Here is a 243,793-nt window from a genome sequence, read left to right as displayed (position 1 = left end):
TATTTTTAGATTTCTTGTCATGCAAGAGAAGTGACTTCTAGGAGTTAGCTTATAGTGACATTTACCACTAGTCTAATTGATCTATATATAGTGAATAGAATTTTGTAATAAAGAATACAATTCATGTAATCAATTATTCTTAGAGTAGAATTTGTAATTGCCTTTTATTATTTTTTTCATGTAATTACTTTGTAAATGTTATAAATAAGTATTTTTTGTATTTAGCTTCTAATGACAATTCTTAAATCTGGTTCTTATTGAAATTATTGTTCAAAAACATTCATGATTATTATTCTAAAATTTATTATTCATTCAATAGAATTTACTATACTTATTTTACTTTTAATTAATTATTAAAAGTATTTTATCTTTTGTGTATTGTGCTTTTATGAATTAAAATTTAGCAATTATTATAATCATTGTGTTATTGTAGAGGGCATGTTGCTCTTGTAGCTTTGAATACAACTACCATGTTTGACTTAAACATATGGTTTTCTTTTTTCTCTTTTTCAATTGCTCTTTGTTAAAGTTTCAAAATACAACTTTACAGAACCAAGTGAACACCTGTATGTAAATAACATGTCACAACAATGGAAGATTCACACAAAACACAAATGTTGCTTTGAAAAACCAGAGCAAGAATATGCAATAATAATAATCGGACTGTGTAAGGATTACAAAGGGATCAATCCTTATAAAAGGAGATCAAAACCTAAAAAACATAAACCCTAAAAAATATTTAATAATTAATAATGAATTAATTATTAATATTCCTAAGTTTAGCTTCCTAAATTTAGCTTAAGTGAAATAGAGAAAAGGTGACTTAATTATTAAATCAATATGATTTAATTAATTAAGTAAACTAATACCTTTTACTCTAACATTTTTGTGTACTTGAATTATTCAACCTCTATTTTTAGCTAGATAATACAACTTTACACTCATATAATTTATTTTTAGTCGAACAATCATTTGTATCAAGTTGAATAGTGTCTCAAAAGATACTTTTAATTTTATTTAGCATAAATATGATACATTCTCAAAACCATTATAAAGATTATGATATCAAGTAAATACTGTTTATAATAGATTAGTTTTGATTTTGTATGAAGCTTCCCCTTCTAATGTGAATAGTTGTTCTACTACAAATCTATTATGTTTTTGTGTTGTGCTAGAAAGTACATATTAAAATGCTTACAAATTCTGAATGATTATTTTTTAACTTAATATTAGAAAAAAATGAAGTAATATAGATCAATATCAAGATTAATGTCTTCATAAATATTTTACAAATATTTTGATTAATATATGAAAAACTAATACAATGATTTTATTTATTTATTATAAATAAAAACCTAATACAATAATCTCAATTTCATAGTATCAAATATATATAAAAAATTAATTTCGTAGTATCAAAATATGAATTACATAATAATTGAATCAAAATTCTTAAACTGTATTTCATAAAAATATATGTACATAAAATTTATATTAATTATTTTATTGAACTTTTAAAGTATAACTTATATAAATAAAAAATAATTTTATCTTTTATAAAATTAAAATTTGTATGTAAAAAATAACTCAAATAAATCAATAAATAATATTCTAAATAATAATTTTATTTCAAAATTCACCCTTCTAGAATAAGTGACCAAAAAAACCTTCTTTTAAATTATTGTCCATATCACATGAAATGTTCAAAATATGATTAGTTAATATTTTTCGTTTTATAAAAATATTTTTTATTAGAAAAATTTAAATCTTTTTACAACTAAAAATAGATACAAATAATTATTAAAATCATAGACTTAGATTTGATCTTTATTTGTATCTTTTTTATTTTAAAAGAGTTCTTTCTAAGCAACAATGCAAAGATAATCAAGATTCAATTTAGATCTTGTTTACAATTATAAGAAATGATAAAAATAATTAGTAAAGTCAAATACTTAAATTTGACCTTTATTTGTATCTTTTTTATTTAAAAAATGTTCTTTCTAAACAATAATTCAAGGACAATCATTTTCAAATCCTTGTACAATTTTGTTTTAGCTATGTTTAGGTCCTTCTAATCGTATATAATCATAAAAAATACTATTGAATGCAGTTCCATATGACTTTTGGGTGATAAATAGTGTATTGTCTCCTTGCACCAACCAATTAGGATTCACTAGCACACTAAAAAATTGGTAAAATCCATGGATTCCATGTCGAGCTATTGCATTGTCTTGTTCATTTAATGTGGCCTCAAAATGATATCGACCTGATTGATCATTGAATAATACCTTCAAAAAAATTTCAGAAAATAATATTAGATTTAAAAAATAATACCACAATCTAAATATAAGAATTTTTAATGAATATATTTATTAAGTAAGAGAAATTATGCATGTGTTCTCGTGATACAAAGAGCTATATACCTGAAGATGTGCATGTGTTGCAGATGCAATTGCTATGTGCAATGTATAAGATCCATCATTAATCAAATTCTCAAGTTTAAACTTGAGTTGCCATGTTGTTGTTGTATATCTTCCATTAGGGTTTAACCTAAAATGAAATATTATCATTAATGTAAATTAAGAACAAAAATGAACAACTTAACATTTATTTAAAAACCGTGTTTTTAATTCACATACACAAATTTTAAAGACTAGAAAAGACTTGTTTGGATTAATCAAATTCTCAAGTTTAAACTTGAGTTGCCACGTTGTTGTAGTATATCTTCCATAAGACTTAACCTAAAACAAAATATTATCATATATAAATTAAGAACAAAAATGAACATCTTCACATTTATTTAAAAACTGTATTTTTATTCCACATACACAAATTTTAAACAATAGACAAGATTTGATTGAAACATTTACAATATAATTATTATAATTAAAATAATAATTAATTTGAAATAATTACTTAAAAAATGTTCCTTCACCAAAATTAAAAGGTTTAATTCTAATAGATTATCTTAATTTTTCAATAAATAGACATACACAATAATGACAAATCTATTTTGATCTAAATTTACTAATATGGAGAGATTTAATATGAAGGTTAATAGGTAATGAACTTTGTTTTTTATTAGTAAAGTAGCGTGGCGATGACCCTTAACATAGTAAAAACTATCAACTGAAAACAACAACACCAAAAATGATGTTGGCAAAAAAACAACGGGCAAGAGGCAACAAGAACCAAACCTAGCCAGATAAGGAAAAGAAAACCTATCCAACTAGAAACTAAACTAGAAACTAAAACCCCCAATCAAGGGGGGAAAGAGCCACTCAAACCCCGAGAGGCGAGGGGGGGGGAGTTTGGGGTAGGAGAGAAGACTTCCCCTTTCGCCTACGAGCAACCACAGTCCAGACGATATTGTCATTGGGACCATCAAAGGAGAGATCAATCAGAAGAGTCGTCAGGGTGCAATTGGTAATGAACTTTGATGACATACATGATGGCTTTTAGTTTCACAACAATATCAACAAAGTTTAGAATATCAACAAATAAGAATTTTGGATAACATAGTAAACTTTGGTGACATAATATACATAAGGTGGATTTTAATTTGGCAACAATATAAGTTATTGTGTGGTAATGAAATATAAATGTATCTTATAAAAGAATAGAAGTGAAATTAGAGAAGTGAGATAAATTATTGAGTTCATTTCTAAAAGTTTATAAGGAGATTCAAATGTATTTTTTGACAATCAATTTATAATAATGTTAGTAGGAAGAATATTTTTATTGTTGTATAACTTTCATTGGTATATATTGAATTATATACATTGTTACAATAAGTTTTCTAATCAATAGAAGATTAATATTACATCAATTTAGTACAATTTGACGTATTTATGCATCAACACAGTTCAACATTTTTAAATAAATTTTATTCATTTTTTAAATTTGTTGGTTTAAAAAGGATTTAGCCCTTGGTTTCAATGGTTGATTCTGAGCAAGTGGGTGGGGCTTGGCCCACAATGCACATGAGCCATTGCTATGCTGCCCTATCTTTGGCCTACTCTACCATGCACCAGTGTCGGCGGCGACAAAGTTTATTTTAACTCTATAGGCACTAAAGAATTTCCACTATGGTCACGTGAATAGCCGTTGGGGGCCTTTTTTTTGCACTAAGCCATCAATAGGACATTTTTTCAAATGGTCATAACTTTTGCAAATGAAAGCGATTTATTTCAAACAAAATATTTCTGGAAAGTTAGCTTAATGTTGTTTGCAAATTTTTTTGATGTTTTGTGCCATTTTTTAAAAATTGAATTCATAACCTGTTTTTTCTTCTCCAAGCTCATAACTTTTTACTGTGAATTTTGATTTTCTTGATTCTTGTGACATTAGGAAGGTATTTAGGAGTTCTATAGTTTTGTACATGCACTTCTTGTAGATTTGTTTCTAGAATTTCATAATTTTAGTTTGAAGGTAATATGGTACTTTTAGAGATATTGATGTAAATTTCAAGTGCCATTTTCTCTTGAAAAAAGGGGGTTGCTTGTATTATGAGGGGTAATTTGCTATATCATGGATTTGCCAAAATTTGTACTTCTAATTCCATATAACTTTCATGAGTGGAAATCACAAATGGAGGTCTTGTTGTTAAAATTGAAGTTGACATATTGTTATATCTTGTAAACATCCTAATGAAATTTAGACTAAGAGAGTCTTTTTGGTAAGCTAAATAAGATGAGGAAATTTAAGTTGGAGAATGAACTACCAAGTCTTAAGCCTTCAATTTTTTATAATCTCTAGGACTTCTTCACAAAGCTTAATTATTTTAGACTATAGTTATCTAATTGTGGAGTCACTAAAGAAGATGAGCAATTGATTCTATCTATTCTTGCTAAGCTATGTCTTGATTATTCAATTTTTGTTTTTGTATTTTATGCTACTATGGATGCCCTAGGCATTGCACACAAAATGCCTTCTCTTGATGTATTTGCAACTTAGACCATAAGGGAAAACACCAAATTAAAACATATGGGAACATTGAAGTCTTAAAAGTCTCAAGCTCTTCTCACAAAAGATCCATAGCCTTCAACTGGAAAAGGTAAGAGGCAAAATAATGTTCCTAATTCTAATGAACAAGCTAAGGATTCTCCTTCACAACACACCCCTGAATCCAATCCCTCTTCCAAAGAGGAATAATCTAAAAAGAAGTTGAAATGTGCTTATTGTAAAAGGGTAGGAAATTATGAGTGTATGTGTTATGATAAGGAGATTGATGAACCCATACACTTTTCTCAGAAGAACATCCCACTACCTTCATTAGTGTCTTTTTCTTTTTCAACATCACAATCAACATAAAATTAATCAACACCGACACAAACGTTAAGAGTTTTACATGGGTTTGACAAAATGAAAGGTAAAGCATTGTTGGCCTCTACAATTCTTGAACATGGGATATGGCTTATTGATTCAAGAACTTCACGTCATATGACATCTTTTAAGGATATGTTCTCTTCTTTTGAGACTTGTAATTCACGTAATATATTGATGGGTAACAACACACACATGAAGGATTACATGGGAAAGGTTCTATTGACCTAGGAGAAAGAAATTTTAATAATGCACTTTGTGTTTCCTCCTTGTCATCTAATCTCCTTTTGTTCATCAAATTTCTTGTAGTGGACAATGTAAATTAGTTGACTTCACTCTTGATTATGTTTACATTTTAAGGACATGGAGACAAGAGAGATCATTGCTATAGGGGTGATTGATTATTCATCTCATTTGTATTCCATTTCTCAGTTTACTCCTAATGATTATAATGTTTCTTTGACTGATATACACAACCTTTCATCAAGGGTGAATCATGTTTGTGAGAAGAGTTGTGGTCATCCAAATCTTGGCACTCTAGAGACTAGTGCTGGACTTCCTAAGCATCCATCTCTTGCTTCTTCAACTTTCAGTGCTTCAATTCATCGGGTTGATCATAGTGTTTTAGATCTTGCTTTGTGGGATGAATTTTTGACATAGATTTTAGACTTCTTTGTGGAGTTTGATATTGTAGATCTGGGAGACACACTTGAGGGGATTTCACTCCTCTTTGATGACAATATTAGTATGAATGTTATCCCATCTTCACTGTCTTTGGAGATTTATATTCATGAGTTTCCTCCTTCAGTTGATTGGTCATGTTTCTTGGTTGAGTTTGATCATGGTTTTATTGCAACTTATTCAAGCTTGGAGACTCTTACTCAATTTTCATAGACACACCTTTGGAGACCTCCTTCCTTCTTTTAGTTGAACATACAGTGACTTATTCATCATCCTATGAACTTGTTTCTTCCTAAGGGAAGATGTGTTTCTTGTAGGCATTGGATCATCTTTTTTTTTAGGTATACTTCATCAATCTTGGAGCTTCTTCATTATGGGGTGGATATCTTGTCTCTTTTTTTCCTTCCTAAGGGGGGCCATTGATTGTACTTTTGCGATGTGTATAGTCCTCAGAGGTATCATGTAGTCCTTCATTCATCATCACTTGTACAAATTTGTATCTTTTCTCTCTTTTGGAGAGGAGTTTTGACCGATTGGGTTTTCTCCATTTCTTTCTTTGTGAGATATTTTCATTGTACATGGGTACCTAACATGGTTTTGTAGTTGAGATCCATCATAATAATCATGCATCTTTACATAATGATTTATTCTCTAAGTTGCACTTCAGGGGGGGGTGTTGGTGTGAATAAAGGTCTTGTACCTAGTAAGGGTCTTATACCTAGTGTTTTCGCTAGTTCCTACTAATGGAATTATTCACATGACTTAAGTTTACTTAGGTCCTAGGTGTCCTTCTAGAAGATTGATTAGTTGTCACATAATCTTATCTTATCTTTTGAAAACTACTTTTAGTTGACTAGATCGTTTGATATTTATCACTTTAGCTATCTCATTGCATAGGATTAAAACACATGCGACGATCCTGTCTAATCCTACCAATCACCTTGCCTTTATAAGCAAGAACTCTCATGTACATTTTCATATTAAATTGGTCTATTTTTGCATCAATAATCAAGTTATTCTTACCATTTTCTCTCTTGTGGAAGTTATTTTGGTCTTACAAGGATTTTAGGGGTGTTGAGGAGTCACCAGTCAACTTCTACACTACGTGCAGGGCCATCACATTCAAACATTTTTTAGTTATACACTAGTAGTTGATACAAGCGTACAATCCAATTATATGGTGATTCCTTCTCTGGAAACCAAGCTTTATACCCTTTAGGAATTGCCATTTACTAAAAATAGACAAAAAAGTGTTTGGCCTACTATCAATTATTCATGACCTATTTCTAGATCCAATTCATCATCCCTTGAAATATGTTTAAATTCTATGAATAATTGATAAATCCGACATCAATATGGTTTATCAAAATAAAAAGATCAACTCCAAAAAAATTTAGTAGTTAAAAATAATAATAAGGTTGTCCAAACTCCACCTTCCAATCAATTATTTACAGTTTATAATGATAATAGACATAAATCAGTTACGATGAATTCATCTCCTTTTGAAGGTAATATAAAATAAGAATAAAGTGTCTTTTCCTCTTGTGTATGATGCTTAAGTTTTCTTGTTTTTCTTATTTTCCTCTATCATTATATTTATTATTCATATAATCTATCTTACATTACATATTTTAAGAAATGCGAAGACAATAATTCAAAACATGATGAAAAGTCTAATTCTAATAACCCTCAATAGGAATTTACTTATTTTATCAGTATATTGAGAAGGATGAATGTCAATACCTTGTGACATGAGCATAATACCAATCCTTTGAGTAGTTACTAACTCCAATAGTATATACCAGATCACTATTAGGATACAGATCTGTATATCTTTCCCAAAGTCCATATTGGCGAAACCTTTGCAAGCAAATCCATAAATAATATCAGTGCTTAACATGACCCATGCAACTTAATGTATTAAATATCAACAATTAGAACTGTGATGAGAAAACCCATATAATATATTACGTCTAATATTGTCACATCAACTGTAACAACCTAATGCTTCAACAACTGATTAATTGAACAATCCTATCAAATAAACACCTAATATTAGGCCATATAATTCAATAAGCTTCTTGGGAGAGGAAAATCAGTCTAATAATGAGTTTTTATTGGTGCATTATTTTATTTTTCTATACCTTGTTAATTACTTTATTGCACATAATGTATTTAAGATATGATAAATTTGCTTAGGTAGGTTGTACTTGCATCACACGACTTGTACTTTTCTAGTTTGTTGGATAGATTTTCTTAGGTGGGTTGCACTTGCATCGTGTGACTTGTACATTTCTAATTTGATGGATAAATTTATTTAGGTAGGTTATGCTTGCATCACCTGACTTGTACTTTTTTAGTTTGGTGGAGATATTGCAGAAATCACAAAAAAAAATCATACTAATAACTTACAAATAAAACAAAAAATAATTGAATGCAAATGACCTATGTAAATCTATATTTACAATATATAAAGATGAAGAAGGATAAGATGCCCCTAGAATTCTAGACCACTATCTTTAAAATACTATCCCATACAAACACAAGTGCAAGGAATATTATAAAATCTAATAAAAGTGAAAGGCATGTTGCCTCTCACAGTTACAATAGAACACAGGATGGTCAAATGAATGAGTAAAGATTTCTTTTAAGTATGTATATACAAACATGAGCATAATTCCTCTAGAATTCTAAACTACCATGTTAAAAAATGCTTCCCCATACAAATAAAAGCAAGTACATGGAATAATAATAGAAAACATGTTGCCTCTTACAGTTACAGTATCACATAGGATAGTTAAAATGAACGAGTATAGAGAACTTTACCTTTCATTATGTAAATACAAATTGTTGATAAATTTTGGTGCTGGATCTGGAATGAAGAATTCTTTAGCAGTTCTATCAGGAATGCCAATTTCCCATATTGTTGGCCCATTTCTTGGTGGTTCATATATCAAATCACCAAGATCAATTGAAGAACCTGTAAACATAACAGTAGTTTGAGATGTAAATTTTCTGGAATAGTAAACAGACTAACGCTAGAGCCATTTAATGTCCAATAACCTATACTAAGGAACAAGTTTTAACCCACTGGTTTCATTTGGGATCTTTTGAAGAAATGTACCTTATATCATATCAAAGAATGAGATTTTTATAATTGCTTATAATTGAACATGAAAACAAGAGAGATCTCTCCCTATAAAAGAAAGAAAACATAACACCCAGATGGTGGCAAAATAGATGGGTCGTAATGAATATTCCATCAACTTCGAACAGAAGTTTGGAAGAAAGGTTGAAGAAGTGGTGGACACTAGTTTCATTGTTCGAGAGGGCAATAAAGTGCAGGGTTATGGAAATAGCAATTGGAATGGTGGAATGTTCATGGTCACCATTTCATGTTCCATTCCAGAACCTAGAAAGAATCATCCCTCATCTGTAGACTTCCTGGAATTCGATCTGATTGGCCATTAAGGAATAGCATGGTAGACCATGACAATTTTTAATTTCCCGCCTCCTTATGTTGAGATGTTGTGGACTAGGTAAGAGATGACCTCTCTATTTCACAATTTTAATTTTTTTTTTTTGGTTCAGTGAGTCCATAGTTCCATGGAGTTGGGTTTTGGGGATGGGGAACAGTGGTTTGGTGGGAGGCAAGTGAGGATATACAGAAGGGAAAATCTCCAATATAACATATCTGGGAGTATTCATGAAAGTACTCATGAAAGATAAATTAGTTTTCATAAAGTTAAAGGTTGCAATCAGTATGTATGGAATGTGTCACATAGCAAGTGATCCAGTGGCATCCCTAACGGAGGTGGCAGAGGTGGTGGTGCTAATGGATGCTTAGCTTATTTTGGTTGGCAGTAGCTGGTCAACTTTTTGAGGAGCGATTTGTGGAGCAGGTGGGCCATGGATAGTAAAATTGTTGTTTATTTTTATGCAATCCTTTTAAACCATTTTGTAAATGAAATTATTGGTAATATTTCTTGCAAATAAAATTTGTAGGCAAATAAAAAGGAGAGGAAAAAAAATGGTGAAGCTACATGTCAATTTCTTCAATAAGTAGCAGCTGCTCATTTCTAACCCCTCTTTTTTTCAAAGCTTATTTTCAATTTTTAAGCAACTGTTGCTCCACTAAAATAGGGGAAGATTCCAATTTATCTTTTTCTCTTAATTAAAAAATTTACAGAGGAACACTCTGACTGCTTAAATTTAAGCATAAAATGTTCATAAGCAACTGCATGGGGACATGGGATTAGTGTGTGTGATTTAAGCCGTCCTCCAAACGCTTTGAAGGATGATGTCGAGTCTATTGAATAGGAGGCGAGGTTAAGAGAAGTGTTTGATGATACTCAATTAGTGATAGTGAAAACATTATCATACATTCTGTTTCTAATATAGAAGTGTTGCAATATTTGAATCTTGGACACCAAACCAATTTTTACATTATAAACTCATGATTTTTTGACAATTTTGTTGACCACAAATTGACTAACACTATCCAATTTTTCCCTTTAAAGACATTAAATTGGATTTTTTTTTGTTGTTGCTTATTTTAACTTTTTTTTGCTCTGATTTTTTCTACAACAAAATAGATTGGTTTTTTGGGTTTCCCAAATGCTGAATGATTTGGATATCTTTAAAATGGTCTAGATATTTTATAAAGAGCACCTAAATCAAATTAGAATGTGACTTCAACACCAGAAACTAAATTGTATTCCTTTATGAGATTGTTTTGTGCTCTTTATAGGCTTTGCATCTTGTGTTGTGTCCCATTAGTTTCCTTGTTGGTTCAAAGGGTATTAGGCAAAAGGAGCTTGATGCTCTTTGTTAAGAAATGGAAGTTCTCTTTGCTTACTAGAGTGATGTGGGTGAGGCATTAGTGAGCCTATATGTTTAACTCCCATGAGTGGTTAGAGATTTGCATGAGAATGTTTGTATTTGTGCACATGACACAATGTTAGTGCAAATTATGTTATGGTGTGTTCTTCTCCTTTTTGTTAAGGAATTAAATGATAAGAGTGGTATTTGGGTGGAAAATTGGGTGGAGGTAGTTGAAGAGTCAAATTATAGAGGTAAGTTGTGAATGATTGAATATCATTTAAGGGTGATGCTTTGGTGGATATAGACCCACAAGATGAGTATGTATGTTATATCAATAATAGTTTTTTCTTATCTTAGTTGAGTAGTTTCTCATTAGGTGGTGAATACGTGTTTAGTGTGTTTTTCACTTCTCTAGGCTAATGTATGACTATTTCTAGCCTTTTTCGGTAGATTTTTATTTGAACCATAAGATGTTATCTTTTGATTGTATATAATGACAAAATCTTAGAAAAATAATAACAAAATAAATGTTTAATGATACTAGGAACACCAAAATCTAATAAATTATCTTAAAAAATAATAACAAAATAAATTTTTAATGATACTAGGAACACCAAAATCTATTAATTTATATGAAAAATTTATGAAACTTTAAAATGAAAATTGAAATTAAAGGCACAACCAATTAAGTGAGAACCTGGTGAGAGCTTAAGGGGAGTCTCATGTTTGTAATCGCCAACTATGTTTTGTACCCATCCATATAAATTATACTCGCCAGGAAGAATATTAGTAATTCGAAAGTTTCCATCTTGATTTGTGTTCGTCCAAAATTGATAACCCTGAAATACAAGCTTTCTTAGAGATAGTTCAAAAAGTTTTGAACAACCATATACACCATTTTCTTGAAACATTACAATTTATAATGTTATAATGCAATCATTAATCCATTTAAGGACTCAAATATTACTTTTTTCAAATAAGAAATATATTTTTCTTAGAACAATAATAGCTCATATTACACCAACTAAATTACCTTACTTTCCTTTTGCCATGATCCCTCCTTACCAGGAGCAGCCAAGCCTAAATATGCAAATTTACCGGGAAATGCATTTGGAGATATAAATCTGTTAACAATCATCAATTGATGACCAACATTTTGAGTTAATATTTAAAAACACTAATCATGAAAGTAAAAACACATTATGAATAAATAAAAGGATTAAAACTAAGATAATAAACTATGAAGAGCTTACTATCATTAAACAATATCCCTAGATGTGCAACTCTTACACATTCTCAACTAGTCATAACTCTTCTTATTTGAAAAAAAAATAATCCAAAGCCTTTTTAATATTTTCTAGTTTAGAGTAGAATTTTTAATATTTTTTTATTATCTTACAATTATTCAGAGGTTTGATTATTAGGAGTCGTCCTTATAATTTTCCTATTTGGATAAATTTAGGCCTCCTCAAGAAGTGGGAACTTGAGTCTCATACAACCAACCTCCCACTAATAAATCACTTAGTAAATACCACTCCATGTACCAACAAACTTGTTTTTACTTCACCATATGCTTGTTTGTACATTCATGTCCATAAAACATACTTGAACTAGAGGTCATTTCATTTTGATGCCTCTAAGCTTATCAAACTCATAGTTGTTCTATAACAACTCATAGAAAAATACATTATATTGAGAAAATGAACTCCCAAGAGAAAGTATCCATGTAGTTGTATGTATATGAATATGATGAAGGTACCAATTCTTAGTTTTCTCTTTTTTTTGACAACATTTATCAACCTTTTATCTTCCTAAAACATATATATGTGTGTGTGTGTGTGTGTGTGTGTGTGTGTGTGTACATATATACATATATATGTATATATGTATATATGTATACACACACACACACTTATGTATATATATATATATATACATATACATATATATATATATATACATATACATATATATATATACATATACATATACATATATATATATATATATACATATACATATATATATACATATACATATATATATATTAGAAGCTTTAGTTGCATGTTCAAGAGTTGTAGAAGGAGATTTCATATAGCAATTTTGTATTTTCCAAGTTTATCATAATAGTAGAGGTAGAGGAATGGAAGGAGGGGATTTTTAGTGGTCTTTTGAGTTGTGAATAAAGGATTTCAAGATCCTATTATAATATTGTGTAGCTTAGATTTTATATTATGTGTCATTTGGAGTACTTAAGTGAGATTGAGTTCACATTTCAACTAAGTTTTTCGCAAAGTGGGTTTTGTAGGATGTACCCAAGTCTCCTATTTTCTTGTGGTATTTCTATGTCTTATCTTGCAATTCCCTGTTCATTAAGGCTTATGGGTTTATTCTTTAATGCTTTGTTTGACTAAGACAAATTCCATCTGTGTATGTGTTTGGTGTGGTAAAACTAGCCAAGTGTATTATCTCTCAAAACAAGTTACTAATGATTTGATTGTAACACTTGACATCATTGATGAAGCACTCCATTTTTGTTACATCTATTATAGCTTCCATCTTAGAAATCACTCAAATATTTTAAGGATATGCGCTCAACCTTAGATTCTTGACCATATGACCTAACAACTTTCCATATGTAATGAGGAACCAACACTTCTTCCATTTTAGAGATTACCATCCAAATTGCCTTTGCCTAAAGGTTATATTTGATAGAACAAAGTAATTAATTAACTTTACTCTCCTCTTAAGATTTCTCTTTATGCATACATTAGTCATTTAATAATTAATATTTAATTATTAAATGCTCTCACCTTAGGGTTAGGTTTTCCTTTCGGTGTTGATCTCTTGTATTATTGTCATATTCTTGATTCATTTTTCTCTGATAATAAATCTTTCCACTTTGTCAGAGCCAAAACCCTTGTATTCGTTCTCTCTCTTTCTCTGTGACAGGTTTCTTGCATGCAGGTTTCTTTGGGTTATGTGGATTTGTATTTCTCAAATCCTACATGGTATCAAAGCTAGATCTGCTGCAGCTTGTTTAGACTTTTGAAAGATTTTGAGATCCAGGTTTTGGTTGCATCAGATCTGTGTTTGTCTTCTGTTTTTTATTTTGGAATAGGAGGGTTTTTTTTTTGGTGCACTTTGAGCCCAAACGGACCTCACCGTTGTGCTCGCAGTGCCCAAAAACCCCTATTTTCATATAAAATTCGTCCGATTTGGACACAGTTGCTCCAGAAGGCAAAAAAATTTATGCCCCAAGGCCGTACGACCCTAGGGCACGCAGCACGAGGCGAAAATTCAAAAAAAAAATTCAAAAAAAATTAAAAACGCCATTTTTTTGAATTTCCACGGGCGCAACCAGTTTTAAGGCCCGTGCCACCGGTGCACCGCCCGGCGGTCATTGCCCGGTCGCCGCTGCCGGCGGTAACCACCGGCCGCGGCCCGACAGCCACCGCCGCGCCGCCGGCGCAGCCCGTCACCCGCACGCTGCCCGCGCCCCACCTGTGCGCCACCTGTCCTCCACCGCCGCCCCTGTGCTGCCCCCGCGCCGCCAGCCCCTGCATTAGCTCCTGGTCACCCAGTGGACCAGGGGCTTATTTTTTTTAAGCCCTTGAGGGCTATAAAGGTCTTTTTGGAGTTGTTTTTACAAAATCGAGCATAACTCAGGCGTCCGATCTCCGTTTTTTGAAAGGAATAGGCGTTGGAAAGATGACTCCGAGCCCGTTCTAATGGTGTAGAATTTTTTCATATTTCTCGAGTTTGATTGCATTTTTTTGCAGTCAAAGTCCGATGAGCCTTTTTGCACTCCGAGGGGCATAACTTGCTCGTTTTTGCTCCGTTTTTTGAAAGAGAATAGGCGTCGGAAAGGTGGTTCTGTGCTATTTCCAAATCTATAGTCTATTTCATCAGTAAATTCTTCAGGTGCTCATAATTTTGTCTCAACCCGTTACTGCTTTCTATCATTTTCTAACTTTCAGTTTATACTGGGGATTAGTTTTTTGCATTGTGGGGGGGTGTTTTCTCTTTCTTTCTATTATTTACATCAGAAAACCAGAATATACAAACACCGTAACAAAACAATCAAACCCCTTCTGCATCTTCTGTCTAGTTCTGAAAGACCACTTAATAATAATTAAAAAAATTCAGAGCAGTCGAGGCACAGTTCACAGGATGGCCGACAAACCTATTGACTCTCTCACACCGCATAATTACCACACTTGGAAGGGTCACATGATGACTCTTCTCCAGTCTCGAGGGTTATGGTCCTGTTTGGATGAGGTTCAGCCTTAGTTGACACGTCCTTTTGAGGTTATGCAGCACAGGAACAATATGGATCAAGCTATGGGATTGATGGCTTTACACATTTCCGACAGTCTCCAGTTTCATCTTGAGGGTTGTCTCACTCCTCGAGCCATTTGGACCAAGTTTGAAGGACTTTTTGGCATTGTCAACGAGTTCAGAGCTTTGCAGCTTGAGGCAGAGTTAACTTCCTTGGTACCTGATTCGTTTCCCTCTATTGAGGACTTTCTGATGAAGTTCAAACAGCAAAGATCTATCTTGCAGGGTTGTGGTAAGACTAAGACTGATACAGAGTGCATTTTCCTGATCCTCTCAAAGCTTCGGGGTCCATTTCAGATCTTCTCTTCGACCTTCTATTCCACCATTGATGCCTTGGGTGCTCGACATGTCATGCCTTCTTTTCAGGTCTTTTGTGATCGTTTGACTCGTGAGAAAGCTAAGATTAAGCAATTGGATTCACTTTCAGGTTCACAGAACCAAGCATTGGTAGCCCAGTCCTCCAAACAAAAACAGAAGTAGAAACCGAAGCCTAAGAAAGATTCAGAGGCTAGTGAGAATCCCTCCAAGCCACCACCTAAGTTTGAATCAAAACCATAGTCCAATTCTAAACAGGGCAAATCTTCAAAGTCTGGTGAGTCTTCCTCCAAGACTAAGAAGAAATCAGGTGATCCTTGCAGTTTTTGTGGCAAGGAAGGACATCCCATTTCCCGGTGTTGGAAACGTTTAGAGGCTTTGGAGGAAGCCATGCAACAACATAATATCAGTGCACCACAGCCTCCTTCACAGCCCACAGGGAAAGGTCATGCTCTTTCTGCACGAGCATTGTCCTCCGCATCCACTTGGATTCTAGATTCTGGTGCTTCTCACCATATGACACACACAGAGGATTTGGTCACCGCTCTTGCCCCTTCAGGCACTAGACATATTGCAGTTGGTGACTCAACACAACTTTCCGTTCAGGGTTCTGGTACTGTTTCATTGGATGGTGGTTGTCTTCAGGATGTGCTTTTGGTTCCTGACATTTCGACAAACCTTCTATCCGTTTATCAGATTTGCCACTCTAGCTCTGGTAAGACAGTTGAGTTCTCACCTCATGATGTGGTTATTCGAGATCTTAATGATCCTGACTTAGTTGTGGCTACTGGGAGTGTGGATTCTGCATCTCACTTATATAGTTTTGATGGCTTTGAGAGTTCAGACACTGTTGGTTCCTCTCTTATAGCACATGCAGATTCAGTGAGCAGGCTTTGGCATGAGCGTTTTGGCCATGTCAATTACAGATATCTACAGTAGATGAGTACACAGGCACTTGTGATTGGACTTCCACAGATTTCTTGTACGGATGGTGTATGTCATGGTTGTGTCCTTGGCAAACATCATCGAGATCCTTTTCCTAAGGGTCGAGCCTCTCGTGCTAGGGCAGCCCTAGAGTTGGTACACAGTGATCTTATGTCCTTTCCGACTCCTTTCTTTTCAGGGGCCCGTTATGTACTCACTTTTATTGATGACTTCTCCAGAAGTACATGGGTGTACTTTCTTAAGTACAAGTCTGATGTCTTTGACTCATTCAGGATTTTTAAGACATTTGTGGAGAAGCAATCTGGACTTTCTATCAAGCGGATACGCACAGATAATGGGGGGGAGTATGTAAATCAAGCTTTCAGAGATTTTTGCACTGAGCATGGTTTACAGCATCAGTTTACAGTTCCTTACACCCCTCAGCAGAATGGTGTTGCTGAGAGAAACAACAGAACCTTACGGGAGATGGCAACTTGTATGATACAGTCTCGAGCTATGAGTTCTTCATTTTAGGCTGAGGCACTCAATTGTGCCAATTATATTTAGAATTGGATGCCTCATAAGGCATTGCGACATATGACTCCTGAGGAGGCTTGGACCCATGTCAAGCCTGATGTTTCTACATTTCGAGTTTTTGGTAGTGAGGCTTGGGCATTTATTCCTGATTCTCAGCGGAACGTCATGGAGAGGTGTTGGGAAAAATGGTGTCTCAACCTTGCATTTATGCGAGGTTACTATTTATAGTAAGTTTTCATTTGAGCACGAAATGGTGCGAAACTCTCCCTGAAGCTTCTGGTTGGCTAGATAAGCATTCCGGTAAAGTTGCGTCGCAAGGTCACAGCTAGTTTTGAAGATATTAAAGTTTTCGTCTTGGAGGGGTGCGATAAAATGTTTAAACTTAATTTTGGGGGCTTTAGAGGCTCCGAAACGCCCTGAAAAGTGGCCGTAACTAGCGTAGCGGGTTACGAGGTGATAGAGCACTTCGCGAGCTTTCCGACGCTTCAAACGGTTCGTCAATCGGATGCTTGGTTCTCAAGTTATGGCCTCCGGAAGTTTGTACTCCTGAAATAGGAAAAATAATTTGTATCGGATACATAAATGAGCTGTAAAAGGGAGCGAAACGTGTTGATGTGTGCTTTAACATGTCATAGGGCATCTAGAAGGGAGATAAGGTCGGCTACACCTTATTGGGTGGCTTTAGCCCATGGTTTTGTAATACCGTTTGACAGTTTCTTGTATTGTATCTCCTATTTATGAGGTGTGTGAGATAGAGGTTGTGTGTAAGAGTCTTATGGCTATTGAGTTGCCTCTGAATCTCTGATTAATGGTACTCCTGCGAAGAGCTTTCTCTGCAAGTATGTTGTAATCTGTTTTTGATTGCTGAATAAAATATTGAGCTGCTTTTGGAGTGTGGGGTTTTTCTCCCGAAAGGGCTTTCCCCACGTAAATCACTGTGTTGTGGTATGAATGCTATTATATCTATTTCTATTTTCTGTAACTATTGTAATGATCTGAAAATTTTTTGCATTACCCTCCTCTCAAGGTTAGTGTAGGAAGTTGTTTCCGCTACTTAACTTCCTTACAAGTGGTATCAGAGCCTGATCACCTTTGGTTTCAATTGTGGGCAGTTGGGTTTTTTGAACTAATCCAGATTTGAGTGGGAGCTTGTGCAGAAGACACTTTTTGATCTTGTTGCAGGAATATTCAGATGGCGAGTTCGTCAGGGAGAATAGAGGTGGAGAAATTTAATGGAAGTAATTTTGAGATGTGGAAGCTGAAGATGGAAGATCTGCTAATAGATCGAGATCTTTGGGATGCTGTTGATGCGAATGTCCAAAGGCCCTCAGATCCTACTGCGGCAGCTCAGTATGATGTTATGGACCGAAAAGCCAAGGGTCTAATCAGACTGTGCCTGGCAGACTCTGTTCTAATCAATGTCCATGAAGAGAACTCTGCAAAGAAGCTATGGACTAAGCTTGGTGAGATGTATCAAGTGAAATCTTTATTAAATCAAATTTTCTTAAGAAAGAAATTGTATTCCTTGAAGATGGAAGAGGGTGGACGAATTGCAGACCACCTAGAAGCATTCAATATGTTGGTGGCTCAATTAGTATCCGTCGGTGTTAAGATGGACGAGGAGGAGAAATGTCAGATCTTGCTTTGTTCTTTGCCTGATTCATGGGATTCTCTTGTTATGGCTATCGGTAATACTTCTGTTGTTTTGAAAGCTGAAGACGTGGTGGGTGCCCTACTCGGTGAAGAGATGCGAAGGAAGGTATCCATTAGTTCAAAGGAAGCCCTAACCGTTCGTGGAAGACCTAAGGAGAAAGGCAAGAAGAATGAGAAGCGCGACAAGTCCAAATCCAAAGGGAGATCAAAATCTCCTGGAAAGTCCAAAGTCATTTGCTGGAACTGCGGTAAACCGGGTCACATTCGTAAGGACTGCAAAGAAGAAAAGAAGAAGAAGAAAAAGAAAAAGTTCGATTCTGATTCTGAGTCCGACAAAGAAGATAGCGATGCCTTTATTGCGGCTTTGACGACTCATGTAGGTAATGATGCCTGGCTAATTGACTCAGGTGCATCTTTTCATATGACTTCCAATAGAGATTGGTTTTCTGAATATGAAGGATTTAATGGAGGTAAGGTGTACTTGGGTGATGATTCACATCTAGACATTGTTGGTCGAGGTAAAGTTAGAATCAGGTTTTCTGATGGTAGAATAAAAAGGATTAATGGTGTGCTGCATATCCCTAGATTAAAACAAAACCTGTTATCTGTGAGCAAACTGATAGATGCGGGTGTGCAAGTAGTCTTTTCTGAAGCAGGATGTAAGATGGTTAAGGGTGCTATGGTAGTTGCTAGAGGTATCAGGTTTGGCACTTTGTATAAGCTTGAAGCATATACTGTTGAATGTAATAGCACTTCTGTAAAAAGCAAATCTGCGGATACTTCACTGGAAGATTTGAAGGTTTCACCTTCAGCAGATGGAAATGGTTTTTGGGTACCTAAGGGTGCTCTTTCGTCTGAAGCAAAGTTACCTGCAGAGAAGACTATGTTATGGCACCAGAGACTTGGCCACATTGGAGAAAAGGGTCTAAGGACCTTGAAAAATAAAAACCTTATTGAAGGTTTGAATGACTGTAACCTTGACTTTGATTTCTGTGAGCATTGCATTTATGGAAAACAAAACCGCGTTCAGTTTTACTCGAGTTCTCATAAAACTTGTGGTGTTTTGGATCTTATCCATTCTGATGTGTTTGGTCTAGTAGATGTCTCTTCGATTGGGAAATCCACATATTATGTTTCATTTATTGATGATTTTAGTAGAAGGACATGGGTTTATTTCCTAAAGAGTAAATCTGAAGTTTTTAGTCGTTTTAAAGAATTTAAAGCAATGGTTGAGTTGCAGACTGGAAAGAAAATAAAATGTTTGAGAACTGATAATGGCGGTGAGTTTTGCTCTAATGATTTTGATAGATTCTGTAAAGACTGTGGAATTAACAGGCAGAAGACAACTCCGTATTCTCCACAGCAGAATGGAGTTGCAGAAAGAATGAACAGGACACTGATGGAGAAGGCTAGGAGTATGTTGAGTGGTGCTGGTCTCGAACAAAAGTTTTGGGCTGAAGCTGTTGCCACTGCTTGCTACCTGATTAATAGGTCTCCTACATCAGCTCTTATTGATAAAACGCCTATGGAAGCATGGTCAGGTCACAAGCCTTCATTGAGACATCTTAGAGTTTTTGGTTGCGAGGCATATACACATGTGCCAAAGGAGAAGCGAACAAAGTTGGAGAACAAGGTTGTGAAATGTATCTTCATCGGGTATAGTTATGGTGTGAAAGGATACAAGCTTTGGGACCCTGTTGCACAAAAGGTAATTCATAGTAGAAGTGTTATTTTTAGAGAAATTAAGTCTCCTTCTGTTACATTGCAGCCAGAACAGACTAAAAAAGAAGATGTGATTCAACTTCCTTCTACACCTGAAAGAGTTGAATCGAGACCCCTAGATAGGCAAGAATTTGAGGAGAGCTCGTCTAGCTCTGAATCTTCAGAAGAGGAGGAAGAACCTCCGACTCAGCTTATTCGAAGGTCTACAAGACATAGACAACCACCTGAAAGGTATTCACCTAATGATTGGAGATGTATTTTTGCTCTGAATACTAGTGTGGATGAACCGAAATCTGTAGAAGAGGCATTAGGTATGAATGATGCAGAATCTTGGAAGATTGCTATGGAGGAAGAAATGGCAGCTTTGAAAAAGAATGATACATGAGATCTTGTACCATTGCCTGAAGGACGAAAACCTGTTGGTTGTAAATGGGTGTTCAAGAAAAAGATTGGTTCAGATGGAAGCGTTGAGAAGTATAAAGCAAGGTTGGTTGCAAAAGGCTACTCTCAGGTTGAGGGTGTTGATTACGGTGAGATATTTTCTCCTGTTGCAAAAATGACGTCCATTAGATTTTTGCTTTCTATTGCTACTGCTTATGATTTAGAGGTTGAGCAAATGGATGTGAAAACTGCTTTCCTTCATGGTGATTTGGAGGAAGATATTTATATGACACAGCCGGAGCACTATGTGGTGAAAGGCAAAAGTAATTTGGTCTGTAAATTGAAGAAATCTTTGTATGGCCTCAAACAAAGTCCTAGGATGTGGTACCAGAAATTTGATACATATGTGTTGAGTTTGGGATTTGAACATTCTAAATCAGATCATTGTGTTTATTATAAATCTGATGGTGATCATTTCTTATTCATTGCATTGTATGTTGATGATATGTTATTCATTAGTAAAGGGAAAGGTATGATTTCAGAACTGAAGTCTCATCTCGCTGCTAAATTTGAAATGAAAGATCTTGGTGCAGCAAAGCACATTCTTGGGATGGAAATTAGAAGAGATAGGGTAAACAGAAAGCTATGGCTAGGTCAAAGTAAGTATGTGAATTCAGTGTTACAGAGGTTCAACATGCAGAATTGTAGACCATTGAGTGTTCCTTTTACAGTTGGAACGAAACTATCTATTTCAGATTGTCCTACATCCCCATTGGAGATGGAAGACATGAGCAGAGTGCCTTACCAGAGTGCGGTTGGAAGCTTGATGTATGCTATGGTCTGTACTAGACCAGACATTGCCCAAGTAGTGGGAGTACTTTCTAGATATATGTCTAATCCTGGTAGAGTTCATTGGGATGCAGTCAAAAGAGTCTTCAGATATTTGAAGGGTACTTCAGAGTATTCTTTGTGTTATCATGGTAATTCAGTTGGAGACATGACTTCCCTTGATATCCATGGTTATGTGGATTCAGATTGGGCAGGTGATATTGATAGCAGAAGATCCACCAGTGCTTATGTGTTTACTTTGTTTGGTGGTGCAATTAGTTGGATGAGTAAGCGACAGGCTGTGGTTGCTTTATCCACTACTGAAGTAGAGTATATGGCAGCTACTCATGCTTGTAAAGAGGCCATTTGGCTTAAGAGACTGTGTTCGGATATTGGAATAAAACAAGGTACAGTGATAGTTTACTGTGACAGTCAGAGTGCAATTAGCCTAGCTAAGAACCCGACATTTCATGCCCGGACCAAACATATTGATGTTCAGTATCATTTTGTGAGAGATATGGTCGAAGATGGTAGGGTGAAGCTGGTTAAGGTGGAAACTTTGATGAATGTTGCAGATGCTTTAACTAAGGCTGTGAGCACAGAGAAGTTCAGATGGTGTTCAGAGTCTATGGGCCTTATGGCCCCTAGCAATTGATTCATTGTGTTGACATTCCCTTCCGCTCCTGCAAGGTGTTCGACAAGTGGGAGATTTGTTGGGAAAAATGGTGTCTCAACCTTGCATTTATGCAAGGTTACTATTTATAGTAAGTTTTCATTTGAGCACGAAATGGTGCGAAACTCTCCCTGAAGCTTTTGGTTGGCTAGATAAGCATTCCGGTAAAGTTGCGTCACAAGGTCACAGCTAGTTTTGAAGATATTAAAGTTTTCGTCTTGGAGGGGTGTGATAAAATGTTTAAACTTAATTTTGGGGGCTTTAGAGGCTCCGAAATGCCCTGAAAAGTGGCCGTAACTGGCACAGCGGGTTACGAGGTGATAGAGCACTTCGCGAGCTTTCCGACGCTTCAAACGGTTCGTCAATCGGATGCCCGGTTCTCAAGTTATGGCCTCCAGAAGTTTGTACTCCTGAAATAGGAAAAATAATTTGTATCGGATACATAAATGAGCTGTAAAAGGGAGCGAAACGTGTTGATGTGTGCTTTAACATGTCATAGGGCATCTAGAAGGGAGATAAGGTCGGCTACACCTTATTGGGTGGTTTTAGCCCATGGTTTTGTAATACCGTTTGACGGTTTCTTGTATTGTATCTCCTATTTATGAGGTGTGTGAGATAGAGGTTGTGTGTAAGAGTCTTATGGCTATTGAGTTGCCTCTGAATCTCTGATTAATGGTACTCCTGCGAAGAGCTTGCTCTGCAAGTATGTTGTAATCTGTTTTTGATTGCTAAATAAAATATTGAGCTGCTTTTGGAGTGTGGGGTTTTTCTCCCGAAAGGGTTTTCCCCACGTAAATCACTGTGTTGTGGTATGAATGCTATTATATCTATTTCTATTTTTTGTAACTGTTGTAATGATCTGAAAAAGTTTTGCATTACCCTCCTCTCAAGGTTAGTGTAGGAAGTTGTTTCCGCTACTTAACTTACTTACAAGAGGAAGAGCCGACCACTCATATTTGTTGGCTACTGTGAGGATGTTAAGGCATACAGGTTGTTTGATCTTGATTCTAGAGAGGTCTTGTTTCGGTGGGATGTCCAGTTTGATGAGTGCTATCCTCAGATGGATTCTCCTTCACCAGCTTGTCCCTCATTGCCTACTCCTTCCTCTTCATCTCTTGAGGATTACTTATCTCTTGAGGATGATGTAGATGATGATCCACCATCTCCACCACCACCAGTTGCTCCGTCTTTGCCGAAGTGGGCCCGTGATACTGTTGATGCAGCTGGTTCTTTGGCAGGTGATCCTTCAGATACTCGTCGCACTCGTGCTCAGACATCTGGTTCTAGTCTTTTGAGTCATGCCCTTTCAGATGATCCTCAAAAGTTTTCAGAGGCGTCAGGACACCTTGAGTGGGATAGGGCCATGGATGAGGAGTATTCTTCTTTGATGAAGAATCATACTTGGGATCTTTGTCCTCTTCCTAAGGGAAGAAAGTTGGTTTAGTGCAAGTGGGTGTATCGTACCAAGTATGCTGCAGATGGTTCTATTGATAAGTATAAGGCACGTCTTGTTGTGAAGGGTCTTTCTTAGGTAGAGGGTATTGACTACTCTGAGACCTTTGCTCCTGTCGCCAAGATGAATTCTATACGCCTGGTACTTTCACTTGCAGCTTCATAGGGATGGACAGTGTTTCAGATGGATGTGAAGAGTACCTTCTTGCATGGAGACCTACATGAGGAGATCTATATGGAGCAGCCTCAAGGATTTGTGCAGGACACTTCTTTGGTTTGCAGACTTCGTCGTTCATTGTATGGTCTCAAACAAGCCCCCAGGGCTTGGTATGAGAAGATGGACTCTTTCCTGCTTTCCTCTCACTTCACACGCTTTCATTCCGATCACATTGTGTATATTCAGCGTCAGGAGGGTGATCTTTTGATTCTTGTGCTATATGTAGATGATCTCATTCTTACAGGTAGCTCATCCTCCATGATTCAGAGTGTTCAGAGAGCTTTGATGGAGCAGTTTGAGATGACAGATCTTGGTCTCTTGCACTTCTTTCTGGGTCTATAGGTTATTCAGTCTTCAGATGGGATTTCCATATTTCAGGAGAAGTATGCTCTTGATATGCTTCAGCGATTTGGCATGCTTGATTGCAAGTATGCCCCCACTCCATTTCAGTCAGGTGTTGTTTTGTCTTCCACTTGCTCTACTCCTTCAGTAGACCCCACTTTATACAGGCAATTGGTTGGCAGTTTGTTGTACCTGACACATTCTCGTCCGGATCTTTCCTTTACGGTTGGCCTTGTCTCTCGGTTCTCCCATGATCCTCATGAGAGCCATTGACAAGCAACCAAACATATTTTGAGGTACATTTGGGGCACCACACATTATGGCATTCACTACACTTCAGGATCCCCTCACATCATTGGCTTCATTGACTCCGATTGGGCCGGTGATGTCAATGATCAGAAGTCTACTTCTGGCTTCGTTTTTTGCCTTGGTTCTGGTCCTATTACATGGTCTTGCAAGAAGTAGTCTGCTATTGCATTATCATCTACAGAGGCTGAGTATCGTGCAACAGTGTTAGCCAGTCAGGAGGTTTTATGGCTTCGGCAGTCGATGACAGAGTTTGGGTTTCCTCCAGATTGTCCCACTACTCTTTGGTGCGACAATCAGAGTGCCATTCACATTTCTCGCAACCCAGTGGAGCATCAGCGGACAAAGCACATTGAAATCCACATGCACTTCATCAAACAGTTGATTCAGGATGGTTCTCTCATCTTGGAGTATATTCCTACAGAGGAGCAGGTTGCAGACATCTTCACTAAACCTTTGGCATCTCTGTGCTATCTTCAGTTGCGCTCCATGCTTGGGGTGAAGGAAGTTGTCCTTGGGGGGTCTCAGTGAGGCCTTCCTTCCTTCATGTTTTCTTTTCAGCATGTTTCTGTATCTCTTTTTGGAGAGGAGTTTTTTCCCACTGGGTTTTCTCCTTTACTCCGCTTTATAGAGATTTTCTTGTATTAGGGTACCTGATCAAGCCTTGTTGCCGGGACCCTCCTTTGCATTGTAGTTCCTTTGCTTTCTTCTGCATTGTTTGTAGCTGCATTGTAGCTCATCTTAAGGAGGGGTGTTAGAGAAAAGTAATTAATTAACTTTACTCTCCTCTTAAGATTTCTCTTTATACATACATTAGGCATTTAATAATTAATATTTAATTATTAAATGCTCTCACCTTAGGGTTAGGTTTTCCTTTCGGTGTTGATCTCCTTTATAAGGATTGATCTCTTGTATTATTGTCATATTCTTGATTCATTTTTCTCTGATAATAAATCTTTCCCTTTTGTCAAAGCCAAAACCCTTGTATTCATTCTGTCTCTTTCTCTGTGACAGGTTTCTTGCATGCAGGTTTCTTTGGGTTCTGTGGATTTGTATTTCTCAAATCCTACAATATTGGTAAAGGGAAAGTGTGCAAACCACATTTACAATAAGACCTAATTAGGGTTAGGGGAAAATAGATGTATAACAAAAAAAACAATATTTAATATTACAAAATCATGTGAAGGTACTCAAAAGGCATGTAGTGTTGAGCAACCATCATGAGGATGCAAGCATAATGCATGTGGTGTGGAGAAAATATCATGTAGAAGGAAGGCACAAAGTAGAAATCACGGAGTGTTAAGTGCACATTATTGTATAGGTGGAAGACAAAGGAGCACACCATGGGCATTATATCGCACAAATGAAAGTGAGAAGGAAACCAAGAGTAACATATAGGTATTATCAACATTGACTTATTAGTTCTATCTTTGAAATTCACTCTTAAGCAATCAATTTTAATTTCTTCTATCCCTTGTATTTTTTTGAAAAAAAATCATAATATTAAAAAAAAAAACATCAATATTGGATTTACATTCTCAAACACAAAATTTAATAGAAAATCTAGTGTACATGAAGCACTATAAATTTCATACATTCAACACCTTAAGTAGGAGATTTTAACTTTTCTCATAGGTTTAAAGTAATAAAAAATAAAATTGATATTAGTGATATTATCTATAAACTACAAACAAAGATAATATTATAGGTTTAGTGAGTTTATCCCCCATGTTGATATGCAGGTAGTGGGGATAATCCAATACATAATTCCTGTATAGGATTCTTTCTCAACCTTAATGCACCTTTATTAATTGAGTTGTTTCATATGAATCGTGTAATTAAGTGTAATTCACATAAAATGGAGCTTGCACAATCAAATAAAGAAACAATAAACATACATAAAGTACTGTAGGTCAAAATAATTAATCAACAAAAATTTTAAATGAGAATTATGTTTAGAAGAGTGAACTCAATATCCTCAAGTTAGTAGTCCATGAACCAATTTTATTTCTTGTGGAGGCCCATATATACTTCTCTTGCACAGATACCTTCTCTCAAACACCACATACAACTTACAACTACTCACTCTTCTCTAGTCAAACTTTAACATCATTAAGAATAACAAAATAAAATAACGTAAAATCAATAAATATAAATTACTAGAAAACACTAAAAAAACTAATTATAATGACCTTTTTTGGAGGTATTAATAGCATAAGTTAACAAGAAGTTTTGCATTGGGCCTCAAAGTTCTAGTTCGAAGGTCTTCATATGAGGACATTCTGAATGCCGCTTCTTCTTCTTCTAATTTTATCACTTTGATTTTTTTTTTATAAAACAATTTCAAAATGAAATGAAATTATCTTTTTTGTCCATTGACTTTATAGTGATTATTTTAAATCTTAAGCTATCTTAAACTTTTAACTAGAGATGAATCTATTACTAATGCCTTTTCACACTCATATATGCCAACAAATCAATCCATATAAGCTATCTAAATTTTATTGGACAAATCTTATAGAATAAATATGCATTGCCTCTTCCTTACATATATAGTAATGGATGTTAATAACATATAGAAGAGACACTTCCCTTCTCATTATTTCATGAATAACAAATGATTAAGAATGTAATACTTGCATGATTGAAGCGATTTGTTAAGTTAAGAATTTTTTTATAATAAAATAAGTTATAGATAATTTTAAAAAATTATAATATAAAATATTGTCTATATTAAGTCATTTTTTTCTCTTTGAACTTTAAAAAAAATAAAAATTGAAATTATAAAAAAATCAATTATTTATCATAAAAATAAATAAAAATTGGAACTTACCTATCTTGAACTAACAATCTTCCTGAAATAGAACATCGTTGGTCTTCCTTTAAATAAGCAACATAATTAGGAAAAGAGTATGGCCACAACGTTTGTTCACTAAGTCTCTACATATATACACCAAAAAAACAAGTAAAATGATCACTATATTGTTTTGAAAACTATGATATAAGGATTAACCAATATTGATATTAATAATCATAAATTATATATTATTATTTGTTAAATTTATTCAAGTATTGTATACCTTTTGTTTGGCATCATTCCAAAGTGTAGATGGGGTTTTAAGCTCTGGATCTACATTTAAGTGCACTTTAATTGGACCAAAAACTTTCTTCCAAGATTCTCCATTATCAAATATCATAGAATTGTTCCCCATGTAATGAGCACTATGAAGCATCTGCCAAGTAACCAACAAAAAAAATTATTTGTTATATAATTGAATAGTTCGACTATGTTAATATAATGTTCAATTATAATTTTTAAAAGTATTTCAGCCATCTAATCAACAAGGGCATAATGTTTATCATATAACATCCAACTATTTTCACTTATTTCTATATATTTGTGTTATTAATATTGACTTTTAAATGTAAATTTTCTAGTTTATAAACCCCCACCCTTTCCTACCAACCATTGACAATAGACTTGGTACTCATTGATATGACTATTCATTAAATCTCTTGGTATTTAAAGTCATTCATTTGTGTATTCAATCACATTAAAGAATCATTGGAGAACAACAAGGAACATCTACATTATGAGGAGCATTCACTCTAGAAATGTATGTTGTTTTTTATCATCACCCAAGGCTATAAGGGTTTCAGTGAGAAGAACTTAACCCTCACAATTCAGTAACTTCCCTAAATAATTATAAAAAAATTAGTTCTTACACATGACTAGATGATATCACATAAGATTAGATCACAATAGCTTGTAAATTGCTAGATCATAATAGGTGAATGATCCAAACACAATAGTCACTAATATATTTTCATACCATATACAATCATCTCCACTCATCATGCTTCATATCTACCCACAACCCTACATAATGTAACCATGTACAATCCTTTGGTTGACTCTTCATGTGCATAAGTATGCATATTTATATGACTCAACACATGGTTAACCCTTCCTCACTTAGTTGTGTTCGTTTTAGCTCCATATGTTTCCCACATATCTACCAGATGCTCATTACATTCATTAAACTTTATATAAATTTGACATCTACTACACTTTTGTTCACATGAAGAGCTACATCATATACATTAGACATATATTGGACCTTTATTGGAGGTTTGACTAGATACTTGTATTTCTTGTCATGTACCAGGCACAAAAGCGAACCATATCATCTATGTAGTTGAGTACACAATCCTTTACAAATATTATTATATATAATATAAAATTTCAAGCCTTTTCCTTTTCTGAATATTATTTTGAAACCCTACCTATGATTTTTTATAAGCTTTTCAAGTTATAGACTAAGTTATAGGTTTTATCCACTGATGTTGCTTATGTTGTATCATAACCCCTTAACATGAGAGCATGTTGCAAACTAAAATTCTTTAAAATATTTTCTCTAATTTAAGAATGTACACATGTAATCCATCTCATATAACAACAAAACATAGGACTAGTTTATTCATCAAACCCCTTCATGAAATTTTATGTATGTAATGCTAACATATTATAGTTATAATTCCCCAAAATGTATCAACTATAAGAGTTGTTCTCTACTTCTTATAATTTGATAATAGAAGATCCCTTGATGCAATCTAAATACATTAGAAAACATAAATAATTAACAATTATGTTACATATGCATCTTAGTCATCTAATCTAGGTATTATGTTTACCCAAGGCTCCCTAAAGTTAGTGTGAAAGAAGTTTAAATAGAAAGATATAATATACACATTCATTATTGTGTTAAGCTCAAGGTTATATACAAAGTATTGTGGAAACACAATAACTTTAATTCTTTATAGATTCAATAATAACCTCATAATCAAATTATTAATAATGATTTAATAAAGGATGTTGGTGATCTTATTTTTAAAGAATTATAATAATATGTATAGACTCAAACCTCTTATAATTAATTATGTATCCAAGATTACATGCTATAGAATCTTAATAATTACCTACGAATGTACTCAAAACTCTTTAAGACTTGTGATTACACAATAACAAGGCTTGTAAGTGTGAATGATAATAGCATGTGACATAAACACATTAAATATAGTTGATCTTCACATATAGAGAGAAATTATGTACTTTATCATACTTATCCTATCACCTTCATGGTAGTTTTTTAGACCATGGTTTTATTTTTATTATATTGTAATATTTTCTAGTGCTTCCTTATAGAGGCTTTCCTATAAATGCTCGCACATTGATTATCATTAAGCACACATAATACATATATTATTATGTGATGGATCATATTGTGTCCTCCATGAATCTCACTTTGGTGGGTAAGTTTTTCTCCCTTTGACCTTCCATTGAAATGGTTCACAGTTGGGTTGCCATTAAGTGGAAGCTTAAAGGGAGTGTCATGGTTAATGCAATATTGGGTGGTCTCTTCCTTTTTAAATTCGCTATCGAGGATGACTTTATCACAATTCTCTCTTCGGGACCATGGTCCTATGACAAGCATCATTTGTCCATCTATAGGAATCCTAGCTTGGAACCTACAATAGACCTTAATAAGGCAACTCTTGTTTGGGTGCAGCTCCTAGGCCTCCCATTGGAATTCTAGGATGAGCAGATCTTCAGGTAGATAGGTAACTCCTTTGGTCATTTTGTTGCTATTGATGAGGTGACAAAGGCTAAATCCAAGTTAGTCTTTGCACACTTTTGTTTGAATGTTGATATCAATAAAGTACTCCCCAATTTTATCTCAATGCAATCTAAGTTTGGTAGTTGGACTCAAGTGAATGTGTATGAGAATGTGACGATGTTCTACCAGAAGTGTTCTAAGCTGAGGCATCTTATTTCTGAATGTCAAGCTCCCCCCAAAAATCCTTTAAAATTAAAAGGGAAGTGTCTCCCTGATGATATGGTTTTGTTGGATTCTTGGGTTTCTCTCCATGCGGTTTTAACTGAGTCTGGGAGCCTCCCTACTGAGGAAGGAATCCTAGACATGAGAAATTCCTCAAATGTGGTTTCTCTTGTTCAAAATGGCACAAAGAAGACCCTGAAGGAAGTTGTAAATGTGAACCAAGAGGACTTAAACAAGGACCACCCTTTCACTGATGGAATCTAAAAAATAATGGAGACCCCTACCAAGGTCGTTAATCCTCTAGAAAGGAGTGTCATGTCTCCCATGACTGGTTGAGGAGGGTGAGATCCCCACTAATGACAGTGTAGTTGCTTCCTCACCCAATGTGTTTTCCATCTCAAATGAGACTTCTCACTTTCCCTCTACTACTTCCTTGGAAGCCCTAAGGAAATGTTTTTCTCTAGTTGCTTCATCAAGAAACATTAGGTCATCGAGTGAAGTCTCAATAGATCATGCTAATGAGGAGGGTTGGATGACTCAACAGAGGAAAAATAGGAACAAGAAGATTGATGTTGGTGGGGAGGCTAAAGTCAATAGACCTTCCCAGAGATCAACAAGACAAAGGGACATTGTAAGGAAAATTGCCAATGGAAGGCAACGAACCTTGGAATCAACAACTAAACTTTAAAAATTAGGTTCCTATCTTGTAACATGAGAGGCTTGAACAACCCTAAAAAACAATATGCTTTAAGGAACTATATCCTTGAAAACAAGGTGGATGTTTTACTTCTTCAAGAAGTGAAAATAACAATTGTGGTCTTTTAGAAGGTGGTTGATTATATTTTGCAAGGTTCTTGTTTCTTTATCAGTGAGGCTTCTGGTGCCTTACATGAGATTGTCACCATGTGGGATCCATATAAGGTTAGAGGAAATCTCCTGGGATGTATAGCTAGTAGTATTTCTATAAGGTTTAATGTGCCTAAGGTATCTTGGTGTTTTTTGAATATTTATACTCTGAATACCCACCAAGGTCAGTTGGTGGTCTAAGAGGAAGTCATAGAAAAGATCTTAGTGGCCACTGATAATGTTTGGATGGTTGTAGGGGATTTGATACCCCTTTATTCACCTCAGAGAAGTTAGGAGGGTTGGTTGATTATTTTGACAACATGTTGGACTTGGTTGATTTAATTAATAAGACGGGTCTTCTGGACATTGACTTGATTGGTCAACATTTTAATTGGTCCAACCATAGGAAAGGGGAAAATCTTATTCAAGTTCACCTAGAAATATTCTCAATCTCAATGTGAGTTGTGTTTTAATTGTTCCCTTCAGGCTCTTTCTATAACAGTTTCTAATCACAATCCTCTCCTTCCTAACTATGTGGATGAAATTGTTAAGGGGCTAGTCCCTTTTCTCTTTGAAATCATGTGGACCTCACACCCAGATTTTACGCTTGTATCTAAAATTGGTGGAATACCCTTGTGCAAGGCATAACTATGTATAGAGTGGCTCAAAGACTTGACATTATAAAAAAAAAAGTCAAAGGCTAGAATAAATACACCTTTGGTGACATTTTTGCTAAGAAAAAGTAATTTGATTCCAAATTGGTTGCTATTCAATCTCAAATTTCAAATAGGGATAGGCCAAGGATTTCACATATGGAGGAGGAAACTATAAGAATGGAATGGAAAGAGAACATGAAAAGAGATGAAATCTTTTGGAAATAGAAATCTAGGGTCTAATGCTGAAAGAGGGGTATAGAAACTCTGCCTTCTTCCACAGGTCATCTATGAAACATAACAAGAGGAACTCTATTTATTCCCTTGTAGATGATTCTAACTAGAACGTCATTGAAGATGTCATGTTGGGGGAGATGGCTTCTAGATACTTTTATAATACTTACAAAGATGATAACTCTATTATCTCTCCTGCCTTGGAGATTCAAATTTTAGACTACGTGCTGGGGTCCTTTACCTTGGTTGAATGCACAATTGTTGACCCCAGTTTCGAAGGGAGAGGTTAAGGTTGCTAACTTTCCTATGGGTGCTTTCAAAGTCTCGGGACCGGATGACTTTCCCCCAACATTTTTTCAAGAATTTTGGGATATTGTGGGGTTTGACACAATGATGACTACAAGAGACTTCTTTTGTACTGGTAAGATATTAAAAAAACTGAACAATTATTTCATTTCTCTTGTTCCTAAAGTTCCTAAGCCAAAGTGCCTCTCAGATTTCAAACCTATTAGTCTCTTTAGTATTGTGTATAAGATATTTTAAAAAAATTTGGTCAACAAACTGAATCCATTGCTTAACAAATTTATTATCCCCTCTCTAAAGGGGTTTGTCCCAGGAAGGAAAGTTCTTGATGTTGCTATTTCCACTCATGAGATTATTCATTCAATGGATAGGTGTGGCCATCCAGGGATGATCCTAAAACTTGATATTTATAAGGCCTATGATAGAGTTCGATGGGATTTTATCTTCAAGTTTCCAAGGAAATTAGGTTTCCAGGACAAGTTGATTGGATTAATCAAGGAATGCATAACCATTGTTGAATTCTCAATCTTGTTTAATACATCTCCTAGGGAGTTCTTTGCTACTGAAAAATGTCTGAGGAAGGGGGATCATTTATCCTCATACCTTTTTATAATGATGGTTGAAGTTTTAGGGATAAATTTTTTGAACATGGTCGATAAGGGCATTTTGTAGGGTGTAAAGGCTACCTCTTCCTTATCTCTATTTGTCCTTTAGCAATCTGTTAATAGTACTATTCTATTTGGGGCGGCTTCTATGGTGGAGACTATAAAATGGAAGCTCTTTCTAAATCAGTGTGGCAATGTGTCGAGGCAACATATTAACTATGCAAAGAGTAGTATTTACTTTTTCCACACTAAGGAGAGGCTTCAAAATAAAATCAAGATTATCTTGAGTTGCAAAAGCATGTCCCTCTCGGGTACCTTCTTAGTCCTCTCTCTAACTATCAAGGAGGTGATTCCTTCATTTTGGAACTCTATTTTAGAAAGATTGCAAATGAAGCTTGCGAGTTGGAAGGGTAAGGTGAGGGTAAGCTACTTAGTGGTGCTAGAAAACTACAACTCTTGGAGGCCTCCCTTAAAGGCATACTGGTTTACTATCTCTCCCTCTTTAAAATCCCTACTGCTTTTGCTGAAAAATTGGAGAAAATCCAAAGAAATTTTTTATGGATAGGAACGGAGGAAAAGAAAAGAATGACCTTGGTTAATTGGGATATGGTATGCTGCCCCAAGAAATTTGGTGGCTTAGGAATAAGGAAAATTGACCTTTTCAATAAGGCACTTCTGGAAAAACTAGGATGGTCTCTCTCCTTAGATGAGAATGATTGGTGTAGAATTATGAGTGCCAAGTACCTAAATTCGGGAAGGTTTTCTAGAGCCCTCTACTCTACTAGTCTCCCAAATGGCTCAAGAATTTGTAACAATGTTATCAAATGCATAGGCATGTTCTCTATGGGATTAAGTTGGCAAATTGGTAATGGCTGAAATATTTAGTTCTGGGATGATAATTGGTTGGAAGTTGGGCCCCTGTCATCTCATGCCAATCTTAAGGCTATTAAAGATAGAGCTTTGACCTTCTTTCATTCCCGGGTGGTTGATTATATTTCTCTGCACAAGGCCTGGTCATATATTTCACAATTTTGTCAATCCCAACCTCACCTTCTCCATTTGGCTACCTAGTTATGACAACTTATACAATATTAGAATCCCAATCTTCAATGAAGAAGATAGGTTTTTCTAGTCCAAAAACTCTAAAGGCAATTTCTCTGTCAAATCAACTTACATTTTGTTGTTGAGAGAAGGTACTCTTAGAGAGATTAATTTGGAGGAAAGTTTGGATCCCCCATCTCATCCCAAAAGTCAACTTTTTTCTGGTGGACGACGATGAATAAAAAGATCCAAAAATAGGATAATCTCATTAAAAGGGGCTCTCAACTCCCAAATAGATGTGTCTTATGTAAGATTGAGGAAGAATCCATTCCCCACATTTTCTTTCACTGTCAATTTGACTTTAATATGTGGGGTAAAGTTTTAAATAATCTAGAGATAGCTTGGGTCAGGAATCATGAGCCTCAAGCTCATGCCCTTGAATGGATATGCCCTTCCTATCACCCCCTCATTGTCAAACTTTGGAGGCATATCCCACCGTATCTCGCATGGAGCATCTCGAAGGAGATGAAAAATAGAATATTTCAAGGAGAAGAAAGAACTGTTGATGAGGTGCTCATAAATTTTGCCAAGATGCTCTTGGAGAATATCTCAGTTTGAAATTGGCCTTGTTCGTCTTCCCCCCTTGCGACTTTGGATGATAGAATGGCTAAGAATTGGAATCTTCCCCCTTCATATGCTAGATTTGATAATTCTAAGAGCCTAAAGATGTATAATACTAGATGGGCTCCCCCAATAGAGGGGAGACACAAGCTCAAATTTGATGGAGTTGCTAGGTAGGGGCTAGTTGCTGCTAGAGGAGACATAAGGTCAAATACAAGTACATTAGTGGCTACTTACTCAAGAAGCATCATGGTTGGCACTAGCAATCAAGCTGAGGCAATGACTTTACTATGGGGTTTGAAGTTTTCCCTCTCCATTGATATTCACAACTTGTATATTAAGAGTGACTCTAAACTCATCATTGAAAAGTTAATGGTAGCATTAAAGTTGGTTGGTCTATTGATGGAATAATAAGAGATTCAAAATTTGTATGTAGGTCTTTATAACTATGTTTTAAAACACACCTTAAAACACACCTATAGAGAGGTTAATAAAGTTGTTGATGCTATTGTGGCTTTGGGTCTAGGTTTTGATCATCTTAGATGTTGGAGGAAGGGGACCTACTTGTTGGATAATATCCAAAAACTCCTTTTAGAAGAGAGAAGGCTTAATCATCATATTAAATGACTTGTCATTGGTGGACTTGGTTGTGTGTTGCCTTTCTTGGCCTAGTTATTCTAGGGCCAAGATAGGGGTATCTGGATTTAAATTTAAATATTCTTTGGTGGGAAGGGGATTTGTATTACCACATATTTCAAATCAATGGAACGACTATTTGTAGGGTGGGGTTAGTCACCAAGTGTTTGGCTAAGCCTCGATGGTGAAGTGGGCAAGGCCTTGTTTACACTTGGCTTATGGCTTGGTGGTTGAGGATGTTATTGCTAATGGGGATTCTTAGGTGGAAGAGTGTGTGGGACCCCTAGGTTACCTTTGAGATGTAGATGGTGTGGCCCTAGGATTCATGGGCCATGATGATGAGGGGACGTAGTAGGTGAGGCCTTGGCTATGGCTGAGGATGTTCTTGCTGACAGGGGCATATATGTGGAGGAGTGTGTGGGACCCTTGTGTTACCTTTGTGATACAAATGACGTGGACCCAAGATTTGAGGGACAGGGGATAGTTCCAAGACTTGTTGGAAGCCCCACATTAAGGTTGGGGTCACGAAGATGAGTTGGCTCCCCCATGCATGGCAAGCTTGTGTGGCCTTTTCTAAAGATGTCTTCATGATAACTAGTTATTATTTTTCATGTGGTACTATTATTGACATGATTGAATCCTTTAAAGATAACTAGATTTTATTGCTTTTCTCTTGTGGTGGCAATGAGTAGTCAAAAAAATCTTGCCAAAATTTGCCATATGGTACTACCAGTAATGACCGACACGTTTTGAATTTATGGGTATGGAAGTTTAATTATTATAGATCATAAACCTCTCCATTTTTAAAGGCAATTATTTCAAAGGCCCTAAATACCTTGTTTGCGGCTTGTTTTAACTTGCTAAGTGTGTTAAGTGTGAAATCTTAGGCCTATCATTGTCACAGGGGCTTCATTGGCTAGGCAATATTATATCATGTGAATTCATATTGGGGGGTTTAATTTCCAAAAAATGAGGGTACAATATATTCCCTATTGGTCAAAATAGGGGGGTTTTTAATTCGAGCTATGAAAAAATACAATATTTGGCAAAAATAGGGGGGCTTTTAATTTAGGTTGTGTATTGGGAGGGGGTGACAAGAAAGGAGTTTAGGGAAATATTTTTCGAAAATAGGGGGACTCTTTAGTATGTCATGAATGCACATGCTATAACCCAAGTTCACTAAGTGAAGCTCTCGTGGTCTTTGTCTTGTCTTTGTACTTTCTACATTGTCCATAATGGGCGGGGACAAGGTTAGAATTGAGCCTAGTGTATATTTTAAATTAAAAAATGATCCTACTATTTGACATGTTTGCACCAAGGGAGGGGTCGCAAAGTTTTTATAGGGGATTATTGGGTATGACAAAAATCTTTTAATCCAATTTGCTAAGTCTTGGGATAAGAGTAAAGTCACTATTAGTGGCATTTCATTTGAAGTTTTTGAAGAAGCCATTGCTGCTGCTACGAGCCTTTCTACCAAGGGAATAAAATGGAAGAGGAAAAGTTGTATTTTAGACAATGAGAGTTAGGCTCAGTTCTTTAGGGAGAAAGAAGAACTGATGAAGTTGTAGGGGGGCTTCGGTCATGAGGAATTGCCAGAACCATGGAATAAGGTGTGCTTAATTATTATGAAGTTTCTTACCCTAGAAGGTAGGATTAAAGTCTACTATTCTTATCACTTCCCTTTGTTACACCACTTTCATAATCACATCTTTCTTTCGCTTCCTTTTTTACTGCTTACTTCTCTTGAGAGATATGTGCTTGAGGCCTTGGAGGTGGCCAAAACCCATGGTTGGAAACCTATTCCACTCCATCAGGAATTATTTTTTTGTCTGTATCATTTTGACCTGGCTCTTATCCCTCCCGAACACTATTAACTTTAGAGCATGAATCTCCTGGCTCTGTTTCACCCTTTGCAACTACTATTCTTAACTCTCGGGGGGTGGTAGAATGAAAAGTTTTAAATTGCCTCTTTTTTTGTCAAAAATACCTCTCATCCTGGCTCTGTCGTGACTCCTAATCTTGCCTCCATAGTTCTTCCACAACAAGACACCTCCTCTAAGGCCGAGAAGACGAAGAATACATAAGGTTCCCCCACCCCCTGTGAAAAAATAGAGAAATGAGGTTGATAGTGAGGTTGAAATGGAGGCCAGAGAGGATGTTAGTAAAAGTGTTAGTGCTAGTTGTAAGCGTTCTAACAGACTGATAGGTCACTCAATGGGAAGTGCTATTAAGAAGAATCTGGTGGGGTATGACTTGAAGATTCTAATGAGGATGACTCTATGGAGAATGAGGATGTAGAGGAAATTGAGGAAACTGAAGATGGTACCTAAAAATTAAGTTGGCAGTTCGGCTAAGTCGTCTAATCAGGATTTGGGTTAGAGTTAGAGGACTTAACCCTTAAACCTTACCCAAGATATGATGCTAGAGGAGGTGGAGAACAAAAGAGAGAATGTGAATGATTGTGCAACATGTAGATCTATGGTGGCAGATTTAGAGGCTTCAAGGAAGGTGACATAGCTGAAACAAAATATGGTGAGTGTCTCCAGGTTCAGTCTACGTGTGATGCACAATTTGGCTACCTCAATGTGCCTGATGCAGAAGAAGATTCTTGGCAAGGATGTGAACATTGAAGGGAACTATAAGGAATTGTTTAAGTTCCTTGCTGAATATTGAAACAACGTGCTCAAACAGGCTAGTTAGGCTAGTTTTTAATGGTCTTTTTGTGGTCTCTTGCTAATTCTAAAACTCTAGTTCAATGTTATATACTAGTTTATATATCTATTGCTAAGACTTTATACTCTCGGTTACTTTTAGTTATTTTTGCTAGTTTTATCCTAATGTGTTGTTACTGTTAATGTTGCCTAAGGGCTATTAGAGTAATGGCCAACACCCTTGTTTTTGTTGCTTACTAATATCAAAAATAATTTAAGTATAGTACAAGTCAATGAACTATTTTTCTTAAAGACGTGTTATTTTAAAAAGATTCTTTTGGATAAAATATTTTGTTATAGTCTAGAGATGACATTATTATTATTGCTACATTTTGTTAGTATTACTTCTCTTTACATAGTATTACTTCTCTTTACATAGATTTGTTAATTATATTTCTCTTCATTTATATCTTAGATATAATCTTAAAATATCATTTTCTTATTGCATCGAAAGGGACTTTTTTTGTTAATCCTTTATTTACCCTCTACTTTCTAGATGAAGTTACTAAACATTCTTAATATTTATCAATATTAGATACAATACATGCTATTTTCTTGGTGGAGGCAATACATTATAATATATGTATTAGAAACAATACATGCTACTATCTCTTAGATTCTCTAAGCTTGGTTATTTGGTGAGATGCAATCTAAGTAAATAATAAGCTAATACAATATTTTTTTTAAAAATTATTTTATAATTATGATGTTATTTATAATTACTTTAAGTTTAATAATATAATTATTACAAATATAAATGTTTGGAGACACTTTTAATAGGTATTCTTAACTAAATAAATACCAAACAAAAGTAGCTTTAAACACTCAAAATGAGGTATACTAAAACTATGTATATCAAAATTTAGTAAGGAATGGAATCAAAATGAATGAATAAATCTATTTTTGATATGCTTTAAGACACAACTAAACAAAATTTAAATTAATGGTTAAATAACTCACAACAAGGCAAATAGGTCCTGTATGGACTGTCAACTCTTGTTTGGTAGGGCCTCCACTTCGAAACTCTTGACTTGGAAAAATAACCCAAAAGCCAACCAAAGGATCCAAGCTAAACCATCCATGGACTCCATCATCCATAACATCCGAAGAATATTGGTATTTGTCATCCACCTATTTATACAACAAAGGAATTAAATTTAAGGATATTATATGATAATACTTCTCATAAAAGCAATGCTTATGAATCATCAAAGCCATAAAATAAATAGTATATTTTTAATTTTTCTCTGAAAGAGCTTCTATTATGTAGTAGGGGATTCATTTTATTATTAGTCTCTCTATAATGATCAATCTTACTTTTATTAATCAATAAAATAAATTATTTTTTCAATCATCATCTGTATCAATGTAAATACAATTTATTTTGTTAATTTATTAAAAAATGATATATGGGTGGTTATTGAATAAATGATTTAAATTATTATTACAATCTTCAATTTATCCTATGTTGATAGATAAAATTATATGACATGAAATTCAAATGAACATATTTTTATCATTTTTTAGATATTCTACCCCTTATAATAATTAGGTATGACTATGTGAAACAATATGAACACTATTGATAACGTTTTATGACTTTTATAATTTTATTTAAAAGACGTGTCAAGTATTTAAAATATTTATTATTAATTTTTATTTTTTTTATAAATATATAAATTTCATTTCAAATAGTCTCAATATCTTTAAATATTCATATTTGTTATAAATATTATATTAATTAATAACTATTATCTAAAATTTTATATTTACAAGGCAAGACAAGTATCAAAGAATTTGTTATTAGTTAAAGTTTTCTTTATTCTAAAAAATGATATTAGGTTTTATAACAAATATGGTTACCATTTTTGTAACCATATCTAGACCTTGGCATAAAATTGATCACAGAAAGATATGTAGTTATGATGAACGAAAAACTCACAAATGTATCAAACTACCACCATTTTCAGTATTATTGTCTATGTGATACCATGATGAGATTGATAGCTAAGAAAAGGAAGATATCACTGTTGGGATAATACAACAACAAACATTAATGATATGTTTATGTTTACCCTATACTTGCATGGTGTAGATAGGAACAACTTGCACAATGTTACCCTCACAAATATATATATGAGAGTCACTTAGGAAAGATATTTAAGGTAAATATTGTGATTATGATAAATGTTGTGAGGGTAACATTGTACAAGTTGTTCCTATCTACACCATGCAAGTATAGGGTAAACATAGACATATCATTAATGTTTGTTGTTGTATTTTTGAAAGCTAGAGAGTTGGAAGAGGTGATTTAGATTATGGTAATATTTGATACATTCTAGGTGGAGATCTCAAAAATATTATAGATTCCATGGTCAAAGGATTTGATTTCCGTCTTCAGTTTGGGTATTGAATAGCATTCAAGGCCTTCCCTGTCAACTATGGAGCCATTCATTATCTATATAGCTTGTTTCATTATACCCTCTACAAGCACCAATCAAAATGGGGGATTAAATATTTTACACTCCCCACTAGGGTTGTGCATTCTCCAAGAGTAGATTGAAGATTTTTGTGGAGATTTCCACTTATAGTGTAGAGGAGGAGGACATTGAGAAGTTTAAAATATAGCTTATTTTATATGAATATGCAATATTAGTGTTAATAGAGTTGTTAAGATTAGGAGATACAATGTGAACATACATGCGTAGTATCTATAGAACTTCTCTTGAAAGATTTTGTATAGATCCACATGTGCGTTGATGTACTAGCGATTTTGAGTTGATGGTTACTGGAACATCTTTAGTTAGGTATCAGGCGACACTTTGAAATGTGTACTTTTTGACCTTTGTGCGCATAACTGATTCCACAACATGCATCATTACTACCCAGAAGCCAAATCAATAGCTATAAGTAGCTAAGTCACATACGAAGACAACTAAAAAAAAATCAAAATCCGATGTACTGTTTAAGATCTGTGGATGCTTGAAGTTAGCTATGACGACTACTAGTTCTCTTCCCCTACATTTTGGTGGAGGTGATTTTATTTAGAAGTCCTCTCGCTTTTTAGATATCCTTGTTTTTTAGTGTCGTTGTTGTTGGAGGTCATGCCTAATAAGTTGGCAAAAAAAACACCAACTTGCTAATGCATTTATTTGATAAGATGGGGAATTATCATCTCATACTTTTGCCTTGTTTATAGTGCCTTTTGTCCCCTACAAGAATTGGTAGAATTAATTTCCTTGTTTGTCCTTCTTCCATCTCATCTTGTTGCCATTCCCTAGGATTTGCTTTTTTTTCCAGTTGGTTTCTTCGTGGTTGCAGGTGCAGATTCTAAGCAGAGAAGAATTCGGCTTTTGTCAACTAAAAGGCAAATAACATTCTTAGGTGATATCAAAGAGAAGAGAATGAAAGAGGTATTGGTTGAGCACCATTTTTATTCTCTAGGACAGTAAAGTAGATTTTGGGTGATCTATTTCTAAGAATTGACCACAAGTATAGGGTCAATACAGAGATTCCAGTAGTCTTTATTGCCACCCTACTCCATTTTGGTTCGTCGAAAGAAAAAATAGAGATTTTAAGAAGAAAAGTATTCAAGGTCGATTTGTTGGGGGGTTTAAATAATGTCTTCAAGAATATTGATGAGAACTTGACTATTCCTCTACCGATAGACTTCAATATTTGGTTCTAGAGACAATAACCTATGGCTTCTCAAAATTTGCCTCAAAAGTGTTGGTATTATGGATGTGTTGCATTGGTTTTGTCATTGATGTCAACACTTGTCAACACTTGAGAACACTTATCCTTGTGGAGATCTTTGGTTATGTTCACCGACATGTCTAGTGACTTATGCACAGTCACTGATATTTGGTTCATCGGCACTAAGGATGATCTGTTATCATCTGGAGATTACTTGGTTATGTTGAAGACATTGTTTGGACACTTGGTTTTGGTGATTTGATTATTGGTACAATTGAGTTTGCATATTTGTTGTTACCGGCAAATAGGTCTAGGTTATGGACCGACAAGCATTATCTATTCCAGATCAGCACGACACGTTATGGAGATGATTTGTTGTTGTTGTAAATGCATTGAGCTGACATCATGCATCACATATTGATTCATTTGTAATTGATTTTAATTGTAATACCTTAGTGAGACAACCTACACATTTGGTCTTAGGTTTTGGTATATATGTAAGATCTCATTTGTGAGATTATGAAGTAGTGGAGTGTGAAAAAGGATTGTAATGAGGTATATGCGAATATAAGTAGAGCTATACATGCAGACATCATTTGAAGATTCAAGGAAGGTATGAGGAAGACAATCAGAGCTTAACCGGTACTGAATCCAGCATATGAAGATGCTATTTTGAGCAGTACATTATCATTGGATTTAAGCATCCAATTGTAGTCATTGTGACTCCCATTTTGTGATTGAGCAGTGAGCTCTAGGCAATTGGCCTTTCTGCATGTGCAGACCCCATCTGTACACACATACTATCTGTAGTAGTATCACCTGATTGTGGGTAAGGTTTCCCATCGTGGTTTTTCCCCTTACAAGGTTTCCACGTACAAATAATTGTGTTATGTGTTGTGTATGTTACTTGTCTTTCCGTTTCATGCATTAAAATTTACCGGTACTGTTATTAACTGCTAAACTGTTTATCGGCATTAAATTTTGGTTAAGTTAGTTTTGGTTTGAAATTAATAGACAACTGATTCACCCCCCCCCTCTCAATTCTCTCTGGGACCTAACAAAAAGATAGGTTGTTGGTTTGGGAGGAGGAGTTAAAGGATATTATGGTTCGTGGAGGACAAGAACTTGAGGAAGTGATTGAATGCTTTCCTAAACCAAAGCGATTAGTCTGGGGTAAGCGCATTCCTGTAATTCTTGAAGGGTTAGATCCTTCCCTTCTCTCAGGCTCTTCCTTCTCTGTTGGGTGACTACAACTTTCCTCAAACCTCTTTTTGACCAAGTATGGAGGCTATTTTTTCATTACTGTCACAATTCAAGTCTAGAAATTATTAGCCTTCTCCATTTTCGATCTCTGGCTTTTGGAAACTCAAGTATTGCCCACCATTATCTATGGGCAGTTTTGTAATCTTCTATAGACTAGGGTTTGATTTTCTGACAGTTTAACTCTTTATGTATTTACTACTTATATTAATATTAAATATATTTGGCTATGGCCTTAGATTGATAAAAAAAAATATAATAATATTTTTGAATATAAAATTATTCTTAATAAAAATATAATTGAAAATTTTAAGGATAAATGACAAGAAATTAGAAATACAATTATTCATCCATTTCATATCTATCCATCAAAATTAACATATTTCAAGTTCCTCATGTCTTATAAATTAAATGTTTATTTTTGGTTCATTGGAAATTTCTTCCATTTGTATGATATTTTTTCTCCAAAATTCTTCATTTTAACTCATTTAAGGATACTATGAAGTCACATAGTAGCAAGTACTAATAATGATACAAGTTTGTGGATCATATCATCATCTTGGTGTAAAATATTGAGAATGTTTAAAGACAATTATTGTCAACCCTATCAAATTAGGGTAGATGATTTGACCTCAATGATAGCATGATCAACCATGACATTTCCATGAAGGGATTGGTACCTAGGAGGTTAAGGGTTGGAACTATACAAACATTTCTCCTGAATTATTGTTGAGAAGGAATGCCAAAATTAGAAGGCATGCAATGGTGACAGAGAAAAGTAGTAGGTTATGATTTGACATACTATGAGTGTCATTTGATAATACTTGATTGAATTGTATGACCTAGGTTAAACATCACAAAAGATAACTAAAGTAAAACTTTAGGTTGACTAGCTAACACAAATTTACATATGATTGGTCATCTTTTGCTTATTCATATCAAATTGTCAATTCAATAATCTAGTCAACATTCAATTAATGAGAACACATAGGAGTGATAAATACTTATTCTAACTATAAGGTTCCAGTAATAAGTGGATCTAAGAGATACAAATGGTGTGATAAGGTTTTATTACACCATTTTTAAATTTTGAATATCTATATTTAAATTGTAGAAGTGGAATTGCAACTTCATATTTGGTTCTAGAGACAATAACCTAGTTATAAAGACTAGAATTGAGCACATTTTTGAACTATTAGATTTCAATTAGTATAATTTCATTAAAATTTAAAATTTCTTCTATGACTTTAGCTATTGTGAAGTTAGAGGTGATTTAAAGTCTTTATGTTGACAAGACACAATTATCAAGCATGAGACTTGTCCACTAAGAGCACATCCATCCAATGGTCTAACTGAGGAGAATGTGACCCTTATGATTTAAAAAATTCTCCCAAGGTGTTTGTAAATACTATTACTCATACAAATTTAACTATTAGAAGTTCATGATGAGTGAATTTCAAGAGTCAATTTTATGTTGTTTCATTTCTTGAGAATATGCTTTAGTGTATATGCCAATCATTCTACACCTACATAGATTAGTTTTGTAAGTGTATATATGAATTAGAGTGAAACATAATTTTCTTATTCTAAAATGGTTGTCCAAGGAAATCTTAAAAAACTACTACTATGGTGAATTGATTCCTAATTCCTTCTACTGTCATTTTTAGACATTCGCGATATAATTAAGCATTGCATTTAAAGTTGATTAATCTGTATACTTGTTTAACAATAATTTTTTAAGTCACTAACTCGTTTATTTAAATTAAATAGTTATTTAATTAACCTAAGCATTTCATATAAAGAACAAGTTTTCCCTTACAAATCCCACTAAAATAAAATAGAAATAGGAGTTCAAGTTCCTCCAATGAGACCCTCTTGAAAGGTATCAATTGACTTTCATATTGATTTCCATATCGTATGTAGTGAATAAAGTAGAAAATTCAAAAAGAAAAATAAATATCTTTAAAATGTTGTTATTATTTTTAATAGAATGGATTCAAAGTTAATATTAATGTCAAATGGCTCTTGGTTTGTTCTTTAAATTGAATGGTTTTGAATAAGTCCATTAAAGAACAAGTTTTGTTTAGTTAATGGAAGAGTTGGGGGAACAAAGAATGGATGGATGAAGAAGTTAGAAAGTTCGACGGACAAGGACTTACACTTATAAAGACTTCTGAACTTTGGAGATTAGGAAGAATAATGAACCAATCCTTAAAGAGGAAGGGGAATAAGGGAAAGGAAAAGAATTACCTGGCCTTTAAGTGCAGGATTTGTTGGATCAGTCAGGATGACTGCTTCAGGGTATTCAAGTGGAGCGCTCCTGGCCCGGTCTCTGTCCAATTCAATTGCCATCAACTTCTGTTTCTTGTCGCTTAGTGATATGTGGTTGAATCTGCACAATGCACACGTAATCACAAAAAAAAGAAAAAAGAAAGAAAGATTCTTTTATAATCCACAATATTGATAAAGACTAGACTGAATAATCAATTTCTTACCTATCCTGGTCGAGTCTGAACACCATGCGTGTCTGTCCTAATGCGAACGCAGGGTATTCTGAATTGCGTTCATAGATTGCATACACATAAAACCCTGAACTCCCTTTTTGCAAAATATACCTGCCCAAATTCAGAATGTATTAGTTGAGTTGCTGGAAACCAGTCCTGTTACTCTATTTTTAGACCAGAAACGAGGTGTCTACTTATAATCAACCTGTTACTCTATTTATAGACCAGAAACGAGGTGTCTACTTATAATCAACTTTCTTTTATGTAATAACTTATAAGATCTGGTTTAGGAATGATTTTGACATTGGGAGCTCATGATTATTTAGTGTAAACATATGAATGGTGGCACAGAATCATCATCAGATTGTGGTCCAAAAGTTATGAAATTGGTACTTCTGGGTTTAGGAATGATTCTGACATTGTGAGCTTATGACTATCTAGTGTAGGCATATGAATGGTGGCACATAGTCATCATTAAGATCTGGGTTGAGGAATGTTTCCGACATTGGGAGCTTATGATTATTTAGTGTAAGCATATGAATCGTGGCCCGAAATCATCACTAGATTGTGATCAAAAATTTATAAAATTTACACTTTTAAATTAGATGACAGATGTTTGATTGAATGAATTAAAACTTAATACACAAAAAAAAATGGGTATTACATTTTAAAATTATACATCAACTCAAGACACATTATAAAAGGTTTTAATTTGAAAAACTCCACTGCAAATCTATGTGGTTATCCAAGAATGCAATCCATTCTTTATGTACCTTATGTCTACGTCGATTGGAGCTTGCTGATCTTTTCCTTGAATGGAAGGATCCCACTTTCGAACAAACGAAACTTCCACTAAATCCGGAGTGGATTTTACCACTTTAAATTCTGTGGCTAGAATGCTGCAGCAAATCAAGAGGATTCTCAGTTTCAGCAAATAATTCCTTAGATTGAATTTCAAGTTAGGTTCTGTGGCGAAAAACTCACTCATCCTCTTTGGATGGGCCTCCTGGTTCATTCCAGTTTATATCCCAGTACCTGCATTTCTCACAAACATCCACTCTTATAAGCTCTGTATATCAACTTGTGGTGTATTATAACAAGCACAAATTCTGTTATGTTTTTTCACCATAGAATTATAATGAAATTTTACAATGTCAAATTTTAATTTTCATACAGAAAAAAGTACAAAATTGTACTATTGATTCAAACAAAAGATTACAAGAACTTCTTGTACAAATAGAAGAAATAACATTAATGTCCAACATACCCTCTACGAAATGGACCTCGAGTTGAATCAAGAAGGTTATCAATGCCTCCATACTGAACGCCAATAACCATTCCTTGGGGATTGGCTAATGTCACATTCACAATACCATTGTCCAAAACTACCTGTACAAACATGGAAAGATAGGCTTTTCAGGTAAGTGTACTTTCACAATTCTATATATTAAAGAATTTTTGTTGTCAATCTTTCAGTTCCATTGTAAAACACAGAGTCTAATTATATCAGAATCGAATCAAACAAATAGAGTTTTAACTTTTATTGATTACAGATAAAAAAATTTGGTATGGATTTATGATTGCTTTTGATTTTGATCGTGTAAGTTTTTCAATTGATATTTTCTGATTACACTCAGTGATTCATCATCAAAGAAGAGAGTGTGATCTGAAATTTGATTGAAAAATATGAACAAACAAAATCAAAAGTAATCATACATGTATAGATAATTAATTAGAAAGAATGATTAATAACAATCCAAAATAAAGTGATTCAAAAGAGAGAATGCTGATTACACTTCTAAAATCTGATATTAAATCAATTGTAAAACAAATCTTTAATATAAATAGTTCATGAATATATGAAAATCTCTTGAATATAGATTGACATTGAAATCTTTCATATAAACACTTCTCTTACACAATTTTTTTTTTATATTAGAAATCGAGAGTCCAAAAGAAAGGGAGAGTTTATACAAAACTAAAGCGGGTGGCAGAGCCTCAACCGCCAAACTGTGAAACCAGAGAGAGAACTAAATACATTTATCTCCTAATCATAAACACTTCTCTTACACAATTCAATCTAATACTCCAAATTATCAATATAATAGATCATAGAAATCTAATATCATTAATATGCACAACATATATATATGAAACAAAGCATTCTGAGTTGGGAAATGAATGAACATTACTTGATTTCCCTGAACACTGACTGTCACATCATTGGCTTCAGTCTTCAATATCAAGGCTGTAAAAATACAGGTAACTAAAAATACTGTGAGCTTCAACATTGTTGAAATGAAAGCAGAGGCAACTAACTTCCACTTATAACAGTTGATAAATGATCCTACACCTCCTTTTATATACAGAAAAGTTGTTGGCAATACATAACAAAGATATGAGCATGGGCTGAAAAAAAGGTTTACATTTAGAAAACGGGATTTCCTCTATTGGAGATATCGATCCACACATTTAAAATTGTTAAATTTAGGCATGACCCTACCTAAATGGGGGCCTAAATTAGATGCTCTAGCTTTTAACCGTTTTTTCATTTATTGAAACTTGCTTTTTCCATATTAAAATACATTTTATTTTTAAAATTTATATAAATTTAATGTACATATCAAAATTTTGAAGGATTTTTCCAAAATACCTAAATATATGTCAGATCATATATATATATATATATGAAATGTTGTTGTCTTTGATTGTGCTTTTTTTCATATATATATATAATGTTTTGTACTTGAGATCTATGGAGCCGTTAAAGTTATTTGTTAATTCAATGGTATGAAGCAGGCCTGAAGTTTGACAAGCGATATGGCCGTTTTTGCACTTTTAGATCGCATATTACAATTAATAAAATTAGTGGACCCTATGTATGGACAGGCTATTTTTTCCACAACCCGTATATATGACACTTGAAATTATTAATAAGCCGTAAAAATTTATAATAGGTAATATATATTGATATATATTATTTTACAAAGTTTATTATAAATATATGAATTTATTTAGAATATTTTAAAATGGTAGGATTAAGATATAATTGTTTCTAATTTTATATTATTTTTATATGAATTTTTAGTATGTTTTTTCTTATATAAATTTAGAAACTTTTTCAATTTATTTTTTAATATTTTTAATAACATTGTCTTAAATATCAATATAGAAACTTCTAACAATTGAAATGATAAGATATAATCATTTCTATTTTTTTTAAATATTGTAATAAAAAAATCTAAAATAGTTTCTATTTTTATAATAAACAAGTTTTTTTGTTTGAATTTAGAAACTTACAAGTCAATTTAAGATTATATTAGTACATTACTAATTTATCATTGTTTTTTAAATTTTTACATTTTTTTGATGAAATTATTTCTTTTCACTTCAATTGAATTTTATTGGAACTTCAATTCTGTGAAGCTTAAAGAATTTATATTAAACTATTCACAAATTATAAAAAAATTGACACTTAACATTTTTTTAAAACGTAAAACGAAAGCATTAAAATTACTAAACCGTCATAAAAAAATCATGACAGGCAGGGGTGGCTGTCAAATTTCAGGCTTGGTATGAAGCCCCAGGAAACCCGTCTACTGAACAAACTGTTTGAATTTAAAGTTGAAGAAATTTTCTTTGTTCCAAACTTTTAGTCCTTTTTCTCTCCTGGTGTTTAGACTCGTTTCCTTATTTAAGGGAAAAGTTAGAAAATAATGTGCCACTTGTATAATCTTCTTCTTAATTTGGTAGTAGTTATTAGTTATTATAAGTATAAATTATTTTGTTATATAAAATATTATATTATAGAATTAATAAATAAATGATTTTTTAACAATGTTACCAATGTTTATGGGATTAATAATATATGAAATAAAAAAAATTTAAAACATATTGTATTCATATAATTAGAAAATAAAAGAATTATTCAATTAATTTGATAATTTTTTCTCCAAACATTATCTCAATATCAATTTATTAAAGACATAATGCATCAGAAGATTAAATTAAAAAGTGTCTAAGAAGTTGAAACTACATAAGAAGATTAATTCCAATCAATAGTTTTAAACTCGTTAATGATATTAAAATAGGGGAATGGCTATCCAACCCCTAGAATGCACCAACCATCTATTATAATGTATTTATAATGTATAAGAAATAATGATGTCTTTGTACATTCTAGGGGTTGGATAGGTGTTCCTTTTAAATTCAATTCAATTTAAGGAGGAAAGAGCCCTATCAAAAGAGCCAAGAATCTGATCAGAATCTTGGTCTATGAAGGCTAGATTTATTGGATTCCTCTCCTCAATGTATTGGTAAATCAGGCTTGTTAGTGGCTATATTATCTTAATTTAACCTTAACCCTAATTTTACACCATTACATTTTGATGAACCTCACTCCTTACACCACTATTTCTATTCGTGAGCATTTTAATTTTTAATTTTGCACTCATAGATTATATTTCCAATTACATACATAAATTTAGTGGTTAAATTCATAAAAACCTTAATTTATTTTGGTTAAATTGTTTTGAGGGTTTCATAAATTCATTGTGTTCTCGGATTTGATTTTTAATTTATTCATTGCATACATCGAGTGAACATTTCTTACCTACATTGAATAAATGGAGTTGTTATCTTACTTTGCTAAATTGATTTCAAGTTTAATTCAAGATCTCAATAATGTTATCTTTTGTGCATATGATGATAGCTCATGTTTTTCTTTCATACATAATTATGATTTCCCTTCTCCTAAGGATTATCCTTCCCAAGAGGATATTTTAGTGCAAGAAGGGATCATTAACACTTCTTTTAAAACCCTATCTCCTAAAGGGAAAGTTTTGATGAATGATGTTGATCTTTCTCCTAAAATTTCTCTTTCTCATAAAGATATCCTAGCGAAAGAGGATGATAGATCATAAATACCTTCCTTAATGTTACCTTACCCTCCATACATGGTAGTATGTCTAGAGATGAAGCATTTAATTAGTTTTTATACTCCTAAAATATCTTGTATTCATGAGGAAATAGTTAACACTCCTATCAATGATCTCTCTAAGGGAGAAGAAACATTGAAGAGCAACATGACACAATCCTCTTCTCATAAGGATACTTCAGTGCAAGGAGTCCAAGATCAAAATGTTGGTTTACCAATTCATCTTGATCAGGCTCCTTATTCTTCTAAAGCTTGTCTTAACCATCAACATATTTGTAGGGTAGATGATATTATGCATTTAATCCATGACCTATCTCCTCATCTAACACTGAGCAAAGATGAAACCTTAGGTGATAAGGACCTTCCTTCCCAAAGTATTAAAGAGGATGGGAATAGTGATGATAGAAAGGAAAATCTCCCTATAAGGGATAATCCTTCATCCATTTACCCTTTTGACCTTTCAAAATTTCACAACAATCTTCTCCCACTAATTGTTCCATCTATTCCCAACTTTTCATCACAACAAGAGGATATTTATATGAACTCCTTAAAACCAACTTAATTACTCTACCATTGAAAAATTGAAGAAAAAATCGTAAGAAACATCTTGACAATCCTTCTTTATGCAAGTATCATCAAATATGTGGCCATTCTACCAATGAGTGTCATCACTTGGGGAATCAAATTCGACAACTTGTCAAAGCTCATATCATTCTTATATTAGATGATGATGATGGGATGAACTCTCATCTTATTTCCCCCCCATAACATATGCTTGCCTTATCATGTTTCTTCTCACCCTATGACACGGGTAGTTAACTCCATTAGGGGCTCTTTGTCATAAGAGGTGATGCTTTTTTTCAATAAGAATTATCTTGGGAAAGAAACATAATTCATTCTTGCTTGTATGCTTGGGGGCATGAATATTATACAATATCCACTCTCTATATAAGGATAAACTATTTCCTTTAGGGGTTGCATTTTTCATATCTTGACATCCTTTCTTGCTTCAAATGGTACATCTCTTATGGGTAATCTCTCCTTGGGGAGGTATGTAATCCTTCATCTATTTCTCTCTTTGACTATTACCTCTTCTTTAGAGTTGCAATTTGCATATCTTGATGTCTTTACTTACATTGAATATTCATGCATGTGAGTACATGTGTGTTCCTTTTTTAGGACCTTTATTTGCTTTGAATAGTGCATTTTCCTTATGTATGATCTCTCCTTAGATGTTGTGTAATCCTTCTCATTTTCCCTACACTTGGGGGTTATTGATCTCTCCTTATCCTTTCTAAGGATCCACCTTTCCTTTGTTGAGTGGTGTTTGGTTATGATTTGATGTCATTCCTTGTGTGAAGTTATTGTTTTCTCATGGATTCTCTCTTATGCAAGAGGTATGTGTCCTTTTCTACAAACTCTTTTTCACTTGGCAATGTGTACCTATTATAAACAAACCTCTCACTTTGGGTCAAAAGTGTGTCATCCTTCATCAAGAATCCCTTTACCTAGCAATAGGAGGAAGGTAGGCAATCTTTTTCTCCTTCCCTTCTTTTGGTAGAAGATGTTATGTTTGTACAAGAAACTCCTCTTGGAGGTAGATGTCTTTTGAGAAAAGATCTCCTCTCCTAAAAGGATTCCCTTTACAATTGTTGCAAGATATCTCTTTTTCAACTATTTTATCCTTTCTTGTAAGAGTATTACCTCTTTAGCTTGGATTTATGAACATTGTTGCCTAAAAGGATATCTCCCTGGTGTTGAAGGTGTGTATCCTTTTGTTAAGCTTCTTTAAGATATCAACATGGGGCTATGTTGACATCTTAAGGGGGGCATATATCGCCCTCTTTGTATTATATTGTACTATATTTTTGCATGTCTTAAATAGGGTGTTCATTCTCAAAACTAGAGAAAACAAACTCTTACATGAGATGCTTCATGCCCAAAATTAGACACAACATTTATATGTCTTATACGGGGTGCACATTCTTGAAACCAATGCAAACAAACTCTTACACGAGATTTTCTAAAAACTAGGTATTTATTTGTCTTACACGGGGTTATAACTACTCAAAACAAGAGCAAACAAACTCTTACATGAGATTTTCTTGATAATAGACACACATTTGCATTTTCATTTCATGTCTTTGGTGCAGTCACCGGGGAGGAGGGATCTCGAGGAGATCAGTCCAAACCGGTCAGCAAGAGTTAACACAATGGAAACACACAGATATGATGGAGGCAATGCATAACAAATAGTTTTATTGCATGAGAGTTAATTAGATCCAACCGGTAACAATCGAGTTACAACATACTGACACACAGGCCTGGTAAAATAGGTCACACCGGGACCTTGAATCGAAAGATCTATCTTCTAGGCACAGTCTATCTATCTGATATTCCTTGATTCTCTAGCTAATTGATTGATTCCCCTAATTCAAAAGCATGATTACAAATATATATATATCGATCCAAAGGATCTGGTCGACCCAAAAAGGATCAAAATCCTAACGTACAAAAATGAATGAGGTCAGCCTCTGCTAAGAGATTCCTCCAGAAAATCCAAAGGATGAAACGCAGAAGGTTGGCCACATGCCAAGAAACATTGAGATCAATGTCCAAGGCTCCACAAGCTTCATAATGGGTTCTGGTAGATCACCAGAATAGGTCTCAGGCAACCGGTAACAAAGGAACAACCGGTAACAAGAAACTATCAAGAAAAATGATAGCGATATCTTGCCAGAAAGTGATCCAAATGAGATGCGGTTAGAAAGAAAGTAGGATGATCAAGTATTCAAGAAGATTCCAACTCCACAGGAACTAGTGAGCCAAAACCGGGACACACAGAAAGCAAAACTAAAACTGCAAACAAAAAACAAAACAAAAAAGAAAATGTTTTTGGTTGATGCAAGATTGTTGTGAACCGAGGATGCTCCTGTATCAGACATCCAGGGTTAATAAAAAAAAAGTGAGCCTCTCACTTTGCTGGGGTCAGAGGAAAACTAAGGCAGTCTACCTCTTCCTGAGAAATCCAAGATGAATCTTCCACTGGTCTGTTCTTCCACTTCACAAGGTATTATTTGTACTGACTGCTTCGGGTACTACACCCAATCCTACTGTCCAAAATCTCTTCAATCTGATCTGGTTCTTTCTGGGGCAATTGTTTCTCCAAGTCTATAATATTGTCCTCACTGAATTCTGGTTCATGATACTCATGAAGATTTGTAATGTTGAATATAGGTGAAATACTTAGACTATCTGGTAGCTCCACTTCATAAGCATTTCCAGAACTGAACTTTCTTAGGATCTTAGAGGGTCCAAACTTCTTCATCTGCAACTTATTATAAGTTCCAACCGGGAATCTCTCTTTTCTCAAATAGAACATGACTTCATTGCCAACTTCAAATTCCCTATGTCTCCTCTTCTCATCTGCCTTCTCCTTGTATTTTCTATTCATGTCTTCCAAATGTTGTTTAACTTGAATATGAAATGCTTCCATGTAATCTGCAAATTCTTCTACTTCTGAACTCTTCCGATCTTCACTGCTAATGTCTCTCAATTTCATTATTCCTTCAGGATGCACTTTGGTAACAATCTCAAAAGGTTTTTTTTTGGTACTTCTATTCACTGAATTTTTATAGGCAAACTCTGCTTGTGCAAGGACCAAATCCCAACTTATGGTTTTATCTCCTACTAAACATCTCAACAAGTTTCCCAAACTCTGGTTAACTACTTTTGTCTGTCCATCAGTCTGTGGATGAAAAGTAGAACTGATCTTCAAATCTGCCTTCATCTTCTTCCAAAGTGTTCTCCAAAAATAGCCAACAAACTTAGTGTCTATATCTGAAACTATACTCTTAGGTAATTCATGCAATCTTACCACTTCCTTGAAAAATAGGTCTGCTACATGTAATGCATCTGATGTCTTCTTACAAGGTATGAAATGAGCCATCTTTGAAAATCTATCCACTACCACAAATATAGAATCATTCCCTCTTGCTGTCTTAGGTAAGCCAAGTACAAAATCCATACTTATATCCTCCCAAGGTCTTATTGGTACTATCAAAGGTTTATACAATCCCACATTTTGACTACTACCTTTTGCAACTTGACAAACTCTACAACTCTGCACATATCTCTTAACATCCTTATGAATCTGGGGCCAAAAGTACTGCTCACTCACCAATGCAACTATTTTATCAATGCCAAAGTGTCCAGCTAAACCTCCACTATGCTTCTCTTTTATCAAGTTCTCTCTCATGGGACTTTTAGGTATGCACAACTAAACTCCCTTAAATAACATCCCATCCTGAATGAATTATTCCAACCATTTGCTCCTATCAACCATAACCGGTTCTCTACATGATTTCCAAAGTTCCAAAAAATCTAGGTCTTTGTCATACAAGGTCTTCAAAGCCTAATATTGTCACTCTCATCTCTGTCAGCAACTTCCTTCTCCTACTCAATGCATCAGCAACTTTGTTAGATTTCCCACTTCTATGTTTCAACACAAAAGTGTAACTCTACAAGAACTCTACCCATATCATATGTTTTTTATTCAACTTACTTTGACTGCTCAAATAGTGCAAAGCTTGATGATATGTATACAACACAAACTCCTTAGGCAACATGTAATGTCTCCATTTCTTCAAGGCTTGAATTATGGCATAAAATTCCTAATCATATACTGAATATCTATTCCATGCATCATTCAATTTCTCACTGAAATATGATATTTCTCTCCCTTCTTGACTCAAAAGTGCTCCTATTGTTGTTCCACAACATCACAATCCACTTGAAATACCTTATTGAAATCCGGTAAAGCCAACACAGGTTGCTCAGTCACTTTCTGTTTCAAGAACTCAAAGCTTATGTTTTCTCCAGTGGTCCACTTGAATTCCTTCTGATCTGCCCTCATGGTCTCATTCATAGGGTTACAAACTGAACTAAAATTTCCGATAAACTTCCGGTAAAAACTAGCCAGTCCATGAAATGATCTTACCTCTCCAATGTTTTCTGGTGTTGGCCACTCAACAATGGCTTTCACTTTCTTAGGGTCCATTTTCAAACCATCCTCAGATATCACAAATCCTAAATAGACTAACTCATCCTTCATGAAAGTGCACTTCTTGATATTGATTAGTAACTTTTCTTCTCTCAACCTCTGCAAAACTTGTCTTAACTGCAACAAATGCTCCTCTTTTGTTTTACTGAAAATTAGAATGTCATCCAAGTACACAATAACAAACTTACCCAAGAATTTCTTCAAGACCTCATTCATCAGCCTCATGAAATTACTTGGTGCATTAGTCAGTCCAAAAGGCATCACCAACCATTCATATAATCCTTCATTTGTCTTAAATGTTGTCTTCCATTCATCACCTTCTCTGATCCTGATCTGATGATATTCACTCTTCAAATCTATCTTTGTAAAGTACTTTGCTCCACTCAAATAGTCCATTATGTCATCCATCCAAGGCAAGGGAAACAGGTATTTCACTATGATCTTGTTTATTTCTCTTGAATCGGTACACATCCTCCACTCTCTATTCTTCTTAGGTGCTAATACTGTTGGTACTGCACAAGGGCTCAGACTTTCCCTGATCAAACCTTTCTCCAATAGTTCCCGCACTTGTCTATTCAGTTCTTCATTCTCTGTCGGTGTTAACCAGTGTGCAGCTTTGTTAGGAAAACTAGCTCCAGAAACTAAGTCCATGCAATGACTAATACTTCTAACAGGTGGCAATCCATCGGGTACATTATCTGAAATGATGTCCCCATACTTTGTCAGCAAATCTCTTATTTCTGTCGGGTGTTCTCCTTTCGGTTCTGGTCTCTCAGTCTTCTTAGGAATTAAGGCAAAACACACATTCTCATGTCTCAGTCCATCCATAAATTTTCTTCCATCTACTAGACAAATTCTAGTATTTGTATAGATTTCATTCTTCAAAGGTTCCTCCAAAGGCAACAAGGTTTGCTTCATCCCATGGGCCACAATAGTGTATGTATTATTCCTCCCATCATGTATTACCTGTTTATCAAACTGCCAAGGTCTTCCCAACAAAAGATGACAAATATCCATAGGCATAACATCACATAAAATTTCATCATGATAATTCCCAATTTTTAATCTTACTAAACATTGTTCACTTACTAACAACTTATGTTCATCCTGAATCCATGCTATCTGGTAAGGCTTAAGGTGTTTCAATCTCTCCAATTTCAACTTATTCACCATCTCTTCTGAAACAAGATTATCTGAACTACCACTATCAATAAAAACTTTACAACACTTACCAGATAGCTTACATCTGGTCTTGAACAGGTTCTTCCTCTGCAAGGGTTCTTTATCTCCTTCGGTGTGACATAAAGCTCTCCTCATCATCAACAATTCTCCATCTTTCGATTTATTGTCTGATCTGGTGGGGTTCTCTTCCACCATTGTCACTCTTCTGGTAGCCTTTGACTTCTTACATTCAAATGCACAGTGTCCTTCTCCTCCACATTTAAAATAGGTTCCTCTAAATGTCCTTTTGTCTTGTCTTCCAAAGTTCTCATTCCGGTAACCATCTGATTCTCTCCTCTGGTAGAAATTTATATCATCCTTCCGGTATGAATTACCTTCCTTGCTCACTTCCTTGTCCTTGTTTTGATCTGTACTTGTTCCTCTTCCTCTGGTGTATCCTCTTCCTCCTTGAAATATTCCTCCAATAAACCTTCCAACTCTACCTTTCTATCTCTGCTCATGCCTTTTATTCAACTTTTCTTCAGCCTTTATTGCATACTGATAAGCCTCTTCAACACTTTCTAATTTGATCATACTGAATTCATCTTGTATAGACATCCACAATCCGTTCAAATATCTTGCAATTTGTTCAATTTCCTCATCAACATGTCTGAATCTGATGTTCAACTTGCAAAATGCTTCTGATAGTTCTGATACTTAATGTAAGTACAGATCCAATAGCCAACAAGATGAGAGGGGGGGGTGAATCATACAAACTTAATCTTCCTTAAAGACATCAGATTCAGCCTCGGTAACATATACTTCAGTAATATAACCAAAACTACTAAACATGCAAACTCAAAAGCATATAAACATCATAAACCTCATAACACCAGACTTAATGTGGAAACCCAAATAGGGAAAAATCACTATGGGATTTCAGACCCACTAAGAAATATACTCTTCTAGAGTATGCTCGATTAAAAGCAAATCCTATTAAATATTACAAACACATTGCTAGATGTGACCCGGTTAAGGGATTTCCCTCAGATCTGTTAGGATCTTCACCTTGTTAGAAGTGACCTTGTTAAAGGATTTCAAACACTCAATCAGAATGTCACCTTGCTAGAGGGTTTTACAAATAAGATTGTTAAGTCCACTCGGTTAAGAGATCTTCTGTCACTTTCACAAAATAATAGTAATAAAAATCTATCTGCAACTTCACATCTAAAATGCTAAAGCAGATTCTTATTTGTTCAATACAATCTAGACATAGAACTCTTGTCCATCTGCTGGGCTTCTATACTCTGTTATTCAAACAGGTCTTCAAGCTTTTGTGCTCGGTAATCACTATGTAGCATTCTTGTGCATACATTTGCCCACATACATTGTTTATCAATAGTTCCCTATTTATAAACAATTAGCTAACCGCTTAATCTCCTTGATCACATTTCCCATGATCAATCATAGCCATCAAATCTTCAAACTTTGACCAGGTTCAATGTATCCTTCGATCTGAAAATGTTTTACCCTGCCTTGGAACTTCCATACATTTCTTCGAACTTGTGCTAGGGTATTGCGGTTCAATCTGAGCTGTAGATCTTCATGCCGATTTTCCTTTGCCATAGATTCATTAACAAACTTCATGCACAACATACCAATCATTTAATCAGTTCCAGCTCATCAGCTTCCTTCATTAAATAACGCATGTAACCATTTAATGTATTATGTTATAGCTCGGTTACAACTCGGTAACAACTCGGTAAATACTAAACTTCACTCGGTAGACATTCTGCCTTCATTAACCGATAGCGAACCTTAGGGTTTACCGACTAGGTTCTTTGCTCGGTAACATGGTATAGTATTAACCTTACAATTTACAACATATGTATGATGTTAAAACAATCTAAACATCATGATCTCATCATTGTCTGACTCGGTAACAGTTGCCCATTGAATACCTTATTCATCCCCTTATTCATCATATTCTTTCTATGTCTTTTACCGACATCTTTATACTCTTCAAATCATACTTCTCAAGATATGGCAGCATCATACTGAATTAGAAAATCAATTTCTTGACATCAACGACAAAATAATAATATCAAGACAGTAAACATCCTTAATCAGTTATATCCATAATCATCAATAACCTTCTCAATATCCTTATTGAAATGCCAACAATCTTCCATTGTCTGTTATAATGTCAAATGCCAACAATCTCCCCCTTTGGCATTGATGGTAAAACCCATTGATTTGACCTTAAAAGGATTCGGATTGCTAAAATGCTGAAATGCTCTCTTGCTGTCAATAGATTTTCTCCCCCATACATTAGACTTCTCCTCTTTTCTCCAGTCTTTTCAATCAATCTTCTCCCCCTTATATTAGTCTTCTCCCCCTTTGACAACAATGCCAAAAAGTAAAGAACTAAAACATAATTTCTTCCTGTATGAAGTGATTTCCTGTTGTTGTGTATCAACTGAGTCGCAGTCAGAGCATTTTGTCTTCAATTCCTGTTCCCTGTATTGTTTCCTGTATTATTTCCTGTATTATTTCCTGTACACCTTTAGAAAACATTCTAAAGTTTGTAACTCCAACATCAACTCCCCAAAAGATATTCAATGGAGTCATCGGATTGATGCTTTCACCGAACTCGATCAGTGAGTAGAAGATAGGGGTAGGACCCCTAACTTACTTCTGAGATATTCAAAAGTGTCCTTTGGTAGTGGCTTGGTGAAGATATCTGCTATTTGCTCCTTTGTGCTAACATATTCCAACACCACTTTCTTCTCTTGAGCTTCTTCTTTAAGATAATGATATTTGATATATATGTGCTTTGTCTTAGAGTGCATAACATGATTCTTTGAAATATTAATGGCACTAGTATAATCACAGAATATAGTTACTGGCTTGGTAACTTTCTCATTTATACCTTCCAACAGTTGTTTGATCCATGCAATGTTGGTACAATTCAGTGCTACAACAACATATTCAGCTTCCGTTGTTGACTGAGAAACACATCCTTGTTTCTTGCTAAGCCAACTCACTAGTCTTTCTCCTAAAAAGAAAGCTCCTCCACTTGTGCTTTTTCTGTCATCAATGTTGCCTACCCAATCAACATCAGTATAAAATTTTAAATCAAACTCATTTCATTTCTGATATACTAAGCCATAATCTTCAGTGCCTTTCAAGTATCTGAAAATTCTTTTGATTGCCGTCATGTGTGTTTCCTTAGGATTTGCAAAAAATCTTGCAACAATACCTACTGCATGTGCTATATCTGGCCTGCTGTGAACAACATATTGCAACTTTCCAATCATAGATCGGTAAAGTGTCTCATCAACAGATGCAAATTCATCATTCTTTGATAGTTTACAGTTGGTAGTCATAGGAGTACTTACTGGTTTTGAATCCTCCATTCCAAATTTCTTCAAGATTTCCTTTATGTACTTGGATTGAGTAATGAAAATCTCATTTTTCATTTGCAGTATCTGTAAACCTATAAAATACTTTATCTCACCGATTAATGACATCTCAAATTATTTACTCATTTCATTTCCAAAGTTCTTACATAGAGAGTCATTTCCACAAAATATAATATCATCAACAAATATGGCTGAGATCAGTATTCCATTTTCATCATTCATCATGTATATATTGCTATTCTCACTTGTCCTTATAAAACCAATCTTAATCAAATAAGAGTGCAATCTTTCATACCATGCTCTAGGTGCTTGTTTCAGACCATATAATACTTTATTCAATTTACATACCTGATCTTTATTATTGTCTTCAACAAATCCTTTAGGTTGTTCAATAAAAACTTCTTCTTCTAATATTCCATTCAGAAATGTAGATTTGACATCCATTTGATATACCTTGAAGTTTTTGAAAGCAGCATATGCCAACAATGCTCTTACTCCTTCAAGTCTAGCCACAGGTGCAAAAGTTTCACCATAATCAATTCCTTCTTCTTGAGCATAACCTTGGCAAACTAGTCTTGCTTTATTTCGAATGACCTCTCCTTTTTCATTTAGCTTGTTTCTAAAAATCCACTTTGTACTAATTACATTTTTGTCCTTTGGTCTTGAGATTAGTGTCCATGTGTCATTCTTCTTGATTTGATCAATCTCTTCTATCATAGCATTTATCCTATCTTCACTGTTAAATGCCTCTTTCACTATTCTCGGTTCAAATTCACATATCAAACATGTGTTCTATCTTAGTTTGTTCCTTGTCATCACTGGATCATCCTTATCTCCTATAATATAACTTGGTGCATGACGTCTTCTGACATACTTGGCTAATACAGGCTTGGTAGACTCTGTATGATCTCCTTCATCACTCGGCAACTGGATATTTTCTTCATTTTCTTCAACAGTTCTCTCGATAGGACTTGTCGGTTGAACATAGACAAATTCATCATAATCTTCTGGTTCTTTGGAATTTCCTTCATCATTTCTTTCTGCAAATTCATCAATTTTCACATTTGCACTTTCTACTATTTTGTTAGATGATTTGATCAGACATTTAAATGCTTTGCTTCTAGAAGAATAACCTAGAAATATTCCTTCTTTACTTTTCTGATCAAACTTGCCATTTCTATCATCTTTGTGTACATAGCATCTACTTCCAAAGATTTTAAAATAACTTACATTAGGTTTCTTGTCATACTAGATTTCATATGGTGTCTTCAAAGTACCTTTCTTCAGTTGTACTCGGTTCAGGGTGTAAACTGTAGTGCTTATTGCTTCTCTCCAAAATGTTTGTGGCACTTTCTTTTCAATCATCAGGGTTCTAGCGCAATCCACAATAGATCCATTTCTTCTCTCAGCTATTCCATTCTGTTGTGGAGTTCTTGGTGCAGAGACTTCTCTTTTAATACCATGATCATTGCAGAATAAGTTGAACTCATCAGATGTGAATTCTCCTCCTCTACTTGATCTAAGACATTTCAGTTGTCTTCCTGTTTCATTTTCAACTCTTGCCTTGTACCATTTAAACATTTGAAAAGCTTCTGATTTTTCTTTTAAAAACATTACTAACATCATCCTTGAATAGTCATCCACAAATAATATGAAATATTTATCACCATAATAACTCTGAAATTTCATGGGACCACAAAGATCAGTGTGCACAAGATCTAAAATTCCCTTAGAAGTGTAAGACTTACTTGTAAAGCTTGATCTTGTCATCTTACCCATTTGGCATCCTCAGCACATAGCATTCTCAGGTTTTTCAAGACTTGGTAGACCTCTTACTCGGTGCTTCTTACTTATTTTGATCAGATTATCAAAATTTACATGACAAAACCTTTTATGCCATAACCAGGTATCATTTATCTTTGCATACAGACACTTGTTCCGAGTTGAGTCAAGGTGAAATGTGTTACCTTTTGTTTGTGTCCCGGTAGTAGCTAACTTTCCATTCTTGTCATGAACTTTGACAACTCCTTTCTGAAATTCTATTCGGTAACCTGTATTGTTTAGCTATGCTACACTCAACAAATTGTATTTCAAACCTTCAACCCAATAAACATCATTGCATCTTGCATTGTCAAGAAGTGTTATAGATCCTTTACCTTTCACCGGACATGGTGCATCATTACCAAATCTTACATAGCCTCCATCATAATCTTCTAACATTACAAACTTGTGTTTATCACATGTCATATGATGTGAGCATCCACTATCTATGATCCAAGAATCATTAGTATTTATGTGAGATATTAAGGCTTTTTCTTCATACCTTTCTTCATCTGATCCATCTTTGATAGCCACATAAACTACTTCCTCTATATCAGTTTCATTTGATTTGTCATCATTGGATTCCTCATCAACTATTAAGCATGTCTTTCTATCTCTTCTTTTGAAGTCTCAGTGTCCTCTGTAATGATTGTCTTTCTGTCTGTCATCTCGGTAATCTCTCTTTTCAGTAGAATCTTTGTCAGGATAGTTAGAAGCCATATGTCCTATCTTATCACAATTGAAACATTTCAAAGGTTGTTTTCCTTTATACTTACCTTTGCCTCTCGGTAACCTTTTGGCTAATAGTGCTTCAAACTCTTCCTGCTTTCTAATTTACTCATACAGTTTTTGTACTTCTTCCATGTTCTTACGAAATCTTTCACTTGCTCCACTGTGATCTCCTTCAGAGTACTTATACTTTCTTTCATTGTAATCATTAGATTCATCAAGATGAAAAGAACTAAATGCAGATTCAACTTTATTTACTGAAGATCCACTGTTATCAAAGCTACTTAACTCAAATGCATGTAGCTTACCAATAGTAGCATCTAAAGAAACTGGCATATTAGGTATAGACCTCAATTAATTGATTGTGGAGACTCAGATTGCATAAGCCAGTAGAAGGGTTCTTAACAACTTACTTGTTATATCCTTTTCTTCAATAGTTCCACCTGCTCCTTTGATTTTATTGACAATCTCCTTTAGTCTTGTACTAACTGAGTTATGTTCTCACCTTCATTCATCCTCATAGATTCAAGTTGTCCTCTTAGACTATCTACTTTTTCTCTTTGAACATGTTCATCTCCTCCATATACTGATATGAGCTTATCCCACATAGCCTTTGCATCATTACAGCCTTCTAGATCATTAAGCTCTGAGTTGATCAATGCAGATGTTATTTCAATCATTGCTTGGATATGTTCTTGCTTTGCCTTTATCTCTTCCATAGTCAATGGATAGGTGCTCGGTGTGATGAAATCATTCTCTAGATAATATACAACATATTCTCCAACTCCTGATAGGTGCAGCTTCATCCTTTTCTGCCATGTAGAGAAACTTGACTTGTTCAACTTCGGTGCATCCCTCTTATACATCTTTGGATCTTTGCCTCAAGTACCTTTAAACTTTTCTTCCGGATTCCAAAGCTCTGATACCAATTGATAGTTCGGATACTTAATGTAAGTACAGATCCAATAGCCAACAAGATGAGAGGGGGAGGTGAATCATACAAACTTAATCTTTCGTAAAAACATCAGATTCAACCTCGGTAACATATACTTCAGTAATATAACCAAAACTGCTAAACATGCAAACTCAAAAGCATATAAACATCATAAGCCTCATAACACCAGACTTAACGTGGAAACCCAAATAGGGAAAAACCACTGTGGGATTTCAGACCCACTAAGAAATATACTCTTCTAGAGTATGCTCGGTTAAAAACAAATCCTGTTAAAGATTACAAACACATTGCTAGATGTGATCCGGTTAAGGGATTTCCCTCAGATCTGTTAGGATCTTCACCTTGCTAGAAGTGACCTTGTTAAAGGATTTCAAACACTCAATCAGAATGTCACCTTGCTAGAGGGTTATACAAATAAGACTGTTAAGTCCACTCGATTAAGAGATTTTCTGTCACTTTCACAAAATAACAGTAATAAAAATCTATCTGCAACTTCACATCTAAAATGCTAAAGCAAATTCTTATTTGTTCAATACAATCTAGACATAGAACTAATCGTGTCCATCTGTTGGGCTTCTATATTCTGTTATTCAAACAGGTCTTCAAGCTTCTGTGCTCGGTAATCACTATGTAGCATTCCTGTGCATACATTTGCCCGCATACATTGTTTATCAATAGTTGCCTATTTATAAACAATTAGCTAACCGCTTAATCTCCTTGATCACATTTCCCATGATTAATCATAGCCATCAGATCTTGAAACTTTGATTAGGTTCAATGTATCCTTCGATCTGAAAACGTTTTACCCTACCTTGGAACTTGTGCTAGGGTATTGCGGTTCAATCTAAGCTGTAGATCTTCATGCCGATTTTCCTTTGCCATAGATTCATTAACAAATTTCATGCACGACATACCAATCATTTAATCAGTTCCAGCTCATCAGCTTCCTTCATTAAATAATGCATGTAACCATTTAATGTATTCTATTATAGCTCGGTTACAACTCGGTAAATACTAAACTTCACTCGGTAGACATTCTGCCTTCATTAACCGATAGCTATAACCTTAGGGATTACCAACTAGGTTCTTTGCTCGGTAACATATTATAGTATTAACCTTACAATTTACAACATATGTATGATGTTAAAACAATCTAAACATCATGATCTCATCATTGTCTGACTCGGTAATAGTTGCCCATTGAATACCTTATTCATCCCCTTATTCATCATATTCTTTTTGTGTCTTTTACCGGCATCTTTTTACTCTTCAAATCATACTTCTCAAGATATGGCAACATCATACTGAATTAGAAAATCAATTTCTTGACATCAATGACAAAATAATAATATCAAGACAGTAAACATCCTTAATCAGTTATATCCATAATCGTCAACAACTTTCTCAATATCCTTATTGAAATACCAACAATCTTCCATTGTCTATTATAATTTCAAATGCCAACAGCTTCAGTGTACTCCTTCACACTAGATTCCTTTTGTCTCAGATTCTGCAACTTTCAGAACAAATCTACTTGATAATTTGTTGGGACAAACTTTGACTTTAACTTAGCAATCATCATATCCCACATCTTAATCTTTTCTTTACCTCTTCTTTTCCTATCAACTTGCAAGTGCTCCCACCAAAGAGATGCATGACCCTTCAACCGGGTACATGCATACTTCACCTTCCTCTCTTCTACAGTGTTTTCAATGTCAAAATACTTCTCTATCTCCAAGATCCAATCCATCAATTCATCTGAATCTAACTTCCCATCATATTCTGGTGGGGCAAAATGAGGTTTAGTGTTCGCCCTACTCAAAACCCTTAAAAACATTTCCTCCTTTGGATCAACTGCTGATAGGTTCACTTGTTCTATCGGGGCTTCTTCTCCTTCATCTTCGCTCATATTTGAACACATTGGCATCTTCTCTAGGTTGTCTCCATGGATTCTAACTGGGCTGTTATTCCTCACAACATCTCCATTACAGCTAGGTTTGCATTCCCACACGCTCCACCATTCCTAGTTCCTCTTCGTGCCATTGATCCATGCTAGTCCTCTACAATTGCAGGTCGGATCTGCAATCTGCCACCCTACAACAAGATTCAGGACACACAACCTCTGGAATGAACTTCGCTCTAATGCCACTTGGTGCAATCACCGACGAGGAGGGATCTCGAGGAGATCAGTCCAAACCGGTCAGCAAGAGTTAACACAATGGAAACAGATAGATATGATGGAGGCAATGCATAACAGATAGTTTTATTGCATGAGAGTTAATTACATCCAACTGGTAACAACCGAGTTACAACATATTGACACATAGGCCTGGTAAAATAGGTCACATCGAGACCTTGAATCGAAAGATCTACCTTCTAGGCATAGTCTATCTATCTGATATTCCTTGATTCTCTGACTGATTGATTGATTCCCCTATTTCAAAAGCATGATTACAAATATATATATCGATCCAAAGGATCTGGTCAGCCCAAAAAGGATCAAAACCCTAACGTGCAAAAATGAATGAGGTTAGCCTCCACCAAGAGATTCCTCCAAAAAATCCAAAGGATGAAACACAAAAGGTTGGCCACATGCCAAGAAACATCGAGATCAACCTCCAAGGCTCCACAAGCTTCAGAATGGGTTACGGTAGATTACAAGAATAGGTCTCAGGCAACCGGTAACAAGAAACTATCAAGGAAACCGGTATCAATATCTTGTCGAAAAGTGATCCAAATGAGATGTTGTTAGAAAGCAAGTAGGATGATCAAGTCTTCAAGAAGAATCCAACTCCATAGGAACCGGTGAGCCAAAAGACACACAGAAAGAAAAACTAAAACTACAAACAAAAAACAAAATAGAAAAGAAAATGTTTTTGGTTGATGCAAGATTGTTGTGAATCGGGGATGCTCCTGTATCAATCTTACACAAGTTGTTGCATGCTCGAAACCAAAGAAAATAAACTCTTATACAAGATGCTTAACACCTGAAACCAGACAGTTGCATACACAACAAGATGAGTGGAACTAGCAAAACACAATTAGACTATTCCTACTCTCCTCCCCAACATGGATCACCTAGTAAAACACAACTAGAATGTGTTATCCATGTCTTCTTTCACTCTTCTTTGCATGGATAACCTACAAAAACACAACTAGAGTGTGATATTTATGCTTCCTTCTTGCTTCTTTCCATGAGCTCATAGATTTCCTATTTGTGGTTCATCGTTTGATTCATGCTCTTTCTATATTTATGTGATGGCTTATGTTCTTGTGATGGTATTTCAAGAAATATATTAGTAGTTGAGACATTTTAATTATCGAGGTCTCTTCGGATAGTTGACTTGAGGTCTTGTTTTTAGTGTTGAATCCTTACGTTGTGTGTCCTTGCATGTGATTGTGTAAGTTAATATCCTAAGATTTGGGGCTTGGTTTCTCGAAATTAGTGATTTCATATCTCCTTGTGATTTCACTCCTTATTGCTCCTCCCTCTCATCTTTCATCTACTTTACCATGATTATTTGCATAGGCTCGTAGTCTTGTTAAAGTGGGGGATAAATGTAGTGTCATAAATTGTCATCTGTCCAATTTAAACCTCATGTTTGTGCCCCTAATTTTTCGTGTCCTATCCTCATTTCTTTCTAGGTCTATTTGTGTCTGTCCTCCAGATTTGAGGCTATGAACAACCTTTTGTGGGTCCTACCATGGGATACCCACCCCATTTTAGCATTATTTTGGTCTTGATTGTGGTGAGACTAGGGCGTGGAATCCCTTGGTCTCGTCTATGGCGCCCTAAAATGCCATGGTCCCACTCAATTTGGCCCCAATTGAAATAGGGTAGAGGCTATATCTCATTAGTAAGATTTGATCCCTGTTGCTTCGCATGACCATTGGAGGCCAACCTAATCAATAATTTAACTAGAAACCCCTATAGAAAGACATTTTATCAACCTATTTTTAGGGAAGCAATCTAAGTCTCCATCTACGTTCGACTTAAAGCACTTGTGTATTCATGAAACAATCACTATCTAACATTTCTAGAGATCTTTAAGCCTGCATATACCTCATTCAACCATTGTGGAGAAAATAAAATCAATCTTATGCAAGCATGTTTGTGTGATTAGGGTTATGTGTTTTCATGTCATTTCATACAACATATGTGATTGCATTTAAAGAGCAAAGCATCATTAACAACAATTGAAGATCTGAGGTATATCTATTCAACATTTATTTGAGTATTTGCATTATTTCATTTAAGGTTAATTCCTAGATCGGGGTTTGACTTAGGCTAACCTGTATTCCCAATGATTTCCCCTTTATTTATGTGTTTAGGAAATAGGTACAAAGATGCATTCGCGAGGATCGACATAATTCACTGAGACAAATAGGTTCAACTTTCAACCACAATAAATTCAGAGGACCATAGCGAATTGATACTACATAGTCTTGAAAAATTAGGCCTGACTTTTAGAAATAGATTCATGACATCTTATTTTTCCCAGATCCAAGTTGATGTCTTCATACAACGATTGTAGCTAACTGTTTCTGCTAGATCTCTTCAATAATCACCCATTTTTCCCTAATCTTCAACAAATCAAATTCAATTCAATTTAAGGATGAAAGAGACCTATCAAAAGAGCCAAGAATTCGATCAGAATCTTGGTCTACCAAGGCTAGATCTATTGAACTCCTCTCATCCTTAATGTATTGGTAAATTAGGCTTGTATTATCTTAATTTAACCCTTACCCTAATTTTACACCATTTCATTTTTGTGAACCCGGCTCTTAAACCAAATTATGATTTGTATTCTCAGATCTAATTCGTGAGAATTTTAATTTTTAATTTTGCACTCATAGCTTAAATCTTTTCAATTACATACATAATTATAGTGGTTAAATTGATAAAAAAACCTAATTTATTTTGGTTGAATTGCTTTGAGGGTTGCGTAAATTCATTGTATTCTTAGATTTTATTTTTATTTATCCATTGCATACATTGAGTGAACATTTCTTACATATATTAAATAAATGGTGTTGTTATCCCGCTTTGTTGAATCAATTTCAAGTTTAATTCAAGATCTCAATAATGTTCCCTTTGTGCATATGACAATAGCTCATGTTTTTCTTTCATAAATAATTATGATTTGCCCTCTCCTAAGGATTGTCCTTCCCAAGAAGACATTTTGATGCAACAAGGGATTGTTAACACTTCTCTTAAAACTTTTTCTCTTAAAGGGAAAATTGTGATGAATGATGTTGATCTTTCTCCAAAAACTTTCCTTTCTCATAAAGATATCCTAGCGGAAGAGGATGATATCATAAATACCTTCCTTAATATTGACTTACCCTCCATACATGGTAGTCCATCTAGAGATGAAGCATTAATTTGATTTTATAATTCTCTTTAAATATCTTGTATTCATGAGGAAAGAGTCAATACTCCTATCAACGATCTCTCTAATATATAAGAAACATTGAAGAGCAACATGACACAATCCTCTTCTCATAAGGATACTTTAGAGCAAGGAGTCCAAGATCAAAATGTTGGTTTACGATTCATCTAGATCCTTCTTATTCTCCTAAATCTTATTGTAACCATCAACATATTTGTAGGGAAGATGATATCATGCATTTTATCTATAACTTATCCTCTCATCTAACACTAAGAAAAGATGAAACCTTAGGTGATAAGGACCTTCCTTCCCAATCGATTAAAGAGGATGTGAATAATGGTGATACAAAGGAAATTTTTCTTGTAAGGGATATTCCTTCTTCATCCATTTATCCCTTTGACCTTTCAAAATATTACAACAATCTTCTCCACTAATTTCTACATATATCCTTTTGGTAAAATATGTTATGTTTGTTCAAGACACTCCTCTTGGAGGTAGATGTATTTTAAGTAAATATTTATTTTCATCCAAGAATTCCATTTACAATTTTTGCAAGATATCTCTTTTTCAACTATCTTATCCTTTCTTTTAAGAGTAGTACCTCTTTAGCTTGGATTTATGAACATTATTTCCTAAAAGGATATCTCCTTGGTGTTGAAGGTGGGTATCCTTGTTTCTAGCTTCCTTAAGACATCAACATAGGGCTATGTTGACATCTTAAGGTGGGGCATAAACATCGCCCTCTTTGTACTATTGTGTACTATATTTTTGCATGTCTTAAACAGGGTGTTCATTCTTGAAACTAGAGAAAACAAATTATTACATTAGATGCTTCATGCTTGAAGCTAGACACAACATTTATATATGTCTTATATGGGGTGCAAATTCTCAAAACTAGAGAAAACAACCTCTTACATGAGATGTCCTCAAAACTAGGCATATTTTGTGCTACATGGGGTTACACATACTCAAAACCAGAGAAAACAAACTCTTACACAAGATGTTCCCAATACCAAATACACATTTTCATTTGCATTTCATGTCTTACATAGGTTGTTGCATGCTCAAAACTAGAGAAAACAAACTCTTATACAAGATGCTTAACACTTGAAACCAAATAGTTGCATACACAACAAGATGAGTAGAACTAGAAAAACACAACTAGACTATTCCTACTCTCCTCCCCAACATGGATCGCCTAGTAAAACACAACTAGAATGTGTTATCCATGTCTTCTTTCACTTTTCTTCTCATGTATCACCTAGAAAAACACAACTAGAGTGTGATATTCATGTTTCCTCCTTGCTTGTTTCCATGAGCTCATATATTTTCTATTTTTGGTTCATGGTTTGATGCATGCTCTTGCTCTTTTTATGTGATTGCTTGTGTTCTTGTGATATAATTTCAAGAATTATATTAGTAGTTGAGACCTTTTGACAATCAAGGTCTCTTCAGCTAGTTGACTTGAGGTCTTGTTTTTAGTGTTAACTCCTTATGTTATGTGTCCTTGCACGAGATTGTATGAGTTAAGATCCTAAGATTGGGGGCTTGGTTCCTCAAAATTAGTGATACCTTATCTCCTTGTGATTTTGCTTCTAATTTCTCCTCTCTCTCATCTTTCATCTACTTTACCTTGAGTATCTACATAGGCTCATACTCCTATTAAAGTGGGGACTAAATGTAGCATCGTAAATTGTCACTAATCCAATTTATACCTCATGTTTGTGCCCCTACTTTAGCGTGTCCTATCATCATCTCCTTTCTAGGTCTTTTTGTGCCTATCCTCCAGCTTTGCAACCATGGATAACCTTTTTTGGGTCCTACCATGGGATAACCACCCCATTTTAGCATTGTTTTAGTCTTGATTGTGTTGGGACTAGGGCATGGAACACTCTGGTCTAGAGCATAGCACCCCAAAATACCATGGTTTCACTTAATTTGGCCTCAATTTGAAATGAGCTAGGGGCTATATCTTATCGGCAAGATTCCTCGTGGCTCTCCATGACCATTGGAGGCTGGCCTAATCAATAATTTACTCAAAACCCCTATATAAAGATGTTTTATAAACCTATTTTTCAGGGAAGCAATCTAAGTCTTCATCTACATTTGACCTAAAGCACTCTTGCATCCATGAAGCATTCATTATCAAGCATTTTTAAAAATCTTCAAGGTTTCATATTCCCCATTCAACCATTGTGGAGCAAAATAACATCAATCTTATGCAATCACGTGTGTGTGATTAGGGATTAGGGTTTTATGTTTGACATGCCATTTCACACAACATATGTGATTACATTCAAAGAGAAAAGCATCATCAACAACAACTGCAGATTTGAGGTATATCTATTCAACATTTGTTTCAATATTGACATTATTTTATTCAAGGTTAATTCCTAAATTGTGGTTTAACTTAGGCAAACCCATATTCCCAACAATTTCCCCTTTCTTTCAGTGTGCAGGAAATAGGTATAGAGGTATGTTTGGGAGGATTGACATAATTCATAAAGACAAATAGCTTCTACTTTCAACCACGAGAAATCCAGACAACCATGGCGAATCGATACTACCTTATCCCAAAAAATTAGGCCGAACTTCTAGGAATAGATGTGTGATATCTTGTTTTACCCCGATTGAGGTTGGTGTCTCTGTACAATGACTATAGCTCACTATTTTTCCAGATCTCTTCAATAATCACCTAATTTTCTCTAATCTTCAACAAATCAAATTCAATTCAATTTAAGGAGGAAAGAGCCCTATCAAAAGAGCTAAGAATCTAAAAAGAATTTTGGTCTATCAAGGCTAGATCTATTAGATTCCTCTCCTCCTTAATGTATTGGTAAATTAGGCTTGTTAGTGGTTTTATTATCTTAATTTAACCCTAACCCTAATTTTACACAATTATAGTTCAATCAAAAGATGTGCATTCTAAACAGCTTGAAAGCATTGAGTGTGTCAAATCCAAAATTTTCATATCGTTCAAAATAGACCTTTTGATTAGAACGACTAGTTCAAATATGCTCACACATTTAGGGGTGAGCCTTTTCTTTCCCTCTCTAAGGAGATGAGGGTTTTTCTAACTAGAGTTAATAGAGGGAGGATTATGATTCAAAATGACAATTATATGAAATTTGTCTTGTTGCCTTTGAATCTTTATCTATGAATACTTCAAATTATATAAAATAATAAAATTCCATCAAAGTAAGTTGTCTTTGCAGTTTTGTAAACTACTTTAGTCCCAAGAGTAGGAATAAAATGATTTCATTTATCTATTTTATATCAAAATAAACCTATATAGATAAATATTTTTTATCCACCTACAAGCTCATGTGTTCAATAGAATTTTCTAACTGCATACTAAAAGAAACATGAATGCCTAAGATTATTTTATCCAAATACTTGCTGACTCTTGAAGCTTTGGCAATATTGCTATAAGTGTACCATCTTACTTGTAGATAACAACTTAATGGACTTAGGAATGCTCAACATTATGTTTTAACAATTGAAAAAACATTGTTATTAACATAGTGCTCTCTAGTAGAATGCTAGTAATGAAAGAAAACTATGAGTAGTCCATAGTAAAAGACCCCAACCAAGCTATAAAAATCTACCTTAGGAAAAATTCAAAAGAGAGATAAGATGTCCATCCAAAAATCCAAGTTTATACTAGATGACAACATTGTATGTAGTTAGTAGTGTGTTATCCAACTTGGAGAATTTAGTTGCACATAGACCAATGTTGAGTTGGACATAAAGTTTGTTTCAGAGCTATTGACAAAGAAGTGTCAAAACAGATGCACTTAATATCCCTTGGACATTTTATAAATTCCCCAAAATGAAATGTTTATAAGGAACCTTCAAAAGGATTAGTTTCTTAGAATGTCTCTTATAGCTTATAAAAACTTCTTCATTAATCCAATTTCATCAATTTTCATTATTTTTTCTTTTGTGAGTTTTGTAAGGAAGTCAAGTAGCGGAACAACTTCCTACACTAACCTTGAGAGGAGGGTAATGGATTTTTTTTTTACAGATCGTTACAATAGTTACAAAAACTTAACAGAAATAGACATAACAAAATTCAAACCATAACACAGTGATTTACGTAGGGAAAATCCTTTCGAGAGAAAAACCCCACTCCAAAAGCCGCCCAATATATTATTCAGCAATTAAAAATAGATTACAATATACTTGCAGAGAAAGCTCTTCACATGAGTACCACTAATGAGAGATTTAGAGGTAAATCAATAGCCATAAGACTCTTACATAGCCTCTATCTCATGCACCTCATATATAGGAGATACAATACAAGAAACCGTTAAACGGTATTATAAAACCATGGGCTAAAACCACCCAATAAGGTGTAGTAGAACTTATCTCCCTTCTAGATTGCCTATGACATGTTAAAACACACATCAACACATGTCCCTCCCTTTTATAATTCATTTATGTGTCCGATACAAATTATATTTCCTATTTCAGGAGTACAAAATTCTGGAGGCCATAACTTGCAAACTCTGTGCCCGATTGATGAACCGTTTGTCCAGAAAGCTCAAAAAGTGCTCTGTTGCCTTGTAAATTGCAACACCATTTACACCCACTTTTCAGGGCATTTAGGAGGGTCTAAAGTTCCCAAAATTAAGTTTAAACCTTTAATTGCAACCATCCAAAATAAAAACTTTAATATCTTCAAACCTAACTGTGATCTTGTGATAAAACTTTACCAGCATGCTTAGCTAACCAACCAGAAGCTTTCGGGTGAATTTCGCACCATTTCGTGCTCAAATGAAAACTTACTATAAATAGTAACCTTGAGTAAATGCAAGGTTGAGACACCATTTTCCCCAACATTCTCCCACTTGTTGAACATTTTGCAAGAGCAAAGGGAGTATCAACACAATGAATCAATTTCTAGGGGCCAAAAGACCCATAGACTTTGAACACCATCTAAACTTCTTTGTGCTCACAGGCTTAGTTAAAGAATCTGCAACATTCATCAAATTTTCTACCTTAACCAACTTGACTCTATCATCTTTGACCATATCTCTGACAAAATGATATTGAACATCAATGTACTTGGTCCGAGCATGAAATGTCAGGTTATTAGCTAGGCAGATCGCACTCTAACTGTCACAATAAACTATCACGACTCCTTGTTCTATTCCAATGTCTGAACATAGTCTCTTAAGACAAATGGCTTCTTTACAAGCATGAGTAGCTACCAAATACTCTGCTTCAGTAGTGGACAAAGCAACCACGACCTATCGCTTACTCATCCAACTAATTGCACCACCAAATAAAGTAAACACATAAGCACTAGTGGATCTTCTGCTATCAATGTCACTTGCCCAGTCTGAATCCACATAACCATGAATATCAAGGGAAAATATGTCTCCAACTAAACTACCATAATAACACAAAGAATACTTTGAGGTACCCTTCAAATATGTGAAGACTCTTTTGACTACATCCCAATGAACTCTACCAGGATTATACATATATCTGGAAAGAACTCTCACTGCTTGGGCAATGTTTGGTCTAGTACTGACCATAGCATACATCAAACTTCCAAGTGCACTTCAGTAAGGCAATTTTCTCATGTCTTCCATCTCTGATGGGGATGTAGGACAATCTGTAACAGATAATTTCGTTCAAACTGTAAAAGGAACACACAATGGTCTACAATATTGCATGTTGAATCTCTGTAACACTGAATTCACATACTTACTCTATCCTAGCCATAGCTTTTTGTTCTCTCTATCTCTTCTAATTTCCATCCCAAGAATATGCTTTGTTGCACCAAGATCTCTCATTTCAAATTTAGCAGCGAGCTAAGACTTTAGTTCTAAAATCATACCTTTCCCTTTACCAATGAATAACATATCATCAACATACAATGCAATATACATGAAATAATCACCATCAGTTTTATAATAAACACAATGATCTAATTTAGAATGCTCAAATCCCAAACTCAACACATACGTATCAAATTTATAGTACCACATCCTAGGACTATGTTTGAGGCCATACAAGAATTTCTTTAATTTATAGACCAAATTTATTTTACCTTTTACCACATAGTGCTCAGGGTGTCATATAAATATCCTCCTCCAAATCACCATGAAGGAAAGCAGTTTTCACATCCATTTGCTCAACCTCTAAATCATAAGCAACAACAATAGAAATAAAAAATCTAATGGATGTCATTTTTGCAACAGGAGAAAATATCTCACCATAATCAACACCCTCAACTAAGAGTAGCCTTTTGCAACCAACCTTGCTTTATACTTCTCAATGCTTCCATCCGAACCAATATTTTTATTGAACACCCATTTACAACCAATAGGTTTTTGTCCTTCAGGCAATGGTACAAGATCCCGAGTGTCATTATTTTTCAAAGCTGCCATTTCATCTTCCATAACAATCTTCCAGGATTCTGCATCATCCATACCTAATGCCTCTTCTACAGATTTGGGTTCATCCACATTAGTATTCAAAGAAAAAATAAATCTCCAATCTTTAGGTGAATACCTTTCAGGTGGTTTTCTATGTCTTGTAGACCTTCGAACAAGCTAAGTTGGAGGTTCTTCCTCCTCTTCTGAATATTAGGAGCTAGAAGAGCTCTCCTCAACTTCCTACCTATCTAGAGGTCTCAATATAACTCTTTCAAGTGTAGAAGGGAATTGAATCACATCTTCCTTTTTAGTCTGTTATGACTGACATGTAACAGAAGGAGAGTTAATTATTCTAAAAAATAACACTTCTACTATGAATTACCTTTTTGTGCAACAGGGTCCCAAAGCTTGTATCACTAATACATTTGGCCTCAAATTCCGACAGAGGTTTCCGATGGACAAGGCATTTTGTGATCAAATTTGATTTATTTTTTTCAAATGTTGTCACAACCCCCCTCTATCACTTTTTGATTTAAATACAATTCTATTATATTTTTGGTTAGGCTATTTAAATGATTGAATAAATGTTATAAAAGAATAAAATGAATGCACACACACACACTTGGAGAATATAATTCAAAAGGCATTATTTTTATTTATGTATTTTTCACTCCCAATTATGGCACATGTTGTAGGAAGAATAATAAGCTTCTAGATGAATCTCCAGTACCTTGCATGTAACTCCCCCCACTAAGTTTTCAATCAATTTGCATGAGTCCAATATTGGAAAAGAATCTCTTTTTTTTTAATTTAATTCTCTAGATAGTGGAATTGAGGGGATTTTCTTATAAATTTGTATGCAAGTTTCAAAGAAGGGAGTTGATTGTGTTTGAAGGAAATTTCCCAAGTTTTTCTTTGGTAGTCTCATTTTTGTTGCAGGATTTTTAAGTTGTTGTTTGAAGGATCTCTCTCAAGTTGCAAGGAAGGATCAAAGTATAGCTAGAGGATTCAACATCAAGATTCAGTAAACCAGGTTCTCTCCTTTTGTCATATGAGGAATTTGTATTTATCAAAATATATATAGTTTCTAGATTCCTTAATTGAATATAGTTTCTGAAAGAAATCATTTTTTTTTTTGCTAGATAGGAAGAAAATCTATTTTGTTTTCTTTAAAGAAATGAAATGATATAATTCTTTCTCTTTTTAAATACATATGCAGATTTCTCTTGCATATTTTATTTAATCTATTTAAAAGGTAGAAAATCAGATTTTTTGCTTTTTTGTTTTCTCTTGAAAATTAGAGATGATATTGAATACAAAAATAAATAATTCTCTCTCTTTAAAAATCTTCCCTGTGTGAATAAATGATATGAATCTTAATATTTATTCTCTCTTGAATTCTTTTCTCTGGCTCTTCGAATGGAAATCTGAAAGTAAAATTTCATCCTTTAATTAAATTTTACTTCTCTGTGAATAGAAAAGTCTGATAACAATATATAAACCTCATTGTGCTCATTATTCACTATGGAAAATATTATTCTTTTCCTCTCAGAAATCTCTCTCTGTGAATGAAGAAATAAATCTCTCTTTGTGAATATTAGTGGAAAAATAGAATATAAATCCCTCTGTGTGAATATTAAATCTTCTTGAAAGGCTTTGTATTTCTCAGCATAAACCTGTTATTTGTGCATCGCTGGAGTGAATTATTTCTTTGTTTATTTCAAACTATTTCTCTGTTGTATTTTCGTCCCTCTGATTAAATTATTATTTTCACTCTTACAGTAGTATTTTTCTTATACACATATCTGGTTGTATACTCTCCTTTTATGAAATTTATTAATCTGGGAATGTAACCAATTTTATATATATATATATATATATATATACAAACAAAAATGAACATATTTAATAATGCAAGCAAACTTAATACAAAAATCATACTCATCAAAATCCATTGAATGGTTTTCGGGTGGCGTGCAGGTTAGGGGAGGCAGTCAATGTAACCGTCGGGAAAGTGGTACCCTCCACTTCCCCTGCGGTCACTGTCACAACAGTGGCCACAGGGTAGTGGAGGGGACCACGGGGTCCCCTCATCACTGCGGGCCTGCTTCCGCAAACCCGCAATGGTGATGGGACCCGTGGGCCCCACTCCCCACTAACCCCCTTAAACAAGATTCGCCTTCCTTGCTTTTATATTTATTTAAGTTTTTTTTTTCATATATAAATATAAATGTATAAATTTCAAATTAGGAATTGTTAAATTCTTTTCTTAGAATAAATTTTAAGTTATTAAATTTAACTTATAAAAATTTATAAATATCGGGGATTAATGTGTAGTAAATTCCTAATTAATTTATCTTAAGTAAATTTTATATTTGTAAATTATATGATTAGAATTGTTCAATCCATTTAAAATCCATTGGGGCACTTAGTTGGCATTTAGCAATTAATCCATATTAATATGATTTGAAGTTAAATTCTATCTTTGGGGCTAGTGGCTTATAAGTGATATTCTTCCATGTAACTTACACTACCTTCGCCTCATGCAAATTGCTTTACATTGATTACATGTATTGGTGTTCCATCTCCATGCAAGTTTCACGTTCAATTATTAATATGCAAGTTTCCTAAATGGCGTTATTATGTAAAGTTATATTTCAAGTTTTGAATAATAAATAATGTTAGTTACGTTTTTTTTTATTCTATGTAATTCATCAAGTAGTTATTTCAATTTACTGAGCTTTGCAATGTCTAAATTATATGCGTTCAATTCATAATTATTTTCCAAGCATGATGTTTATCATAAGTTAGAAAATTAAATAAAGGAAGTTGGAAAACCAAAACCTAGCAGCGTTTGATATATACAGTGCCTCTGGGTCACACTTATAGGTAATGTTGTCGTGTTGAACTACTGCACTTAACACCTAATAAAGCTGCATCAACGACGTCTGTGGCATCATCCCTATAAATCATCGGGGAGTAATAAGGGACACTTGGAAGTTAAAATCCAAGGGGCAGGTAATCCCCCTTGGATTGATAATTTAATAAGATAATTCTAAAATGATCTTTCATTCGCTGAGTTAAACTATAGTAAACCCCTATAGGGATGATGAGTGAAATGCTTTTATGAAATTGATTTAATCTTGAAGATTTGTTGACAATTGGTCAAGGGTGACGCTTACGATAAGAATTAGGATCTAGTGTTTTAGGCCACAAGCAATAGGTCATCTTGAGCCTTTGCTTAAGCGCTACCACCATGGGTAGCAATCGCAGAGAAACTGTCTGGGACATTGACCCTAGAAAGGGTTGCGTACCCACTAATCAGTTTACATCAAACCATAGAGTAGAAAATAGAACTACATACTTTACGCCTTGATCCCATGTCGAAGCGGGTATGTCGGAAGTCTTGGGACGAAGTTGTCCCTTGTACTCAGGCATTCATGGGTGGGGTCTAGGCTTGGTATAGAAGGATTGAATAGAATCCTAATTTGAAAGATAATTAAAATGGAAAAATTAATTCAATGCATACTCAGAAGGAATCCCGTATGGATTTGCTTGACTTCCCGAGGCTTTAAGCCAAATTCTAAGGCGGAATTCAACCTTGTATTATGTTATTTAATTACTCATAAGGACGGCGACCTCAGTGCACTTCTGTTAGAAGAGTGTAATACTTAGTGAGTGGCTCAAGACCCAAATGGTCCCGATGAGTCTAAGTCTCTAGCTAGAGCACCTCCTATCCCAATTGGATAGATGCCTACCCCGTATGGGTAGATGCCTATCCCATATTGGATAGATGAAATCTTATGTCTCGTATGGACAAATGTTTAACCCGTATGGTTAGATGCTCATCCCAGATGGATGAATGCCTAATCCAAATGGATGGATGCCCAGAGTATGCGATTGAATCAAACACAATGATTAAATTAAACACAAAAAAAAAGAATGGTCAACTTTGTTGAGTTAATTAAGGTGGGTTATTACAAATGCCCGATAACGTCGAAATGTCGATGATGTTTTCCAATGAAGCTCGTGTTAGTCAGAATTTTCATGACCACAAGCATTATTAAAAAATAAATAAAGTGCGAGTTCATTTGAAAACCACACGCGGCAGATTGAATTAACTCTCGACTTCCTCTGCCTTTGCCAATTCCTTTATTTCTTTTGCCTCTGCCTCTGCAAATCAGGTTCAACATGTCCTTCTCCCTTTAACTCTCGACTTCCTAATTAGCAACAATAGATTTATAGCTGAGTGTTTTGTTATCTTTAAAGCCTAGCAGGGATATCGAAGGATTCAGTGTTAACTTGCTCTTGAACAAGACTATCACTTCAAGGGCATCTATATGAAGTATCTTTTCTTGGTTTAAAATTGGGTTGTCTAGCAGGTGATATCGAAGGATTGAGTAGCTAGTTTGGAGGGTATCGAACTATTGGTGATGGCAAAATTCTTGTAGATTTTTGCATGCCTATAAATTCTTGTGGACTTGCAGGTTGTGTGTTTGAATCATGTAAAGTTGGTTGCAGACAACTTCATTTCAGAGTGTGTGTCTCATAAATTTGAGCTTGTCATCCTACCGGTATGTTCTCATTTATCTATTTTTCTTTACTTTCCTAATGTTGCAGTTCCTAGTTATTGAAAAGTCTTCCAATTATCGATTATGTTAGATAAAAGCTAAAAGTATTGTATAAAAATTAAAAAATAAGTAAACCCTATCTACTTTACCAGAATCAAGACATAAGCAGTAGTGATGTCCACATATTTATCTAAGTGGTGTTACAAAATAGACTTCAACTTCCAAGTTTTGTCAAATCCACAGAAAAATCTTTTAAAATCAAATAAGGTGATAAGCGTTTGAATCTTCCATAGTTCAATTTGGCACCAGTTGTAGAGTGTGTTGGGATTCAATCTAATAGTTGGAATTTCTTCTTGAATGCCCCCTTGTGCATATAGTTTTATTTTGCCCATCATATATAACAGATTTGAGAAATCTTTAAATGGATCTCCCTCGGTCAAATTTGTCTTGGTGTCATTCCTCTTCATTCCACCTGCTATTATCATATGTTGAAAGTTGCAAAAGCCCAAAAAATTTCTCTGTCCAGGAAGGTTTTGGTCATTTTTCTCACTTTTTGTGGAGTTGCAGAATTTTTGTTGACTAATGGACTTATTCTAATTGTCTAATATCCAATTCCAATTTTCAGTCCCACGTGGAAGCTCTGCTAAGTATATTGGGTTTTTCTTCTCTTCATCTTCTTTTATTTCCTCCTTTTGTGGGTTTTTAACAAACAACTAGACTTTTGTCTCTTTGTCCCAATATTCCATTCTCTTTTGCATCATTGCATTGTTATGTATTCTGAACTTTTCTTGCATTCTCTAACTTGAATTTCTTTTGTTACCATTTCATCCATTTTGCATAGTTCCAGACTTTCGGGGTTCATCCTTCCCTTTCTCATCCCAACCTTTGGTCTTTCTTTGCTCCCAATTTTCGCAAGCCTTTGCTCCTCTTCTATTTTCCCTTTTGTGGACTTTCAGAGGTCATCCCAACTTCTTCCCATCCTTGTCTATCTTGCGACCTCCCATCCTTCTCTGCAGCCCCGCAATCTTCAATAACTTCTACTTTGCAGACTTGTGGAGTTCTAATGGAATTCTTCCATTTCTCTTCCACTTCTAGACATCCATACTCTCTTGTTGCTTAGATAAAATGGAGAGCTAAATGGTACTAATATTAAGAAGCTACATACTCATCATCAGTAATGAGAAATAAACAAGCTTGTCAAGCTTGAAATCAATGTGTAAGGCTAACTGAGCCATTTTGTCAAAAGTTGTCAAATAGTCCTATTCAGGTCCTGATTGTTCAAATAATGTAAATGTACCCATGGAAGGGTAATAAAGGTTTAATATGTTGTTTTGAGTCCATTCTAAGGTGTTCAAAGTATCTAAATAATGTTTAGTGGTCATTCATGTCAAAAGGCAAAAGTTGTCAAGGTGTCACTAAAAAGTTGTAATGCAACAATGCATAAAATGTTGTCAAATTGTACATTTCAGTCTTAGGGCCTGTTGGAACAGTTATAGAACCATGAGAGGCTATAAAATCCATCATTTATTCGGATTAAGTGTGTGTGACAGAGTTGGAGGAAAGTCTTGTAAGGCTAGATCAAATAAAGCCTCTGACTGCCACTTAATTTTGCAGGGTTGTATATCAGTTTGAAACTAAAAATTCCATGTAATTGTTTGTTGGATAAATAGGAAGGAAGCGTATTTCTATAAATTATGTATTGGAAAATGTTTTTGATGAAGATTCAATGAGAAAATTGATATTTTGTTCAATACTTTTAACTGTTGTTTTTGGCAGTCATGATTATTTGTTGCTTTAGATGTTTTTCCTAATAAGATTTGGATTGAATCCGACCCCTAATAACCTATTTGAGGTTTTAGAATGAAGAGATATCTTTAATTCAAGATAGGTTTGAAGGTCATCCATGGATTATAAAGAAAGTTATAATGGTTTTTGTCAAAACTGTCATAAAACCCTTGTTGACAGGGTTGCAACAAAAGGATTGATTATAACTCTTAATGTAACCACTCAAGTTCCTTCATATTTTGGATTATAATATTCAATTCAATTATCTTTCATATGAAGTTGGTTTCATGTTGATTGGTTGTATAAATCATAAGAAATCTTATGCCCTAGCAGGCTAAATATGGAATGAGCCTAAATGCCATTGACTCAAAACCACATTATGAATGATAAAACCTTCAAATTCTCAAATTAAAACCTTAATACATTATGAGTGACTTGATTGACTTCTTTGTAAATTCATCATTCCTAAGTTGATTCTATTAGATGACACAATAAAAAGGTTTCTCTTTTTTTAAAACTCAAATATTTTTCATCAACTTGCCAAAATCAAGCTTCTTTTTTAGCCAAGAAAACTATCTAAATAAAATAGTCTTCATAATTGAAGAGAGTCTAAGTTTAAGTAACATTTCAACTTCTATATAACTAGTTCTAAGAAGACTTTCGTACTTGCGATATCCTTTTGTGTAGTTTGTGAAGGTTATGCACCGAAGTTTCGATAGCCCGATTTTTTTGCGTATGAAGAAAGACCATGTTAGAAAATATCAGCGAAGAACAAAATAAGGAGACAATTGCTAGATTTTGGTCTAACTTGAAAAGAAAAGGTGATGGAAAATGTTATTGTCCCTATAAAATTTGTAAGGGCTTAAAGACTAGAAGACTTCTAATCAAAACAACTAAGAAACATTGTAGGCAGCATGGTCACATTGAAGGGGGACATGATTATCATCCATTGGTAAGTTGTTCATTATATCGTTTTAACAATTTATATACATAAGAAATCACTTCATGATGAGATCATGATCATGGTTTATTTATGTTGATCATTTTTATATAGGTTGAGCTCCCCAGGGCACGTGATATGGACCAACACAACCCGGAGAATATGTTTTTCGAAGTGGAGGAACATGGAGGTGTGAATATCAAAGCTGAAGATAATGGTCCCATGGAAGATGATGATCATGCGCCAGAAAACATAATTGAAGATGATGGTATAAATACATTGATCCATGACACATTTAGTACTGGCGCAGCCAATCATGATTATCAAGATGACTTTGATGTTGTTCATGATTTACTTGTACTTGAGAAGGCATATGAGCCCCTTTATGAAGGCTCCCAAATAACTCTTCTCTCTGTTGTATTGTTGTTGGTGAACTTCAAGGTTATGAATGGTTTATCCAACATAACAATCTCACATATGTTAAGGTATGTCGTATATGTCATTATAGTTAATAAAGGGTGAATCATGTACCATTAATATTCTTTATATTAAGAAATTAATATTCTATAGATTGATAGGTGAGTTTTTTTTACCGCCATCAAATATTCTACCTCACTCATACCGAGAATTATCTTCCATTCTGAAAGATATTGGAATGGAGTATCAAGCAATAGATGCTTGTCCCAATGAGCATATTATATATCATAAACAACATGAATTTGCAACAGAATGCCCTGAATGTCATATCAGTAGATATCGAATAGATCAAATAGCAAAAAAGGTGCCTTGCAAGGTTCTTCGTTATATTCCCATTATTCCACATATGCAACGATTATTCAGGTGCACTATCTTGGCACAATTTATGGATTACCATGCACGCAATATAAGTCGAGATGACATTATTCGAATGCCTACAGATGGTTCAACATTTATGGACATAGAGGAAAAGTGGCCACACTTTAAAGAAGAACCTCGTAATCTCAAGCTTTCATTAGCAACGAGCGGTGTCAATCCATTTGGAGAGATGAGATTTGTTTACTCGGTGTGGCCAAATTTTGTTATCAACAATAACATTCCTCCATGGATGTCAATAAAGAGGGAGCACATAATGTTGGTGATGATTGTTCCAGGTATTTTATCATTTAATAGTCATTTACATTTAATTATAAATATTGCAGTAAAATGGTCATAATAATTATGTAATGTTTTTGTTCATTCAACTAGGTAATTACCAAGTTAAAGATATGAATGTATATATCGAGCCTCTTATCGACGAGTTGCTGGAGTTATGGAATGATGTCACTATGTATGACGTCTCTAAACCAATAGGACAAAGACAATTTCAATTCCATGCAATGCTTGTATGGACAATACATGATGCCCCAGGGCTAACACATTTTTGTGGTATGTTACAATGTTCAAGTTGCGCATTATAATTATAATTATAAAAATTAACATATTTAATCCAATTATACATTATCTTGTAGGTCTTCAAACAAACAGAAAATTTGCATGTCCAGTTTGTGGTCCAAAGATGAAATCCCGTCATTCAAAAAGTTTAGGAAAGCAGGTGTTTGATGAGTATAGGCACTTCCTCCACAGAAATCATAAGTATCGAAATACTAAAAAACATATTTTCAATGGGAAAGAAGAGACTACATCAAAGCCACGAAGAATGACACCTTGCCTATGGAAGTTGGAATATAATAGAATTAATCGTCAAGGTAATGTCATTCCATCTAATGGTTTATGTTTGGAATTTGTATTTTTTTATTGTGTTTTATTTACTAATGATGTAATTGATGTTCGTGAAGGTCGTCAAGGCATTAGTGACCACCTTCCAAAGGGACTAAAAATTTATCTGAGACAATTTAGTAGGTTGCACTACTACGAGAAGCTACAAATTGTGCATTTGTTTGATACTATGCATATTGGAAAGAATATAATAGAGACATTATGGAAAATATTGGAGGGAAGGCGTGACAAAGAAAAAAATGTCAAAAATTGTAGTGACATTCAAGAATCCAATCATGCAATGAAAAATGTCATTCAATCAAATAGCAATGGAGACCAGATTAATATAAGTGTCCTTCCTTGGTTATTAACGAACCAACAAAGCAATGCTATAAAAGAAGTCATACGAAAAATTTGATTTCCCACAGGATTTGTTGCAAACATAAACAATCTCATATCAAAGAAAAGTGAATTTGGGCCAGGGATGAAAACACATGATTGGCATACCTTCATTAAGTTAATTCATGTTCTTATGTATTTACTAAATATTTGTATACTACGCATGTAATTTTCATTGTATTATGTTAGAAAACAATAAAAAGATCATTTGATAATTGTTGCAGTACGTTCTACCTCTATCTCTCCCAGACAACTTTAACAGTAATGTCAAGCAAGTCATATATGATCTTGGAAAATACATGAGGTAAGTAGTGATCTTTGTTCAATTTATTGTATAGATAATATATTTGTGATTTGTTTTACTTGTTATGTAATATATTGTATATTATTTTGTAAAGTCTCGTTTATATATTTTTGTGTCTCGAATCTCTTCTAGGTGGTTGTCATCTAAAGAAATCCATAAAGAAGATATAAAATATTGGAAGAGAAAAATTCCTCATTTACTGTGTGAAATGCAAAAGTGTCTACCTTCAACTTTTTTCAATGCACAAGAAAACTACCTCATAGACCAAGTTGATGAGATTGAATTGTGTGGACCTATACACACTAGGTCAATGTGGATGGTTGAGAGGCACTTGAAATTTTTGAAGGCTTTGGTTCAATAAAGAGCATATCATGAGGGTTATATAGTGGAGGGATATATGGTATACCAGACTATGGTGTGCATTGTTGAATTCTATCAATTTGGGCAATATCAAGGGCGGCATTGAGAAGACTATGACATTCTGAGATCCATACATCTCTATCCTTTATCTCACCCTTCTGATGAATTAACTCTGGGAAACCATGCTGAACAGTGTCTTTGCATTCATCATATTCAAATTGTAATTCTTCATCAAATTTATTGTGTTTAGCCAGCAACCTCTTTATTTTTTCAATTTCTTTTGTTTCCGCTTTGGCCATTATTTTATCATGCAACCTTGTTCCCAATCTGTTTGAAATTATGTTGTGTGAAACTGCATTGTCCATGTTCTTTTGAAATATTATCCAAAATTCTTTAAGAAAGCCTTGTAAAACCTCAAATCTTTTAGTTAGTAATACACCAGCAGTATTTGCCCTCACACTTTGCATATGTTTTAATATCCTTTTATTTTCTTGCTGCAACTCCTTGCATTTTTTCTTCCATTGAGAGATATTCGGAGTAAGAACCATTAGCACCTGTTTCCCACTTCTCCTTAGCATTTATTCATACAATGCCTTGTACTAGTTCCTCTCCCTCACTACTCTGACCATCTGTGCTTTATTGAATTTTAAAATATCCACTTCGATATTAGCAGAAACAATTTGATCAATTTCACCAACTTTTAGTTTCATCATATGGCCAAAGGCCTTGTCAACATCAATCATCTTTGGTCTCTTTTGCGGAGGGTATAGAGCCCATAACCTCAAAGATTCCTCATCCTAGTCAAATCTTGAACCAATAAATACATCATTTACACCTTGTATATCCAATTTGAATTCCTTATTTTCTTAATGCAATAAATAGTCAAAGATAAAAGAAGCACTGAGGTCCCATCTGGGAAACAAAATCACCCCAACCTTTGTAAGAAGTTGCCTCCCCTTTTGAGGGGTCATTGTGGTTATCTCTACATCAATTTCCTCTTTTAATTTCTTTAACAACTCAGCCTCATTATCAGGTGTTATGTTGGGAATGGAGTCCCTCAATTTCTTCCCTTTAAAATTGTACAAGAATGATTTAAATTCTTTGGAATGAATAAAAACATCATCATCAACAAAAGAAGAAAACTCCTCTAACCGAGAGTTAGCATGAAATTCTAATGTTGTCTCTATTTGGCCCTGCATGTCTGGCTCTTCTTCCTTCTCTGGCACTTGCCATCTAGAGACAACTACATTCTTATCAGATTCACTTTCTGCCTCCTCCTCCTTAGTTTCAATTTTGTGGAGTCTCTGTCTTTTTTTCTGCCAGTTCATTATTCAGTCGATCAATTACCTCTTTGGCCTCTGCATCCTCCATGTTCTTGAAGATATCTTCAACCTCAATACTGACATGCAGATAACCTCCCAAGTTTTGCCTCTTCTTACAAAAGTGAATGTATCCTTCAGGATCATAGTTTTTCCTGGCATAATGCTCAAACAAATTGTATTCTTCTATCAGCTTCTTATAAATTATTTCATAAGCTTTGGTTGACACTATGGTGAAATCACCAAAACTCAGTGTCCTAGGCAGGAAGGCTTGCTTACGCATATCTAGAAAATGTTTAGCATTGGACACACTCAATTGCCTCGCAATCTCTAGATAAGCTATTATGTCTGGTACTAGTTTTGGCAGCATGTAGGGGCTCCCCTCAAACCCATATACTCTAAAACATGTAAAATCCTTATTCACAAACTAGTCCCCCCCAATTATGATCAACAATGTGTCTTTCATCGTAATCCCTGGGTCTTAGGAACCTCTTGATCTCGTAAAAGATAGACCCTTCACATGAAATCCCATATATTAAGTACAATGGCATCACAATAAGTTCTTCAAACTTAATATAGTTGGACCTCATATATCGAGAATCCGAAAGAGATGTCGACAATTGGATGGGCTGCTCCTCACCTTCCTTGTTCTTGGTATTTAATTTTAGGCCCTCAGGCCAAAAACCCTTTACATATCCATAAAATAACACTAGATGCATCAATAGTGAATAAAATTTGAAATTGGGATGAGTATCATCCCTAAGGTTTAAAAAACCTTCGTGCAACCTCTCCACCAGATATGTTGCATAGTCAAAAGGCCTAGGTTCATACATTTGTATATCAAAGGCTAACACCAGCGACCCAGTGCTTGCCAGATCAACCACCTCCACCCCTCCTACTTTCCCACATGACATATATGTGTACTGCAAGTAGTGTCTAAACAAATCAATCCTGAATGGTGGCTTGTCTTCCTCTATTAATTTTCCTACCTGCCTCTTGTGAATGGCAAATTTCCAGCCAGTATATGTAGTGTCCATTCTGAGGTATTCTTCCTCCAACTCCCCAAAGGACAAGGGCTTATCAGGACTAGGGTCTAAATTGAAAACCTCATTTATGGTACCCGCATAAAATCTAATAAATGCTTCCCCATTTGGGAGCTGAATGCACCTCTTCACCGAATTATAATTCCTCACTAAAATCTCTAGTAATCTTATGTTTACAAAAACATTGGGGATTGTTATCTTACCTAAATTTTTCATCCAAGGATTGCAGAGTGGCATCTCCTTTCTCCTTCTTAAATAGTGGAACATAAATAGTTCATGTCCCCTTACCTTGGTCCAGACATCTTTGACCTCTTTGTACTTGTCTTCTAATTGGTCTCTCCCCAGTAGGTGCTACTTCGACCTTCTGGATTTTGGGTCGGGTGCTTGCATTTGATCTATCATGTCTTTGTTTAACCTCTTGACTGGAGACACCTCTTCATTTTTTCCTTTCTTCACCTTAGATTCAAGGCTCTTGGTCGCCCTCTCCTTTCTTGTTGAACTTGAAGCTTCTATTTCTGCAATTACAATCCTTTGCTCTATTTTTCAAAGGCGCAATGTGTTCTATCTGTGTATTCTTCTTTCACCAACGCAGTATTTAGACAAGGCAATTTCTAGTTTCATCGTATTCTTTTGCAATAATGAACTTCTCATAAAAGTTTCCTCGTGCGAACCATAGATGCATCTACTGCAAGTATTAAATAGAAGATTTTTAAAAATTTCGGTTTTGAATTCTGATATGACAACGGCTCATTGGCATATGTCTCCTCGATGAATATTTCCCTTTTGGCACTCTCTGAACATCCCTTTATCTACTTTGACATCTTACTTTCTCTTAGCGGGATACCCTAAGCTGATGACTCCTTTTCCTCCTCATCGATATATCTCAAACCAATATTCTCATCAGGTGTTGGGTGAGCTCATTTAGCATTATTGTGATAGGCATTGTTTCCCCAATGGGCTTCACCATCGGCATAGCTCTTCCCAATGCAACCAACTTCATCACCATGAGTCTTCCCGATAGTGTCTTCACTCCACTCAATTGATCCTCTCCTTCATCGGGTATCGGGGTAATCCAAAATGAAACATACCAATAAGTAAATTCTTCCAGATAGAGTATATTCCATCAGTATATGTTTTGCCAATGATTTCTTCGGGCGTCGAGGTGGCTCAAATTAACACATACCGGTCACTTTGGTTATATCGATACAACTAACTTCATCGCCATGAGTCTTCCCGATAGTGTCTTCGCTCCGCTCAATTAGTCTTCTCCTTCATCGGGTATCGGGGTAATCCAAAATGAAACATACTGATAAGAAAAGTCTTCTAGATAGAGTATGTTCCATCAGTATATGTTTCACCGATGATTGCTTCGGGTGTTGGGGTGGCTCAAAGTAACACATACCGATCACTTTGGTTATACCGATGGACTCTTCTTTTCACCACTCTTATTGGTATAAGTGTTACTGATACCCTCATCATCTATCGGCAAGACAATTCTCCACTACTGTCGCTAGTGTTTACTATGTCGATGGGTCATATCAATATAGTTTTTGTCGATGCATTAATTCTCCTCAACTTTGCTCCTTGATCGGTATAACTTCTATCAATGAGTACAACTCCGTCTTGCTACGCTCTCTCATTGGTATATGGTATCCTGATGCAAAATTGGTCTTTGTTAGTTTAAGTGCCCTCATTGGTATAACTTATTCTGATAATGTGAAATTTCAATCATTTTCAACTCCTTCTTTAAGATACAAAAATTGATAATGGATTTAATACAATCTAAACAAAAACTCTGTTCTGTATGGGAGCTTTACCCTTTCTGATAATTACTTGTGCACTTTGATCAATCCCAAGAACCTGTTTGCCAGGCCTCCTCACCTCAAAAGGAAACCCAAAGTGCTTCATCTTGTCTCAATGTCACCCTCAATATGCCCACTTGAAGGTTGAATCTCTGGAGAGAAGTCACAAATGGATGGAGATTGTCACTACAAGATTGCACCTACACATAAAACCCAACAGTAACTATTCTAATGGAAAAAGTGCTCAATATATAAAAGGAAATTATAGAAAAATAGCATTTTAAGAGCATAATTAATTTGAAAAATTATGTGCTAACATGTTGCACTGTCTAAAAAGGATAATCTTTACAAGGATGCAATGAAAACTAGTTCTCAATAGGGTGATCGTGAACTTGCAAAGGAATCGGTGGTGTATTTTGTGGAACAGGTATACAATTGGTAAAACATATAGTTGGTTGTTATCTCTCACAGGCTAAAGTATATTTTGAATTTTCATTTTGGATTGGGGTATTGAAATGGGGATTACTTTTGCATTTGGAACTGCAGGGCAAGAAAGAATGCTTTTCTTCATGCTTGTTCATATGCTATGACTTGATTAGACCATATGTGGCTTTGGAACTTGTCTGGATGAATAATATGACTGACTTTGTGTTTCCATACCTACTTTAGGTTCTTGATATGCTCTGATGATTCTATGAATATTTTAAGTTTCTCTTTAATAAACATTTTAAATCTTCTGCAAAAATAAATATGTGCCTATTTTGTTTATAGAATATGTATGCTCAGCTTCTTCCCCTTGCTTTGCCAGCACCTCCAATGCCTAGCATGGGAGTGGGAATGGGAAGTTTCTTTCAGCCAGGTATGAGTGGAATGGGAATGTCTCTCATGCCATATTATGGTATGCCACCTATGGATGGTCATTGATGGGATTGAAGAACTTAACGTGGGACACAATTCTTCAATCATACATGGTTTTTTGAGGCTGGTCTTCAAGTGGAAAGATTAGATTGTCAAATTGTTTTTATTGTCATTTGGTTGGTTGATACAGAATAATGAATCTTTAGTATTATCGTATTGGTCAATCAGTTCAAATATTTCCATCCACCAAGCATCCAATGCTTGAACCGTCGCATGCTTAGATTGTCAAATTATTTTTATTGTCGTTTGGTTGGTTAATAAAGAATAATGAATCTTTAGTATTACCGTATTGGTCAATAAGTGCAAATGTTTCCATCCACCATGCATCCAACGAGGATGTTGTATGTATGACAACATCCTCGTTAGATAAGCAGTGAGGGCGTCGTCGGAATTTCGATGCCCACCCAATTTATTCTGACGCCTGAACCGTTGCACATACAGCATCCTTGTCAATGTGGATGCCCTAGTTGTTGTTGGACATCATCGGAAGTTGGATGGACCCCCACAAAATATCCAATGAGGATGTTGTATATCCGATGACATTCTCGCCAGATGGGCAGTCATGTTCACCGTCGGAACATTACCTGGAAGCCGTTGGAGTTCCGACGACTTATTGAGTTTTACCAACGGCTAAGCCCAGTCATGGTCGTCATCAAAAAAGTCTTCGATGACGTTGGAATTTCGATGGTCTTGAGCACTGTTAGAATGTCCGACTAAATTTTTTTGATGGCATTGCTCGTCGATACTCCGACGAACTTCCATCGGAATTGAGCCCCAAATGTACTAGTGTATCCTTTCACACCATAACTGTACTCGATGAACATACATTTCACAGCCTTGTTCTCCAACTTTGTTTGCTTCTCCTTGGGCACGTGTGCATATGCATTGCCACCAAGAACTCCAAGATGTCCCAATGAAGGCTTCTGAACTGACCATGCTTCCATAGGTGTTTTATCAACAAGGGTTGATGTAAGAGACATATTAATCAGGTAGCAAGCAGTGGCAACAACTTCAGCCCAAAAATTTTGATCTAGACCAGCACCACTAAGCATACTCCTAGCCTTCTCCATCAATGTCATGTTCATTCTTTCTACAACTTTATTCTGTTGTGGAGAATACGGAGTTGTCTTCTGTCTGTTAATGCCACGGTCTTTACATAATCTATCAAAATCATTAGTGTCGTGTGTGTGAAGTAGGGTACCTGCAACTGCAACACAAACACTCAATAGATCATTACAACCATGGTTAGCAAATTAAAATCAAACAAAAGATAAACCATGACAAAGCGACCTATCACCTCCTAAGAGATGTGAGTGTGAATTTTCTCTCAGATCTGGATAAGCAATCCCAGTGACTTGACTACATCTAGACGGAGGATTTAAAATGATAATATGCAAGCTAGATGAGATTGATTATGCTAGATTGATCCAAGAGGCTAGTTAAACTAATGATATGCATGATTAAGCTATGATGATGATGCAATTAAGCTAGAATAGAGATTGATTAAGCTATATGATTCAATGATTATGCTAGAAAATGATCAAATTAGGCTAGATCTAAGATGTAAAACATGATAACAATGCTAAACTAGAATGCTAGAAATGATATGCCTATAATAACAATGCCTAAAATGATATGAGATGGGATCCTTTGTGCTCCAAAATGGGTATATCTATAGGATTTCCAAGGCCAAGGGTGAGGTGGCAGGAATCAACGGTCAAGATTGAGTCTGAAGATATCAAGGGTGAAATTGGAGGAGGCTGGAGAAGAGGTTGGAGGGAGGGACACTTATCATCTCTATGGTGACAAGTGTCAAGGAGCCTTGCTCCTAAGAGGGCAAGTGTCCAAGGGAGGATACTTGTGGCATAAGTGCCATGTGTCTCAAGGGGAGGATATCCAACTCATAGGAGGTTAGGATAAGGAGGTTAGGATGTGCAAGATAGGATAGGGTTAGTTAAACCCATTGGCTAGGTGGAATGGTTGAGGTTAGAGGATGGTTAGGAGGTGGTTAGAAGTTAGGAGGTATGTGGGTAATTTGAATTTAAAAATTCAAATAATAGGAAAAGGCTAATTAACTTTCAACAACTCATAAATTGATTTGTTTTAATTAACTAGGGGATTAGAAGGAATGAATCAAAGGGGACTATTGAAATGAACCTATTAAATAAATCCTTAGATTTATTAGTAAGTAGATGAATTGGAGAATTTAATAAAATTGCTAATGAATTCAATTAAATTAGGAAGGGGGATTAATTAAATAATTGCTTATTTAATTAATTATCTTCAGACCATTTTTAGGTGTATACATTTTTCCCCTCTTCGAAGCGAGGTGTGATGATGCATTGATTCAAAGAATAATCTCATTTTTTATGATAGTGATGTGATATTGGTTCGATAGGATGCCCCAAACATTGATTGATAGATTGTGGTACGATGATGCCCCCTCGGGAGATCAATTGAGATAATTGACCTTTGGAGTGTTTGGATCATTGCGAAATTGATTTCCCGATTAGAAATGATTTGACTTCTGCAACGTTGATTGATGAAAGTACGAGTTCTTTGATCACTATGATGTGGTTCAGGATTTGATGATTGATAAAGCTTGATTGAACTGATAAGATTGATTAGATTAATAAGATTGAGATTTAGTTTGGTTTTAGGAATGACACCTCCTGTATAAGACAAAGATGATCAAAGCCTCTGGTTTCAAGAATGATATATCTTGTATAAGACTTGATCAGAATGTCTGGTTCCAGGAAAGATACATCCTGTATAAGATATGATAGAATAGATCAGATGAGATCGATTGATAGAATTGATAAGATTGATTGGATAAAGAACTGACAGTTTGTTGATATCATGTTGCAGGAACATTCAGATGTGCTGATGTTGGCATACTTGAGGGAGTAGCATAATATTTGCACTAGGTCGACAATATCTGGAGAGAGATGAGTCATCGTTCTGATTGTGTATATACCTATGATGATACATTGATGATTCCTATGATAGATTTGGCCTTGGATAAGATGATCTTTTGTGATCCTATGTAAGAATGAAATGCAAAGCTAAATGCAAATGAAATGCAAAGCCGCAATCGGACCAGTCACTGGGTTATTGCATTTGTCATCATTGATCTTTTTAAAATGTGGGAAGTGAGTGCAAACATCAATGGTATAATTGAACCATGATGACCTGAGCACTACTTTCCTGGGTTTTGATATTGCAAGTTAGCACAAGCATCGAGGTATAATTGAACCAAGATGACCTGAGTGTTGCTTGCATAAAAATAGGCAGTATTAACCATTTCTATATGCAAATCCAAAATGTCTTTGATGATACTCTGATGATAATGTCATAAGACAACTTTTCACATATTAACGATTAATTTACAGACAACAGACAAGAAAATAACGCCTGTTTGCATCAACCAAGCTGATAGATAATGCCTGTCTGCCATCTTTTCACCATCTATTTTTATTGCACTTTTTCTCATATTTGATTTTTTTGTTTTTCACTATTTTCGTTGTTTTTGTATTTTTTGCTTTTTCTCTGTTTTTGGATTTTTCTGCTTTTCCACTGTTTTTGGATTTTTTTTCTTTTTTACATTTTTTTTTGGATTTTTCTGCTTTGTCAAACATAAAACTTCTTTAGATGCATGTTATTGATGGGTTCCTCAAGGTGATCCCTGTCCTATGTTGATAGCTGATATGCTCCTAACCCAAATACTTTTGTGACCACAAACGGACCTAACCAGTTTGGTTCAAACTTCCCTTTCTTTTCTCAATCTAACTGGTTTCATGGATTTTCATTTAGTACTAGTTCCCCAACTTGAAAGACTTGTGGTTTGACCTTGTGATTATAACTTCGGCACATTCTTTGCCGATATACCTTTAAATGATCAAAGGCATTTTGTCTTCATTCATGGATCAATTCTAACTCTTGCAATCTAGATATGCATTGTTCTTCATCTAGGATAAGGCCTTTTAATGATACTCGTAGAGAAGGTATCTCTACTTCTAGTGGTAGTATTGCTTTTGATCCATAGACAAGAGAGAAAGGTGTGGCGCCTATTGGTGTGTGGATACTGGTATGGTAGGCCCATAGAGCAGGGTTCAATTGAATATGTCAATCTCTGCCAGCATCATTCACTGTCTCTTTGAGGATTTTCAAAATAATTTTGTTTGATGCTTTTGCTTGCCCATTCCCTTGTGGATAGTAGGGTGTGGAAAATCTGTGTTGGATCTTGAATTTCTCACATAGCTCTTGTACATCCTGATTCTTGAACGGTCACCCATTATCAGTGATAATGGTCATGGGTAGTCCATAGCGACAGATGATGTAGTTCGAGATAAATGCAGCAATTTGTTTTCCTGTGATATTGATGAGAGGTACTGCCTCAATCCATTTTGTGAAATATTTTGTAGCTACAAGGATGAATTTGTGACCATTGTATAAAGAAGGATTTGTCTTTCCTATTAGATCAAGACCCCATTGGCAGAAAGGCCAAGATGTTGCCAAAGCATGAAGTTCTTGTGCTGGTGCATGAATTAAATTTCCATGGATCTGACATTGTTTGCATGTTTCAGCTATCTGAAAAGAATCTCGTTCCATAGTTACCCAATAATAGCCCAAGCGTATGAGTTTTTTCAAAAGGGTAAGACCACTTGAATGAGTGCCACATAAGTCATTATGGACTTCATTTAAGGCCTTCTCAGATTCTTCTTGCTCAAGACATCTTAAAAGAGTACCGTCCAGACCTCGTTTAAAAAGGGTATCCGCAACAAGAGTATAATGGGAGGATTGGCGAATAAAGTTTCTCTTTTGATTTTTTGACAAATCAAGAGGGAGGGTGTTATATTTCAGGTATGTATAAGTTTGGCCATAACAGGAGGATTCATGCCCAATAAGGTGACATATAGTTTGGGAATTGGGATAATTATGATCAGGGTAAAATAACTCTTCCACCAGGAATTCATAATGCTCTTGATTTTCCTATGTCTGAAGGAGAGAAGCAAGTGTTGCCATGGTCTTTTCTTCTTTGTTGTCATTTCTCGGAATCTACTCAAAAGTGATTTCAATAAAATACTTCTTGACATCATCAACCATCTTCTTATAAGGCATTATTTTTTCATCCTTTGTTTGATAATCATCATTGATTTTATTGATGATGAGCTGAGAATCTCCAAAGACATGTAGTTGTGTAATGTTCCACTCTATGCCATATTTATTCTTGTGACCAAAGCTTCATATTCTATTATATTATTGGTGCATGGAAAGCTTAATTTGTGCGCCTTTGGGATTGTATGACCTTGTGGTGTGATGAATATAATGCTTGCTCCTGATCCATGCTATGTTCCATTATTGATGCCTTCTCCTGGACTGATATTTGGGAGATGTATTATAAGATCTAGAACTAACCTTGGAATGTCTGCATATGACTAGGTAAAATTGATTCACCATCTTTTGAAGGGTTCCAAATATTGCTGCCCTTTGTGTTCTGATAGAGAGATTATTGGATGTAGATCAATTGTGTCAATGGTAGCTACCTTTGTTGGTTCTATCAGGATAGATGACCTCTCTTGATAGTATTCATGTAAGGTGTCAAATCTCCCATCTTCTGGTGCCTCGAGGAGGTTTTCACCATTAGATGTGTCCTTTCTTTTTATTTTTTTGTGGTCTAATGTTGCCAATAAATGGTTTTCAGCATTAGACCTGATATTGTTTTCTTTATTTTCATTTTTGTGACTAGGAGATTTGGCACCCACTTGATTGGAAGATGTGCTAGCAAAATCCCTGGTGAAAGTTGTTGCGGGTTTGATTGTATTGAGGTATAAGGATATGGCATGGTCATTAGGAAAGGTATCAATGGTGATATGTCTTTCATTTTCCCAATCCATAAGTTTAAGATGGATTAAGGGTAAAGGATCCTCAAGTTGAATTGTTTCAAAGATATTAGGGTTCATGATAGAGATGTCAAAGTTTTTGATATGTATTTCAATGTCTGGAACGATACTCTCGTCAGAATGACCTCTCGCAAATAGGTCTTGATTGTCCTCAATTAATTCCAAGTCAACCGAATGTGATTCTAATTCAAGTGATCTAATTCCTAATGTGTTCTCTGCATATGCATGAACTGCATCGACACCTACATCTTCTTCTTCCCTTTCAATTTCAAGTTGCTCTTGTTTGTTTTTCCATGATAGTGAATATTCTTTGTTCCTTCGATCTCTTAGCTGCATTTGTTTTTCCATACTTGACAAGATTGGGGCAAATGATTTTTCTTTGGATTGTGTGCTTGAAGAAGATGCATCCTTATTATGTGGAACAATAACCTCTTGATTTGGTTTTAGATTACTACAGTACTGAAATGGATTTGAATATGTTGAGATCGTGATTTCCTGCCCATTGTAAGGAAATTTCAGGCACTGATGATATGTTGATGGAATAACTTGTATGTCATGTATCTAGGGTCTTCCAAAGAGTATGTTGTATGATAGATCCAAGTCTATAACTTGGCATGTTGTGTCTTTCTGCAAAGGTCCCACTCTGATGGTTAATATCATAATTCCTTTAGAGGAACGCTCTTCTTCATCATATGCTTTGATTTTTATCTTTTTCCAAGGATCCACTGCATCTTCAGAATAACCTAGAGCACAGACAAGACTCAATAATCAAATGTTTAATCCAACTCCCCCAGATATTAGGACACATTTAATGAGCATTCTATGAATGAGGACTTCAATTTGCAAGGGAGTGTTATGGGGATGTTGCAAGAAATCAATGCTTGGATATGAAGGAGATGGGCTTTGAATATGATCCTCTCAAATAGGTTTGATGGCAATTATGGATATCCCTTGGGGAACTTCATCTTTGGGTGTATTGTTTGGTGAGGATGCTATGGAAGGTTCTTGCAAGTTTTCAAGAGGTGTAGGAATAGATAGATGCCCTTGGAGAGTTAATTTTCTTATGGGGGTATGAGTCATTACTAGACATAGGTGCACGATTTTGATCTTCCTCACCAAAATTGCTTAGGGATCTCTTTAAGAGTTGCATAAAAGAGCCACCTTTCTTTGGAGATGCATTTGAATCCTTGTGAGGTTTTGACATAGTTGGCTTTTGATTTCTCTAATTTGTTGACCTGTTATGTCTTCTTCTTGTATTTTGCATTGGTATTCCATGTTTCTATGATCTTCAGCTATTTCCAATGTTTCTATTTATGTTTCTTCGATCTTTCGTCTCTGCGCTCTAGTTAAAACGGGCATACACATGTGTTGAATATTGTGCAAGGATCCAATTGTCTAGAAGGTGTTTCGATAAGTGACCAACTACCAATGTAGGTATGATAGAGTGATATGACATGAAAAGATCATTCAAGTATTTGTAGATTTGTAAGTTTTTCGATCTTAGTTTGGAGTGCAATGATGATGATTTTGATAAAACCAAGTCCAATAGGAACGATATATCCTACGATGCGGGACAAGGTTATCCTAATCAAACGTTGCAGTTTCATGATAGAGGATGATAGATCCTAATGAGAAACTATGTTTTGAGTGATTAGTTTATCAAAGGTGTGATGTTGCACTTTGAGATGTTAGATCTTAAACTTGTTGGAGATGAATACTTGAGAACCTTAGTGTGTCTTTCTTCGAATCTATTTTAACAAAAGATTGCCTAACTAAGTGACCCGAGAAGATGACCTGGTCTCTATGTTTGATTGTCTGAGAAATGGGTTGTTTTTGTTTTCTAATTTTGGTGCAGTTTACCAGAAATGCTAACAAAATGACCAGAAACACTACTAAACTTACCGAGAACGCTTCTATACTGACCAGAAACGCTGCTATATGGACCAAAAATGCTGAAAAACTGACCAAAAACGCTGACAAACTGACCGAGAACGTTGCTATACTGACCAAAAATGCTACTATACTGACCAGAAATGCTAACAAACTGACCAAAAATACTGACAAACTTACCAAAAACGTTGCTATAATAACCAGAAATGCGAACAAACTGACCAGAAACACTGACAAACTTACCAGAAACGCTGCTATAAAAACTAGAAATGCTGACAAACTAACCAGAAATGCTAACAAACTTACCAGAAACACTGCTATAATAACCAAAAATGCTATTGTGTAGTGCAATGATTCTAAAGTTCAAAACAGTGATGTTTAGACTTAGCAAATTGGGTGTTTGAACTTAGGAGATTGTTGTTTTGACCTAACTTTTTTATTTTTAGACTCAGATAACTGATATTTAGACCTAGCAAGTGCAAACTAGGAGATCTAGTGTTGAAACATGAGCAATTTGATATTCAACCCAAAAGAGTTGTTGTTTAGACCAAGAGATATGACATTTAGACCAAGAGAGATGATGTTAGACCAAGAGAGCTAACGTTTAGACCAGAAGAGATGGCATTTAGACCAAGAGAGATGACATTTAGACCAAGAGAGTTGACATTTAGACAAAGAACTCTATTATTTAAACCAAGAGAGTTGTTGTTTCGACCACGAAAGTTGTTGTTTAGACCAAGAGAGCTGTTGTTTAGACCATAAACTCTGTTGTTTAAACCAAGAGAGTTGTTGTTTATACTAGAAGAGCTACTGTTTAGACCAAGAACTCAGAAGTTTAAACTAGTGATGTTATAACTTAGACAATGGTTATTTTGACCCCAAGAGTTAATGTGTAGATTGAGAAAATTGTTTTTTATACCTAGCAAGCTCAACCTTGGAGAGTTACTGTTGAAATATGAGAAAGAAAGCATTCATACCAAGAGAGCTACTGTTTAGACCGTGAGAGCTACCATTTGGACTAAAAGAGCGACTATTTGTGTTAGGACCCGGGAGGCAACTGAGAGGGGGGGTGAATCAGTTGACTATGAATTTCAACCCAAATATAACTTGATAAAACTTGATACATTATACTAGTAAACCAAACTTAATGTCGGTTAATAGATTAATAGTTAATAACAATACCGGTGAAACTTAATGCATGAAACAAAAAGAGAAACAACATCCACAACACATAACACAGAGATTTGTACATGGAAACCCTGTAAGGGGAAAAAACACGGTGGGAAACCTTACTCACAATCAGATGATACTACTGCAGATAATATGTGTATACAAATGGGGTCTGCACATGCAGAAAGGCCAACCGCCTAGAGTTCACTGCTCAAACACAAAATAGGAGTCACACTGACTACAATTGGATGGTTAAATCCAATGATAATGTACTGCTCAAAGTAGCATCTCCAATGATGGATGCAGTACCGGTTAAGCTCTCATAATCACCTTCAAACCTTCCTTGAACCTTCTCTATGGTCTGCTCATATGATCTTCAATATTCGCACATACCATGTTATAATACCATATACCATGTACCATTACATTACCTCCTCTGCTACTACATCTATCTCATCAATTGAGATCTTACATATATACCAAAACCTAAGACCAAATGTGTAGGTCGGCTCACTAAGAATATTATAATTAAATCAATTACAAATAAGTCAAGATGCGATGCATCATGTCAGCTCAATATATTTACAACAATATCCAATCAATAAATCATCTCCATAACGTGTCATGCTGATCTAGAATAGATAATGCATATCAGTCCATAACCTAGACCAATTTGTTGGTAATAGAAAATATGTCAACCCGATTAGACCAATAACCAAAACACCAGAGCCAAATATCCAAACCATGTCTTCGACATAACCAAGTGATCTCCAGATGATAACAAGTCATCCTCATTGCCGGTGAACAATATAACATGTCGGTGAACAATATATTGGTGACTGTGCATAAGTCACTGAACTTGCCGGTGAACATAATGTGTCGGTTCAACATAACCAAAGATCTCCAAAAGGATAAGTGTTGACATCAATGACAAAACTAGTGCAACACATCCATAATACCAACAGTTTGGACCATGAGAGCTACTGTTTGGACCGAAAGAGAGACTATTTAGACTGAAAGAGTGATTGTTTAGACTGAAAGAGCGACTGTTTGGACCATGAGAGCTACTATTTGGACCAAAAGAGCTACTATTTGGACCCTGAGAGTGACTGTTCGGACCGTGAGAGCTACTGTTTGGACCAAAAGAGCTAATCTATTGTGAAACTTGTAAATTTGACAATTTGAAGTTTGATTTTGCAATTTTTGTTGTATTTCAATGGATGATATCTTGACTTGACTTACAAACACATAATTCAAATTGTATTTTTGTCCCAAAGGACACATAAAGTGTATGTTCAAGAAGCTTTAAAGAAAGCCAAAATTTTCACAGGTTTTGAACAATTGAAAACACATCATTCAGTCTATCCTAAGGAGATTAGCTTCATTATTAGTTCTTAGCCCACACTTGGTACCCTGTCAGCTCACACAGCCTTGTCACCCCCTAAAGGGTGCCTATGTTTTTGCCTTTGCGAGAGCTAGTGGAGTCCCATTATGAGCCTAGCAATAAGGTCTCAAAAGGGAAGTTCGCACATACACCCAAGAGGGACATATGGTGAGTGTCTTAAGGAGAGATTCTTCCCCCTCCATGCACTAATAATTTAATAATGTTTGGAGGTAAACCAGGTAGCTTTTAATTTTAATTGGAACTAGTAAGGGATATGTTTGGCGCGTCGGGGTATAAACTCAATTAAGAGGTCTCCCAGCCTTGAAAACTAAGGTTTGATATACCTGAATGTATGGAAGAGAACTATTCCCGAGCACTGTCGTTAACTTGATTTTCATCAAATAACATTTATTTTATAGTGGGTTGAAGTACTTGGCGTTAGCCATTCCCACTTGGGTCATTCCCCTCTCACCGGCCTTAATGCATTTGGCCTTATAGGCTCCTCGGGAGGGCAGGCCCACTAAAGATATACACTATTGAAAAGAAAAGATGAGTCTAGCTTTCTGATCACCTAAGAAAGGTGAGAGCATACTCGCCAATCATCAAAAACACATAAGACATGTTTGTTCATTTCTATTGTAATTATTTTGTGTGCCTAATTATCAAAAATTAGTGCAAAATCTCGCGGCTGCAAATAATGTTAGTAGTTTATATTGTAATCTTTTATGGTGAAATGGTTTATGACTCCACTCTTTCATAGCAAAATAAGTACCTACAAAACCAATAATCTGCAAATTAGGTTCGAGAAAATGACAATCAAGAAGCAGAAATGAGAAATGTAGAATACCACATTAGAAAAATCAATGAAAAACTAAAAATGCTATCAAATTGACCAAGAACGCTATCAAATGTTCCAAGAACGTCATCAAATTAACCAAAAATGCTATTCTGAACACCAAAAATGTTGTCGAATTGATTGAAAACGATGCAGAATTGACCAGAAGCGTTGCAAAATTGACCAGAAGCACTGCAAAACAAACCACAAGTGCTGCAAGATAGACTAGAAGCACTACAAGATAGACCAAAAATGCTAAAGTACAGACTGAAAGTGCTAAAGTATAGAAAAACATAAAACAAAGTTGAGAAATCTCCCAAAAACGCCATTTGCGATTTCAAAACAGTACAAAAGAGGCCAAGAACATGAATCTGGAACTCGAGAGAGATAATTTGTACACCGAAAGAGCTAATCAACCTGTAAATGAGATTTCCAAAAAGAAAACTTGTTAAAGATCAAAGAGGCTAGGCCCCATGGTGGGTGCCAAAAAGTTGTGTGTGTGAAGTAGGGTACCTACAACTGCAACACAAACACTCAATAGATCATTACAAGCATGGTTAGAAAATTAAAATCAAACAAAAGATAAACCATGACAAAGTGACCTATAACCTCCTTTGAGATGTGAGTGTGGATTTGCTCTCAAATCTAGATAAGCAATCCCAGTGACTTGACTACACCTAGACGGAGGATTTAAAATGATAATATGCAAGCTAGATGAGATTGATTATGCTAGATTGATCCAAGAGGCTAATTAAGCTAATGATATGCATGATTAAGCTATGATGATGATGCAATTAAGCTAGCATAGAGATTGATTAAGCTACATGATTCAACAATTATGCTAGAAAATAACCAAATTAAGCTAGATCTAAGATGCAAAACATGATAACAATGCTAAACTAGAATGCTAGAAATGATATGCCTATAATAACAATGCCTAAAATGATATGAGATGGGATCCTTTGTGTTCCAAAATGGGGGATATTTATAGGATTTCCAAGGCGAGGGGTGAGGTGGTAGGAATAAACAGTCAAGATTGAGTCTGAAGATATCAAGGGTGAAATTGGAGGAGGTTGGAGAAGAGGTTGGAGGGAGGGACACTTGTCATCTCTGTGGTGACAAGTGTTCAAGGGAAGATACATGTGGCATAAGTGTCATGTGTCTCAAGGGGAGGATATCCAACTCATATGAGGCTAGGATAAGGACGTTAGGATGTGCAAGATATGATAGGGTTAGTTAAACCCAGGGTTAGATGGAATGGCTAAGGTTAGAGGATGGTTAGGAGGTGGTTAGAAATTAGGAGGCATGTGGGTAATTTGAATTTAAAAATTTAAATAATAGGAAAAGGCTAATTAACTTTCAACGACTCATAAATTGATTATTTTTAATTAGAAGGGGAGTAGAAGGAATGAATCAAAGGGGACTATTGAAATGAACCTATTAAATAAATCCTTAGATTTATTAATAAGTAGATGAATGGGAGAATTTAATCAAATTGCTAATGAATTCAATTAAATTTGGAAGGGTGATTAATTAAATAATTGCCTATTTAATTAATTATCTTCAGACCATTTTTAGGTGTATACAATTAGAGCAAAATTCACTACCATTATCAGTCCTCAAACATTTAATTTTCTTTTGAGTCTGCAACTCAACCATTGCTTTAAATTCTTTAAATCAACTGAAAACTTTAGATTTGCTCTTTAGAAAATATACCCATATCCTTCTACTAAAATCATCAATAAATGAAACATAATATGTGGATTTTCCAATCGAAGGAACATCTACATGACCAAACACATCATAATGAATAAGATCCAAAACACCACAAGTTTTATGAGAACTCAAGTAAAACTAAATGCGGTTTTGTTTTCCATAAATGCACCCTTAGGTACTCGAAAGCCATTTCCATCTGCTGATGGTAAAACCCTCAAATCTTCCATATATTTACGTTTTACACAAGTGCTATTACACTCAACACTGTATGCATCTAGCTTATACAAAGTGTTGAACCTAACACCTCTAGCAATTCCATAGCACCGTTAATCATCTTACATCTTGTTTCAAAAAAGACTACTTACACACCCACATCTATCAGTTTGCTCACAGATAACAGATTTCATTTTAAACCAAGGATATGTAGCACACCATTAATCCTTTTTATTCTACCATCAAAAAGAGCTCATTCTAATTTTACCTCGATCAACAATGTCTAAATGTGAATCATCACCCAAGTACACCTTACCTCCATTAAATTCTTCATATTCATAAAACCAATCTCTATTGGCAGTCATATGAAAAGATGCACCTGATTCAATTAACTAGGCATCATTACTTCAATGAGTCACCAAAGATGCAATGAATGCATCACCATCTTCCTTCTCGAACTCAGAATCAAAATCAAACTTCTTCCTTTTCTTCTTCTTTTCTTCTTTGTACTCCTTATGGATGTGACCTGGTTTATCGCAATTCCAGCAAATGACTTTGGATTTTCTAGGAGATTTTGATCTCCCTCTCAATTTGGACTTGTCGTGCTTCTCATTCTTCTTGAATTTCTCCTTAGGTCTTCCACGAATAGTTAGGACTTCCTTTGAACTAAGGGATACCATCCTCCGCATCTCTTCACCAAGTAGGGCACCCACCACATCTTTAGACTTCAAAATAGTAGAAGTACTACCGATAGCCATAACAAGAGAATCCCATGAATCGAGCAAAGAAAAAAGCAAGATCTGATATTTCTCCGCTTCGTTCATCTTAACACCGACAGATACTAATTGAAGCACCAACATATTGAATGCTTCCAGGTACATGGTCTGCAATTCATCCACCTTCTTTCACCTTCAAGGAATACAATTTCTTCCTAAAGAAAATTTAATTTAATAAAGATTTCGCTTGATACATTTCACCAAGCTTAGTCCATAGATTCTTTGCAGAGTTTTCTTCATGGACATTGATCAGAACAAAGTCTACCAGGCATAGTCTAATTAGACCCTTGGTTTTTTGGTCCATAACATCATATTGAGCCAATGTAATAGGATATGAGGGTCTTTGGACATTCGCACCAACAACATCCCATAGATCTCGATCTATTAGCAGATCTTCCATCTTTAGCTTCCACATCTCAAAATTCATTCCATTAAATTTTTCCATCTCTATTTTCTCTGATGAACTTGTCATCTGAAGATTCCTACAACAAGATCAAAAAGTGTCTTCTCCATAAGCTCCCACTCAAATCTAGATTAGTTCAAAAAACCCAACAACCCACAACTGAAACCAAAGGTGATTAAGCACTTGTAAGGAAATCAAGTAGCGAAACAAATTCCTACACTAACCTTGACAGGAGGGTAATGTAAAAACTTTTACAGATCGTTACAACAGTTATAGAAACTTAACAAAAATAGACATAATAACATTCAAACCATAACACAGTGATTTATGTGGGGAAAACCCTTTCGGGAGAAAAACTCCACACTCCAAAAGCCGCACAATATTTTGTTCACCAATCAAAAATAGATTACAATATACTTGCAAAGCAAGCTCTTCATAGTAGTACCACTAATCAGAGATTCAGAATTAACTCAATAGCCATAAGCCTCTTACACACAACCTCTATCTCACGCACCTCATATATAGGAGATACAATACTAGAAATCGTCAAACAATATTACAAAACCATGTGCTAAAACCACACAATAAGGTGTAGTCAACCTACCTCCCTTCTAGATGCCCTATGACGTGTTAAAACACACATCAACATGTGTCCCTCCCTTTTACAACTCATTTATGTTTCCGATACAAATTATATTTCCTATTTCAGGAGTACAAACTTCTGAAGGCCATAACTTGTGAACCGTGTGTTCGATTTACGAACTGTTTGAAGTGCCAAAAAGCTCGCAAAGTGCTCTATTGCCTAATAAATGGCTACACCATTTACACCCACTTTTCAGGGCATTTCGAAGGGTCTAAAGTCCCCAAAATTAAGTTTAAACCTTTAATTGCAACCCTCCAAAATGAAAACTTTAATATCTTCAAAACTAGGTGTGATCTTGTGACAAAAATTTACCAGCATGCTTATCTAACCAACTAGAAGCTTCTAGGAGAATTTTGCACCATTTCATGATCAAATGAAAATTTACTATAAATAGTAACCTTGTGTAAATGCAAGGTTGAGACACCATTTTCCCAAAATTCTCCCACTTGTTGAACATCTTGCAAGAGCAAAGGGAGTATCAACCCAATGAAATAATTTCTAGGGACCATAAGATCCATAGACTCCGAACAACATCTGAACTTATTTGTGCTCACAGCCTTAGTTAAAGAATCTACAACATTTATCAAAGTTTCTACCTTAACCAGCTTCACCCTGCCATCTTCGGCCATATCTCTGACAAAATGATATTGAACATCAATGTGCTTGGTCCAGGCATGAAATGCCAAGTTCTTAGCTAGGCAAATCATACTCTGACTGTCACAATAAACTGTCACGGCTCTGTGTTTTATTCCAATGTTTGAATATAGTCTCTTAAGCCAAATGGATTCTTTACAAGCGAGTAGCTGCCAAATAATCTGCTTCAGTAGTGGATAAAGCAACCATGGCCTATCGCTTACTCATCCAACTAATTTCACCACCAAATAAAGTAAACGCATAAGCACTAGTGGATCTTCTGCTATCAATGTCACGTACCTAGTCTAAATCCACATAACCATGAATATCAAGGGAAATCATGTCTCCAACTAAATTACCATGATAACACAAAGAATACTCTGAGGTACCTTTCAAATATCTGAAGACTCTTTTGACTGCATCCCAATGAACTCTTCCATGATTAGACATATATCTAGAAAGAACTCCTATTGCTTGGGCAATGTCTAGTCTAGTACACACCATAGCATACATCAAACTTCCAAATGCACTCTGGTAAGGCACTCTTCTCATGTCTTCCATCTCTGATGGGGATATAGGACAATTTGCAACATATAATTTTTTTCAAACTATAAAAGGAACACACAATGGTCTACAATCCTGCATTTTGAATCTCTGTAACATTGAATTCGCATACTTACTTAGGCCTAGCCATAGCTTTATGTTCTCTCCATCTCTTCTAATTTCCATCCCAAGAATTTTCTTTGTTGCACCAAGATTTCTCATTTCAAATCTACCAGCAAGCTGAGACTTTAGTTCTAAAATCATACCTTTCACTTTAGCAATGAATAACATATCATCAACATATAATGCAATGTACAAGAAATAATTGCCATCAGATTTATAATAAACATAGTGATCTGATTCAGAACACTCAAATCCCAAACTCAACACGTGTATGAAATTTTTGGTACCACATCCTAGGACTCTATTTGAGGCCATACATGGATTTCTTTAATTTATAGACCAAATTACTTTTATTTTTTACCACATAGTGCTCTGGCTGTGTCATATAAATATCCTCCTCCAAATCACCATGAAGGAAAGTCATTTTCACATCCATTTGTTCAACCTCTAAATCGTAAGCAACAACAATAGAAAGCAAAAATATAATGGATGTCATTTTTGCAAGAGAAAATATCTCACCATAATCAACACCCTCAACCTTGAGAGTAGCCTTTCACAACCAACCTTGTTTTATACTTCTCAAAGCTTCCATCTAATCCACTCTTTTTCTTGAACACCCATTTACAACCAACAGGTTTCTGCCCTTCAAGAAATGGTACAAGATCCCGAGTGACATTCTTTTTCAAAGTTTTCATTTCTTTTTCCATATCAATCTTCCAGGATTCTACATCATTTATACCTAATGCCTCCTCTATAGATTTGGGTTCATCCACATTAGTATTCAAAGCAAAAATACATCTACAATCATTAGGTGAATACCTTTTAGGTGGTTGTCTATGTCTTGTAGACCTTCGAACAAGATGAGTTGGAGATTCTTCCTCCTCTTCTGAAGATTTGGAGCTAGACGAGCTCTCCTCAACTTTCTGCCTATATAGGGGTCTCAATTCAACTCTTTCAGGTGTAGAAGGGAATTGAATCACATCTTCCTTTTTAGTCTGTTATGGTTGCAATGTAACAGAAGGAGACTTAATTTCTCTAAAAATAACACTTCTACTATGAATTACCTTTTTCTGCAACAGGGTCCCAAAGCTTGTATCCTTTCACACCATAACTGTACCCAATTAAGATACATTCACAACTTTATTCTCAAACTCTATTCACTTCTCCTTTGGAACGTGTGCATATGCCTCGCAACCAAAAACTTTTAGATGTCTCAATGAAGGCTTGTGACCCGACAATGCTTCCATAGGCATTTTATCAACAAGGGTTGATGTAGGAGACCTGTTAATCAGGTAGCAAGCAATGCCAAAAGCTTCAGCCCAAATCTTTTGTTCTAGACCAGCACCACTCAACATACTCCTAACCTTCTCCATTAGTTTCTTGTTCATTCTTTCTACAACTCCATTTTGTTGTAGAGATTACGGAGTTTTCTTTTGTCTGTTAATGCCACAATCTTTACAAAATCTATCAAAATCATTAGAGAAAATTTCACCGCCATTATTAGTCCTCAAACATTTAATTTTATTTCCAGTCTACAACTCAACCATTGCTTCAGATTCTTTAAATCGACTAAAAACTTCAGATTTACTCTTTAGAAAATATACCCATGTCCTTCTACTAAAATCATTAATAAATGAAACATAATATAAGGATTTTCCAATCGAAGGAACATCTATAGGGCCAAACACGTCAGAATGAATAAGATCCAAAAAACCAAAAGTTTTATGAGAACTCAAGTAAAACTTAAAGCGGTTTTGTTTTCCATAAATGCAATGCTCACATAAATCAAAGTCAAGATTACAATCATTCAAACCTTCAACAAGGTTTTTATTGTTCAAGTCCTTAGACCCTTTTCTCCAATGTGGCCAAGCCTTTGGTACCATACCATAGTCTTCTTTGCAGGTAACTTTGCTTCAGAAGAAAAAGCACCCTTAGATACCCGAAAGCCATTTCCATCTGCTGAAGGTAAAACCCTCAAATCTTCCATATATTTACTTTTTATACAAGTTCTATTACACTTAACAGTGTATGTGTCTAGCTTATACAAAGTGTTGAACCTGACACCTCTAACAATTACCATAGCACCCTTAATCATCTTACATCCTATTTCAGAATAGACTACCTGCACAACCGCATCTATCAATTTTCTCATAGATAATAGATTTCATTTTAAACCGGGGATATGCAACACGCCATTAATCCTTTTTATTCTACCATTAGAAAACCTGATTCTAACTTTACCTCGATCAACAATGTCTAAATGTGAATCATCACCCGAGTACACCTTACCTCCATTAAATTCTTCATACTCAGATTACAAAATGCTATTGGCATTCATATGAAAAGATGCACCTGAGTCAATTAACTAGGCATCATTACTTGTATGAGTCGCCAAAGCTACAATGAATGCATCACCATCTTCCTTCTTGAAATCAAAATCAGAATCAAACTTCTTCTTTTTCTTCTTCTTTTCTTCTTTGCAGTCCTTACAAATGTGACCTAGTTTATCACAATTCTAGCAAATGACTTTGGACTTTCCAGGTGATTTCGATCTCCCTCTCAATTTGGACTTGTTGCACTTCTCATTCTTCTTTTCTTTCTCCTTAGGTCTTCCACGAACAATTAGGGCTTCCTTCGAACTAAGGGATACCTTCCTCCGCATCGACTCTTCACCAAGTAGGGCTCCCACCACATCTTTAGACTTCAAAACAATAGAAGTACTACCGATAGCCATAACAAGAGAATCTCATGAATTAGGCAAAGAACAAAGAAAGATCTGACATTTCTCCTCTTCATTCATCTTAACACCGACAAATACTAATTGAACCACCAACATATTGATTGCTTCTAGGTGGTCTACAATTCATCCACCCTCTTTCATCTTCAAGGAATACAATTTCTTCCTCAACAAAATTTGATTTAATAAAGATTTTGCTTGATACATTTCACCAAGCTTAGTCCATAGCTTCTTTGCAGAGTTTTCTCTATGGACATTGATCAGAACAGAGTCTGCCAAGCACAGTATAATTAGACCCTTGGCTTTTAAGTCCATAACATCATACTGAGTCGCTGTAATAGGATCTGAGGGCCTTTGGACATTTGCATCAACAACATCTCATAGATCTCGATCTATTAGCATATCTGATAGACTTATAAAGCACTAAGAGGGGGGGGTGAATCAGTGATAGAAAAAACAATAACACTTTAAACCCAGTCCGATAAAAGCAATTGATTAGTTTAATTAAGACTTTCCATGCAATCCAAAGTGTTATAAAAGCATCCACAACAAGTAAAATATCCACCATAACACAAGTGTTTATACGTGGAAAACCCAACTGGGAAAAACCATGATGAGATGGGACTCACAAGTTAACTATCTGCGGAAATAGGTAACTGACTGGTTAAGTTCTACAAAGTGCTCTATTAGGAGCGAATCCTGTTAAAGATCCCAAATCCTTGTTAGAAGCTATACCCGGTTAAAGGTAATACCCTGTTAGGAGTAACCTCGGTAGAGAATTTCAAATCCAAACTAATGGATCACCTGGCTAGAGGATTTGTACAATGAAGCTTATTAGAGCTTACCCGGTTAGGAGATTTAACTGTTGTAGTGATTAGAAAACAACATGTGGTATGATCTAGAAATAGCACATCTTGCTTGTATAGATCCTCTTCTGCTCACTCAATACTGCATCACCGACATACTCTGCAACTCCTTCAATAAATTGCATAAACTCTAACTCATAACATCACTTGTATCTTGCATATTAAAATAGCTCATCAGAATGTCTTTTTATAGACATTAGATTTCATGTCGGCTCAAGAACCTCATCACAATTTCCTAGGTTCAGTGTATCTGGACAATCTTCTATAACACATCATAGATCACTGCCAAAAATGTCGGTTAGAGATAACTCATCACACAAGCAGTGAAATCGGTTGGAACACCAATACCGGTTGAGAGTTAACCACTTCCAACTCAAAGACAGATTGTCCTTCATTCTCCTCCTTGCTTCTCTCCACTGCATCTCGAAACTGGTGTCAGTGGTACTAACCAAAACCGATTGTCATTACATCATATACCGGTTGTCTACACATAATGGTTTAGACACCTTCATACCGGTTGGACTTCTTTATACATATGATACCGATTTGTAATACAAAGACTTAGGAGTAGTAACGGTTTGTCTAAACTAAGATGACTTGGACAATATTAACATATGTGTGTGTGTATATGTGCCATCAATGACAACACATAAAGTCATCCATTACAAAAATCATCATCAAGCCAACAAGATCTTCCATCTTCAGCTTCCCCATCTCAAAATGTGTTCCATTAAATTTTTCCATCTCGATTTTCCTTGACTAACTTGCCATCTAAAGATTCCTACAACAAGATCAAAAAGTGTCTTTTGCACAAGCTCCCGCTCAAATCTAGATTAGTTCAAAACCCCAACAACCCACAACTAAAACCAAAGATGATCAAGCTCTGATACTACTTGTAAGGAAGTCAAGTAGCGGAACAAACTCTTACACTAACCTTGACGGAGGGTAATGTAAAAAAATTTACAGATCGTTACAATAGTTGTATAAACTTAACAGAAATAGACATAATAACATTCAAACCATAACACGGTAATTTACGTGGGGAAGACCCTTTCAGGAGAAAAACCCCACACTTCAAAAGTAGCCCAATCTATTATTCAGCAATCAAAAATAGATTACAATATACTTGCAGAGAAAGCTCTTCACACTAATACCACTAATCAGAGATTCAGAGGTAGCTCAATAGCCATAAGATTCTTACACACAACCTCTATCTCGCACACCTCATATATAGGAGATACAATAAAAGAAACCGTCAAACGGTATTACAAAACCATGGGCTAAAACCACCCAATAAGGTGTAGTCAACCTTATCTCCCTTCTAGATGCCCTATGACATGTTAAAACACACATCAACACATGTCCCTCTCTTTTACAACTCATTTATGTGTCTGATACAATTTATATTTCCTATTTCAAGAGTACAAACTTCCGGAGGCCATTACTTGCGAACCATGTGTCCGATTGACGAACCATTTGAAGCGCTGGAAAGCTCGTGAAGTTCTCTATTGCCTCGTAAACTAATATGCCATTTATGCCCACTTTTCAGTTCATTTTTTAGGGTCAAAATTCCCCAAATTAAATTTTAAACCTTTAATTGTACCCCTCCAAAATGAAAACTTTAATATCTTCAAAACTAGTTGTGATCTTGTGATGAAACTTTACCGGCATGCTTATCTAACCAACCAAAAGCTTCTGGGAGGATTTCACACTATTTAGTGCTCAAATGAAAACTTACTATAAATAGTAACCTTGTGTAAATGCAAGGTCGAGACACCATTTTTTCCAAAAAGTTTTACAAAATGGAAATTTTTATTTTGATGTTGTATATGGATTATATAATTTCTTCATGAAGCCAAATATTTCTATTAAATAATGTTTTCTCATCATTATGTTGACATAGAGATGAATCCTACTAACAATATATATGATTCCTTGATTCTTGCAACAAATGAAGCTCCTACAAGAATCATTCCAACTACAACATTCAATACATACCAAAAAAACGGACAATAAAAGAAAGAGTTGCTACAAAGGGTCAGCTTCGCTATTTTATCAAAATGTAGAATACTAATTTATTGATTCTATTCATCTATTTTGTGCATTACATTTTACATTTTTCTTTCAAATACTCTAAATGATCTATTCAACCAATTCACTTCCAACTCATTACTAACAAATTCTTTATTATTATTTATGAATATTAAATATTTTCATAATTTGATATCTCTTGACATATCTTCTAGATTTTTTAAAATATAAGTATGCTAATGTACATTTACATGTTACTCCATAATTATTATAATTAGACTTATAAAATATCTCTCAAACATCTTTAGAATTGTTGTCCCCCAAGTACCATGCAAAAATAAGAAACTTCAGAGTATTTTTATTAAAATAATGTATTATCTAGTTAATTAAGAGAAATAAAAATCAAGAAATAGAATTTCCCCTCAAGTTAAGCTTTCAAGCTTAAACTCAACTTGTGGTATAACATTTTGCATTACTTAAAATAATATTTGCATTCAAAAAGGATAAATTAATAAAAGTTTTTTTGAAAATAGATATTTATGTATGTTATGGTTCCATGTGATTATTTACTAGAATTTTAAGACCTAAATAGTTTGATGTGGCAATATAATTGATCAAATGTACAATTGGTGAATATGTGTAGATTCATAATAAAAGCATAGGAATACTGCAATTAAATATATGAAAATGGAGCCTTTATTTAATTGTAAAGTTAATTACATACATGTGGAATTTTTATTATGAATAAAAATTGACAACATTAAATGTCAAGAAAGAGAAAATAAATGCACAACCTAAGGGACCTTTGCATCACAATATGCTTAAACAACTAAAATTCATTCAAATTAAACTTTATATCAAATTGTTCCCTTAGATTTCAAAATACAAACTCCTTGTAAGTTAAGGTTCCAATTCATAACTAATCAAGATGATGATTGGCATACAACAACAATTTAAACAATAAGGGTAATAGAAAATTTTCCATGAATAGAAATAAAACATGTTTTGAAGAAGATGAACTAAGCTCTCTAAGAATAATCTCTTTATGTCATGCCCAATTCAAGTAGATGCCAGTCTTTAAAATGCTAGAAGAATTATGCATACCTTGTAGAGAATTTAAAAAACCTCCTTTCTAAGGAGTTGTAAATATCCCTCCTTTAATGATGAAATTCATTAATTCCTTCCCTAGGTAGGTTCCTACAATCCTTGCATTCTTTTGGATCCCCCTCTTTATTTTTTACTCCAATCATATGTGGTCAAGTGTGATAAAGATGTTGGATTTGCAAGGTGTTGTTAGAAGTACAGTTTCTGTTGTACCAAAATATTGACCTATTAATGCTTGATACAACCACTAGACCTATAGAAGCCATAGGAGGAAATTAATCCATTTCACAAACTCGAGCATTGCGTTGCACAACACAAGGAGACCAAGGGCAGACACCTCGCAACAATACCCCCCAGCATAAGCGAGGAGGTTTGAACCTGTGACCCAGGCTCTCATACCACTAGTTAGAAGTACAGTTTCCATTGCACCAAAAGATCGACCTGAACTGCCCAATACAACCACTAGACTTATAGAATCCACAAGAGGTGATTAAGCCATGTCACAAACCTAACTGTTGCATTGCACATCACAAGAAGACCAAGGGCACACACCTTGCAACAGGTTTCATGGTGATTTTTATCTAGAATAGGTTTGTTATGCCCATGTGGAGATTACCTCCGATGTGGAATTCGAATGTGCAAGGTGTCAATGTGGTAATGACCAAAAACTACCTTGGAAATATAGCATGGAAGTTTCTAATGTGGAAATTGTGTTCATAGGTCATCAGTGTGATTGCAAAGTGGACTTGGCTTGTTAAGCTTGTGTGGGATTAACTTGTAATGATGAAGATAGTAGTTGGGAAATCCTCAAGTGTGTACTTCTTAATAATAGCAATCCCCATCTTACCACACATGTTTAAATGATAATTTTTTAATGATGACTAATGGCATGAGGAAGTCTAATTTTATGTGCATGCAAAAGACTCTTTGCATAGGAAATCAAGATTTGTTGATAAATTTGATGGTGATAGGTAATAATTCTTATTACCTTCGCACATATATTAATTTAATTGATAATATTTTCAAATCTTTGTTAAATGATATTTCTCTAAACAAGTTTCTAGCAATATCTTGTAGTTTCATTTGAGGATTATCGTGTCACATATGGGTGCTAGAAAAAAAAAATATAGATCATCTACTTTTCTTTGTTATGTGTCTACTAAGATGGGGGATATAAGGTGAGAATTTAACTAGGTTCATGTGAGGAATTTAGTAGTGATGCAACTATTTGGCACATTTGTTGTGAGGGAGGGGTCTCTTTATTCTTGGAATGCCTCAATGAGCATGATGAAGAATGCTTTATTTTAAACTTGATGAAGTGATCAATCAAGCTAATAGTATGCCTTGGTATGAAGAAGGTTTCAAATTGAAAAAAACATAGTAGAGTCCCAAATAATGAGAATCTCACTCTCCTCTTCAAAGATGGTGAAGTAGCGACCAAGTTTCATGGAGTTTTTGACAGGGATGAGTTCCACAAACCATGGAATAAGTTATGTATTCAATGTTAATGAAATATTTTACTCTAGATGGAAGGCTCAAATGTTGTCATTTTTACCACTTATCCCAAGCTTAACCATTTGCACCATAATGCCACTATCGGCTTCCCCTTTTACATGATTTCTCCCTTGGAATCTTTGATCAAATAAGTGCTAAATTTGTCATCCAAAAACCCTAAAAATCCCTAATCCCTCTTCACCAAGGGCTCATCGTTCATTTGTATCACTTTCACCTAGACCTTTTCCCCCCTAAACCTATTAAAGAAAATCTCATTGATAATACACCATAGGCCAACTCTCCCCACGCTTCTCTTATGGGCAATTTTGGTGGAAAAATCAAAAGTTCATTTCTTAAGGTAAAAATAAGCTAACTTTTCCACATGTCAATCCCCAAATGTCTCCTTTGTCTACCAAAGGAAAACTCAAAACCACCACCTTGCAAACCACTCCTAACCCCACCTTTAGTCCCTTTGGTAATCCTAGGCCCTATGGCCCCATGCTTTCCAATTCCCCTAAAACTCCCCACTCCTACCAAAAATGGTACCTCGGAGTCTCTACAAACTCAAGAATAGCCCTTTTACTTTAGGTTTTAATATAAGAGGCTACATTAGAAAGTCAAAAAAACACAAAACTAAAAATATCAAATAAATGTCATAGTTTAGTTCTATGTCGAGGAAGTCCATTATGAGGATGATATAGTTTTGGTTAGGAATATAGAGGATAGGGAGGACAATGCTATCAATGTGGTGAGTAACCATTCAATTAGATCTAATGGACTAGTTGGATGCCCCAAGAATGATATCAATGAAGAGGACATAATGGATGTGGCAAGGGATGAGGAGGATATTGATATTGATCAAAATTTGAAAGACACCAAGGAAACTAAGGAGGACTTTGGCAATGTGGGTGCTAGCCTTTAATAAGACTGCTAGTATGGAAAATACCCCTATTGACCAATCTTCTCACCCTATGCGCCACAACTTCTCTATATAATAAGATGATAGAGGAGCTTATTAACCTCAAAGCCAAAATTAATTATGGAAGCTAAGATGGTAAATCTCTCCAAGTTTATCTCTAAGGTTATGCACAATTCCATGGCATTTCTCTATCTTTTATAAAAGAAGTTCAAAAAATATGGAGATGATATATGTGCAAGTTCAAGCAACCACAAGGAGCTTTTTAAATTTTTCATAGAGGGCTAAGGCTGGTTATTTGGATAGTTTTCTAATTTTATGTTTAGCTATTTTTTTTATAATATTAATATTATAGACAATGATACTTATATTTAGTTATAAAGAATGATATTGATGAACTATTAAACTGTTGTTAATGGCCTATTGGTTCGTGTGTTAGCATTGTGGGCTTTTTATTTTTAAAAGGACTAACACCCTGGTATACAAAATAATATATATATGAAGATGCAATATTGCATGACCCTTTGAGTTCTATTGCATCATACACCCCAAGTAAGATAATTTTGACAATGATGCTCAAAATCAGAAATAAATGTGAAAGACTAATTCAACAACCCAAGTCAACTTCTACTTGAAAAATTTGAGTCTTATTTTGTCCCTTTATCCTTCCAATAGATAATCTATTCTTGATTATATTCATTCAAGATGCATCATCAATATGTTAATCCAAAATCTATACAATTTCCCTTGCCTCTTCTTAGATATTTATTTCATCCAATTTGGGTCTTCTTGCAAATATGTTGAATCAATAAGGCTTGATGTATGGTAAGAATAAAAGTTAAAAACCATCCAACATCTCAATGTTTGTATACATGTATATTTAAAAATTCTATATAAAACCTTATAGGAACCAATTTTCTTAGGGGTCAATTCATGATATGTTTTCTTAGGGAACTACTCTTTACTCAAAATTCATAGAACTAACTCTCCCTTAGACTAAATACTTTGTCTCCAAAACTAATTTGTCTTGTCTCATACTTGGTGCTACATTCTTCTATCTACTTATTAACTTCTATGTAAAAGTTTGACATTTGTTGGTGTAAAGATTGCTTCTTGTAAACTAACATGTATCATTTTCAACACTGAATATATTTGTGCACCTGATAGAGATGCCCCATATACCAATTGAAACAATATATTTTATATATACCTATTCACTAGAATTTCGTGTGCAAAGTTTATTTATACCCATATGGAGTCTCAATACTTAGACTTTTCTCCAAATAAACACTTGTGTAAGTTTCAATTTTCCCATTGAAAACCTTCTTTGTGTGGATGATATACATAATTATAATTAATGTACATACCCAATATATTACATAGAGTGTGGCATAAATGGCTTATTAACTTTGTATTTCAAATTTAAGTAATATTCTAAGATAATTCCTACAATTACATTATTTCATAAAAAAAATTACTAAATCAAAATCCAATTGGAGTTTTGAACTATAAGGTCAATTCAAGTTAAAAATAATTAATCCTAAGATTTTAAATCAAATTCTTTTACTTCTTGTCGACTGGGAAATTGGTAATAAACAAGCATGAAATTCATAAGCTAAACATCATGAATAAACTAATCCTAATCAAACCGACAAAGATGTCAAAATGAAATGCAAATAACAACATGAATTCAAAACAATTTCACTATAATGCATTCCTTTGACATGGCTCCATTTTTATTTCTTTCTCCTCTAATGATTTGTATCTCTCAATTAGGTGAGTACAAATATGTGATAAGCAAAGATGATTAAGCAGCATGATCGCGAGGATGCTCGAAAAGAATGGTTACAAGAATGAGAAAAATGAGCTCAATTTATAGCATTCATCAACTAAATGGAAGAATGAGATCAAATTCGATCAATGGACGAGATTGAGAGAGAGGTTGAGTTAAGCGAAATGAAAGTGGCAATATGTCATTTGCAAGTGAAGAGAAAAATAGAAGGTAACTGGAGTTAAGTGAAAGAAATCGGGAAAGTGGAAGAGATAAGGAGAGTTGGAAGTGAAGTTATAAATGGAGATGGGAATTAATATATTAATTTATTAATTCAGTCGAGATTAGCAAATTAGACAATTAATTATTCATTTAATTGTGAAAACAAGAATTAGGATAAATAAATAATATCAGAGAGCGATCTGTTAGCATGAAAGAGGCTTAATTAATTAACCCTAAGAGGAGAATTAGGTCAAATTCCAATGCCATAGAACCAAAATGGGACATAATTGATACCAAAAGACATGAAATTAGGACAAAATAGTGTTGTAGGACAAGTTATCGGACAAACTGGTGCCATTGGGATAGGGTTTGGGACAAATTGATATCATAGGACCAAAATGGGGTCAATTTGATATCACTAGGATTGAAAATGGGACAAATTGATGCAATAGGGCTGAAATGAGATTGAATTGATTTCATAGAACTAAAATTGGGATAGATTAATATTATTGGTCAAGAAATTGGGATAAAATGATATCAACGGACATTAAATTGAATAATAGATAAAATTGCTTAATCGAGACATCAAGAAGGTTGATTTAGGTCAAAGTGACATGAATTGATTAAATTGAAGGAGAGAAGAATGACACAACATCGACGAATAGTAAAGACCAAATGCACGATGAGAAGACATGTTATAAATAGGAAACATGGGCATTGAACCATTTTTTAGTGTCTACATTTTTCCCCTCTTTGAGACAATGTGATTCAAGGCATTGTTTCAAAGAAAAATCAATAAAATTCACATTAAAAGATGTCCCAAATATAACGGATTACAAGAGTGTTGATGCAAAGGTAAGGGCAAATAGGATTAGAAAGTTAAGAAAAACTTGTTTAAACACTCTTCACAATTAGTAGATATGGTGAGGATGAAGTAACATTCTAGTCTCTCAACCACCTAACGAGTCTTAACATGGTTTAACACTTACAAGAACAACAAAAAATTGACATTTGTGATTTGACACAATACCTCAAAGATAAATGGGAGAATTTTTATGTGTTTTCAAGGTCTAGTTGTGAAACTTCTTCTTTGTCTATGATTATTCCTAAGACAGACAATGAATACTCTTAGGATAGTCAACAAGTTTGATCCACTAACTCAAATAAGGGTACAAAAGTGTTATGGAGCATGGGCACTCTATGCATCAAGAAAACTCTCCCATTGAGTTATACAAACAAAGACAATAACACTTTTTATAATTCTTTACTAGTCTTGATAGAAGTAGCTAAAACTATGACTGCACTTTCCTTAGGACAATCATAAAGATTTAACAAATCCAATGCAAATAAGGGGTATGAGACTACTGTAACTTGAATTTAGGGACCCCAACCATCCAAGAAAACTTCCCCAAGAACATGCAAGTAAAGAATATTGATAAAACCTTGAGTTTTTCAAGGTTTTATTTGATGTTGTTATGACTGTCACAGTCACCTTCACAGGGACAATCATAAAAAGAGACTTGTTTGACACACACCAAAGATTATCTCAAGGTAATAATGTGAAGTTAGGGTCCCAACTCAACCTCCTTGACATCCCCAAACTCATACCATTCAATATTCATTCACCATTCACACATGCAAGCTGAAATCCTTCACCATTTTGACTGATACATAAGAAATATCAGTCCTCTTTCATCTCAAAACCATTGTAAACCTCCTCCTCACACCCTACACCTGTAGGAAAATGAAAAAAAATATAAAAATAGACTAATATACAATATTTGGGCATTTTACACTGTGCCAAATGAAAGTTTTACATTTTACAAGCTCACGGGTTGCCCTAGGTAGGGTTTTTTAACCCTCCAACACAAAAATTGCTATATCTAAGCCAAAACTTAATGAAATCACATTAGACCAACGCCAAAATAAAGTATAATAAGAGAAATATCAGCCCCAATCATTATGAAATCATGGGGATAAAGAAAAATGAATCAAAATGAGTTGTTATCAGACTGGTTACACTAAGAAAAACAGAAAACTAGAGAATTTTTTATTGAAAGTTCACTTCAAATCTTGCTCCAATCCGTACAAATGGAGCCCAAAAGGCTTATTTAAGTCAAAAAATGATCAAAAGTAACTGATCCACACCCACTCATACCTTTTCATCTTCTTCTTGATTTTTCCCTCTTTTACCAAATTTTGACAAAAAAATGCATAACTTTTTACAATTTTTTGAGCAACTTTTGCATCTTTTTGCCAATAGGCTTACTACTTGACATAATGTTAAAAAAATGGTCTAAAATGACCTAAGAAGACCTTATTAGGACAATTCAAGACAAAATTTAACAAACATACCATTTTGCCTATATGAGGCCTAATAGGACCTAAAGGTGCCCCCTCAAAAAATTGATCGAAAAATTGGAACAAGATGTCAATTTTCCGACAACAATACTAGGATTCTAAAATCGTAAACATAAGTGAAATTAGACTTCAAAAGCAAAATGTACAAGTCCGGGAAGGTGAAAAAGATCGTAATCAACATAAAATGGAGATAATGAACCTCCATTTAGACACTCCAGAGGGCTATAAAAGGGCTTGAAACAAGTAAAAGAGCTCATTTTCACTCTCTCATTTGGAGTTCTAGAGCAAGGAAAAATAAGAAAGGATGACGTGAATTCCAAGGGAAAATCATGGTGGGGAGTGCATGCGGAGCTCTTGGTGACCAGAGGGCGCAGGACTAGAGGTATGTCCTTCGATACCCACTTGTCAATTTCTTATTTGAGCACACATTTCTAAACTTTTTATGCAATTTTGGATGCATTTCTGGGGGTCTAGTAAAGAGCTACACAGTTGACTACACAAGTTGCACAATTGACTCAACTGTTGAAAAATCGATGCTTAGAACTGCACAGTTTACACTTATAAGTACACAGTTGGGGCTAAAAACTGTGCAATTGAAAGGTCAAACTATTTAGTTGAAGACTTAAGTCATGCAATTGACTACAGTTTAGCTGCACATCTGACCTTAATATTGCTGAAAATGACTGAATGTGGATGCACAGTTAGGGTTTTTCAATCAGGTTTTTGAATCTTCATACATGTTTGGTTGATAGGACATAGTTAATACTTGTAGGCTTGACAAAAATTTGCCCCACTATTTATAGGTTCATCTCTCACCATTGCAGACTCAAGAGAGTAGGCCTGCATGCATGTCCTTGCATCATCAATTGAGGAGGCATGTGAGAGATTTCCTCTTAGTCCTAAGACTTCATCACATTACATGCATGCCCGAGATAAGGACAAATAGGGGACTCATCACCGCATTAGTTAAGCATGATATTCAGAGACATGTTCATTTTGTTTGCCGATGAGAGAGGTGATGATCACACTAGAGGATGTATGTCGCATTCTTAGGATTTCCATTCATGGTGACCTAGCAACATATGAGCCTTTGACAGGGAGAGAGGATCTTAGTAGGATGTTTGAGGTTTATGTTGGTGAGCTTTCATTGTCGATTATATGATCTGATGGGAGATGATGGCGGCTTAGGATTTGAGATTGGTGATCATCATTAGCGCAGTGATAATAGCCTTATTGGCACCCAATAGATGAGGACATGGATTCCCTATTGGATGGAGCTGAGTAACAGAGTGCATAGTGATGCATGGGACAATATTTGAATGGGGATTGTGCATGCTTGGTATGGTATTTTCCATCTGCATCAGGTGGCATACAAACAGGCTTTGACCATTAGTTGTAGATTGACACTATTAGAGGTTTGGGCTTTTGGGCACATAGCAATGTGTCAACCTATTTTGGACAAACAAGTGTAGCTAGGATTACCCTATGTTTATTGCTACATCGAGGCATTGTCACAGGAACCATTCGGATACACATTGTATTGCAAGCATGAGCTAGACTATATGAGAGACTTCACATGGAGACCTTATAGAGATTTCCCTAGTTAGTAAGATGGCGTTGAGGACCTCCCCTACTGCAGACATGAGAGATACCTCATAAGACAAACTATATCCAGACATAATATTATTAAGGTACAGTTGCGAGAGCGAGTTCGGAGATAGTTTGGGGAGCGACAAGATGTCCCTATAGATACAACATATTACAGACGAGATACTCTGATTATTTTGTACTTTGATACATTTCATGATATTATTACGATCCAATTCAATGATGTCATGTGATGTTATGAAATAAGTATGAATTCATGTATGGATGCGTGTTTTGGATTATGAAACTAACATGTATATGCAAGATGAGATGATGTAGGCATTATATGCTACGACTATATTGAATGCATGAATATGATATGTTTATGCCTCACATTTTGTGGGTGTAGGATGCATATGTTTTTGGTGCACTTTACCTTGATAGCTTTATTTAATGTAGCAAATGGATGTGTCACATCATGACATATAAAGTCAGAGCGATAATGAGATCCCTTTGTAGAAAACAAACACATTGTAAAAAAGGAATGACTCAATTTATCTTGAAGCAAGTGTATGTGATGCAACCATAACTGGTGAATCCTCAAAAGAGAACTAATTAGCTTATGCAGCAAGAGTAACACAACGAAAGCAACAATAAAACATAGAAATATTATAGAAACAGATCATATTATTGTCTTAGAACCTCCAGCAACCAACCGGTTATCATCATACAGTAATCATAGAACATCTGGTAGTCAACCAGTTACATGCAGGCTAAAAGCCAGATACAATCCATCTGGAACTCTTAGAGTCAACCGGATCTCTAATCACGAATATAAAATCCCTATTCGGATCTCTACTTCCTCTCCTATAAATGATTGCATAATACCCTGTATATACCCTCCAGAAAATATCTGGGTCGGCCATAAAAGATTACACTTACCAATGCAGGAAAAATGAAACATGTAAATAGGTCGACCCTAAGAATGAAAGAAATTCCTCTAGAAAATAACAACCAAGAAGTGCAGATCAACAGCAAGGTCGGTCACACGCCAAATAATATCGGACAAGACCCAAAATAGATCCACACACCAAGAAATCGCTCCGAGAATGAAGGAAAACCAATCGGTAAGCTCAAGAACTATCATAGAACCCAAAAACAGTCAAATCGTGAGTGATAACTAGTCGGAAAAGAATCCAAATCGACCGAAGATCTGGAATTAAGCACATGACCCAACCTAGAAATCAAAAATAGGATCTGCAATGAAAAGAAAGCAACTAGCGACACCTACCGGCAGGAACACAGAAAACTACACACTGAATTGAACAAGAACTAAACTAAAAGAAAATATTTTTAGTTGATGCAAGATTGCTCATAGACCGAGTATGCACCTGCGTCAAACACCCCAAGTAGAAAGAGATGTTCCATGAGAGGCAACTCATGAACATCGAAAAGGATTCGGGATAAAGACCCCATGCTCATTTATGATCCAAACAGATTCCTTATCTGCAAACTCCTTCTTTAGCTCCTCTAGAACCTCAACCAAATTCCCTAACTCCTGACTCTCTTTATTTCTCTTCCTTTGCTCTAGATTTGCACTTTGTCTCTGCTTACTGCTCTCTTTCTTCTGCAACTCCGATTTGTTTCTGCGACAAGACTTTATCCGGTTTGTACCATAAGCTTTTTGTCATCTAGTTCTATTTGTCTATCAGGCTCATCTATCAGATCCTTTTGCAAACTCATGCTACCTTACAGTATAACCTCTGCAACTGGTTTTTCAGTACTGCCACTTCTCTTGAGATTCAGGTTCTTTACCTCCTTCTCTTTCTCCTTCAAAGAAGTCAATGTGAACTTCTACCCATTCTTCTTAATAGTGATTAGGTTTCTTCTACAGTCATAAATAGCTCCTCTATCAAATTGTCAAGGTCTTCCCAACAAGACATGACAAGCACTCATAGATACAACATCACACAAGACCTCATCCCTAAAAGGTCCAATATTAAAATTCACCAAACACTGCTCCTTTACTTCTAACTTTTGGTCATTTTGTAACAAACTGACAAGGGTGCTCAATCCTTTTCAATCCAAGCTTCACTACCATCTCCTCAGATACCAAATTATCAGTATTTCCACTATCCACAATAACTCTACAACACTTACCACTTGATTTGCACATAGTCTGGAAAAGACTCTTTCTCTCAGTAGGTTTGGTATCTTCACTGCTCTTCTCCATCATGACTCTTTTAAACATAAAGGATTCTCCTTGCTCCAGTGCACAATCAATTTTGGTAACTTCTACATTCGGTTCCTCATTTGCCACATAGCTTCTTGCCATTCCTTGTTTACATTTATAAAATCTATGTTTAATTTCTCCACACTTGAAACATTTGTCGGGAAATTCTCTTTTGGTACTACCACTGCCTTTCCTCTGTGTTTTCTGTTCCGGTTCTTTATTCCACTTAGGATTTGATTCTTCTTCAACATTTTTCTTTAGTGTACTCGTCTACCCCTTGAATCTCTCCTTCCCTCTAGGGTTATTCAATTGTCTTCTTCTCACCTTCTCCTCAGCCTTCAAAGCATACTGGTAAGCTTCTTCAACTGTGGAAATCATCAACATACTCATATCATCTTGAATGTTAAATGCAAGTCCATTTATGTACCTCACCACCTTTTCTCTATCCATCTCTCTATGTCCAGATCTAATCATCACCTTGTAGAATTCCTCAATATACTATTTCATAGTCATGTTTCTCTATTTCAGGTTCAGCAACTTCTTGAACAATTCCAACTCATAGTCTGTCAGTATGAACTTGGTCTTCAATCTTGCAACCATATGTCTCCACTGGTTGATCTTCATTTCACCATTCTCCACTCTGTCTCTCTGCAATTCTTTCCACCATAAGGCAGCATTCCCTTTCAACTTAGTTTGTACCAACCGGACTCTTTGCAGCTCCTTGACATCCTCAAACTCAAAGTAATCTTCCAACTCTCTGATCCAATCAATCAGATCCTCCGCGTTTAGCGTTCCGGAAAAGTTTGAAACCTCCCCTTTATGAACTTAACTCGCTTGTGCCATTCCCTCAAGAATCTTTCCTCGCTTTTGTCTCCCGGCCCTTCAGTCTCTTTCACCTCAAGCTCTTCTCCAGCTTCTTCATATTCATCCTCAGATTTTGGATTCCTCCGGAAACTAGCCAATGCATTACGGATTTCATTTATCTCATTCTTGAAATCCTCCATCACCTGCTCTACCCTCTGGGGGTTCGTCCTTCTAGGCGGCATCTCCTCTTCTACCCCGGTGAACTGCCTCAACCCAACGATCTGACTACCAGTTTCAATTGCCTCTCACTTGGCGATCTATTGAACACACGCGTAACCTGCCTCTAATCAACGATCTGTCCACCCAAAGGTTTGCCTCAAGGTTCACAAACAACTCTTCCACCAACCGGTTCATAACCATCTCTAATACCAATTGATGCAACCATTACCTGTGAATCCTCAAAAGAGAACTGACTGGCTTATGCAGCAAGAGTAACACAACGAAAGCAACAATAAAACATAGAAAGATTACAGAAACAGATCATATTATTGTCTTAGAACCTCTGACAACCAATCGATTATTATAATACAGCCATCATAGAACATATGGTAGTCAATCGGTTACATGCAGGCTACAAGCCAGATACAATCCATCTGGAACCCTCAGAGTCAACCGGATCTCTAATCATGAATCTAAAATCCTTATTTTGATCTCTACTTCCTCTCCTACAAATGATTACATAAATTACCTATATATACCCTCCAGAAAATATCCGGGTTGGCCACAAAAGAATACGTTTACCAATGTAGGAAAAATGAAATGTGTAACTAGGTCGGCCCTAAGAATGAAAGAAATTCCTCCGAAAAATAACAACCAAGAAGTGCATATCAACAGGAAGGTCGGCCACACACAAAATAATATCGGACAAGACCCCGAATAGATCCACACGCCAAGAAACTGCTCCAGAAATGAAGGAAAACAAACCGGTAAGCTCAAGAACTGTCTCGGAACCGAAAAACATTCAAACCAAGAGCGATAACTAGTCGGAAAAGAATCCAAATGGACTAAAGATCTGGAATTAAGCACATGAACCAGCCTGGAAACCGAAAATAGGATCTGCAATGAAAAGCAAGCAACTACCGGCACCTACCGGCAGGAACACAGAAAACTGCACATTGAACTGAACAAGAACTAAACTGAAAGGAAATATTTTTGGTTGATGCAAGATTGCTCATAGACCTGGCATGATCCTGTATCAGTATGTCAAAGGTTGAGGTACGTGTGACAACCACAAAGTGAATGTGCCAACATAGACACCCAAGACACCCATGCCCCAGAATGTCATAAAAACATTCCACAAGCAGGAAAACAAAACAAAAGACCGTGAACCATCTCGACCACTCTCATCACTTAGTGACATCCTTGAGTAGAATAGGAACACGACCAAAGATAAATAAATGAAAGATAAGACATACTGGACCACGTGAGTGAACAACCATTCTGATCTTGTTGTCAAAATTGATAGTTTGTGTTCAATAGGTGATTCTGCCATCTATTTTTAGGAATGAAGTACCCTATTTAAGACATACATTGTCTAGTTTCAAGTATACCATACCCTATATAAGACACATGATAATTGACAAAAGGATTGGCAATGTTGATGTTGTTTGATAGGACAACTCAATCAATTTGATTGCTAACATGATTGGATAGTTTGTCTATTGTGTGACTTGTTAAACACAATGTTTTTACATGTTTCTGTTTGCATTTTCTCTAATGTCTATATTTGCTAGGGATAGTTTATTGATGAAATAAAATGAGTGTTATTTTTGGATTTTTGATCGTTCGTAATATGTTGTACCATTGGGTGTAACAACATATTACGTCAGGTTCACCAAAATGTCAGTTAGGAAATCGGTAATAAACAAGCATGAAATTCATAAGCTAACCACAAAAGCTAAATAACATGCATAAACTTATCCTAATCAAACCAACAAAGACATCAAAAGGAAATGCAAATAAAAACATGAATTCAAAACAATTTCACCATAATGCATTCCTTTGATGTGACTCCATCGTTCTTTCTTTCTCCTCTAATGATTTGTAGCTCTCAATTAGGTGAGTGCAAATCTATGATAAGAAATGATGATTAAGTAATGTGATCACGAAGATACTTGAAAAGCGTGGTTACAAGAATGAACAAAATGAGCTCAATTTATAGTATTTGAGGACCAAATGGACGGATGAGATCAAATTCAATCAACAGACGAGATTGAGAGAGAGGTTGAGTTAAGTGAATTGAAAATGGCAATGTGTCATTTGCAAGTGGAGAGAAAAATAGAAGGTAAGTGAAAGAAAAAGAGATAAGGGAAGCTGGAAGTGAAGTTAGAAATGGAGGTGGGAATTAATAAATATTATTTATTAATTCATTCAAAACTAGCAAAATAAAGAATTAAATATTCATTTAATTGTGAAAGAGGAATTAGAATAAATAAATAAGAAATTTATTTATCAAAGAGGGATGTGTTAGCATGAAAAAGGCTTCATTAATACATTAATTAATTAATTAACCCTAAGAGGAGAACTAGGTCAAACTAACATCATAGGTTAGAGATTAGGTCAAATTGATGTCATAGAACCAAATTGATACCAAAGGACATGAAATTGGGATAAAATAATGTTGTAGGATAGTTTTCGAACAAATTGATGCAATTAGGACAAGATTTGGGGCAAATTGATATTGTAGGACCAAAATGGGGTCAATTTGATATCACTAGGACCGAAATTGGGACACATTGATGCAATAGGGCTGAAATTGGATCAAATTGATGCCATGGGACTGAAATTTTGACAGAATGATATCATTGGTCAAAAAATTGGGACAAAATAATATCAACAGACATGAAATTGAGTAATCGACAAAATTGTTTAGTTAGGACATCAAGAAGGTTAATTTAGGTCAAAATGACAAGAAATGGATATGAAATGATTAAATTGAATGAGAGAAGAATGACATAGCATCGACAAATAGTAAAGACCAAATGCACGATGAAAAGACATGTTGAAAAAATGAGACATAGGCGTCAAACCAATTTTTAGTGTCTACACTTCTAATAATCTAAGAATTGGTTATATTTTTTTCAAGAGATCTAGAATTGAATTTAAAGCATTAGATTTCGATTATAAAAATTCATATGTTTACACATGAACCAAAAATAATAATAATAATTAAGAGGTAGCAACTACTTACCTAGTAATTGCAATTCCTCTTTTTGGGAACCTAGTTTGATCCTTTATCCTTGCTTTCTTTGTTGCTTGCTCAATATTATTTACCTTTTTCCTTTTCCCACCAGCCCTTTTATTTAAAACTTTATTTTTATTTTTTCAATAAATATTATTTTCATTAAAAATATTAGAGCAAAGAATATTCTCCACTAATTGTGTCTTTTAATTAGTGGAAAACAAATGAAATTAAAAATGATTAATATAATTTCTCCACATAATTTTACAATGAGGGGAATTTAATTAAGAATTAATTAAAACAATAAATTAGGAATTAATTAAAACAAATGAGCTATCTTCTTTCTCTACTTATCTCATTGAAGATAATTTATAACTAAAATAAGGAAAAATATATTTCTATGCAATTCATTTATTAATGTTTAGTTACAATAAACTAAGATAATTCAAATTTTGTTTAGCATTTGATTTTTCATATAGAGTCTTAAATTAATTCTAATTAACAAATCAAAAAAGTTAAAAACGGAAATCAACATTATTTAACTTTTGTTTTTATCATGTAATTTTTAGTTAAATCTTATTAATTCAAAACTAATAATCACTTGACTAACCAAGTAAAATTTTATTAATATTGGTTTAAAATAAATTAATATTCACTATTTTATCTCTATGTATAATTTAATTAGTCTGTTATTTATTATTGTTATATTATATAATTTATTTAATTATTATATTATTTTTTTATTGATTAATTTGGCACTAAGAGGGGCAAACCCAAAATATATCAAAGTTTAAGATTTCATCTACTACACCTCCTCATCATCCTTGACCATCATCTCCAATTCTAATGAACCTTCATTTGTAGGGGGAAGGGCCAACAACATTAGTCATCCCATGGGTCTTATTGTCAGTATAATTTCCTTGGACAATGCAATTTGTTTTAGGACACCTTGGCCCGACCACATGCCATCAAATATTTTAGACCAAAGCCTACCAACATCATGTCAAGGTACTTTGTCATTCCTTCTTGCCAACAAGCTTTCACTAGGATCTGCATGACACATTTCACCACAAGCTTCTCCTCCAATTCTTGCAACAACCATGCCATGAATAAGGACACTATCACTATTGACATGATATCTCCAAGTAAATGCCAAGTAATCTCCTCCTAGTATAGTCTCAATGGATTCCCTATTGGACACACCTTGGGACTAAGAGGGGGGTGAATTAAACCTAACCAAATACTTCAAACTTTATTTCACAATTCACTTTAACATTATTAATAGCAATGAGGGATAAAAGCAATGAATCAATATGCACAAGAGAACATCAAATCTATCTAGAAAACCCAAACTGGGAAAAACCACGATGAGAGAACTCACAATATATGAAAATATTACAATATTACTATAGGCTCATTACCAAGGAAGCACACTACTCCCTAAAGGACTTGGAGATTGAGATACACTATTGTAGGGTAAGACACAAGGGACTTGCAGGCTAAGAGGCATTAACTCAGGAAAAGATACAAAACTTGCCAAGAAGACTCATTGTCTCCAACAAAGGAACATGAATATATGAATCGAGAACCAATAGACCTTCAACAACAATACCTCCAAAAATCTCCAATTATGAAGCTTTTCTTGAATCTTTGTCTCAAGCAACTAACTTCACTGCAATCATCACTCACTTATTTTACTGCATCTTTGAATCAGTGACTGCAAATGATATGATCATGTAAGCATAGCACACACACAGTGATCCAAACACACATCCACACCAATACCATCAATTTTACCTTCTATATATACCACCTTATTCATTGCAAACATCAATTGAGTCAACTAGAGAAGAGGGCAAACATAGGTCCTATCAATTTAGCTACCAAAACATAATTGTGGTGAAAGTGGTCCAATCTAGGAGATAGAGAGGACCTAAAATAATCATATCACTTCTTTCTAATTAGTTTAAAACAATTCTCATCCTATCACACATCCTCTAATGTTGACAACAAGGTAATACATGGATACACCAAGTAACACATCACTAGTCAACCCAAAACATATCTTCTAGATGAACAAGCACAGTACAATTTCCCACACACCAAAGTAGGACAAAAAATAAAGAAATACAATCTGCAAGGCAAGCAGAGACATCCAAGGATTCACCACAAGTTGAAGAATAGCTCCTATCAACTGGACCAAAGTAGTTGCCTTGAAACACACATTCTAGTCACAATGCACTATCAAACAAACTATTTGGCATCATAAAAAGCATATCAAGATGTTCCTTGAACACCAAAATCACTGTCAAATCCTTCTTTCTTCTTTTCACATTTAGATTATACTAGCATAACACAACTAATGCAAAACACTTCATTCCATAGAGCCAGTCACACATAGAACATTATTATCACTACTTGTAGACAACATCAACTTCTAAAATTAAACTGAGACACAACACAAACATTATAAACATGTACTCCAATCCAAATCACCTAAAATATCAATGCAAAATATTTTTTAGACCAATTTTGATAGACAACTGGGCTGTTATCTAACAGCAATCACCAACCACATCAGCTAAAACACCAAGGACCTAAATAGATAGGAGTGTAATGTCCATAGAGCATATACATTATGTTCAATTGCATAAGTCCATATCATTTAATGTGGAAGAATGGCGAGCATTCTTCTAGATAGACAACAATATATACTTTTGCACCAACTTGCTTCATCAACCTTCCAAGGACGAGTGGCTTGAAAAAAAAAAAATTTCTCACTCAGCACCATGTACATAGGATCAAAATATTTATTCTTTTGACATGCATCTAATTCTTATTTTAATATTTCAAACCATCTAATCCTCATCATGTTGTCTCTACCATTAGTCACATTATCAACATTATCAATTGCATTAACACCTCTTATGAAATAATGCCTGCAGTAGATTGATTGAATATGCAAGAAATATTTACAAACAATTGGTTGTCAAACTGCGTGTTATGCGGATTATATAATCTATGTGTTATGTTGTATAACTGTCTCAGAGTTTTCAGACTTGTTTAGAAGATATCAACCACAAGTTCTCATCAATGAATGACTTATAAACAACTTCTTAATGATAGCATAATCACCTAGGATGAATGTGCAACTAGTTTATAATGTCATCACACCAATTTGGATACATAATCATACACCAACAACTAGTTGTAATTTCATCGAACAATTGGCATGAAACCTTTGGACAGTATACAATTGAGATGCAACCTTAATATTCATTTTATTCAAGAGACAATGGTCAAATAAGCTCTTACAATAACCACATTAATGACCAAACACTTAGCAACATCAACAATAAATTTCCAGATAATTTGAAGACACGTGACAACATTGAAATATGCATACAACTGATAATTACAAGGAAATATTGATGCCAAATGAACCTGACTTGAATCACCTAGCCCTGAGGATGAAGAAGCAAGCCATGTTCCATTCTTTGGAGCCTCCACTAAGCCAAATTGAATTATTTCCCAAAATCGCCCTTGTTGTTGGACTGCAAGTTTCTATCACTTGATTAACAGCAATTTGGTCACCTTTCAATCACTAAACTTTATTGTTGATCTTCCTAAATAATATCGCCCTCCTCCAATGGTGGATTTTTTGTTTGGACAAGGCAATATAAGCAAAATCCTAGGTAATGGAGGTTTGGTTTGTACTTGTTCTCGAATCTAATTTGACCTTTGAAACCTTCTTATTACTTCTCCCAATTGCTCATAAGTGAATCGCCTTGAGTCCCAAATGCTAGCGTTGTCCTCCGATGAATCTCTTGATGCTTCAACAAGGAGAAAATAACAAAATCATGGGAGAGAAGGGTATGGCTCGATCTTCTTCAAATTGTCTATCAACTGCGAACTTTACACAATTATCCTTTAAAAATTCTAAGGTGACTCGCCCTTTTGTCCTTAATACAATCAATGCTAGTGAGGGCCAATTGAGCCAAATCGTGGCTTTTCCCCAAATCTGATATAATTTTGAAGAATAACTGAGATTAAGAACTCAGTAAATGTAGTACAATTAGCTCAAAATGGTAGAATTGTTTGAGACTCTTTGATGCCAATAATATCTCCAATATGAACCCAAATATAACTAACCCTTGGCCACCAATGAAGCTCAATTGAGATGACTGAAGTATCATCTCCTCAATGCAACCCCTCGAGAGATCTTTCACTCCCTCAGTTATGCTATCAATAGGAGTTTTCGTTCCCTCAGACAATATTCTACAGAAACCCCTTGGCTCTACAAAACTCAATCAATATCAAAATCAATTCCCAAGTTGCCTTGAAGATCAACTAGATCTCCCTTTATACTTTCTCAGTCCATCTCTAGAAGCTTCTAGAAATAATATTATTTCACTTAAGTGACTTTATGATATAATATTTAATTAAGTCACTTATTAAATGAATTAAATATAAAGTCAATTCTCATACTATCACAAGAAAGTTTGTAATAAAAAGTTACCTTAAAGTCTAAAGAAAGTTTGTACGCTCCAAGTATATTGGAAATCTCCAAAGTGTAGAATGCTCCAAATAAGTTAGATTTGCAGTCGAAAAAAAAAAGATTCATCCTAACTCTTGAAACACTCTGTCAATGTCATAAAACTATTTCGATAAAATCTACTCTCCAAGAATCTTGGAACTTCACAAAGTTGTTGGAATGGACCAAAAAACACATTGTGTTATAAATAAATCATTAGCCACTTTCATCACATCCTCTAGGGATTTAGGATTGTTGAGGGTAATGGAAAAGTCATGGGAGGGGTAAAGTAAGGATCCTAAATACCTAGGAAGGCACCACCTACCATAGATTTATGAAAGGCCTTCCGCCTTTCCTTTTTCGTTAACATCTAACCCATAATCTCTACATTTCTTAGGAGACACTTGAATACTTCCAACCCCAACTTCCACTTCTCCTCATGACAATAGGGGCTTAAAGATTTTGCCTATACGAGTCCAACCTTTTCTAATGGTTGTCCTTTCCAAACTCAAAATCTCTACACAAATCCTAATCAAATCCTTTCTCCAAAAAATAAGAATTTGTGCCCATCAATAAGGAGACATAGAACTTTGGATTTGGCACACCCTCACTCTCCCTGTTCTCCCAAGAACCTTCTAGAGACATAAAGTTATCACCTAGGGTCCCAAAGCTATCTAAGACAATGCAATCATTGATATTTCACTGGCTGAATGCATCATTTGTTAATATTTACATGCACTACAACAAACTTTTAAAAAATGAACACAATACTAAATGGACTTACATGAATATACAAATTTCATTATTGCATTGCCCCAAAATAAATACAAAACAAAATAGAACATGATTTGAGTATACAACTTTTTGTTACCCTAATATAAAATCATTTAATTTAATACAAACCCTCGTCTCTCTCCTCATTTCCTATTCCTCATAATAACTATCACTTTATTAATTATTTTCCTATACATGTTACTAGGATGCTAAAATTAAATATGATTAATCTATTCAAAATATAATATTAAACATAACTGAATCCAAATGCTGCAATTAATTATAAGAGACTTCCATATTCTACAATATTTGTTGTACTAGTATTAAAACATTAAACTTTATACACCTCTCTCTTTTCTCATATTTCTATACCTCATTATTAATATCATTTTGTTATTAATTATTACTCATATTCCAAATATTATTTTGAACTTAATAAATGTTCCCTCTATTTGCATTTTTCTATGACTCATTTACTAATATCAATTTATCACTAACGATAAGATAACACTATAACCCTGAATCCTAATGATATAATTAATTATAGGATTGGTCTATCCTAGATATCATATTGAATTTAATGCATGTTTCCACCTCCTCATGTTTGTCTCATAATTGCTGGAATTCTAATATCTAAATTATCCACCTCTTAAATTTAATTCAATATTGCCATCAACTAGCCACTATATAGCCCTTGTATTTTTAAACCAGTAAAATAGTTTTGTTGCAACTTTTTACTGTGTTCGTGTTTTACCTCAAATTTATATCCTTTTCGGACACAACAATAATGATATGAGGTACAAATTGCCCTTGAGCAATATCGAAAAGAAATTACATTGCCCAATGATATTTCCATTGGAAATCAGAATAATGAAGCAAACTTGTATATTCTGTACAGATATATCTATCCGACAAGTGCCTTTCCATCAGAAAACCCCACATAATAATGATAGCGAGTGGTCTCTTAAGACCACCACATAAGTTCCTCAATATAGTATCATGAATATGCAACAGAGAAGCATTCCTGCAAAACATCAGGATGCAAATTGAGGAGTCCCCTCAAATCTTGACATCTGTGTTGAAGCACGGAAGTTCTTAAGCCAAAATTTAATGTACATTCCAGGAACACCACCCCTGCTGATTATAAGGCAAAGGTTATTAAAATCAAGTATAATGCTTCAATATATTAACATCCACCAGTCAACAACACATCTGAAAGTGCTTAACTTAGATGATTTTGAAATGCAACATATATAAAGATGATTTAAATAAACAAGAATTACATTTTTGATTGGTAGGTTTCTAGATCTTCGTATTCAGTTCAATTTATAGAACCATAAGAAAACTTGAATGAGTGGAACAGATTTTATATTTAGGAGGAAACTAATTTACCTCAATTAATCAAAATAATTATGAACTATACGACTAACTCTCATACCTTTACCATTTTCTGAGGCAAATTGCTGGGCATAACAAATCTTTGAGAAACATTGCTTAGTGAAATGCCATGCAACCTGTTATTCAAACTGCAGCTACTTTCTAATCTGGGTAAACAAACTTTGAGGTGGATTTGTTGAACCAGGCGACCCTCCTCTAAAAGATGCAAATCCACCGCCACCTTGATTCCCACCGGACGACTGGAAGCCCCCTCCTGTATAACAAAGCGCAAAATTCATAATAGGCAAAAAGTTAAAACAAGGAGGCACCAAGGATACAGCGTCTAAGCATACATGATAGATACTTTGAAGTTTGAATTCATGCTAAACATCAATTATCAGGAAGACTAGAATTAAGAGCAATATCACTCCAAAACTAAAAAAAAATCTATTTAGAAAGAATAATCAATAAACAGCTTCCATTCACATGTATATGCTACAGCCTTTAACACCCCATTGATTCACCTGAAAAGCCACTGGTTCCTGTATTGGCTGCTGCCGCAAATCCGCTTCCAGTCGCTGCTGCAGAAAATCCACCCCCAACTGCAGCTCCAGCAAATCCACTTCCAGTCGCTGCCGCAGCAAATCCACCCCCAACTGCAGCTCCAGCAAATCCACCCCCTGGACCTGCTGCTTTAAATCCACTACCTGAGAGTGAACTTGGAGAACCAAAGCTTGCTCCAAAACCACTACCAAACCCTATTTGCCTTGATTGACCAAAAGCTCCTAAAGCACTTCCAAGGGCCTGTTGCCCAGGGCCAGGGTGGGCTGGTTGGCCAAAGGAACTAGTTGAAGCAGGAGAAGGATAGATTCCACTACCACTTCCTAAATTACTTCCAAATAAGTTCGGACTTGATTGTGAAGATGACTGGACCACCGGTATACTGAAGGATGCTGGTTTAAATAATTCACCGGTAGGGTTATTGAGTGAAAATGCAGGATTTGGCTGACTAGTAATCAATGGCCCTGCAAATGGATTGGATTTTGGTACAGTAGATGTAGCAGATCCAAGCCCAAACCCACTGAAACTTCCAATATTTACATCAGCTGTTTGAGTAGGAGCTTCCTCCTCCATGTCTTCCTCATTTGTAACAGCAGAGATCATTGCTGATGTGTGCCCAAAGGAGGATGAAGTTAGAGAGGAGAGAGTTTTCTGCTCAGGGGATAAAATTGCTACATCTAGCCCAAGACTGGGAGCAGAGTGACTTTGCTGAGAAGTCAGATGTGTGCTAGCAGAATTGGAAAATCCAAAAGAAGTGGGAACATTGGATGCTACATTTGTTTGACTTCCAAAACCTGATGATCCAGAAACAGGAGCAGAAAACTGTCCAAAACCTGATGCTGCTGCTGATGAGAAAGAGAAAGCTGGAGTGGAAGCTCCAGTAGCGGTGGCAGCAAATCCTGTAAATGATGGTTTTGTCTGTGAGGAAGACAACACAAATGGAGAAACTGGTGAAGCAGATGTCTGTGCCATGGAGGAGAGAGCTGCCGCCCCAGAGGAAGAAAATTGGCTAGATGATGAAGCGCTCAAAGGGGATATATCAAGTTCAGAAGTTTTTGTCAGTCTTGCTTGAAACTGGTCACTAGCTGCCAGCCCTCCTCCCAAACCAGAAACTGGAGTTATGCTTTCATTAATAGGCGAATCAGTGACTGCTGATGATACTAAAGAGCTATTAGATTGTGCTGTTACACTTTTCCCATTAGCAGTAGACTGAGAAGAAAAGTTGGAAGAAAAGGGCTTTGATTGAGTGGCAGCTACAGATGGAATGGTATTTTGTGGTTTTGAAACAAACAATGAAGGACCTTGAGGTGTTGAAGTTCTAACATCATGATCTGGAGGCGTCACATTTTGCCCACTAGAAGTTGCTAAAGATGGCATGCCAAATGAAATTGACTTGGGCTGTGAAGCAGCATCAGATACATCAGAATTTTGTGGTTTTGAACCAAACAACATAGAACCTTTAGAAAATATAAACTTACTCTCTGGACCCAAAGAAGCATTTAAAGAGGACTTTGATTCCCCAGTGTTTGCACCTTGAGATACACTACCACTGCCCGTGGGCATGCTAAAGACAAAAGGCTTTGCAAATTGCATCATAGGAGATAAATTTGTATGTTCAGATGTATAATCAGAAGCTCCGGCATATGATGGCTTTTTATCCTTTTTAGTGGATTTTAATGATGAAGATAGATTTGATACTTGCAACAAAGCAGACGGTTGTGAGCTTTCACACAATTTTGCAGCTGATGCTACACATTCTGAAGCATCATTGTTCAATTCATTTACTTCTTCTCTGTTGTTTATACAAACAGATTTAATTTGAGTAGATGCCAACTCGTGTTGTTGAGAGACTTTTGTTCCATCATCAATACCAGAGGTTCTTCCCTCAATTGTATTTCCAATAGATGTCTTGGTGTTACAAAAAGCAATAGATGCTTTGGTTGTAAATTCCAAGCTGCTCTGCATTGAACTTGGTTTTGAACTCATACCTTCAGACTGCCTTCCAACTGTGGGTCCATGGGCAGTTGGACTCCTATTGGCTGCCCTTGTTTTAGGCCGTGCAGAAATAACAGGAGAGGTTGCCACTACGTCAGAATCATGCTTCTCAAGAGTTCTATCTGTACCTTTGCTTTTCACTGAAGCATTTGACACCTGATTTGATATGTTTTGTAGTGACTGTGACTGGTAATTTGATCGTTTTAAAAATAAATCAGATGAAGGTCCACCAGATGCACTGGCAGTGGCATCATTTGAAATATTTGCTTCTGCACAGCAAACATTTTCAGGGACAACAACATCAATGCAAAAACTAACAATTAACTTCAAAGGGAATTCAAATGCAAATTATTTATTTTTTCTAGTAGGTTGTTAAACTCACCCTTTAGTTCAGATATATGTGATGAGTTTAATGATGACAGAGAATCTTCATGGGAAAACATTGCAGAAGTTGTCCTTAGTCTGGAAATTGAACTCTCTGTCAACTCCAGTGATGATCTGCTTCTGTTGGCCCTAGAACTCAGTGCTAAGGAAGCCCTTTTCACTGTAGTCTTTGCAGTTCCAACATTAGCCCATGCCTGTTTTTCAAAAATAGCCAAATGAAGCTTGTTTAAAAGAATATTTCCACACTTGAATGTAAGAACACAAATGAGCTTTTACTATTTTAGACATGACATTTCTGTTTTTTAGATAATCAAAAAATACCAAGCTAGAAGCATCACCTATAGTACCAATCAGAAGGAGAAACTGGAAATACAAACAGAGAAAATTAACCTAAGAACAAATCTGAGGCGAAAAAATCCCTCATTGATGCACCTACTTAGGTAATGCATTTTTTATGTAACAAAGAAAATTACAAAATATCAAGGCAATGAGTTCAAGTGGCTTAGGAAACTGGCACTTCAACATCAATGTCAAGATGGATTATTACGTACCATATAAGCCTTTTATCAGAAACATCAATTGCAATCTGTTATATATTAAGAAGATATGACAAACAGAACCCAGTGAACTAAGGAGTTCAACAATCTCACATTGATTCCTGACCCAGTTTTAGCAAAAACGTGATAGCACCCATGAAATTATGAAAAATGATATAGATCTCAAAAGGAAAATTCTAAGCTCCCACATTAGATTCGTTGTTAGTTTTCTTGCAACAATTATGATCCACATTTCTTGGCTGTTTATCATCCCTCCATGCTTTTATTCACAGCTATCGGAATGTAGCAATCCTTGGAAATCAATTCTTATGCTACACCAATTTATTTGAAATTGTTTAATCTATCTTACTAAGATTGCAAACAAAATTTTGTCCTCGTGAATAAAACCTGTACAATGACATGAATTAAAACAGCTTAACAAAGGCCTCTTTCACAAGTAAAATCAAGAAGAAGTTAAGGGATTACACTGTCAATGGGATCTCTTCTCCTCCTCAAAGAATCTGGTTCCTGCATTGTTGACTCTCTTTGAACAGAACTTCCCTTGCTTGCAGTGGATGATGGTGAATATGCAAATTTCTGCAACGAGTATGAATTTGAAGACTTCTTCAAATCTGGAGACTGGAAGCAAGCTTCATCTGTGGATAAACCAATGGATTTAAACAAGGCTTCCTTCTTTGCATTCTTTGAATTTGCAGATTTGTCAGGAGATATATTTAAAGCCTCCATTTGCTGTGAAAGGCGACTTGCCAATTTCTCAGCAATTACTAGCTGTGAGTTCACCGTATTATAAAAGCTTTGCAAGGATTGCAGTTGCCTATCAAAATACCAAAAATCAGAACTTTTAGATTATATAATAAACTCCACCATAATAACAACATTATGAAGCTCCAAGAACCAGTGTAGACTTTTCTTTATTTAACAAAATTTACACAGAAAACAGAATTTACACAAGTTTTTCTTAATTTTATTTCTATCTTTGAGTACTCTTTTTATTTTTTTCTCATATGGAGCCCGATATATTCAAGGAGAAAATTAATCCACATTTTCCATTCATACCAATTACTAATTGATGTTGCAAAGGAATGTCACTCTACCATCATTCTATATAAACTCAAGGATAAAAATTATGTATGTAATTGATGTCAGGTGTAGAATCAGTTAGTTGATGTTGTGGTTTCTTTGTTAAAGCAGTTGAACAAGGGTATTTATCTATGTTACCCCAAGTTCCTGGGATGCGGACAGCAGGGGACAGGGGGGCTTGTTTCAGGAACAGGGATGGGAGGGAGCCATTTTTGGGTGACAGCAAGGAGACGGTTATTAAAAAATAGGGAAATTTTTTAAATTAGAGAAGATTTCAAAGATTCATATTATGGCATTGATACGGCAATCATCATATACATCATAGAACCTTAACACATTAGAGTTCAATTGATATTTTCATTTCATTATTGGCAGACCAAAACTATTGTGATGAACTTAAGCAATGGAGTTATACAATCTACGAGAAAAACCCATGGACGATGCAGCTGCTCAGCTGACCCATCCATGGTCATGATTGAAATTAAGTCAATCAAAGAAAACTTGAAATCAAGTCAATCAAAGTAAACTTGAAATCATTAGGGGAAGTTTTTCATCATAGATTGAAAAGTGAATGGAGGAGGGAAACCTTACCCTATGAGACCTCCTGCCCACCCTATTCTTAAAAATATTCCACTCAAAATGCCAGTTGATGTAGGAGGCCAGCAACCATGGTGGAAGAAGCAAAGGACCACAAAGATATTCCTTGGAAAGATAAGACCTTTGAGAATCAATTTGCTGCTACTACTACCTAGCCTTGATTTTGATCCCACTAAATTTTATATAGGGCCTGTCATGTCCGAGGAAGCTCTTACAGATCTTTACCTCCTGTTCAATGTAAAGGTCAGGAAGATTGTTGAAATCTCCAAGATTAGAAAGATTTTTCCAGATTCTTCTAGCATTTTGAATTGAGCTAAAAATCAAATGGTAATGGTTTCTTGACATTTTCTTTGAATGAGAATTGGCAGATTTCCTTGTTGATTCCAAATAGTTTTACAATTCAGGGATGGAGGTCTTGCTGACAACTATTGTTTCATCAATCAAAAATAAATGAAATTATGAACAAACGTTACCTAATCTAGCAATGTTAGCATATGGAAGAAACATATTGACAACCTTAAATTTGGATGCTTGTGAACATTATATAAATCCTAAATACATATTTTTCATCACTTCCGTGTTTTTTCTTTAAATAAAACATATTGTTGCTAGGTCATAGGGTATGGCTAGCAGTCACTGGGACTGTCAGGGGACATCCAGGGGTTCATTGTCTCTCCTGAGGATGGCTAGCTGTCCCCTGGTATTTCTTGTGTTCCCTCAAATGTCCCCAGGACGTTTCCTTTCTGAAGATTTCTGGGGACAGTGGAGGGACATTTCTGATATGTTCCCACATCCCCAGGACGTTTATGAACAGAGACAGCCCCAATTTGGCCGCAGACACATCCCAGGGTTGCATAGGTATTTATTGATTTTTCAATGACGGATCAATTGCTTGATTTGGGAAGGTCACTCATTTTGTTTTCTGGGTGAACATATGCATATTTCTGTGCGTAGACATGTCTCTATGTTTGTGAATGTGAAAAATTTTAATGATAAAATTTTAATTGAGACGGACAGGATATTTTTTATATACACAATTTATATGACAGATTTATAAGAGTTTGTTTTATAGTTCAGACATGTATGTTTGTCTAAAATACTAAATTTACATATTGCTTTATGCAAAACAAATAGGTGGCAAATGCCTAATACAAGTTGCGCATCCATGTTCACACAATTAAAAGTGAAAATATTAGAACATAAATGTAAGCATGCAATAAGATGTTATAAACAGTATCATTTATAACTGAATCTGCAGTTTCCTACTGTGATTCATGTTATGCACACAATTTATACAATATTTGTTAAAATTAGACTTGGCTATCCAAAATTTTGACTTGGACTTGGGACTTCGCAAAAATGTGCCAAATCAAAAATATGAAAGGAAAAATTAAAAAATAATACTAAAAATAAAATAAAATTGAACCCAATAAAAAGAATGTATGAGCAATGGCAGTGGCGACAGAAATATATGATATGAAAATATCATGATGTGACAATTCCTTTCATTACTTCTGACAGTGAGAGTTACTCCAGGGGTAAGATCAATTATCCCATCTATGTGCTCAGTGGGTGATATGGGGGTTGATATAGTGAAGGTGGCTAGCATTCAATTGCCATAGTGAAGATGACTCTGTGTCTATCCTTGAGGGGCTTGGTTCATATGGCTTCTTGTACAAGTCGAGGGAAATGTGGTGGTGTGTGATGCTAGTGCTAAGCTGGTGGAGAAACACACCAAAAAGCTGCAAGTTGGTGGGGAAATGATGTTGGGAAATTCCACTGCCTACTTCAAGTGTGGGATTTCTAATCCTGATCTCAGGGAGTAGGTTTTCCAGTCTAGACCTCGCCAAGGAAATGGATAGTGCCCCTTTTGTTGGTGTTCCTGCAGCAATGAGTACTCTTCAATTGGATCTTGGCCAGTCAATGGGGCACTGGAATGTGCTTGATGCAGCTTAATCACACAGATGCATCACTATGCTCTCCCAGGTTGCATGTACTTACCTTCTTCATGATATTTATTTGGACATTAAAAATCAAGCAAAAAAATTTCTGACTGTAACCTGGAACATTTTCATGAGATGACAATCAAGCAGCATAAAATTCATAAGAACTTAGAAGCAATTGCAACGGTGTAGAAGGTTCAATTGGTATATGGTGCTACTTTGGATGATTGTAAAAATTGATATATGGTGCTATTTTGGATGATTGTAAACACTGTAGTCTACAATAATGAGGACACAATTGAGATCCCTACATCAAAAGTCTCTAAATGTAAAAAGTATTTGGGTGCGCAGAGAATGGCTAAGGGAACATTGCAATTTGCCCTACCCACATTGGTTTAACTTTCTCTTCTTGAATGCGTGGTAACCATTTGGCTATCTCTTCTATAAGCATATGCTCTACTCTTTTCGTAATAAATTGATGGTTTAAACCAAACCTATTAAGGAAAAGGTGAGTGGTAGGTGCTCTGAGGGAGCTGAATGGTCACCCTCCACTCCTGTGCCTTCAAGTTCTCTGTTGCACTTACGGAGCTCAGATTAGTACTCTTTGCCGTCTATATCTTGTTGTTTCTTCTCTCTCTTCTTCCAGTTTTTGGTGCTCTTGTGTGTTTAGCTTTGTTTACTTGGTTATTTTATATGACTTGCTGTTTTTTGTTTAAATTTGATTTCAAATTGCTTTATTTTGCCTCTCGTGCCTTCCCTCTGGCTCAAGTGCTGAGATCAGATTGCAGCTCCATTTAGTGCTTTCCCTTGTGGTGCTTACGTTTTCATCATTTAATGTTGTGTGTCCGGTCTGACCCAAGGCAATAACTCCTTCGTGTTGGTTTAATGGAAAGTTCAAGCAATGGACAAAAAGACATTATGCAAATTGATGTTGAATGTGTAGATAATCCTAGTGGTCAGAACCCAATTCTTTCAGAGATTGGTATTCTAGAGGCTTCTCTGACAACCCAGAGCTTGCATAAGCCCTTATACAAGGAGGCCCTATGCTCCGAAGCAGAAGCGATCGACACTCCACACTCAGCAGTGTTTGAGATTGTACAAGACCAACAGACAGGCACTAGACTGGGGTTCAGATCAATTGGAATGGGAAATGGAAACTTCATGGAAGGAGGAAACCCCAGAGGCGGAGAAGATGGTAAGGTTCCTTCAGCGCCTAAAACTCTCTCCATCTCTCCTCATTTGGATATGCTCAATGCTATAAGGTTTGAAGACAATTGCCTCAAGAGCATTGTTGTATTCTTTGTTTGTATGGATGCAAATTTTCTGCATTTCCGCAAATTTGTTGATGATTGGATATAAAATGTTTGGGGTAAGAAAAGGGGGATTTATGTCTCCTTCTGCTGTATGCTGCAAAAAGGTTTATTTGTTGTGTTTTTAAGAGTCATTCTATGCAAAAAACAGTATTGAAAAAGGAATAATGGAATTTAGGTCAATCTTTATTCAGAGCTATCCCTTGGTCACCAAAGAAGAAAGGGGAAGAAATAGTTGCTAACTCCTATTCAAGATGGCTAGAAAGTAAAAATGCTCCAACCCATTTACAGAAGTTTATTCCTAGTATGGGAATGTTCTGCAAGTGGAAGATTCCAGGGTTACTTTACCCCACTTGCATGCAAGGGTATTAATTTCTTTAACTCCTTTTGTTAACATTCCAAACGGTATTGCTGTTCAAATTGAATCCAATGTTATCAGATGTGAAATTGAATTGTTGGATACCCTAAATGCTTGCTTTCTATGTAAGAAAAATGATCACCAGAAAAAAGATTGTCTGAAAATATCCCTCAAAAATCAAGGTTTCTTTAATACTAGGAATACGAATGGGGATAAAAATGTTGCAAGCACCTCTGGTAATGATAATCCCCCCAGATCAGATGCATACTAATTGCTCTAACAAGGCTCATAATGGACCGAGCCATGAACCATACCCCCAGTGCTGTCAATAAACATTTTGACTCAAATACAGGCATTAATATACCAATGGAGAAGATAGATTTATCTCCTTCAAAACACAGGGCCTTGTAAACAGGGTTTCCCAAAAGTCTCTCTTGCAGACCCCTTATTTGAAGGTGAGATGGAGGTTATTAGAGTTGGGGATGATTATGACCCCAATTTGGGTGTTTCTAACGTTATGGTTTATTTTAACTTTAAAATAAGAGATATTCTCTCAGGAAGGACAGTTCGCTTCCCAAGAATGCCCAACAATTTGCTCTTGAGAGTATTAGGTCTCGAGCTGAGAAAGCTAAACTGCAAAATGAAAATTTGTGTCCAGAAAAATTGCTACTAAAAACTGACAATCTTAAGGCCTTGGAGCTTCCTCTCACACATGCAACAGAATTCCCCACTCTTAACCACTTTAATGCCCTCTTCTCGGCTTCTCAGTCTGATATTGCCCAGATTACCCAAGGGGGGCAAGGATACCCACAAGAGAAAACAGATTGAGAGATCCACGAGTTCTGAGTCCCTGAAGAGGGGTGGTAAAAATGGTAAAGAGGATAAAAATGGTAAGGAGGAAGACCTTAAAAAAGGATAGAGTCCCCCAGTGTTTAGAAAGGTTGTACAAAAATCTTAAGGCCCTTCCCCAACCTCCTGACTCTCAATGATTTTTAACATCAGCAGTTGGAATGTCAGGGGACTATAATCCCCTGACAGAAAACATTTTCTTAGGGATTTCTGTAATGACAAACCAAAAATGGTTATTCTTTGTCTCCAAGAAATCAAAGTTGTTGGCTTCCAAAAGGATTGTGTTCTCAAGTTTTTATGGAATTCTGCTAAGGTCTTTTCTGCTATGCATGAGAAAGGAACAGGGGGCACTGCCATTTGGTCAGTAATAATTGGGCCAAGTTTGTAGTTGATTGGGGTATTTCTCCATGCAATAGAATTGTTTGGCTCAAGTTCGATTGCTCCATTTATGCCCCAAATGACTATAATGAGAGATACCAGCTCTGGGCCTGGATGACTTCTAATCTCTCGAGGATCCCTTGTATTACTGTGCGTGATTTTAACATGCTGGAATATAAAGAGCATAAGGATAAGGGTAGAGATGGTTTAGGGAAAGGTAATACTAATGAATTATATTTTTGGTCCAAGTTAAAGAGATCTCTGTTCTTGAGGGATCCTTTGGGAAACATGAAGACTCAGTTCAAAGACATTGGTTTACTTGGTGTAATAATCAATTTCAAGGTAAGAGAATCTATTCGAGACTGGGTAGGTTCTGTGTCAATAAAAAAAAATTCCACTTTAAGCATGATGCCAAAGGAAGAATTGTCTCAATACTACTAAATTTGATCATTATCTTATTGAATCGCGTATTGTAATTGGTGATAGAACCCCGGTGCCCAAGAGACCCCCCTCCTAAATGACAGAGATTGTATGAAAGGGATTAAAGTTGCTACTGAGATTTCCAAAAAACTCAAGAAGGGCTCTCCCCTGCAGAACTGGGATAGTCTTGTTTCTCTTTGGAGAAAGATATTTTCTATTGTGGGGAAAAAGATGGCTATGGACAAGAGGACTATTGATTTTTTATTACAAAGTAAATTGATTGGGCTTGAGGGAGATCTCTAGAGGAACAGTGGGAACTCAATTGATGAATGCAAAGTTGTCAGAACTAAATCCTTGCTCAAAAAAATCCAAAGTTACCATCATCAAGGGACTAGGGTTAGATCTAGAATGACATGGCTCCATGAAGGGAATAAAAGCTTTAAATATTTTTTCAATATTATTAAGCACAAACAAGATAAAGAAATAATAGGTCCTATCAGTATGGATTATGTTACTTTTGGTGACTCTTTTTATGAAAGATACTTTTCGTTCATTATTCAAGAATCTCTCTCTTTTGAAGAGAACCCCAACTCTACTAAGGCCAGAGAATTTTGCATAAAACTAACTCCCATAAGGTTAGTGCTAAGGATGGTTGTTCTCTAGATAAACATATCACTATTGATGAGATTCCCAACAACATTAAGTCATTCAACAATGTAAAAGCTCCTGGTGTTGATGGGCTTCCCATTGGATTCTATAAGGCCAGTTCTGATTGGGTTGGGGAAGAACTTCTAGGGGTTTATATTGAGGCTTTCAAATCAGGCACCCTTGGGGAAAACATTAACAGAGGTATTATCAAACTCAATCCAAAGGGAGGTGACAAATCTTAATTACAAATTGGAGGCCAATTACTCTATAAAACGTGTCTTACATAACTCTTGCTAAGACTCTTGCTATCAAGCTTGGCAGTGTGCTAAAGAAAGTTGTATAAGTAACTCAAACTGGTTTCATCAAGGGTGGGTATATCTTAGAGAATTTGATCACAAGCTGGGAAGGGATGCATTGGGCAAAACACAATAACCAGAATGTTGCTATGATTCTTCTAGATTATGAAAAAACATATGATAGGATTGAATGGTCCTTTGTTATGGATAGGATGTTGGCTCTAGGGTTTCCTCCTAAGTTCTACAGGTAGATCAGAAATCTTTTTGCAGACTCCTCTACCCAAAATTGACATCAATGGGGACCTCACTGCCCTAATTCTTCTCCAAAGGTCCATAAGGGATGGTTGTCCCATTGCCCCAGCCGTAAATGTTATTGTTGTTGATGCCATACACTATGTCTTGAGAACATCCATGATTGAACATCCATGGGGTAGTGTGCAAATGATGCAATGCAAAAAGAAGATAATAAGTAATAACATATACTAATGGAAGATAAATAACATATACTAATGGAAGATAAAAAAGTATTTAAATCATGTGAATGAGATATGTTAATCCATATACTAGTTCAATCTTACAGAATGAAACAATGTGCAAGCAACTACTATTTTTTTGGAGTAAAAACATAGAAACACACAACAAAATGGATCCATTCTACATGCATGCTGTAATGACCATTTAATTTGCAATTTCATACCTTGCATTTTGAAATTGCCTCTGGTGTGCCCTTCTAGGGCCATCACTCACTTCAAATTTACTGATCTCGAGATTCTGAAGATGCCCTTCCAACTCTAGAATTTGTTGTTTTAAACTCTGTAAACAGTAATTTCTCAATGATGAAACAAATTTATGAAAAAATGAAGAAAAATTTATATTCAATTTACAGGTTGACAGAAATAAAATAAAACTAACCTGCTCAGACTTGGAAATTGATTGTCGCTTAATATCAAGCTCAGGGTTTAATTTTTGACGATTTCGTAAATCCTGATATTGTTCATCAGTAGCTTGTTTAATAATGCTTTGCATGTAGATTCTCCATGCATCCACTAGAGAGAGAGAAAAAAATTACAATAATTAGCCAACAAACACAGTTTAGTACCATTTCTTTAGCAGGGAACTAAGGTAAGTACACCTAATTTACCCCAAATAATTTTTTATTTGATCCAGATGCAGTAAAAACAATGTTATTTTAGCATACAACGTACAAGTGTTTTCGTTTCATGTGAAACACAATAACAAAAAATTTCACCATGTTGTCATGTTATTGAATATCAGAACTATTTATATAAATTATATTCACTAGAAAAGGAAAAACAAAACAAAAAATTAAAGCACAGAATTTGACACTATTTTCTTAAAAGGTACAAATGAAAGTACACCTAATTCATCTCAAATAGAATATTCTTTGCTCCAGACCTTGGTATGAAACGAGACAAATTAAAATTTGTGGCAATCTAGACTCTAAAATATGTTACATTAGAGCGCAATATACAAATTGTTATTGTATTTTGTTTCATGCTGTTGTATCCATACAAAAACTTTTGTATTGCGTCAAGTTTCAAGTTGAATTGATTATTTTAACTGGTTTTAAGTGCAAAGTGTTTTAGGTTTCGTTTAGTTTGTTGTGTCTTATCGTTCTTTGTCCTTTTCTGCTATTTATATGGTATTGTGGAATTGAGAATTTTTGAATCATTCTTCATGTCAGAGGAAAGAAGTTATTGAAAGAGAAGATTGTCAAAAACTAGAGCTCAAGGGTGCACCTCATCAAAGTAGATGTGATTTTTAGAAATCTTCCGCACAGTCAGTTCATGAGCAACAAGGAAGGCCACACTTGAATCAATATTAAGGTGTGTGCATGGGTCTCAAAGGCACTCTTGACTATGCAAGAATTGTTTTCAAAGCAAAATCTAAAAACACCACTCACTAGTGTGTGACTAGAATGTATCATGCACCTAATCAAAGGATGTTTGGCTTTCAAAACATAAGCCAATGCACAAGTTCACACCAAGAAACCTAGCTGCACCTAACAATGGAACCAATTCAATAGAACATCAGAAGTGCAATTTAAGGACAAGTATTCCTCTCTATCTAGAAGACATCGTGAAAATTTTAGAAAATTTCAAAGGCAATTCCCATGAGTGTGCCAAAGGTCTTGGCACACACTTCAGTGAAGCACTTTAGGGAAAAATAATGAATGACAGACAGTTTAATAGGCAAACACCAACGAAGCTAGGTGCACCTCACATTGGAAACTAGTATGCATAAGTGCATGAGGGAGATCAAGCATGCATTTGATCAAGGGAGACTAAAGGCGTTAGAAGAAATTTACAAATCATGAACATTAGCACATTCCTAGAAGACAATACACAAATAGTTGAAGATTTAATGAATTAATATGTCAATATATAGGCACATGGAAGGTATACAAATGCAGAGCTTTGTAAGTAATTATAAGTAAAAATCAACATTGAAGTTTGTGCCTAGAAACTAAGTGCACACCTATGTAAAGTGAGTATTTTTTGTCAAAATTTACCATCAATTTTCAAGTCCAACTTCGATGGTGAAGGGCACACCTAAAAGAAGAGAAATACTTAAACAATTTAGGTGCACATCTACAAACAAGGGTACACCTCATAAAAAAAAATTCAATGCTTAAAAAAAGCCTAGTTAAAAAGTGCACACCTAGGGATAGAGCCTTATAAAGCAATTTTTAAATACAAAGATTCAAAAACAATATATAAGTGTACATGAGGAGTTGTAATGTCCCTTTCTGCAGATAACTCCAGAACTCTGCTGATTAGCCTATTTAGTTCCCATGGGCTGAAGTCAGATAAAAGGGAATTATTTAATTTGATAGTTTAATATTATCTGACAGTAGTATATTTTATAGGTAATATTATTTCCTTAATTTAATAAGCTTTATAATTTTAAGTGAAAATGTTAAAGGAAATTAATTCACTTTATTTTGCGGGTTTAAATAAAATATTAAAAGGGCAGAAAATTGAAAAGTTCTTCTAGTGGTTTCTGAGGATTGTTATAAAAAGACATTTTGAAGCTCATGTTCGTATGCTTGGATTATTTTACTTCCTTTTGAAATTTGGGTAGCTTCTTTAGAGTTGGAAACCCTAGGAGGGAAAACATAAGGGTACAAGATTCAGTGGTTAGATTAATCTACCCTAGCCAATTTGTTGGAGAGATTACTCAAATTTCTTACAATAGATTTAACAAGTTAAGTTTACAAATTTGTAAAGTCTCTTTTAGAGACAAAGTTTAGGAACTTGAAGATTTATTGATATATTGATTTTCATCTGGAATATTGTCCCTTGGACACCATGGAAATATATTATTGAATATGTTGAGCGACTAGTGATTACTAATGGAGGTTACACTATTGAGACGACTGGAGGTCACATTGGGTGTTGCATTTGCAGCTATTTGGAGGTTGTGGGTTTGAGAATAATGTTGTTCGATGAGATTTATAACCTAGGCATGAATTTTGGCATATGCATAGGGGTTGTGGCTGGAGTTAATGGTGGGAACAAGGGTCGACATGTATTTTGAGGCAAATAATATTTATTTCTAGCCACCTATATACTGATTGCTATTAGAAAATATGGGAATAGATTTGATGAGCGGATTTTACACTCAAATAATACCATCTCTCATCATTTCATACATTACAGATTTATAGGATTCTTGGTTCCTACATTATAGGAACAACTCCTAAGTATATGAGTTGTTTCAACAACTCAAACAAACACACTCGTACAACAAAATATGTCTATACATATGACTACCTAATCTAACAAATATTCTTAACATTCATAATAACTAAGTGAGTTATTAATTTAACTCACTTTACCTCACACTAACATGTGAACGCTAAAATGAATTTCTAACATTCCCCCCCTTAGTGTGAACATGGTATGAACTCCCACCCTACATCTGAAGTAAGCCCAACTCTTCAGGCTCATGATCTTGATTCAAATAAAAGGCACTTCCCATCAACCTTTCATGGTTTTCACACAGGCATACCACAAACCTAGAAATGAACATGAACCCACCAACAGTTCAGCTCATGTGGTTTTCTGGATCCTCCCACAAACCCTTTCAAGATCCATGAACTGACTTACTCTGGTGCTTTTGTTCGCTACTATGCTTGTACATCAGGGAAGTTATATAGAAATCAACATACATATCACAAATCTGAAAAACACATTCCATAAGAACACAATGTTCTTAATTGTAGTCACTGTTATCGATCGCTGTCACTCGATCTTAAACAGCATAGACAACCGCCACTGCCACTGGAAGCTGCCCTTGACTTTAGTTATTTTGGCACAAAATGGGAATGGAAGATTGGTTATATCCCCCCCACAATGTGAAATTTCCACTTATTCACACAACATATTGAAAAGAACAGAAAATGAAATGCCACCAGAGCTGATAAGCGGCCCCGTAGTTGGTGACTGACGAGAGGACGTTGATTGTCCTCCTTCCTCCATTGCCTCCTGCCTCCAATCTTGAATTTATCTAAAGCACATATTCTTCATCACTAGGACATGATAGCTCTTCATCATTTGCATAGTTTTATCAATCAATTTCTTCAGCTAAGGAAGCATGATGATCCAGTTTATCATCTAGTAGACCTTGTGCCCTCTTCTTACAATTCAAAATTACATGTCCTATTTCATTACAAAAGAATTGTTATGTACAAATAAGATCTCTTCAGATTATGAGTCTTCATTATGATCAAGTAGAGTAGTTATTACTCCTTCAAGACTAATGGTTACCTTGCTTAATGTGAACACCATTTCAAACATATGTTTAGGCAAACCATTCAGAAGTATTGCTTTGGCATCATCATCTTTTACTTATTCACTCATCCCAGCTAGCAAATTTAGGAGAGAATGAAACTTATTGATATGATCTACCATTTTTGTACCTTTACCATCTTTAATCCAAACAATCTTTGCTTTAATGTTGTCTTGACACTTTCTGCTTCAAATCCGAAGAGCTTGTTTAATGACTCCCAAATCTCTTTTGTCGACTTCGCAAAATCCACATGATGTAAATATGCTTTTGATAAGCTGAGACCAATATTTCCCAAAGCTTTCTGATTTTTAATATTCCACTTAGCAAGTTCACCTGCATCAATTGGTGTGACTGAGTTTGGTTTGACAACATCCCAAAGATCTTTTTCTATCAAGTGTAGCTGCATCTGTATCTGCCATGTATGAATGTCTCTACCATCGAATTTCTCAATGAGACTTAATTTTGTTAGTTTTAAGATCAGATTTGCAATAAGCAGAAACACAAAAATACAACAGCACATGAAAAATAGAACACAACATATATCCTAGGAAAACCCTCCTCGAGTGAGAAAAAACCCAGCCAAGAATATATCTCTTATATATTGAATGAAAGAGCAGAAATCTGGTTACAATCTGGGCAAAACTCTAGGCCGATCTGAAATAATGAAACACAACACCTATTCCTAGATGCGAATGCACAATTACAATCTCCTTGATAGGTGCGAATTGTCTTTTTTTTTTTTGAATGAATTGATTAAATGATCATCATCTTCTATATATACAAAGTAAGGTGCCCCTTCACAAGCAAGGCGACTCTTCACAAGGGTCGGCCTCATTCAAGAACCAAGGCGACTTCTCATCTTGGGTCGGCCTTATAAATATAAATAATAATAATTAGATAGCAAGTCCGACTTGCCTTGGAATTATTTAACTATTTATTCTTTCGAATTTGAGAGAAGGATATCTCCCGAAGCTATAATATCAACAAATTTGTCCATGATTACACTATAACACAACTCTAATTAGAAAGTATAACATCAATAAAAACTATAATTAGAAATCAAGTTTATTAGAACACAACTCTAAATATTGACTCTAGAAAAATAATAATTTTAATATAAAGAACAAGCCTGGTAAAGTAGATTGTGGGAGTATGTGGACAGCCAGAACAAATCTCAATCTCCGATGTTACACATCAAATCTCGATCCAATGGCACTAAAGCCTCTTTAAACTCAAGTTGATCTTTCATGCTTTGTCAGCGTGTTGATGTTATCCCTACGGCTCACTATCTAGACTCTCAACTCGCAAATCTGGAATATCTTGGGAGAAAAATGTCCATTAACTGCATGCCCACGCACAACTTGTGCTTTCCCTCCTTCACGCAATTTGGCCCAAAATAAAACAATAATAAGGAAGCTCCAACCAGTATAAATCTATGATCATAAATAAATGATATAGCAAATCAAGCAAAACATGGAGCCATGATCCACAATACCATGGATTGCGTGAAATATTATACATCTGGAAACTAGAGGCATGTGTAAGCAACGACAAGATCACCTCCTGAACAGAGAGGAAACCACAAATCTACATGTAAAAAAACTACCAATCCAAGTAGTCTGCAAGATGGCTTAAGCTAGATACACACGAGCAAATGAAGGTGATTATGACAAATTGTACTCCATAAAAATCTCTAAATTACCTTGCAAAAAAAATGATGCGACAATCAAACACAAAGTTGCAATGACCACCAAATCTAAGTACTTCTTAAAATGGCTCCAATAGACACTGATGTTATGACACGACCATTTTCATCAAGAAATTTGTCGTGCATCATGTCGACAACATCAAGGGTTCTCTCACCATCCGATGCCTCTTCCTCTACACATTGATCACTCCCACGTCTGATCTCAGATAAGCATTTCAATCTTCCTTAAAGAAGGCTCAACGAATTTTCAAAGGCATGATGATGATTATGGCTCTGATACCATATTACAAAATATGGGCATAGATTTGATGAGCAGATTTTACACTCAAATAATACCATCTCTCATCATTTCATACATTACAGATTCATAGGAGTCTTGGTTCCTACATTATAGGAACAACTCCTAATTATATGAGTTGTTTCAACTACTCAAACCAGTGATGTAAAACTCGGCGATTTTCTGCAAAACTCGCGAGTACTCGCGAGCCCTAATCAGGCGCAAGGCACTCGCAGGAAAACTCGGCGCCGAGTTTAAAAAAAAATCGCAGCACTTTTTCATGTTTTACTCGCTGAAAATCGCATTTACCCGTCCAAAAACGCGGCAGTAAAAAATGAAAAAATATATATGTCGCAAAAACAAAAAACCTATTTTGCATGCCATTTTTCCATGGTGCGACGATTGGTGCAAATATTCACACGATTCCTCCACGAAGGCGACGCAAAAAATCACTAATTCCATCTGACTAGGGCAGTAAAATTCGCGCAATAAGGTTTCGGATTCAAACAAGGTTTTTTTCCTATCATTAAATAATTTATTACACTGCATTTTTAACAATGATAATTAATTTTATACTGCGTTTTTTAGATCTTAGGAGTTAAAGAATGTTACTTTTAAATAATAGTGTTATTGTTAAAAAATTATTAATAGTTTTACACTAATATTTAAAAATAACAGTTATTTAATACTGTTAGTCTGTTATTTTTTAATTAGTGTTACTGTTAAAAAATTAACACTGTTATTTTTTAATAAGAGTTAAGACTGTTATTTTTTAATAATAGTGTCACTGTTAAAAAATTATTAACAGTTTTACACTATTATTTAAAAATAACAGTATTAAATAACTGTTATTTGTTAAGGAATATGGATCAGTGATAGAGAAAAACAATAGTCTTTTAATTTCAATGTATAGTCTGATAATTACTTTCAGACTTTATCACAGTCTTTAGATATTCTTATGTAAGAATAATCTCATATTTGATTTGAGAATACAATAAGAATAATGCTATATAATAAGAACAGACTTTCAAAGTAATCGCTGATATATATATATATATATATATATATTCGATTTTGTCAACTTATAACTGATGAATATATTAATTATCAACTACTTGTTGTATAATGTAATTGCCACTAGTATTGATTTTATTTATCTTCAACAAACATCGATATCATCGTGTATATATATTGGTGAAGGGTTATGTCTATGTAGGGGAATGACCCCTACGTGGCTTTATGCCACTTAGTGTCATGACCCTACGTAACCATATCACTTCAAACATATTAACAATCATCATTAGTTATACACCGAAGCACTTATCGTGCTCGATACTATCGTGCTTAACAATATAACAATTCGGTGATAGTAGTATCGAACATGACTTCAACTTCATGTCTCGATACTCATATATATTATCAACACTCAGCCATCGGGTAATACAATGATAATAGTCATTGATCTACCGTAAGGCGCCGTAAGGCAGTCAACAATATATTAATGTTAATTTCATTCAATATATATATGTATGTGATTTTAATTGAAATGATATATATATATATATATATATATATATATTTCCATTCAAACATATATATATATATGTATTAGTTAACTTATAATATATTGCTTGCTTCAATCCGAATGAGGCTACATCCTTAACACTCCCTCTTAGCAAAAGAGGATTGAATTTCATAATTATGTTAAGGAACAACATTCTAGATATATATTCATTTGGTATGAGCATATACATTCACTTAGTAATGCTTACCAGTGGAATACTTCATATCTCGGGGAGATATGGATTATCTGATCTCCAGCACTCTGGGACAACAACTACATGAAGCCTATCAGATAACAACCTTGATCCTAGTAACAACTGTAAGATTGTCATTATCATAGGTATTATGTTCTTCAACATAGTAATTGTTGTCCATTTTGTACCTTCGTTATCATGACTTCCGACACATCTCGGGACAACAATTTATGTAGTCCGTCATGATAATGAATCAAAACTTAGGAGCAATAATCTTAGTATCATGACATCCGGCACATTCCGGGACAGCAAATTGATGTAGTCAATCATGATATGATTGTTATTATAATCTCCAACACATTTCGGGACAACACTTAATGACAACAAATCAATAACTCAAACACAACAAATTCAGTATCAAGATTTCCAGCACATTTCGGGACAGCAACTTTATGTAGTCAATCTTGATAACAAATCAGGTTATTGTTGAGGTCGTCTCCTTACAATAGCGACCTTACACATACATCACATGAAATATCGTAACCTTTCATGACATAACACACAAATGCAATATTGCATCCCTTTTTTTTAAAATAGTCATGAATATATCAAATTACATATGGCTGAGATTCAATATCAGAAATTTCAATTACAATTTAGTCATACCAAGTTTACCTCTAAAGTACTCCACTTTCAATTTTGCAAGAGGCTTGGTGAATATGTCAACACTTTGCTCTTCAGTGCTGATGTAAACCAATTTGATAACATCTTTGTCTACCATATCTCTTATGTAATGGTAAGGGATTTCTATATGCTTGGATCGATTATGAAAAACTGGATTTACAGAAAGTTTGATGCAGCTTTGATTATCACAGTGAATCACTGTGGGATTCAGGGGCTTCCCAAATAGCCCAACTAGCAATTTCCTTAACCACACTACTTCACGAGCTCCCATGGAGGCAGCCATATATTCGGCTTCAGTGGAACTCTGAGCAACTATTGACTGTTTCCTACTAAACCAGGATATCATAGCCGATCCAAGACTAAAACAACACCCCGTAGTACTTTTACAATCAATGGAACTGCCTGCCCAGTCAGAATCAAAATACCCTTGAAGTTGTATCTCAACATTTTCATACTTCAGGCCAAGTCCAATAGTACCATGCAAGTATCTCAGAATATGCTTAGCAGCCATTAGGTGAATCTTCTTAGGTTCGCACATGAAATGACTTAACACATTAGTAGCATAACAAATATCAAGGCAAGTGTTTACCAAGTACATAAGAGATCCAATAATTTGTCTATAGTATGTAGGATCTGTAGGTTCTGAATCTACTGCTTCACTTTTAAGCTTACGAAGATTTGTTTCCATTGGAGTGGATAGAGGTTTACAATCCATCATACCAAATTTGGTCAAGATATCAGTGGTGTATTTTCCTTGATTTAGGAAAATATAATTCTCTTTTCGCCATACTTCTAGACCCAGAAAATAATGCAGAAGACCTAGATCCTTCATATCAAATTCAGCCACAAGATCTTGTTTGCATTTTGCAATAAGATGATCTTCTCCTGTTATTAATAAGTCATCAACATAGAGAACAAGTATTAAAATGTCACCATCCGATATTTTTAAGTATATGTTTGGATCTGCTTCATTTTTGGAATATCCTAGCTTGGAGAGATAACTGTCTATCCTTTCATAACATGCCCTGGGAAATTGCTTAAGGCCGTAGAAAGCTTTTTTCAGTTTACACACATAGAGGTTTCTATCATGTGTAGCAAAGCCTTCAGGTTGTTCTATATATACTTCTTCCTCAATAACACCATTAAAAAAAGCGGTCTTTACATCCATTTGATGTATCTTCTACCCTTTAGATGTTGCAATGGGAATAATGGTTCTTACAGAAGTATATCGGGCAACTGGAGCAAATGTCTCTTCGTAATCAATTCCAGCCTTCTGAGAAAACCCCATGGCAACGAATCTGGCTTTGTGTTTTTCAATACTACCATCTTGTGCATATTTGATTTTGAATAACCACTTTGAAGAGACAACTGATTTGTCTTTTGGTCTAGGTACAATATCCCAGACATCATTTTTTTAAGATAGATTGGTATTCCTCAATCATTGCATCTTTCCAAGCTTGACATGTTAAAGCCTCTTCAACATTTGATGGTTCAGATTTTGTAAGCTCCGTCATGAGTTCAACATAGCATGATTGACTTCTTGTTTTCTTACTCTCTCTGAAGATTTCATCAAATTCCACATTATTTTCTTCAATCATCTTTCTTGCCCATAGTGGCCTTTTCTTGTTAGGAATTTCAGCATTCTCAAAATTAGATGATGGAGATTTATGATCTTCTATGATATTCTCCCTCTGGTTCTCAATTGTATGATTTTAATCTAACTCTGTAATTTGATCATCTTCTGCACTTAGAGAGAGTTTATAAGCAGCATCTTCTTCAAATTTGACATCTCTATTGATTTCAATAGATCTTCATCCTGGAATATAGACTCTGCATCCTTTAGTGGTTTCACTATAGCCAACAAATATGCCTTTCTTCCCGGAGGGTTCCAGTTTGGTCCTCTTTTCTTTAGGAACATGAATATACACGTGACAACCAAAGATTCTTAGATGGCTTAAATCTGGTTTATTCCCTGTAAAGGCTTCTTCAAATGTTATATTCTCTAAGATTGAATGAGGGCATCTGTTTTGAATGTACACAGCTGTATTTGAGGCTTCAACCCAGAATGAGATATGTAGATTTTGATTATGCATCATGGCTTTAGTGGCTTCGATGATGGTTCTGTTTTTCCTTTATGCGACTCCATTATGTTGAGGATTATAAGGTACTATACACTCCCTCTTAATCCCAACAGAAATGCAGAATTCTTTAAAATCCCAACAGAAATGCAGAATTCTTTAAAATTTTCAAAGATATATTCACCCCCATTATCTGATCTTAGAGTCTTTATTTTCTTCCCATTTTGATTTTCCACTAACGCTTTAAATTCTTTGAATTTCAATAACACTTCATTTGATTCTTTGAGTTTTATGAAATAAATCCAAGTTTTCCTAGAGTAGTCATCAACAAATATCACGTAATACAAAAATCCCCCAAGTGAGGGTAATGACATTGGACCACACAAATCAATGTGGACAAGTTCTAGTACAACTTTTGATTTGTGTTCACTTGGAGGAAAGGACCCTTTTGAGTTCTTCCCTAGAGCACATCCTTTACAAGTTCCAACATGATCAGATTTTAGATTAGGTAATCCTGTAGTGATCTTTCCTATAGAAGGTAGGGCACTAAACCGAAGATGTCCTAATCTTCTATGTCAAATTTCATTAGAATTTGATACTTCATGATTTAGTGCATGTTTTTGAGCATTACCTAGTTTATATAAACTACCATCTCTAGATCTTATAGGAATACAATTCTTTATGTTAGAATTTTTAGGCCAAAGTAGAACTTTATCTTCATGGAAAGTGACGCGATATCCTTGATCAGCTAGTCCTGAAATAGAGACCAAATTTATTTTGATACCTGGTACAAAAAGAACATCTTTCAATTGTAATGTAACGCTTGTTCTTAATTGAATTGAGCAAGTCCCAATTCCTTTCACTAGATAGGTAGAATTGTCTCCAATTGTAACTTCTTCAGTTGAGTGCCCTTCAAAGGTTTCGAATTGATTTCTAAATCCGGTTGTGTGTCGTGATGCTCCGCTATCGATTATCCACATATTTTTGTTTGAATTTAGCTCACTTGATAAGGCTAAGAAGAATAGAGGATTCTCTACTTCCTTGACTTCAGCTATTGTTGCTTGGGCTTTCTTTTTTTCCGGGCAAAACCTGTGAGTGTGTCCAAATTTATCACACCTGTAGCATTGAATCTTGGAGAAGTCTCTGTTTTTGTGATTTTGATTGTTATTTCCTCTCTTCCGTTTGAACTTCTTTTTCTTCTCTTTGTTGCTTGTGTTAGCATCTAGTGCTTGAATTCCTCCCTCTTTGTTTGGACCCATCCCTCTTGTAATTAGTCGAGATTCTTCTTGAGTGCAATCGTTCTTGAGTTGATCGAATTTCGGTAGTGATTGTTTCTCCTTTGTTCATCTTGATATGCACTAATTGTTGTTTTAAAGGAAGCAATCTGCTTGCATTATTTATTTCATATGTATTTTGGATGGTCTTGAACATATCATAAGCTATAGTTAGTTTTGATATGGTTGGAAGAATGTGATCTTTAACAGCATCAATTATTATTTTCTTGGCCTTGTTGTTGTGTCTTTCCCAGGTTTTTTCTTTGGTTCGTCTTCGGGCATCTTTGTGTCTTATGCATCCAATTCAAGTTCTTGAAAAATTGCTATTATTCGAATTTTCCATGAGACAAAGTTGGATGCGCCTTCGAGTCTATCCTCCACTCTAACACCATTCACCATGATTGTTCTTCCTTCGATTTTGAATGCAAGTCTGAAATTTAATTAAAAATGTCACTATCTTTATTTATTTCTCTACCAACCTGACTCTAATACCATGTTAAGGAATATGGATCAATGATAGAAAAAAACAATAGTCTTTTAATTTCAATGTATAGTCTGATAATTACTTTCAGACTTTATCACAGTCTTTAGATATTCTTCCGTAAGAATAATCTCAGATTTGATCTGAGAATACAATAAGAATAATGCTATATAATAAGAACAGACTTTCAAAGTAAGAACTGATATATATATATATATATATATTTTGATCACTGATATATATATTCAATTCTATCAACTTATAACTGATGAATATATTAATTATCAACTGCTTGTTGTATAATGTAATTGCCATTGTTATTGATTTTATTTATCTTCAGCAAGCATCGATATCATTGTGTATATATATTGGTGAAGGGTTATGTCCATGTAGGGGCATGACCCCTACGTGGCTTGACCCTAAGTAACCATAACACTTTGTACATATTAACAATCATCATTAGTTATACACCGAAGCACTTATCGTGCTCGATACTATCGTGCTTAACAATATAACAATTTGGTGATAGTAGTATCGAACATGACTTCAACTTCATGTCTCAATACTCATATATATTATCAATACTCAGTCATTGATCTGCCGTAAGGCAGTCAGCAATATATTAATGTTACTTTCATTCAATATATATATATATATATATATATATATATATTTCCATTCAAACATATATATATATATATATATATATATATATATATATATATATATATATATATATATATATTAGTTTACTTATAATATATTGCTTGCTTCAATCTGAATGAGGCTACATCCTGGACATTATTTAATACTGCTATTTTTTAAAAATAGTGTAAAACTGTTAATAATTTTTTAACAGTAGCTCAGTAACACTATTATTTAATAAGTTATTTAATAACTTATCAACATTGTTAATTTATAACTTTATACTGTTATTTTTTAATAATAGATTATTACAATTAACAGTGTTAATAAGTTAAATTAGTTAATATATTAAATCGTTATTAACAGTTAACACTGTTTGCTCTCTATTTTGTAGCTTGCTAGGTTCCCTTCCTACTTTGCTAAAAGCAAATGGCTTCTACAGGCAGAAAGAGAGACCCTTGCTGGAAACATGCGATACCAGGCAACAAACGAGGAGAGGTCATTTGTATCCATTGCACTAAGCTTATGAAAGGTGGCATTAATCGGCTCAACTATCACCTTGCAAAGATTGAATGTCGAGATATCAGACAATGTACTAAATGTCCTGAAGAGGCTACAAGGGATGCCATAGCAATGCTTGATGCATATGATCAAAGGAAGGCAACAAAAAAGAGAACAACAGAGGCAATGGTAGCCCCAAGGGTAAATTTGAGTTCTACAGGCTCACATACAGATGTGGGGGCATCTAGTTCTTCGCTTGGACCACAGACACGAGGAACAGGAAGTGTGGGCAGCAATATGGAAAACTACTTTGTTCCACGTAACACTCCTCGTGCACAACCTGGATTGCTAGGCACTGCATGGAATAAAGAGGCTCGCCAACAGGCAAAGGTGGCGTGTGCTAGATATTCTGTTCAATGTTGTTTCTAGTCCATATTGGGACCATTTGGTCATCGCATTGACTGTGGCAGGTAAGGGGTTCAAGTCCCTAAGTCGTTATGAGATGAGTGGGCCATTATTGCAAGATGAGGTTCAAAACACTCACGCATTAGTGGAAGAGTAAAGAAGTATTTGGGAAAAGAATGGCTGCACCATTCTTTCTGATGGGTGGACGGATGGTAGGAATAGGACACTCATCAACTTTCTAGCTGCTTTAGGGGGACAGTTAGTATTTTTAAAATCAGTTGATGCCTCCAATGAAGTGAAGAATGCGGGGACCTTATGCAACATGTTGGATGAGGTGGTGATGGACGTGGGAGCGTGGAATGTCGTCTAGGTTGTGAATGATAATGCAACTGCATATGTGGCAGCCGGCAAACATCTAATGGCTAGGCATCCGACATTATTTTTGAGCCCTTGTGCTGCCCATTGTCTTGACTTGCTCCTTGAAGGCATAGGGAAACTAAGTTGGGTGAAGAAAGTGGTTGAAGATGGAAGGAATATCACCAAATACATCTGCAATCACACATGGGTCTTGAATCTTATGAGAGAGCACACTGATGGTAAGGATCTTGTGCGATCGGGGGTCACACGCTTTGCTACCAATTTCCTCACCTTGCAGAGCATACTAGTTGCATTGCCCAACTTGAAGCAGATGTTCATGAGTGAGAGATGGTTGGGGAGTCCTTATGCTACACAGTCTGAAGCAGAAAAGGTTGTGGTTGCCATTGTTTATTCTAATTTTGCCAAGATGGTGGAGGAGATCATCAATGTAAGTTTCAAAACTTTTATTGATGATTTATTATTTAATTTTCTAATATTACAATCTGCTGATTTTGTTAATATTTTTATATCTAGGTGTCGGAACCGTTGGTGAGGGTGCTACGAATAGTGGATGGGGATCATAACTCCATGGGGTATCTATATGATACCATGGATAAGGCCAAAGAGGCGACTCAACACTTGTATGGGTCAAACAAGACCAAGTATGAACCCATATGGCGCATAATTGATCGAAGGTGGAACCATCAACTCCACCAACATATTCACGTTGCTGCCTACTTCTTGAATCCCAAGTTTTTCTGCTCCCCGAGTTTTAGAGCAGATGCAGAGGTTAAAGTTGGCCTTGACACATGCATTCGGAGATTAGTTGATGATGAGAACCTTCGAGACCTGATACTTGATGAGTTGCAGAGCTATAAGAAGGCCACGGGGCCATTGTTTTCTTCACCTGATTGCAAACGTAGGAGAGACACCCTACAACCAGGTAAAAAAAAACATATGTATAATTTTATTTTAACATTTATTTCTCTCTTTAAGATTTTTTAAATCTTTACAAGTTATAAATGACATTTTTTATCCTTGCAGATTTGTGGTGGGAAGATTATGGTGCCACAGCACCTAATCTTCATAAACTTGTCATCCGCATATTATCGCAGCCTTGTAGTGCTTCTGGTTGTGAGCGCAACTAGAGTGTTTTTGAGGCCATCCACAAAAAAAACGCAATAGGTGACTCAACAACGCTTAAATGATCTTGTCTATGTGTGCTACAACCTTCGATTACATGAGAAGAAGGTGCAAGGGCAAGGGCAAGATTCACATGAGGCACTTGACTTGGATGGCATTGATCCATACGCAGCAGATTGGGTTGCTGCTCCTGATGATGTTGATAATGATTTGGATCCATTCCTTACTGATGAGCAGCTAAGTGAGTTGGAGAGGGCAGGAGAGGAATGGGATGCGGAAGTGGCAGCACGTGAGGAGGAGGAGCACGAGGTTGATCATGCAGCAGAGGCACCTATCGAGGCATATTGAGGATGTTGCCACTACTTCAGCACCACCCCCCCAACAGCAACAATCTGTTTTAAGCTTTAGTCGTAGGTGCAATTTATGATTTCTCATTTTCATTGATACCAAAACTTGATATGTAATCAGAATTTCAGAGGTTGTTGTTTTGTGGTCGATTATGACTCTATGACTCTATGTCACTATGATACATTGATATGTATTGAACTCTTATTCGTATGTTGCACTTGTTTTTTGGTTTATGCTATGTATTTAACTCAAACTTTGATTTATATATCATGGAAATCAGTATATGTTATACAAATTTGGTGTAAATGTGTGGTTTTGAATAATATTTTTTTTAGAAAATGTATTTTCAAATGTTCAACAAACTTGCTGAGTATTGCCGAGTTTTTCCCCGAGTTTTGGCAAGTCCTGAGTTTTTAAAAAAAAATGGGCTTGCCGAGTCCGAGTTTTTCAACTATGATTCAAACAAACACACTCGTACAACAAAATATGTCTATACATGACTACCTAATCTAACAAATATTCTTAACATTCATAATAACTAAGTGAGTTATTAATTTAACTCACTTTACCTCACACTAACATGTGAACACTAATATGAATTTCTAACAATTGTTGGTCATAGAAATCTTCTATACCTAGACATGGGCATTATCTTAGTTCTGGGCAAGTTCATAGCTAGAACACTCCATATTGGGCAACTATCTTTGTATTAGTAACATTGTTGGAGATGCCAAAATACGAAAACAACAATATTGTACTACACCAACCACCGTCAATGACATTGGCCCTCACACAATCCATGTAGCACATAGAACCTAAAGACTACAAGAGCTTAAGAGGGACAAGATGCAGCAATGTTTAGGAACTAAATAAGTCATCATGACATCAATAGGCATCTAGATGCAAGATTTGGGAACATGAGGCTAAGATCAACTAACTATGATTATGGCAACACAATAGCTCTAGATGAATCCACCTCCATTCCACTGTATATAAATGATATGAGATGTAATAGTGTCATTTTAGAGAGAATCCAAATTTTTTTTTGTCTGATCCTTAAACATATAAGATTTTATTAAGATTCAAAAGAGTAGGATTATAGATATGTCATATCCAACAAAGAGCACCTACTAGCCCATCTTGGGCATACAACCACACAAAAAAAACACAATCGAATGAACAGTTCCCTACCAAACTAAGAGACCGAATACGAACAAGATGGCACTCCTGTTGTGACGTTTTCACACATTACCCCATTGCAAATGGGGACCCCCATTTTTGCTTTTAAGGTTAGTTGTAGTGGCATGTATAGCTATTAACCTTTCACTCGAAAGAAGTATGTTGGATGAGCGAAAATTGGCTAAGTGTAGGCATTTCCTTTGCTGGGGCAAAACCACAACCAGCCTAGAGTGTATTTCTATTGGTTTCTTGATACCTGATCTAGACGGATAATCATTGAGTTGCTGACTGTTAGAATTAAGCCAGCAAGCTGGATAGGTTTGGAATCATTTCCTTTGGGGGTCAAAACCCCAATCTTCCTACCCCTTCACCTTCCTACCTTTACCTCCATACCTTCCTACCCATAACACTTCACCTTCACCTTCACCTACCTTTCCCTACCTTTTTACCTCCCATCTTTTGTTCACCCTTAATTCCTTCCTTCCATCCTTATTTCCTCCTTCTGTCTCCTTTTCCCCTTTCCATCCTACCACCTCACCTACATGCTCTATCCACCACTTCCTAACTTCCCTTCCTACCCTTCCAGCCTCTACCCACCTACCTTCCTATCCTCCATCTACCTTTCCACCCCCATCTCCTACCTTTACCTTCACTAAAGTACCTTCCACTACCCCTTATACCTCCCACTCCATTTCACTCCCCAACATATCCTAACTCACTTCACTGCCCCTTATACCTCCCACATTCTTCATCTGCCTTACTCCCACGACATGTGCTTCCCTTCCCTACATCCTCCATCTTCCATCCCTTATACCTCCCAACTTATCTTCATTGCATCCTTTTCTCCCCTTCCTCACGGGGCACCTTTCCTTACCACATCAGCACCTTTCTCCACTTCCCTCCCCCACTTCCTTTGCCTTGTGAAATCCACGACCTTCCCTTGGACCATTTCCTTTGACCTATCTAATCCCCGATCAACCACTTCCTATACCTCCCAAAAAGCCTGATCACTTTCCTAATCCTCAACATCCACAATAAAAGCAAACAACATGAGTGAGTGCCAGCAAGGATAGAGGGGCCCACTCATAAGAGGAGATATTACATTTAAAAAATGAGATTGTTGAAACACATGCTGGGACCCCCAAAATCAGCAAGGAGTGAAAAGGTTTGAACTTCCTTTGCTCATTGAAAACCACGAACTACTTTTGACTCCTTTCCTTTGGTCTTTCCAAACCCCGACCTACCCCAAGAGTACTCCTTTGCCTATTTAGATCCCCGATCCATCATTTCCTTTGACCCCTAAGATCCACAAACTGCCTTTGACACATTTCCTTTGGGGTCCAAAATCCACAACCTGGCACTTGCTTACTTCCTTTGACCCCCAAAATCTCCGATCTGCTTTGGTGTCATTTCATTTGCCTTACCAGATCCCCGACCTTGCACTTCCTTTGCCTAGTCAAATGTCTGATCTGCTCCTAAGCACTGTCAATGACCCCTGACAAGCCCGACCCTGCATATGTTTAGATAGGAATCAAGTCAAAGCTAAGAAAGCAGACCTGAGATGGATTAAATCAGACACAAAAGTAGAGTCTCAGACAGAAAGTATGACAAAATCAGACACAAAATCAGACTTTGAAATGTGAGATCAGAGGTCAAGTGAAGGGAATTCATTTCAGACTTTAAGAATAATATTATTCTTTTCTACATTTTGATCAAGGTTTGTTTGCTTTTCGGGTTATGGAAGCAAATTGACATCATGGAGAACTCACCAATACATATTCAGGATGCTCATGAAGGAGCAGACTTCATTTCAACATCAAGACTCGTTAATGCAAGGGAATCAAATGATCGAACTCAAGAACATTCAATCAAGATGAGGAACATAACAAAGAGCAAGCATGAAGATGCTAGAAAGAAAATTTTCACAATCTTGAATTTCCTCCAGAAATCCAAGAATCAATGCCAGTACATCGAGACAGAAGATAGTTTCAATAGAGTTAATCAAAGTTAGAAGATGATGCAATTTGGGAATATCTCCCACCTTTGTCTCATTCATGATTGAGCTTGGAAATGTTGAGCATCAAGAGATATGTCTAAATCACTTACAACTCTTGATGAGTTACAAAGGTCAAGTAGCTAAGGTGGTGCCAAGACATCGCTTAGCCAATCATATTATTCCAAGTCAAGGCATCCAGGTTCCATGCACCTAACTAATCCATCAAGATGGATAATTATCACATGAGGGCACAAACTCCGATGTACCTACCCTCACCATCTATTGGTCAAATAATTATTAGGACATGTGTTCTATATTTTGTAATTTTGTCATTGGTCAAGCATTAAATGCTTTGTAGTGGCTGTAACAAACCCTAATTAGAGTTTCTATCTTTCGATCTTGGCCATTGATTGTGATTCGATCCTGACCTTTCATTGCAATGAAAGCACTATATAAAGCTCCATTTCTTAATTTGTAAAGGTTAATAGTTAATAGTTAATAGTTCAAGAATAGTTGATAGCTAGCAGATAGCAAGAAGTTAGAGTAGACTAGGAAGAGAAGGCAAAAATTGTTGCCAAACTTGTTAATAAACTTCTTTTTCATTGAAGTTATCGTGGAATGTGTTGTTCTTCTACATATTTGCATGGTTTCTTGTTGGATCTTCGTGTTAGATAATGATAATTAGATAAATGAAAGAACTTTGTGCATGATCAATGGTGAAATTCGTATATCCATACTACTAGCAGTTTGCTGATTGTAGACTTGCCTTGTGTAGTCAACTGGATCCATGGAAGGTGCTACCCCTGTTGATTTTAATTTTTTCTTTTCTTTTTTTCCCATTTCAATCAATACTCAGCATTAAGACATTATGTCAAACAGTTTGCTCGCAAGTGTATTTAGTTATTGTTTTCAGTTGCAAGAGGACAATGTTTGTTTGTTTGAGGTTTATTATAGGATTGCACATGAACAATGTCAAACATTACATAGCAGAAATAAATACCATACTGTCCACTATCAACAAACTTTCAGATTGCATGTGAACATTGAGACCCTCACAGAGTATAAAGGAAGAACATTTATATTGAAAGATATGGGGCAACACTCTTATTACTTGCAGACTACAAACTGTAAATGAGAATTTCTGACCACTTAAAGCAGCCAAAACACAGGCAATATACTAGCATTGTTACTCATATTGATCTTTCAACAATATAGACTGCTTCTACAAGTTCCATGTTCCCTTCACACTTTCCCAAGTCACATTCATGGCCTGAAATTGTTTTCTGAGTACTATTGTGGCTTCTTTACACCCTTCAAGATCATGTTCAGGGTCTGCAATTGTTTTCTGAGTACTGTTGTAATTTCTTTACACCCTCCAAGGTCATGTTTAGGACCTGCAATTGTTTTCTAATTATTGTTGTGGCTCCTATATATCTGCAACAACCTTGTAATAGCTGCTACAACTTTTTTTGCCCATCTAGATTGACCCAGCGAGTAATTATTGGTGTGGCTTCTATATATCAGCAACAGCCTTGAATATGCAACCTCACACCAAAACATACCATATTTGCAAATACCAGATTGCTAAAACAGCAAATTAAACCCCAGTATTGTTGAGTGACACTGAAACGCGACACTGTAGCACTGTGTACACTGTAGTAGCTGCTACTGTAGCAAGTACAACACTGTAGCAGTCATGTCACTATAGCAAGTACGAGTACACTATAGCTGTCATGTCACTGTAGCAAGCTTCCAAAAATAACATGAATGATAAAATCTTCATCCAAGTGCCTAGAAACGTCACACCAAAAAACTAGGGCATTGATCGATGAAGCGCAATGTGAATTCTGAAGTGAATCCACCATTAAATGGAATTTGGGTTTTCGTCCAATCCAAAGAACCCAAGGGTTTCCGTCCTAGGGGGCAACACCGACAATGGACCACCGGCGGTGGACACCACCGTCGTGCGGTGGACACCGCCGCGGTATAAAGCCCGCACAAACATAAAGCCCACGCACGCAAGGGAGAAAATACGAAGCGCACGCAAGGGAGAAAATACGCAGAACACGCAAGGAGTAAACCACGCAGCCCACTCCGCCCAACAACGAAGGCATACACGGCCACGTAGGAGGAGGTAGTTAAGGTGGTTCCATAACGGTATGGCTGCAACCAAGAAATCAGGGCATGGAATCTGCTGGGAAACGGAGTTGGAAAAAACAGTTGCAGGCTTCCTCCAGTAGCAGTCAAATGGATAGCAATACCAAGGTCTTATCGTCAGGAGTACGTGTTGCAAGCAACACCATGGATGCCAGCGCCCAACAAAAGCAAAAGCAGAAAGCACCTCAAGCTGCCATAAGTGCGAAAAATACGTTAACACTGCAGAATATCACCTTTGAAGGCCTGAATGGGTCGGAATGCCAGAAATGGTGGCAAGACACTCCCGACAATGATTTGGTGAAGCAGAACCTTCGTAAGGCAGAAGTGGAGTGGGCTATTCGAATGCCTGTGTTTCCTATCTGCGAGTATGAGGGTGCCCCACGGTTCATGGTGGACACCTTCGACAGACACACACGCACGAGTACTTTCAAGTACCTCAGGAGGGATGTCACCGTATCCTTCAAAGCGGTGGACTTTACAAGAGTATTCGGCATTCCAGGCAAACAGGGCAGGAAAATAGAGCTGAAGGCTAAGAAGATGAAGCAGGAGGAGAAGGATTATTGGATTAAATTAATGTCCAGGAACTTGACAACTGCAGAGCTGGACAGCGTGGCGAATGCCACGAAGGGACGAGGAATCCGCAAGACCTTTGTTGCAGAGGGCCACTGGCGGTGCATTATGGATGTCATTAAGAGCAGGTTGACAGGATCGGGTAGGGCGTCGGACATAGCCCTCCCTCAGATTATGCTCATGAACGGGTTGATGAATAGCATTGTGTATGATTGGGCCGCGTTACTAGCAGAGTGCATGTATGAGTTCTTAACAATGCAGCATCGCACGTTCTATATGCCCCACTATGCTATAGGGTTGTTCTTGGAGGCCACGCGGGAAGCAGTGCCGGAGGCAGAGTTGGAGGTACAACCGTAGGGACCGTTGGTAGCGGGTGGGCCTCCTATCATGTATTGGAGACACTTGGAGATTGGGCACTCTTCCGCGAAGTAGAAGCGGGCAATAGATACGGCCTCAGGGGAACCTGAAAGCGGGAGGGATTCCAGTAGTACAGAGGATTCAGAAGCGGAAGATGAGGAGGATGATGGCAGCAAGGCGACGGAGGAGAGGGTCCTTTTTGCCCCACCCCTGCTACCGATGGGCACACCTGTGATGACATCTGGAGTGGCCGGCACCTTTATTCCGGCATTTGGACAGAGCTACATGCCAGTTGCACTTGGCCCCATCCAGCAACAGGTAGCATCACTGGGACCGACCCCAACCACGGAGGCACTTACCAAAGACATGGCAGAGTCACGAACGGAGGAGTCGCCGCATCGGGCAATGGTCGATGAGGAGCAGGGGCTGAGGTAGGTGGTGGAATCGGCAGGTACAGTAGGGTCTATTTTAGCATCGCAGGTGCAGGTCCACTTTACACCACCAGAGACTTGTCAGTTAGCGGTGCCGCGGTCATTGGGAACAATGAGTGTAGTCACCACGGTGCCAGTTCCTAGCTTCGGGCAGCCTCGGGTGACGATAGCAATGACACCACCGCGGGTGGAGACCTCGGCGAGTGCAGAGGCTTCCATGGTGCAGGATGTGCCAGAGGCTTCCATGGTGAACGATGTGCCAGATGTGACAGGTCAGGATGTGTCAGGGTTGCCAGGCTATATGCAGGAGGCAATGACGAAAGCGAGCGCTCTTCATGATGACCTTAGTGCGTGGTTGAGCCGCTACCAGCTTACACCTATGGCACTAGCGAGAGAAGCCGCTCTATCTCCAACCAAGACCATGCATTCCTTGGATATCATTGATCTGGAGGAAGGGAGTTCCCCAAGCAGTAGGGCGCTTCAGAGGGTTGCATCACCCCCTGCAGTTGTAGTCACCTGCCCGTACAAGGGGGAGGAGGTGCCTGTGGGAGTGCAACAGGGTACAGGAGAGTTGGAACAATTCATTGGCAAGATGACTCTAAGAGCACAACGGCTTATGTCATCTGCCACACTCCAGGCGGACGACGCCATGGTTGAGCAGATCGAGGGACTATTGACCTTTGCCCGCACCGGCTGCAAAGAGGAGTTTGGGAGATGTTTTGAGTGTGCCGGGTGGTCTGAGACAGAGAACCAGGCAATGTTGGAGGCTTGGAGCCTCACCGAAGGGGTTGGCGAGACTCGGATGCAGTCGTTGTTGCAGGAGGTGGAGCAGACCTTCCGCGAAGGTTATCTTGAGTTTCGGAGGACACAACAGATGGCAACCACAGTTGAGGCCTTGCGCGTAGCAGCAGTGTTAGCTCGGGAGGAGCTGACTATTAGGTTTCGGGAGCTGGAGGCTACCATGGCATAGACCCAAACACCAATGGGCACTTTAGTAGCAAAGAAGCCTGCCTTGCTGATACAGTTGGAAGAGGAAAGGGCATCCAGAGCGTTGTTGGAGACTCGATTGGTCAGTGCACTGGAGAGTGTGGACAAGAAGGATAAGGAGGTGTTAGAGGCAGCCTATATGGTAAAGACCACTATGGAGCGGCAGATGGTAGTGAAACGGGATCTAAAGAGGAGGACAGAGCAAGTGTATGAGCTTCGTGGGCGCTTGGCGTTCGCCGCTACACCACCACCGGCGCCTTCTTCATCAGGGACGCCCTCTACACCTCCTTAGTTTGTTTTTTTTCTGATTTTGGCTTCTGTAAGCCCCATGTATTCTCCATTTTGTTGTAAGTCGCCTGGAGACGACTTTTCTTTTGGGGGGGATGATGTTGGCGGCAATATTGTACACGGAAATAAAACTAGTTAATTAAGTTGTAATTGTGTTGGTTAGTTGGCAACCGAGGGGTGGCAATTGCGGTGCGACGGTTGGCGCTCGCACCCCCTCGGCATCTTTATATACTTCCGAATGTAACTTGTGTACAACGATTATGAATGGAATAACATCTCTTATATTTGACCTGATATCTATGGCATTATTATTCTGCATTACGTGTTTTATCTGTGTACTTTAAGTTATTCACTCGAGAGGGTAAACAGAAGCTCCCAGATTCTCCAAGAGAAAATAATAAACCAAGCATATCCATAAATGAGCTCTTAAGAGCCTTTTATAACTTTCCTGGGAGAGCTCACACACTTTCCAGCCAATGTGGGATAAATATATATTTTTCCCTTCAACATTCATGTATCCACATACTTTAATAAAGGGAACTTTTAATATTTAAATTACTTTCCCTTTTAACTTAAGTTCCCACATCAATAGAGTTAAATATTTTAATTTAACATTATAACTTAACTTTATTGATAAATTAATTAATAACCACGAATTGTTATTAAAATCTCAAATACATATCATCAATAACCATTGATAGGATATTATTCATGAACCACTGATGATCTTGACCTAGCCCAACTAACTTACTTAATATAAATAGTAAGTATCCCATAAACAAATCAAAACGCCTTAGAATCGCCTACAACTGAAACTGCCTAGGCCAAATATCATCAAGATCCCTTAAATGTCTTGGTTAGCCTATAGGACCATGGAAAAATAGGCTAACAACAACATCATACAACGCGTGCTAGAAAAGGGGACATTACAATCCATCTTAGCCAAGCTTCACTTCAATTGTTGATTCTTCATTGATATACATCGTCTTGATGGTGTCTATGTAGTTGGTAGTGATTTGAACATCTTATGCTTACCTTAGGAGATTGCACTAGCTTCGTGGAGATGTTGCTTGCATGTCAAAGCCTAGCTTAGTTGAGTTTCACCAAAGATCGTCCATAGTTTCTTACATTCCTAAGAATAGATTAACTCTCTCAACCCTTCATCCTTTTTCTTTTTTTCCAAATTAGTTAATCCTATGTTCCAGCATAATTCAAGCATTCAAGATTCAACGTAAATTCACCTTTGTGATTCCAACAAAATCACATCATACAACTGAGTCTATCTAAGAGCATGTCAAGACCTGACATTCAAAACCTTGGAGTCTTCTAATTGATCACATCGTTTAGCGTTTGGGAAGATTTTGTTCAAGAGAGGATAAAATACTTAGTATTTTATTTTGAGTTAAATGAAGTCATATAACACTCCTCAACAACTCCCAACACCTCTAAGTACAAATGGAGCATTAAAATTCAAGAATTGGGCAAGATATTCAACTCCTAATAGCCCAACAAAACAAGGGCGATCGATAAGAATAACCTTGAACTCGTGGCCACCCGCTCCATTACGCTGTCTGTGATGTGGAACCAACTTCTACCCTTCTCACTTTGTTGCTATAAAGTGGGCGACCCTGTCACCTCTTAGGATTTTCCTATATCCGAGCCACCTCCCCTCTTCATTCAAGAATCTCCCTAACTCGCAGATAGTCCTTAATGGCATTCAAGCCTATGCCCACCACCACCCATCACACTTCTCCATCTTGTTGGGGACCCCCTTGTTTTTGCTTTTTAGGATAGTCTTTTGGCATCCTAGGGTTTTGTCTTTGATCCCTCGCCTTCGTAAATGGGTCAAGATTTTCAAAATTTGGAGTCACCAAATTCAATAAGGAATGGTCGAAAGAGTGTTCTAATGCTAGAGATGTGGTCAAACAGGTCGAAGGAGTAAGATCACAATTTTCCGGGATCAATTTTGACAGCTTCCTATTTTTAGGAAATTTGCTTTTTTTTGCTTTCCTAAATTTAGAAAGTTTTATTTTTGGCATTTTGGGGCCAATCCGAGAACCTTCTTTTTCATTTTTCTTTTTACAAAAAAAAGAAAATTGCTTTTTGGCTTTTTCCAAGGCCGTAGGTAGTTTTTGATTTAGAGGAAATGTCGAGCCAATTCATTGTCAGGAATGCTAATGGAAGATCATAGGAAAAATTGTAGATGAAATCCATTTTAAACATTGAAGAATTCCTAAATCCATATGAAGTTCGTTCCAAGGAAAGGAAGAAATTCCTTGTCTAATGGTGAAGTCTGTCCAAGCCTAAGGAAGAAATTCCTTGTGTCAACATGAAGTCCACCCTCTAGACAGGAAATTTCCTTGACCTCACATGAAGTCCACCCTAGACAAGAGGAAAATTCTTGGTGGCATGTGAAGTCCACCTTGGTAAGGATGAAATTTCCTTGCTTCAAAATCAAGTTTCCTCTCCAACCATGGAAAATTCCTTATCTAGACATGAAGTTTGCCCATGCTTGGTGTAAATTTCTTGATGGCACATAAAGTCCGCCTTGGGAAGGAGAAATTCCTTGAGCACATGTGAAGTCCACACTAGCATGTGGACATTCCTTGATAGCATGCAAACTCAGCCCTTTGAAGACAGAAAAATTTCCAACCAAGAAGGAAGTTTGCTCGAGGAGGTAAAAAAATTGGCTAAATATGAAAACATGAGGCGAATTCCACGAGCAAGGTGAAGCCTGCCCCTTGGGTAACGAACCCACAAATCAAAACAAAAAAATGGCGTAAGTGTTGAAAGAAAAGTAATGAGGAATTAAAGCAGAAAGTTAAAATCAAAAGGAATTTCGCTTAAGTATTGAAGAGGAAAGAGTTTGAAAATTTTGGCTAAGTGTTGGATTTGAAAAAAACATGATGAAATTCGCCAAAAGGAGAAGCTTCTAGAAGAAAGTAAATAGAGATTGCCATTGAGATCATAAAGCAAAAGAAAGAAAAAGGGAAGGTTCGATTTCATGCTCAAAACGTCACTAGATGCATTTCCAATAAAACATTAAAACAAAAAAACAAATCAAAGCAAGGATTCAATTTCTCTAGAAACTTGAGCATTGGCATTCATTCAAATCACAAGTTGCTTCTCAAAGTTGAAAGTTGGAGCTCAAGAATGAATCTGTTTCAAACTTCAAGGCAAATTTGAAGAAAGTTGCAGGCGCAAGTCAATCTTTAGAGGGATTCAGACTAATTCCTACATTTGAAGATGAATTGGAAAGTAATTCCTCAGAGCAATTAAGGAATTTCTTCAAAATTCTCAGGTTTATAAGAGTTTTGAAGGCAGATTTTCAGAATTTCAGTCTCTTTCGCACTTCAGGATTTCTTTCTTCGGTCTGAATTTCAATTTTTCCAGACTTGCACAAGAACTCTTCATCTCAAATTCTTCAAATTTCACTTAAGATAAATATTTCTTTTTATGCTTTTTACAGTTTTGGAGGCAGAAAATTTCGTAATCAGACTTAATTTTAATTTCCAGAATTTCAATAAGTCTGATTTTTATTCCTAATTTCATAATCAGTTTTGATTTCACAATTTCCAAAATTTTACTAAGTCTGATTTTATTTTTCAGACTTGACTAAGTCTGATTTCTAGTCTGATTTCAAGAATTTCACGAGTTAAATCAGAATTATCCTTTGAAATTCCCTTAAGTGAGCATCAAACCCCCTTATTTTTTTTCCTAACTTAGGAATTTTTCATGTTTTTCAAGTGGTAGATGTCAGCTAAAGGAGGGATTTCAAGAAAAACACAAATGAAGTTCAGCAACAAAGGACCACAGCTGGAATCCAAGATTGTGACCAAGTGGAAGAAGGTTGGAGATACTGACCTTGGTCATGTGGACCTTGAAGACTACAAGAAAAGAAGGCAAAGAAATATTCCTTAATCCATAAATATTCCTCGGAAAGGATGAAGATTGATGGTGTCGAAATAGAAGAAACAATCAAAGCAATCCAAGACAAGGTCTTCATCACGGTCTCCGATGTGCTTGAGCAAGAAATAGTTCGAGACAAGGACATGGATGTAGATAACCTGAAGGCCAAAGTTCTAAACAACTTCTTCACTTCTGCAAATCCAATCCAAAAGCAACATTCTAGCAAGGCATCCTCATTTCTATCCATTGAGGACGGTTTTCGAAAACTGATAAGATGGGCCAGATGGAATACAAGATCAACATTATCCTAAGTGTCCCAATGGAAGAGCTCGACCCCATATAGTGACCGGGTTCATCGAATTTGCTGCCAAAGAAAAGGATACAGGATGCCCACTTCTAGAAGAAAGCTAGATTTAATAGTTGTTTACCTCTCATTGGTCCGTTTTGGATAACTATTGTAGCTTGCCTTAATTAGGGTTTAGGCTAAGTTGCTGGTATGGGTAGGTGGGTATGATACGCTGGTACGGCAAATTTTTTGGGGGGGGTTTGGGTACATCCGTACAAAAAAATGTAAAAATCATAAATATATATATATATGCAGCCTAAAAAGTAGAAACAAAAATTAAATTTAGAATCCCAAACATCATCCATATGCTAAACAAAACTTGGAACTATCATATCTACTTTCCAATTGTCAAAATTTGAATCAGTTATGATAGATATATCGAATTCATTGTTAATTGGTTCAACAATAAAATAACACAATTAATAATCAGCATCATATGGGTCACTAGGAAGATCAAGATCAACATCATCATTGACATTAGATGATGTAGCTAGAGTAGTGGAACCACATGCAGCCTCACTGCCACTTGCACTAGCAGCAAATTGGCTATTGGACTCCCCAGAAAGTAAAGATTGTGTGGCAGCTGAAAAATCCAAATCAGTTCGCTCTGGATCTACATCCCAAAACTTTGTGCTCCCATCCTTGTACTCTTTTTGTTTATGAGTAAGAAGGCGCAAGTTTGAATGCACATAAACTAGCTCTTCCACCTTACTTGCTGCCAATCGGTTGCATTTCACTAAGTGGATAAAGGAGTATGTGCTCCAATTTCGCTCAGATGAAGAGGAACTAGCAACCTATTGAATAATTGACACAAAGTTAGAGGGTGACAATAGTAAAAAATATAAATTTAAAGAGCAATAAAAATTAAGAAACTCACTTGCGATAAAAGTTTGATTGCAAGAGTTTGAAGGTTTGGTGATGTATGGCCATTAAGGTACCACCAAGTATGCGCATCCTTCTTATACTTGTCACGGAGAGTGCCAACACTTTGACCACTGAAGGATACAAAATCAGCAAACTCACTTGACATTAAATCTTCCATTTCAGAATCGGGGAAGAGTTTAGTAAGTGCTGTCCTACACCCTTCACTAACTTCTGAATCTCTATATGGTGGTACCCTTGATGGCTTAGCAAGCATTTCATCACTATAAAATTTGGGAGTCAATGCAAATGCAAGAAGATGTAGTGGGGTGGTCATTTTGTTCCACCGCTCAACACAAATAGATTGAACCTCTTTGAAGAAAGTTTCTTCGGGATCTTGCTCTTTTGCATTGATGATGACTTTCATTTCCTCAATCATCAAGTCAATGCCATCATATACCTCTCCCAAACATGGGTGATCCGTGTCAGTATAACGGATCATACTCATGATGGGCTCAGTGAAACTCAAAAGATATTCCACTTGATCCCACCAAGTGTCATCTAGGATCATGTGTTCTACATTTGTTGCCCTTTCAGTATTGGATTGCCTCCATAGGAACAACCTTTGACTAATTACCATGCTAGCAAGTGGCTCCCGCACCTTCACAAGTCGCCTCAAGACGATTGTGCTGGATGCAAATCGAGTCTCAGCAACCTATTCAAAAATTAAAAATAAAAATTAGAATACAAAGAAGACATGATCAAATTTAAAAAATAAATTAAGGATTACTAAAGTAAAATGTAGATTTTAGAAATTGAGTGTTTCAATTACCTTTAGCAAAACTGTGAAAATGATCTGAAAATGGCCTGTGACATGCTCTGGTTTGTGATGAACATTTGGATCTCTTCAGCCTCAGCATAAATTTGTTTCATCCAATTTATTTTCCTGCCCATCTTTTGTAGCATGAGGTTGAGAGAGTGGACAGCACAAGGTGTCCAATATATGTGTTCAAACCGTGTCTCAATCAACATACCTGCAGCTCTACAATTCTTTGCATTGTCCGTTATTACTTGGACAACATTTTGAGGTCCCACATCTTGAATGCATTGTACAAGGATGTTAGCAATAAATTGTGCATCCTTCACCTATCCCTCACAATCCACGGCTTTCAGAAACATTGCCCCTTTAGGGCACACTGCAATTACATTAATTAATGGTCGATTTTTGGTATCCTTCCATCCATCAGAAATGGACACCCCTATTTGTTTCCATGAATTTCTAATGGGAGCCAATGCATTTTCTAAGCTTTTTACCTCCTTTGCTTGTAAGGTGCTACGCACCTTCTCATAACCTGGCCCTGTGTGCCCTTGTGGAGCCTCATTTACCTTTCTCGGCATATCCTGCCAATATGGTGATCGTACCACATTAAATGACAAACCGTTTGCATATAGACATCTTCCAACGAATTGATCTGCAATCTCTCCAGCATCATTTTTAAATGCTCTCTCTGATGGTCCCCTACTTCTCTTCACAATAACAGGTTCTTCTTCATCAGTTATGCCCAAGAATGGGTGGCTCTGTACCACGATATCAAGAAAATTACTCTGAGATGGAGAAGTAAGGGGCCTCTTTGATCTACTTCCTCTTCCTTTCAACAAAGGATGGTTTGAGGCATTACCAACTCTTGCATCTGCTTCCTCTTTCTCTCTAATAAATCCTGCTATTTGTTGAGGTGGCAACCCATTTCCATCCCTTCCTGGACATGGTTTGATTCCTTGTTGGGGAATGGCACAAAAATGGGCTTTGACACGGCTGTAGGAGCTAGTTTTTTTCACACTACAAAAGTTGCATATCCAATTAAACGTTCCACCACCTTTTACTTGGTCTGTTATTTTGACATATTTCCATAAAGGTGAATTTGGGTCGGTTGTGAAAGTCTGTTGAGGAACAGAGCTAGCAGCCGTTGCCATTATGCTATCTACAAGAAGTTAGCCAATAATTATTAAAATTTAAATATTTAACAATAAATTTAATTTTATATAAATAATAAAATTATAAATGTTAAACATTTAAATTTAATTTAAAGTGAAAGTGAAATTATTAATAATTATGAAAGTAACCTATAACAATATTAATATATTTACAAACTTCTAAATTACACAATAACTAAAATATCCATATTTAAATTTTAAAATAATAATAATACAAATTAAAAGTAAATATCAAATATGATATTTAATTTTAATTTGTACTAGTATTATTTTAAATTATAAATATGAATATTTTAACTATTTTCAATTTTGTAATTTAAAAATTTGTAAAAATAGTATTATCGTATATATGTTTACTTAAACATTATGAATAATTTCATTTTCCCATTAAATGGAATTTAAATATTTAACATTTATTATTTAATAATTTATATAAATTAATTTTTTTATCATTAATTAACAAATAAACTTAAACAAACTATAGATTCTAAAATAATAAACAAACTACTAAAAATTAGTAAACAAACTATAGATTCTAAAATAATAAACATACTGGTAAAATTAATAAACAAACTATAGAATTATTTTGAAAGAAATAAAAAATCTACATACCTGAGCCTGTGTTGCCTGAGCCTGCCGTTGACGTCACCTTCACCTGTGAGCCCTCGCGTTGTCGTGAGCTGTGAGCCGTCGCATTGCCTGTCGCCTGTCAGTGAGCCCTCGCGTTGCCTGTCTGTCGTGAGTCGTCGCCTGTTTGTGAGCCATCGTCGAAGACAAATCCGAATGTGTTTTATGTCTGCTCGTGTCATCGCCGAAGAGAAATAAAAAATACATCTTCTTATTTTGTTTTAGGGTTTAAATGACCCATTTTCCTTCCACAAAAGTCAACAAAAAACCTCTCGAAATTCGCGCGTGAAGCGGATTCATCGAAAAAATATGAGAAATACGCCACATCGACATAGGATTCGTCGATATGCGTGGGTAAAAACGCGGATACATTTCAAGATCAAAATGGAGGAACCCTGTTCGATTCCACAGGGATTCCACTTCGAATCTGAATTCAAGACGAATCACATCCGGATTTGGGGGAAAACCTAGACGTACGGTAACCTAGGGTTTAGGGTTTTAATCTTGGCCATTGACCTTGGATCAATCTAGGTCGTTACTTTGTAATGGGATGTTTATATAAAACCCCCTCCTCTCATTTGTAAAAAGAGAGATTTCAGGGAAATTAATGTAGTGATACCTCTTAAGTAACAGACATAATTCATTGTTCAATATATTGGTGAATCTTTGTCTACTTTTGCAAGTTAGCATGGTTTCTTGGCTCTCATTAGAATAGATTTCATTTCCAAGTTGATAGACTGAATGAAGGATTTGATAAAATTGCTTAATGTGGAGTTGATGTGTTCATACTTTTTATTATTAGATGATATCAATTATTTTGCAAAGTTAGCCTGAACCTATAAATGAAAACTTAACTTCTATTGCTATATTCATTGTTCAAAATGTTGATGAATATGATTGACATGAAAATCTTTTGAATTCCTTAGACGATAGGACCGTTCTTGTCTAGTTGAATTTGGCAAAACAAGAATTACTTTTGAATTCCACTTTTGCAATTTTTTTCTCTAGAGTCCATAGGATTAGCTTAAGATTAGAATTATCTTCCTAAACCCTCACCCTTTTTCCCTTTTTTTTAGTCTTAGTAGAAGGAAGATTGGAAAGAGCTTATTGCAAAATCATTCCCAAAAAGAAGAAAGTTACAAGTGTCGGCAATCCGCAGAATCCTTAGATTGATTTCCTCCTTGAACAATTGTGTAAGGACCCCTTGAGATTACCAGCAAATCACAACGAACCAACTAAGACTATCCATACGAATTTGGGAACCTTGGAGTCATCTTTGTGATCACACAGTTTAGCTATTTAGCACATAGAAGAATTTGATCAAGAGAGAATAGGATATGTCTAGGTATTTTATTCTAAGTTGAGCGTGCATAAAAACAACACCAACATGTCCCCATAGGAGTTCTGGATTAAGAAAGGGTGAATAAGGGCATCAACATCGCCCACTTGCAGCCAATCTTCCACCCTTGGAACCAAACCCACCCCAATCTGAGTCCTACCCAAGATATCCTCCAAGCCACCCCGTCACTCTTCACAAACGCATTCAGTCACTAGCTAACATGCCTCCACTATTGTGTCTAATTCCAAGCACCAACCCTAAAATAGGGAGGCTATCTGTAAGGAAAAATAAAAGTGTAGAAAATTGCAGAGAAGAACAAAGTCGCATAACACTCAGATTTACGTGGAAAAACCTGGTAAAAATATACCAGTAAAAAACCACGAGCAAAATATCTTTCGTATTGATTCTCAAGAATTACAGAGTTACAACAATCTCAAAACTGTACATCAAAACATGACTTCAAGGAGCATAAAACAACCGAGTTGTAGAGTCCTAATTGAAGACAACTTACTAACTATAGTAAGTATGACCCGCACAACTACATGTAAAACACATGTCGAAATTACTATTTATAGTGAGTCCCAAAAAAAAATTGCGCCTCACGACAGAATGCCTAGCAGCGCACTAGTGGGTAATCCATGATGACGCAACCACTGATCGCTAAGAAGGCCATGATGACTCAACCACTGTTAGATGGGAATCTGTTGACGTGTATTTTGTACACTATCAAACACAAAATAAAATACCCAAGGGTACCTTATCCTCTCTTGAGTAAAGTCTCCGAATGCTGAAGATATCGCGAAAAGGATCAATCAGGATGGCTTCAAGGTTCTTTGATGTAGGATCTCTACGTGTGGATAAGCTCTCTGTGGTATGATGTGATTTGCTGGAATCACAAGGGGACTTACACTTGATGACTGAACTTCTAATTTGCTTTGAATATTGCTGGAACACAGGATTTTACTGCCTTAGATTTAATAAAAAAAAAGAAAAAAGATGAGGGCGAGGAAAGGATCTAATCCTAACACTAAGAATGTAAGAGCAATGAATGATCTTTGATGAAATTCTAACTAAGTCTTGTTTTGACATCCCAGGACCATCTCCACAAGGTTAGTGCGATCTTCGAAGGAAAGCTTTATGATGTTCAAATCATCACTGCAGGCATAGACACCATCAGGCTGATGCATATCAATGAAGAAGCGAAAATTGAAGTTAAGCTTAAGCTGAATGATTCCAATTGACTACACAAGGCAAGTCTGCAATCAACAAACTGCTAGTAGTATGGATATACGAATTTCACCATCAGTCAAGCACATTTCTTCCACTCATCTAATAACAAGAAATCAAATATGAGAAGTATAGAGACCATGCAAATTGTCAAATTGACCCATAAATTTCACCATTTCTTCAATGAAGTTACAAGTCTTTTACAACATCTTGGTAACAATCTTTGCCTTCTCTCTCTACTCTACTCTAATTGCTATTCTATCAACTGGCTAATCACCTTCTAACTACTAATGACTAACTATTCCTTAACTACCTTCTATTAGCCTTTACAAATGAAGAGTCGGGGCTTATATAGTGCCCTTAATACAATTCAATGGCTAAGATCAATTTGAGATCAATGGCCAAGATTCAATAATAAAAACCCTAATTAGGGTTTGTTACAACCATTACATAACATTTAATGCTTGACCAATAAAATAATTGTATTAATTGGACACATGTCTCCTCTGGAAAATTCGACCAATAGATAGCTGGGGTAGGTACATAGAAGTTTGTGCCACCCCCCATGAGTTAGGTACATTGAATCTGGACATGCTGAGGTGAACCACACCGACTGGAGAAGTGATGACTGGGAGGCCACCTCGTCTGACACTCAGTTGATGCCAATTTGGTAATGTTGAGAAATTAGCTTTAATTAACTCTTCTGGAACTATCTGCTTCTTCAACGAACCCTTGCTTTGACTTCTCTTGTATTTGATTTGCAGGATGATGATGTATCTCGCCTTGGAATGCTAGATTGGAAGAAGTTATTCCTGATGATGCTTGACCGAGGAAGGCCGTCCTTGTTGTTGCTTGACTGGAGGAGGTCGCCCTTATCCTTGCTTGATCTTCTTGGAGGAGACCGTCCTTGATCTGGCTTGATTTTCCAACTTCGGGATCTCCATTTGATGCCTACACAAAATATTAAAGTTAGTCTTTTGAGCATCAAACCTCAAAGCATGAAATTTAAGACCTTTCAAAGGTAAAACTTAAGATGTTAATTTGAAAAAAGTCATGATAAATCAAGAACTATACATTTTCAAATTAATCATGAATGGAAATTGGATTTTCAAGACTTAGATTTTACAAAATTGCAATGGGATCACAATAAGTCTTGAATGAGATCTTCAAGAAAGTAATTCTTCATACCTTCCCTTGAGTACTTAAGTACAAAACCTTGAAAAATGAAGGAAGAAGACCGGATTTTGTTGTGCAAGATTTATAGCCCTCCCTTGGATGAAGTATGCCTCCTTTAGCCTTCAAAAGAGCTTCACCTTCCACTAGCTTCTCCAAAATCTGGAAATTCACCTTCAAACTTGCTTAATTTCACCTTCAATCTTCTGGATTTCGCTGCTCAAAATATGCTCTTCAAGTTCGCATGAGAGATAATGCAAGAATGATTTGAATTTGCTAAAGAACCTCTCCCATTATATAGAGCGCTTACCTTGACTCTTGTTGAGGCTGACCTAGCAATTAAGCCTTAAAATAAAATAAAAAACCACCAAGAAGAAGGCCGACTTGATAAATAAAGACAAAATAATGCCTTGTGCGCTCAACCTTTAATCTTTTAATTATTGAAATTAATTTTAATACCTCTTAAGATGTTATTTTGATTATTTCAAGGTACAAAATTAATTTATTAAATTGAAATGCCTTTAATTTAATGTGAATTTGATTTAATCTTCCAAAGGCTTCGAAGTGAGCAAATTTGGTGAATTTTAAGAATATCAACGCTCAAACAATGTAAAAATGAAGGATATCACCAATTTCGCCCTGGTCCCTTGGCAAGGGTCAGGAGCGATTTTTCAATCTAGACCTTGCATACCTCCCTTTTTTCGCCCAAAACTTCATCTAGACATTTAAATGGTATTTTTAATTGAAGTTTTGAATTTGATTTCATTTGACCTTTAGGAGGAAAGTGTATTTAGGTTTGTTTTTTTTCGCCCTGGACCCTCAGCAAGGGTCAGGAGCGAATTTCACAATCTAGGCTAAGATCATCAAGTTTTGGAGGTAAATCCTTGTTGATCACATTTTGGAGGACCTTTCCACCTTAGCACAACCTTGCCTTAGCGCAATCTTGAAGGGAAGTAGTTGGTTTTGCAAATTTCGCCCTGGGCCTTCAGTGAGGGTCAGGAGCGATTTTGAGTCTTTTGCACAAATTCTTGATCACTTCAACTTCAAATTACCCTCAAGGCGTAGAATATCATTCTTTACTCCCTTTTGAGTCTTGGAAACAAAATACCATCTCGAAATACAAGGGAAGTGAGAACTCTTGGAAATTTCGCCCTGGACCCTTAGAGAGGGTCAGGAGCGATTTTGCCTATTGTCATCAAAATTTGCACTCTCAGCATCTCAATTCCACCTCAAGGCATTTCAAACACCGTTTCTAACTCGTGCCTAGGCTTAGCTTTGCTCAATTTTGGAGAAAAAGGTTGGATATTAGGTTTTTCGCCCTGGGCCCTCAGAGAGGGTCAGGAGCGATTTTGCAAATTCAAGCTTATCCATCTTTTGTTAGCCCTCCAAATTATCTTCAACGGGCAAAACACACCCTTCCTCATTCATTTCAATCATAAAATCGCTTTGTCCTTGCAAGAAAATTTTGCCTTTGAAATTTTCACTCTGGGCCTTCAGAGAGGGTCAGGAGCAATTTTCTCTTTGTTGGCCAAAATTCACCATTTTTCAAACTTTCAAATGCATCCAGTAACGTCCAATCTTCTCTCCGGGAAACCCTACACAAAACAAGTTAGCCAAAATTAGCGAGAAATAAACTTGAACAACATTTTCGCCCTGGACCCTCAGCAAGGGTCAGGAACGAAATTTACAATCTAGGCTAAATTGCTCAATCTTTTAGTTTCAAACCACTTCACAGAGCAAGGTAAGATCATTTTCAAGGCCAAGAACAAGGTTTCAAATTCAAGCGAGTTGGCATATGATGTCTATAATGAATTTTGCTCTGGACCCTCAGCAAGGGTCGGGAGCGAGATTCGCTTTGGACCTCCTGAGAGGGTCAGGAGCGAAATTCGACTTTTTGAACTCTCCGTCAAGATAATTTTATGGAATATAACATTTAAGTATACTTTAAGTTATATTCCATATATACTTTCAAGATGTTTGAGAGTGGTTTCAGACCTCCAGGAGCTATATTGCAAAATCTAGTTTTTGGAGGATTTTTAGTTTTCAAACTTAGTCAAATTTCAGGATCAAGACATTCCAGACTTAGCCAAATTTCAGGATCAGGACATTCCAAACTTAACCAAATTTCAGGATCAGGACTTCGCTCCAACAGGACCTGCTATCCAGGTGATCCCCTAGGCGACCCTCAAAACGCAAAGGCTAACAGACAAAAACCTAAAAGACCTAGAAAACAAACCCTAAAAAGCAAAAAAGTAGGGGTCCCCATTTGCAATGGGGCGATGTGTGAAATAGTCACAACAGAATCCAAGATGACTCAACCACTGCAAGCTAAGCCCAATTTGGACTTCACATTCCAACACTATCTCCACATCAATTCTACAACGCCCTTCTGCCATTAGATAATCATCACCAAACACAATCGAAACTTTGTGTAAAACTTCTCATCCTCAAAGACGAAGATATTCTTCAGTCTATCTAAAGAAACCTTCCCGCAAAAGGCAATCAATGAATTTGAAGCCCGAAGAGAGAAATTCGCTCACATTATCGCTGCTCAGATGATATCGACTAACCGCCACCCACAGCACAAAACCACATTCGAAAGCGTGAGAATGAAGGAAAGACTAAGACTCCGCTAATTATATACCATTTCCCATGCACCATCTTCCTATCAACAGAGAGTTAATGCCATAGCATTAATAAGATTGTACTTGGCCTACGTACCAACTTGAAGGGTCATAAATCCAATGCACTATCTTTTCTTAAGTCTAAAAAGGCCACAACATCCACATCATTTGTTGACTCAATAGCCACATTAGATAAACGATCAGACTCCTTATTACCTTCTCTCCCGACATGTGATATTTTGAAGCTTTTGAACATTGTCAACATGTTTGAAATTAACTTCACCACCTTATCAATGTGCCAATCCTCATTACTCCCTTTCATAATTGCATTTGTTACGATGCAAGAGTCGCCTTCAAGATGCACTTGTGGGATTGAGAGTCTCTTTGCTAGTTTGACTCCGAGCAAACCAGCCTTTGCCTTTGCAATGTTGTTAGTTCCTGGAGCCAATTTTTGAGTACTCCAAGCCAACAAACAACCCTTCCAATCCTTAGCTACACACCCTGCCCCCGAAGGCCTTCGATTCCTTTGGAAGCACCATCGAAGTTCACTTTCACCCACCCTTCTTCCGGGGCAATTCAATCTGTTGGGTTGTCTTTTGATGCAAATGGATTAACCCATTTTTGGTCCTTTAACAGGCCTGAATTTGAATAGGGGCCAGCTTGTTTGAATGAAACTATCTTCCATGTTGTAAGGATGTTTATTCAGATTCATTGTGGAGGCAACTGAGGAAACTAGTTCACAGATAGAGCATTCAATTCTGTAACACACCTGACTAAGACTTTCAGCCTAATCCTAGAAGATGTAGCTATTCCTTTCCTTCCAAATTTCCCAAATGAGAGCAGATTGTTCAATTTAAATTTAACCTCTTTAAATTTTTTACTTATGTTTTAATTTTTTCTTATACATTAGAAAAGCTATTAAATAATTTTTATTTTATTTTCTTATATTTTATCATCTCCCAATCATCCCTAAAATCCAAGAAAATATTTGCAATGCCAAATACGAGAAACATTGTATAATGATAATCTACAAATGATTTTTGCTCTTATAAATATAACCAGTTGGAAAGAGTTTAAAAGCTAAAGGAACATACTAATAGGCATGTGCTTATTGATTTTTGCATGAAATGTAAGTCATTTCTGGTAATAGAGAATATTTTTAGATCAAGGTGAGTGCTTATGCTCAAAATTTGACAAGGTTGAGTCACAATTAGTTACCCCCTGAAACCCCTGCCTAGCATTAGCTGTCAATAAGTGACCCCTCAAAAGTCCGAACTTTTCCAATCAATGCCCCCTCCAAAGTCTGATTTCTCCCTTGCTCAGTCAGTGACCTCTCCAAAGCCTGATCTATGATAGGAAGCCTTTTCCTTAGCAAGATAAACATTTCCAAGGGTCAATGCTTCATGTTTGATGAAATTGAAGTGATTGAGAAAGCATAGCTAACATCTTTGCTCAGAGTCAGTGAGGGGTGAAAACCACGACCTTGCTCAGTCAATGCCCTCTCAAATCCACGACCTCCTTAAGGCACTGTCAATGCATGCTAAGAACTTCGCCCAAGATTAAATGATAATGTCTAAGGCAATGATTATGTCAAAGATGAAGGAAAAATGAGTTTAATCTATTTGTTTGAGCACCCACTGGCAATCGATATGTGCTAGTCAAAGGAGGGATCAAGATGGATTGCTAAAGAAGTTTGAAGGCATGAACATAATGGACGCTACAAATGTTATCAAGGGCTGAACTACTTCTAGTCAATGACCTATCAAAATCTCAACCACTCCCAGTCAGTGCTCATCCAAACCTTTGAGTAGCACATATCGATTGCCAGTGGGTGCTCAAAACCCGATCACCCCCACCTTCCACTACTCCCTCACTTCGCCTTCTTTCCTTCCTTTCATCCCTCCATCTCCTTCCACTTTTCCTTCCTTCATTCCATTTCTTTCACCCTCACTTCACCTTCCTCCCTTCCATTTCCATCTCACTTTCAGCTTCCTTCCATTTCCTTTCACCCTCACTTCCACTTCCATCTCCTTCCTTCCACTTCTCCTTCACCTACCACTTCCACCTCACCTCCATCTTCTATCACTTCATCCTCCATTACTTTATCCTTTCACCCTTCCATCTTTCCTTTCACCCTTCCTTTCTTCACTTACACCTTCCCTTCCACTCTTCCATCTTTCCTTCCACTCTTCCATCATTCTGTCTCCTACATCCTTCACCTTCACCTTCACCTTCACCTTACACCATACATCCTTTACTTCCTCCCAGCCACGACATGTCCTCCTCCTCACATTCCTTACCCCTTACTTCCCCTAGCACACCCTTCATCCCTTTACCACCCTCCAAACCCTAACACATTTCACCTTACATCTCTTCTCCCTGTTGCATGTCTCAATCCATATCCCTTATACATCCCTTCCACTATGGCATCCCTCACTTCCTATGCCTCCCTAAAACCACGAACTTATTGAAAGCATTGTCAATGCCCCTTAAAAAGCCCGACCATTTTCAGTCAATGACATCCCAAAAGCCCGATCCTTTTTATGCTCCACTCAATGCTATCTTGGAACCTCGATCATTTCTAGTCAATGCCCATTCAAAAGTCCAATCTCCCTTATGCTATAGTCATTGCCCTTGCAAAAACCCGAACTTCTTGTGCTGGCCAAGGTCCACATTGGAGAAGTCATGTTTGAGCGCTTATGATTGAGAGAGGGGCCCACCTAAGAGATGAAAAAAAAATTATTTAAAAATTTTAAAAACAAAACAAGTCGGCCAAGAAGGTGGCAAAATAGTGCTTCAAAAGGAAAGTGAAACATTTCAGTTCCCTGAACAAGTCAACTAGGGAGTGAAACAACACAACTCCACACAACCACACCTATAAGAGAGGGTGCTTCATCTCAATTAAGCACAACTTAAGCAAAGCGATCCTGATTCAGACCTAAAGGCAGAGTGAAATACATTAAAGGCAGCGATTTTTTATAGCAAAGCTTGATTATTTTATTGATCAAAAAATTACCTCAAGGCGGAGTGATTTTGTTTAAAAAGACTTGAGCTAGACCAGGAAATATTTTTTACCCATTCTTTGAGGGCAATCTAGGCAGACTTGTGTGAATTTTCATACACAATCGGACCTGTAGCAACATCAAAGACAAAGATTATTTGAGTATCAGACCTTGGGAAGACACAGAATCAGACTTAACATTCTGCTTTTGTCAAGGTTTTGTCTTTATTGATATCTAAACTATGTGATATAATTTCAAATCCTTTTTTTTTGCAGGTCTGAGGCGTGAAAGATGAACACTTATATAATCTAGAAGGAGCACGACATCTACAGTTCACACCATCGAACATTTCAGCATCCAGAAGAATTCAAGGATTGCTTTACAAAATTATAAGAGGACCAAGGATAAAGCCTAGATCGTGCAAAGAATGGAAAGAGGAATTTCACAACTTGAAAGATAGGTTCAAGGGTGCATCACATCAAGATCTTCCTCATCAAGATATCCAGGAGGTGATTGCAAGGATCAAGACATTATACCCTGAGGAATACTCCATCAAAGTGAAGAAGTTCAATCATAGCAAGGGGGATCAACGACAATATAGAGACTGAAGCGTCATAACCTCAAGGATATAATCACCCCATGGGGATAATTCTACAACCTTAAGAATCCAAGCAATGCAAAGTGGAAGAGCGATGAAGTCAGAGCTACAAGGGAAGATCAACTAAAGGCATCACATAGTCTACATCAAATGTTATCAAGGAGATAGTTTCAGAAGAGTTTATCAAAGTTGAAAGATGATGCAATTTGGGAATATATCCTACCATCATCACATTCTCACTGCAAGCGCTTGATAATGTTGAGTATCAAGAGATATGCCGCATTCATTAACAACTTGTGATGAATTACAATCAGCTAGCTGAGGTGGTGCCCCGTCATCACTTATCCAATCACATCACTTCAAGATAATGCATCCTGATTCAATGCACTTGACTCATCCATCAAGGAAGATAACTACCACATGTGGACACAAAGTTTGATGCACCTACCCTCATCATTCATTGGTCAATCAGTCAAAGAAGGACATGTCCATTTTATTGTAATTCTATCATTGGTCAAGCATTAGATACTTTGTAATGGGTGTAACAAACCCTAATTAGGGTTTCTATCTTTCAATCTTGGCCATTGATGAGGATTTGATCTGAGCCATTCATTGTAATGAGAGCACTAAATAAGGCTCTACTTCATTTGTAAAGGTTAATAGTCAATAGTTCAAGAATAGTCAATAGTAGGTAGATAGCAAGCAAATAGTTAGAGTAGAGAAGGAAGAGAAGGCAAAGATTGTTGCCAAGACTACTTGTAAGCAGTATATTAATTTCATTGAAGATATGGTGAACTTTATGTGTTGATCAGAAATTTGCATGGTCTCATTTAATTTTCATGTTGTTTAGATGAATGGAAGAACTTTGCGCATGATCAATGGTGAAATTCATATATCCATACTACTAACACCTTGTTGATTGTAAAGTGTCTTGCATAGTCAACTAGATCCGTCTTGGCCAAGCTTAGCTTCAATTGCTACTTCTTCATTGATATACATCGCCTTGATGGTGTCTATGTTCGTGGTAGTGATTTGAACATCATACACTTACCTTAGGAGATTGCACTAAACTTTGTGAAGTTGTTGCTTTGCATGACAAAGCAAAGTCTAGTCGAGTTTCACCAAAGATTGTCCATTGTTCTTACATTTTTAGAATTAGATTAGCTTTCTCAACCCTATCTCTTTTGTCCTTTTTTTTAAAATCAAGTGAATTTCCACGTTCCAGCGAGATATTCAAGCATTCAAATTCAACGTAAGTCCCCTTGTGATTCTCACCTCCTTTGATCACGAAGTTTAGCATAAGAGGAGATTCTATTCAAGAGAGGATAGAATACTTAGTATTTTATTTTGTGTTGCATTGTTATAAAAAACACATCAATACCAACCACCCCTAAGATCCAAGAAAATATTTGCAGTGTCAGATACAAGAAACATTGTATAATCTACAAATGTTTTTTGCTCTTATGAAAATAACCAATTGGAGAAAGGTTAAAAACTAAAGGAACATACTAATAGGCATTAATAGGCATGTGCTTATTGTTTTTAGCTAGATTACTAGGTTCGGCCCCCTAGACCCCCAGTAGTGGTCCTGGTCTCGGGTTCTAGTCCGGTTCGCTTGTGGTCCGGACAAGGTCCGTGATTCACAAGCCTAGTTCAGACTAGGTCAAACCCAAGAGGACCCAGATTGAACCCAAGGGTCTGACAGCCCAAAAATGGTTTGTTTTTTTTGCAAAATTTGAATTTTTTTTAATTCCACCACATAAAAAATTAAAATATAACCCTACAAGTGAGTTTTAAAACATTAACTTGGCTCATTTCACACAAGCAACATGACTACAAGCAAGGGGAAACGAAGATGTGGGATATAGAGCCATAGCATATTGATTTGGATGCTTTCACTTCTCATATTGTTGCATTTGATGACTCGAATAGCGAGCAAACTTAAAGTGCAAGTGCAAGTGTAAGTGGCATTGGCATTGGCTGTTGAGACATGGACCAGCTAGGACTCAAACCTAGGACCTTCCATACGCTGCTAGAGTGCTCTACCACTGAGCTACTGGCCCCTCTTGGACCAGTCCATCGTCGGTCTGGATGTGGCTTATTTCCAACACCAACACCCCCCCTTAAGCCACACCTCTCATGTGCTTGGGGCTCCTAGCTTGGGCCTGGCTCTGATACCATGTTTAGACATGGACCAGCTAGGAATCGAACCTAGGACTTTCCATACATTGTTGGAGTGTTGTCATGTCCCCTCCTGGATCGATATATATATATATACAGAGAGAAAGAGAGAGACCCTAAATAAAGAAATTATTATTATTAATTAAAATAATAATTATTAACGAATGATTATTTAGAATTCATTAATTAAGTATTATTTATGAGCATGATTTAAATATTATATATTATGAACATAATTTATATATTCAATAATAAATGATAATAAAATTAAAATACAAAAGAATAGACATATAAATTAAATTAATTTAAATATCAATACACTTATTTAGCATGGATTAATCATCCATTTATTTCTATCAGCAATAAATTATTAAATAAGGAATAACCATTTATCTCAATAATAATAAATTATTAAATATAATATTAATTTACAAACAATATTAATTGCTATTAAATAAGTATTAAATAAACACATAGTGGCAGACCCAATCTGACATGCATCAGATTTGTCTGCCAATACATGTATAAAAGAGAGAATGAAAGCTACGAAGCAGAATAGGAAGATGGGGTGACACGGTATTATCTCAATAATACGAAGTAGAGAAGTTAACTATCTATATACAAACAGCGAATATTAGAGTCTAGTTGATGACACATCATTAATAAAAAGATACTTAACACCAGCTTGAAAACAATGTTTTAGATTGATTAGTAATTGTTCACCACCGAAATATATTATGGAACATTAAAGGTAATTTCATCACTTAAGTCCCAGCCTTCAGCAAACAACAACCAGAGGGTGTCAGAGATTGTCCCCTCACAGTAAGCAATATATGGAAATATAAGTAATATTATAAGTTACGTATCGTATGATTAATATAAGCCACCATATAAATTAATAATTTGTATGGTATCACACAAATAAAGCAGCGTTAAAGAATAGTAAGCAATGACTACGAAAGTCATCCATTAATCGATATCTTATGTGGAAGTACGATATCAACTAAACAACGATTACCAGCCATCGATATGAAGACCAGCGATCATCTGAATCAGATGAGCAATAATAATAAGAAAAGATGTAGCAACGATTATGTCACCAACGATAAAGGAATGAATCTACATAAAGCTATCATAATTAGCAAAAAGAATATTTAAGTATTCCAGCGATTAAAAGACCAATTGTTATTCCTTAAGATAACAACAATTAAGAAGAGATTATGTTAAGGAAACTAATCAGGAGCCCTTGGATAGCAAACCAATTGTTATAGAGACACGTTGGGAGGAGATATGTCTTTCATTGCTTATGAAGAGGTGCGAACCATTCAAGCTATAAGATATATTAAGGCATGAACACATAGATTCAAAAAGGGGGGGAAGGAAAGACAGCGCGGGCATTAAGGAAAATAGGGATCAGAGGGAACTGCAGATTGGAGACCAGACTGCGGGCGCAGACAGGTAAGAGGTGTCCCATATTGTAGGTGTAAATAAATATAAATAATAACAATTAATATATATATTAAAGAATACAATGAATAGTTTAATATATATATTAATATATATAAATAATGAACATCTGAATACATAGGTTAATGAAAGATGCTTAGGAATGTGTAATAAACATAAGTAGTAAATACATATCAGGAATAGTAGGAATGTATGTTAAGAAATAAAGGTGAATATTGATTAATGAACATTTTTATGAATATGTGTAGAGAATACATGTTAAATCAGGAATATGTACATGTGAATTATGGAATAGGAAAATAATAATAAAATGCAAAAACGTATTATAAATGTAATCACATGTTGGAGGCTATAGGGAGGAAACTCCCTTAGTCTAAGGAAGGGATTATGATAATCCTTAGGGCAGTATATATACTAAATACCTATATGCATATGTATGGCTTGGTTGACTAAGTTCACCAAGAAGAAACGGATCTGGCCGGTCCCCTCTGAGGACTTGGGTGATGAGGTGCATCACCCAAGGCAAGGAATGGACATAGGGTCCTCCTTGGATGGCTTGGGTGTAAGAAGACAGGAATCGAATTAACCTTCGATTTCCTGGAGGGCTTGGATGTAAGAAGTTACATTCAAGACAGGAGTCGAGTTCACCTTCGACTTCCTAGAGGGCTTGGAACCAAGATGGGTTCCAAGAAGGCGAGCCTCACGGCCGCCAAATGACATATCTTCATATGGCATTCGTATCCTTTTTAATTGATGAGAATTGTGATTATGTAATTAAGTATTTTAAAGTTAAATTGCAAGTTAAATTAGTTATATATATATATATATGTTGTATTCTAACAATCTGTTTTGCAGGACAATGATCTCTAACTAGTAGGGACATTACAAGTGTTCTACCACTGAGCTACTGGCCCCTCTTGGACCAATCCATCGTCGGTCCGGGTGTGGCTTATTTCCAACACCAACATTGGCATTGATTCAGCTAATGTCAATGTCAATGTCAATGATGAGGAGGATGAGAATGAGGATGATGAATTAGAAAATCAATTTGATGATCAAACTTTAAATTGTTGAAAGTTGAAACAATGATACTTGAATATTTTATCATTTTGATATTAAACTTGATGCATATGATGCTGTTATGGTATGATCATGATGCTATGATTACAAGTTTATGTTGGTTTTGTTGTTTATATGATGCTATGTGACATGCTAATCTTAATTCATGCTTATAGGCTGCACATATATATATATATATATATATATATATATATATATATATATATATATATATATATATAATTTACATGTTTTTGTACTAACGAACCCAAACCTCTTTTCAAAATTTTGCTGTACCAGCGTACCAGTTCTTTGAACCTGAACCGGTGCCTGAACCCGAACCGGCAACCTAGGTTTTTAACATAAAATGTAAGTCATGTATGGTAGTATAAAATATTTTTAGAAAAGCATAAAGTTGTACTAGTTAAAAAGAGAAAGCAATAAGAAGGTTAATGCTGTTAATTTGTATGGAAGCTTCAACAATTAATTGAAAACATAAAAATTAATAGTCCACGTTAGTATCCTATGATAACAAGCTACAGCACTGCCTGATTTGCATTTACAATTTTCTTGTAGTTAGCAAAACATATCAAGGAATTATCTACAATCCTCTGCTTTCCCCAAGATAGAAATCAACTGGAAGGGTCAAATGTATATTTGTGCAGAAGCTTAATCGAGTGAAAAGAGAAACATGAGAACTCCATGTTAGTATCTTTTGCTGATAACTATAACATGGCCTGATTCACATTTGCAATTTTCTTGTAGCTAACGATGATATATGAAGCAAATCCCTACAGTCGTCTGCTTCTACCAAAAATGGCTTTAGGATTATTCAATCATTGCTGCCCACGTGAAGTGTAATAACAGTAATTGTTCCTGGAATTTTATGGGATATGATCTCTAACACCATGGAATAGAGTCATTTTTTGCCTCCCAACCCTTCATGCAGTCTAATTCAATAATTTAAGGAAAGCAAATTTCATAATAGCATATGTCAATTACCATAATATTTTGCCTGAATAATCTTTCACAAGAAATAATCCAACACTGTTGTACATGAAAGAAGTCAAACCTTGCATCATCTTATCACGAAGAGTTTGAATGTCAAAAAGTTGCTCCTCAAGCCTTTCCTGCACAAGAAACAAGCTCATAGATAAATATCAGATATATTACCATTTCACATCAAGTCGCATCTCCTACCCTCCATCTAGCATTCATTTTCTATATTAAAGGAAGGTGAAACCTTTCTTTTGAAACAACTTACACAGCCATACGCATATATAGCAATAAAACGTCATGTATCAAATTGAAACAGGCTGCACACAAATCAATTTTTTTGGAAGAAAAATCCTCACATGCAGTAATTCTGAGGCAGAAAATGCAACATCTAAATATAGGATATACTATTGCAAGTGAGGTCAGAATAAAGAGTGATAAAAGGACTGCAAAAAATATGAAAGAATGAGATGCATATACAACTAAAAGAGACAACAAAAGTAGTTAAGGAATAAAGACACAGATTCAATTCTATTTCACATAACCTTGCTACTGAAGATCTATAAACTTCATATCCAAATCACATTAATGAAAACTACACACATTATAAGCCCTTCCAAAGGAAGACCAAATCTAAGTTCATATGTTTAATGTTTTCCAGCTAATCACTAGTATCCATTTTACAAGTAAAATGTTTAATAACGCATCCAACAAAACTAACAATTGTTTACACAATAGAAACTCTATGCAAATTTAAAAAGTTAGAATTTAAGCAATGCAAAATCAAGTTTTATTGTCGGTTAGCAAGCTTTAATCAATATTAATGTCCACAACGAAAAATAGATCATTGTAGCCCAAAATGTACATTCAATCTTAATATAAAAGCAATAGTGTAACCAAACCTAGATTACAAAATAGTAACGAGATAATAAGCACAAAAGAAATGGAAATATAACCATGGGAAAAACCTAAAACAAACCAAATTCAAGCTCACTAAGTGCATTTAAGCCTGTGATGGTAGGACAAGGAGCCTACAAAGATGAGAACAAGAGATTATGACAAAGCAAAAGGTAAATGTCATAAGCATGTACAAAGGATCGAGCCCAACAAACCAACAACAACATCATCTATCTTCGTCAAATGGTCAATACATGAATTGATAATCCTCATAGAGAAGTGTCCAATGCCGATGGGGACAAGCAGAACAATCTTCGAAGGAAGTCTGGTGCAATTGGATGTATTCAAACATCCATGCAAATGAACCACTTGTAGGAAAAAAACTAGTATGTACATCCATATGTGATCCAACCCTCTAAAAAGAGAAAGGCCTTCAATGCCAATATACAGCAAATGCACTTCACCTAGATTGCGATTTGGAGACTTTGGGCACTCTAGTAACAATATGCTTATTTGAATGTGAATCAGACATAGCAAATGTCAATCATTCACAGTCCCTGAAGTGAGTTGAACGGAGGAGGTGATTGATATGACAACTCTAGCAGTCCATGTAAGGATCAATGTGTAGTATTGACAACCTTGTAAAGAAGAAGGGCCAACCACCTTTTATCTTAGTATGGAAAGAAATTGGTTAGAAAACTCTTTGAATCTCTATATCAACATACGTATCTCCCTCATTCTCATATTAGCTTAAGGAACCTAAAAATAAAATACCGCTCATTATCTACCTCCAAGATGACACGAAGGCAACTGATTATAGCTACATAGGAATGCATGCTTCCTTTTGGGGGCATCATAGACAAACCATGAATTTAAGAAAATGAAGAATCAAATAAAGAGTCAAATTTAACTCATAATGGACAGCATGCTCTCAGATGATCAAAGGGAATCCTCAATACATATGACCACATTTACAATCAATAAGAAATGCATAACATGAAAATCCAACTTGGTGCTAGGCAGTTTTGGAGGATATATCTAAGTAAGCTAGCTATATTGTTACTATATATCCCTCCAATAGTAAGCATGTTGATGATCTATTTCAATGGAAGAGGGACAATTTGGGTACTTGAATAAAGGAAAATCATTAATAGAGTTTGTTATAAATTGAAGTAGTCTGGCACCAAGATGCTTGCAATGATGAAATCTAGTGTGTTGCACCCAATCCAAAATTTATTAATTGTGCTACTTGACGACCATGTGTCACCAATTTGTCATCATGACCAAATTGTGTCAAAGTTGCAATTAGAAATAGTCGTTTTCATCCGAGTGAAGAAGTTTGTATGTCAAAAGTCCAAAGTTTGTACCTTGTCCATCAATTTTAATTCTAATAAACAATGTAATGATTAGTAATTACTTAAAATTAAAAATAATTATTAATTATTATTTGATATTTTAACTAAAATTAAAAACTAAAAATGTTACTATTATTTTTTAATTAATAAACCATTATTAATTAAAAATGATAATTTATATTTTCAAATATAATTAAAATTATAATTACTGCTAAAATAATTTATAGGTAACATAAAAAATCATTTTTTAAAATAGGAAATTGAAAAGAAAAAAGAAAAATGCTGTAGCCGGTCAAAAAAGATGAATAAAAATAGAAAAGAAAAAGAAAGCTGTGATCAAGTCAGCAAAAATGGTCCAAGAAACTTCAAAAGAAAATTTCAATAAGATGTGCCTCAACATGGAAGTGAATGAAAGTGCACCTTTATACAAGGTCTGTCCTTCAAAAAAAAGGAAAAAATTTAAAAAAAGAAAAAGAACAAACTGCAGTGAACTGGTCAGTCAGATTGGAAAGCACAAGTAAATAAAGAAGTCATCATCCATTCAAAATTCAAGCAAAATCACTTCTGCTGTTCATAACCTGAGAATGGGACTTCTTATATAATTTTTAGAGGTTCCAAGGAATGATTTTGGATTCTATAGTGAAAGATTTTCTAAGTTACAGAAATATATAACAAAAATATCAGCGTCATCTCTTCTTCAATTTCTTCAAAATTATATTAGCTGCCTCTGAAATTAAAGGAAGATCAATCAAAGAAAAAGTCTTCAAGTTCAAACCATTCAGAAGTTGTCAAAGTTTTGGAGTGATTTCAAAGGATCTGTAATGAAAGTGTTGAAGATAATATCTGGAGCTTCATAAAAAGGTTGCCAAACTTCATCAACACAAAGGAATGATTGTCATCCCTAACTCCACACAAAGAAGGATGTTTCACATGCTTTGCCATACTTCACTGAAACAGAGGATTTTATTGAAATTTGGCCAAAAGTTATAGAAACCTGCAAATTTTATACACAAAATAATATGTGCTCCTATTCAGTTTGTTCAATAATACATAACCCTAATTTATAGGACTAACATCTATATTATAAGGGAGCTCCTCTAACAACTCCTTTACATGGACAAGTTCTGAAAAATCATAATTAAAAACTCATAATACAAATGAACACTTATACAAGCAATAATATTATATTATCCTATACACACAGTATGCTAATGTTCAATCTAATAAACCTAATGATGTAATTTTCCTAACACCCTCCTCCACCATTTATTATATCATTTTCCAAATAAGGATAGGTAGACTAATGTAATGTCCCTTTTCAAAATTTTCAATGAAAACAACAAACTTCACCAAATTATATCCAAACATCAACAATTAATCATATTCAAAAAACATCCATAATTAGCTACACAATCACATATATTCACACAAATTGGATCAAACTCTAGCAATAACTTGTATTGATTAACATGTGGTTTCTAATGTGGATAGGACTTTTATAACTATTAAAATAATATTGCAATATTGATACAATGGTCATCTTACTCATTAAGTTGGTATATAGAAACGTATGTTTATGTCTTTCGTCTTTAGTTAGTTTGAGGAAGATTACAAACTGTCTTTTGTGTTTCTATTCTCGAACGTTTCCATTATGGAGAGATTGTCTTGTAATTTTCTATGTAAGGAAATTATGTGAACAATGTCAAAGTCTAACAACCAATTCAAAACTTAAAGGGAAAGACTGAGGGACCTTTAAAGGAAGGAAATAAAGTTGGTACATAGAAACTTATGTTTATGTCTTTCGTCTTTATTTAGTTTTAGGAAGATTCCAAACTGTCTTTTGTGTTTCTATTCTCGATCGTTTCCGTTAAGATCGTCTTGTAATTTTTTATATAAGGAAATTATGTGAACAATGTCAGAGTCTAACAACCAATTCAAAACTTAAAGAGAAAGACTGAGGGACCTTTAATTTATCGTTTCATGGTATCAGAGCTTAGGTTCTTTTTCAAGGAATCTTTTTAGATTTTTTTCCACAAAATATCATGGAAGGTTTTTTCTTGATTCTTTCCACAAAAGTTAGGGAGTTTTTATTTCTGTTTACTACTCATGATGGCCACGAGAAAAGTTCACTGGGGAGTTTTGTAAAAAAATTTCCTCAAAATCGTGGATGGGTTTTGTGATTTTTCTCCACAAAAAATCATGGAGCATTTTCCACAATTCTCTTCAAAAATTGCGGTTTCACTGTTCATTTTTCGCATGATTTTTTCAGACAAAAATCTTGAGTTTATTCTCTGTTGGACGGTTTTCTAATTTTTTCCAATAAATCATTAAGGATTTTTTGGTTTTTTCCACAAAAAATCATATGCTGTTTTCTGAGTTTTCTGATTTTTTCCAAAAAAATCATTGAGTGTTGTTGTTTTCTGAGTTTTCTGATTTTTTTCCAAAAAAATCATGACAAGTTTTGAGAAGCCAATCTCAATGTCTCTAAATAAAGGGAGGGATGGCTTTATTACCCAACATCATGTTGGAAGGGTTGTGGTAGAAGGATTATGGTAAACATGGTCATATCCAAAAGTTTTACAGAAGTAGAGAGTATCAGCAGTAGGCTCATGTCGCGGAGCGTTTGTTGCCAGGAATAATCATTATGGTATGTTGTCATATTATGTTTATGTTGTTGTCGGTAATAATGAGTTACCGCAGTCAATTAGTTAGTCGTCCTAAAGGGCACTTGGACGCGACGGTTGGTCGCACCCCTTCAGGTATTATATATTGCATACCATTCCTTCTTAGTATCATCATGATATTGGTATTTGGGGTTTAATGTTATAAGCACTTGATGTACATGGACTGTTGAATTAATACAGAGACTAGTTATTTAATATATTTCTATTATGTTTTGTGCATTTACTTTCTGCATTCAATCGTTTACCCATATGTGGCAAACATTTGGCGTCGTTGCCTAGACATACTCAGGAAAGGAAGGAGCGGATGGCATACAGACACGATGGGCCTACCCATCGGTGAGATTAACCCAAAGGCCGACGACGCGCAAACGGAACAATCGTCATGGGCCCCAGAGTGTGATGGCAAGAGGCGAAGGGGAAATTGAACCCTATAATAATCCCAACACACTGTTGATATAAATCGTGGCCGAAAGGCAAAATAAAAATAAATGTGCTTGTTATGTACGGAAGTGATTTATGCCAAATATACTAAATAAGAACAAAAATAAAAAGATACAAAGTGACGAATGGGAAGTGGCACAAAGAGCGTTGAATCTCAGACAACAAATAGAACGAAGGCATAGGCTAAGGCAGCTTGCCAAGGGATGACCGACCGAGGGGTTGCTCAAAGGGAACCCAGGAGGTGTCACGGAGGTTGCGGAGGCAGAGATAGACAGAGAGAATTACACTCTCTACACTATCGTAGGGTTGCCCGAAGGGAACCTAGGAGTCACGGAGGGTGCCGAAGGAGAACTCTATAGTTTGCCAGAATACCACCGTAGGGTAAGAAGTCGCGAAGAGTTGGTGGAACAAACAAGGCGAAGTCTAAAGCTGATCGACGCTACCAGAGACCTACTAAAGAACTTGTCCATTTCGGAGGACAACTGGAGGGAGACGACTGAAGGTGACGATACGACCGACAGTGTCGAGGGAGCACAAGGGTACTGTACGGGAGGCAATTTGTTCGGTTCGATGTCAACAACCTTCTCCAAAGGACCCACAAGTGGAGGGTCAGGTGCAGGAGGTGGAGGCGGAGGATCACCAGGTACAAGCACACAAGGCACCAGAGGAGCGAGACCCAGCGGTGGGATGGCAAGTAAGTAGAAGTTGCCGAAGTTCAACGGCGACGAGAAGGAAGATCCTGTCCGCCATTGCCGCACTTGCGAAACCATATGGTCAGCGAACGGTGTTACCGACCAGGACGAATGGGTAACACAACTAGTACTCAGATATGGATAAGGCCAAAGTCGACACATGGCCCGACCTGAAGAAGGAGTTCGGGATAGAGTTTCGCCTACTCAGAGACGACAATGAAATAGTAGCCGAAATCTATGGCACAAAGCAGAACAAGAACGAGACTGTCCGAGCCTATAGTCGACAGCTCAAGGAACTGTTGGGGAAAATGGAGAGTCAACCAACAGATGGGTTGAAAAAGAGATGGTTCGTGGAGGGACTGAAACACTCCATCCGGAAGAAGATGAAAATTGTTCCACCAACCTCGTACGAAGATGCATATAATAGAGCGATGGATCTCAAGAGCGAGACCAAGACATCCAAGAAGAAAAAGAAGAAGGATAGCTCATCCGAGGATGATGACTCTTCCCGGGGGAAGCAGCAGCGATGGCGAGTCCGGCAAAAAGGTGCAAGCCCTGCAGAAGGACATGCTGAGGATGATGAAAGAGCTGAAGGTTATGAAGGGAGGTCCGAGCAAGACCGACGAAGGGGAGCTTTGGTGCACGGAATGTAAGACGGACGGCCACACGAAAGGCTCCTACCAAAAGAAGGCCTATTGTGATATATGCCAGTTGATGGGGCATCCCACCAGGGAATGCCCCTACAACATGAAAACACGAAACCAACAAGTATTGCTTACACAGGAACAACCAACTACATCGGGCGATACCGGCAGCTCCCAAGCGAACAACAATGCAACATCGGGAGGCTACCGAGATAACCGATGAAGAGGACGAAACAACAATAACAATACAAGGAGTCGGATCCAATACGACTCCAAAGGCCGATCGATGGTACAATGCAGAGCGTGCAACCAGTGGGAGCACTTCGCCCGAGACTGGCCGAAGGGAAAGGCCACACAATATTTGTGCAAATGGTGCGGACCGAGAGACCACGAAGACGCCACCTGCTCAAAGTCTGGAGTCAACTTGCTCAATATCGAGGAAACCAAAGAAGAGGAAGTGTTGGCCGTAACCCACGACCAAGCCAGACACGCAATGTGCCCAGACCCGGAGACGGAGAAGCGAATGGTACGGGAAGCACGGGAAGAAATTGAGAAAGAGATACAAGAAAGGGCGAAGGCAAAGGGTACGGCGGGTACTTCCAGCCAACCGAAGGCGGAGGAGGCTATACTCAATCAAATTTTAAAACTAGAGGTGCCTGTGAAGGTACACGACCTCCTCCAGACGATGCCTCAATTACGAACGACGTTGCTGAATAATCTCTCCCAACCATACACCAATACCAACCACCGCACAGATGTTCCTGGGGGGTCTGCAATAGACCCCATGCTGCTGGCAGTTAACACTGGAAGGAACCCGGCCATTGTGGAGATGGGTATCCTTGGCACCATTCTAACCGATACCATCGTCGATGGTGGATCAGGAGTGAATGTTCTTCCAGAAGAAACCTAGCAGAAGCTGAGGAAGCTGACGTTGTGGCCATCTACATTCAATCTGTTGGGAGCAAATCAGCATGGAATCAAACACATCAGGACACTAATGGGCCAGCAAGTTACCATCGGGACACAACCCTTCATATTGGACTTTTTGGTAATCCCACTAAAGAAAAAAGGGTATGATGCGATCTTAGGGAGAGGGTGGTTGGTGGCAACCAAGGCCACCCACAACTGGAAGAACACTCTGTCTATGGAGAATGGAGGAAGGAAGTTTATCATAGACCTCGAGACACAGTTGGTTAGTGAGGAACTGGAATCATCTTCGGAATAGGAGGGTGAAGGAGAAGACAACCTAACGAACAAAGGACGGGGCTGCAGGGAGCCCAACGACGAAGGGATTCTCAAACTACGAGAGTGCTCCGAGGATGAGACGGGGTCATTGAATGGGCTCTTCCACTAGCAAATGGAGGATTACGAAATGTTCTAGAGCTACAGGCTCGAAGTAGAGGAACTAGAACAAGCAACAGAGGAGGTGTACCTGCCAGAATACAGAGAATATTGGAAGGGAGACGCCCCAAACCTCGGTGATGTAGATAATCCCAAGATCATTCGTGTCGGCAACAATTGGAACCCTGTGTGGAAGGCCACAGCCTTCAAAATCTTTATTATTCTTCTTCTTCTTATGTACGGGAAGGAGACCGTGGTTCCTGTAGAATTTATGGTTCCAGGTCTTCGGATGGCCATTGAAAATAGACTTGCCATCAACGGGTCCAAATTGAAACCCTACCATGAGAAGCGTGCAGGGGACCCGAGAGGCCGGAAGGACACCTGAGAATCCGGAGGGGGACCCAAGAGGATGGAAGGGGACTCAAGAGGCCGGGCAGGCGACTCGAGAGGCACGGGACCAAAGCGCGAGACTCGGGCGAGGCAAACCGAGAAGGATGAAGGGCAATCCCAAAGGCATGGGACCCGAGCCAAAGACTCTCGACAATTAGATTAGGAAAAAAAAAATTATAAAATAAAATAAAATATTGAGAAAAAAAGTGGTGGTGGAACCACCGTGCGGTGGGACACTGTACGGAGCACCATCGTGCGGTGGGACATCGTACGGTGGACCACCGTCGACGGAAGTCACCGGCCTCGGAGGGTGTTCACCTACCGTACACCTGCACGGCCAAACAATATCCACCATACGACCTTCCCAGACACCGTACGACACACAGCTTCGAGTGACCCAGTCGCAGTACGGCTCAACCACCGTACGACAGACCACTCCATCGTACGACAGATAACCTCTGTACGAGCTCAGGACATTATAGTCCGTAGCCCTGAAGGAGCACGGCAACAGCAACAGCGGTTTAAAAGAGGGTGAAAGGAAAAATACCACGGCACGGCAGGGATAAACTGTGGTGATGGGTGGTAAAAAAAAAACGACGACCAGATTTAAAATCATTCGATGGAGTCTGGAGCCAGGACCCTGCGAGGGGCGCTGCCCCTCGACCCTGCTGGGGCACTGCCCCCAAACCCCCAATTTATTTTTGAGCTACAATACACTATTTGAGTTGGGCAAAGGGCATCAGAGAAGTCACGATAAGTGTTGGGTTGTCCCGTACTGTGAGAAAGAAGCCTGAAGCTCAGCATTGGCGAGAAGCCGTAAGACGTAGAGGGAGACGGATTTGGAGGTACAAACAAAGTTTGAGAGAAAGCATTGCAGGCACGCGAAGTCGTACAGCACCAAGGAGTTATTCAGTTCAGTTATCAAACTTTGGGGAGTGTGATGGAGGATTTGAGGTGTCTCGTAGCCTTTGTGCCCGAAGGTTGTGGCCACTTCCAAGCATGAATGGTACGCTTTGAGGAACTCGGAGTATGTCTCGGCTGGACGAGAGGTTGCCTTGGTGGATGCACAGAGGGCTCAGGAGGAGCTGACCACCAGGTTGGAGGCAGTACTAGCGTGAAACTTCGCTTAGCGTACCCAGGAGTTGGATGCCGAGAGGGCAGCACGGGTGGCTATTGAGGACAAATTGGCTAGGGAGACAGTATCATTTGAGTAGCAGTTGGTGGAGGCTGAGACTGAAAAGCATGTTTTGTAGACAAGTTTGGTTTAGGCACCGGAGGACTGTGATGTCAAGGAAAAAAAAGAACTCCTTGCAGAAGCAATAATGGTGACATCCGCACTTGAGCATCGGATGGTAGTAGAAAAGGGTTTTCAAGCGAGGACGCAGCAGGTGTATAAGTTCCGGGCTCGACTAGCGTCAGTAGTTCTCTACCTTGGTTTTGTTTAATGTCATCTCTATTTTGTATTAAGTCGTCCGGAGACAACTTCTTTTCTTGGGGGAGATGATGTTGCCAGGAATAATCATTATGTTATGTTGTCGTCGGTAATAATGAGTTACGGCAGTCAGTTAGTTAGTCGTCCCGAAGGGCAGTTGGATGCGACGATTGGTCGCACCCCTTCGGGTATTATATATTGCATACCATTCCTTCTTAGTATCATCATGATAGTGGTGTTTGGGGTTTAATGTTATAAGCACTTGACGTACATGGACTGTTGAATAAATACAGAGACTAGTTATTTAATATATTTCCATTATGTTCTGTGCATTTACTTTTTGCATTTAATCGTTTACCCGTATGTGGCAAACAGCGTTCTGAGGAGGAGGCAGCCTTGTATGCATTCGTGACCAAATGACCTGCAGATTTTGTCTAGTCTTTTGTAGGTTAGTTAGAGCATGACCATTAAGGGAGAGTATTAAAATAATTGTAAAAAAATATATAATTTTCATCTGAGTCATTTAGTTAGTATTTAGAAAATTTTGTTTATATCTTTCGTCTTCAGTTACTTTTAGAAAGTTTCCTTTGTCTTTTGTGTTTCTATTCTCAATCACTTCCATTATGGAAAAATCATCTTCTAATTTTCTAAATAACGAGCATTCCTCTCCTTAATTAATAGCAACATCGAATCATCATTTCAATAACAATCACTAGAACAACAACAAGAAGTACAACTTCGGAACAAACAACGCTCAAATGAACAACCAAACTTCCCTAAAACTCCTTGAATCTTCAATGCACTACCTAGGTGAGAATGCCTTCAAGAACTAATGGGTTTTTCTCCTCTAATTCCAGCAATTAATGGCTTTTTGTCCACTACTCACAATCTCCTATGGGTTTCTATCCATAGAAGATCACTTGAACACCAAGTGCCTAAAAAATACGATAACATGAGATTGATGCCCACAATTGAAATGTTTTCCTAGTTTTATATGCTACCCCTCGAAAGAACAAACTGGTTGGCCCAAACCCAAAATGGCACTAAGGCCCAAATTTGAATTATACACACTATATCATAGGTTGGCCATATAGTCCTTACAAAATTCTTTGTCAGAGGTTTGGAGTTTCTCCTCCCTTCTAACATGGCACAAGTCAAACAGTAGCTTTGACTCCTGATCCCCTTTGCATTGTTGAGTATGTGCCATATGATGGTGCTTTTGCAAAGTTAAAGGTTTATTTCCCTGTTTTTACTAAGACCCTAAGCCCTGTGTTAATGGTACTATGCTAATTTTTCTAATTTTATGTTAACCTATTACGTCAGTTAAATTCCCACTTAGGTTGTCCTTTGAAGCCTTTTTTATCATTTGGTGGTCAGACCCTTTATTTCTAAGTCTCTAGTGTTCTCACTATTTCACGTGCATTTTAAGCAACTTAAGTCATCTTTACCAGGCTCCCGTTGGTAGTCCCCACCCTTTGTTCATGTTGCATAGTATAATTGGTTTTGCAGTTTCACAAGTCCATCTTCAAAGCATTTTCCTTTCTAGCAAAATCGTGATATGCCTTGTTGTTGATGAAAATGTTGTCATTGATGTCAAGGAATTTGTTGATTCATGGAGATTGATGAACATATCATGCTATGGAGATTGATGAACATATTGGATTACTATGCTTACATTATGCCTCGATACTGTGATGATACAGTGATTATGAATACATATACTACAGCAGATGGTAACACAGATGTTGATATATATATCTACAGTGTATATAAATATATATATATATATATATAGTGTGAGAGAGAGAGATCGTATGACAGTATTAATCTGTATACATAAAGTCAGCATAAGAAGTGTGATGATGATTGGAAGGGTGTGATCTGTTTTGAGGACAACGTGTTTGTTAGAAGCATTAATTAGATCTTAATGACAAGATGTTAAGAAACAAAGATATATGATAATAAAGTCTAAAAGTAATTTCAGTTCTGATTCAGATTTATATATGAAGAGTAGATGACAGCATCAGCACATCAGAAGCTTGGCATATTACAGCCTGCACCTGGTATATTCATATTTTCTTGATATAGTACCCAGAATTATGCAAAGATAACAAATGTATATATATCTATGAAAGAACAGTGAATATACAATGGACCAGTGATTGGTTAGTAATTTGCTGATCTGTTAAAGAAAAGACAAATTGTGAAAAACCAGTGATTGGTTAGTTTATTCAAAGAGGAAGACAGCAAACCACATAAGACAAAGTTATTGGAATAAAATAAAAATAAAAAACACTAAAAGACAAAACTTATGGGCCCACCTCCTCATGTTAGAGCTCCCACTAGAAGACAAATTTATGGGGCCCACCTCTTAATGTTAGAGCCCCCACTAAAGACATAATCTTACGTAAAAGGATAATAAGGAAGTAACAAAGACAGTGATCAACAGATGGCAAGCAATCTGTTTTAGATTATGGTGACTAATTGACAATGCAATAGTCAGCGTCCTTATGTCTTCATGATAGAAAAAGTGTTATCAGTTTCAAACATGTGGCAATCAATTTAATAACAGAGACTTAATGGAGAAAAAGAAGTGATTCTTAAGACAACGGGTGCAAATGAAGAGTCTAGTGAAGTCGATGGGCCAGGCTACCATGAAATAATATTGATTAAAGCCAACACTTAACATCAAAGTATGGCAATTAACTGAAGACAAATAAGGTGCGGTCCAAGCTCATAAGCATAGAGACTCTCCTTGGTGACGACAAATAGAAGGTTGGAGGTTTAGTTTAAAGTCGACGATATTGGAGACTTTTTCATATCGGACTTTCTTTGTATTTTATCAGAGACTTATATAATATAGCAGCGATAATATGACATCATACAAATTATTAGGAGGTGGTTAATATAAACAAATGCCATTTGACCATGCCGACTACAAATGAGAAAGTGAATATACAGCAGATGGCATTAATAATAATGGTGATCGATCAAGATAAATATAATTTGCTAAAGAACAATTAAGTGTTCTTTGTGAATAATCAAGGGAGCAGTAATAACAGAGACGTGGCAGATATAAACACAGTGATCATGTATGAACAGGTATAAAAGACATGTATGCGAACAGGTGTTAAGAAAGCTAGTGTCATATAGCAATGATCAAGTTAATCGAAAAGGGAAAAGGTTTGGCACTCATTAGTAATGAAATAATGTAAATTAAAGTTAACTCCTTGCGTCATGAAGAGGTGCGATTTAAAAGATACAATTGATCCAAGTTTAAAATAAACTAATGTTTGTTATTAAGAGTTGTATCTCTTAGGAAATGTGGTGTCTCTTAAGGAGGGACATTCTTTGAGAAAAGAAATATGAAGATATATATTATTGTAGATTTGAGTGAAGAATGTGTGAGTGTGTGGTAGACGTGAGTATAATGTTGAAAGTATAATTCTGAAATAATTTTCAGAATAAGTGTGTGGAAAATATGATGTGTTGAGTGAGAGTAATGGGTGGAGTGTGAAGAATAAAATAAAAGAATATATTTTGGATGAATGCATGGAAGTTTTGAAGATGTATACAGCAGAATAAGAAATTAAGATAAAGCAGATGTAAAGAGTATAAATACAGACATAAAGGAAATTTATTCAGATATACAAAAGGAACATGAACAGGCTGAATAAGAATATATAGAAGATCATTCCAGATTTGTGAGAGCTTTATATGGGCAGATTTGCGATAGTTTTATGGCAGAGTTATAGAAAAGATTATGTACAGATTGAAAACATTATAGAAGATTATTGAATGCAAATTTCTGTAGATTTGTGTAGACAGATTCAGGAAATATTTACAGCAGATTTATGAAGGATTGTGTGCAGATTCATAAAGGATTTTTGAGTAAGTGTGATGAGTTTATCAGAATTATTAGGAGGAGATTATAGCAGATTTGTGAAGCAAATTCAAGCAAATTTATGAAGCAGACTTAATAGGCAGATTATAAGATGGATTTGTGAAAAGTTTATAAACTGATTTGTATCACAGATTGATAAGGTAAGTGTGGCCAGGTTTATATGACTGGTTAGTAATGTTCATCATAGCAGTTTGAAGAAAGGAATTAAGCGTCCATCATCAGTTGAGATAGCAACATTGTCAAGATGGAAATTCAGATTTATATGAAGTGGGTTGGTGCTCACTAATTCTGGATTGGGGAGTTGGCTTCCAGTGGGTTGGTGCTCACAAATTCAGAAGTGGGAGTTGGTGCTCACAAATTCAAATTTGGGAGTTGGTGCTTCCAGTGGGTTGGTGCTCACAAACAGTGTTAGGGGTTGGTGCCTACAAAACATTGTAAAAGAAGAAATATATAAAAGCATTGATTTACCGTGGTTTTCTCCCATAAGGGTTTCCACGTATATATCTTGTGTTCTATTTGTGTTCATAATAGTTATATCACATGTGAATGTTGATCAGCAATGAATATGTTTATAAGATAAGTTATATACATGTAATTGAAGGTGAAAAAGTTTAAGTTGGTGAAATTTGTTGTTATACTGATTCACCCTCCCCCCCTCTCAGTATAACCGTGTGCTCTTCAGTTGTCTGCTCAATCAAAAGTTATGGTGGACCCCTTTGTGTTAAGCTGTTATTATAGCACACCAAGTTTGTCTGTCACAAGGTCATCCTAGTTGTCATCCTTCTAAGTTATGAATCTGCACAATGGTCCCATGTGTCACCCAAGGCCCACCTTGTTCTTTTATCACTACTAATCTTTGTTTTGTAGGTTCAATGGTGGGGCCAACTCTCAAAGATGCGAAAGTGCAGTTGAATATTTGATGCTATCCATGTTGGAGTACGTAGGGCTTTTCATTGGTTGCACAATTTTGCATGTCATGAGTCTTCTCACTTTCCATACCCACGAGATTGTGAAGTCCTTTGGCCCCATGCGCTACCTTAGAAGATTATTCTTGTGCCCAGAATCATTCTAGGTGGCATTCTATCATTGGTTTCACATGTCAAAGACTTCCTTTATCTTGAGGCTTGCGAAACTACAAAATCGTCCCACACCTTCCAGTCAATACTTTGGGGCCAACCTTGTCCACATGGCAATGTTTTGAACATCGCAAGAAGACTACTGTTAGAATTTTTGTTCTCATGAACCTATGTGATTGTGCCACGTGTCCCTGATCATGCCATTTGTTCTAAGAAAGGAAGGCTTGTCGTCATTTAATGTAAACTTTTAAAAGGCAATTGTTATGTCATCTAGATCGATGGATCAACCAAATCAAAGGTCGAGATTTAAACTTCGAAAATGGCTAGTTCCAACAACCTGTCTTGAGTGTATGGAGCTATTGGTGTCCTGAATGACTACAAATCCGAATCAACTGGTTGTTTCTCATTCATATGCAGTTCCTCTCATCTCCGCAACACCAAAAAGGTGTTTTGTGCATTACAAAGGGTCTTCTCATCTCCAATTAAGGTTTTCAACTACATAACACCAATAAGTTCAAGCTCACTATTTGTGCCCTAATTTAAGTGCAAAAATGTAAATTCTTTGTTTCCTAAGCTAGCTCAGTAGGATTTACGATGTTTTAAGCTACTATGTCCCATATTCTTGCTATTAGAAATTTTAAAATTGTCAATAAACCCTAGCTCTCTCTATTCTACAAAAAGCCTAGTCTTTTAATATGATCCAATCCTCAAAGGGAACTAAAAGAAATTGGATGAGCAGATCATTACCCAGTTACCAAGATCATCCCAAAAAAGTAGATGATCCTGGGGTCTATGAATTTTGTCTAATAACTTAGTGGAATAAAAGTGCTTGTAGCAGAGATCCAAGCATTCCTATTCACGAATTTACCCTATACAAATACAGCTATAATAAATACAAATCTAATGGCCCTGTTTGCAATGTCTGGACACTAAAATTAGGCACATTGGTGATCCCAAATGCTTTCATCAATGTAGACTTAGTTAAAGCTTTGGCAAAAGCCTATGATCTTGACAAAAGAGTCATTTACAACCCAAAGGAGAAGCTCCTCACAAGCCTTGACAAAAGATATATTGTGAGGTTTTTGACTTGAATCCAAATGCCCAATTCCCAATCGACTTTGGAGAATTGAGAGGGTATGACAGAATGACAAGAGGTTACATGGTGAGGTGGCTTCCTAAATTTCAATGAAAGGCTTTGAGCAAAGAGGAGAGAAAATTCATTGATCAAATGAAGGAGCCATTCTTCTATGACATCATTGAAGACTACTTCATAAAGACCTATTTTTCCTTATACAAAGCTGTTTGGTTTTGACTCTGAGGTTCAAATGCCTAATCATTTAATGGTCTTAGCTGTAGATATTCAATCCAATGAGCATAATAGGCCATAAGACTATGCCACATATGTAGCAAAGGGAATTCACAAGGCCCTTTGCTCAATAAATAAGGAGGCACAATATCATATATTTCAAATGTTATTCTCTTCTTTGCCATATTATTTTGTACAATGGAACCAATTATGGAGGCCTATGCTCAAGATAAGCTCCCATGAAATCAACAAGCCCCTACCAATACAAGAATGAACATATATCTGGCACATGCATTGTGATAAGGCCAATTAAGGTATTTTTGAAGGATACTTTGTTAAGGAGCTCTTGATCAGTTTTGAAGAGCCGGTAGACTGGAGATTATCATATGAGGTGAAGAGATTCTTAAGGCCCAAATAATTCCTCCTAAAAAAAGAATTGGACACAATTGGAGAGACTGGTTTCTACATGGAGACAGCACAGTGATAAGCGTTTATGCTGCATCAAATCCACCCCATATTTTCCAAGGTCTATCCCATACAGAATTGCTTTCTTGGAGATCATGCAATAGCTAGATGAAGCTAACAAAACATATTTCAAGAACGCTAACAAATGTTCCTTACTGCCTTATACAATTGTTTTCTTTAACTTTCAAATATTGGCCAAATAAGACCTAGAATTTATCTATAATCTCCTTCGACCCTATAGAATAAGGGTAGACAAAATTCAATAATGTGACCCTAAGCACTTTATCCATGATCTAAGGGCAGCATATAGGCTTTCTAGATATGTTCATCAATATGATTAACTTGAAGATTTGATCAGGAATTGCCACACCCAAAAGGAGGTGATTAAGAGAGAAATTGGGCAAAGATCACATTACCTTAGTTTTCACCCATAATTAAATCAAAGTTTTTCTCCTTGTCCCTGCTCAAAAATCAATGCTTCAATGCCTTTGATGTGTTAATTGATCCATATGCACCATTGGACATTTGTTACACTTAGTCGTTTTTATGTTTGTTGTCTTTACTTGCGGTTTCGAAATCATAGTTAAGTTCCGACAAACCTTTTATAACTCAGTCATTATCCATCACAATTTTGTTTTGAAGACTTCAAAGTTTTGTCGATCTTTCCCTTTAGTTTCAAAAGTATTTTCGGACTCGTCATAACCACTTGAACTTATTTTGATCTCGGCAATGCTTCACCCCACTTAGCCTTTTCTTCCTTTAAAGGTCCCTCAGTCTTTCCCTTTAAGTTTTGAATTGGTTGTTAGACTCTAACATTGTTCACATAATTAACTTATAGCCCAACAAGTCTTGGTCTTACTAATTACAAAGATGTTCTCTTGGTATTTGGTGGAGATTGTTGGGGTTCTCATAACCCAAGTTTTTCCAAAGAACCTTCTTCAAAGACAAAGAAAGATGTAAAGTTTCGATCAAAAGATGAAGTCAGATTGAATTTTCAAAGGTCGTTGAACTCCGATGTACCACTCGAAACTAAGAGAAGTAAAAGAAATGATCAAATATTCGTCTTGAGCAAACCAACTGAAGGCTAAAGTGCAAGCAAAATATGGTTTTGAAACCCTTGCCAAAGACCGATAGGGTTTCTGAAACTGATTAGAAACCAATTGCTTACATAGGTGCTCAAGTATAGTGCATTAATGACAGAGCCAAGGTAGGTGAAATTTAATCAGCTTGGATGAAGAGATTATTTCAAAACCATCGTTTTTAAAGTATTATCTAAGAGATTAACTAGGTTCCCAAAGTATTGAACTAGAACCCTTTGCAAAATAAGTATGTAGCTTCGCTACGAGCATTGCTCGTCATTGTCATTATGCATGGAAGTAATCCCCAAAACTATCAAAGGGCTTTTTCATTCCAATGCTAGGGTTTCATTTTATGCCAATCCCACCACCAAAATCAGCTGGAACAAGGGGAAACCCTGATCAAATTTTGCCAGAAATTCAAAGGTCCCTTCTTTCAGGTAAAATTCAAAATGAAACATAAGTATCATGGCTACGAACACTTATCAAGTTTAAAAAGTTTGTTGTTGATGGTTGGTGACACCAAACTAGGCCACATCAACTTACAAGAGTTCAGGGAAAGAGTGAAAAGCCCTAATAGGCACCAAATTACACAGAGTTTGGTGGAGAGTGGATTGTTGGAAGCCGTTGCATTTTCGGTAGTTGTGCAATGCATAGACCTTGTCATAGAATGCATTAACAAGTACAATGCCCATACCAGAGAAATTAAAACCAATGATAATAGGGTCCTCATAACCCTAGACAAGACAACTGTTCACAATTGTTTTCAACTTTTGAATAGAGCAGTCTATTCACATTAGGATTTTATCCTATCACAAACACATTTCAATGAGAAGAAAACCTATTATAGGAATATCATAGCTAAGGAGTGGTTCTTCATGCCGAAAAGGGGCAAATCTCAACTACTGAAGACAATTCATAAATCATACTTTAAAGGAGAAATCACAAACATCATCACGTTGCATAGGTTGTGTGGGGATGTGGATGCGTTCAATTTAGATGAATGGATGCACTTTTTCGTGCAAGTTATCTGTGTCAGAGAACAATACCTAGATTAGCAAGCCTAATCAACGAAAAGCTACCTACAATGATTACTTATTTTGCCCTCAACAAATTAATCTGTCTTCTTATCTATTTTATGCCCTAACCTATACAAGGCATTGGCCCGAGTTACATCATATTGAACAATATGATAACAATATTCAGATTTAAAATTTCTACCTTGACCTCCAATAGCAAAAGAGTTATTCCAACTTCAAGCGTGAACAACGCATTCACAATGAGGCTAGTGAGGGAGTTACAAGGGGATCTAGGCCAAAGAATTACAACAAAGGCCATCAAATTAGTTGGTCATAGAAGTCACTTCATATAATTCTAGCGATTTACCTACATCAAAGTAGAAGGCTATGATGGTTTTCCACAAAAGTTACCTAATTGAGCACAAATTTGTCCTGATTGAGGTATATAAACAAGTATATGAGGTAAACAAAAGATGTGTCGAGAGGACAAAGGTCGTTTTTCAGTTCCCCATCGAACTTGGATACTATCTTTGTAAAACTCAATCAGATGCTTTCAACGTTGAGAGGGACCTGGTTAAGCATACCACCTCAATCTATGACCACCTCAAATTACATTTCAAGAGTAAGAGCTTTGTTAAAAATAATTTGCACTAGGAACCTACAGGTCTATTGTGCTAATGATTATGAAGTCTGGAAGTGAAATTGGAAGAGGTTGAGCTTGACACAAATTATTGAACATCGCTTAGAAATTGAAAATGATGAGTCTAATCTATTAGATCCTATATACACAGCAACTATCTATACACAACCACTCGTTCCTATTGATTGGAGCCTACCTAAGCATAGAGACTTGCAAATAAGAACTGTTGTCGTTCTTAAGAGGACATAGATTTGGCTAGCCAAGAAGAAGGCAAAGGCTTCAAAAGCTGCTCCAAAGAAAACACAAAAGGTTGGCGGTCAAAGCAATCCCGAGTTCTATGAGTGCCTCCTCAGCTGCTCTATCTAATCACGAATAGAAAACATTTACATCAAGTGGGAACAGAGACAATGAAGAGCCCCCTAAAAAGAAGAAATTCCTCTAGAGGACTTGTGAAGAAGGCACATTGCAAGATGCAGGAGCGGAGGAGAAAATAAAGAGGGAGAAAAAAAGGGCAAAGAATAGGAAGCAAATAATGGAGAAGAAAAAGTTATGGGAGAACCAAAGCAAGTGATGGGAGCAACAAATGGCAACTGGAAAGAAAATCCTAAAAGCGGTGAGACAAATCCCCCTTTCCCCTTTGATTTACAAAATATAGAGAGAACACCCCCGATAAACAGAGCTTTATTGTTTACTCTTGATTATTTTAAAATTACCATGAAAACAATTTCCTCTCCATTGTCGTTAGAAGCCTCTCTGTCTAAGAAAAGGAAAATTGAGTCTGCCATAATAACATCTAATGATGTAGTGGAGCAATTGCTATAGCTTCCCCCTTCCCCTAAAGGCAAAAAGCTCAAAGCTACTTCAAGGATAGTAGAAGATGAGACTTCTAACCATTTGTTTCTGCAAATTGCCCATACTTCAACATAAAAGTACCCAAGTCAAGCCACAATTGCCAATTTCAATATGACTTGCATTGACATAGGACCCCCCCTAGTAGGGATGCAGATTTAAACCAATTTCTAGGTGACATCTACTCAATTGATGAAAAGAACCAAGCAAGACAAATATGGTAAGGAAGAATTGAAAAAAAGGTAAATGTACTCATAGATTGCTTGAGATCATCAATATATCTAACCTTCCAAGCATCCAATTGTTCAGGGGGTTTATCTTCGACTCAAAATCAGATGCCAATAAGGAAATGAAAAATAAAGTGCAGGTTGATAGTCATTTTGGTTGAGTTACACAAGAATGGACCTGTAAGTTAAAGCTAAAGGAGGGCCTTTTATTGATAGTACTAGGAAAGTGTATAGTGAACTTATTATGAGTAGAAATGGTGTCAACTCAGAAATAGAAACAACTAAACAGGAAGAAGCTACATGCTTACAAACCTATGTTACCTAGTTCTTGTATTGACACCTGAAACCGGAGCTGTGTAGTATGAGTCCCGATGCGGTCTGGGTTCGCACTTGGGTTCGTCCTACATGCATCCTGGGCGCTCAAGTTTCGTTTGATTGCCTCCACGTCAAACAATTTGCTAACTTGGCACTCATTATCGTCGGAAATCGCTTTTGATTGGAGATAGTGGTTCTTGGCTGATTTCACGAGATGTAAATCTACAGAGTATTCGAGGTCTAGAACTTTACACTCTGTCTTAACTTTTGTTGGAGGGCGATGGAGAGATAAATCTTTGTTGTGAGACTCCTATTTTCATAGGTGTGAGTCATGTAGGACAATTTGTGGCTCTAAATTGAAGTAAAATGTGAATGAAAAGGTAAAGTTCAATGTTTAGTATATATAAACAATGTATAGTAATATATGTTTTTTATTTATTAATTAATTTTAATTATTTTATAAATTTATATATATAATATTATTATATATAATAAATCTATTATAATGTATTATTATATTATTGTATAATAATATTATAAAAATATATTTTATATTATATTATATTGTTCATATATATGTGTGTGTATAGATGTACCTGATTCGAACCCTAGGATAAAAAAATTTAACATAGCCACAAACCCATACTCATACCCGAATCGGCAATTTAGTTACAAACCATGGAGGAACTTAAAGAAATAGTGGCTATGGGTAGGGATACCACCATTGCTAAGAAGATCATAACTAATACTCAAGACAGACAATGTATAATTTGGATAGAGAGTTTGAAGTGGAATTTACTCTATAGATGAATCATTTTTCTCAACTACTTCAACAATCAAAGTAGAGATTATATCTTCTAGGATAACATATATTTTGTTCAATCTAAAGTTTAAACACAACATTGGACATCTAGAAGGCATAATATTCAACAAAATGGCATTTGCATCATCATCATCTACCTTGACTTTTATCTCGACTAGATGATTCATCATGAAACAACACTTTTGATATGTTGGACAATATTGTAAAATTCCACCATTTTTAGCCCGAATATCTTTTCCTTTTCGAATTGATGCTTGTGATCAATGTGATGAGATCATCTCAAACTTGTTTTGAGATCTTTGAGAGATAAATGTGGAGGTATGCATTTGAAAGTTCAAAATTGCTGCCCTTTTATCTTTTGTTGTCTACTTTGAGATCCCATCAACATCAAAAGGCTTTGTTGTTGTAGTTCCACTAACTACATCCCATAGATCAATATTTGTAGCCCTTTTCTCCATTGGAAAACGTACTATTTTTCTCCACACTTACTGAAAAATATCAAGATTTGTGTCCCCTTGATCAAAGGCAAGATTCATCATGGAACAACACTTACTGATATGTTGGACAATATTGTCATCTTCCATCATTTTAAGCCCCAATAGCTTTTTCTTTTGCATTTGATGCTTATGATCCAAACAATGTGCTGAGATCACCCCACACTTGCTTTGAGGTCTATGAGAAAGAACAACACCTACTAATATGTTGGACAATATCGCCACCTTAACTTTTTCTTTTGCACTTGATGCTTGTGATCCAAACAATGTGCTGAGATCATCCCACACTTGCTTTGAAGTCTTGGGAAATCAATGTGGTGGAGGTATGCATTTGAAAGTCTAAGATAAATCAAAGTTGTTGCCCTTTTATTTTTTTGTGTCCATTTTGTGATCCAATCAACATCAGAAGGCCTTGTTGTAGTTCCACTCACTACATCCCATATAGATTCTTTTCATTAAGGATCAAATGTAACTTTACTTGCCAAGTGTGAAAGTCTTTGCCTTCAAATTTCTCATTGGAGAACGTACTAAAGAGAAGCCATAAAGGTGTCAAATACCATCAATATTGCACCCTTTGGTCTCTATTTTTAATCTTTCTGATATTGCAAATGTGAAGGAAGTTATTGCAAATATGTACCACTACAACAATCCTACATAGGTTCAAGACTTTACTGGATCTACTAAATTGGAACTAGAATCGAGGCTAATTCTTTGCCAACAAATAGCTAGTAGAAGTTTGCCGTTTGAGAGTTCTCCACATCAGCCATAAAAAGTCTAATATTGTATTGCATGGATCGCAAGACAGAAATATGAGCTTGTATTACAAGATTTAAAGGATAATTTAAGAAGTAATGCATGTTGGCACATTTATGATCTTTGTACCATCCAAAACAGGAGTACAAGAAAGCAGTCAAATGTTATAGAAATACTTTGAGGATCAATCCAAAAAATATTGAAATTCTACATGATATTTCCCTTCTCTGGTGCAAATGTCAGATTTAACCAAATTTATGTAAACAAGACAGAAGGCATTATATCTAAAGCCCAATCTACACATGAACTAGATTGGATTTATAGTTCCACAAGAACAAAAAAAAATGATTAAGAACCAGATTTCTGAAAAGAAACACACTAAAATCTCCCCTATCTCATTTGGACCCATTAAAAAGGCATTTAGAAGACAGCCACTATGAGTCTAGTCACTCTTGTATTCACCAACACAAAATCAGATCTCTTTTCTTTATGCTATGCAAATACTAAACCACAATTTCAAACCATAGCTTTTCTATAAGAAGGAAATTGTAGCACCAAGAACAAGCACAAGAGCAACTTTGCTCTCGACAAAAACCTTACAAATCGCACCAAAATCTACAGCTTTGTCATTTTATTGTTAAAGATCATGGGCAAAAAAGGCTCTAATACCATATTAAAATTTGGGCAGTCATTGAAGCCTGCAAAATTTATACATTGAATAATATTATACTTCTATTCATTGTGTTCAACAATACATAATACTAATTTATAGGACTTACATGTCCTATATTAAAGGAGAGCTCCTATAACCACTCCTCTACATAGATGACATGTTCTAAAAACTCATAATACAAACAAACACTCATACAACCAATCATATTATATTATCCTATACACATGATATTCTAATGTTCATACTAAAAAATCTAATGATGTGATAATCCTAAAAGATTAGCCAAGAAAATTTTACAGCCACCTTCCAACAATCTAATTTAAGCCAATGCTAAAAATAGCTTGTCTCCATTTTTTTAAAATAGACTATATTCAAAATCCACAGTTCTTTACCAAAGCTCATGCTATTTTTAGCATTTGCTACTTTTAACCTGGAGTTGACTATTGTTAGATCATCAATCTCATCATATGAGAAATATGAGCATTAAGGGATAAATTGTAATAATTTTGATCATAAGTTTATGTAGCACTTGCATGAAGTAAATATCAAAATTAATAGACAAGATATCTTGCTTATACATGTTTATTGAGATGTCTAGTCATGTATGCTAAATGCTCAATTGCTTAAGTAAATTTGTAAGCTTTGTATTGCAAGTGAGCTCGAAGGTGTATATTGTGGCTTTGTTGCGAGTCCTACATTTAATTTAACGTGTTATCACATTCAACTCCATTCTACTATTCAACCTCTGCATTTAGCTAGACAATGCAAGAATCTAGTCTTAGAATTCATATTCAATTAAAAAGCATAAAATCCTATCTTGTATTAAAATAGCTTTACAACCTTTTACAATGGGCAAACTCAAAAAAGATACACATTTAAATTTTATTCAATTTGAACATGTAATTTTATTCAATTGCGAGTATCTTCATAGTATGTTTATTTGTATTTTATAGGGAACTCCCCCTTTTTAATTTGAAGAGCAATTCTACTGCACATCTATTATGTTTTGCATCACACTAAAGGGAACGAATTAACCCAAAAGGCAACTGTCTTAGAAGAATAAAGAAGGGCTTTAGATTCAACTAACCAAAATTGGTAAGTTGCAAGAGTTTCAAGATTTCTACAAAGGCTTTACCAGGTTCCAAATAGAAACACCCCAAAAAATTAGTACTAGTTGTTGGAAACTATGTTTTTGGCCTGCACTATTTTTAGTAATCACTATTTTTTTGAAGATGGCAAAATTTGAGAAGTCTATTTTAGTGCCTATTTATAGACCAGCCATCTTTAGACAGCCTTCCAAATGGTCTATTGTTAGCTTGTAGCTATCCTTACCAATAATCAATCTTAGATTCCCTCAGTTAGGAATTTGTAATCGAGTATAGAAATGTGGAATAAAAATTCGATTTGCATGCAAGCACCACGTTGTTAGCATAGAAGATGCAGTTAAATTTCTATTTATTTTTTCATATAATATTTTGTAAATGCTTATAAATAAGTGCTCTGGGTACTTCGTTAATTCATCTAGTATCATTCAATAGAATTTAATAATATTTATCTTGTTTCTGAATTCTTATTGATGTTTTGTGTTATTGTGTTTTACTTTTCAAGCAATATTTGTAAATGCTAAATAAGTGCTCTAGGCACTTAGTTTATTCATCTAGTATCACTCAATAGAGTTTAATAATGTTTATCTTGTTTATAAATTGTTATTGATGTTTTGTGTTATTGTGCTTTATGAATTGAATATTGCCTAACATTTATTGAAAGATTTGTATTGCAAATGTGTTGAGTTAATTGTTGTAGCTTTGAATTCAACTACTATATTTAGTTCATAACATCTTGCGAATATCTATCTAGGTAAAATTTTTGCAAGCTTTGTATTGCTGGTTTACAGGAAGATGGAGATTATGGCTTTGTATGTTGTTTCATAATTCAATTACCAAAGCGATTGTGCACTTGTGTTTAAATATATTCAATCCTTGAATCTTACACGTTTTCAATCTCTGAACATTTTACATCTGGGAAGAATTGAGCAACTAATAATTATTTAGGTACAATTTTTTTCAAAATGCATTAAAACCTTCTGCCTACACTAGAAATGTATTATAACCCTGTGCCCTAGGTGAATTAAAAAAGAACACCTTTAATTGTGTCCAATGTGCATGAATCCTTCCAGAGAACACTATGCAAATTGTAAATATCAAATACATATTCTTCATATTGTTTTTCCTTCTAATCCAAAGAATGGTTTTATCAGACATCATGTTGCGTTTTGTGTTGTATCAAATGGTGCAGATCAGCTTTAGAAGAGTGGAAAATTATAACAGTTTTATTTAGGCTCACCACAAGCTATCAAAGCTTGCAAATGTAAGAACATCAAGCTGTCTCAATAAACTGTCAGCAAAGTAAGCAAGAACATCATCAAAAACTGCAAAACAACAAATCAAACACGATGTGACAAACAAGCATCATTAATGTATCTTGCAGAATAAAATTACAATCATCTATTTAAAAAACAAATGATTGGGGACATGGTCCATGATTGATTCAAATGGTACTCTATAAACAACCCATGGAAAGTCCAAAATAAGCCAACAGCAATTATGGTGTTTTCTTTTTTAGTTTCTTAAATATAAAATACTCCTTGCATTTCCGATAAAACATTTACATCATAACACTTCTAGGATATATTGTAGGTTTGCACAAAATTGGAGCAGCATATTTTTAGAACATTTAGAGAAAGCACAATGTTCAGAATAACTTCAAAGGTAATCAGATAATTAAGTATAACCCCATTATAACTTGCTATTGCTACAAGAAGTTGATATAAATAATAAACATTGGAATACAAAAGAGCAGATACAAAATAAAAACTAGACACATGCATACATTCTCCCACTAAATGATTTGCCAAATGACACACAAATAAACTTCAGAAGGCAGGGATTAAGAAAGGACAGCGAGATTATAAAAGAGAAAGATTATGCATCATGCATATTGAGAATAAGTGAGTCACCTTGAATTCATTGCAATTTTCTGAGAGTGTCTTGATTTTGTCCTCAATATTCAAGATTGCACGTTTGCTGAATGATATATTGTTTGCCTTTGAAACTGTCTTCTTGCCTTCAATGTTTGAAATAAGATCATCAACTTCCTTTCCCATATTCCTTACCTACAATGAAAGTATCTCTTCTAAGAAATTAATTGTTCAGAATGAAAACAAATCAAACACAATCAAACACAGAAATTACAAAGAATTTTTAATCCATGTTCTTAGATCCAAAGGCCTTTGTGAAGGAAAACTATAATGCATGGATTAGAAATATAAACATGGAACTTTTTAGTTATTCTATGCAAACGATATTTCACAAAACGTCATTACAAACCCAATCTTCATTTTATAATGGTACGGAAGAAATACAAAGCAATGTACTTAAGTTGTGAGCTAAATTTTTCAATTCCTATTTAGTCCCAGTACTACAAGCTCTGTATTCCAAAATTGCTTTGACAAGCTAACTCTTACATTCTCAAGCTCCTGAGAGAAATCAATCTCAATCTCTGACATTCCAGAAGCTCGTTGAGTTGATTTCAAATCTGCCTTGTATGTACCTGATGGCACCAAAGGTTCAGCTGCTTGCTGTGATTGGGCGACCATACGGAAGGAACCTTCAGAAGAAATGGTAGAATGAATGCTTGTTTTCATGCCAGACTGAAAGATGCTGCTGGAAGAAATTGTACCTGCTGCATTGGTGGCACGAAAACCACCGAGAGCTCCTGTAACACTTGTCTTTCCCTGATATGAATCTTTTACACCTGTGAACAACTGTGACACTGAAGCTGAAGCTGATGCTGGAACAGGTGACAGATTTGAAGTTGAAATGCTTGAAGTCAAAAGATGTCCAGATGACTGCTTAAATCCAAACGGTGCAGTACCCAAACCTGATTTTGGCATATTTCCCAAGGAAGTTTCTGAAGAAACTTTTCCTGCAACTTCTTTATTTGAAAATCCAGTCAGATCTGCTTTACTAGAAACAGTTTGACTGTTGACTTTAGCCATGCTCGCAAAGGCAGACCCAGACTCATTTGCTCGAGTAGAAATAGACTCAACCGTACCAAAACTCTCACCCTGAGAAACGCTTTTTTTGGGAATACTTGAACTAGAACTTGAAATTGAGCTAGATTCGGCAAGAAAGTTTCTTGGTGCTGTTTGGAAAAGATTAGTTGGTCCACTGAAAGGCATTCCAAACAACTTTTGTGTATCAAGGCTTGATTTACTGTTGTGCTTGACAGAGGAGGATTTCTCACTCAACATTGGTTTTGGCATATCACTGGTATCTTGCCGTTGAGCAGGAGTGGTATCTTCCACTTTTGGTATCTCATCCTTGTTGCTAGTTTGTATGTTTTCTACATTTACATTTGCTTCCTTTACTTTAACCAGGAGAGAAGTGGGTTTCTCATTGGACACTGGCTCTGTCACATTATCACCCTTTTGCAGTGGAAACTTGTTCATATTTTCCATCTTGGTGATCTCTTCTTCAAGCTTGCTAGCTTGAGAAATTTCATCATTGCATGATTTACTTTTGTGCTTGACAAAGGAAGATTTATCATCCAACATTGGTTTTGGCATATCACTGGTATCTTGCAGTTGAAAAGCACTGATATGTTCCACTTTTGGCTTCCTACCATCCTCATTTCTAGTTTGAATATTTTTGACATTTACATCTGTTTCCCTTACTTTAACCATGAGAGGTGTGGGTTTCTCATTGTACACTGACTCCATCACATTATAAGCCTTTTCGTGTTGAAACTTATTCATATTTTCCATTTTAGTGATCTCTTCTTCATGCTTACTAACATGAGAATTTTCAGTATTTACATCCGCTTCATTTCTTACTGGGGTTCTGGAAGGTGTTTTCTCAACAGGAACCAGCTTTATTTCATTACCGTCCTTCAGCAGATCATTAGTATAAAAATCTCCAATCTGAATCATTTGATTATCAGAATTGTTCAACTGTGGATCCTCAGCATTTACATATTCTCTTGTTACCGACATCTTAGAATCAAAGTTTGAAGGAATGGACTCTTCAGACTTCTTGTCTTCCGGGAATGTAGCCACCAATGGATGAACCATGGGAACAGCAATAGGTGTGACCAGAAGCTCAGGTGCATTCCATACTTCTGCAATTCTATTAATGAATTTGCCAAACTGAAAAACTCAGCAATAAGAAGGATTTCATGATAAAAGTATGTGAATAATGCACCTTTCTCAAAATACAGATTAAAAAAGACAACATTTACACCACTGAAAAGAAACAGATTGACCAAATTTACCTGGCAAAAGAGAACAAGTCCATTTTCCCTTCAATGGTTATGCACAACAAAACAGGACAGGGAGGAAGCTGATTTATTCCTCCATCTTCTGTTGGAATGCTAATTTGGAAATCAACTGAAGTTCTATCCATTGCCATCCCAACCACAAAATTGTCATCAGCATTTTCTGTTTCAAGAGATTAATCAGTCTATACATCAAGGAAGAATAAGCTCAAAATTAAATAATAATAATGGCAAAAGCTATATAGATGTCAAGCAATATGATGAAACTGCAAACGCACAATTCAAATGGCTTCACACAAATCAGACACATGAAAAAAGACTAAAGTATTAATACCTACTTTTTGAAATTTTAGTTCTTTGTGATTCATGATTCTATGTAGATAAAATCAATTTGACCTCTGTATATCCATAATAGATTACAGGAGCCTTCCTTCGTTTCTAAAGGTAAAAGGAATTAACTTACTTAAGAAAACAAACCTGCCATTAGGAGATTTCAAATTTTCACTGGCAGGAAACTTAACGATTCTGAAACATGTTTCCAGGATAATGTTTGACGACAAAATGTTACAACACAGAAAAATACCCAGAAGAAGTTTGACCCCCTTACCCTACCAAAGATTTCATTATTCTAAATTTTTCCAATTAAGAGTAGTTTTCCTCAATTTTCAAGTTGGGGACAAAGCCTCTCTCTTTTATTCTTTTAATAAAATCTACCTTTAACCAAAAACTGAACCAGGGTTTCATTACATAAAAGCAGAGTCAACAAAATTTCCACTCTGGAATTATTTTCAGAATTTTACATTGGGTCAACAATGGAATTTAGAAGTGACTGTTGCAATATTTACCAGGAACACAATATAGTATAACTGGCTTCCTACACTTTATAGGGCTTACTGACTTCATTGCATTTAGCTTCACTGATTTTTAGCATTAAAACTATTTTCATATTTTTTTTAGAATGTGTATTAGGGAGATGCCATATGCTCTTCTTATTGCAATTAGTGATTACCAATTGTTGTACACTCCAGAGCCATCTACCACTTTTCATTCAATTTTACCCATTCTTTCGTAGCATTGAGTCCAGAATAACTATCCTCTATAAAACTGTCATAGTAACTACAAAGGACAAAGCCTATAAATCAAAGTGTCATTTCTCAGATGATATTATACCATATCATTACTATTTAGTGACCTCATGTAGTCTTCTACTTGCTATTGATAAAGGAAATTTCCAAGTAGACTTGCACTCCACCAGTTAGAGGTTAACTAAGAACGAATACAACAATTAATGGAGAATTTCATATATATGCTTTTTGACATGTAATAAAGCCACATGTATAAGTTAATTAGCGCTTATCATGTCAACAGAAATATACACTGTCCACTCTCTAAAACATTTAACAACTTCTGACAGCCTCACAGTATCACACAGAGACTGCAGATCATCTCATGAAACTACTAAGATGCAACCAAATGTACAACAGAAGAAAATTAGACATTAAGACTCAAGCAGACAATGTGTGTTACCTCCCACTGGGTTACACAAGATTTCACTAAGAATTTTATGGTAATGTGTGATGCTTTGGACCTCTCTGCAATTTTTGGCACTCAAAAATGTGCAAAGCTCCTCAGACTCGCAATATACCCAATCCGATGGACAACAAGATGTTGAAAGAATATTTAGAGGGATAGCATCATTGCTTTACTGTCAACAAACAAACTCAGAAGTTCAAATGGATGTCCATTGCAAAAAGGTGGTACAACTTTACATTGCACACTTTTACAAAGATGGTAGTGGTTAAGCCTCCATGAGACAATTCTTATTCAACATTGTAGTAGGAATTCAGCATAGTATGTAAATAACTTAAAAGTATTGCAAAGGAAATATTATGAATTTACAATAAGACAAAAGCAACTGAAGGTGAATTGTCTGAGAACAATCCAAAAACATTGAGCAGATGCAGAATTCCTATGGGGTAAAATAATATTAAAGATTTATGAAATTTTGGAGAGATTAGCTTTCTCAATCAGATATTTGCAAAGGTATGTTTCCTTCAAATTACCTTCATTGGAAATTGTTGATGTTTCTCTGTAAAGCATTGTTTTACCTGAGCTCAGCTTTTTAAGAAGGGTCACCTTCAAAATCTTAATTCCTAAATATAATATGCTAGCTTGTGAAACAAGTGAGATAGAGCATATCATAGTTTATAATCTCTATTTGTTCTCAAGTATCTCCACTGATCCAATACTAAGGATATCATACAAGAAGTAAAAGTTTTTACTGTGTTACATGTGTTCAAAATAAATGATTAAAATATGTCATCAATGGTGAATTATTTTAGCTTAAAACTCAGAAGACAAGAACATCCAGTATTTACCTCCTTGCAAACTAAGAAACATGATATATGAAAAAATAATTTTATACAGAATCATCTATTAGACTCCTGCAATCCAATATAAATTGTATATTACAAATGTTTGCAGTCCTTCCATGTTCTTCATAGCTATGAGATCATACATTCAGACAAATTTATATAACTGGACAAGATTCAAAAATGATCTGTCTGAAGAGGCCTGAGAATACATACCTTGTAACTCTATCCTTGGTTTCAATTTCTCATCAGTGAAATCTATAGACATTGCCACTTTCTTTCCATTTGCAAGTACCCAGCCTAGCAAAACAATATGGTCATCAATATTCCTCCGATTAGCAGCCACCGCCAAATCCCTAATAGTCATAGAAGATGAAACCATGTGTCAGCTTAATATGTTCATCTTAATAGATTGTCCATTCTTCTAACATTAGTTTCTTTGGCAAATGAGAAAAAAGGGAAAACCAAAAACAAGCTAAAGATCACACTTTGAAATCCTGATGATCTCTCCAGCAATTAGGAGTGCAGCCACTTTAACATAGCTTCTACTAAATACATGCAACACAAGGGAGGCCTACCAATAACAATAAGAAAACAAAAAACATTTATACGGTTATCATAGAAACATAAATGTCACAAAAAGTATATACCATCAAAAATGGATGCCAAATATAATAAATTATTTTCCTTCATTACTGATAACAAATAATACAGTTCAGGGATAAACCACAGTTAAAAGTATCTGTTGAGAACACGGTTATACTAAGAGGGGGCAGGGGGGATAAATCAGTATATGACAAACTTGTAATTTTTCAACTTAATATCATAAGCATATAACTTAATCTCAAAGCATATTAATTGCATATTAACATTCACATGAGATCTAACTATCATATAACACAAGCACGGCAAATTAATGCTTTTATATAAAATCTTCTTTTACAAAGCTTGTAGGCTCAACCTACTAGAGGCACGGATGTAAGGACATGGGATGCGGTGTGGGGACTGGCCAATGGCATCCTGGGTGGTGGTAGGCACTGGTGCGATGGATTCGTATACGAAGCGGTGATCTACCCCATGGTCGATGTGCTGGACTCCAAAGAAGTCTGTATACAAAAGATTGATGGGTTTGTGTGTGCGGTGGATGGACAAGCCATTGCCAATGTTATCTTGGAACTAGATTCTGGTGGATGGACAAGCATTCTCGACTGCTATTTTAACCATGTCCACCATATTCCCGAAGAGGTGGATGATGGCTCTGACTCTGAGGATGAGGAGTACACTTAGGCAAAGACTGAAAGAGAGAGAAAACTGAATTTCTTCACGGAAGCCTGGGAGGTAGACAGAGTCAGGGTTATGAACCGGAATCTGGATCCCTTTCGAAGGATGTTGAACTCAACGGACAACTGGCTCTCTGCGGCTGTTGCGGCTCATGTGCTAGAAATTGCGGAGAATTTAGCAATCATTCCCCAATATCTAAGGAACTAGATTTTGTTGTGATCTTCTGATATCTATGTATAGCACTTATCAATAAAAAAAAAAGAATTGACAAGGGTTAAAAATTGAAATGGAAATGTTTTATTTTAGTGCTAGTCAAGGGAAAATGGAGAGCAACAGCATCCAAAATCAAGTCCTATTGGCAGAGCAATAGATTAGGATTTTCAATTATTCAAAAAATTGAAATAAACCAGTACCATCATGCTCGAATCATGTCGTAACATGTTTGTAAATACCATGTGGACAATGGATTCGTTGAGATTTAATTAGGTACGGTTCAAAATGTTTCAACCAACAAAAATACCCTATGCGATTCCATAGAGATTTTGAGCGGTAAGCAAACTAAACTTTTTTTTAAATAGTCAAGGGTTAAAAATCAATACCGGAATCGACAGATAAAGTGGATGATTCAGCAATTTAGCATTTATGTGCCTTCTCATCACGTTTTAGGGTTTCGTAGTGGGTTTCTCTATCTGCAATTTTTTCCCAGATTAATCCCATGATTTTTTCGCGAGTTATCAGAAAAAAGACGTTGGAAAATGTGAAAAAACCATTGACCGATTTTGTGATTTTTGGGGGAAAAAAATCACAAGCTTTCCCGATCACCGATTAGTCGTGACAAGTCACAATTTTTTCCCGATGTTTGCTTCTATGTTTTATTCCACTTTTTGACTCTTCTTGGATATAACATAGACATTTAAACAAGATTTTAAATCATAGGAATTTCTTCCCATAAGGGATTATTGAACACTGATGCCAAGTCTTTCAAATCTAAATCAACAATTATGGCACCAACATATTACATAAATCGGCATTTATCTATTGTACGCATAGTTATCCAATGCAGCAATTAGGAAGAGTGAGAAATATTCCTCACGAAGAAATTATTTAAAATATATGAGGATAACTAGAATGGTTAGGGTCAACATAAATTGTCAATAACACTCCTTGGCATGCATTAGCATATGAATTTTCAATATTGACATGTGATTTTCATAAATAACCCTTGGGATCATCAAAAATTCACTATTGATTGTAACACCACTTCTAACTACAAATGTGTGCCATTCGTTAATGGAATAAAAGTTCTTCAGTTGCTGCTTACTCTAGATCATAATAATGCTGCAATTATTTAGTTATTTCAAGTTGTATGGGCAATGCATACAGATTACGCACACAGGTACACAGATTTGTGTGTAAATGCGTGTGTATGTTGATGCTCAACACCAATACTATGTATAATCCACAACATCCAACACAAGTAATCAGGGTAAAACTCAATGAGAAACTACGGAAATATGCAAGAGAAATGTTGTAGGACAACCTAAATTGCATTAGTTAGCGGTATGAGGAATTAAAAACATTTAATTGTACATCACCATAAGGGGCAATATCGTTGATTTGAACAATCTGTAAACCAATAGGAGCCTTCAGGAATTTTACATAGGGAATATAACAACATAAATGGTTGTCTCTAATGTGACAAAGATAAGTCAAGTGTATGTTAGTACTAGATTGCTCGAAAACCATAAAAGTTTGTGAACATATATTTTACTTTTTATTTGAACTTATAAAATAAATTCACATGTGCCCTTATAGAGAACTGAAAAGTTAGTGATAAATTTTTATCACCTCCCTCAAAAATTTTGCATCCAATAAAACATTGCACAGAATTTCAAAGACGTGAATAAAGGTTAAATAAAGATTTTGCATCATACCAAACATCAACATAATTTAGGAGTAAGTAAGGTCCAGTATTTGACGGCAGAATTGAGCTGTCTATTGTTGTGAACAAACAATCAAACGCCAACATTTCAGCATCTTTGGGCTCCTACAAAATCCATTTATCATTTAAAAAGACCACAACATAAGTCAATAAACTTAAACCATTCTTAATTTCCATTAAATTTGACAAAAATGATCATAATAGGCAACATGGTTTGCAATTCCTACGAAATAAATTGATTTCTGCATCTGCAACATAACATAAATCTTTACATATAAACTATTGTTGATTATTATCCATACAAAGGCAACATAGGCATCAAAGTTAGCGTTAATATCTAACTTTGCTCCCATTGATATTAAAAGAATAAAACTACCAAAACAGGTGTTTAATTGTTTCACAAAGGTTTGTAAATCTGATAACCATTTCATAATAGGACAATCAAATTTATGGAGTCTTGAATTCTAAAATGAAAACTGTGCAAGAAACAGATGTATCCAATGGCTTACACATAAAATAAAAATTGTGAGGTCCATATCAAAAAAAAATCCACATTTTTCAATGAATTTTAAAGTCCCCTGAATCAAGCTTCTATATCTTAATAATGCAAGTAACCAAACATAATATCCCTATAAATACACTGCAAGCATTAAAATAATCTCGAGGGATCAATGCTGGACTCAAAATATTTACACTAGAACTTGCAGCATTTACCTTACCTCCAAGGTCAATATATACAATTTTCATTACATACTTCTTGTGATGTTTTCACACATCACCCCATTGCAAATGGGGACCCGCATTTTTTTTTCGCTTTCTAGATTAGTTGTCTTAGCTTAGCCATTGGTACCTTACCCCCAAGGTCAATATATACAATTTTCATTACATACCTATTGTCACATTTTCACACATCACCCCATTGAAAATGGAGACCCCCACTTTTTTTTCGCTTTCTAGATTAGTTGTCTTACCTTAGCCTTTGGTAGTTGTCATGTCTTTGCTATTAGCCTCTTATTTGTAGTTGCTCAGAGGTTGATCAAGTTTCTCTTTTTGAGATAAAGTGAAGTACAACGCTTCCTTTGCCCTCCAAAGCTTCCTTTTCATAACTACTCCCCCATCTCCCATCTCCCATCTCCCATCTCCCTTCACCCTTCCTTTCATTTCACTCCACTACCTACTTTTATTCCAACCCTTATATCTTCCAACTTTCATTTACCATATCTTCTAAACCATCTACCTTTCCACCTCCATCTCTTCACCTGCACCCCCTACTTCCTACCTTCCATTCATCCTACCTTCCTCTAACCTTCATCCCCACTTCCTACCTACCTTCTACACCTCATACTCTTCCATTTCCCATCCTATCCTAAACCTTCACCCCATACCCCTTTACCCCTTACTTCATCTACCTAACCCCATCCCATCCTTCACTACCCTTATACCTCCCAAATTCCATCCTATCCTAACCTACCCTTCCATTTCCTACATCCCTCACTTACCATCCTCCACCTCTTTTACTACCTGTTGTGCGAATCGCACACCCATCCCCGTCTTGGACAGGGACCCCCCGGTTTGTGCCTTTCTGTCTTTGCGGAAGAGGACGGGGATATGAAGGGTCAAGTGCCGCTAAACCAAACTCGGCCTCTAGGGGCTATTGTGACGTATTCACACATAGGGACCCCCCAGTTTGTGCCTTTCTATCTTTGCGGAAGAGGACGGGGATATAAAGGGTCAAGTGCCGCTAAACCAAATTCAGCCTCTAGGGGCTGTTGTGACGTATTCACACATCGCCCCATAAATGGGACCCCTACTTTTTGGTTTTTGGGGTTTGTTTTTCTAGTTTTTTTTTAAGGTTTTGTCTGTTAGCCTTTGCATGATGAGTGTTGTCAGGGGAGTCGTTGGGATGGCAAGCTCTGCTTGAGCCGAGGTGAGTCAATAAGGCCCCAATATTAGGGTTTCTTTGAGAGTCTTCCTTAGGGCTTGGTTTTGCTCTTGTTGCTCATTGTGTCTTGCTTGGTGAGTGAATATCATCCTTGAAGGTCTGAGTTAGGTCAAGTTGGTGAGTGATGGAGTCTGGAATGTCATCTTGATCCTCAAATGCCCTGAAATTTGGCTAAGTCTGGAATGTCCTGATCCTGAAATTTGACTAAGTCTGGAAAACTGAGGAATCCTCCAAAAACTAGAATTTGCAATATAACTCCTAGAGGTCTGAAACCACTCTCAAACATCCTGAAAGTATATATGGAATATAACTTAAAGTATAAGTCTTATACTTAAATGTTATATTCCATAAAATGATCCTTCGGCGAGATCATGACAAACTCGCCCAAGTGCCCAAGCTCGCACTTCTTGAGGAAAAAGTTGCAAAAATGCCGATAAGGTCCAAAAATGCAAAAAGTTGCAAAAACTGGCTAGAGGTCCGAAATTGCAAAAAGTTGCAAAAATGCCCATAAGGTCCGAAATTCACTTAAGTTGCAAAAAATGCCAAAAGGTCCGAAATTGCAAAAAGTGCCAAAAGGTCTGAAAGTTGCAAAAATGCCCATAAGGTCCGAAATTCACTTAAGTTGCAAAAATGCCCATAAGGTCCGAAAATGCTAAAAGTTGCAAAAATTGGCTAAAGGTCCAAAATTGCAAAAAGTTGCAAAAACGCCCATAAGGTCCGAAATTCACTTAAGTTGCAAAAAGTGCCAAAAGGTCCGAAATTGCAAAAAGTTGCAAAAAGTGCCAAAAGGTCCGAAAATTGCAAAAAGTTGCAAAAAGTGTCATAAGGTCCGAAATTCACAAAAGTTGCAAAAAGTGCCAAAGGTCCAAAATTGCAAAAAGTTACAAAAAGTGCCAAAAGGTCTGAAAATTGCAAAAAGTTGCAAAAAGTGCCATAAGGTCCGAAATTCACTTAAGTTACAAAAAGTGCCAAAAGGTCCGAAATTCACTTAAGTTGCAAAAAGTGCCCAAAGGGCCGAATTTGGGCCTTTAAGTGAAAATTTGAAAAGTGTAAAAGTTGCAAAAGGTGCCCAAAGGGCCGAATTTGGGCCTTTAAGTGAAAATTTGAAAAGTGAAAAAGTTGCAAAAGGTGCCCAAAGGGCCGAATTTGGGCCTTTAAGTGAAAATTTGAAAAGTGAAAAAGTTGCAAAAAGTGCCCAAAGGGCCGAATTTGGGCCTTCAAGTGAAAATCTAAAAAGTGAAAAGTTGGCAAAAATGTCCCAAATGGCCAAATTAGGACCTTTTAGCCAAAATGTTAAAAAGTGAAAGTTGGCAAAACACTCCAAAATCCCAAAGTTTGCAAAAGTGCCCAAAATCCCGAAATTCACCATTAAGGGGTGAAATGTCAAAGTTTTTAAAAACTTTTCGAACGCCCCTCTTGCCCGAAATTGCCATGAACAACTAAATTCACGAAAGGAGTAAAGCATTAAAACTTGGGAAATTTTCAAATGACCCTCCAGGCGTTAAATTTTAATATTTGTTAAATTAAATTAATTAATTTTTCAAATTGATTTATTGAAATGAAATTGATCGTTCGCAGGTCGAAGGACATCATTAGAGAACCAGGAGAAAGACCTGAAACACAAATCGAAGAAGGATCGCAATCAAGGCCAGGCGCATAAGACTAAAAAAGAAAAAGATGTGGGAACGTGCTGCAAGAGCGCGAGAGCAACCAAACATTGGGAACCGTGCCACTAAACAAAGATGAAGTCCACCATTGGGACCAAAGCCCAAAGAACACTCTGAATGCTACAAATTTTATGCCTTCTCGAGAAAAAGCACACAGCTGGATTTAAGTCCAGAAATTCAGTTTTAAAACTAAAACGGCTTTATTGTAAACTGCCTATGGGTCCCGCGCAAGATACTTTTGTGGATAACTATTCCCAACCACCAAGAAGATTGGATAGACTCAAATTGAAGCCAAATAGTGGCAGGTAGTTGAGATAGTTGTTGGTTGGATAACTGAAAATTTAATGGGCATGGGTTAAGGCTGCCAGCTTTTGGATGGCAAGTTGCAGCCCTTGGATGCAGTCCATCTTAGCCTTCGATTCAAAATTGTCGTATCTATAAAAGGTAGAGGCCTTTCTTTTGTAAAGGGTCAAATGGTTAGATAGTTAGAGATTGTTAAATAGTTAGACTCTGGTGAGAGTGAGATTTTAGAGTTAGAATAGGTTAGATTTTAAGCAGTATCATAGAGATGCTGCAGAAATTGTTGTAATAGGCAGCTGAAATCAATATATAAACATTGATTTGGTGTTTATTGTCTTGTTTTCATCCTGTTTGCATGGTTTCTCTCAGCATTTTAGATAGATCTTTCTATTTTGGGTGTGCAGGTATTTGATAGATTCAGGCTCATACCATTGAGGATATACTAATTGTGTATCCTTTTGTATGGTTAACCTGAGCCTTTAATTGTGCTTAGTTCAATTGCAGGTGTCCGTCTGAGCTGCGCCAGAATTGGGTGCTTAGTCGTGCGTCTCCAATCTGAAAATCTTCCAAGTCCCTTTGAAGATTGCACCGTTCCTGCAAGGTTGTGAGCTATTCTGGCCAAGCAGGAATTGGTTATGTTGAATCCGTCTACCCGCATACCTGTGTTGTTAGTTTTAGATCTCCTAACCCTTTCCTTTTGCTCTTTATTGCGTAATTCGAGAATCACAGCAAACCAATTTGTTGCAAATCGTAAGTCCCCTTGTGTTTCCAGCAAAAACACATCAAACCACTGAGTAGTCCCGCAGTCAAGACCTAACAAAAGAAACCTTGAGGTTGTCCCCTTTGATCAAATATAAAAAATAGCATTAGGGACTTCCTTATCTCAAGAGAGGATAGGATACTCAGCTGATTATTCTATTATGTGTTGGCCGTATGGAGTTTGCAACAATGCGATTTCAGACACGTCAACACTACCCCATCCTAAACCATTTATTTTCCTATCCTATCCTAACCCACACCTCATAGCCTTTACCTCCCTTATTTCCCTAAGCTTACCTTCTATCCCATCCCATCCCATCTCCTACATTACCCACACTCCTTACCACCCTACCCCTAGCCCTATCATATATCCTTCCTTCATTACCCCTTATACCTCCTGCATCATCCTATCCTATATTCCCAAACATGCACTCCTAATATCCTAACCCACTCCTTATATCCTAAACCGCTTTTTTTTTAAACTAAACCCCATCTCATCCTAACCTATCCTTTCACTACACACCGCCAACCCCTTTATCTCCCTTACCTCTATCCTATCCTTATTTCCCCCTTTCATTACCCACACCTTGCACCCCTCTCTAACCTACATCCTTTATCCCTTATAACTCCCCAAACTTCCTTACCTTCCTTCTATCCACCACAGCACTCACTCTACACCCACATCCCTTCCACCTTATCCCCTCCATGGCACCTCTTTACCACATCCCCCCATCTTTCTTGCCACAATATCCCCTTCACTGTCACAACTTTCCCCTCCCTTATCTCACCCGTGGCATATTTGGGCCCCACCAAAACTCTAGTATGGAGAATATGAAGCATTTCACTTTAAATTTAATCCAAACTTCCAACTTCATATCTGCTCAAAAGGGATTCACATTGGAAGAAGATTTTAATCACTGGTTCGCTACAAAGGAGAGAAGATTTTCAAGCATCAATGAGGTGAATAATAAATGATAAGCTGTGTAAGAGAAGACTCAAGTAGGCTGGTTCCTGATCAAAGAATTTTATCAGATCACTGGGAGTTTTATCAGATCACTTAGAATTTTATCAGATCTCTGGGAAGTGATCAGACCTCATTCACCCTTCATTTAAATGCAATTTCCAGTGGCTTAATTTCTCTGAGTTTAGACCATAATCAGACCTAGGGATATGATTAATATGTATGATGTTTTAATTCAAATTATGTCTCTTTGCAGGTAGATCACAAACAAGGTGAAAATGGTACAAATGGAGAGCAAAATCCCGATCAGTCTTGGTGAAAAAGGGCAATCAACATTTGATCAGATGGAAGAGATTAATGCTCAGAATCAGACCTGGAAGATGTAAGATCAGACCTAAAGGAGATTAAAACCAGACTTACGAAGTGAAAATTAAGTGAAAAGGCATGTAAATCAAACTTTGAGTAAAGGTTTCAGATCTGAGAAAACAAGTAATCAGGCCTAAGGTATTGAAGATCAAACCCAAATCAAAACATGGCTTGAGGCAAATTCCAAGGGCAAAGAATGATTTCAACATTGCAGAAGTAAATAGAAACAACACGATGCACATTTCAGATTACATCAATGAAGCCCTTAAGACCGATTTGAATAAGTTGCTGCAAAGTGACCAAAAGATCCAACCTGCTCATACAAATGAGGACAGAAACGCTGATTAGCAATGAAGGAATCAGATCTTGAGGAGATAAGTAATGTGTACATTAAACTTTGGTTTTGTGCAAACCAAGCCTTAAGAACCGATTTGATGAGGGGCAACAAAAGGATCGAACTTGATCAAGCATATCAATTAGTGCGAATCAAGTCTTTAAGGCTGATTCACCTAACGGACAACAATTCAACCATATTAGTCCAAATGAGTCCTAGAAAGCCGCCAAGGTTGTCAAGTCCAAATGAAGCCTAGAAAGCTGCCAAGGTTGTCAAGTCCAAATGAAGCCTAAAAAGCCGCCAAGGTTGTCAAGTCCAAATGAAGCCTAGAAAGCTGCAAAGGTTGTCAAGTCCAAATGAAGCCTAAAAAGCCGCCAAGGTTGTCAAGTCCAAATGAAGCCTCAAAAGCCGCCACATCAAGACTGACTTGGGCGAAATGAAAATGGTACAAACGAAGTGCAAAAAACCGAAGTACAAATGAAGGTCTAAAAACCGATCAAGGCTTGTACCAGCAATAACATCAACCATTGAGCTTATCCACAAGTCAAGACCTGACAATAGAAACCTTGGAGTTGTCTCATTTAATCGCAAAGCGTAGCATTTGAGAGACTTTATTCAAGAGAGGATAAGATACCTTGGAATTTTGTTCTGTGTTCAATTGTGCTAAAAAACACATCAACAATACCAAATATGACTTTCCACAGGGCACAAGTGTAGTCTAACTAATTGACAAATTTTCTGATTAGGCCTATAGTTATACGCAATATGGAATGGAAATGTGGAAAACAAATGCAAAAGCACAGATTTACATACAGGAGAACGAGAAGTAGCAAATACAGCTCATTAGTAAAAACTATATATATATTCAGCTTATACAAATTATAAAATATGAGACTACAAATATATTAAAAAATTAACATATATATTATAAATACTATAATATATTTATTTAACATATCTAGATTAAATATTTCGAAAGATTAAAACTTTAGTCTTCTAAAATTATTTCCAGATACTCCACCCGACTCTGCTCTCCACCTGACTCCACTTTAGGCATCCTCAATGACTGAATACCTGGCAAAAAATTTCCCTCACAAAAAAATTGACAGATACCAAACTGTCAGCCCCATAGGCGAACTAGACCGGTACCCCAGACCCGGATCGGGTAAGGCAGCCGGCGAACACAATATTTGCTTCTCCATTTGATGATGTACAAAAAGTGAGGGTTGGACACACTGTTTTGGATAATGCATCTTGTGAGAAGACTGAATTTGTTCACCTCGGGACAGCAGCATCAAATCAGACCCAAAGAATGGTTGAGAGTTGGCTTGTGAAGGTTAGTGTTCCCGAGTTGTACATCACCTCGTGGAATGGTACATCACCAATGGCAACCTCCTGAAGCAGCTGATGGTCTCACTTCTAACAATGCATTGAATTGTGAGCAAATACTTCCATCTGAGTCCGAAATATGCCAGGTTGCCTCTTTCCTTAATCCTAGCTTTGAAAGTTATTATAATTTTGATTATGGGGATTTTGGGAAAACAACTTGTATCTGGATTGATCATGGTCCCGACGAATTGCCTCAATTGATTATCTTACATGAAACCTTGCCTGAATATGAAAGATGCACGGTGAGAGCTTGCTTTTCTGTATTTAAGGATGAATCTGCTCGACTGCAAACTATCACCTTTGCCATGCCCCTGTTGAACATATTGAGAAATCATGTAAAGACATGTACATATGCCGCTTATTTGAGTCGTGTCAAGCCTAGGAGCCTTGTATATAGTTTTTAGAGTAGGTTTCCTTTTTGTGTGTTTAGTTATAGGTCTTTTTGAGCCTTGTTCTTGATTTGCCTTGATTCATTTGACTCATGATCCTAAATGGCTCAAGTAGTTAGTTGTTTGCTTTCTTTTGTTTGCCTTTGGTTTGCCTTTGATTGGTTTGTTTTTGTGTGCTTCAGCTTAGTCTGCTTTGGGTTTTGTTTGCTTTCGAGTTGGTCGGTTTGCTTAGTTTAGGTGTCTTAAGTGGCAACCTTCATTTGTGAGAAAGGTGTTTGTGTTGTTTCCTCACCCACTAGCAACATTTTGGATCTTATGTTTCATCCATTTCTTAGGTATCTTTTCATGAAGTGCTTTGAATCCGAGGTTATTCCTCTCCGACTTTATCATTTGGTTAGGACTTGTACTTGACCTGGAAGAGAATCACTTTCTATGTCTCGATACCAACATCTTTTGGTTACTATATCTTAACACAAAAATAAACTCCGAGTCATTATGGTTTTTAGGCGAAGCCATGATTAGTGAAAAATCCAAAGTCTAGCTTCAACGCCACTGTAATCGTCAATCCCAAGTGAGCTTCATTGCTTGCGAGCCAAAGGAATTGACGGAATACAAAAAAAAAGAAAGCAATATCAAGAAATGAGAAAAAAAAAAAATTTAAAAAAATCAGAAGAAAAAGAAAATGAATGAGAATGAAATATCAAAATTGGCTAATGGGAACATGCGAGTAACTCCATCGGGGCTATGGATGCCCGGCTGGCAATGGAGCAATATTCATGAGATTACAGCGATAACCTCGTCGGGGCTATAGACGTCCGACTGCCAGCGAGGCTCTATCCAGGATGCTTATGAAGTTTAGACAAACTACGTAGCTAATCACGATGGAACTTGGAAGTCATAATGTTCTTGCTCAGGGGAATGAACTCAATTGCACACACGTAGGTAATCAAAGACTAGGTGCATTGATCCAGTCTGGGATTCTTCTTCCACTTCTGAGTACGCTTTCTAGTCACTAGGTAAGTCGGGTTGAATTTTTCGAAGGTTCTAGGTATGGATTGAGTCTTTATCTTCGAAATGTTCAAGAACATTTATTCGAGGTGGCGCTAGATGTTGTGATGTATTCACACATCGCCCCATTGCAAATGGGGACCCCCACTTTTTCTCTTTCTAGGTTAGTTGTCTTAGCTTAGTTGGTTGTTGTCGAGTCTTTGTTGTTAACCTTTTGTTCGTAGTTGTTCAAGAGCTGGCCAAGTCTTTCTCTTTGAAATGAAGTGAGGTTTAACATTCCCTTTGCCCAGCCAAGGCATAATCCCTTCCACTTCTACTGATCCTGTCAGTGGGTGCCCAAACCCAATCACTCCCATTTCCATTTCCTCCCATTTTCACCTCCCCTAACACTCTTCACTTCCATTTACCATACCTCCTAACTCACCTACCTTCCTATCCTCTATCCTCCATCCACCTTTCATACCCCATGCCTTAACCTCCTTCACGTCTTAACTTAAACCTACCCTTCCATCTTACACCCTCACCTCCCTCCACTAACTTCCTTTCCACCTTACCCCTACCCCTATTCTATCCTAACATCTCTCTTCCCCTCATACCTTCTATCTCACACTCCCTTTAACCTGCCATCCACACTACCTACCCCTTTACCCCTTTATTCCCCTTAAATCACCAATTCTAACCCACATCCCATAAGTCTATCTTACTTTATTTCCCTAAGCTTACCTCTACCACACACCTATTAACCTACCCTTTCCATCTTATCACCTACCCCCATCCTAGCCTACCCATATCCTATCCCTATCCTAACCTACCACCCTACCCCCTTACCCTTTTTCCTTGCCCCTTAAAACTCCCATTATAACCTACATCCCCTTGATCCCTTGGTGACTGATCTGTACACAAAAGGCTGTTTGAAGGTTAATGGTTAATAATGTTTTGATAATCTTGTAGCAACGAAAAGAGCTTAGGTGAATGGAACAAGACTCTTGAAGATTTCTTTAACTTGATGCAAATACAACCTTTTCTTTGATAATGAAAGATTGGCATGAAGATTGATTGAGTTAAAGAAGATTGGTAAACAGTGAGCTAGAAATGGTGATCCTAAGAGGTACTTCCTTTGCTCCAAGTTAAAGTGAAAGTGTGAATTTCGCTCCTAACCCTTCCAAAGGTACAGGAGCGAATTTTCTTGGATCCAAACTCACGCTTTCAAGGCTTGATTGAAAGAAAGTTGACTTATGTGTGCCTGTAGAAGTGAATTCAAACCAAGTTGAATGATGAAGTATGGAGATTTGAACAATATTGTCAATTTTGCTCCTGACCCTTCCAAAGGTATAGGAGCAAAAAAAATTTAGAACCCTCCATTGCTTCTAAGTTGGAACAAAATCCTTGCTCCTATGGCATGATCGAAGAGGAAATGATGTATGCATGCCTTGAAAGTGAATTGAAACAAGTTTGAATAGCAAAACATGAGGAATTTGAGCCAAGAAGCAAAATTCGCTCCTGACCCTTATCCTTGAAAGGTCTTAATTTCTCACTCAAGCAATTGAACGAATCTTATTAGGGAACAAATCAACTTGATCATGATGTAAGAAGGATTCAAAAGCTAAGTTCAAGGTGAAGTATTGAGGAATGGTGAAGGAATTGAATCAAAAGAAGAATTTCGCTCGACCCTTCCAAAGGTACAAGAGCGAAATCTCTTGGAAGGACCTCCTCTCTCACCTAAAGCACTAAGAAGATCTTGTTTTAAGCAAAGTTGGGAGCAGATTGACTTGAGCACGATGAGAAGAGAATTTGGAAAATCAAATCTAAGGCAAAGTGATAGGAATGAAGTAATTGAATCAAAAGAAGAATTTCGCTCCTAAACCTTCCAAAGGTACAAGAGCCAAATCTCTTGAAGAAGAGTGTTTTGTTAATCAAAATATCAAGACAAGCCTTCTTGAAGGTAATTTAAGCCTTCGTTGCAGCATGAGCCTTCTAATGATAATGAAAATTGAGTATGTGAATGAGAAAACTACGATCAACCCTTAGTTCGCTCAGGTACCTTCTAAAGGTACAGGAGCGAAATGCATTGAGGATGAGTAATATGCTTATGATGGTGTGTTGTAAGTCTTCTTCATGGTGGTTTCAAGTGTTCAAGCATCCTAAACTTCATGCAGATCGTGAGAACTAAGCTTGCCTTCATCAAATATTGATGAAAATTTGACTTACATCCTAGCTCGCTCATGTCCCTCTCTAAGGGTCCAGAGCGAAATTCTCACCAAGTTGCGTACCTTGCCAAGGATCCAGAGCAAAATTTATCATTTGAAGTTGTCCCTGCCAAGCACAAAGAACGAACAGCATTATAGGTCATGTCCTTGTAAAGGACATAGGGAGAAAATTTCATTTAGGTCATGTCCTTGTAAAGGACATAGAGAGAAAATTTCATTTAGGTCATGTCCTTCCGAAGGACAGAGGGTGAAATTTTAATATAGGACTTGTCCTTCCAAAGGACAGAGAGCAAATGGCGTTATAGGTCCTGTCCTTGGGAAGGACGTAGAGCGAAATTACCACCTCAAGCGAATTGTGTGTACCTTGCAAGAGACACAAAGCAAGTATTTTGGCACTCAAAGTAATTTAAAATTCGAATTGATTGAAAGGAAAGTGAGCTTTACCAAGTCGGCCAGCATCAATAGGAATAATTTACAATTTTGTTTACACTAGATGAAGTCGGCCTTGCATCCCAAAGACATGTCTCTACCCCAAGCCACATATATAAAGGAGTTCATTAAATCGTTCTAACATCAAAACAAAACAGCATCTTTTCCATCAGCGAATTTTGTAAGCAGCTCCAACAGTCAGTGAATTTCAAGTTCAAGACAGCGAAAAGAATTCAATCATTAGCAAGGCGAATTTACCAAAGAAGCAATAATATCATTCTCACAAAGGCGAAATCAGACTTTGAAGGTGCAGACCTGATGATCAAGGAAGACAGATCTCATCATTAGACAGCTCAAATTCACCCTTAAACAATAAGGATACTTCCTGGACAGTGAATTCACTTATCAAAAGGAGGAATCTCCCCTATAGAAACACATATCAGACCCGCAAATGTAGAATAAGAAATCAAGTCAAAGTGGGAGTGTATAAAGGTTATCTATCATGTGAGATTGATACCCATTTGTTTGTTTTGCAAGAAGCAAGGAAAGAAATCAAAAGGACCAGGTTGGAGGAAGATTGGAGTAGGGATCTAAAGGAAGATATCATGCAATCACCCTAAGGAAAGCAAGCAAGGATGGAAGAAGGACCCAGCTACATCAATAATTCTCATCATCATCATCACATTAAGCAACTGAATAATCTCAAGAGATATCTCTCAACATCCCTTCATGATGATGAATCAACTCAAGTCTACAAAGCGCAAGATTGAGGTGGCATCCCAATCACTACTTCACCAGTTTGAGGGTTCCACATCAGCATGTCTAGATGCAATGTACCTGACTCATCAGTGATGGCACAAACTTCGAGGCACCTACCCCTGACTTCTATTGGTCCACACTCATGAAATGTAATTTTCTCATTGGCTAAGGAGAGTTTGTTGTAACAAACCCTCATTAAGGTTTTCATTGTAAAATCTTGGCCATTGATCTCAAATTGATCTAAGCCATTGAATTGTATTGAGAGCATTATAAAAGGCTCAAGCTCTTCATTTGTAAAGGTTAATAGTTGGTTAATAGTTAATAACTAATAGTGAGTAGTCAGTAGAATAAGCAATTAGAGTAGAGTAGGAAGAGAAGGCAAGAAATTCTTGCCTTGGTTGTAAAAGACTCCATTGTCATTGAAGATATGGTGAAATATGTCGTTTCTTTGCAATGTGCATGGTTTCTTGTTGAATCTTCATATTAGATGGTAGATAATTAGATTGAATGGAGAAAATTGTTGAATGCACTCATGTGGAATCCGCCTATGTCCATACCACTAGCCTCTTATTGATTGTAAGTGTGCCCTATGTGGTCAACTAGCATTGAATGAGCTTAATCTCAAATTGTTATGCGTCTATTGTTCATGCATTAACTTGAATGGTGATCAGTGTCTAATGGTGTAACGATTTGAATATATTTGAAGCATCCCTTGGAAGATTGCACTGAGTTGGTGTCGGATTGTTCAACCTGATGGTGAGACCCAACCCAATAGGACTCCACCTAGTCGTTCATCTACCTTCTTACATTCTAAGTCTTAGAATAGATTCTCTAAACCCTATGCTTTTGATATTTCTTTATCTCCCAGCGAGTAGTTAGGACTCAAATTCCAGCAAATCAAGCATTCAGGCATACAAACGTAAGTCCCCTTGTGATTCCAGCAAAATCACATCACACCAACAGAGTTTATCCACACGTGGAGACCCTACATACCAGAACCTTGGAGTTATTTCAATTGATCCTTAGGCAAATCTTCAGCATTCGAATAACTTTGTTCAAGAGAGGATAAGATACTTATGGTATTTTATTTTGTGTTCACATGTGCATAAAAAACACATCAACAGTACTCAGCGAATCATCCTTAAGGCTGCCAACACCATCAGCGAACATCCTTCTTGAAGGCAGCGAATATTACTGAGTGGCAGCAGTCATCATTGAAGATTAGCGAATAATCCTTGAAGGATGTCAACACCATTCTAGGATCTGCGAACCTCATTCTTGTGACAGCTACATTTGTATTTCAGATAGGTTCATCACTTCAGCATGCCCTAGGCTAATCACTGTGATTAGATTGTTGTTAAACAGTGAAGCTCATTGTAAAAGTATATTGGTGTTACATAATAAAGATCTAAGATTAGTGGCTGGGTTTTTCACCTCCAAGAGGGAGGTTTTCCCAGGGTATCTGTGTGATTTGTGTTTGTTCTTCATTGCATTTTGATCTTTGTTGTTTATTGTTTAATCTGATTGCTAAAATTAACATGGTATCAGAGCTTTAGGTTTATTATAAAGTAATCATATTATCAGTTATCCTTCAATTTCAGTTTGTTGTTTTAGTTTTGCAAGATGGTTACAGGACCGAAGGTAGAGGACAGACTTGATGGTGCTCTCAACTTTACTTCTCGGAAAGTTCATGTTCTTCTTGCCCTTGAAGAAGTTGAGCTGTTACAGTTTGTGGAAGACAAGGATCTGCCTGAACCCTCAGATCCAGATGAGTTAAAGCAGTTCAACAAGAATCCTCTTCAAGAAGAATGCTCTAAAGGCAAAGAAGATTCTAATTGATTCTGTAAAGGATCATCTTGTTCCAATCATCTCCAAGTTATCTTCAGCCAAGGAGATGTTCAAACACCTAGAAGGAATGTACGAAATCAATAACATCAACTGGGCTCTTCCTCTGAAGCAACAACTTCTTCAAATCAAGATGAGCAAGGGAGATTCAGTCATGTCCTTCTTCATGAAAATTTCAGAATTGAAGGACCAGCTCAACTCCATTGGAAGTGAACTAGTAGACAAGGATATTGCCATGATTGCATTAAATGGTCTCCCTGATTCTTGGGATCCATTCATTCAAAGCATAAGCAGAAGAGTTGAATTTCCCTCTTTTGATCGCCTCCAGTCTGATTGCATTCAACAAGAATCTCGCCTAGCCGCAAGAGGAATGCTCAAGGGCACTCATGGAGGTGACCATCATGTGCTTGCATCTCAACATGTCAAAAGAAAGGGTGATCATTGGAAGAAGAACAGCTTCAAAAGACATAGAGACTTCAGACCTCCTGCTTACGATTCAAGGAAGAAGCCAAGGGATCTTTTGTTGAGACATGGACCAGCTAGGACTCGAACCTAGGACCTTCCATATGCTGCTGGAGTGCTCTACCACTGAGCTACTGACCCCTCTTGGACCAGTCCATCGTCGGTTCGGGTGTGGCTTATTTCCAACACCAACACCCCCCCTTAAGCCACACCTCTCGTGTGCTTGGGGCTCCTAGCCTGGACCTAGCTCTGATACCATGTTGAGACATGGACCAGCTAGGACTCGAACGTAGGACCTTCCATACGCTGCTGGAGTGCTCTACCACTGAGCTACTGGCCCCTCTTGGACCAGTCCATCGTCGGTTCGGGTGTGGCTTATTTCCAACACCAACATCTTTCACATGTACATTGCTTCAGATGCGATAAGTTTGGACACTGTGCTAAAGAATGTCAAAATCTGCCCAAGCAAGGAGAAGCCAACCTAAATGAAGTTGCAGATTCGAAGGATAACGAAGACTTCCTCTTCATTTCT

At 36.1% G+C, this 243,793-nt stretch overlaps 2 protein-coding genes across 6 annotated transcripts in view; both read right to left on the bottom strand.

The window, feature by feature from the left end:
• Positions 1 to 1,862: 1,862 nt before the first annotated feature.
• On the bottom strand, positions 1,863 to 125,078 carry LOC131035460 (uncharacterized). Its single transcript, XM_057967155.2, has 17 exons — positions 124,885 to 125,078; positions 98,326 to 98,564; positions 47,664 to 47,827; positions 46,739 to 46,860; positions 46,456 to 46,506; positions 46,245 to 46,370; positions 45,463 to 45,582; positions 45,218 to 45,359; positions 38,972 to 39,142; positions 27,602 to 27,754; positions 27,355 to 27,461; positions 11,864 to 11,954; positions 11,528 to 11,669; positions 8,833 to 8,986; positions 7,750 to 7,866; positions 2,424 to 2,550; positions 1,863 to 2,288 (listed from the first exon to the last, which is right to left on the bottom strand). Exons 1-17 carry the CDS (start codon positions 125,076 to 125,078, stop codon positions 2,052 to 2,054), a joined length of 2,457 nt encoding a protein of 818 aa, XP_057823138.2. The 3' UTR covers positions 1,863 to 2,051.
• Positions 125,079 to 133,959: 8,881 nt separating this feature from the next.
• The window catches only part of LOC131035487 (nuclear pore complex protein NUP214), a 157,765-nt gene continuing 47,931 nt past the window's right edge, over positions 133,960 to 243,793 (bottom strand). Inside the window, exons 6-19 of one of the 5 annotated variants that reach the window (XM_057967195.2) lie at positions 228,437 to 228,549; positions 225,438 to 225,577; positions 222,847 to 223,012; positions 221,254 to 222,701; positions 221,039 to 221,181; positions 220,532 to 220,687; positions 194,096 to 194,153; positions 147,093 to 147,226; positions 146,878 to 146,993; positions 138,767 to 139,115; positions 137,743 to 137,938; positions 135,329 to 137,629; positions 134,866 to 135,078; positions 133,960 to 134,561 (exon numbers count right to left, since the gene is read on the bottom strand). In XM_057967195.2, coding sequence (XP_057823178.2) covers positions 134,960 to 135,078; positions 135,329 to 137,629; positions 137,743 to 137,938; positions 138,767 to 139,115; positions 146,878 to 146,993; positions 147,093 to 147,226; positions 194,096 to 194,153; positions 220,532 to 220,687; positions 221,039 to 221,181; positions 221,254 to 222,701; positions 222,847 to 223,012; positions 225,438 to 225,577; positions 228,437 to 228,549 — 5,439 coding nt within the window. In that variant the 3' untranslated portion in view covers positions 133,960 to 134,561; positions 134,866 to 134,959. Of the gene's footprint in view, positions 134,565 to 134,865; positions 135,079 to 135,328; positions 137,630 to 137,742; positions 137,939 to 138,766; positions 139,116 to 146,877; positions 146,994 to 147,092; positions 147,227 to 194,095; positions 194,154 to 220,531; positions 220,688 to 221,038; positions 222,722 to 222,846; positions 223,013 to 225,437; positions 225,578 to 228,436; positions 228,550 to 243,793 lie in introns of those variants that run through there. The other 4 variants (XM_057967196.2, XM_057967194.2, XM_057967193.2 and 1 more) reach the window with 4 other exon arrangements.

Source organism: Cryptomeria japonica, chromosome 10, assembly GCF_030272615.1.
Source record: "Cryptomeria japonica chromosome 10, Sugi_1.0, whole genome shotgun sequence".
Classification (NCBI taxonomy): Eukaryota; Viridiplantae; Streptophyta; class Pinopsida; order Cupressales; family Cupressaceae; genus Cryptomeria; species Cryptomeria japonica.
This window is presented reverse-complemented; position numbering and strand designations above follow the sequence as displayed.

Coding starts and splice junctions, on each gene's coding strand:
- LOC131035460 (XM_057967155.2), bottom strand. CDS start 125,078: ATGGAGGATTTCAAGAATGAGATAAATGAAATCCGTAATGCATTGGCT. Junction 45,583..46,244: donor CCAATCGACGTAGACATAAG/GTACATAAAGAA, acceptor GAATTTGGGCAG/GTATATTTTGCAAAAAGGGA. Junction 27,755..38,971: donor CAGGACCTATTTGCCTTGTT/GTGAGTTATTTA, acceptor GTTACTTGGCAG/ATGCTTCATAGTGCTCATTA.